The sequence below is a fragment of the Styela clava genome, chromosome 5, assembly GCF_964204865.1.
Source record: "Styela clava chromosome 5, kaStyClav1.hap1.2, whole genome shotgun sequence".
Lineage (NCBI taxonomy): Eukaryota > Metazoa > Chordata > Ascidiacea > Stolidobranchia > Styelidae > Styela > Styela clava.
The window spans coordinates 18346909-18578294 of record NC_135254.1 but is presented as its reverse complement, the minus strand read 5'-3'; the positions used below and the strand labels follow the sequence as shown (position 1 = coordinate 18578294).

At 34.6% G+C, this 231386-nt stretch overlaps 15 protein-coding genes and 2 long non-coding RNA genes across 26 annotated transcripts; 9 read left to right on the top strand and 8 right to left on the bottom strand.

The window, feature by feature from the left end:
- Nucleotides 1–9081: 9081 nt before the first annotated feature.
- Nucleotides 9082–18011, bottom strand: LOC120344372 (protein SPO16 homolog). Its single transcript, XM_039413570.2, has 5 exons — nt 17863–18011; nt 15402–15600; nt 14884–15012; nt 14153–14305; nt 9082–9793 (listed from the first exon to the last, which is right to left on the bottom strand). Exons 1-5 carry the CDS (start codon nt 17947–17949, stop codon nt 9645–9647), a joined length of 717 nt encoding a protein of 238 aa, XP_039269504.2. The 5' UTR covers nt 17950–18011; the 3' UTR covers nt 9082–9644.
- A 2734-nt stretch (nt 18012–20745) lies between these two features.
- On the top strand, nt 20746–27983 carry LOC120344370 (stomatin-like). 2 transcript variants are annotated; one of them, XM_039413566.2, is made up of 8 exons: nt 20746–20845; nt 22716–22822; nt 23837–23909; nt 23985–24067; nt 24440–24643; nt 25337–25392; nt 25987–26065; nt 26987–27983. In XM_039413566.2, the coding sequence occupies exons 1-8, from the start codon at nt 20776–20778 to the stop codon at nt 27173–27175; spliced, it is 861 nt and encodes a 286-aa protein (XP_039269500.1). In that variant the 5' UTR covers nt 20746–20775; the 3' UTR covers nt 27176–27983. The 2 variants fall into 2 exon arrangements, with proteins under 2 accessions (XP_039269500.1, XP_039269499.2); XM_039413565.2 differs by lacking the exon at nt 20746–20845 and adding an exon at nt 21272–21414.
- Nucleotides 27984–33666: 5683 nt separating this feature from the next.
- LOC120344326 (uncharacterized) lies at nt 33667–53814 on the top strand. The gene is made up of 13 exons (XM_039413475.2): nt 33667–33875; nt 38317–38463; nt 40282–40410; nt 41020–41140; nt 42064–42231; nt 42930–43101; nt 43624–43734; nt 44036–44177; nt 44696–44841; nt 45606–50165; nt 50816–50955; nt 51416–51601; nt 52273–53814. The coding sequence occupies exons 1-13, from the start codon at nt 33800–33802 to the stop codon at nt 52460–52462; spliced, it is 6288 nt and encodes a 2095-aa protein (XP_039269409.2). The 5' UTR covers nt 33667–33799; the 3' UTR covers nt 52463–53814.
- Nucleotides 53815–53866: 52 nt separating this feature from the next.
- Nucleotides 53867–59522, top strand: LOC120344343 (uncharacterized). Its single transcript, XM_039413514.2, has 13 exons — nt 53867–54020; nt 54532–54681; nt 55203–55402; nt 55804–55962; nt 56031–56132; nt 56218–56343; nt 57044–57173; nt 57709–57848; nt 57928–58079; nt 58171–58367; nt 58583–58725; nt 59220–59289; nt 59363–59522. Exons 2-13 carry the CDS (start codon nt 54555–54557, stop codon nt 59464–59466), a joined length of 1650 nt encoding a protein of 549 aa, XP_039269448.2. The 5' UTR covers nt 53867–54020; nt 54532–54554; the 3' UTR covers nt 59467–59522.
- Nucleotides 59523–62109: 2587 nt separating this feature from the next.
- On the top strand, nt 62110–71931 carry LOC120344325 (cilia- and flagella-associated protein 54-like). The gene has a single exon (XM_078112649.1). The coding sequence runs from the start codon at nt 62160–62162 to the stop codon at nt 71373–71375; it is 9216 nt and encodes a 3071-aa protein (XP_077968775.1). The 5' UTR covers nt 62110–62159; the 3' UTR covers nt 71376–71931.
- Nucleotides 71932–74942: 3011 nt separating this feature from the next.
- On the top strand, nt 74943–100493 carry LOC120344332 (protein unc-13 homolog B-like). 4 transcript variants are annotated; one of them, XM_039413496.2, is made up of 28 exons: nt 74943–75100; nt 83195–83341; nt 85015–85159; nt 85860–85980; nt 86056–86185; nt 86764–86882; nt 86959–87128; nt 88025–88140; nt 88794–88957; nt 89246–89390; nt 89699–89767; nt 90462–90551; nt 90942–91067; nt 91927–92063; nt 92330–92539; nt 93111–93207; nt 93456–93599; nt 94010–94165; nt 94675–94818; nt 95325–95422; nt 95855–95981; nt 96471–96521; nt 97387–97467; nt 97683–97830; nt 98118–98213; nt 98602–98761; nt 99067–99193; nt 99449–100493. In XM_039413496.2, exons 1-28 carry the CDS (start codon nt 75023–75025, stop codon nt 99602–99604), a joined length of 3552 nt encoding a protein of 1183 aa, XP_039269430.2. In that variant the 5' UTR covers nt 74943–75022; the 3' UTR covers nt 99605–100493. The 4 variants fall into 4 exon arrangements, with proteins under 4 accessions (XP_039269430.2, XP_039269432.2, XP_077968743.1 ...); XM_039413498.2 differs by lacking the exon at nt 74943–75100 and adding an exon at nt 80448–80716; XM_039413497.2 differs by lacking the exon at nt 74943–75100 and adding an exon at nt 80710–80849.
- A 27-nt stretch (nt 100494–100520) lies between these two features.
- On the bottom strand, nt 100521–103997 carry LOC144422791 (uncharacterized). Its single transcript, XR_013475392.1, has 5 exons — nt 103867–103997; nt 103494–103611; nt 102878–103057; nt 101884–102001; nt 100521–101022 (listed from the first exon to the last, which is right to left on the bottom strand). It is a non-coding gene; the product is annotated as an uncharacterized LOC144422791 (long non-coding RNA).
- A 4254-nt stretch (nt 103998–108251) lies between these two features.
- On the top strand, nt 108252–111111 carry LOC120344375 (epithelial membrane protein 3-like). The gene is made up of 4 exons (XM_039413573.2): nt 108252–108464; nt 109251–109388; nt 109813–109952; nt 110514–111111. The coding sequence occupies exons 1-4, from the start codon at nt 108296–108298 to the stop codon at nt 110568–110570; spliced, it is 504 nt and encodes a 167-aa protein (XP_039269507.1). The 5' UTR covers nt 108252–108295; the 3' UTR covers nt 110571–111111.
- A 125-nt stretch (nt 111112–111236) lies between these two features.
- LOC120344364 (prostaglandin E2 receptor EP3 subtype-like) lies at nt 111237–120228 on the top strand. 3 transcript variants are annotated; one of them, XR_013475445.1, is made up of 11 exons: nt 111237–113220; nt 113832–113954; nt 114629–114776; nt 115574–115731; nt 115910–116056; nt 116378–116512; nt 117053–117162; nt 117531–117639; nt 117740–117878; nt 118088–118186; nt 118865–118902. XR_013475445.1 is itself a non-coding variant. In XM_039413554.2 (11 exons), exons 2-10 carry the CDS (start codon nt 113850–113852, stop codon nt 118919–118921), a joined length of 1068 nt encoding a protein of 355 aa, XP_039269488.2. In that variant the 5' UTR covers nt 111237–113220; nt 113832–113849; the 3' UTR covers nt 118922–118949; nt 119684–120228. The 3 variants fall into 3 exon arrangements, 2 of the variants coding, with proteins under 2 accessions (XP_039269488.2, XP_039269489.2); XM_039413554.2 differs by lacking the exon at nt 117740–117878 and adding an exon at nt 119684–120228 and having other exon boundaries at nt 118865–118949; XM_039413555.2 differs by lacking the exon at nt 117740–117878 and adding an exon at nt 119684–120228 and having other exon boundaries at nt 114619–114776; nt 118865–118949.
- Nucleotides 120229–121891: 1663 nt separating this feature from the next.
- Nucleotides 121892–139977, top strand: LOC120344366 (prostaglandin E2 receptor EP2 subtype-like). Its single transcript, XM_039413558.2, has 10 exons — nt 121892–122560; nt 124808–125030; nt 126753–126910; nt 128061–128213; nt 132856–132996; nt 133349–133452; nt 133994–134087; nt 137269–137367; nt 138180–138333; nt 139130–139977. Exons 1-10 carry the CDS (start codon nt 122462–122464, stop codon nt 139276–139278), a joined length of 1374 nt encoding a protein of 457 aa, XP_039269492.2. The 5' UTR covers nt 121892–122461; the 3' UTR covers nt 139279–139977.
- Nucleotides 139978–140292: 315 nt separating this feature from the next.
- Nucleotides 140293–159230, bottom strand: LOC120344363 (prostaglandin E2 receptor EP2 subtype-like). Its single transcript, XM_039413553.2, has 10 exons — nt 158977–159230; nt 156846–157083; nt 152855–153003; nt 151861–152013; nt 147331–147471; nt 145867–145967; nt 145148–145259; nt 142148–142246; nt 141761–141911; nt 140293–141112 (listed from the first exon to the last, which is right to left on the bottom strand). Exons 1-10 carry the CDS (start codon nt 159061–159063, stop codon nt 140943–140945), a joined length of 1401 nt encoding a protein of 466 aa, XP_039269487.2. The 5' UTR covers nt 159064–159230; the 3' UTR covers nt 140293–140942.
- Nucleotides 159231–164125: 4895 nt separating this feature from the next.
- On the bottom strand, nt 164126–169960 carry LOC120344339 (uncharacterized). The gene is made up of 8 exons (XM_039413508.2): nt 169818–169960; nt 169690–169747; nt 169162–169233; nt 168260–168459; nt 167462–167709; nt 166667–166906; nt 166220–166364; nt 164126–165727 (listed from the first exon to the last, which is right to left on the bottom strand). Exons 1-8 carry the CDS (start codon nt 169875–169877, stop codon nt 164936–164938), a joined length of 1815 nt encoding a protein of 604 aa, XP_039269442.2. The 5' UTR covers nt 169878–169960; the 3' UTR covers nt 164126–164935.
- A 553-nt stretch (nt 169961–170513) lies between these two features.
- LOC120344371 (uncharacterized) lies at nt 170514–175155 on the top strand. 2 transcript variants are annotated; one of them, XM_039413567.2, is made up of 6 exons: nt 170514–170642; nt 172164–172399; nt 172956–173025; nt 173897–173968; nt 174404–174555; nt 174759–175155. In XM_039413567.2, the coding sequence occupies exons 2-6, from the start codon at nt 172190–172192 to the stop codon at nt 175071–175073; spliced, it is 819 nt and encodes a 272-aa protein (XP_039269501.2). In that variant the 5' UTR covers nt 170514–170642; nt 172164–172189; the 3' UTR covers nt 175074–175155. The 2 variants fall into 2 exon arrangements, with proteins under 2 accessions (XP_039269501.2, XP_077969074.1); XM_078112948.1 differs by having other exon boundaries at nt 170515–170642; nt 174404–174565.
- Nucleotides 175156–177047: 1892 nt separating this feature from the next.
- LOC120344336 (uncharacterized) lies at nt 177048–180725 on the bottom strand. The gene has a single exon (XM_039413503.2). It carries the CDS (start codon nt 180669–180671, stop codon nt 178629–178631), a length of 2043 nt encoding a protein of 680 aa, XP_039269437.2. The 5' UTR covers nt 180672–180725; the 3' UTR covers nt 177048–178628.
- Nucleotides 180726–184067: 3342 nt separating this feature from the next.
- Nucleotides 184068–198420, bottom strand: LOC120344341 (solute carrier family 22 member 1-like). Of its 3 annotated transcripts, none has more exons than XM_039413509.2 (13): nt 194245–197009; nt 193992–194082; nt 192421–192576; nt 191130–191233; nt 190258–190412; nt 189347–189536; nt 189030–189147; nt 188672–188831; nt 187575–187736; nt 187226–187334; nt 186627–186726; nt 186007–186146; nt 184068–184608 (listed from the first exon to the last, which is right to left on the bottom strand). In XM_039413509.2, the coding sequence occupies exons 1-13, from the start codon at nt 194451–194453 to the stop codon at nt 184500–184502; spliced, it is 1803 nt and encodes a 600-aa protein (XP_039269443.2). In that variant the 5' UTR covers nt 194454–197009; the 3' UTR covers nt 184068–184499. The 3 variants fall into 3 exon arrangements, 2 of the variants coding, with proteins under 2 accessions (XP_039269443.2, XP_039269444.2); XM_039413510.2 differs by lacking the exon at nt 194245–197009 and adding an exon at nt 198133–198420 and having other exon boundaries at nt 184069–184608; XR_013475439.1 differs by lacking the exon at nt 184068–184608 and adding an exon at nt 198056–198133 and having other exon boundaries at nt 186097–186146; nt 186627–187334; nt 194245–198025.
- Nucleotides 198421–198433: 13 nt separating this feature from the next.
- On the bottom strand, nt 198434–202683 carry LOC144422912 (uncharacterized). Its single transcript, XR_013475440.1, has 7 exons — nt 202545–202683; nt 201687–201814; nt 201197–201360; nt 200696–200816; nt 200449–200618; nt 199588–199677; nt 198434–199514 (listed from the first exon to the last, which is right to left on the bottom strand). It is a non-coding gene; the product is annotated as an uncharacterized LOC144422912 (long non-coding RNA).
- A 5036-nt stretch (nt 202684–207719) lies between these two features.
- LOC120344378 (neo-calmodulin) lies at nt 207720–208545 on the bottom strand. Its single transcript, XM_039413576.2, has 2 exons — nt 208337–208545; nt 207720–208245 (listed from the first exon to the last, which is right to left on the bottom strand). Exons 1-2 carry the CDS (start codon nt 208481–208483, stop codon nt 207946–207948), a joined length of 447 nt encoding a protein of 148 aa, XP_039269510.1. The 5' UTR covers nt 208484–208545; the 3' UTR covers nt 207720–207945.
- Between the last annotated feature and the right edge of the window lie 22841 nt (nt 208546–231386).

Genomic DNA, 231386 nt, shown 5'->3' with positions numbered 1-231386 from the left:
CACCGCAGGATTAAATATGGATTGATTTATGAATTGAATTTTGTTAACTGCCAATTGATAATGTATTTATTTAATTGTATTGGATTACAAGGTAAAATTATTCAATAGTTAATTCAACTAGATTGTACATATTGCCGAAAACTGCTTACAATAATGGTAAACTCTTGCCGTGGGTAACAAAGAAACAGAGTAAAATAAAACGTGCCGTACTCCAATACTTTTCTATACGTAGACTTTTTGCGTTAATGTTTTAAATTGAAAAAATGATGATCACCATATACCTGTATCGAATAGAAAGGCTCATAACACCAAGGCAATTTCGGCTTAAACATCTATAATTTATCGAAAAATACCAGAAATTCATATCGCAAAACGTACCTAGCGCCGCAAACACTTTACTGTTTCTTATCTTACTAACTAACTGTCTAACTTCTCAAAGCCAGCCTTTCACTATCGAAACACATACTCTAATGTCTTTCAGTATTTTAGCATTAGCACGCCACAATGTTCCAAAATATTCTGAAAATATTCTATCATAACGGTCTTATCTCAAAACACATCTTATCTTGTAAATAATGCGGCAATTTATTTGAATTTTCGAGACAATAATTTTCACGCATAAACTCCACCTGGCTTACTCATGCATCCGTTATTATGAAAATGTGTGGAAAAAATGACATATGTACTTTTCTCCTGTCTAAACAAGAATACCTGAATTCACTTTGTAGATCTAGTAAAACATACCAATTGAAATTCATTAACACTTCTCATATTTCAATTTAGTTCATCATATATTACCATACCTTTACAATAAAATTATATAATATAATATCTATCGTGGTATTCGTTACCCACCATACTCACGTAATCCAAAGGAGGAGGGGGAATTATGTCTCTGGCGCCTTTGCAACCATTTTAAATCAAAAACTTAATAACATGGAAACATTCTTCATTTTCATAGAACCTTCGGAGATTTGTTTCAATGTTTCTAAATTCACTTATTAATATACACTTCTCTATCAAATCTGTATTATTTTGAGCTAACTGATATGTTTTTAAAAATTAGCTATTAAGTTAATAATTAGCTTCATCAGTGTGATGCTATTGCTCGGTTACAACTTCACTTTTAAGTAAATAATGTTTTTTTTCTGTTTTACAAGGTATAAAAATCGCTGGATTTTATCCATCGAAACTAGTATGTTGTATCGTAAGTTAAAACGAGCCTCAGTTGTCATATATCCGAAATCAATTCTTCTCGCTAGTGTGTTGTAAAACTATTCTGTGATGGAGTAAAAAGCTCATTAAAACCGACTCGTTAATTTCAGTTTCGATATTAATGGCGTTGAATTGTAAAACTACTCAACCTAACCATATATCACCCGATTATATGACTCCCTAACTTTGCGCTTTTATGCGTCCATAAAATAGACGGTTTCGTCTGTAATGGTAGTAAATATTAATCGAATATGATTATACACACAATTCCAATGACAACGAAAAAAACATACCAAAACTATTTATTTTTAGGAATTGCCAATAGCTCTATTCAAAATATTTTAGAAGCTTTAAAGCGGAAATTGCCTGTCCCAAACCACTATGGTCGGTTCCCCATTTACGCGATTATACCAAGCATTTTAGGGCCAAGAAACGTTTAATATTATCCTAATGCGACAATTATGATATCTTAATTTCGACTTAGATATTTACAAAGATATTAGCGTTCAAACGCAGCTGATATTGCCAAAACGTGCCGCCGGGCGTAATTTCAATGTAATATGCGCGAATATTTGAACTGGGAAGCAGTAGAGTAATTCATAAAACCAATAAGTAATAGAAAGTAGGATGACGAAGATAAGCGAAACAAATTAGCATAATATTATAATGTAATAATTGGTAGAGTTTTGTTAGCAGCCGCCTGCTTTGTTGCATTTATATTAGCGTCTACCTGGGAGGGTGTCATAAATTATGTTAGACAACCAACGGTTGAAATATTTTACACTCGACACAGATTTTAGGATACAGTTTGGGATCTTGAGGAGTCAAACTAAGTGAAGCATTTAACAATCAAACATACAAAATACCACTTATTCCTTTTAACCAACTTGTGCTATCGTAAAGGCTTATTTTTAGAATCAAGCAAGCCACATAACCATAGTTTCCTAAAGCCAACTTTAACAGGTCTTCGACTTGGATATATCGATATTAAATAAAAACATTGTCGATCAGATTTGTTGGTGCATTAGACTTAGAGTATTAAACTAACTGTTATTTTGCAAAAGTACAGACAATATTTAAGAAAAGTTAATTTACTCTATTGTAAGTCGAGGCATACACAACTCAGATCATATTATCTAACAACGCAAGCAAAAACACCATCCAACATTAAAAATTATCGAAATTCAACCTCGCATCCGGCGAGATTAGATCGATTTGGATAGCTCGACAAAACTGATATTTCTGTTGTGTAACTGTTCTGCATAGGTATGTTCTACGTCATATTCAAATAGTAAGCAATTCGGAATAAAGCGAACCTGTATTAAAGTAAACACACGGTCTGTAGAAAACCAATTCACTGGTGACAAATAATGATTAAAACATCGTCATATTAAAATATGGCGGCGTCTTCACGCAAGTTCATACAAGCCTATTCGAAAACGACGGAAGTTCAACATCTATAGAATTTTGCTGCTTTTGAAAAGCAATTGAAAGTATTTATAGCCAACAGACTGTGTTGAGGAGTCTTTCACTCCTAATTATGATGATTACCACTACAAAATGTAACAAATAAAATGATATCTAATTTGCTTAAAATTTTTAAGAGAGTTATCGTTTTTGTGATATTCTGTAGCTTGGTAATCACTAGAAAACCTTCTTGAGCTTACTTTTTCAGGCATATGAGTTTTTTTTAATACGCTCAAGTGAGATCCGTATCTTAGGCACGAACATCACACTAGCAAACTTTAGCGTGTTTAAAAGTTGAGGCATGCGTTGTGGTTTAGTGCTATGACGTTATATATTCCAGTTTATTTTATCACGGAATAACATAAAAATCCTATATAACTCTAGCCTCAAAACACCGAAGTTATATATATACATTTAACAACAAGTATAATTATTAATTATTCAATTAATACAGAAAGCACAGAAAAATTATTCCATGAGCGCATTACTGACAATATTGCCGCTATTAGTATTTCACGCGAAGTCGATTTGCATCGGTGCAAAACATAGGTTAGATGAATCTGAATGCCAAGGTCATACTATTAATTACAGTATATTTACGCGCCCCCAACACAAAGTAACTCATCCGTAGTCCCCAATGTGAGAACTGAGCGCCAGCATCTAACCAATTTTCATTGTCACAAAAACACTTTAAATGAAAAGAACAAAGAAATAAATAAACGATATTTTCTAACAAAAATAAGTTATTAATATTCAAACAAACGAAGTTACAAAGCATGAATGCGCCACACCCTAATTCTAACATACACTGCCAAGATGCTGCTGTAAAATTGAAAAAGCAAAAAAAGGGTTCAAAATTGACTTTAAATTGAATCAGTGTATTCCGACAGACCGGAGAAACATCGTAACATTTCGTTTGGCTTGATGTGTTGAACGTTAGGATAAAAAATAAATCAAAACAACGTTGTTTACTTCCCCCTCTCAGGCTTGTTGGCAAGTTAATAAAGCCGCATTGTGAACATTTTCTTTGCGGTATTGATTTTCGTTCAATTGTCACACATTCCGGAGGTTAATGCTTTATACTTTTAATATGATTACAGTTCGTATTGGAGTTACAGACTGTTTGTAAATAAACGGTATAAAAGGGCTTATTTTTAGGGGTATTTATTTTTTTCTAGTTAAAATTCCACCCGACTTAATGCAAGGGTCCAAAAGCATAGGAAATAATTTATAACTGTTTTATAGAAGGCAAAAAATTGTTTGCTGAATGTAAAGTTTAGCCCTAACAAGACATGAAAAGCACTACTATACTTAAAAAACATTTAATATTCTCCTAATGCTCCCTTAAAATAATATGCGTGTCTAAAGTTATTCTCCGAAGTATCGATATATGTGCTTCATAGAAGATTTTCAATTTGCATTCCTTTTAAATGTCTATAGTAAAATAAATCCGATGTCATTCTTGTTTCAAATGATTCGAATCAACGAATTTTGATTTCTAATATTGTGTGTATATAGAGAGAAAACTGAGATGAAATCATATTGAATTTTTTCGTCATATGTATTGACAATGAGTAGGCATTAAAATTTGACATGAATTTTTGCAGGAAAGACTTCGGAATCAATTTCTAAAATATTTGATATAAGTAATAGTTGCACTCAATAGTTCGTAAAGTGTGATTATCTACTACAGTATAATATATCTAAAACTCGATGTTATGGGTGAATTAATACATGAAAAGATCAAATATTAGGACAATTAGATCTCAGTACTGTATTCTTTTACTCGAAATGTGATTGTGAATGGCTTACAGCAGTAGTTCCCCATCTTTTTTTTAGCTTGAGGACCGTTAAATTTCAAAACTAATTTTGCAGACCGGTACACCGTTAAAATTTTCTCACGTAAGTAAGTTATACAAAGATCAGCAGTAATTCAATGGCTTTGTGCCTGAGCTCAGAATATTCTTTTCAAGCGATATCCAAAACTATAACAATGGCAAGTCTTTATGCTTCGACATCAACGTGGTATTGCAAGTAAGCTAAACTGCGTTATGATGTGCCCCGTCATGACGTCATTGACTTAACAAAACATCCGGGCGTTCAGGGCTTGGAATGGGCGTAGGACCTCTGACCAAGTTTGTTTTACGCATCAATTGGAGTTAAAACAAACAAATTAAACGAACCAGCATTAGTGCCTTGCATTTTGCAATTAAGATATAATATTGTAATACATTGGGCGAACCGACAGCATGGTCCGGACCGGCGGTTGAGACCCACTGGTTTACGGAACGCTTTCTTATAAAGTTCAATTCTTTGATTTCAGCGGCATTGCGAAAGTAAACTTAATATTACAAAATTATGCATACATATACTTGCGTTTATCAAAAGACACAAGTGGTCTTAGATGCAGATCTTTTCCCATTGCTTCTTGCCTGTAACACATGTGCATGTGTTTATTGTTTGGAATGTTTGACGAGGATGACGTTACGAAAGTATAATTATGCAAGGTTTAAAATCAGCCTTTTGTATAATTTCGTTCGCGTGTTGGAACGTTTTGGCTACAGCTTGAAAAGAATAGGAAAGCGACCGTAACGTTCAATGGCTGAGCAAGATACGTTTGGACGATTCTCGTGTAATATTATAAATCCAAAATACTTAGAAGGAAAAAGGATGGAAAAGTTAGGGGTAACTAACTTTTAATGAACATCGCTGCTGTACAGATCATCCAGGTCATTTTCATAAATTTTTAACATGCAATACCACGTCACTTAATCCGCTGTCCTCATTAATCAAGGACGAGAAATAAAATGACTGCAATATTAGCCCTTTACAATATCGCAAAAATATTCCAGTTCAGTTTGTTGCCACCTCAACAATGAAAATGAATCCCATCCGCAAAATACATACAAAGTGATGATGATGGCGTATGTATCCCACGAAATAACTTATATATTTTTAACAACCCTTGCGGAAGAAGGTCCACTATGATAATATCGCGCCTGATTTTCGAGGCCAGATGTGGAATCGGAGTTGCGGAGATGCCTATTTAGGGTTATCGGAAAAACTTGACGCATGCCAGCCCTCACATTTACTCTGTTTTATTGGGACTCGTCGTTACGTGTGGATAAGGCTTCCCAACTATTTTCTGGAATTCATCAATACGATGATGGCTTAATCAGGCCAATAATCTCTGTTTGCTAGGCCAATAATTGTTTTTAAATTTCTTCAATTATTTGTTACATAAAAATGTGCGCTTAAAAATTGCCTTAATAACCGCAGCTACACTAGCTTGCTGTACCAGAAGATGGCAGAAATGTTGCCCTCAAGTATGACGAATCTAAATTTGTTCCAGAACGCTGAATTGTTCTGACATTAGGTGAGAAATTTGCATAACAGATAAATACATCGATATAAGAAATAATGTGTTCAAATTCTATCTTGAACTAAGAGTTTAAAGATGTCAACGCGTGGCCGTAAAATGACTATTTTCTGGGTTGGAAATAATTGGGGGTAGTTTAATAATTAATGTACAACACAGCGAACCGTTTGAATCTCTGCAAATAGAGTGTGTTAAGTCATTTTAAATTTATACCAGTCACACATAATAGTATGAAACGTTCTTTCATTGAACTCGTAAAATAAGTTCGAAACGAGGTAAAAAAAACTTGCATTGACGTTTATTCTTACGCCCAAGATAGCATTATGGTGTTTCAACATTTTTTTAATTAAATATTGAAGGACTTATATAACGACACAGAGGTGATGTGAACTCAGTACGACATTGGAACAATTTTTTTATTATTCGACTACGAAGACGCACTTCTCAGGTAGTTGACAAAATAGAGGGAACGTATACTTCATTTTGCTTTTTGAAAAATGAGATATCTCTCCAATATTTTATCTTTTGAAAAAGACCTTTTAACGAGTTTTTACTTGTTACATTCAGTCAACTGTTTTATCACAGAATTGTTGACCATCTAAGTTAAAAGTTTACACATGTAACAAATAACCTTCCCTATTCATGTCAGCAGAAAGCCAGCTTCGAAAATGTGCTTATTTTTTAGTTTAAAGCCGTAAACTATATCTTAATATATTTCTAGGAATATTAAAATGTCACTGTTATATGCTATATATGTCCAGTCGAACGTCTTGTCGGATTGCAGAATCTCAGTCATTCATTTTCGATTAAGCTAACAACATGGGCAAGCTGATCAATGTTTGCCAGCATATATGATTCAAATTATGATTTAGGACTTTTGAATTGGAACAAAGTGTTGGAGTGTTTTACCATAACAAGTTTTGCGCAAAAATCCTAAATAATATTGCTGTATTCATAATTTATGGCATATGCGAAGGTGCGCTTTGTGTAAATGTGCTACCACTGTTCTTGTTGTTTTACAGCCAACTCATCAACCTGGGGAAATATTTCATCCAACACGAGCAATAATATCCAGCTTTATAAGAATAATATCCTAAAATATATTCAATCAATCTAAAACAATCTTCTGGGATTAAACAATATACATCAGCGACACCCTCGACACAACAGCTATACTATACAAAGCTTGAAATAAAAAAGCTTTCAACCTGAAAATTTTGTTGAAAAGTGAAAACCTATTCAGTGCATGGATGTGAACTAGAGATCAAAGCGATCAAACATTATTTTTGGAGAGAAGAGGTGAAATTTTCAAGCGCAAAGTCTGTAATAATATGTATATATATATATATATAATAGCTAAACGAAACACATTTTCTCGACGGGAAAGACTACATTCTGAAAACAGTTTAGAACATGTTATATTGTTCTATATATAGCTCTCCTTTAAACTCGAAAAAGGGTTAAAAGGAGTTGCGAGATCACCTCCACAAATGTGGAAGCAATGATTCATTGAATGGAGAACCACCGATTTGTTCATGTATGTAAAGCATAACTTCTAATGTTATATCAACGAGTAAGAATAAGTGAATTGACTTTTACTAAAGCTTTCTGAAATTTGACATAATGAATGCATTTCATAATATATCTCAAGATGGCGAGGCCTATGAATCAAAAAAAATGTGAGATGGAATGTAGTTCACTCGATGTGTATAATGAAGGAAATAATTAGTTTTAGCGTAATGATGATAAATAGGATCTTAGTGTTGAGTTGGTAGTTTGAGTTGAAACTTTCAATTGAATTTCCTCTTTAGAAAACCGATACAATCTGTTTTTCGAAGAGATTAAGCAAGGTATAACTTTATTTCTTATTCGATTTTATATAGAAGGCTTAATGAGTTTTATCATCCGCGAATATTCCAATTTGCATTGAAAGGTATCCAGAAGGTCATCTAATATTTATCACGAACAATTTAGGCCCAAGAATTGAGCCCTGAGGAATTCCAGGAATAATAGAGTACGCATGGGAATGCAGATCGCCGAGTACGATTTTGATCATATGTACCGTTTGAACGAATTTTACATAACAGTAATTGTCCTAAATCCCTTTACAATAATTGAAACTGAAGTGCATCTGCGAATTACTTTCCGAAATAGTTGTTGTTGTCTAGCTAAAAATGCTTCATCTATTGAACTAAAAACTTGAATTTTCAATGGTTTTAGATGTAAGTATCCGCGGGAAGCCAATTTCTTTCATTCTTGTTATAATCTCCTGTGGCTGCACGGGAATCTTTGAATTTTCGGCATTTTGTAAAACTGAAACACAATGTGGCAATTTGACATTCATGTTCGTATGGTGTAAGACTTTTTCGTGTTCACTCATTATGGTAAAGATATGACTACGGCGATGACACGTTTGAAGTTGATGTCTTGTTCACTATCATCAAATCATCCCTAAAATGTTATATGTATTGATTTTCCAGGACACTCGCGGCACCTCAAAACACAAAATATCGACGCTTCTCAGAATCGAGATACTTGATGCGCAATTCAACACGTTCGAGCTAAAATCGCGGACAATGCGAATACGGAAACTCTATTCAATATTCGTAAATCATTGGCCAAGCAATGTAATGTTCTAGAAGGTTCCGATATAACAGGATTTCGAAAATATCAACATTATTCCATATCGATTTTATTGTCATCACAATGGTGCGATCTGTCTACCGGGTCAATTATTATTCCTATGTCACTAATGGCCTACTCAGTTAACAAAGGACATGAAACATACTTCATGTGAAATTTTTACGAAAAAGGAAAATTTCAAATAATCGAAATAACAGAGTATAAAACGCATCATTTAAATAAGTTGAAAACAAAATATAAGTATTTGAAGTAGCACTTTGAGTTTCTAGGTGTGTACAAATCGATAGTATCTGATAGATAAACAAATCATATGGTTTATTTTTCTGAAGTTTAAGATTCTATTTTTCGAAAATGATGTTATCATACAACATAATTTGATGCAAAAAAGGTAACGTAGAAAACAAAACAAAAAAAGGTAACGAAATAACAACAAAGATAACAATTAAAACCAGATAACATTTTTATTTGGAATAATCTTATGTAGTCGAATTCTCACAAGTCACACATGACTTCTATTGAGTAAAAAAATTCAATAAAACTGACTAAAGTAAGAACATACAAAGCTGATATTGAATATCGAATCAGATTGGAAGCATGTAATCGCCTGACCAAGATGAAGTTTGTGGATTGTGAAGTTTTTCATCCAGCAAACAGACGTTATATTTTTGATTATCCCATTTCAAAAACCAGGTAGACATGGGGTACTAGCAGAGGCCGACATTTAAAACATATATACAAATATTTTCAGAAATAAATTGGAAAGAAAAAACAAATAAATGCTTGACAGTGCGAAAAAACAGTTGCATGCAATATGTGTACACAACGAAACAACGAGTGGCACGAAACTCGGCATGCATTGACACACCTGGATAGTGATATTCAAAAAATCGGTCAATATCCAATTCGTTGCTCCGTCTTGTTCCAGCCTTGTAGGATGTTTCTAGTGATAAATAGTATTCTTTCCAAAAAACTCTATCACATGTTTAGCTGTAGCATCTTCCAAGTTAGTACGTTCCAAGAGGTAATCCTTGTTCCCGGATAGTACAATGTTCGCAAGGCTTCCACAGGCACGATGAATAGCATTGGCATGTATTAATTAATAAAAGATAGCATCAATAGATAAGGAATATTTTATCAAAAAATAAAAAAATATATATATATACGTAATGCATAAATTAATTCCAACAGAGCACACACAGTCAACACTTTTATCTCTTCTGGTAGACGGAATTATTGCTAAATCATCAGCTTGATACAGAAAATTACAATCCCGCGCGGCTATGGTTTGAAAACTTATAAATTAAGTTTTGTAAAATATAAGTGAAATACCCAAGTTAAAAAGTTCACATCTAGATCATAATTACCAAACAGGCGCCATAACGAATCCGGGCTTGTTAAATTTCAATGAAAAGTGTGCAACTGTCAAATTATCATCGAAAACCAGACACCGACTGAAGTGATGTTAAAAGGTATCTAAAATGGACTTCACTAAGTATTCATCCCAAGTACGAAGCGCCTTCAATCGGTGACCAATAGCGTATCATACATTCAATAAATAAATAACTACAAATAAAGAAATTAGAGCCTTACACCTTATATACTGCTTAAGTAAAACGAATTCTTTTTCTGGCCTACTATCTTATATTTTGTTGCAATCGTGAAAAAAACGTGTCACATATTGAGCATAGAAGCTTTCATCGCGAATTTATAGAAAACTGCATTAGAGACATATCATCCCCATTATCCTGGGCATATATCGCCTGTTTTAACTAGTATGTCCGCGACTCAGTTCTATTCACAACGTTTGTAACAGTTGTATGCATGTAGCGCATGAATTGATGATAGGAAATTTGATTAGCGCAACATTTGGTTACTTTTTAATGGAACATCAGTCCAGTCTACGGCTCCAGACATTACCGTCTAACAAAAATTTAGAATCTTACTAATATTTCCCTTTCTAGAATCTAGATCGATAAAAAGTTTGCATTCGATTTTTGAATAACAATTTCGGCCTTCACTATTACATACTTCGAAAAGTCTGAACTGACGACTCCGAGTACTCTGACGTATATTTTTGTGGTCGGAAATACCCTTTTACTAATTCCACTCTATTTATCAATAAAAGTATAGATAATTAAGGGTATATTTTACATACACGTCACCTTTAGTCTTCGAGAATCGTTTAGTAATTTTGTTTCGTAAACCACCTGTCGTATCTGTCTTGACGCTAATGCGTTTGAGACAATTAACAAGACAGACTACTTGCAACCTCCCATGCAACAAAAACTGCGGCAATTGGACCGAGTAAATCAGGTCATAATTTGTCAATCGCTAAAATTGAGTCCGTACTTGGCTAAAAAAAAACTGTGCAGAGAATACTGGAGGGAGTGTAACGAATGATTACTTTAAAATGCTATTAAATCCAACATATTTGCTTCAAGTCGAAAGATAAACTACAATTGACTCCGACGGCGAAATTTGTCGGGAAAAGAAGACGACAAAAACACAAAGGGCGCGCGACAAAGAAAATGCGCAGTTAAAAAAATACAGCAAATTTCATTTACTTTTGATTGTAAATCTATTACGATAAATTTTACAAAACGTGATCAAAGGCTCGTTCTAGCCTTAAACTATTTCTGAATCGTGTCTATGCCATCGCTATCATGTTAGGCTTGCAAACAACATTGGATTACTCTAAAATTTATGGTAAATATAATTACGTCGTATCAGGAGACAATAACGAGGAACAAATCAATATTTCATCGGATGAAATAAGTCCAATTACCGGTATGTTACATATTGCAGTAGGAAAAACTATTTATAATTTTATAGTATAGCTAGTCTCTGGTATTTACGTATTTTGACTTTAAAACGCGGATTTAAATCAAGAGCGATTAAAAAGATCAATTCTCAAGTTTACGTTTTTTATGATCGAATTATTGAAACTAACCGACGAAAGCAAATAAGAAGAATTTCTTCGCTCAGAGAAGTGTCGTAATTCAAAACAAATTTTGAAATAATTTTCATGTAGAGACGTATCCAGTTAGATAGATATTTAATATGAAGGAAAATTGAGAATTAAAGCGCCAATTAGAAGGTGCAAAAAACATATGTAGAAGAGTGGTTATTTGTAGAAAATAATATTTACAACATTTAGCACTCGCGTATATCAAATTTCAATTAACGAAGAAAGTCAAAATTTAACGAAAGATGTTACCTATCGATAGCGCTTTCAACAAAAAAAAGGTTGGCTAGAATAACCAGAAACAGACTTTTTTTTTGAGAAAAAAAAGTATTACCGGTTGTTACTTAATCATCAACAACGCCTCGCTAAGTCGTCATTCTATTCACTGCATTTTCTTAGTACTTACACAAGCTGAACACTTCAAAATTGAAATGTGGAACCGCTATTGTGATAGCCGCATTTCATTAATATGGTGGATACTCAAAAAATAGTCATATTATACTGAGAAAATCACATGGTAAATTATGCTTCCTTTCGCTCCGAGCCAGTCCAAGTCGGGTACGGAAATAGTGAACAACATTACGGCCCGAACGAATGCATGTATGTTAGAATCATCGATAACCGACCGACGGCGATGAGCCCAGCAATCATCAGGCAGATTAATCAGCTTTTATGGCATTCGAGACTGAGAATTATACTAAAAACTAAAATAATGACAACAAATGCTCTCCAACAACGAAAAGACTGATGGAAACCTCCAGTTCATGACGTCCTAAAGATTCTAAGGTAAAACCTGCGACTACATAGACCAACATAATTCTGGGATAGTGGCCACGAGATGTCAACTCTGGCAGAACTAACAAGGAGCGTGAAAATTTGCTTTATTTAATGAAACTACGGAAGCTAATTTCCTTTATAAATGTACTGTGGTGCGGAAGTCCCATGAGAATACATAACAAAAATTTATTAAAAAAAAAAAGCAAAAAATCATAGAATTAGTCTCGTCACTACGCGCGTATTACTGTTACATGATTAGGTTACAAGTAAGAGTCCGAAAATTTAGTATATGCTGCCTTAAACAAGTATAAAATACTGTATACTGGCAGTGGCGACAGCTAATACGAGTGTCCATAGATAAAATTACAAACAAACAGAAAAATTGTGTAAAGCTTTCCTGATTTTGTTAGAATAAACATTTTGTGACATTTAAACTTTTACAACAAAAAATGCATTATTCATGTTGACAAGTTTGCGAGTTATTGGAAAGACGAAAGGTTCAAAAAGGGATGCGTGGTCGAGCATTGACTGAGTGAACTTAGAAATATTTTTTGAACGAATGACTAAAACAAACTAAATTTTGACAACCTTATCCACATTTCCATATCGATAATGAAAGAAAAATATTGGGGTTACATCCGCAATGATTCTACACATATGGAGGGGTAGAGAATCGAAACTAGGAATTTATAAATTTATTTTATTCAAATTTTACGCAAAATATACCGTAGCTGAGGCACTGATCCATATTAATCATTGTATTACATAAAAGCTTTTCAAATCTTTACATATGAAGCATGCAGGCAACGGCATATTTACAATATTATCCACATTTCATATATGCTTCATTCGAAACGTTCTTATTTGAACTTGTAGTCTTCAAAAATTTAAATTGTCCTGGTAATAAGTTCCATCTCATTACGGTAGGATATATGCTTCCTAAAAAACTGGCATCAAATATTCTCTCGTACCGGTAAGAAATATATATAAGTCAATCACGCGACAGTATGCTGCAACTTCTTTTATAACAATTGAAAACCGACGCTCGCTATCAGAAGTACCTTTACTTTTTTATGCTACCTAAATAATTTGCCACCGAACAGGTTGGCTCGATTTATTATAAAAATACATGCAAATAGTTTCTTTCTCAATTAAGCATTGCACAGAAACATAAAATTTCATCCCCGGAGTAATCAATCCTCTTAGACCCAAATTTAATTTTTGAAATCTAATTTTTCGCCACTGCGTGTCAAGTTCAATTACTGAAACACTGGCGGATTTGTAAACGAACTTCCAAAAAGTATTTTCTTCTAAAATTACCAGAAAGTATTTCCAGGTTAAAAATGTGAACAAAATTTAAATTCTCAGTAGTCGATCGGTAAAAAATAATCGTCGTTACGTCGTTTTGCAGGTTCTAATCCCATGTGTGTGATTATGTGTAAAACTGTGCTCCCTTAGTGTTGAAAGATGGGTCACTTAACCGCTGGTAGGTTGCGATTTCTACTATTAAAATACAACCGAATGGTTTGGTATCAGTCACCATATCTTTTCACTGGTAATTATTTATACGAAAAGCCGTGGTCCGCCACATAATTAGATTTACAATACCATCAAATGCTCGTTTCAAATAGCGCAAGTCCAAGACGCAACCAAGTAGATAAAATAAACGACTATATGAAAATACCAAAGTATATTTGAAAGGATATCATCTTTATCAATTCCTGCACACACGAGAGCATTTGCAATGTAATCTGTACTATTTGATTTTTCTTGAGATATTTGATCAATTGTTTCTTTTGTTTTTAAAATTGATTCTTTTGTTGTGGCATCCCCCATAGTTGTTATACATTCAACACATTCTGATGAAATAATGGAAAAATGGACATACAGTGAAGTTGTTTTTTATTCATGTGTCGCCTGTACGTATTTATGATTTAATAAAAATTGAGGCTACAATTGAGAGTTTCATATCAAGAGACGAGATAGTGTAAGTCACAAACCTGGGACATGGAGTGAATGCTGGACTCCGAAAAAAGGGACGTGAGCACACTTCAAGTCATTTTTTGAGAACAACATTTATGACTGTAACTTTCTACATAAAAAATACGTAACACATTCTTAGTAATACTTTTGTATAGAAGTTTGCTAAAGGAGAATATTAGACGTCTGAAAGCAAAGACAATGACTCGTTAGTATAGTAAGTCACAAGTAGTAAATAAAGAGTTCTTACATTTATAAAAGTAGTCAAACCAATACCGGTACTAAACAAAAAACATAATTGTATTGAGACGTGAGAAATTGCTCTGCAGCTTCAGAAGTTCGGGGAACTGAATTACTTTTACGAACTGCTATATTATGAATATGGTACTATTCCCTGCATTATGGATCGTACAAAATCAAACGTTATTTTTTTATATATCAATAAATCATATCGTACCTCTTGCGTTATGCGCAACAAGAATATTAAGATTTGACATCATGAAATATTCTTGTAAAGCTGTAAACACCATCATTTCATGTATGTCAAATTTTGCAGCTAGTAAGACGACGTATGACTTCCTGTTAACTATAAATTATGAAATGTAAGTAATAATTTCATATCACAATTAAATTAGCCACCGCCCACCATATGGCGTGCCTGAGCAATCCATGGTTTTGATCAGAGTCGTAGACTTATAGGTATAAGTATAAGTTTATTTCGACTCCATAATCAGCATAACAATAAAACGATTGGTAAAAAAAAATAGATAAAAACTGATTATGAAATCAGGAGAGAAAACAAAACCTTAGATAAGGTTTGAGGAATGATTCATCAGACTCTCACTGCTACGTTGGATTGGGACTCTAAATTTGACGACATAAGATTGGATTATACAGATCGTTTTGTTCCTGATTTCCGCTTTTTATTCAAACCAAGGTAATGCCAAAGTAGACTATACTAAATTCCATAATTACCAGAAGCAAAATGCGATAGCGTTGATAAAACAGTTTTGTCAAGTATAGAGATATCAGGCTTCGATGAAATAATACATTCACTATCTTTTCTTCCAACAGCCCAATCCTTGACAATTCCCTGAATTTGATAGACGATGACGGCGAGCGAAGACTTGGGAAATATAATTGAATTTTTCTCTGTTCTATCTGATACTTTCACCTGTACACAATATAAATAATACCAATATTGTACTGCATAAAGACATATAGAAACTTGCCAAATCTGTGAAATGTGGCGACACTGTAGCCATTTACCTATAAATGGTCAATAACGATGTTGCCAGAAGCTTTTAATAAACGGTTCTTATGATATTCGTTAATAGTATTGCCCATAAAGCTGCACCCTGTGTTACTCATAACGTTTTACGCGGGGCCACGTCCATGACATAATTCAAATTCCGAGTCCCGATATTAATGTTGATATGATAATATTAAATGAGAAATTTGAAGGTATAAAACGTAGGAAATGTCAAGAATGTATAATAGAAACAAGCATCTAGTTTATTGATATTATATTTTAGATCTGAGTATATATACTTAAAATGGAAGTTGGATTTAGGTGAGTATATCTATTTATCATTGGCATGTGAATAGTAAATTTGTGTTAGCTTAGCATATAGTGTATTTTACAAATGCTCTGTAATAAATATTAGATCTATTTGAACACACATTGCCTGTTAACAATACGGCATTTTTTAAGAACAACATTTATGACTGTAACGTCTACATAAAAAATACGTAACACATTCATACTAATATTTTTGTATAGAAGTTTGCTATAAAGGAGAATATTAAACGTCTGAAAGCAAAGGCAATGACTCGTTAGTATAGTAAGTCACAAGTAGTAAATAAAGAGTCCTTACATTTATAAAATGAGTCAAACCAAAACTAAACAAAATTGTATTGAGACGTGAGAAATTGCTGTGGAGCTTTTGAAGTTCGGGGAACTGAATTACTTTTACGAACTGCTATATTATGAATATTGTACTATTCCCTGCATCATGGATCGTACAAAATCAAATGTTATTTTATATTTCATCAATCAATTACTACCCTTGCTGACACAACTATGGTGGCCCATCGTTGTCACGTGAAATGAAAAAAAAAAATTCAAAATCGGACTTCCTCTTGGGAACAACGTTCAGACGTCATGCATAATACGCGTACAAACGGTGTTCCCTGAGTTTCTAATTCTGATTTTTTTTTTCTTTTTTTGCAAATTTTATTTTATTAATTTTTTATTTTGTTTTGAAAAATTTTTTCCGATTTTACGCGTGACAGCGATGGGCCACCAATCACCATACACATCAACCAGTAGATAATGAAAAACTTAGAAAAATACAATCTGTAAGACTAACCACTAAAAATTCCAAAGCAATTGGTCACGTATTAAATGAGAAAAGCCATATTTTCATACGGTAACAACAAGAATGAGAAAAAGAATTCTAACAACAGCATAATAACAAAAAGATTCACATAGATGCTCAAATACATGGCCACAAAGACCAAAACGAAGTAGTACGGGTGTATTTATTCACAGCACTTGTAGAATACCGTAGTCTTCTCGAATTCGACGAAAAATCAGGTCGCTAACGCGGAATCGCCACAAAGTGCGGAATTTTTGTTCCTGTCATCACACACAATAACGATTCCCATAGATCCCACAGACATTTTCGAAATAACCTAAGGTAATAGCTTCCAAGCGACAACAACAATCTTTAACCAGTGAAAATTTCAGTGGCCCGGTAATTCAAGAAAAGGGCGATTTTTTTCGTGCTAACAAGAATTCTAACACAACAACAATATAATACCGAAACGATCTGTAGTTCCTCTTTGTGTCCCACAAGGTTGAATGATTTATACTTTCTTTATCCCGGAGGAAGGTAAACACACGTACAATTTTAATTAATCTCAAATTGCCTTTTAACATTATCATCTAAATCAACGGTGCACAACCAGCGGCCGTCGTGAAAAAATAATGCGGCCGTCCACATACAAAATCCTATATAAAAAAAAGTTCAAGATATAGGATTTTGCGGCTATGCTGGCGTATATTGAAGCAAAACAGAAGCACTACAAAAAAGTCAGACGACACGATGCGTCACAATCTGGGCGACCGCCCAGTCATACAAACTTCATAATTGGGCAGACTGCATCTCACATGGGTCAAATACGCAGTCATGACGTCATAAAAGCCCCCCAAAAAATTTCGCGCGACTTCGGCGCGCTCATCAACCCCCTGGAGTCCGTATTGAATACAAATGAATGCAATGTGGCCGCCAATAGGAAAAAGGCTAAGCACCCCTAATCTAAACGAATAGATTTGAGACTGAAATAACTTAATAGGGGTAATAACGATGCAGTGCTTCCCTATTCATTAATAAATCGGGTTGTGCAGACATTACTAAATATAGAAACTCACCTTGAAACGAAATGTAGAAAAGTACCTCGAAATATCTGTATCTCTTAGTGATTCGTGTATGACTATAGGGGTGCAATTCGGTTCCATCAGATATAAATTATCAAAAACTAGGACTAATGGATATAATTTATTGTCATATAGCTATCGTTTTTTTTCTATACTATAGTGAAAAAAATAAAAAACTGGAATTAGATTTACGAGTTTCCCTGAATCAGAGTTCCAGACTTTTGAAGGTCGATGTGACCTAAATTACCGTAGTCGAAATTCTTTACTCTAATGTGAAAAGGATTCGCAGTCATTTTTTGAAACACAGACTTGTAGCCCAAATTTTGTCAATTTAAAATTGGGTTTTCTAACAGTCAATGGATATCAGGGGTTAGATTACACTTTTCTTCAGGGTACCATTTAAAATATGATCCCGAGGAATCTACCAAACTTGTATGCATACCCAAAATAAAGGATCCATGTTCACGGAGGCTCAAAATGTCAGAGATCTGAATACAAATGCTATTTATGTGATATAGCCTGTGGTGAGATTCAAATTTTTCGTCAGCCGGTTCTATAGAACCAGTGCGAACCGGCTGAATCCCACCACTGGATATTGCCCATATGTACAGTATTGAGGCAATGTCTTTTTTGTGATTGAAACAGTCCGCAACAACAATTAGCCTCTATTTTCTACATATCTCATGAATGTTCTCGATGACTCAAACCTACCTATTGTCCCGTATACAGCTTGTATTTTATCTTACGCTACAACTAGACCGATGTCGACATAATCTAGTGGTCGGTAGCTCTAGTAACAGGCAGCTCAGTGTATTGTCCCAAACCCATGTTTCCCAACCGATGGAGGATCCTGCCCAGTGAGGAATTGTTTGTTGTTGGTAGTGAGGAATCTTGCTTTTTACTCTCGTGTAGTAGCCTTTTACTGATATTCTTTATTATTACTACGATAGTTATTAAACTGTACAAAAACGAGAGTGTGACTTGCGCATAACACTAGCTAAGGATGCATTTTCAGTTATGATAAACTCTGATTTAGGCTCTTTTTGTCAAGAACTGGAGAAGGAATTTCAAGTTCAGTTTTTAATTTCATTTTAATTATCGCACCAGAATAGGAATATAAATTCATCATTCAAAGTATCAATTTGGAACCACACCAGCATTAATATCAATGACGTGATATTTCATAAGTTCTGAATTTCAGCTCAGATAAAGAAAAGTATGATGCAACGCTAATCTTACTTTGAGCGCAACGCGGTCTCTGTTGCCAAGCGGTAAAGAACTTTGACGGGATATTTCATAGGTTTTAAATTTCAGCTCAGAAAAAGTACAGTACTGTATGGTGTGCAGCGCTAATCCTACTCTGAGCGCAACGCGGTCTCTGCTGCCAAGCGGTAAAGAACTTAGTATATTTCTCCGTGTCTTGTGTCTTTTCGAGACAATGGCTCATCAGCAATGACTTACCGGTGACGTAACAATTATAATTTTGGCAGTCTCTCAAACACCTTTTCGTTCGGACTGTTTTCAAGGGTGGTGTACATATTATCTCGTTTTGCAGTTTCGTCGGTTAATTTCCAGTTTTTGTTCATGCGTCATGAATTTAGGTGTAAATCGAATAATTCAGTGGTCATTTTGTTCATGGGATAGTTTCAGTTTAATCAAAATGAGGCCCGTGGAAGCCACGATAGACTTTGTTAAAACAAACTGTCGGTACTTCTTACAGGCAAAGCGTTGTAATGTTCTGCTTTCTGTAATGTTTTCTACGCTTGTTGTCATACTTGTCATTTTTCGCAGACATACTTCATATAATTTGTTCATATTTTAATGTAGCTTTTTGACTATATATTAGGACAAGATAAAATTTTCTGTGAGCGGACGTGTTATAAATATGCATTTTCACGAATTAGGTGCGTTCCGGTTGTTAAAATTTCCAGCTCGTCACTGGAGCAATCCATGCAGCTGCGTACAATAATTTTAATGAATGACTTTAATTATGAGATTTTGAATTTGATACGTTTTTCACTTTACGGTAAATATGTTCGTCTTACCAATGGAAGTGTTCCCACGAACTAAAATATACCAGCTAAATTTCAGGTGAAATCTGTAAATGACAGCAAACGATACAAAAACTGTTGATTGCAGACGAAAAGCGACTGGCCACGTAATGACACAATTGTTGATTAGTGAATGTATGCGAGAATGCGGCGATGAACATGTCGAAATGATGTGTGCCAGCAATAACATATGCTCATTGGTGCCAGTCAAGCTTTATCTACACACGCTGCATTCCTCTTGTGCATACGAGTGTGAATAAAATTCCTGAGAACGAACGTCAGCTACATCTTACGCCAACTGAAGCTGCGAACTCCTGCGGCTGTCTCGTGATATCTTTTAGCTGCGGGATACTCTAGTGATCAACCCCTCCTGTATTATTACTGTACCGGTATTTGTTCGGGAATTTTTTATTATTTATTACTTTGCGGCACGTGATGTCGCACGAATATTCGTCTCGTGCAGATTACTCATCTTTGTTATTTTTTTTTTATCGTATTCAAAACATAAAAACGAGATTGCGCGACACTGCAGCTAAGACTGTAAGGGGTTTCAGCCAGGGTTTACCGTACCGGTACCGTACTCGTCCATTCAGCCATTAGAGAAATTTGTATTATTGTTTGCTTATGGCAGCAGGAAAAGTTTGTAGTGAAGTAATATGCTGATATCTGCATTGCAAGATTTTTTCACGAATAAATATAGAAATAGTAAAATATGACTTTGTCGCACTTCAGACAAAGTGAAGGTTAACGTTAAGCCACACCCTGACATCATTTTCTTTTCTCTGTTTAAATATATAACTTTGCCGTACCTAAATACCGGTAAGATAGTTTGTTTCAGCAATTAGTTAAGAAATTGATGAAAATGGATAATTCTCAGAAACAAGCTTCTACTTCTCGAAACACTGCCGCGTATAACGTTCACGAATGTAAGTCCCAAAAGCATGAATTGACTTAATTCTTATGGCATGTTTTTAAAATCCAATTATCCCACCTATAACAGTTTATTATTATTTCCATCTAGTTATACTGTTATATTTAGAACCAAACAGAAATCAAGTTTATTACCAGTTTCTTATGCTTGCATAAATCTGTGAAAGTGGAAATTAACATTTTTAGTTACCAAATTAATTAAAATTATGCAATGTTTCAATGCTGCAATGTGATATAATCAAATCTATTTCATTATTGTTGTTGACACTGAGCAATCTGTAAGAATGATGATGCTTTCGAGTTTTTCATTTTTTTCTACACTACTCAATTTTGATTCGATTTATTTTTCTTTTGTTTATCGCATGCTGTTTTTTTGTTTCAAATAATCACAAATCACTTACATTCCTCGTTGTTTTTAATAAAATAACGGTAATCTCTCTCAGATTCCAGCTAATAAATAATTACAAAAAACATAAATATTGATAATATGTGATGGATGTAGAACAGGCCCAAACCACGGGATTAATTCAGGAAAGTGTTAAAGCTAATCATTACAGTTATAATTGTAAGTTTTGTTTGCCTAGAAAGGTGAAATAACTATTTGGCTTATTCGCTGTTGTGTCCATGTCATGATTGTATATGTGTGATATTCACCTGCCACTTGAGTATTAATTTCTGTGACTGTGTGATAAACTTCCATATCTTTATATATCCATAAAGTAGTATAAGTCAATAATCGTGCTGGTGGTATTCCAGGGCTGCAAATTAAGACACTGTGTTGTTTCTTATATTGTGTTCCACCATAAATGATTTTGATTCTATCACAGTGCTCTTCAACAGGGGTTCCGCAATACATGCAGTGGGGTTGAGTGAGTTTATAGGGTTCATTAGGGGTTCCGCGTTTTTTATCAGGGGAAAACATTTCTTGCTTCAGCATGTTGATGCGTCATTATAAATATTCTTAGACCACCGTGTCTCATTCAAACCCCAAGTAGGCCAGTTCGTTAAACAAGAGGTTTAGTCACAGTGCAGTTAATAGACAAAACAGAAATATTTTCGGTTGTTGCCTCACTTTAGTCATTGTTATGCAACTAACAAGAACGCTATTGTTGCACCATAGTTACATGATGTTCAAAGTTTGTAGATATTGCTCGAGACTAGAGAGAGTATACACTACAAACTAGAGTTGTTGTTCAGCTTTTTGTGATACGTTACGAGTATTTCTTTTTTTTTTTTTCAATTTTGTTAATTGGGGTTCCATAAAAAACGAAAAATTATATCAGGGGTTCCACAATAACAAAAAGGTTGAAGAGCACTGTTCTATGAGGAAGCCTGTAAAGTTTTATTAATTCATTTGAGAGCTAAATTTGTGCGTCATGAATATTTTTGAGATTGGGCTCAAGAGTGGCAGTTCATCCTAATGTCCACAGCCCTGATTTTTTTTTCATTTTTCCCTCTTTGAAAATATTTTGACATATTATGCATGCATTTTGATATATCTTCTTGTAAAAAAATATTATTAAGATGCATTGAACAATTTAAACTACATGTAATATTATTTGAAAATTGTCATTATTAAATGAGTTTTATGTTGTTCCATCTTTTCAGAACTAAAACATTTCTTGTTTTGTTTGTAGATATTTTCTGCATGCTAATTTATGTCCTCAATAATATTCTAATATTGGCTACAATTTTAACACAATTTGTATGATAATTCGGATAATTTTACCAATATTTATTTAGTCCTCCAACTGACAACATAGAATGATACAAAACAGCAATGAATCATTAGATTTAGGTAACCCATAACATCACATCAACCCCACCAACTAAATATGCATACATAACCTTTATTCTCTTCTCTAGCTGGTAGTACTGAAGAGGGATATGGATGCTGTGGAATCCTGTTACTGATCATTTCCGGTTTTGTTATTTTACTCACTTTCCCGATTGCAATTTGTTTGTGTGTGAAGGTTAGCATTGCCATTTAATATTACTACCGTATTTGTCTCTTGGGATTAATAGGCTGTAGGGTGGTTTACGTAACTGCTGGTTGGTTACGGCTTCCTCCACCATCAAGGTCATGTCTCCGAAAACGAATAACTGGCTAACTAATACCCGACGTGGACTAGTAACCGGACGAGAGGTGTCTTATCACCTTTTCTCTCCCTCTGGGTAAATATGTAGATCCTATCCTAATAGCTTTATGAATAATTGTATAGCCTGTAGTTATATAAGTTCTTGTTTTAAGCATTGTTCCTTATATTGTCACGTCTTATAGCCGAACTTGAAATTGACAAATTGGACCAGTGACAGACAGTTCAAAATTTTCTCAGTTCTCTTTGTATCGAACTCAACTAAAAACAAGTTCCCTTATTCCAGAAAACCATGCCGAACCTAATAGCTCTAAATAACAATATTTGGTTTGCAGATTATTTCAACATTCCCCTGAATCCCACCACTGAATAGGGCTGATTTTTGTGTCATTTTCCACAATGAGCTATCCCCAGCATGGTTTTTCAAACTGGGGTCCTCTGACCTCTGGGGGTCTGTGATAACAGCACAGGGGGTCCGCATACGGCATGAAAATAGTCTGATCAATCTTCCATGATTGATTCTAATCAAAAGGCAATTTCATCTTTTTTTTTTGCAAACGAATGTTAATAATTGCTGTTGGGAAAGGCAATTATTATTTTATTATAATTTTATTAATAAACTGTGCATTGAAAAGCAACCTCATCCATCACATTAATGTAGTTTGTGCTGTAAATGAAATGTTATTCTTTCTCGTTGTTTAGGCACAGAAATGGATACCGAATATGATGGGGGTTCGTCAAAAATGAGATTCACAAACAGGGGCCTGCGGCCCAAAAAATTTGGAAAACCCTGATCTACAGTATTGCTTCCACATTTGGGAACATTACATGAATTCATATTATCAACTATACATGCTATTTTTTTTTATAATATTCTTCCTTTTTTTTAAGGTTGTGCAAGAATATGAAAGAGCTGTGATATTTCGTCTTGGACGTTTGGAAAAGGGTGGTGCGAAGGGTCCAGGTTAGTCTAAATATTAAATGATGTACAAAATATTAATAATATTGTGGAATATTGCATGAATATCCTGTTTCCAAGGTATCTTCTTCGTTATTCCCTGCACTGATGAATACAAGAAAGTTGATCTCCGTACACAGTCGTTTGATGTCCCACCTCAGGAAGTAAGTCATTACATGAATGCTTAATGAGATTTGATTCATGAATTATTGATTGATGCCTTGAGGAGATTTCATTTTTGAATTTATTTTGAGTGATTCCAATTTCCAATAGGCATTTGAAAGTTAGCATTATTTTATAGCAAAATGGCTCTATGAGTAGAAAATATTCATGTTTTGTGAAATTGTGATAGGCGTGCCGCGAATAGTAAAAGTGTGTGACACGATTTGAAGAAGGTTGTAAAGTGGAAACCACTGTTGTAACTTGTAACGCCTGTAAAACTGCCATGGCCTTTTTTAGTTTCGTTCACAACTTATTGAGTTTATTTGACTTGTATTTAGAGATTTTCGAATCTATATGAATTTAATGTTTGACAGATCCTGACCAAGGACAGTGTCACCATCGCTGTAGATGCTGTGGTCTACTATCGTGTCCAAGATGCCACAGCAAGCATTGCTAATGTGGCTAATGCAGATGGTGCCACCCGTCTTCTCTCCCAAACTACTCTTCGAAATATGTTGGGAACAAAAAGCTTGTCCGAGGTGCTCACTGACCGGGAAGAAATCAGCTCTGGAATGCAGGTTTGTATACCCATTTCCATTGTGTCTTATGGAATAGCTTTAGTTAAATAAGGAGAAGTCTTTCAATATATTTAAGGCTTTGCATGGTAAAATCTTATAGGACGCTGAAATTAATTTAAATTAGTTAAAATTCAATACCACATACACATTTTATGGGTACAAGTGACATATTGGATGAACACAATTAAAATAAGATGGCATAACATCTTAAATGCTTATAGTCATAACAACCATGGATTGATATTTTACGCAACAGAGAAATCAGTATCTACTGAAGAAGTCGACTATTTCAACAAGTGATATACCCGTGGTGACTGCTTCATTTAAGCTGTTGCACAAGAAGTTCCAATTTGGAACCCCCCTTAAAAAGTTCTTGCTGCACCCCTTGTCGCCTTTTATGTAGGCTATACTGTGAAGAAAATAGGTATAATCAAGTTTTTAAAGTTTTTGTATGTAACAGTAGCAGGTTTGGTTTTTATTTTGAGTGTAAACTGTTTCAATGATATGGTTGACTTTTTTCTCACTCCTGTATTGATTACAGTTACTGTTTCTTCATTATATTTGTTCGTATAAAGTATATTTTCAGTATGTTGAAAAAATAAAGTGCTCATTGTGATTACTGATTAGTGTCCTTGAATGGCAATTGAAAGAATCTCAATGTTGTGAAAATTAGCCATTTGATTTCATTCTCAGGTGACATTGGATGATGCAACTGACCCATGGGGAATCAAAGTGGAGAGAGTTGAAATGTAAGATCAATTTATTTACAGGTTTATGAAAAATCAATTTTACAAATGGAAAGATGACAGTAGAGACAGGATATACTAGTTATTTTGGTTCCTGTGAGACCACATTAGCAGTATCTCTTCTCATAATGTGTCATGAAATTGAAATTTTCTATGTGCACTGCACATTGCTGCTTTACCCCTTTTTTAATCCGAAAAAGCTGAATATAAGTAGACCTGAGGTTAATTTTTAGATAATTGTGTAAGCATAGCCTACCTAATTTCTAATGTATCGGGTGAGCTTGTTTTAATGAATCATTGGCATCCAAGGCTAGAATACAAGATTGATAATCTCCTTGTAACCTCTTAAACCTTGAATAAACATTAGCTGCTATTCATTGATGTAGCCATAACCATTAAATAGGTGAAAGTTTGCTAATATAATAATCATTATTTCTTACTCATTTTACATAGGATAAGCTTTTTGTCTGTTGGTTAATTGGTTTATTACTCACAGAATTATCTTTCAAATGTCATCACACGGAAATGAATTAATTGAGCTCGATTTCCTCATTTTACTCTTTATTTCATGCTCATACTCTTTATTAAATTTGACAGCAAAGATGTTCGTCTGCCAGTACAATTGCAGAGAGCCATGGCTGCTGAAGCAGAAGCGGCTCGTGATGCCAGAGCCAAGGTATTTGAAATAACTGATTTGCCAAGTGTTATCGAACATATTCAAATAAGTAATATTGTTTTCTGATTTCCGCTGAATATTGCCACGGATTTTGCAAATTATCACTGTATTTGAAAAAAAATTCAAATTTATCAACATTACCAATTCCACTGCTTGGTGTAGGTAAATTATTGAGTCATAATTTTTTCATACCCCAATTTTGCCATGACTATTAATATTTTCCCAAGTTTTAATAAAATATCTACTGGAAAATAATGGAAGTGGTTTATTGCACTGGTATTTACTAGAGGTTTTCTTCTATTATATTTTTTACTGTTTTGGTTTTTCTATTGCAAAATAAACATTTTCCTCCTTCAATGTTTGTACAGTCAGCCCACACAGTCTAAAATATTGAAATATTAAGTATATTGAACCAATAATAAACAAAGGCTTTCCTCATTTAGAAAAAATAATATTGTACATTGAAAAAGAACCCAATACCATTATTGTAAGATGGTAATGCCTGGGTATAATGAAATTCATAGAAAAGAAAACAATAATTTGTTACAAATGGACAATCAATTTCAAATTTTCAGTAGAAGATGGAAAAGTTGTTGGAAATCCTTGCTTCAAATTTTAAAGTCCTATGGAACCTGACATTTTACCTAACATTTTGCAGGTTTCATTTAAGAGGAACACTTTTTATTTCATATTGCTAACCGTTTTGCTTCTACATGATTTCATCTTCAGCAAACTCTCTTCCCTTACGCCTTATGGTACTACTACTGATGCCGATCTTCATTCCTTTTGTTTTTCCTATTCAATCAGTCCATTAATGCACAAAGCACTTGATTTTAAGGCAGACTGCTAACAACAGTTTGCATTTATCTCAGTAGCGTTGTATATTTTATTTCCATCGATAACATTACTTTATATTAACAGGTTATTGCTGCTGAGGGTGAAATGAATGCATCAAGAAAGTTGAAGGAGGCTGCTGATGTTATGAGTGAATCACCCAATGCCATGCAGCTACGATACCTGCAAACACTCACTTCCATCAGTGCAGAGAAGAATTCCACCATCATTTTCCCTCTTCCCATTGATATGCTTAGCACTCTTGTGAAGAAGTAATATGGTTTTGATCGTTGTCTTGATTATCAATGTTTTCAGATTATATGGTTATTGTTATCATAAATATCCATTGTCAACCATTTCAGTATTGTAAATAAAGAATCAGAAAGATCATTAACTTGCTAATTTTGAACTGTTGTTGCATTGTAAACATAAAAAATTATTAACATGAATAACAAATTATTTTGATTTTGGTTCACAAACAACACTAGCATGATTTATGCAGTAAACGAAAGGCAAATCTTTTATCTTTGTAATGTCTCGGAAGAATATTATTTACGGTATATTCTTCAATCTTGGAAGGAATGAAAATATTCTTTCAATATATAGATGAAAATGTGAATCTTCGGCTGTTGCTAGATTTTCTGGAATGTAAAATTTTCAATTTTTTCCTATTTAGTATTGCCTATATCACACAGGTCAAAAATCAGATATTTTGCACTAAGAGTGTATTTATTTGAATGAATTGTGTAATATCTCTTTCTCATGACTATTTTGTTATTTTTTTCAATATATAATTATCATGGCTGCCTTTTTATTAAAAGAAGTGAATCCGGACTCTGAAAGTTTTGTCTTGTGTCTTCAAATCTAACAAGTTTCTAATATGTATTTAACTTTGAACTATCAGTATATTTCTGCCTGACAAATAATTAACTAGTTCTCTAAAGTTGCAGTAAAAAATGATAAGAATCGGCTGCTTCATTTTTTGTTTGATAACCTGCTAATTCATGTATTATAAGTGATGTTGCATGGCCATGAATGTTTTTTGATATTCTATTGTGTATCATCAATATATTGCTAATATCGAGATGTTCATATTATTTGTGGTCAAGTTACGGCCGGAGATGTACGGGTGTAAATAGATAAGTACGTTTTTAAGTTCATTTATCTCATCTGAGGGGATCAAGACAGCATTAGGATAAAACGAACCCCATCAGATTACATGGGAAATACATGCTGGGATGTTCGCCAAACGTCACGTCTTGATAGTCCACAATGGAATTCAGAAAGGTCTTGTAATTTCACTGTAGCATAGTCGTTTGCGTCCGTTGTCATTGATTGTAAAAAAAACAAACTGTAAAGGCAATGTAATATAGGAATGTATAGGTTCACAACAGATCCAATCGTACGCATTTGGAAACCTGCTTTGCCATCCAATGCGTGCGTATACATAACAACTCGTGGCAGGTAGAGTCGCGGCTAAATTTTTCTACAGCGAGTTCACAATGTATTCCCCTGTTAAATATGCAGCCTCGACAACGCCAAGAAAATCTCATCTGTTGATCGGACGAAAATTGAAAATGTTCACTTGAAACACCGATGTCAACAGGAAAAAAAAATAGACGTGCTGTTTTATTCTTCGAACCAAAGCTTTTCGAATGATTTTCACACATAGTTTCTTGATTTTATTTTGTGTTCCATCAACTTGTATCCTGCGCACTTATTTCAGAACCAAGAATAAATCTCTTCAAATCCTCATCACCTAATTAGATTCTAAAGCGAACCAGAGCACGGAAATTTTGTAGTTTGCACGTTGTTTAATTTTGCCAAATTCCATGTGTGCATAAAAAACACAGCATTTTTTGACCAAGAACAACGTGCCCTTTCTATTTCCATATCATTACTGATTTTATGTGCTCCACGACGAGGGAGAGAGAAAGAATCCAATATTTCGTCAACCAGAAAACACCTAATATAAAATATAATGATAACAAAATAGGTGAAACAAAAGTTTTCGGTATGACTGGGAGGTAAGGATACGACCACCATAGACCACGATCATCTGAGTCATTTCCACCCAATACAACACATGAATAAATACCTAATTTGAAACAGGTTATTTTTTTATTAAACTCTCAGTTTATAGAAAACTATTTACACTATTTACAAAACGTAATCTGATTAGAACGAGAACAAATTTTGGATTAGTCTGATCAGCGTTGGGAAAATTTATTCAAAAAAATGACATCAGTAACATAATTTAGTTTTTTTTTAATTAATTTAATGGTAGAAAAAGAGGAGTGCCTTTCCGAAATAGATATGGGATGGGCTGCTAATATTAGACCTGACATCCTTATAATCGTTCGCATGCTTTTTTTCGAGCTCGTGCTGCTGAGCTGAGCACCCTCATTCTTCCGACAGCAAATACTTCGCATGGTTTGTAGAATTCTCAAGTGTCCGTACAGCACCATATAGTTGTGCTTCCGTTGGACTAAAGGATTTGGCCAACTTTTTAATTTTGCTTATTTTACCGCGCATCCACTCATCGCAATTGTTGATTGAATTTTAATAAATCCTACCTTTGAAATTAAAAAAAAACGGTGGTCGAACCAACGAAATAAAAGAATCGTAGATTGTGAGCCAACGAGTAGGGCTTGGCAATTTCGAAAACCGTGTGATTTCAGAATCGAATCGAATAATTTTTTCGAATCGAATCTCGAATACTTGAAAATATATAATTGTAAGCGACTTTTTTATAGTAATTGGTCCTTTTAACAAATGAATTACTGAAGACATAGAATACATCACTCAGATAGATTACTGAGCGTTCACACACAATAACAAACACGTTTTATCAATAACTAACTACAGAGAATAGTCATAATATATGTTAGAATTGCGTTGAAAAATTATGACTTCAAGGAACAAAAAATGAGGAATTCATCTAATTCTAGATCATTGGCGAGAAGGAAAAAAACAAGATGGCGGCGATTCGAAATTGAGTTTTAAACCGATTCGAATAATTTACATTTCGATTCGAAATGCCCAGCCCTACCAACGAGAGAGAGGACGCTTTTTCTTTTCTTTTTAAACGTCAAGAAACGTATTTTAACCCAATGCCTAAATCAGTGTTTCAAGCAATGAAGTGAAATTTTTTTGAAACGGCGACAGCACCTACGTACATTGGCACCCGTAGGCTGTAACCAGGACATTTTCACTTGCATACTTTTGCATCCACCGGCATTTGCACCATCGAACATTTGCACTTATACATTTCCACCCATAGATTTTAGCACCCGCAAATAGATTGCACCCGCCGACATTTGCATACATGTACATTTGCATTCACGTACATTCGCACCCATGAACTTTTGCACCCATGGACATCTGCACCATGAACATTTGCACCCGCGTACATTTGCCCCCGCGTACATTTGCATCCACGTACATTTGCACCCACAGACTTTCACCCACGGACATTTGCGCCGATATCTACTTCCACCCATGCATATCTTAAACCACGGATATTTGTAGGCTAGGCCTACAAATTTTAAGTATGAAAAGGAAAAGTATGAAAATAGCAATAGAACCTATTTTGCTTCAATGGTGGTATCCATGGGTGTAAATGTTTACGAGTGCAAGTGTTCATAGATGCGAATATCCGTGGGTGCAATCGTACGTGGATGTAAATATACGCGGAGGCAAAAGTATGTGGGTGCAAATGTACGCGGGTGCAAAAGTAGCCTACTTGTGTGCAAATGTATGCAGAGGCAAATGCATGCGGGATGAAATGTTTGCGTGTGCGAATGTCCACAGGTGCAAATGTGCGCGGGTGCAAAAGTACCGGTTGCAAATATAAGTGGGTGCAAATGTCCATGGGTGCAAATGTTCGTGAATGCAAATGTTCACCGGTGAAAATGTACGTGGGGGCAAATGCACGTGGGCGGAAATGTCCATAGGTGTAAATATCCATGGTTGCAAATATCAATGGGTGCAAGTGGTCATGGGTGCAAATATTCATGGATGCAAGAATCTGGTAGTGCAATGGTATGGGTGCAATTATTAGTGGGTTCAAATGTCTGTGGATGCAATTGTATGTAGGTGCAATTGTCCCGGGTGCAAATGTACGTGGGTTCAAAGATAAATGAACCGTATAATTTGTGCAAGGGGGCGTCCAAAATAGACTTATTCGATTGCAAAAAGTCCGGATATGTACTGAAACATAGGAAAAACGATAGTTGTCTGTGACAAGAGGGCGGCTGTGAAAACGAAGTTGAAATGGGGTTGTTTCATTGTAATATTAAGCCTCCTGATTTAGGTATTTGACCTTAGTGTCCATATCCTTGAGCAGTGTTCTTTTGTATTGCATATATTTAAAATCAAACTTAAAACTCAACCGGAGAGTATTTAATTACATTTTCACATTTGGTTATGTATTATCACTATGATCAAAAGCTTACAGCATGGTTTGAGAGTATCTCATTTTTTGTTATATAAATTCGTATTAGACTTACATCTTTTATGTCAGAAGGTTATATATAAATATATGATATAAAATAGCAGCAAAAAAGAAATTCTTAATCTGGATTAACTGCACCCTCATGCGGACTGTTTCCAAATTTTCCCCGAACTTCCTTTCATTTCATTTTCCGGAATAATGAATATAACTTGACTTCGAATCGACTTTCTCTGTTTCGGCGGTTTGGTGTTCTCTATTTACTCTCTGTCACAACTGCACAAAGATCGGTTTAAAAGGCATATGAAATAAATAAGTATGGATGGATATTAATCTGATGAATGAACTGATAATGGGTTTACGCCAACTTCTTAACTTAGGTCTAAACCACTCGAGTAGTTTACCGGTACCGCACCGTAACTTTAGCTACGCACCGTACCGGGACCCTACTAAAAAGGTAGGTGTCATAGGTATCACTCCATAAAAAGATAGGTATCAGTAATAAATGACTAAAAAGGTAGGTATCAGTAGTAGATGACTAAAAAGGTAGGTATCAGCTACCTTTTTAGTCATCTACTACTGATACCTACCGTACTGCCGTACCTTTTTAGTCATTTACTACTGATACCTACCTTTTTAGTGAGTGATACCTATGATACCTGTGATACCTATGATACCTTCCCTTTTTAGTAGGGCCCCCGTACCGTAGCGGTTTTGAAAGTTAGCGTAGCCTACACAGTACACTCACTGCTGAACTGACTGATACCTCTGTCAGACCAGCAGACTGTACTGCAATCAATGGGTTACACAGATAATTTCTCTCTTTTTTATTTATTTGTTTTTATCTGTCAAATGTATTGTTATCCTGATTATGGAGTCGAAATAAACTTATACTTATTATACACTTTCAGGCTTAACAGTCTGACAGTGTTTGGATGTGAGGGCAGCGGGTCTCATGTAGTTTCGTACCTAATCCACTTCTAGTGGGCGTAGCATAACAAATTTTTGGAATATCAATCCTAACCCTCACCTGACTATGCCATCCAAAAATTACGTCACCGTGACGTAATAGAGCCCTTCAAACTATAGGAACTGTTGTCCAAGACGCGCAGACGAGCATTTTGAAATTGAATAACTATTTCTCTCGTTTTCTCGTCGCAACGATCCCGATATGAGAGAGATCGCTGACATTAGTCAGTTTTTTATCGTCGGCTCCCATGCCATTTCGGGCGATCGTATGTATATTTGACAAGCCCTATGACGTGACTGTGACGTAATTTTTGGATGGCGTAGTCAGATGGGGGTTAGGATTGACATATCGAAAAAAATTTATGCTACGCCTACTAGAAGTACGTTAGGTACGAAACTACACGAGACCCCAATATGAATGTTGTAGTATTTATCCTGAAACTCATTATGTCCTTTAAAGAGAACAGCAAGGTTTACTGGTTTAAGATCCCATTACATTCAGACATCACTCTGTCAGTCTGTCACTTTCTGACTTTACATCTTGATATCCTTAATAACTCAGCAACTATTAGCCAGAAAGCAAAGAACCGAAGGAAACCAAAATATCAATTAATGAATAGAATTAATAAGTAAATATTCCAGAAATTTGAAATTTGGGGTCTAGCGAAGTAAACGATGTTACTCAGTAACTGCTCAAATAACGCCCAACAGAAATGTGATGTGAAATTTTAATGTAAAAAGATCAAAATTACAACTGTATTATCTTGAAACGTCGCCATCGAAAATGTGAAAAGGTTGACGGACGGACGAAACATAAGAGAACTCATCTGTCCTCTCGTGAGTTGAGTTGTCTGCCTCCCATTTGTCCGATGCATTTAGTATAATGTGTTCGCGCAAGACTGAGTTTTATTTTTAGGAAAAAATTTAAATTTTGGTTGTATTTTCACATTACATTTTTTTTTTGACGTTATTCAAGCACTTACAGCATCCATTTTCACACCACATTTGTGTTTGGGGGTATTTAAGCAGTAAGGCGTTTGCTTCACGAGACCCAAAATCTGTCCTGAAAAATCTATAAAAGTTCCAAAAGCCAGTGAAAATATCTATTGCTTGTCAATTTTTGATAGATTGTAGATGAATCGTTTTCAATTTGTTTCATTTCTAGTGGATGTGTAGATAGCATTATTGCTTTCTCATCTCAGTAGTTGAGCATCTCAACAGGATATGTCTAAAGAACTTTTATATTTGACTAAACACTATCCAACACTGTGTATAAAATTAACTTTGTATTGCATCAACTCATTTCTTAAATACATTTGCCATTATCCTGAACTCATATATTTATTACTCATAACAGCATACAAATAATGCAGTGATGTAACATAGCATATGCTACATTTAAATTTGTTATTGGGAGTTTATCAATGTTCTAGCGATGGAATCCCACCGATGTACTTGAAGCCTGCATTCCCCAGAGTATGAAAACAGTCGTTCAACTACCTGTCGCTTTTGGATCTAATAATATCAACAATATATCCAGCAATAATTTTGCAGGTTAGTTTATGTTGCATGAATTTTAGTTCCCCTTTTCTAAATTTTTGGTTTATTAAATTAATTTCACTGTACGATTTCTATATGTATTAGGCCAAAACTCAAGGAATCATTTTGTTTTTGTAGAAGAGCATTTCTTCAATCTTTTTTCAGTATTTTGGTTTGAAAACCTCACAAAAAGTTTATCAATCGAGTGAAGTTTACTGTACGTGTGTACGTCCTGAATTTCGATTGTTAATGTTATCTTGTTTGAATATGATATTTTCATGAAATTGAAATTTCAATGTTTTTCAGTTATGTATCTTCTCATATATAGGTTGTCTTTATATGTGTGTTATTTAGTTTAGAAACATGATTTTGAATCTTGGAATTTGTGGTTCAGGTATTCTAGTTATTCCTGTCCTAGATGGCCAAAAATAATATTGTACTACTCTGTATGTATTCTGAAAGAATATTTTTGGAATATCATGAAATCAAAACATTTAAAAAATTTTCATGTACAAATTGGTCTATATTTTTACACCCAATTATTTTTTTAGTAAAGAAAAGTTGTGTTGAACCTTGATGGGAATGGTTTTTACTTCCTAGTAATTAACGTTATGATTAACATTTTTAGTTATTGGTCAGGGATGTTATGAATGCTTCAAATGAATTTAATGAAAACATTACATATCTTTGTTATATATAAATTTTTTGGACTAATTGAATATAAATAGGATATTCTGAATGGATCTGGAATAACAGATTTGAGCATTTCAATAGGGTATTATTTTTTCTTCTTTGTATCTTGGTGTTTTTATTAGATCTCATTTGTGTTGTCTAATTGCTTATTATTATTATAATATATTCTGAAGATAACTGCCTTTATTTGTTTTTTCTGGTAGCGTTCAACCTAATTAGCATTGTAAATCATTATCTATAGCTAATTAGGCATGTCTCTACTTTGAATCCATTTTAGAGATGATACTCTCCGGTAAATTGTTAAGAGGGAGTATTTTGACTATTAAATGGAAATGTAGGCCTATATAAAATCATAAAATCTTTTCATTCATGATATATTTAATTACGGTAGATGCGTTAATTCTATAATTTGTATTCATGCCAAAACTCAAGTTTTTCTGTTTTATTTTTGTATAGTTGTTTAAGTGCTGCTTTATTTTTTAAATTGGTTTTTTCATTCTTGGTTGAATTGTGTGTTTGAATAGCTTTAATATATTTATTTTATAAATTGACATGATTTCAAAGAGTGTTTCACTTTATATATTCGCCAAGTTATACTATAATTCATGCAGTTTGATGTTTAATTTGAATGATAATTCATATTACTACCACCTTTCGGAATTGGAACATATTTTTGCACTCTTTTTTTCCAAAAGTAAGTTATTTCTATATATCCCTATGCTTTTATATTACCACATATCACATTGGTGTATTCCTGATTAGTTGTACACACATTCAGCTTCTAACTCACATTTCAGATAATTCTTGTAAGTGTAGTTAAACGTTTCATATTTTAGCTAAATACTGAAGAAATGCCACGGATAATTTTTGAAATTATTTCGCATATTGTATAAACCCCATAGTAACATTTTGTCATGTAGAATTTTCCTATATGTTCCTACTTGTCTGATTAGTTCAGTCACAAATCAGGTATTTGCTTCTATAATTATGTTATGAATATTGTACATTTCTCATTGAATATGCATGATTGTATGTTACCGCATCAAGAGTAGAATTGATTTTTTTCGTTTATCTCACTTATTGATTGATTTTGTCCATATATAGAGTATAAACGTCTATGCACGATGAAACGTCAGATGTGTTATATTTAGCCCTTTTGTAGCCAAATGAGTCCATTAGTTTTACATAATTAATGCAGTTAATATTTTTTAATGATCAAGGAACAATGAAAAATACTGTGTTATCATATTTTTAACATTTTCAACTTCCTAAGAATCAATCGGTTCATGTTTGAATGCTGTTAATAAAAACATGGTATGTAATAATGGAATAATGATATGTTCCACCTCAACGTTTACCAAAGTTCAGAAACTTGTTAAATTGAGACCTTATTCAAATAACATTACCTTTAAATTTTTCCATTACTCAAAAAAATTTAAATAGCCTATGTATATTTTATTAAAATATATTTTTTCAAAATTTTTCGTTTTTATCATTTTTGAATTCGAATTTTTACCGATAAATTTCCTTGATTATTTGGTTATCAGGTTTGGGGCAGACTAAACGAAAGCTATCTGATCTTAATCTTAATGTAAACTGTCTCTTCTTACAATAATCGATTATTCTTGTTCACTCTGCAAGTATTTGTGTTTATAGGAGAAATAGACAGACGAGGTCAATTATAAACAAAGGTGGTGAAAGTGCACATTCCAGATCATTTGATTTAGTGTTAAGACATGTATTTAACCTGAATCTGATCAAGTAGATTTGTTTAATTAAAATAACAATTCAAAAAGTTCACATATATTTAGTTTTAAAAATTTAGGAGATGCTGAATGATTTCTGTTTAATAAATAATATACCGTAATTTATTTATCCAAAGTGTGAAATTGATTTTTAAAATGATTAATTTTTCATTTATTTTTTTACTTTTTTTTTATCTCAGTCATGAATGAAGCTACAACACAAATTATATAAAATACAACATATTGATTTAGAGAATAGAAATAAAATAAATTACATTAGATAAAGAATTTTCAATACAATTCATACAATTTTCAATTTCAATACACATCTTTTTGATAATTCTAGTTCTCTGTTATGGGTTGAAACAAATTATGATTAGAGACATGCACTCACTTTGGTACAAAGCATTGTAATTGTATAATTTATAAAATTTTCATGGATTTGATGTAATAAATCACTTGAAATTAGCATTATTAGGATGTACAGGGTGATTCATAAAAACGGAACCCAGGTTTGAAACATTCTACAGCACTAGAACTAGCGAATATAAATTTTGTGCAAAGCTTCTTCGATTACTTTAACTATTGATTACAATCAGCCTAACTTAATGAGTTATGTTTTTTTTTTGAGACACCATGTATGTCATGTTTAATAATAGAGGAATCTTCTTAAACATAGGTAAAATGACATAAATTATATTGTTACATTGAATTTTCTATCGAATTTCAAGTTTCATATAAGTGAATCTCATTTTGCTTTGCATTTAAAACATTTAGTATTTTTTCCTGTTTGTTTGTATCAAGTCGATGAAAATGAAGTAGACTACAAAAATAATTAAAATTTGAATTAGTCAGTTTCAAATTAAGTAGTTTGGTATGGCATAAATAGTGTGTGCTTGAATATTGTTAGACATATAAATTCTCATATCAATATATTAAAGAGAAAAAAGGCCTTAACAACAAACAACGTTTTCTCCTTCCTCAGCGTGAGATTACATGCTTATAATCTCCCCTGGGGGCATCAGCTTTCATACATTTTTAGTCACATTTCAACGCATAGTTGCTGATTTCTACTGATTACAAATTGACCCTTTGCTTTCTAGTGACTTTGCAACAGTCTTTATATTTTTAAATATTGGGTTTTTAGTTAATCCCTTCATGAATGTTCTAAAATTGTGCTCCTGTCAAAATTCCATTTTCTTATTTTCGTGGTTATGCATGACCTGTATGGATATATACTAAGAATCATTATATAACTGACTCATTTAACATTTAAATATTTATTGATGTCCATATTCCTGAATCACATAGTTTAATTGAACAGTTTCATCTTTTTATCATACCTTGTTGAAAATATGATATTTCTGTGTTACATTTCGTTTAGAACTATTTGGATTATTATTAAAATGTGTTAATATATTTTAAATCATGGCTATTGTTTTTGTTTTGCGATTTAGTTGATATTATCACGTCATAGTAAATGGTCCAATGATGAAGGGTAAAATATCTTGGTAATTTTATCAATACCGGTAATATAATTATACCGGCATTATGCCTAAAAGTACTTATCTGTTTAGTATCTGTGTCACTTGTTAATTTATCTGCTGATTTTTCACTCATAAGTGTGTAAATGTAAGTTTAATTTGAACTAAATGAACAATAGGTTGTGCAGTGCTTTACTATACATCTTTTTATCATTTATATTTAATTGATATTTTTTTTTGCTATCCTTTTAATAGTAAGATGAGTTAAACAATATATTTAAACCTGACTTACATTTAATAATATTCTTCTTTTTTCAAATGAGATGACTGGTTTATTCTGTGTGAGTTTGTTTATTAATGATGACACGTTATTCACAGGGTAACATGTTTACTCAGTTTTATTACTGCAGCCGACACTAATTTTAATGTTTTTTATAATACTGTGTACATCTTTTTGAGTATCTGTAAGATTTTAATAAGATTGTTGTTTTATGTTCGGTTGAAAAATGCTGAGAATTTGTTATTTATTTTTAGGTACTTTTTCCCAATTGGGATGCAACGCTTGTCACAAAAATCAATCCCCAACGTTAAAGCATACAAAAAAACGTCGAAAATTTAGTACGAGTGGATCTACAAGCTTTTTATCACTCACTGAAACCTTTGCAAACAACATAGAGCCTGGTGAGTGAAAAGATATTAGGAGAAACGTACTGTAGCAAGCCGATGGCAGCATGAAAAGCAAACTTGACATGTATTTATGAAATTCCCTAGTGTCACGAACCGGAGAGAGCAACCATGTGCGCACACCGTTGTTGTCTCGTATTTGCTTGAGTGGTAATAAACGAACCAAATGTCTGGTTTTGAAATTGATACCTGGGAGAGCTTTTCTCCTGACGTCTCGCACCACTAAATCAAAATACCTGTATACGATTATCCTAATCCTGAAATTCTGCGCTGCAAATTTCAAACCAAATTAAGCAGTGTCAGTATTTATTATTAACCCATTTGTATAAACTTGTTCAACCGAGTATGAGACACTCATAAACCATATAATCATGTTTCCTTTATCTATGTCTGATACATGGGATTGTTGGGAAAGTTTTTCTACTAGAAAACACAATGAAGGTTAAAGTGTTAGTTAACTTCTGTGGCTGAAAAGGGTAATGAATGACTGCACAATATTTGATTTACCAATGTAAACAGAGAGAGGAGAAAATCTCTTATGCACTGTTCAATATTGATTTTTTATGTGTAAAGTAGTGTTCAAATACTTCACTTTCAAGAAATTTGAAATTCAATAATGAAGATATATGAATTGCTATTTTTATATTATGAATGTTTGTGTAAAATCATGAAATATGGTCCTATAGAAAAAAATGACTAATTTCCATGAAAGTTCTACAGCTCAATCAACAGGAAAATTAGCGTTCTAATAATACAGGGGTCCATAAAGTCCTTTTGCAATTTCAATTTTGTTATGAAGCCAGTTTACAATATATCTTAACCAGGTTTGTTGTTTTTAATCAGTAGCTGTTTATGAGTATTTTTACTTCATTTAATACATCTGTGAGTGCCAAAACAATATATATATATATATGGTATTTCAAAAATTTTTCAAAAGTTTTTAAGACATCATGGGGACACCCTATATGTTCCATGAGTCTCATGAAGAAATATTATCTTTCAATCATTTTTGAACTTTGATCTACTTTAACCAATGGATAATTGTGTTCCCAATGATACTTGAAAGTCATTATCACTATCATAAAATAATATTATTTTTTATTCTATTCTCATTGAGTGTGATTTGTAATAAGCTCTTTGGTGCAGTTTTTGTAATTCAGTCAGTATAAGAATTTAATGGAATGCAGTATACTGGTTTTTATTGTATGAAAATGGATTTGAAACATGGTAATCAAAATATCTGTTCTTTTAATGCAGTTGTCACTTCTGGTAGTTAATTGAAAACATTGTCTTCTTGGTTGAAATGTGTTGGCATTTAGTTGTAGAAATTTTGTAAATAGACCTAATGTATATATTGATAGTTTTGTACCAATTGTAGTGGAAACTAGCTACTCAGTAATATCTGGCAGAAATGTATTCATGTCACAGAATGTTTTTGATGTATATAGATAGGTAGGCTACGACTCAAGTAGCCTATGTCATATGTAAATTGGATATAATATAAGTCAAAAATTACAGAGAAATGTAATTTATTACAAATGATGTCTATTTTGTACAGTTATCAGTTAATTAAAGTTTGTTTTTGACTTTGTGTATGGGGCCATTTTTTCGATTATAATAATTTAGTATTCCAGAAAATCTAGAATTTACCATATAAACATTGAATATAACTGTGATTTGGTATATGTTTGATCTGTTCTGGACTTCTTTCACATAAACTTATTTTGTAGGCATGTTATACAATATGAATAATGATGATGAAAAAACAATCAACTTTAGATAAATTCAATAACAATTTTTCTATTTATTATCAAGGGAAACATTCTCAAAAGATGCAGAGTTTAAAGCCAGCTGGTATAAAGCAAGAAAGCCTGAAGCATGCACACAGCGAAGTTCAAAATGAGTTTGCCAAAAACTTGGCCAAAGCTCTTGATAATGAACATGGTGAGTGTTAGGAATCAGTAACTATTCATTCATTTCGAGCTCTGGTGTTATTGATCATTATAAATATCATTAGTATATACAATAGAAGGCTACCAATGTAAATTGTCTATAATGACGCTTGTCTAAGCTCACTAATAAAACGTATCTTGCATACAGTAATTGGTATGTATGTGGCCTCCCAACTCCCTATTAATGTAAATTTACACAGTTGTGTGACATGAACTAGCAATGTAAATTGCAATATCGAATCGAAATATTTGCCATATATTTTGTGTATTATAACTATTTTTTTTAATAATGTTATTGGACACAAAGTGGATTTGTTGACAGTTATACAGCTTTTCTCTTCAATTTAGCGAGCAGTCAATTTCAAATTTTTAGCACTGAAAGATGGAAGAAGACACTAGAAAGCTATTACTCTATTTCACTAAGTCGTATGAGATCTGTCATTCCACCAAACATTTTAATGTTTTCTTTTAATTATTGACGGGGAACACTATTTTATTCTGTATTGCTCCTAATTCGGACCATTTGCTCCCAGGCCTTACGATACTGTACTGATGCGTAACTTTTGTGTTCATATATTTGAGCATTGCTTTCTTGTTTCAGGCATAATGCTACAGTGTTGCATAACGTATAGCAAACCGTGCGGATGCATTCGGAAATATATTCTTGGAGGAGAAAACTGGAAAGAGAATTCAAAACTACAATTAAGAAATGCAGATGACATGTTAGTATATATTTATTGATTCAAAAATTGTTATTGTCTGCTATAACACAGTGGTATCCTTTCACTAAACTCTGATTTTTCAGGCATTGAGGCAATCACAAAATACAATAGTCTTATTTCTGTAAATAAGGATAAAGATGTATGCGTATACTGTACAATGAGTCTTCTATACTGTTGGGTATTAGGCACCAGAATAAAAATAGATATTGCAATGCATACCGTAACAAATCATAAAGGCAGTACTGTATGATGTTTATTAATACCAATCAAACTAGTGTAGACATATGATTATGGAGAGAAAGTATTCAACTTTTGCGCTGTTCCTTCTATACAAAATTGGATATTTTTGCTTTTGATGTTATTTTAATTTATATCAAATGTATCATAATATATTCACAGCAAACCATCATTTCCTATTACCTTATTAAGTGTAAATTGACATTGCTTAAGTAATTATCTATCACTACTCATAATTATAATAATATACGGAAGTTTGATGGATCATGATTCGTGACATGAGTTGATCTTAACTGAAATGAAAAAATGTCTTCTGGCAACTAAACTCAAGACATCTGAGTGCAACTCAGCTACCCACCTGTGATATTATTGACCAACTGAGGCTATTTAAAACATATTAGAGATAAGTTGGATAGAAAGTTCAGTGGGCTAATATTACTGTAAATTTTGCATTATTGAAGGTTTCCAAATCTGATTCTTTGCCACATTGTATTTATGCTGCCTATGTTGTAACTTTTTTTTATTGATTTTATCATTGGGAAGTCATAAATTATTTCAGTGCTTTTATTTATCAGTTAATTTTTTCTTTGTTGTGAAGTTACTGATCAGCAAAACACAGAAGACTTTTTGCTATCTTGTGCCACAAACTTTAATCTATATAAATAATATTTTTTGGTTCTTTCCAGTGATCCGGTAGCAGTTTCTGCTCAGGACCAATCAATGTTAGGAAATATCCAGCTCAACAGAGCCACAGAATTAGTCGCTGTGTATGAGCATGCTGCCGAATTGAAAAAAGAGAAATGTTACGCTTTCAATAATGTAGAAGTTGAAGGAAAATCACTCAAGGAATTGAGGTGATATTATCATAGATAGAGTTTTTATGGAAAAATTGTGACTCCTAGAAAAAAACGTCAAAGTTTTGTTGCAGTTTATTTACTTTAATAAGATTGTTTCATTTGAAATTTCCAAATGTTATATATACCATGAGTAAAATTGATACGAATATTCACACCTTTTTCTTTTAAAAGAGGGTTGTACAGGTGGAGGTGGTGGGCATGGGATTTGAATTTAATTTCAATTCCTTTCCAGTCATTCCAATCCCTTATACCTGGGTCCAATTTATTATCTATGCATATATATGACGTTACAAATACAATGTCCTGTCAGCTAGCTTGTGTGAAGCAAACAACACATGCCATAAAATCCATAAACAAAATTTGTGCCTGCAACTACTAGTAAGCATATGTTAATAAATAAAGTTGCGGCCTGCTGTTTTACCCAGTCATTTGTTTTTGGCCCTCCTGTATTAAAGGTTGCACACCCCTAAGCTAGGCAAATACACCCACAATAATTATTGCTCACTGGTCGTTATTGTCTTTCCTTTTCACAATTATATGTTAAAAGCATTTACAAAAAAAAAAACTTGAAGGACAATGGTTGATGCTTATCAGTGTTACATATGTTTAATTAATATAGATAAACCTTCTGGCAATAATCTTTCAATATTTACAATCATTAATTGATTCGTGACACCAATAAACTTGATTTACAGAGGCATGATCGGACTTGGAAATGGACGCAAGAGATCAAAAAAGTATGAAGACTATGTATTACAAATGAGAACAAGACTTCGAAACCAATACGCATTGTGTGAGAAAGCGGCTCAAAAACTTCTGGGATATTCCATTAATTTTCTTTACAAAAAACTGAGAACCAATCCCCAGGTAAGCCGTACTTTTTATTGCCATGCTTTCACTCTGAACAATGCTCTTCACAAGCAGGCACTAAAATGTAAGGAGCTACCTGCTTTGGGTAGGGTGAATCTTACCGAGTCGGCACCCTGAACCAGAGATTCTAACATGCGATGCCATCATTGCTAAGACTAACGGAAATATTATTTGTTATCCACTGAATTTTCCTCTTATAAACTTAGACCTATGTCTAATTTCACATGTAGCGAAGTGATGAATATAACAGAAAAAGTGTTCCCACAGAATAATAACTTCTTATATACCGTATTAATGTCACCTGCAAATTTATGATTTCTACGAAATCTTGAAGAGATTTAGCCTGTAAGAATATATAATCCCAGGTTATCAGGTAATTGTAGCTTAGTGGTTGACATGTTAATTCAAGTATGGTGCCCACTACCTCACCCAGCGTGGGATAAATTGTGTAGGCGGCTCATTCTCATTTTTGAAAAAAAAAATTTACAACAATTCTAACTATTTCAAAATTGATTACAGAAAACTTCAAGGTTAGTGGCAACAAATAAAGCTGAAAGAGCATCGAAAGCTCCTCGACATCTTATCCCTCTGGAGGAGTTGAGAGAAATGGGAAGAAAGGCCAACGGAAATGTAAGTTTTCTTGACATTGGTGAACAAAAATAATACAAGACATTGGTACAAACAACAGAGGGGTGTCATGGACCATGGTAAAAACGAAACACTGAATAAATAAATGTGAATCGTAGATAAAATCACAGGTGAATTTAATCAAAGGAATTTTAATATTAACGAGGGGCAATATTTTGTGCCACATCACACTAGCTTTATTTGCATCCCATCCGGACTATCTCGTTAAAAAAGGTGCCTGTTCTATTGTTAATAATTTTAGATATTGTACGCTGATACTGATTAAACTTAATTATTCCTATAGAATCAATGCTGTGGAAGGAACTGTATAAGTCGTCTTGCTGCACAAAATTTTGAGAAAATCGAGGATTGGAGAAAAAGATTGGAAGGCAGTGGACAACGTGTCGCACAAGAAATTGTTGCTGAAGTATTAAGAGCTTCATCAAGTATGTATATTCAAAATTTCATGCCTTCGGAATGTTGCTGCCATTATCAATTATTATTGTTGGAATGCTTGTTCCCTCTTTTCATTTTCATTCGCTGTTTGGCAATGTGAGAATTGGCTGAATAAATATATTTCCGTGCTTCTCAGGTAGAACCTCAGAACACTGGAAGTTTCAATTTTTTTTCTTTTTCTAGAATAACGTTTGCCAAGTCGAGACTCCGACCCACCAAGGGACCATGAACTGGTTCTCATTAATTTTGAAATATAATTTAACTGTAATTTATTTAATTCTTTGTGATTCACTCATTATTTCGCTTTTGTTTTTTTTTATTAAAAATGGCTCGCAAAATAACTTATGACATGTGCGTTAAGAGCAAAACTAGTTATCAGCAAGGGTTACAAGTGTTAATTCGGAGTCTTTGAACGGGGTTCGTGGTTAATGTAAGTGTGTGAAGCACTGCTCTAGATATTGTAATGTGATTTATTTAATTTGTTGTAATTCCCATCTTATCTGTTTAGCATCTCTCGATGGCCAAAGCAGTTTTTGCCAGAATCTCGTTCACTGGGTCACAGGATGTAGTTTCAAGAAGATTCGGCGAGTAAGAGATCACTTGAAGAAAGATCCACAATCACTTCCAGAACACGGACTTAAAAAATATTGGAAGGTATGTATTATTTTCATCTTTCATCAGGCAGTTTTAAATTATACAAAGAATTCTTTTTAAAAACACAATTTAAAATTAATGTCTCATAGTTTGACTTAAAAAGTTTCGTTTTATTCCTGAATATAAAAAATAGAAAGCCAATCAAATCAATGTTTACCTTTCCACTCATATCCAAATTCAACCAAATTCTTTGGATATATATTGATTTCTATGATTTTTTGTTGACCATATTGAGAATATATCCAATATATACAGTCAGTCTTTTTCATTCCTGGTTCGAATAAATTTGGCATAAATGAATATCTCATTTTCAATACAGATAATAAGTTTTATTCGAACTATATGCCTTTGAATATTTTTGCTTATGAAGGAAACCTTCACGAATGTCTACATGTTCAAACAAAATTCGAAATGAATGCAATTTAAAATAGTTAATTTCACTCGTTTTTGACCATTGATGCATTTTTGGTAGGTAAATCATGATTTCTAACAAATTTTTTATATAATGATTAAAAATTAAAAGAGCTTCATTGGAAATCAAAGCAAAATTCTAGAATATATACCTGGCTGCTTATCTTCTATATAATACAGGAAGTTATTATGAATATTCTGAATGCTTAATATATCCTGAGGCCATCCATTGTTTTCTTTGTATTCGATCATCCTTGCAAATTGTTTGATTTCCGCCAGGATATATACCATTCCCTATTTAATCCCATTGTGATTTTTGCACAGAATTTGAATACACTGCCATGTATTTACAGGACAAAGTTAAGAACAAACAGAAGTCCGAACCCTTAACGAAAATAACACCAAAGACAGAAATACCTGATTTCCAAGATGTAGACATGATGCATACAGATGGAAACATTTACGGGGCATATTACGGCCACAATGTTCAAATGCAGCAGCAAAACTTTGGCCTACCAAATCATTACAATACCGATGCTATGTATTCTGCTGTGGTAAATGGCAATTCGCAAAGATTATCTCATTATGCTCAACAAGGGCCATCTGAAGCGAGAGAACAAACAGCATCTGCGCAATGGCCCGGAACTAATTTGAATAACAGTAATAATATGATGGCAGCGAGGGGTTATGGAATGTCTAATACTGATAAACCGATATTCGGTGTCGTACAGGCGGTCATGCCTGGCGCTGCTTATTCACATAACCTTCACACGGATAAAAATCGAAATACACCTGATGTCACACAAATGTCCACAAATTCATGTCAATATCAAAACGTCAGTCAGAACAGAGCAGCACAAACTCACACTCAGTCTACAATGTACAGTACTCGTGCAGATGAAGACAACGTACAATTTCAAAACAGGTCAAGAAAGCTGCCACCTAGAACTATGACTGCATCGCCATATCAACCAGCAAACCCAACCGGTATTCAAACAAATCAGCAATTTAATCAGCAGCAACCATCATATGCAAACAATGCCCACCCTATGAAAGATCAAAACACGGACTCTAGAGCTATGATTCAACAACACGCTGGACAAAGTACAGCCAGGAGCAGTGTAATACTACATACTGCAGGTTCCCAGCATCAACAAGCACCTACTGTTTCAGATCCTCCTCCGTACAACCAAGGATCTCGTATAGAGGGAAGAATAGATGGTTATAATGGTCATCAAATGGATACTACGAATCAAAATGACCTAGTCAGCATGGCTTTTAATTCAGGCCAAATGTATGGACAACATTATTACATTGCGGCTGCTCCTAATAACGGATATGATGGCAGTTTCTTCCATAATGGTATGCCTCAGGGTCTAACCCCTTTTGTTTTGTCACAACAAGGGGAAGAAATGGAAAATTCTGATGAAATGAAGAATAGTGATTCTTATGGCTATCCTAGGCAACCTGTGTATATTTTCAGTCCTATCCCAGGTGACAAGGGCTTTACTCCTAGTGATTTACAAGGTCTGAAACAACTGACACCTATACAGTTGCTGCAAACACCCTATCTCCCTCAGGGTAAAAATCAGGGTGATGGAAATGGTGAAGGACATGGTGGCCAAGAGCCACAACGCTTTCTTTTCCCAATGCCTCTTACGAATCAAGAACCATCTGCTGGTGATTATGAAAAATCAGACGCAACAAACGTCGCGAAAATTGAAAATCAAGATGGTGGAGCAATGCATCTGCCTAGTGGAGCTGCTCTAACACCATTAGCAGTTGTTCATAATGCAAATGGAGCAGCCCAATTTGTCAATCTTGGGTCATGGGCAATGCCTAACCAATCTGAAAACGTTGATAATTCTCATCATACTGACACTCGTAATACTTTAGGTAGTCAGCAATGGCCTGTTTGGGCACTTCAGCAGTATCCACCAAATATAAACTTGGAACAAGTACAAGGTCAGTCTCATCTCATGTACGACGCTTCACAGTTTCATGGTTACGGATCACAATATGCAATAGGTGCAATGCATCCTGCTACAGTTAATACAGATAAAGCCAATAGCACTGACACTTGGCAGCATACCGATGAAACAAATAAAGAAATTCCTGAAATTCGTGAACAACCACAACTCGTTTCTAATGTTCCGGGTGTTTATCCACAACCTTATGAACAAGAACTTAATAAATCATCTTCGGAGATCGAAAAAAACGCAGAGCATGATGAATCTGAAGACAAGGAAGGAGAAGAAATTGTCACACCAAATATAATCAGAGAAGCCTTGTCAAATAAATTTGGAGCGAGAGTTGCTAGTGCTGGCGTCAATGAGGAACCTACTGTTCCCAAGGTACCACCCCTAGCTCCTATTCCAAAGAAAACTGCCAATGCAGAGCCCAAACCTGCTCCACCACCACTAGAAATGCCAAAATTAGGGCCCATTACAACACGGCCCGGTAAACAAGAAGATAATCGTACAATATCCGAAGACGATAATGAAGAACGTTGTGCGTCTATTAGCACTCGGGTGAAACGTTTTAGCCGGGATAGATTGAGAGCAACGATTGATAGCCCCAATATTGTACTCACCCCATTTACCCCACTAACTCCGAGCATAACACCCGTAATCATTATTCCTGACACGGGGGATGCTGATACCGGTAAAGAAGATGCCAGTACTTCAGCTTCATCAACTAACAGTCAACATATGGATGGAAACATTTTCCTTTTTCCGCCTACCCATGTCAGTAGAAGGAGGGCGGCTATTAGATTGCAAGGGCAAACAGTGTCAGATACTAAGAGAGTGAAGACCAAAAATCCAAAAGACAGTCCAAAAACGCCTGGACCTTTCCCTGTTGCAGACGGAGAAACTAAAACAGACGATACTGAGAATAAGACTGACAAAGATGAAAATATTTCGCAGATGCCGGGTGAAGAAAAATCCAAGACTCCCACTCTGACACTAAGAGGTATATCCCAACCTGGTGAGCAAGACAGGTCCCAGGCAAAAGACAAAGTTCCCTTCATTGGGTTTGATGCGACACATTGGCATGATGACTCGACAATTCCAAGTCCTGTCGGCGATGCATCTGATGACACAGCATTAAATACTCCAACGCAGCAGCCTTTGAACACCCCTACATCACAACTTAACACTCCGAACCAAGATCTAAAAACACCAACTGAGTCCCCGGTGAAATCACTACAATCTGGTCCGATGAAACGAAAGCTTGAGGCTTCGCCTGGCACTCCTGAGAACTCAACAGCTTTTACTGAAACTTCCTTTTCGTCAAGTTCTTCGGGTTCAAAATCATCAGTTTCGTCCGGTGCCCCGTCGGCAAAAAGTTTAAGATTTCACTGCTTCACACCAAAGGATTTTAACGAAGGCGTCAATTGCTCAGCTTTTCGAAAACCGAGTGAATTTGCTTCAGTACCTACTGAATCTGCTATAGCACAACGACGAAGACGACCGAGAAAACAGTTGAATCCATCTGCTGTGTCGACGCCAGAAGATGAAAAAGCAAACGATGTAACAATGGAAGAACTTCCGTCAGATGACGATGGACAGGAAACTGAAGAAATTAAAGCGTCTGCTAAGGAAGTGGAGAGTAAAGATACAACAGGACAAAAAGAAGAAACATCTACTACTCAAACCAAGATTTCTCCACCAAAAAAGCCAAGCTTTCCCGGATTTCCAAGAATCTTAGGTGGGCAAAATATGCCAATGCCAGATGGAAATATTATGGTCCTTGGAAATCCATATGATTCTCAAACACCGTCATTTTTGCAGCTTGTCACACCGTCATTGTTTCCTTCAGCTACAGGGGGAGGTCAAGAACAAGGACCTCGTCAGCAAACTCCATTTTCATCACAGCAAGTCAATACTCCAGTTTTTCTACATTCCGCACCGTTTCTTACTCCTAGTGGCTCTACTGTTGTTCGAAGAATTTCACCATCCAATCTAAGTTCCAACACACCACAATTCTTCACATTTATGCCCCAAGGTGGGCTCATGACTCCAAATAAGCCATCAACGAATACGCAAGAAATTAAGTCGCCGAGTAAAAAGATTGTCGATAAACAACAAGACAAATCACAGAAGTCAGATGGGATTAATGAAAATGATAAATCTGATAAAGAACCTACAAAAATCACAAAGGATCGTCACAAGTCCAAGAGGTCATCGATGACCCTACCTTTGGGTGAAATGAATGTACCACCCTCTCCTGCGCTAACTGGAAAAGAAAGCGGTTTGCAAACTCCGTCCAATCTCAAAGTGGTCACACCCAGTTTGACTCTCAATAGCGCTAGTTCAGTACCGACGTCCGAAGGCTCTCAAATATTTAATTTTCCAACGAGTGGAATGCCAGGACTATACCCAGGTCCACACTCTTCCGTTAGAGCTCCTCCTCGCGGTTACGTTCTATGTACGCCAACAAAGTCATCACCAACTGGATCAAAAATACTATACCAGCCTTGTACAAGTCCCTCAACGACAGGTGGACCCATGGCATTAGTTCCATTGGAAATGCTATCGTCTCCCCCTAAAAAAATGAGGTCAGATAAAGATTCATCCAGTTCTAAAACATCAACACAAAAGGAGCCTACTGAAGAAGCTGAATCCAAAGAAACCAATGTCCCTGTTATTGTTGTGGAGCCACCTAAGGACGAAAAGTCGAAGGATAAAAGAAAGGCCGGTGCTTCGGCGAATAAGTCAGCGGCCACTATCTCGAGTAACACAACATCGGACACCGATGTCAGTGAAACGAACGCTCCGAAAGAACAAAATGTAGCGACTGATCCATCACCTCCTAAACGAAAACCAAGAAAAAAAAGTACAGGAAGTCCGAAGGATTTTCCTAAACCATTGGCCCTTGGTCATACGAATATTGACAACCCCAATGTACAGGTTAGTGGATGCATTCTTTTCACACCCCTATAAAGTCTGTTTAGATATGTTCATATTGATCATATTCTAAATTGGCTCATTTTCAACAGAGAAATTTTGTTGATTTCATGATAAAGATCGGTTTTCATAGAACAGAAAAGTTAACACTAACTGTATTAATTCGTTGTTTACAGTTGTTTGAAGATAATTTGCCCAATGGGTCTGAACATCAGATGTGAATTGTGCAGAATCACATTTTTATGAACAAAATGTTCTAAATTCTTAATATCGAAAACTTTTTTTTATGAAATTTAACCATTTTCAAGTGTTTTGCAATCTATTTTTTTATCGGGGCAGGTGGCGCTGTGGTTGCCAATCGTCTCACCCCGGGTGTACTAAATTGGTTAGGCAATGTCGAACCAGAAAAATTAGGGTTTTTCCAAACTATAGTATCTCCTTTCCTAGCAATGGCTGCTTGTGCAGAGCCTTGTTCGTAATTGAAGACTATAACATTTTGTCAAAGCCCTACTACCCCTTCATCATGTGTTCTAATGGCACATTGATAAACTAAAAGAACCTCATCTTTTAATGAGAAAATAACTTGCCCTTCTGTGTCTTCTTTATTCATTATTAGAAATCCGAATATTTAAACCCAATCACATATTTTACAGACTCCAACAATGATCCATTTGGTCAGTCCATCTCAACACAGTCCTAATTCTCCGTCTGTAGTTTTTTACCCCATGATGCGTCCACCGTTTGGACCTGGTCATCAAGGATCAAAGCTTCAGTCGCCATTGTCTGCTGGCAGGTAATAAATATTTCATAATCCATCAATTAGTATCGTAGTCTTGCTTGTTACAGTCGTTAGTAGATGAGAATTTGGGATATCTTGAGTATGCAATATTCAATCAGAAATTGTTTCCTTTTTGGGATATGATAAAATGAATGCGTTTGATATTATTTTAATACAAAATATCATGAGGAATATCTACATTTGATTGTTTTGGTTCTTTTCATGCAACTGTTTTCGGTGTTAATTTCTGAACTGACCTATTACGCAACAAAATTATCCTATGTATCATACGACTTATGTTGTTAATGGGAAACCATTACTTTTATTTCTGTTAAATCATATAGAACCTTTTTCAATGTAGTTTTAACGTTGATAACAATATTGATAATGTGGAACCCCGCTTAAAATAGACTCTAAACTGAAATTTAAAAAATCCAAGTAAAGTAACACTATCCTACTACTTATTTATTTGCAGTAGTACTGGTGGAACACCTCCCATTATGGTATTGCAAAGATTCGGTGCCCCAGTTGGCAGCAGTTCACTTCTAAAATCAGCAATAATGAAAAATATGCTCGTGTTTCAATTCCCACCGCCGCCGACAACATCAGCTACAACACAAGGTTCAGATGATCCCAAGTCTTTAACTAGCACTTCATCAAGGTATGTGCTTACGCTTAGAAATCAGAAATTGTTTGTTCTGGGGCAAATTATAGACTAAAATATACATAAAATGTCAATAACAACGGTACTTGGAAAAATTTAGATTCTGTTTTTGGAATCATTTTTCACCATTGAATTTGTGACAAAACAGATCGATATCAGATTCACAGTGTTTTTTATAAATGGCTTGAGTTTGTATAAAAACACTGCCTTGGTAATATATGATGAGCATTCAACATAAAGGAAATTCGAGAATGGACAGATAAATAATATAGATATATGATCATCAATTGGATAACAACAAAATTGATTGACACAAATTTTTTCTATTTCACTAAAATATTAATATTTTACTTTTGAATTATTAATTTATACCATTAGTTACAATATTCTATCCGAGGCTTCAATATTTTGGCCTTAAGTGATAAATGTCTCAAATGTCATTTTATTTATATATAGTCAGCTGGTATTCTTTACAAAAACTAACATTCGTTCACATCCCCTTTTTTTAGATTTGAAAATTCACACTGAGAGTTTCTGTATCTAATTTGTACATCATGATGAAATGAGTTTCAAACTTTTTCGGCAATACTTTTTCAGATTTTAACACATTTTGGTAATGCTTACTCTATCTACATTTTTTATATGTAATAAAATCGCCCCTTTTTCAGTACAAGTTCAACTGCAAGCACATCTACGAGCGACAGCATCAAGATTACTGACATTGATGACAGTAGTGCGACCACAACCCCTTCTGCCGCAGTATCTGTAATATGTGGTCCCAGGGTATCAACACCAAGATTGTCAGAGAAACTTTCAGGTCCTAATGATCCTTGTTTATCAGAAGCTGCCCAGGAATAAACGCTCTACTCCACATTAGATGTCCAAAGTCAAGTGAAGCAATAATTCAAATTAGGATTGGTATTTTTTATATAATCACCAAGTATTTTTTATATAATCACCAAGTGGAAGTGTTGGAATAAACATTGGCTATGAATGGTATGTTATTGGAAAGGCAACATAAACTGTATAAATAAACAGATTACGGTAAATTAGATTGCTTGCATTGGTGGCTTGTTGGGTTTGCATTTTATGATTTGCAAACGAATGTAATTATTCTGTATTCCTGCATTGCCAACATAATCAAAGTCTGTAACTCTATTTTGGAATTTGGAGACCTATGTGTAATATGTTGGCCATTATCTTTTTTATATATTCTGGCGCAACATTCTGGTTCTTTTCTCAACATTTTTTCATTTTGTTTCTTGTTTGATGTAATTCTTGTGAGATGTTTACAATCATGTTCAACAATACAGAAAAGATATATGTAATTTCTATAAATCGCTATATTTTTATCTTGCTTTTATTTTGAGATTACCCTTGCATTTTATTATGTACAGTTTAAATTTTGACCTTTGTTTCATAAGGTGCTTATTGTTTTTATTTCGTTTTCTTATATTGATAAATAATAATACTAACATCTACCATTTTAAGTTCCCAGCAATTGCACTATTCCATCGAACTTTTGTTTCATTTCATATATATTCCTCTGTATAACGGACGAACGAGTACTCGGTGCTGAACTTTTCACTAGTTGTAATTGTGCCATACATTTTCACATGTGTATGGGAATATTCAACATAGGCGACTAAGTTGTTTGATAATCTAAATACCCTAAAAATGGTTTCCATATTTGCAACATATGTTTGGGAAAATAAAATGCAATATTTCTGAAAATAAACAAAAAACGACGACTGATAAATTAAGTGTTTTTGGAAAAATTATGTGATACACATGTTAATAATAGAAATTACTTCTTTTATCGAAAATTTTGCCTGTCACCCATGTGTTGTACTACTGGCTATTCATGTCTTATGTGCTTTCTTTTCATCTGTATTCATAAACCTAAGCGATCCATTTGAACGCGTACAATCAATGGATTTGAACATAAATTGGTTCAGTTCATTTCTTCACTTTCTAGTACTCGTTATATCATCGTTTTTGTTAGTCTGGGAGCCGTTATTCATTACTATCACTTTTGGAATTGGAGTACCACAAGATGGACCTCTAAGTACATTGATTTTTTTGTTTTATATAAAATAATAAAACGTTAGTTTTTTATTCTTGTGTTACTGATATTTTGCTTATGTAATTCGAAGTTCTGTATTAAAAGTCTTAAGTGCTATAAATAAAATCAAAATTTTAACAAACGATATTTCAACTGTGACGTCATAATAATGTGGTGAAGTATAGAAATGAATTTGGTCATTTTGAGATGAACGATTGGGTAGTTTATCATAATGGGGGGATTTGTACTGCCCTGGATATACGGAAATCCAGAGAGAGATCCAATGAAGGAATTTGAACGCCTGTGAATGTCGGACATCGTCGGAACACAAGTACAAGGAAAAAAGCGAAGGTAGTAAATGTCCATGCACTTAAGAATAAAGTAACGTTTTTCAGTATCCATCACAAAGCGTAGAAAAATCACCATTTCGATATAAAACTTCCTTGATTGAGACCATGTTTTACTTACCCGACATAATTGTAGGGTCTGTGAGAGAGAGTTCTGATTTGCCTCTCATTTTGAAAGCACCCGTTTTTAAGATCTATCTTCTTTAACCAATCCGCGCCGAAGGGTTATCGTGACTACTAAAATACTTCTTCTATGTAAAAAGCCCGACATTGTTTTCGACTTGGTCGGTGATTCCGTACATAATATCTTTTTGGGGGCATATTCCTTCTTTCAGCAATAATTAGCTCTTTAGCAGATATTTATTTTTCTGGAATATATATTTTTTTTATTGTTAAAACCTATAAAGTAAATTCTCTGCCCCACTTTCATCAACACTAATAATTTTGCTTGAAAGAGCCGCAGTGCGAACTGCGTGACGTGTAATCTTGCAGCAATTCATGTTTGCGATTACCAGAATCAAAAACTAGACCGAGAAGCATGTCTAATTTCAAGAGAATAAGCATAAACGCTTCTGGAAAACAAGCCCATCAAGACAATGCAAATGAAAAGGATGACGAAATGAGGTTTAAAATAAAGGAACTCAGAGGAAAAATTAAAATGAAAGGTTTGCCGTTAAAATTCAATACTAAGCTGTTTTTCCCACATCGTTTTCGCAACCACACCTAGTGCAATCATATTAATGTATATACAGGGTGTCTCAAAAGTAAATATACACTTTCACTTGATTTCTTTTTAGGTAGGCCTACTCATCATAGATCGCTCACTTCTTCACAAACATTGTAGCTACGCATAACTCGCAGTCCGGCTTTTGTGGAGTGGGAATAGTTTATTTATAACATATATATCCATAAATAACCATTACAATAATACTCCATAAGTGAACAATATTTGTGAAACTACACCAACTATTAAAATGATATTTCTTCCCCAAGATCACCAAAATCACAGCGCATCTCTAAAACAAAGTTGCAGATTGAACGACTCAATTACACTTTACATAGATGACGCAATACTATTTGCTGTAATATACTGAACCTGCTGAATATTACATGAAAGATGAAAAAACTATAACTAGCTCCAACAACAATTATAATAATGAAATTACTATTTTTTTCCATTTTACAGAGCGCGGACAATATTCAGAAAAGTTGAGGAACGAAAAAATCATGAGGGAAAACGATATGGCAATATCAGGAATGCGCATAGAAAATAGTCAGTTACGAAAAACAGTTAGAATGGCGTTAGACATGGATCAACTTATAGTAAATCAAGCTCTGGTAGAAAGAAAACGACAACGACTTGCGCTGACAGGAAAAACAAGCGAGGTTTGTCAACTAAGCATCTTTTTTTAGCCCTCCTACTTGTGATCGTGATTATATCAATGAGCATATATATATCAATAACAAGCGCACTTATATTATACTTTCATTGACTGCTTCGGTATAATAATAATTTAAATAAAACTGTAAAGAGACATCTTATTCTATACCATCATTATCTAGATTATATAGATTGAGTTCAAGCGTTTTTGGCATCCAAATAGTCACGCGCTGCGACACTGCGCAACTGATTTTTCATGACATACACTAATTTAGACACGGAATGTCTATATAAATCGTTATTAATTGGAATTATTGCTCGACTTCATATCTAACCTATATGGAAATGGCTGAATATATTGAAAGGTCGATAATAAAGTAATCTTTTTAAAAATATTACTTTTCAGGTCGCAATAAAAGAACTTGATCACACAGTATGTGATCTTGCGAGAAAGTTGAATGAATTATCTCATACTAAGAAAAAATATATGGACAAAATTACAGAACTAGAGAAGAAACTGTATGAAAGAACGCAAAGCCCTGAAGCTGATCCTGAAATCTCTACGGTATAAACATGATTAGCATTTTTCATCAGATTCGATCAATTAAATCGTTTTCGACTGAAATATTTCAGATAGCACGGCAATTGGAAAACTCTATAAATAAAGTGAAGCTAAAATCTGTGACTGCGTTTCGAATTCAGGGAGTTTATCACAAAATACAGAAAGCGCTTGGGGTAAGTTTTCTTTACGTTCAATCAATCGCATTCGGCAACTATACATGAAATTAACGTTTTGCATATTTATCTCAATTTCTCAAAGGATGAGTTAAGAACTTACCCCAATGAATTGAACAAATTGGAAAAGAAAATTTTGGAACAACGCACAGAATTGCAAACACTAAGAAACATACAAAAATCTGCCAGTGCCGAAAGAGACGAAGCCTTGGTGAATATTACTTTTGTTCATGACATAATAGTGTACATGAATGCATGAGAAACAAGAGATTGGTGGTTAAACATATATATGTATTGACTATGAAATGGTCACCGCAATGTCAGAACATCAATTGCTAAAAGAATTGTACTGAATGCCATATAAAAAGTTAACTGAAAATGTTTTTTATATACATGCATATAAATTTAAAAAAATTTTCCAGGGGAGAGGGAGGCCGATAAAATCATATTGCGTACAACGGCTACTAGTAGGGTTACCGGTCGATGTCAGATAGGGTATGGGATTAGTTATCCAGTTATCACTTTCAGATACATGGACTTGATGGTGGAGGAAGTCTTAACCGACCAGCAGTTACTTAAACCACCATACGGCGGTGAGGATCCCAGCATTTCTGTTGCACATAATTATCCCCCACGGGATTCGAACCCACGCAGGGTAATCAGAGAGCGATGGCAAGCGTATTTCTAACGCTTAGTTCAACGCTAATGCCTAGCACATGTACCACAGGAATATCGTAAAATTGGTAAATCTAGTATATATACTGAATATGATATGCAATCACATAGTTGTCATATTGAACAACCTCGAACCTTGAAACAGTTATATATATAAACAGTTTCTTCGTATTATTTTCTAATCAAATTTAGGGCATAAACTAGAATATCGTGATCGAAAATTTCCCCGTTTGTAGGAAAACAAGACAGACCTAGAAGCCGCAGTCAGAGAAGATCGACGAGAACGAGAACTCACGATGAGAGCAATACGAAATAAAGTAAAAAACGTTACAACAATGATAGAGCTGCCGCATACAAGAGGAAAACGTAAGTCATGATACATTAATGATACATTACCTTATCAAAAAACTCCCAACGTCACTGACCACGAGCTTACCGAAATCTGAACCGCCACAAGTTGCGCAATTTTAAATTTTGATGACATCAAAATGAAAAAGGAATCCCATGGAGTCCACAGATATTTTGGAAATAAATAAAAATAATGGGTTACCAGCGACAACAATAATCTTTAACCCATGAAAATTTCAAATCGATTGGTCCAGTAAGTGGAGAGAAAAGCATTTTTTTCACAACAACAACAAGAACAAAACGATCCATAGATCTACCTCGTATCATAAAATACCAACAAAAATAATTTTTAGTGAAGTTATATCAAAAGAATCAAAAATTCCAAACTTATTGAAAAGCTTGCATCTATTGTTTTATTGGTATATGAGATTATTTAAAAACATTAAATATTGATATGAAAGTATTATTCTTGGTTGTGCATCCAATAATTTCATTATTATTGGATAATGATAATTCTTTACATTATTTTTTATCGAACTTTGTTATACTTTAGCGACACGTTATTTAGAAGAAGAAAAACGTTTGGCCGAAATGGCAAAACGAACTCAGGAAAGATTGGAAAAAATAAAAGAATATCAAGAAAAGGCAAATATGTTAGAAGCAGTCACCGGAATTCCATTCAGCAATAAAGAGGTAAAACGTACACATATTATAAGTGATATCTCTTGTTTATAATATTTCAAAAATATAAAAATAAATAATATTTTTGTAGAGCATTGTCAACTGCTTCCGGAATCAGAAAAATTCATCCAGGACATTGAGAGCGCAGACAACAAAAAATAGAAATGCACTTATCAAAAAGAAAAAACTTCTGAGCGAATATAAATCCCAGTACGATAAAATGATACACGAACACGAAATGGAGTAAGAAAATTCTACACAGTCGATAGAAAGTAGAATTCTTAAAGTCAAAATACAATTTAACTAACAAATGACAATGCAATGTTTCTAAAAGGTTGGAGAAGAAAATTTCAGAGGCTAAAAAACAAGTCAATCGACTGGAATTGCGTAAAAAAGAACTATCAAACAGTCAAATTATAACACTTGAACTGATGGAAGAAGTGCATGCGTGGTTAGAACCCATCACAACGAAGTTGCTCAGAGTTTGCGAAAAGTTACATTTGAAGAGTGCGAAAGCTCTTATTTGGAAAGGTGGGCTATATTGCTTTTCATTTTATAAAAATTGAATGCGCCAAATACTCATTGAGTTGCAAAGATCGCAGTCATGAAATACTAAGTGCTGCTAAAAATTAATAAATATAGTTGAAAATGTGACGTATACCAAAAAGTTTCTCTGTCATGATAAACACACGGGTGGTTTTTAAACCAGGGAAAATATGTACCATTAACGAGCGTATTTCATTCAGCAAAAGAGTGTATCCGTAATGGAAAAGATAAACAAGATATACGCAAACTGTTCTCTATATTCACCGAACTACTAAATACTCTGAACGATGAAATACGAGAGACGGGAAAAACTCAAACAGATTTTGAGACGGTTTCAAATAAAGTAAAATTCATTTTGTAAAAAATATTTTTATTTGTTGGATTATATATATATATTGTAAATATGGGATATAGTGGTACTGAAATAAGACCAACGCAACCCGAACCTTCTAAAATGAAATATAATCAAATCATAATATAAGATGCTAAAGAGCATCAATATTAGCACAAAAGGTTCCTTATTAATTAACTTGTAATTGGTAATGGGGACTAGCCAATAGATTCATAAGAAGAACTCAAAAACGAAATAACTATATAATGGTCATTGGTTCACCATCGGCAGATGCGTAATGTTCGCCTTGAAGTCAACATAACTTTTACTCATATAGAGGTGTATCAATATGAGAGTTCGTGCATAGAAGAGGTAGTTTGATTATACACAAATGTGTTTTTGTCAGCTGATACTTGATATAAGTAATTTATATTTATAGATTGAAACCTGTCTCAACAGATATCTAAGATGCGATAGTATTTAATATTCACTTGTACTTTTCCCAGGAGGAGGACGCCCTTTTATCAGAAAGCAACAATCGAGTTCTTTCCACTTTGGAACGAAAAGAAGAAGAAGGTATGAAGAATTGAAAAACCGCAACATCCTACCCTTGCAAAACATAATGTTTTTAATAATTTATAACTTTCAGATTTTGACTACAATACGCCTAACAATGATGAATACCTCTCAAGGACAAGCATAAAAAGACAGGCAGAAAGCAGGCAGCGCGGGAATCGTTATGACAAATTATAAATGTTATTGGTAGTTTTTGAAAAGCACATTAAGTTAACAACGCACAAAGTAACAGACTTGAATTTTCTTGATTTTCGAGTAGCCTTATTATTGGTTACAAGCAGAAAGAAAGCAGTAAAGAAATCAATTTGCCATATTGCATTTGTAAAAACACAGAAATAATGCGAAGAAACCCAATAATGAACAATCCTGGATTTCATTGTCAGAAAATTAAAAAGATAGTTGATTATTTTATATATATATATAGGCCTCTACATGAAAGTGAGCAAATATAGGCCCGAGGTTATTGAATCTCTTTCTATAAATCTTTCAAAATGCATTCCACTCACACTTAGAATAATATCACCGTTGTAAAATACGATATTCATCAAATTTTAATACCTAGTTGACACATGGTAATAAACAGCTGAATGAATGATGAAACTAAATACACCATTAATGTTTCTGCTGGATTTTTCATATTCACATCGGTGAATACACGCGTACCTTCGTTGAAGTTACGGTAATAGGAAAAAGTTCGCAAGATTTCTTCCTCGAGAAATGAATTCCAATGAAAAGATGAACTTCATTTAATATTCTATTTAGTCGAAATCTCACCCAAGGTTATACTTTTTAGACTTAAATTTTTCGAATGGATGCAGGAACATAGCACGTCATATAGACCACACGCAAATATAAAATTGATATTTTCATAGAATTGGTAAAACTTACACGAACCGCGATCCACAGTTAATTTATCCATCATTTATGTGGTATGGGGTTTCGACCCGCATCAGACCAAGTACTGACATGCCATGATATTTTGATGCAACCATTGTTTATCCTTGCGAAAGAGGCGTCATTAACACCTCCAGACAAGCAGTTATGTAGAAAAGAACTTCATATTATGCAAGTTCATGGATAAAACATTCGGCACAGCATTTTGTTGGCAAACAGTTACATCTCAATATATGAATAGGTACTGGATGTCATTTTACTAAATGGAGGATCATAATTTGAGACTAACAAAGCTAACCTAATCAGGAATCGATCAGCGGAAAAGTCACGAAGTACCGCATTTTACGGGCCATGAGACGCACTTCAAATCTCCTTTTCCTCTCAAAAATCGATCGTGCGCCCCATTATGGATCAGGTAGTGTTTTATGGCCTACCTTTAAAAACAATACCGGTATTACTTTAAATCCCGTTGATTATTATAGCCTGATGCGCCCTATGTGTGGATAAAAACCCAATCTAATCGAAGAATTATCGACAGTGCGCCTTATAACACGATGGTCCGTATGGTACGCAAAATACGGCAGTGGGTTCTTTTTTCGAGGCAGTAAAATTACGCGTAAAAACAGGCGTGGGCGATAAGCGGAAATGAGAAGAGTAATTGTCATTGTCTTGTAATAATCTTCTCAACCCTAACATTTAACCATTAGAATTGATTGGTAAAATCTGGAAGCATTTGAATGGAAATGCGATTGGCCCAGACTGCTCTCTTCTGCCACCAGTTCAGAACGTTGCTATGGAGACGTTGACAGACCGCCCGTGTACAAATTAACGAATGCTGGAATATTGACAGTGCAACATTGTGGAAGTTGGGCCCTACTAAAAAAGTAGGTATCAGTGACTAAAAAGGTAGGTATCAGTAGTAGATGACTAAAAGGGTAGGTATCAGTGTCTAAAAAGGTAGGTATCAGTAGTAAATGACTAAAAAGGTACCGGTACCTACCTTTTTAGTCGTTTACTACTGATATCTACCTTTTTAGTCATTTACTACTGATACCTACCTTTTCAGTCGTTTACTACTGATATCTACCTTTTTAGTCATTTACTAATGATACCTACCTTTTTAGCCATCTACTACTGATACCTACCTTTTTAGCCATCTACTACTGATACCTACCTTTTTAGTCGTTTACTACTGATATCTACCTTTTTCTGTAGTGGGCATGACGTAACTATTTTTGCTTAAAAGCTTTTTTGCTGATTCCAATTTGAGTACGTCATCCAAAAATCATGTCACGAGGACGTAGTGAAGCCCACTAAAATATATGAACGGTTGTTCAAATCGCACAGACGATCTCTCGAAATTGAGAAATGATCCAACAACAAGAAAACAAGAGAGAGTATGACTCGACGTAACTTGCTTGATTTCGGGTGCCTGGGTGACAATTTTGAACATTCGACTGTATATTTTAACTTAATACATTTGTCATAGTGAGGTAATTTTCGGTTGACATAGTCAGATAGGGGCTAGTAATAGCAATAGCATATACAGAAATTTTGCTGAGATTTCAAGTTTAGCTCGATTGTTTGAGAATGGATAACGATATGGCCAATCTTTGTACCCATTGTTCAATTGCCATTTATTACTTTTAAGGTATTTTTAAAACTTCAACCTCAAAAACAGATTTGAATGACTAAAATCGTTGCAAAAATATACACAATAATGTTTTTAATATATTATGTAATGCCTTGAATGGTTTCTGTTGAACTTTGGAATCAAAACAAATTGATTGATATTATAAAACTCTACAACCAATGCTAAGAAATCTGTCGTGGTTGAGAATGACATTTCCTTATACCATATTGTAGTAGTTTTGTTTGATTATTCAATTTATATATGCACAATATTATTGATCGATAAATTTATTGCATCACTTTTATAGTTTGTTAAATATGATGTTGTAAATTATAGTATCAAAATGGCATCAACATTAGTGAATGTTGCTTTGTCCGGTGTTCGAACAGCACATGCAACTTACTATGGAGAAGTCAATGATCGTAATCCTGTCATCGTGGCCATTAGGAAAGAATTGAATGAATTTTGCAATTATATTGAAAAATCAAAAGATCCGAAATACAGACGAGAAGAAAATGAAGCCTGTTCAAGAGGATCAAACTGGTTGTTTGATATATGGAATAAGTATGCCCTTCGTCTTCCTACAGAGTTTTATTATGATAAACTTTTAGAGATTGGTAATTATTTATCAACACAGGGATCTCATGAAATTGCTTTGCATCAGTGTTTCAATCACTTTTTAGTTATTTCCTTCAAAGTACCTTTGAGTGCTGGAACTAGCAGTGCAAATGCTTGTAAGGAATCATACTTCAGTGAGGGTGTGACATCCAAATTGGCGATAACAACTTGTCAAGCACTGTTGGGAGCTTTCACATGTAAATTTCACATTATACAACATACTGATGCTGATTTTGTGCGTGAAGACTCGATTGAAAAATGTGTTGCCGCTCTCAAAGGGTTACAAATTTTTATGCAGGTGATACAAAAACATGAGTCTCTTCATTGGATGTTGTATAACTGTACAATTATCTGCTATCAAATGTGTAGAAAGCTCATGATGAGTGGAAATTCCATCAAAGCAATTGAATTTTTAGTTTGGTCTGCAATGTGCATGGAAACAAGTATACCTTTACTTGCTGTGAAGTTCTTAACATGGAGGGTTACGCTATACACAGCTGTTTGCCTTGCCTACTATGACAGCCAAGCTGGACAACTGGCTGAAAAATTTGCTAGAAGATCGTTGACCAAACTTCAAGAATTGAGTGAGTTAGAGGCAATGAGTGGCACTCCCCAAAGTGAAACCACTCGTCTGATATTCCAGCAAGCCACTGTTAAAATGGCAGCGATGGTATTTAAGCGAACTGTGTTTGAGTCTAGACGAAAACCGAAAGGACTTTTGCGTCCCAAGATGAGAAATAATTTAAAGGAAGCAGCTCAGATGGTGTGGCCACGAACTGGTACAGAAAAATTACTTGGCGATATGTTCGTTGGAAGTGCTGCTCAGTTCCTGGCTATACTGGAAGCTTTGAGTAATGGACGCCGTCGTTGCTTTCAACCGCAACCCCCAGCTGCAGACACAGATACAGAAATTCTTGATGTGCACGCAGAATTGTTCTTTGCAGGCAAGGAGATTATTGCTGGTGGAGGTGGAACAAAAAATCAAAATGCTAGTGGTGCTGATCATTCAGTTATGGCTGGAATCCGTAATGATAAATCTTTAGTGCAGTTGGCAGCTGCTGGTGAAGATGGAGTAACCCTTGTAAGTGTCGTAAGATTTATCAAATTAGCCTTTTGTTATGAACAATGGGAAACTTTCAGTAGTTTATTGGATTGTGCATTACTCTACATTAAAAAATCTGAAACTGAAAACGAAGGTGACAACAAGGGACCAGAGTTGTGTTTAGCACTCATGCTTGTTTCAGAACGAGTAATACGATCTCGAGCTTTGAAAAGAGTTCATCCCTCCACAAGTGCATCTGCTACGAATATACCGGATGAAAGGTTAGATGTTCCTACAGCAACTCAAAGTTCTATGCATGCTATTCAAGCGAGTGACGATCTCGTCAATTTGGCAGAAACTGTTTACTATTGTATCACAAATCCTGGTCTTTTCTCACCATCTGGAAAAGATCAAGAGTTTTTAATAGATCGTGATATGATTTTAGATGCATGTAAGATTGTATGGAAAAGATGTAAAGCTGTTTTGTCTAAGTTGCAAACACATAACCAATCTGATAGCAATGTTTCACAAAAATGGATTCATTTGTTACAGATTATTCATAGTGCTTTTGTATGGTGTGGTATTGCAAGTGTCGATCCAACCACTTTGGCAGAGGTTTCTCTACGACTTGCCCTCCTCATGGAATCAGCTACTGGTGATGAAAATCAAACAACTCAAGAGGTTCCAAACATGGACAGGTCAAGGTTATCAGTAGTTTCTGCAATGTCTTTGCATCAAACCAAAAACGAACGCCTTGCATCAGCTTGTGAAGTTTTATCAGATGCCATCAATTCATTGTGTGCTGGTAGGACGCTCAAAATGTCATATGATGGAACGGATGTAAGCGATACCATGTGGATGCAGGATAATGTAATTACGATTAGTCAAAAAGAAGCTATGGTTCGTGATTTGCATGTTGAACTACTGAACACGCACCATAGAATATACCTTAAATTATCAAACTTACAACAATCTGACATCAAGCCACCCCGTTCTTCTCGGAGCTCAGTCATGACTTCAAGATCTCAAAAACATCCAGGGGAATATAACAAAAAAAAGATGCTCGCACTCGTTGGGGGTAATCTTGTGTCTAATGCACTTTTACAAGCCCAAAGAGCAAATGTGGAATCCAAGGGAGATCTGCCATCAGCTACTGAGGCATTGAAAAAAGCTGCATCATTGTTATCTAGATCAGAGGAGGAAGAAGAAAAATTGTATCATCTTAGCAAATCTGTTGACGTACCTGAAACTCCAGGCTTGTCTACGATTCCACCACCACCATTACTTCTAGCAAGATCGAACTCGACAATGATTTTTAAACCCGCACCATTTTTCCCTGTTGGAACTTCGGTTGCCTGGTATCGTCTGTTTGGGCGATCATCTGCTGGTCCAAATGTAAAAGTTCGATTGAATGACTACTTTTTAGAAGGAGCTGGTAACGAAGTCCCAGCTGGTGATGAATGTATTTTTCGAGTTGATGGTCTGCGTAGTAACCAAAGATATGTGTTCGCTGTTGCCGCTTATTCATCTGATGGTTCTCTAATTGGAAACAGCATTGGAGTGACCAGCGAAGTGATTCCTGCTCACCATCCTATGTCAATACTAAATGCATGGTCAATACTTGCGGAAGTGAGTCATCGTGTTGGAGTAAGAGAAGTTGCAAAACAGGCTGCAGAAGTTCTTTGGAATCGGTTTGTCTCACCGCCTCCTGAAAGTGATTCTGATACTTGGACAACAACTGATGCCCGAGATTTTGTGTTAACATTGCATAGTTTACAGAAGGAAATGATATCAGCAAGTTCACAAATACTTTTACGACACGTCGTAGTAAGTATGTTTATATCTGTTGAGGTTGCTGTTCGAGAACAAGGGCTATTTTGTATTAAACTCTGTGATAAAGGACCTCTATTACCAGGACAAATTTTGAGACTGCAAGAATGCGAAAAGATGTTAGTTGCTATGGAACTTGCAAGTTACTTGAATGATGCAGCATATTTACTTCAAGCTGTAACCCAATGCTATGGTTTATTGGTGCCCTTGATTCAATCTGATGTATATTTCATTCCATTAATACAGGTGCTTACTAAATGTCATGTTGCGCTGCGAGAAGCATGTGGTGGCACTAGAAGTCAGAGATCACCTATGGTTAATAATTCAGTTCACCATATGATAGCTAGTATAACATACTACCTATCGAAAGTACTACGTTCTTTGGGAAGACCAGATATGTGCTTGAATATGATTGATGCTGGAAAACAACTTCTTAATCCTGGAGAGCAAAGTCAAGGTTCTTTACCAAAAGTGGTTGATTCAAGTGGTGAACCCAGTTCTGTGAATGTTACACAAGGAAAGAAGAGAGGAGTAAAACCAGTAAGTCTGGTGAATCTGAGCATGAGTCATGAATTAAATGCTCTGGAAGAAAGACTTGCAGAACTCACAAAAGAAAAGCATTCTGCTGATGAATTAACTGGCGGAGAGGATGCCAGCACTGTTCTTTCATACATCATCACTGCTAAACCAATGCTTGCATACAAAGAAATATCAAAATTTAGAAGACGATCACGTTACTTGGAGTACTTTGTTCATGTTATGCATAAAGCTCTACACTGTGGATTAATCGAACCTACAATTGAATGGTCTCAGGATGTAATAACTTGGCTGAGGCGTAGAAATGAGGGACTCTCTGTTAACTATACTTTGATGTCTGTTGAAAACGGTGCTGTGGTAATGCAGGGAAACGATCCAAACAAGTATGCAGCGGTGATAGTAAGCTATGCTCAGGAAGGACCAAAGACAAAAGATAAGAAAAAGAAAACACAAAGGAAAAGAAGTCGTCCTATGGTAAAAGGTAACGGAGATGAACAGGAAGAATTGGAACGAAAGGCTTTGATTGTTCTGGAAAAACACATGACTGAATTATACAAAAATAGTGTGAAACGAAAGAAATTACGCAAATTGTCTTCCGACGAAATGCCGTGGAGAGCAGAGTTTAATCATCTTGTTGGCTTGCTTCATCTCGATATGCTTCTACAAAAATTAGACAGACGTCAACAGTTAATCAAAGGCAATGTTATTCCAAGCAAAAATATCAGTCTTATGGATAATAAGCTTTGGTCATTGGATGGTTGTAACAGCATTGTATTACAGCCTAGCACAGTCAGTCACAAACCTTTCAATGTCAAAACTAATATTGCAATCGAAGCGGATGATGATGATCCTGGTCAAGCACTGCTTATATCTGCAAGGAATGCAATTAATGTACTTTTTGATACGGGGCAAAGTGATGAGCCAAATGCTCAGTTATCACCAGATGATGATAGTGTGCGCGGTGCTGAATCCCCAAGAACACAAAGAACTAACTCTCCTGTTTCTATGGTTTCTACACAAACTATAGATCCAAATATTGCAGCAGTACAGAATAATGTGATTATGGAAACGTTCAAAATATGCATGTTATCATTTCGAAGGGGTCTTGTTCTTGCTCATAGAGGTAAACACTGGACTTTGCTACAGAATATAACCAGGTCTTTAATGTCATGTATATCAGTTGTCTTGGAACAGTCTGTAAATGTACATGAACCTGTCATGACGATGCAAGATTTTAGACAATTGGTTTGGTTTCCCTTGACACTCGCATCAGATTTTATTTTAGATATGCTTGTTTGCATGCAGGAAAGTAAAAGCAAAGACTGGCCAGTTGATAGCTACGCAGGAGACATTGTTGACGAGAAAGGGGGAAGCAATTTGTGGTTTGATAAAATGATGGACGATTCTCATCTTTATGATTTTCCTTTGATAAAATCTGTTATATTACGCTCTATTCAAATGCTTCATTTTGAATGTAGGTGGGAACAACTTGTTGATATTTGTCTTCGATTCACTGCTTTAACACATGAAAGATATTCAGAAACAATAGCTCCCATCTTGATCCATGCTCAGCATGAAATACTGAAAAGGGTTCAACAATACGGAGGTGAAAGTGCATTGCAACTTGCCGTGAATAATAAGGGTGAAAGAGTTTCTTTTGACAACCATAACTATGTTACAGCAAGCCTGCAAATTCAACCTCTTGATCCTGAATCAGCTTCAAATGTCAACATCGGTGGATTTATTGATCCAGGTGCTCATGATGTATATGAAGGAGGAAAACGTGCATTTGCACTGTCTTGCGTACCATACGATGTGAACAGCAGTTTATGGAACCTGCATGAAAATTTAAAGAAGTCAAGATATATTTCACGGGCTTTGATACATTCTAGGAAACTTTTAGGATTATACCTTGCCTCTCAATATAACAAAAAAGAACCGAGGTCGGCACAAAGTTCTGCAAAACAGGATCATAGAGGCTCCACTGTCAGTTTTGTTGATGTCGAAAGTAAAACTCAACAACCATTCCCTTCGGGCTTAACACACACTGAATTTGTAGATAATGAGGATGTGGAGACAGTCCCCTTCGCACACTTACCTACTGTAATTGAGTCGTATATTAAAACAATAGAACTTCTTACTTCACATGGAGAACGAGATCTTGTAGGCCAAGCAAATCATGAGTTGGGAAATCTCTATCTTCACACTGGAAATAACAAAGCAGCACTTCTTGCTTGGAACAGAGGATTGGATCAATTATTCGGTGTGAAAACTGCTATCTCACAGTGGAATAAAACATTTGAAGATCACTATGATATTCCACAAAGCATGTTACAAAAATTAGGGCCTTGGGGATCATTGCTTGCTATTATTCTTACCTGCAAAATAGGTGAATTTTCTGGTGTAGATTTGCAAGCAAAAACCAATTGTGCATTGCTGGCAGCGGAATTGGTCCAAGCTGTTTTCAGGCTTTCCTTACCACATCCTACATCAAATGTAGACTACATGTCTTATGAAATATTCCCACAACATGTACTGCAAAACAACAGCAAACCAAGAAAGTATATGCCCGGGTCTACTTCAATTTTTCCTAATGTTGATTTGTTCTCTGATCAATACAGAGGGGAAGCAAAGCAATTGCTATCATGCTTGCATTGGCTATGTGAAACGTTGGTCCAAGTGCAATTTAACTTGAAAGCTTTTCCATGCATTTGTTTTTATCAATACTTGGCAACATTTGTATGTAAAGATTTGCATAGAAGTGTACAATGCCGTTCCATTAAGCTCACTGCTTTAAATAACATACGTGCATTTGATGTTGCCATTAACGACTTATGTGTGTTGCTCTATGGAAGCAAATTGCCACATCCAACAGATCACACTTACAGAGAGCCAGACAGTTCACCACCAACAATCAATTTTAATTTATCACAATCTATGGAAGCTTTAGAAAATTTGAAGGCAATGGAAATTATTGCAAGTAAGAGGCTTTCTGCTAACTTATCTCAATTGTATGGACCTCATTTGACTTGCGAAATCACTATTCAGCAAGCTAGATTGTTGACTGAACTATCTGAGTGCATAACAGGCTTGCCACAAAGGCCAACAATCAAAGATCTAATCCTCGTGTCTCCGGAAATAGATGCTGTTCAATTGCCAGGGGGATCACAGAGGAAGACTCCCAGATCACAAGCATCTGATGATGTTCGCTCCACAATAAGTGCTTTGTCAACAGCTTCAACATATAGGCATGTTAAAAAATTATTCTCAAAGCGTGAAAGTCCAATGACAATACCACTGCTGAAAGGCATGTTGATTGCTGTGGCAGAATCTCTCATTAATGCGATGCTGAATCCAATTGCATCAAGCGGTGCGAAGTTGACTTCTGGTGAATTATGGATTGCGTTACATTGTTATTTAATATTATCACAAATAGAACAGCAGCGACAACATTCAACTATAGCAGCATCTCATGCTCTTAAGGCACTTGATCTTATGCAGTCATCTGAAGTTTTTCATGACCTTACTGTGAAACGACCAAGGCAGATTCGTTCTGCATTGAAAAATAGGAGTGCTGAACGGGACCATAGGCCACTAACTCCAGATGCAGAGAAGCAGATTGTTAACATTGAACAGAAATATCGTTCGAGATTAAATGCAAGACTGTGGCTTCAGATTCGATTGCAATTATGTGATGCTTTGCTGACACAAATAGTAGGGCTGGGTAAAGTACGAAGCCCCTTAAGTAATGAAAGTGGAAGCCAAAATCACACATTTTTACAACTTTATTGCGCAAAAGGTCTTGTTGAAGCTGAGGCCTGTAACGACCCAGAAATGCAAGCTGCATTCTTATTATATGGTTCTCATGTGGAAGGACTTTCAAGTGAAGAGACTATTAAAACTCTTGAAGATGTAGTTGCTACTTTAGATGAATTACCAAATCTTTCTGATCAAGGCACAGTCACTTTGGTTCAAGGAACGATTTCGATAGCTGATTTACAGCTTCAAAGTAACAAATGGACATCATCTCATGCAGTACAGGAGTTTCACAATGCACATGCGATTATGTTGCTGCACACAATGCATCATGGAGAAACAATGAAACACTCTCGTCTCTTTACATCAACAGTAGAAATGCCATTTAAAAATATCTATCATCGTAATCTCCAAATTCTAGCTCATATAAAACTTCGTATGGGTCATGCAAACTATTTTACTTTGACTGATACATCTTCTGTGGAAGAGTGGCAAGCGACGACTGAAATTTTACGCCAAGCAAAATATCTTTGTGAAGGTTCAGCAGAAAAAGACCCAAGACTGTTTGCTGAGATAAATTTTGAATTAGCCAAAGTTACAAGAGCTTTATACTTTATGAATGGATGTGAAGTTTCAGTTGTTCAAAGTACACTGCAGTCAGCCATCAAATCTGCACATATAAGTGATGCTTCTGTGAGTCGTGATGGCCACTTAGAATTAGCAATGCTTGGTATTACTCTCAATACTGATATTCAAAATGCAACCAGTGAAAGTAGTAATATCAGAAGTACGAAACAGATTGGAATGGCTCTACAAACAGCTTACTCAATTGCAGAAGAAAACCAAAGCAGGGCTTTGTTACCTGGAAATACGACGGTTACTACTACCGATTTTACTGATGAAGATAAGGCGAAGCTTCCTGATTTTGTTTTACTCGACCTCTCCACCAGTCACAAAGATATTCCTGCACCTGTAACAGTTGATGATATTACTATTGATCCTGTGGTCACTGCAGCACGGATGGAATCTGGGCACTTTACATGGATTCATGTTCTCCATTACAGGATTTTATTGTTACGTAAATTTTCATCTCTTCGTATAAGCGATGAAAAGCGACCTCCTACTGCTGAGACTGATGATTCAAGCATTGATGATTTTTATGCTGGTAATGAAAAACAGAACGATCAAAAAAGCCAAGCGACAAAAACGCCAATGTTTTCAAAGTATCTCTCTATTCGAGTCAGCTCATTGCATGATTATTTAAAGGAGCATCTACCAGCATATGGTGAAACATGTGAACTTCCTCCTTTCGATAGCAAAGCAGCGGTGTTATTGGTACAATGGTACAGAGTACGACACAAAATGGCTTTACTTTGGTGTAAGACAGATTCACAAGAATGCGGAAAACTTCTTATTCCTCCATCAGACATTTCACGCATCCTTGGTCAAATCAAAGCTCTTCTGCAAAAAGTGGAAATACATTTTGGTCAAACTATGGCTCCTGTAGAGAAAAATCGTTCCCGTAATCTTCGGCAAAGAAAACAATCAACCACACCTCAGCTTCCATCTCAATTAGAAGATGATGTCAAACAGACACTCACCAACTGTGCTCTTCTTTTCTCACCAGACCATGATATCATCACATCTTTGCCTTTCCAAGTTACGGTCAATTCAATTGAAAACATGGTTGAATTATTTACAATTGGTTGCTCTTATACAACTACTGACCCACTGTATTCATGGCTGTGTGAACTTTTGATAACTTCCTCCGAATAGATTGGAAGGAATCAAGTTATTTGATTTTTCATAATTTATTAAAATGTTTGCTAGTATAAGAACTGAAATAAAAAGAATTTGCCTTGGAATTATTTTGTTATAACAAATTTTATCTATAAGGAATGAGAATAGTTGAAATTTTTCTGAAAATTAATTTTGTTATCTTGTTAAATAACCAATATTTATCTATATTAAATCTTTTCTGAATTAATATTGTAATGTAAGCAAAATTTGATTGTGACAAATTCGATATAATGAAAGTTTTCATAAAGTGGCAATTTACAAAAAAAACTTTGAATGAATTGGTTTAAATTTTTAATTAGATATATGTATATTAGTTGGTAAAGACTTCTTATGTTGTGTTTTTGATTACATCAGTAAAAAATATTACAAATTGAAACATTGAAAACATTTTCCATCAGCTTAAGATATTTTGTGTTTTTGTCCCCACTATAGTTACTTAGTTCGATTTAATATAGCCTGTACATTTGAACATACATATTCATACTTGTGAAATTTTTTTGTTTTTTTCAAATAAAATTTATATATACTTTTATAGATTGGGGTATAAATTGGGGTTTCCCGGCGTTTGGGATGAACAAAGGAAGTTCGCTAATTTTCGTATTTTAGCTTTTTTAATTATCCCATAAACAAGCAAGTATGAGATAGTTTTGCTATTACTGAAGCTAGTTAGTAAACAAATCCCACTGGCTGAATCTGTATCATACCCGGGTGGAATCGATGTTAAGGTCGAAACTGATACGACACGGGATGGCTAATCATGCTTGGTTCTCATTTTATTGGGCAAGGTCGAATAGTTGATGTCAATACATTTGTTATTGACAATTCGGTTAAATCACTTATTATTGATTAGAATAATGTATCGTATTCGCGCTATACATATGCAGCCACAAGTAACGTGCTATGCATATACAGCCAAAACATGCATAAACATCTAACTCATATACTGTTAGCTAAATACGCCCATAAGGCCTACTGGGGATGCATCCGCTGAATTATGAGTAGTTTGTCGTATCACTTGTCTCATTATCATAAATAATCGTTATGGAAAAATTATTGTAAACGAAACAACCATACACCAGAAAATGTGTAATGAATAGTTCGTTAATTGAAGGGTAGGGATGGCGGAATCAAATCCGGATTCGATTCCCTGCATTGGAATCGATTCTCGAGGTTAAAACTTGGGATTGCAAACAATGCGTAACGTTATGTGGAAATTCCTTCACATATATATATGTATAAACTGCTTTACTGCTATGTTGAGTTGCTACGACGTCGCAAATTTCACTATATATATACCTATATATATATACGGTATATATATTTCGCTAGGAGGCTTTTACGTTTATTTATTTCTAAAATCTCTGAGGGATTCGTTTTTTTTTGCGATTTAGTTACCTGGGACAGATTGAATACCCACACTACTTAGTTTTGGCCTTCTCGTCCGTCCATATATTCGAACATCGCTCTCTTGTTTGATTTCATATGGTCATGTTCATTGCTTAGGTGTGTATGTTTTCTCGGAAAGATATGTCGAGGAATCGAGATTCGGAATCGAAAATTTAGGAATCGGATAAGAATCGAATACTTGAAAGTAATCATACTTAGCATCCTTATTGAAGGGTAACGCTATGACGTAAAACACTCGGTTATACATACATATGGAATTGTTGATACTGTATGTGTATCACATGAATGGTTGTTGGCTGTATTTGCATATATATATATGACATTATCTCAGATGCATATCCGGTAGGCTCCATTTTTGTATCATTTTATATCATCCCATTCAGTATTGACCGATCTGTCCATCAAGTTATAAGGCCAATGTTGACGTGAACTTTTTCGGCATTTGATTCAATAGACAAATGAAAAGTTGCTTATTTCCCATATTCTATAACAGAAAATGATTGAATTTGTAAGAATAGATATACTGTAATCAGTTTTCTTCCAAGTTCATTTCGATTTTCTATAAGCTTTTCAGAGGCATTGATACAATAAATTTGCTCGTTAAATTGTTTTGCTACACAAAGAATGACCATGTGGCTTTTTACGCATAGCAGATTTGTACACTGTACAGCACTTCTTACCGTGTTTTCCCGAAATTTAGAGAGGATTTAGATTTATTTTCTTTTGAAGAATAACACTATGTTTTTTTTGGAAGAAGTATTTTGTGTTCATTCATCAAAAATAAAATTACATTGTAGAAAATCACCAGATGGGTAATAAATAGTGGGACCAACTCTAAAAAGTTTGGGAACAACTGGTTTAGAAGCAATGGGTTGTCGTTTATAAAGCGAGTCTATTTGGTTGAACACGCGTACAAGTTGGGGTGCATGGGTTTCGGTCCCTGTTAGTATTAACGAGAGTTAATATTTCAGTCTTTAAGTTTCAGTTGCCTCAGAGTTGCCATACGCCAGGTTTCCCCCCGACATGTCCGGGATTTCATTGACCAAATCTTCGTCAGGCACAAATATTAAAAATTGTTCAAATATCCGGGATTTTCCAATAATTCATTTTATATAAGATGAAGGCAAAACATCAGCAGAATGCTTAGTTTGCAAACCAAAAACATTTTCTCAGATTCATACAAACGTGTCGCTGATTTAAAATCATATCTCAGTCCCGATAAACATTACGATGCAGTAGGAGGAGCTTCCTCGTCGAATAAAGTGATAAATTATTTTGTATCTTTGAGACGATGAAAGAAATTCTAACGCCTAATTACTATTTTAAAGACTTGTCTCGTGATCTCGTCTTTGTGATATTTGAAGTTCAACAAGAGTTTATTGAAGAACGTTAGATCTTCAGATGGATATGAGTAATCACAGAAAGTATTCGCCTCGAAGTTTCTTGAGTTTAATTCGTTATATGAGTATATGTTTTCAGAAACAACTGGTATTTGGTTTAGTAAAATGAGTCAATTTTGCTGTTGTCTATTACTTCCATATTTACCCTACTTGTAAGGAATATAGTAACCCTGACTTACAAATAATAATTTCAAATAGCGTTATAGTTTCTTTATCTCGGCTGGCGGCAAAAATGATTTTTGAATTCGTTGCCAGCCACGACGACTGATTATTTTCCTCGACTTTGCCTATAATCTTTTAGAACAGAATAAATAATGAGGGAATCTGCAATAATTTATAATATTCACTCGTAATGACATGAAAATTTAATATCAGCCAGTCAATCATACTTAATATGTCTTGTGAGATAAGTAGTTCGTTGTTAGAAAAAAGTTGTAATATTTAACAGAATTTACTTGTAATGTTAATGTATATTACAAGGTGCTGTAATATAATTGAAAAAGTCACGCATGAAATCGGATTACAACTAGTAAATTTGTGGCTGGTCTTTCATGGGACAAGGAAAACGGCGTGAATGCATTGACGACCAATAAATCTATTGATATATATATACTTGTGTACTGTAAAATTCGATTGGTTTCGCTTCTATTATGATATAGTAGGCTGAAGTGAGATAAGATGCCAATTCTCACATGGGTGGGGAAATTTGACTCTTCGGACTATATAATAACTTGCTAAGCAATCTTCTTCAACCTGATTTTAGCTTATCAACAAGTGTTGTATGTAGCCTACTTGAGATAAAGTATTGGAGTAGTCATGTTGTTTTCATTTATGGACGTACTCAGCCTTGCCCAAGAATCAGCTGAAAAACTGGGCCAAACTATGATGAAAAAGGTAAGTAATTCGTTAAAGTATTATTTCCGTGATTCCTTGTTTTGTCCACAATTGTCATTTTTGAATCAGTATATAAATGAACTTAATATTTGATGTAAAATCAGTATTTCAGACTCAGTATTTTATTCGCGCGAATGAAATAAGTAATTCAAACGTAAGAATTCGAAAAAAACGACTTGTTATAAAAATTTTGAAATTTTTTTGAACCTCCTAAGATTATTATTATTAAGATTATCATCTTCAACTTTGTATCAACTTGGAGATTCAAATTGAAATCTCCTGTCCGTATTCTTCAGCGCGGACTCATATTGCTCAGCTCGGTGTAAAAAGTAAGCAAGTTGAAACTCTGTGCCAGATACGATAAACATTCTGAGCTTTCATTTGCTTGTTGTTTATGTGGAATATATTAAACTTCTCTTTATCTGGCGTCATATATAGGTCGAGGCCAATCATCCGCCCAAAATATGATTGAATTCAAAATGAGTATTAAATTTGAACCTTTTACAAAGTTTTGTATCCTGCTTGATCACGCATCGTGTCGGATTTCTATATAAACCATTCATCTCATTTGGGTACTTTCTGTCGAAAAGAATAGATTTTGACAAACTGAATCAAAATAATGTATTATCTAACACTTTGAATATATTTACACACAGTATATATCATAATAATATGATAATAAAAAGATAGTTATATAACACAATTCATTATATTATATTGATGAGTGTTATGCAATAAACGTGAAACGTTATTGTCGTATTCATGCCAAATACGATTTTCAAAATGTTAGTCAGGAAGTTTGTGATTTGGTAACTACTTAGGTTGAAAACTTTACCGTGATATTGCCCCATTCCTATCATGTATTCTTTTCACCACACATTGAATAGGTTTAGTTATATATTTGACGATAAGCGGGTATACTCTTGTTCAGAGGTCATAGCGTAACCGCCTGATACTTATTCCGAAAAAAAACTTGAACTATTTTCAATATGCGATATTCCGCCGAAAAAGTTTTAATGGAATTATGACTTGGCACCAAGTGGCAGTAGAGATCCGTGTTTTGTGATCGGTTAACGAGACGTTAATTCATTTCCTTCATGAGGCATAATAAACAGAAGAAATTTAAAAAAAAGTATTCAATGTTATGAATAAAACATAGCTACCAACTACAATTAATCGGTTTAAGTAATAATAGGTTATAACCAGCGGTAACGTACACATAATAGACCACTGGATAAGCATTCATTGTGAATGCAAATGTCATATAAATCCGCCTAGAAGCATTATTCTTATAATCCATCATTCTCAATCATGAAAAGTGTTGGTGGTGTATGAAACGTCAAGAGTATGCCAGTACCTCAGTACCTAAAGTCAGTGGAAGCTAGAGTATAGTCCCAACAGCAAAACTGAAATGCTATCATACGAATGCATGGTATATCAAAAATGCTTGAAGCTTGGTTTTGGTATAGATTTATAATGTATATACCGGTATATTGATATCAACCATCATTTTCATCGTAATCACAAACATTTTTAGATAAATGGTTGATCTGCGGGCAATATACCAGTTACGAACCTTAACTTTTCATCATTCAGTCATTTGGTTGTTTTAAGTGTCATAGACGCGACAAGCTCTTACGCAAAGAAAGTTATGTTTGTGATTTACATTCGGTAAATTTGCTCAAAAAGGTTGGAATGTAATCGGCTGAATATTCCTATCGAGTAAAAATGAATATTTGAAACTCTAAGTATTTGTATGTTAATAAAAAGGTGCACGTGCTTTTTAAATGTGATGTTGCGAGATATTGATTGTAACTGAATACTGCTAAATATCGAATTTCGCTTTTTATAGAATCCTCGATTTACTGAGTGATTATTTGCTTTCTTTACTTAATTAAGAACAATCTTTATTATGACCATAAAAATACACTTGATATTCATTTCGAGATACTGGATATCAAATGAAAATCAGGTGACTTAAAATTTTCTATCAAATTAAGGCTTAATTTTTGACCCAAATATCTTCAAGACGAGATGCTTTTTGGAAATGAAGATGAAAATATATTGAGCAATTTGAAATTGAAAAATAATTTTCTGATCTATCCAACGCTATTTTAACACTTTTAGGTACGTTAGGCCTCGCAAAAATAGGTAGACACAGTGCTTTGTCCAGATGAAGAGTAAAATAACTTTGCACAACGTATTGGGCAGTACAGCCATTGTCGCTGTTCTCGATTAATGGTCTATATTCTATACCAGTACCTATTTTCCCCATACATATTTGCATATATATGTATTGTCACGGAATCTCGAATTGCTTTAATAACATATGACGTCTTGGCTACAAAACAAGCGTCTTCCCGGTTCATACTACGTTTCCTGTATGGGATGCATGCATATTGTAAGGCATATAGGTGTGAGTCACCTACCGTCCTTGTAATATCATTCTAATTGCGTTACCTAAGATGGCACAGATGGAGACAGTCAGTCTATTATTGGAACCGAAGATAGACTTAGTCATGAAGTTGGCTTACTAAAGTTGGGGGAGAACAGATACCAATAGTATTTCGATTTTTGGTGAATATTCACTGAATGTTCTAATTTTAAATTATGTTTCTTAAATGGGGTAAATTCGAAAATTTCATCTAATTTGTTATAATGTAAACATCAGAATATAGATCGAGAACTTTTGCTTCGCAGCGCAGTAAACGAATTCATATCATATCAGCAAGAGCGTGACAAATGGGGTCGGATATTTCGAATCGAAAAACTTCCGATTTTTCCAAAAATATAGTCCCTTCAGTCATTCGTGGTTGCTTTTCCAGAGCATTTTTCGAACTATCGTCCCATTTAAAAATATATTTTAGGAAGGCATTTGAAATATTCGATTGGAGCAATGTTTTTTCTTGTTACCATCAACACACAAGTTATACAACTTTGGAAATAATAGGGAATTTTGTAGTCGACGAAGGTTGGAGAATTTATAATACTCTAGTGTTGGCTTTAACAATAATCGACTAGCGACCGATGTCTACCGACCGATACTTGTCCTAACTACATAAACGGATTTATAATTTTGGATCAACTTTGGACACATCATGTTCATTTCGGAAACATTTTACAAGATAATAATACCCAATTACATGTACCTGAAGGTCACGCATCGGTACCAGTATGTAGGGTCTGAACTGCAGCTAAGCAAAGAGTTTGCTGAGAAATCGGCGCACAACCTGACGTAGACGGATAATCACGACAAAATAAAGTGTTCGCATATTTCCTAAAAACTGTTCCCATAATGACAAACAAAACAGCAAATTTTGGGGTGAAAAATCGGGTTCTATGGGTATTAAAACAAATTTGAGAAAACAGCAGTTAGGCCGTCTAGCGGCTTCAGTCATCTTGAAATATTAAATTTTGTCCATTAGTTGCAAAGGAAATCGAATTTTTATCAACAACATTAACCACCGCAACAGCAGCATTAAGAATTTGGCAAAATGATGTCTCAATTTCGTGTCCAATAAGCAGTGCGGAAATTGGCAGCGCCACTGTTCTCTGAATAACGAATCTGAAACTGACTCTATAATACAAAACAACGGCTCATGTTCAAACGCAACTGAAATTATCGTTTCGTCAAATCATTTTCCTCACCAACGGAAGAGGGGTAGTGTAAAAATTAAGGTGAATTCAGTGGTGTTAACAGATAGCATACACTGCTAGTAGGATCATACGGTTTACATTTACCACACAACGAACATTTTCAGTTTGGCATCTTTTACGAAAGAATGAATGTAACTAGTTAGATTCAAGTCATAATTTTGAAATATAATTCGAGAGAGAAAAGTTACAATTTCAAGATGGAAATTTCAGTTACTTCTTGACAAGCCAAATAGTTGTTCGAGGGTGCAGTAAGCAATGAGCAATAGCTAGTTGTCTAAACTTATAGTTATTGAATTGCTTATAAAGTGTAACTTACTCGAACGTCACAAACAAAATTCGAGTAGGTTTCAAAGAGTCCAATTTTAATTTAATACTTTTAATGATATATTCCAAAAAGGTCGCGCCACAGTTTCTGTGTTTATTTAGTGGGTGGACCGACAGGATGAAGTTATATAGCTTTACACTGTTTGTGAATATTGATAAAAATACGTAACTATTACCTTGTCTCGAATAGTTAATCTGAGGACAAGCAGACGCTAGAGTGGTTAGCTTGCTCAATGTCTTGCATCATCTCGGAGACAATAATTGGCCTTTGTCGAAAAAAAACAATTTTATTGTATATCGCTAGCGTAAACAATATTCTACATTCAACTATATTGACCCGAGAAAGATTTTTTTGTTTATCAATCGAATAAATATTTAATGCAGGTGGGTTTTACGTTATTGTCAAATGCGTGGTTTCTTAGATAAAGAATTGACTTCTTGAGGTGAGCGTAGAACGAATAGTCGCTTTATATTTTGTAGACCAAGAATTGTATCGTCTGTTTACTTTGTGTAAATTCAGAAAAAATTCACTCGACATAAGCTATTTTTTATGCAGCATGCAGAAAAAATAATAACTAAAATAGAGAAGCAATGAATGATGTTGTAGCATAGAAAAAAAATCTCTATTTTATGGGCAAATACTGTTGTTCCAACCGTATTATCGACTACTTACACTCTCTATTCAATTCTAACCAAACCAGCCAATCATTTGAGATTCTGGTAAAGATTGTTCACAGATAGTTTTCAGACGCAGGATGTCCTAATAACTTATCTCTTTATTTACCATACTTGGTAGGTTTGCATTCCCCTCAAATCATGGTTGTGCTTGTTAAATCTATCCTACCTTGGCATAAAATGTTTTATATAATAATAATGGCCAACATATTGCCTTCAAGTTCATCTCTATTTATAACCTATATATACTATAGAAGGATCAGCTAACTACATTAAAACAGAATCACACAATTTTTTTTTTGCATTGGTGCAAATGTGATCCCGTTTCAACATATGAATTCTACCCTTCTTGATTTCCATTTTTTTTTATCGATTTCTTGGAATGGCCATGCCACGCTGCTTTTATACATCCGCTTCTGTTTAGACTCAGACCGTCAGGCTAGGCCATTGTGATCTAAATTATTTTAGTCATTCAAGGTCTTAGTTGGTTCCACCAGTAACTTGTGCTCTATCATGAAGGGCTTATGTATTTCGCTGATACGAAATTTAACACTTATGAGTCTATTTCGCTTTTGCAGCTCGCTCATGGATGAGTAATGAATTACCATGAAAACGATTTTGCCATGCCATGATATCAACCCAGATCTTAAAATATGATATTTTTCCTCACTTAGTCTACAAATTCTGATTTCAAATACTTATTACTTTGATGACATAGTCATAATCTAACAGAAATACAAAATTCGAAGTACATAGTTTAAATCATTTCATGTTACTCCAACCTAAAACGACAATAAAGCATTGAGTCAACAATACACTGTTTGCACGCAGTCAAGGAAGTTCTTCTCGTTACGACAAAAAGTTTCAAAGATGAGTAACAATATCGAAACCGAGTTTTCAAACTCTCACATACTAACACGGTCTGGTGGCCGACGGCTGCGCAACAGAAACTGGAACAAGGTTTGCTGTGCTTTACTGTTTCCTTGAAAAATTTTAGTACGTATTTGATCGTTATTACCGACATTGCCGTTTTATTGTTTAATGCTGTTTCGGAAAGTACTAACGGAAGAGAAGCATGTTTTCCAGACTAAAGGTAAGAAAATTTATGAGACGTGTTCAGCACTTGTTGTACGAGTAATAAATAGGCGAAGTATAGGGAAAATATTATGATGGTTGCAAACGAATGTGTTAGTTAGTGAAAACTGGTCGCAGATCTTTACCAACTCTGTTTGCATGTGACTCCTGTAGAGCATATTGATACAGCCATTTTCTTGGAAATATCCGACAGTTTTTATTGAGAATCACGCGCAACTCGAGTGGCAAAATTCATCGTATATATGTATTGAAGGAATATTTCACAAAAATCAATTGTACATCAATAAATTTATGATAGCTACAGTTACCACATCGCGACAACGGTCTAAGCAAGGTGACATCTGAACTCGCATCAATTATGAATGTAAACCGTTATTTAGGCATTTGCTATAATGAGTAAAACCGACATCGCTGTGTTGCTAGAATATATATTTCTCTCAGCTAGCCCATAGTCGGAACATGTTTCATTTGTGCATATGGTATGGTTAATGGTGAACAAGAATAGGATTTCAATATATCCTCGGGAGACGGTAAAGCTAATAAAGCGACTTGTGCATATGGCGACCAAACCGATTTCTTTATGGCCAGTGCATGGTCACTGGTATTGCTTGTTGATTTATTTTTTTAGCAACAAAAGGATATACAATTTTATTTTCTAATTGGTCGCACGACATCATCTGTTGATAACCACCAACTCATGGGTTTAGGTTTATGACAAAGTATGCGTTTTATTTGATACTTTGCAAGAAGTTCATCGTTCTAAAATATATATTAGTATTCATTTACAAGCTTGCTGCAAACGCTCTTATAGGTCATTTGTTGAACTTCCTTTAGTGAATTTCATAGAGTGAATGTTTGAAGCATGTACATACCTTAAGTTATCGTCATGGTGAACATGATACATTTCACATTATACAATACAAGGTTTCCAATTCAGCAATTTTATTGAAGTATATAAGACCAACGATGAATCGCTATGTACAGGCGTGATTTATCCCAGTTATATACTCGACTGCGTATAAAATTAGACTTTTTGTTTTTAGCATATAGCTGGTACTTCATTATTCTGTATATGTTTTGTGACGGTAAATTGATTTTGCTATCATGCTACCTATTCATATGCTTAGTTTGAATAAAGTGCATTTCCTTGTGCCGGATTTGACGCATTAGCGCATCTATTGTTTTAATAAGATGTACGTCCATCAAATTAATAAGCATCGTACCCTGATATGACATCATACATAAAAATATCACTATTTTTACTACTTGTAACTTTGCGCTTGCAACGAATCTCGTTGGCCTAATTTTGAAAGAAATATAATTCGTGTAGATTTTTGTCTTTTGTATCAAAATTCAAATGTCAGCAGAACATGATGTCACAGGTGACAAGCCTACCGTTCAAAAGAGCAGGCCCATTGCAGATATGAATATTATTAGCGCATGGGGTTACTATCAGGCTGCAAATGTGTGGAAAAGAGTAAGAATCATATTTTGTCATTATTTTATTTAAATTATTTAGGGATAATGGAGTAATTAAATCCTCTATTTCAACAACTTGGCACTAGATTTTATATTTTTACACTAATAAGTATCCGAAACGTTAATTTATATGTTTACAACAAACAGATTTATATGAAGTTGATGTCACATTCTCAACAACAACTTTTCTGCACATAGCACTCTGTATTTTTGCTTGCACTTCCACTTGCTTTGATCAAATACTTTGATAAAACAGCCCAACTACTCTGTTGATTCGTATTGTATTCTGATAATTTGAAATCAGTGTTAGATTTATCGTGTTTGCTTGACTGTTAAATACCGCTGTATGAGTGCTCAATTCTAGAATTCCCAGCCAGAGCATGCTTGAGCGGGAATAGTTTAAATTAGAGGCGGATGTCCTATTTTGCATAACGATCGGCGTGGACAGCATAACACAACTACGATGCGATGCAAACATTTTAAATCTGGAATACCCATAGATATATAAAAGGACATTGTTTCCTTAGTTTTTAAGTGCGTTTCACATGAAATACACACAAAAAAAATATAAGGCGTCATTTTCGGAATACCAACCACACATCAAAACGGAAAAAAACTATCGTGTGGTATATACGCCGACTAACCAGCAATTTATACGTCAAAATGAATAAATGATATTGAATGAATAGCAATATTTTAAGGTATATTTGAGATGTTTCATACGGTTGCCTTAAAGAGGACGTTCAGTTACAACAGTTACTTTGATATACAGATATATAAAGTTCGATAAAATTATTTTTACTTTACTAATTAAAGTTTATTTTATGAATAAACATTTTTTTCTAACCCTTTTTTATATTTAAGGGATCCAATAAAAGAGCTGGAGTCAACTCAGCGATTGCTGAATCCAGAGCTCTGTTAAACGACGAAGACTTGAAACTTCATGTTTACAAGAAGACGTTGCAAGCCTATTTATATCCAATCACAAACACCACTCCACATAAGTTCATTGTAAGTTTTCTTTCTTCATATTTAGTGACTTTGTTTGGGAATTTTCAGCTACTTGTGTGGCTTTAAGGACTTAGATATCATCCTCTAGTTCCGACTTCCTTTTAACTCGAAAAGTAAAATTTGCATAGATTTCTATAATCAGCATACCAGGCGATAAAATACTCGATAAAAGCAAAAATGGATCAAAATAAATTAATTGTTAGAAAAGTAAGAAATCCCGTAATATCTTGTCCTAGTTATGATTTGTGTCTTCCATTATTCACACCAGCGACAAATTTATATTTTGAAGTAGATTATAAACAAAGGAAACCTGAAGCTACAATAACACTCAACGTTATAAATAGAATCTTAGCGTACCGACAAGAGCAATGGAAAATCTTGTCTGCTAGTGGAAGCATGACAAATTGCTCAATTATTTTGCTGAGTTTTACTATACTAACAGCAGAGATGCGTCATTGCATGTTGTGCACAACTTTTTGCATTCCACTACTTATACTTTTTATTCTCAGCGTTTCCTTATCAAAACGCAGTTACAATCTTAGTCCAATTTACTTTTCCTATTATAAAATTAAAGAGAGCATATAGTAGGGCCTTAAAATGATGAATATCACAAACGCGATTGAGCTTTGTGGGAAATGCTGACACGAACGACGTTTAAATAAGCGATTATAAGTTAACTATGCGTTTGATGGTAATGTTATGATGTGTGAAAAGCACCTATAGCATAAAAATAAAGCCATGATGTGTTTGGCACCACCGTTTTTACCATTTCAAGCCATGGGAGTTCATATTAAGTAATCAGCATGCGAGTATTACATCAGGCGAATGCGACAAATATCTGATAATGTAAGCGTAATATTGATTTATTACATTGATTAAGTTTCAGACGCTTTGTGACCTCGCATTAGTTTGCAAAGAATTTAACATGTTTTGCATCTATATTGCTTTATAAGGATTCAGGATCTTAGTTTGCTTAAGCCAATGCTATGTAGAATTGATACTGATCGTTTGTACCCAAAAGTTTAATATCTAAAGTTATTCAATTTTGCAAGAATTTGGTGGGTTTCAATCGTCGTCCAGTTGTATTTTCGATTTTAAAACTGAGCTTGTAATCTATTAGGCAAATCGATTGTAAGGAAATCAAGCATAATATGTTTGATAATATTTGTTTGGACCTACCATCCAATCGCTTCTCATTTCAGGTGAATAGTTTAGCATTCTTGCTACACATTACAAAATACACTTCTTTCTATCACCAATCAAACGCCAACGACGTGGAGATGCATTCCAATACCAAACATTAGTTTAATTGTCGCACATTACATACTTGTGGCAAAGATGTCCACTCACCTAAAAACGCGAATGATGTAAATAAATGTCATCGCGGAGAGAAGCAGTTGAACATTTAAAGATAAATCTTATGGTCCTAGCTCACAAATCCAGGCCAATTATAACCACCATCAATAATATTAACGACAACAACATGTCATGGATAAAATTAGGTTTGCATAAGTGCACAACCTTAGCTAAGGTTGATTTCCAAAATGCATGCATAAAAAAGTGATATCGCATATAGACTTGTTTTTAGGCCTATTTATATTTGCTTTGCGTTCTTGCGATATTATCATCGCATCTTATATTTTATGTAAATTTAGATATTTCCCAATTTGTAGGTATGGACCGCTAAGAAACCTGCGCATTGCTATGAATGTGAAGGCTTGTTATGGGGTTTAGCGAGACAAGGACTACGTTGCATCGATTGTGGAGTAAAATGCCATGAAAGATGTCAAGACTTACTCAACGCTGATTGCTTGCAAAGTGAGCTAATGAAATTAGTAGTAGTCAAACTATAACTAGATAGCAATCTGTAGCATTGATTTGTAATATTTTATTCTCTTAAAAATTGAAGCATCCATGTATAATTTATTATATGAACAACTTATCTATACGCGATAAGTCATTAGTGCATATACAAATTATTAATGGACCAAGTACAGCACACTGATATAAAGCAGCTGAACAAAACGAACCATATGGCTCACTTTCTTCCTAGCAATGTCGAGTTTCGCATTCAGGAGCTGAAACTAGCTGACCTGGATTGCCATTTAATGTAATAATTTAGGATTGCAAGGCGCAAAAGTGTCTGAATATCTGTCATTTCTAAAGAAACGGAATCAATCAGTAACGCTTCATCCAAGCTCATCTTGAGATGGTACGTGAATAAACCAAATTGTATCATATGGAAAATACCGTGAGACCTGAGTGTACTATTTTAAATTACAAAACACCAAATGCTTCATCGTTACAAGTCAGTAAATGTTTAAATATGTGCAGTGCTTGCAATTTGATAAGATACCATCTACCAACATCCTTCCTTGTTTAAACAGATTTGGTCGTGACTAATGTGATCGTCGTCTAATAAACTGTTGCTCCAGGCCCGTTTATTTAAAATTACGCTTTGTATTGTTTTACCTTGACTAAGCGTATTAGCCAAATCTCATTTGAATTTCTCATTTAGAGGCCGCTGTAAAAAGTTCACAACATGGCTCATCGGATAAGACACAGAACATAATTGAAGCAATTCGAAGCAGAATGGAGGAACGTGAGAAAGAAAAAGGAACTACTTTCAATATGATAAGGTAATATTCAATGAAAGTTTCTGGAATATAGTTTCAGAAATGTAAATATTACAACAACATAAATTCATATTTCAGGGATTTGTTCAATATTCCTGCGGAACGACATGTGAAGCACATGAAAGCTAGTAAGCAAAGTGTGTTGGATGGAACATGCAAATGGTCCGCTAAATTATCTGTTACTATTGTGGAAGCTAAGGGATTGCAGGTAAACGTATAATGTTTACCAATGATGCTTAATTGAAAACACGGCATGGTATAACATTGAACGTAAATAAATTTCCCGTACTGTTGTGCGGTAGCAAGAAAGGGGTATTAATATTTTTTCAAATACCGCCGAGAATATCTTTGTGGAATAAATAATTTAAAGACTTAAGTGGTTCCGTATAATATATTCTGGAGAGAAAATTGATTATAATACAGCATATATTTATGTAAATGGAGCGTAATGTTAATACACTGTTTTTCCGTTGCCGCATTTCACTTTATCATGAATGCGATCGAATAAGGTATCAGTTATTAAGGCTATTATATCACTCTCGTCACTCGGTCATGACTAACAAGCACACGCGACTGGCACACATATATGTATTTACTTTCTAAAATCACCATAACCAAAAGCTACATCGGCTTGGAATTATACCTGTGACAAACACACGATTATAACCACTAGGCCTATTACACGTCAAGGTCATATAAAATATTATTTGTTAATTATTTGTGTAATCGCTACGTTAGCCAACTGTCAGTAATTTAATATAGTAATTATAATCATCAATTTTACAGGCGAAAGATAAAACTGGTGCGAGCGATCCTTATGTGACAGTCGAAGTAGGAAAGACAAAGAAAAGAACAAAAACAATTTTCAACACTCTCGATCCAGTGTGGAACGCAACTTATGACTTGTAAGTGGTTAGGAAGTAAAAATTAACCCGCAAATACGATTTGACAGTTTATTAAATCTCCGACTCTTACTTACAGTGAATGCCATGACTCATCTGATCGGCTAAAGATACAAGTATGGGACGAAGATGATGATATAAAAGCTGTTGTTAAGCAAAAATTACTACGAGAATCTGACGACTTTCTTGGGCACACTCTTATAGTGATTCACACTTTGTCAGGAGACATGGATGCTTGGTATAATTTAGGTAAACGTACACGTTTATTTATTTTACCTTTCTCACACATGGGATTATAAGACACGATCTTCCACACTATCTTCATATTTCAATTTCTGAGGAACAATTGGCGACGGCCTAGTGACTACGTTCCCATCGCAGGTTGATGATTTCAGGTTCTCAATCTGGATAGTAAGTGGACAACTCAAGATCAATCGCCGATTACCCAGCAGTGAGTGATTGTGCAGAGCATTCTCTAGTGAGAGTATAACGAATCTCTACCGAATGTATCTTATTGTTTATGTAAGGCCGGACGAGAAATAATTCTCATTTTTTGAAATCCAAAGAAGATCTCATCTTCAAATGAAACTATGTCAACGTCACCTACCTTCGAGTAGTAGTATATATAAGAACACCACAAAACCACAGAATCATGGATGTTCGTCATTGCAGGCATTCTATCTCTTGAAATTGAGTTATTTTGTTAGCTAACGCCCATAGGCAAACATAAATCCAAATTAATGTTAAAATGGGCGAATCTCAATGGGATTTTCGTGGTGTGAATGTAAAGTAAGAAGTTTAAGATCTCTGCAAATATCCTATTTGCTCATTTATGTTGCATGGTCCAAGATTGTAACTCGCAGTTAGTATTCGGTTCATACTCGATCCACATTCACGAGAAAAAAATTCCGCTGTTATTTTTCTATTTTGAAGCGTGCAGAATCAGTAATTCCACTTTTTGTGTAGTGACACAGACGTAATACATCTCTGAGTCACGGATACTCCGGATAAATAAGTTGCAACAGTAGCAGGACGGACAGATTCAGTAAATTTAACTTGATATAAGATGTTGTTTAAGTTGAATTCTTTGATTACCAGCAGTTCTTTTGTCGAAAATCACACATATAATACATTTTATTTTACAGAGAAAAGAACGGACAGATCGGCCGTCTCAGGGACAATTCATGTTAAAATCAATGTTGAAATCAAAGGCGAAGAAAAATGTGCTCCTTATCGCCGACAATATACTTGTCTTCACGAGGTCATTTTTTCACTCATGTTTAATCATTCAATACATATAAGATCAGTCATATCATTACGTAACGGAAACCCATCGGCTGCTATGTCATGCATTTTCCTATGAAGTTCTTATTTTGTCAAGTTTCCACAACTCGGTCCAGTCATAGTTCATTTTGTATTTAGTTTTGTTTATATGGTCAAAAATTCCTGCATATGATAAAGTCGCTTCTACTAAAATGAACATTGAATAGAATGACCTTTTCGGAGGCAAACGCATATTCTTGAAAAAATAGCACGTATGTTGCATCGGACATTATAAACGTTATACCGGGTAAAACCAGTCGTGCAGCAACGCGCAAGAATGGGGACGTTCTTCACTATTTTCCACGTGAGAACAATGTTTCTATTCTTGCTGCACAAACAATTGAGTACGATGCGAATGAACAAATAGCCGGTTTCCATGTGAATTATGCATTGCGATATAAGAAATGAAAAGCAATGCCACATTGGGAGTTGTGATAACATAGGCTCTTTCCCACGCCTCTTTTTCGAACGCTTCGATCGTGATAAAAATATCTTGGTTCACGATTATTTTCCGTAAACAACTAAAATGCAGTCAAGGATGTAAAATATATTACACATTCTTGAGGAATTCAATGCATTTTTCCATAACAGAACATTTTCCACCACATAATGAAATCGAATGACAACAAGCTGCAGTTACCAGACCAGAGGGGAGTTGAGGAAGGATGGAAATTATATTTCAAAGAAGATGCTCAAGATGTTATCAGCGAATTTGCACTCAGATATGGCATCGAACCAATGTATCAAGCGATGACGTAAGTTTAATACCAGCTTCTTCTATCAATGGAATATTTCAGTTGTCAAGTTGATCTTCAATTTCGATTTTTCACCAATTGCATATTTTTCGTATCTACTTTCCAGTATAATGATAATATCTCCACGCTGGAAAAGTGGTTCACAATAAACTATTTAATATCAATGCCCCTCTTTTTTAGAATGTCATTGTTATAACATTAGAAAGTAAACTGACCACAAAAATCAATAAGTATAACCAATGTTATGGCGTTTTAGATGTATTTTAAATTCTGGCTTCACATTTTCAGTCACTTTTCCTGTTTATCATCTGCATATCAGAGTGTCGGTGCACGAGCAGTAATGGCACATTTACTTGCTAATATAACAAAGTATTTTCACGTTCTTAAACAAGAAAAGAATCAGAAAAATCAGTTTGAAGCGTCTAATTTCGGAGTAAGTTTTAATTAATAATGCTTCATTTCCAATATAAATGAAGTTCGAATCACATCATTGCGATCCAATCTTTGCTAGTCCCACACACCAACGGTCTGTCCGTCTTATTCTTATGAACCAACTCTATCTCTAAAAGGTATATCATTCTTTACACACCAATGTAAAATTTTCTGTTTTCCTTTGTTCATAATCTTGCTCAGTAAAATTAAATCTGACGCAAAGAATGTTATTTGTAGTTTGTATCTTGATTAGTCGCATTTCTCTAATAAAAAAATTGTTTAATAGGATATTTTCATTATTATTTTCAGAAAGAGAAATTTCTAAAACTTTTGGACAACTTACTCAACTCTCTCCGTATTGACATGTCAATGTACAGGGTAAGATATTTTAGCAAGCTGTTTTGAGTTTTACAATTTAGAATAGCCAAGCAGCCATTTGAAACTGCCCAAATGTGATCGATCAACAATAAATAACTGAGGATGTTGGCCTATGCTTTTGAAACATTATTTTTCAGTCTGAATTTTGGTATGGTACAGTTGTAAATACTTTGTTATATAAAACGTTGTTTAAAATTTGAATCATATTTTTGGAAGTAATCAGACATTTAAAAAGCAGTGAATTTTAGGAATATGTATAACGAAAGTGCCATTCTGCTGAATACTGTAATGATGAGATGATGGAACTACACATATGAAATTTGAATATTTATGTAGAAAACGAAATTGTAGGAGATTGACAAACCAAATTTTATTTTTCTAGATTCTGTAAGCAAGTCAGTGTGTGACTGTGGTATGAAAGTGTAGGGCACTTTTAACATTTTAAGTCTTTCACGCCAGACAATCCAAAACCAACTTTAAATATGTCTATAGTACTCTCTTGGTGGACTTTACAAAAATCAAGTAGTGAAGGAAAATGCGAGGGTTGCTTAAAATAACTTTGATTCGAAAATCAATGCCATAATCGCGGCATTTTATCTTAAGTGTTTGTTTTCCATTTCTATATACATGGCAGTTTATTAGATAATGTTTCTCAGTCTCGTCACACAACTAAAACTCATTGTCTTTTTATCAGAAAAATTTCCCTTCAACTGGTTTAGAGAATTTAGCCGAGTTGAAAGCGTGCATCAACCTTATCAATGCAATCATAGAATTCCGAGTAAAGGTTTGTTTAAATACTTATTTATATACAGGTACACTTAACTTATACGCGTGAGATTTCCTTGAAATGATAAGAAATGGATGTCAAGTTCCAACATCCACCACGCGCTGAATGATTTTTCGAATTTATCACGAAGTCATCGGCTCTATCTAATATTTAAAATGTCATGTGATACAATGAGAATATATTTCAAGAATATACATATTTTTTTTAGTAATCAAGGTAAAAGTATATTTTGTTGGAAACGTACAAATCCCACTTACCACAATCCTATATTCGTATATTGTACTCAATAGTCCAGCTGTCTACCTCTACATTACCGGCACTGTCACGTATTGAAGTTCAAAATATTAGTGTTACTTAAATTTTAATTTAAGTTTTCACTTTCTGTAGGTTTTAAATATGAAGGCAGAAAGCGATTCAATAATAGGCGAATGTTGCAGACAATGTATGCAAAAAAGCTATGAATACATGTTCGAAAACTGCAATGATATGTATGCAGACTATCTAGAATCCACGGTAAGTTTACACTGTTTCCACTTTTTCACTACAATATTCTGTTCGTATGTTACAAATAATTCTGTTTAACTGCAACGCCGTAAAATAGTAATAACTATTAATATATCATATATATATATAAATCATGTAACTTTAGCTGCGAATCTAAACGGGCGACCAAACTTTACCTTGTAACGGTATGGACCTTTCCCCGACCTTTGACCCTCGGAAAATTCCCCCTATACTTTACCATTGCAAAATTGTCAAGGCTATTTTAAGAGTGCTTTTGCGAGTTGGCGTCTGTAAAATGGGGTATGTGTTTCAAACCATCATTATGATTCATCGCATACAACAATCTGTTTTTTAAAAGTACCGGTAAAGAATTTCTGGCTAGTCTATCACAGCCTAATTTTTATTATTGCAATTGAATTAAAACTCTTAGAAAGACAGAGTGATCATTGAATCATCTGATTTTTATTTAAGTTCCCAAAACACAACTGAAAACTAACGAATAGAGTTCAAAAACGCGAAAACGAGGTAATGTTTACAAACACGCTTGAAAATCTGTCTGAGTGAGAAAAGTGTCTGAGCGGATGCGAAAAGGGGGCATTGTTACGTCACTTTTTGCATCTTGCTGATTGGCCAATGTCACGAAGTAAACAAGGAAGTCCATGCTCGGGGAAAGGTCCATTCACGTTACACGTTGCCAGTTTCTGATTATTCTAACAACCTTTTTTGGATTTGTATTTTTCCGACGCTAAAGAAGGGAGTTTGATTTAGTTAGAGCATTCGAATTAAATAGTATGTTTATGTCTTACCCCCTGGAATCGTTGTTTTCTTCTACATTGAGTTGAACTACTTCTGATTTCTTTCCATCCAGAGTGAAGCTCCGCCTGAAAATGATGACAAACCGGATTGCGGCAAAACCGATTCTCTTGAATATTGGATGAGATTAAGCACACTTTTAACACAAATTTTTGATGAAGATAAAACATCATACGCACCAATATTTCAACAGTATGTTTATTGGTTGTGTCTTAACTACGTCTGTGGTCATTGATGCAATAGTGCCCTGTTTTGTTAGTGTCCAGAGATCATTAACACTGCCTCTTTTGAATCGTTTAAAATTTGATAGCGCTTAAAATAGGCGATCGATGTATGAATTAGTAAAATATACTTATATTATTGTTCAGTATGCACAATGGTATCACAGTTCGCCAAATACTAAAGAGATTGCGATAATTTGGGGTTGAAATAACGAATATTACATCAAATGTTTACAGAAACTCGAATGTTCAACTTTTTGATATATCGGTTCAAACATTATGGAGTCTCTTTAGTGAAGATCTAGAGAAAGCCCTCTCTCTTCACTCAGCTCATACAGAATGTCAATCCAAAGAATTCATGAATTTACAATTTAAAATCAAATGGATTTATAACGAATACGTGTCGAAGACTTTGACCGACGGCGCAGGTCCGCCGAGATTTTTCAGGTAACAATTGGGTATAAATTACGTTTTAGTGATTTTTCTATTACAAAACTCCACTCGTTAAAACTTTTAAACTGACTTCTAGTTAGTATAGAAAAAAAGGAAATTTTTTTGGCACCAAGAAAATCATCATCCAATGCTCAAAATTACTATATTACGGTCCGCAATGCAAAACCATCAACATAAAAACCGTAATTCGATATCTCATACGAGTAGTAATATGAGACAACATAGAATTCACACACAAAACATAGTTTTTTAAATAAAGTGAATTGTACATTGACTCCATGATAAATAGCTTATTCAGTAATAAATATTATATAGGTATAGAAGTTTAAGACATCGTTATTACCCGTGTTACCGTAAATTTACGAATATACCTAATTGGAGAGAAAATTTTTGAAAGTTGTTTCCAACCCGCGAAGCCAGTATGATGAGCGGGGTATCCCACTAATTACTATATTGAGTGTATGTATATTTTGATTCTTTGCAACCGAGCTCTTTTGATTTAGCGATTAATTATTTCTTCGGTTTTGATTCAAATATTGGTAAATCATTGTATTCTTAAATTTAGCCTGTTCGAGCCTTTCACGACTACATGGCTGAAAGACAACGAATCGGATTCGATTAGCATAATGCAGGCTGCTTTTGTACGTGATAAGAAACATGGGGTAAGTCTTTATGCTGAACGAAAGCAAAATTAAACTGAAATTGGGCTGATCACTTGCAATTCTTAACTTGTTTTGAAGGCCAACTGTATACCACTACTTGAGTTCAGAGGATTTAATAGCCAAGGCCAATTATGAGTCGTGACATGTGACAACCATACCCGAAATATGCCACTGTCACTTACAAAACAAAATATCAAGCCTGCATTTTGTAATGATTTTTAATTTGTTTCTAATTTTTTTGTGTTTAGTTCAAAAAAACTTCGGAGCACTCTTTATTCTCCAGTTCGATAGTCGACGTTTTCTCGCAAGTCAATCAGAGTTACGGTATATTGACTAAATTGGATTGTAGTGATGTCGACGTAAGAAATGGATATCTCAAGAAGTTCAGCATGGTAGTAAAATTATATTGAATGTTTGTACTTGTGTTTAAAAATAGGTTCGAAAAACAAGTTTGGACACCTCAAGCATACAACGGTTGATGGAGTTGATGTTTTGGAGAATATGAAGCTTATAGCTCATTGATGTACGAAACAAAGTGCTTTCCATAATTTGAGACTATATTACCTTTCTGTAGAACACAAAGCTCAAATATGCTACTGATTTTCGTACAAATTGTAGTGTGGTGAAATGTTTGCAATCTTTTCGGGCCTCGCGGCCCAGGTCACCAGAACGCCATACATTTTTAAAATTATTTTCTCTTCTTCGCCTATACGCCATGCGAACGAATTTATTTTTACATTTCCGACCTGTATTTCCCAATTTTGTCGCATATGTCACCGAGTACACGTCTTCATATTTTCAGAACATTGAAACGGTTTTGATAGCATATTCAAAACTGATACAAAGTACATTTCCTGAACATTGCAAAGATATTGAGATTGCTTGTATATTGATGAACAATATTCAGCAGGGCCGAATTTTACTGGAAAAACTTTATCAAACAATGGGAGGAGAATCGGTGAGTTTCAATTTATTTATAGATGAATAGGAGAAATAGACTTTCATACATTCAAAATCTGTCAAATTATTGATTTTGTTCAAAAATATGGTAGGATAGCTTTAAATTTCTTAGAATTGCGACAAGGCATTTCAGCAATATTTTATGTTTCGTCCTATTGTAATTTGTTCATCATAACTTACAGTACACATTTGCTGAATCTCCTAAATTAGACGGATATGGTTTAGTATGCCTCTCGTTTTTCATCTGAATTCATTCAGTTCTATATGAAATGATTGCTGCTTAAGAGCTTTCATTGAAAAAAGGGTGAGTGTTGGTAGGGAAATCGAAAAAATGATGAGATCTAACTGCGCTTAGTGATAACCTCGGCTTATGATGTTTACTCTTAATAATGAGTATTCGAATGTATGTCGTGTGTATATGAGATAAATTTTCGTTTAAAATGTCGTTATACTGCAAAAAATATGAAAATAGTTGTCAATATATCAAATTTTGTAAATATTCCACAGCTTTCAGAAGAAGTTTGTCAGATATTGACTGAAATTCAAAACAAATTGAATTCAATCCTTGACAGACTTGCTGAAGAATTTGCATCTACAAACAAAGAAAAATTACACGAAGCTTGCAGTAGTCTAGGACAACTGTTGAGAGCGGTTTGTATCTACAGAGTCTTCGAAATTTTTCTCCTACTCGATAAAACAAGCATTTGAACATTATACTGTATATTCAAAGCAGACTATTGATTTAGTGATCAACATTGCCAATACCCTTATTCAACTCAATGAAAATTCAAAAATTGTGTAAATCAATAAATTTTCTACTTACAGTGTGATCATTGTATTGACTCAACCACCCCCCCCCCCAAAAAAAAAAAACAGAAGCCATAAATTCAACTAATTCTATAAAAATAAGGACATTGTATGCAACACTGGGACTTCTGTTTGTGTATGATTTTGCTCCGAAAAATTAGTAATCCAGAACATTTTGCAGTCATTTCTGTTTTTTTTTGGGGGGTTCACCGTGCCTTACCGAAACTACAGTCGCCATTCTGTTGCCAGTAAAGAACGCGAGCACGGGCACAATTTGTGGTTTATTCATATAGAGTACTGAATATTATATATTTTTGAGTGTATAAGGCGATCAACATTCTATTATTTAGATCAAAGGAAGCGGGATGGTTGCTCCAACAGCAAGTACAAAACCCACCAGAGAATCTGATGCAGTTATTAAGCCATTAATGGATGTTCTTGACACATGGTAAATACTTTTCATATGCTAACTCAATATAGTATTGTCATATATTCTCCATACTAAACAGAAAAATCCTGATTAATATTTCACTGAAAAAATAGAGAAAAACAATTACATAATGATCGAGAGCCCTGAAACTAAAAAACGTGTACCTTCGAACAGCACTATGCTTGAAGTTATTGAGGTTTTTACAGTTACATATACATGTTTCAATTTTTCAAAATTTTTTTAAACACGTAACTAAACGAGGTAGTTCAGATATGACATCGAATAGACTTTATTTGCATGCATTAGTAAGGCAATGGTTCAAATTATGTAGTCTCATTAGAAATATAAACGTTCCGTCAGTTATGCTCCGAAAATTCTAGTTTTATATTGACTATATTTATTCGCTCCTGGTGTACTCACATACTAATAAAAATTTTTGGGTGATTTCAGTTTATGCGTATTTGGAAAATCATCCGAGAAAACAGTATTAAAAAGAGTTTTGAAAGAACTTTGGAAACTTGTTATAACAACAATGGAAGTTGTTGTTGTTTTGCCAGGAATCGCAAAAGACGAAGAGGTGGGTGTGATGTTTTTTTTATACGTTGTTACAAATTTAGTTCACTATAGAAATAGGAGAATTATAACAAAATAATTTTTAAACAACCATTTGGACCATGAAAAAACACTTTTCAAAATTCTTTATACAGTAGTATAAGTCATTTAAACATTATATTTATTAATTAACATTAACATTTAAGATACCACGTCTCATATGGATACTGCTTTACTGGATTGCTTCTTTTGGAATATGCGTTTTTGATATTTATTCTCTTCCTCCTTGTATTGAAATAGGTTAACCATTCAAAATAGGGGATTCTGAACGAAGCCTTTTGAAGCTTCAAGTAAAAAAATCGGCGCTACCGAAGTATGTGCACAAAATGGCGCACAGCCTGAACACTAACCTGGCACACATACTATGTTCAGGTTGTGCGCCATCTGGGTGCACATACTTCTGGAGGTCCAAAATTTTTTCTAGCTACTACATTATTGAGTTTTACCATTACAGGAGTGTCAATCTGATCCCGAGCAAGATAATAAATTTCTTTCCGCACTTAAGGTATATTCATGTCATGACATGTGTGGAATTAATGATGGCCGTGTTTGCACTTCATACTTTCATGATATTGTATTGAGCTAAAAACCAAGATTTGCCGAATGAATCGTCCCATCCATTTTGATTTTGCCAAAGCAGACTTTTGAAGGGCGATGCATGTGCTCATTCAAATTCATCTGATATTTATACATCTCGAAATCATCGACGATCAAACATTGAAGTTCATTACACAAATTATATTTTCATCTCACGAATAATGCCATTCCATCGATTCACTAACTATCATCTCACAAACAAATTCACAATACATGTTTCATTCACCAATGCCCATTTTGTACGACGTTAAGTATATCCATATCTAGTTATAGAATTGCATGATACATTTCATGAGTGTTTTGTGTGGTGTGGTATTCAATCAACATTTTGGTATGGACACCATTCATTATAGTTAGTCATTTATAACAATACTAATTTCAGTATTGTAAAAAGCATGATATATATATTGTCATTGCATGTTGTGTGGAATATTTGAATAAAATATTATTGGACTGAAGGCGAGGCAACTAGTTGGAGACAAAATAATAAGTCCTAACACACCGCATTTGTCGTTGCATAGTTGGTGCATGAGAATATCTCGTGATTGCTCAGTTTGCTGATTGATCAATGTCGAGAACATAAAGTTTAACACATTACGTACAAACGCTATCTTCAAATGGATATGCATGGCTTTCAGAGTGCTGAAGTGACCCAACTATATGAATAAAATTAACCATATTGCAGCTAGTACTTCAATGTACTAGCATTCGGTATCGTTTCTTTAATATTTTAATCATAATTTATAGAATTCTGATTTTGTTTAATATTTCAGGATGCTGGACGAGAAGATGCATCCAAAAGCTTGACACCAAAACATTGCACAGTATTGGAGACGGCTTTATATCAGATAAAGGTAATTATATACTCAAAACAGGGATCCGCTTGAGACGTTAATATAAATTCACAAATTTCCGTCTTTGGTGTTCACTATTGAATTTATCTTTATGGAATTTAACTTCGTACGATACCATTGTTACAAACTCTGTGTTACATTAAGCTTTTAGCGAAATAACCCGAATAGGAATCCACTAAAGTGCATATAAGCATTTGCTGTGATTTTATATTCAGGACTACTTCCACGCTTCTGGAAATGGACTCAAACGAGGATATTTAGACAAAAGTTCAGAACTAAAGAAATTGTCGTATGCTCTTTCACTATATACTCAAACTACGGACGCGCTCATTAAATTATTTGTACAAAGTCAAAAAGAACAAGGTATTTAAATAACAAGTTATAAAGTAACACTGAAGTACATTTCAATACTATTTCAACTGGAATTTCCAGTTATACTGAAACCGTACAAACGCTTTTTTCCAAAAAAACTTCCCAATTTGTTTTATATGCAATGCTTTCTCGTACTTTTCATTCTGGTTTGACTTTGCCTACCCAATTTATCGAACGTCGGCAACGACAAATCGGGGAGCAGTAAAAGTTGATGTCACAACATGAATTTCATGCGCTTTCATGTGAAAATATTTAACTATGTATTTCTTTGAAATTAGATTCAGTGGACGAGAGTTCTTTGATGGGTGAAGTAAATGTTCAAGTTGATCTGTTCACTCACCCTGGAACGGGTGAACATAAAGTCACTGTGAAAGGTATGGGGCATTAAATGTTCTTAGAAAAAAATTTGAATCAAAACGCGCAAAATGTATGTCTACATGTCAATTTAAGTATGAATTTTTCACTAGACTCAAAGTGAAATGAACGAAGATCAAAAATCATATTGATAAAGCGACTTTTCAATAATTGAGGGGTCATAAGGAAGGCAATGTCCTATTTTTGCTTGGGATTCTTATCAACTACCAAGACTTCGTAATCGCAAATAATATTAAACAGAAAAAAAATCATTTTTATGACTTCATATTTGTTTTACCAATTCCAATCACCACTGCGCTGGATAATTTACACTCTGTGTGAAATAAAGACAATCTTAAATGGATTATGAACGAACTGTTGCAAACTAATTATTTTTTGTGCATTCAGTTATCGCTGGAGAAGGACTAAAATGGAAAGTATCTTCTATGTTTCGACCTTTCATTGAAGTTAATATGATTGGACCATATTTGGGCGATAAAAGAAGACAGTTTGCAACGAAGTGCAGAAGCAACACAGCAAGTCCGAAATATAATGAAACATTCACATTGTAAGAGAAAGTGTTATATTGACAACTTATTAATATGTTCTGATATTTATGCCAGCTAGATTGTGTATAGAAATTGATGATTAAAAAGCAACCAAAATGGTCGTTACTTTTGTTCTGTTAATTGGTACCGTTTCATAAGTGTATTTTTCTTTTACTATGCCGTTTTCCAATATGGACCGTTGATTGTCGTTTAAATATTATGGTATAAAATTTGATTTGAGATAATTAAAAATATTGTCCATATAAGTATTATACAAATGTATATGAAGCCTTTGCTTGATCCGAAAATATTTTTGATTAATTAGTCAACTCAGCAATGAAGCCACATTGGATATTTACGAAGTTCAGCTTATTGCCAAAGATTATTGTTTTGCAAGAGAAGATAAAATAATCGGAATAGCAATTCTACAACTGCGTGAAATAGTGAAACAGGTATTAAGTCAGTTTTTGTAACAAAATCAATCTATTGTGTTTGGACAACGAATAATGAAGAATTTAGTCCTAAAACTGTACATCTTTTTATGACGTAATTGTATCCGAATTCGGATTGCCAGTAATCCCATGTTATCATTGCTTTTACATGTATTGTACTTTACTTTCGATTTAATGTATTTTTCAAACATTAGAGATATTTTTGCTCTGACTTTGCTTAGTTACCGTTCATTGACTAGTTGTTTCAATTTTCAGGGCTCATGTGCGTGCTGGTGTCCTCTTGTAAACAGCATGCATTTCAACCAAACTGGTAAAACAGTTCTCAGGATTCTTTCACAAAGACTTGGAGACAATATTGCTCGAGAATTTGTTCACATCAAAGCTTCAATACGATCTGCGGAACCAGTATAATAAATAAGAACAATAAGAAGACATTAAGAAGTATAACATATAATCGCTAAAAGCTTGGAATACAGAAGTGAATCCGAAATCTGTTGACTTGTGCATCAGAAGCCTAGTCTACGCTTAAGAAACAGTAAAATATCAATACAATGCCTGTTGTACCTGCCACTGTTTTGACAATAAGATGTTTACATTTGACTTCATGCTGTAAATTGCGATTTTGTTTGAGCACTGTACGGTCCCAGGCTCCAACTGGCTTAGAACGAGATAGTCCTACAACTAAACCCCAAAACGATAGGACTCTGGAGTAGGCGGAACGTTAAAATATTTACATCAAACCAATAGATTTGATTACCTGTAAAAGTGTATAACTATCTGTGCGACTCAGATAATGATTTGAAATAACACATATGTCCAAAAACGTTTTCTTACTTAGTTTGTGCATACCTGGCACGCAATGCATAGCCTAAAAAACTAAATTGTCGTCATATACTAATCTATATACTGGTAAGTGCCTTTTGTTTAGTATTCAATCATTTATAATTAAGTATTCCTTGTTGACGACATGTCTTCTTTCTCAATGTATCCTATTGTCTGTGATGCAATTATACCAAAACACTGATACCAAGACTTCTGAAATGAACCATTTAGTATAGGTTTGCCTATGTTCATAATTTCATAGTCTCATTGCAATAATGATGTTACTCTCAATGCCCAATTCCGTACTATGTATAGTTTTTATAGTAACATAACTATAGCTTTAAAGTGTGATTATATTTACTTTTGTGTGTAAATATGTAATACATAATAAACATTGCTTTTTGAATATATGATGGTTTTGAAAAATATATCGGCGCCATATATGCCAAACAAATATATTTGCTCTTTCGCATTTATACATCATTTGTTTTTCTCTTAAATAATCCAGAAAAATTTAACACTGCAGGATACTATAATATCTGCGTTTCTCCAATTATACTTATCTTATTGACTGAGGAAGAGAACTTCTGAAAGATTTATGATTACGAGATGTAGAATATTGAAATTTTAGGAGTGTTGAAGGTGACGTGTGATATTATAGTAGGCTAAAAACATTTCTGAAATTTAAAAAATAATAACCATCGATATTTCAGCTTCACACGCTTTCAAACATATAGCAATATTCGAAAACCGAATTAATGTTCGTTTCAAATCTATCACGAGAATTTGTCGGAGTTAGGAATTCAGGAATAGGAGCGATAAATATTGTATTTATACCCTAAGGGTCCACCAAGGATCCCCCAATCTGATATTGAATAAGGTAATTGAATTATACTAATGTATTATATTCTTTCATATAAGCATTAACATGGATCAAAAATGAATGTTAGATACACTAATTAAATTTCTAAATTATCGAAAACGTTGCCATTCTCGATTCTGTCGCTCTGAAAAAATAAAAAAAAATAAAATATGAGAATCTATGCTGATGAAATATATTTATTTCAACTGCTGGATCCTACCTTGGGTTTTATTAATCAATGAACTGAATTTTTTCCCATTATTTATGATTACGTACTTTCGACAATTTTCAATGGTAATAATATGTAGAATCACTATAGGCATTATCAATCGTAATAGAAATATTTTAGCTATAAAATGCAGTTTGTGAATATGCTTGTGACCACAAAGCAGAGGTGATAGGACATATGCTCGTCCGGCTTTGAGAATTATTAGACACAAAGTGTACATGTGGAACGCTTGTGTGTGCAACCTGCGGCCCGCTGACCGAATGCGGCCCTCAAGAAAAAAATGTGCGCTCGCTGAGAAGTGCCAATTTTGAATAATTGCGGCCAGCGAAACAAGCTTTTAATTTGATAATTTCAATCCTGAGTCCAATTAATTGTCTATGCTCATGACTTTACAATGCCCAAACAGCTAGCTTGTGCAAAGCGAACAACTCATGTCATGAGATCAAAAACCGAAATTTGTGTTCTAGCAACTACTATAGAAAACCTATGTTAAATAAAGGTGTGGCCCGCGGTTTCATCCAGTCATTTTAATCTGGCTTTCCTGTATCAAAGATCGCAAACCCCTGTTCTAAATTATGATTGTTTCAACTGAGTCGTGTGAGACTAGATATTTCGACCCAAACGAAATTGATTTAACGTATACAACGTAACATTTGGGCAGAAATGCAGTAGCGCTGGTTAAATAATGGTTGGCTGTTCTTTGTTAACCCTACAATGCGTGAACTTAAACAAAATCAGAAAATGGGTATTCAACAGCATTTACTAATAGATACTCACCGACTTTGCAGATGAATGGAAGAGCAGTGCTTGAGCAATCAGTAAACTCAAAATCGTCCCCATTCATCACGACGCATTTTTTTGTTTGGTTTCAACTCAGTATTTTTCGTTCAATTTCCTGAATTGGTCAAAAATAATACACACGCGACTTATATAATGAACGCCGTAAAGTTTGAACGATTTTATTTGATATTATCGCCGTTTATTATACATATATACACGGTCTTAGTTTATAAATATACTTACAATCATGACAGTTGTTATGGAGGATTTTAGACATGTGTTAAATGCAGTGAGTTTCAAAGTGAGAATACCCCTCCCTTGAGGGGAGGAAGAGATAAAACGGGGGTGATTGCGATTTCTCAAAAAGTCAGAATTATCGCCCCAACTTGTTTTGTTCATGTGCCAACAGAGGATATTCATCTCACTAGCGCTTCCGCTAGGAAGAGGGCATGACTTCGCGAGGTGTATTGATTCTGTTGCGAGTTTTATATATGTCGCAGCCAACTGGCTGATCTGATCAACATCTATTCATAGCAGTATTTACTAACATTGGTTCGATCGAGTTCCCCGAAATTCGATGGCCCTGTTCGATATGTCAAATATATTAATTGAGAACGGTTGCATTTTATAGTATTGTACGAAATTACCTTCAACTGTTCAAAACGTTGGGGTTTGACGAGAGAATGCAGAATAACGTATTGGTTCAGTATTGTTTTGCAAGGGGTGGATGGTTATGTATAAAGTCTGTATGGGGCGACGGTACAAAAAAGTTTGAAAACCGCAGTGGGAAAAAATCCTTCATTGAAGATGTTGCATGAAAACGATTTCGAATTAGATTTTAAAGTACTTTATTGGTAAAACTTTCATAGATAAAATTTCGATTTGTTGATTAATGTTAAAATGGCGATTTTTGCAATATCTTCTTTAACCATATATGTGCACAATTTGAGACGTGCGATTTAGCCTTGAAAAAAACTTCAAAGTGTAATACCCGGGAAGTCTTTTTTGCAAAATTCAAAAGTCTTCTCTGTCATCGACGCGAGCAAGTCTCATTCCTTTATATTCACACTCTTTCTTTGCGTTCGTAAATGATGTTCGGCTGCTATATGTGGCAGTATAGTGTCACTGAAATCCAGTATTGCATACATGGCTGGAACTTCTCTGCTTGTCGCTTTAAAATGAATAAAACAGGTTTGCAACATACAAATCTTGAATCAATTTTATAGTAATTTTGAATGTTATTTATGAAATTCCAATTTCTGTTATATCACCAAAAACAATCAGTAAATTCTAGTGGTTATTGGTTACTATACTAGAATGTAACTATCGGTATAGAAGTGAATGCGTACGAGCAACAGCATCTCGTGGATACAAAGACTATTATCTAAATTCTAAAGTACACTGAAAATCGTCTATAGTTTTTCTTAGTAGCCCGTATAGCTATTTGCAAACATAAAAAAGTCTCATTGATATTTTAAAAGTTGTTCTATATATACGTAATAAATGTTTATATGATTTCAAAAAGGATTTAGTTGATTTGTTTAATCCAAACTTACTTTAGTATATTAAGCATTGAATTTGGAACGAACAAAATTTAGTAAACTCACAAATCTGACAGACATAAGGTGAACTGTCTCCACAAGCGTTATCATTCCAATAAAATCCTCTTGCTTCCAAGTAATCCTCGTTATCTTTGTTATTAGGTTCGTTTGTGGAGCAGAGCATCTGATATATTTACACTCACAAACGGTTACACTCATTGGGGTTTGCTTTACTAACACTATAACGGACATTTTAGCCACGGAATTTAAAATTAACAAATAGCTTAATAAAATCTGAAATATTGTTTAACCACGAACGTAAGAAAGAATATAAGGTATTGAACACAACTGGCGCACAAATTGAAAGAAATTTATCAAAATACAAAGTTCGTGAGTTTACAAATAGTTCTCAACGTATATACGCATATAGTGTACATACCACATTGTATAACCACCATAAACTTGAGTTGAGTCAATCCACATCCAATTGTTTTCGTTATACATATCAGTCGCACCAATCCAGGCAAATCTGAAATACAATCCTTATTCAATGCGCAGGGTACCCTGGAAGTATGTGAACCAAGATGGCAGACAACGGAACTTGGCTAGTCGCCGAACTTGTAATAGAACTAAAATAAAGGAAATTTGAATAAAATTATGGCCTAACCCTAACCAGGTACACATGTAAGGTTCACATCTTGGTTCACATACTTCAGAACGCCTAAAGGTTGTCCAAAGTTTCTTTCAAAGACCAATCTTTTTTATTGATCGATAGCCTCAGTTTGTATTTTTATTTCGTATTTTTTAATGGTAACTGGAGAGGCTTGTACAAACGTTTTTTCTAACAAAAAATAAAATTTTTAAAACTAATTCCTAAGGATACAAAACGTCTGTGCGTGATATCAGTGCAAACTTTTTCAACAGATTGTTCAACAAGAATAAAACTGCACGTCGATTTTACAAAACAAGAGAGCTATGCTCATTTTTTGATAATTTTTCCCCATGTGAAATGTTCTTAGGTGTGCCTCTTATATCTAGATATATATTGAGGGCCCGACATTATTTACAATACGAGAATATCGGTCGGAGACTCGATCGAAATTTAGGGGATCCCCCAAAACAGAAACTGCGGTTTCGATTCATCCGCTCTTACTTCATAGCGACACCGTGTCCCATCACTAATTAATTAATAACTCGCTAATTATATGACATAATTCATCCAAAATCAATACGCTTTGGGTCCGAGATATGATAAATGCATATGCAAAATTTGGAGCAGATTCAACCTCGCTTTCGTGAGATATCGCGTGCATCTAACAGTCAAACAAACGGTCAAACAAATACCTATCAACTTATTTATCGAGATCAATAAGTAATAATACGCAAATATATGTTATTATATTTGGCCCGTCCGCGAGTACATGTAATTAATTTTACTGCCCGCCAGCGTAGGAAGGTTGGGAACCACTGGACTAGATTCATTGGGACGCGACTTCAACTACTGTTTTTGCATCTTATGGCAGTAGCATTTCCCGGAACTTTCAACACCTAGCAGTGTTGCCGAGTTTATTTCTTGCAACTGCCCAAGCACTGGACTTCTTATTCATGCCAAATTCTTCAAAATTGCTAACAAGTTGACTTTAAAGCCTATTTTTTCATGTAAATCAAAATTAGTATCTCTCTGGTGTATAAGGTTATTCATCTGAGCGAATGTATGTTTCTACTTCCTCTGGAAAATGGCTGTATTATTAGGGATAATCATCTGATTGTGCACAAAGTTTATAAGTAGGCTACTTTTCCACTGTTGGATCCGCACTTTCTGATAAATTTTTCCATGAGCAGGAAAACGAGTAAACCAGTCCACATTTCTGGGTGCAGAAACAGTGAACGAATTAACAATAGAAATATTCATGCTGAAGGCGAGCAAGAGTTGGAGATGACAACATTCTTTGTCGCTTCCTCAAGTTTGTTGCATATATACCCATGCCTGCCTGAGTTTTTTAATTTGTGATTTCGATTAAAAATTTCAATCCTCGATGAAAATTGCTAAAGTACTTCCAACCTTTAAATCTGGGAACATAGACCTATACAGTGGTGGGATTCAGCCGGTTCGCACCGGTTCTATAGAACCGTCTAGCAAAATTTTATGAGATCAGCGAACCGGTTAGCATTACTGGTTACTGTCAATGTTCTGTTTATAACAGAACCGGCTGAAAAATATAACTTTTGTGAAGGAACCGGCTGACAAAAATTTGAATCCCACCACTGGACCTATATCGATACTATCCGCCATCGACGAGATATTTGAACGCCTAAATAACAGGAAGCTTATAAACTTTTCTACTAGAGAATACAATCTTCAACCATTGTAATTTACAAATAAATTAGTCTAGTAATTGTAGAGAAAGGTGAATTTTCCACAACAGCAAAAGAAGCAAAGAAAAGTTGTAACAGCAACAACAACAACATAATACCAAAACGTCTATTTGTGTCCAATAAGAACTAGGAGCACACCAAAAAGCTTTGACCTAAAGCGAAATAACGCCGATGAGTTCACTGTGCTACGTCATCAAAGGACCATTTTGGCTTACTGTCGATTTTTGGGTACTCCCGTATTATATGTACTAGGTTAAGGTTAGGCCATAATTTTATTCTGATTTTCCTTATTTTAGTTCTATTACGAGTTCGGGGACTGTCTGTGTTAGCCAAGTGAATACCCCACTGCCCATAGGTTTCAGTACCTTTACACAACTTGATGTAGAATAGGCGAACAAAATTATTTACCTCCATATTGGTACACGTACTTCTAGAGCGCTGATTTCTGTAGGGTTGACTTTCAACTACTGTATTCGAGTTTCACAAACCAATCCAATATATGTGAGCAGTAAACACCAAAGCCCCCTTAAAATTATATAGAATAAATTTCATAACAAAAGTTTATTCCGCGAAACCAACTTTTAAAGTATGTTTATCCCTATTTTTGTGTGTAAATATGTGATACATAACAAACATTGTTAAATTTCCCATATACTTCGTTTGAACATACTACGCCGTTGAAAAAAATACTGGCGCAAAATATGCCAAACAGTAGTCACTTTTGTATTTGCCAAACAAATAACGCAGAGGAAATTGACACGTTTAGGAACAAAATGAACGAATTTTATTTGGCAAATGCTTCCAAGATTAGGAAGATTTTAATTTTATACGCAAAACATATTTAAATATATATTCGGGAGCGTTACCGCCAAGGTTTTAAAAACGCTTTTTGAGTGACCTGGCCACTTCTTTAAAAGCTATACTTTCGACACGACTCGTTGAACTCATCGTGAAACAAAATCGTTTAAATTTTGAGGCAGTCTTTTGTTTAGGGTTGCTCGATCACTCAAACCAAATTCAGTCAAGTATAGCGAAGTTATTACTGGATACGACAAAAACAGATTTACTTGGCTTCTTACCACGACGTTAAGAAATTGGTTGGCAGCGGGCGAGTAAAGATTCCGGCATCGGGTACTAATTGGAAATCATGATTATAATGACTGATACTGATTAAATTAATTTACTCAGTTGCTTGTGTCAGGCATCAAACTAGATCTCTGGTAATTCAGCTATTTGTTTCATCCAGATGACGTTTAGGACTCAGATTTATGCGCATTTCAGAATAGAATTCTACAAAAAATTATTTTATTACTCAAGTTCGATTCAGCCGCAGCCACGAGGAATTTGCTAATGCCTCGGTTCGGCCAAACGAGACGTCCTGAAAGTTTCGAGATATAATGTATCATAGAAAAGTATAATGGTCTTGTTGGTATTTGCTTGCCTCGGGCGAAAGAGGTGCGGTATCTTGAACGGCGATTTTACTGTGTCAATGAATTACCACCGCGTTCAAAGGCTTGTCGTTGTAGTTCATGGTAAAAACGTTCAAACTGACTGCCGAATTCTTGTTGTCTAGTGATTCAATAAGCTTATATTGCTTTCTGAGTGATTGTAGAGATACAAATATGCAAAAAGTCTGTTGAATTTCTAACTTTGGGATGTTGTTTCAACCCAGAACAGTACCTTAGACGCCATTAGGACAATGGAAGATGACCCACAGTCAGCTTCTACTGTCTGACTGTCGGAACACAATTTAAATTAGACTTTTCGTGATCTGTGATTTTCATAAAATGGAATTATCAGATTTTGAACATGCTAGATTAAATTTCACTGTTCTGAGAGGCGTTACGTTTTACCAAAATTCAGACAACATTCTCAGAATATTTGCAAAATTATAGTGAATAAGCAATTTTGTAGTATGAAAGATATGTAAAATAAATGAAATAATCTCAGGAAAGAGGTGTGAATAAGTATAACGTTATGCTCAATATATTTAAATGGAAATATATATAATTGTTTTAGATTAACTGTAGTTTTTCCACAAGGCGCTAATAGATCATTACAGTATTGCAGTTTAATATTTGATGTATCACAAGCTCTGAAATAGTGAAATTTAAGCATTATTGAAAATAATGTGTTTTATTATTATAAGCTATGAAAAACCATTAAATTTGAAAAATACATCGCCATTAAATTGTACTGCTTCACGTGTTTCCAAAAATATCAGTATTTAAAGTTTTATTCGTTTTAAGATATAACAATATCAATATGGAATAATTCGATTGGTAAAATTGATGCATCTCTAGTACAAAATACAATTCGTTTCAGCTTTTTTGTAGGTATACAAACTATCTGAACACACAAACATAACTTACTGGCGTTAATTTGTGTTATATTCGTGTTATATGTTCAGTATGGAATTTTTGATAACGTTGCAATTACTATGTCTTTTAATTTGTAATTTTAGTGAATTGAGAATTACATAGATTACTATAATGGGAGAATTAAAAGAATTTCCATTCCTCGTCGGAACTTCTGGTTTACTTGTGATATCATTTATTTTTGCGGTTATTGCTGTAGCAACAGATGGATGGTATGACGTACAGTCACTTCCATTTCTTACAGAATACAACTCAGCAACCAAGACTGAAAAAGAAGACTTGTGTGAGTTGAGTTTAAAATTTGATAAATATTAATATTTACCCGAGCGAAATGTATTTAGACATCACGCAAAGCAATTTTGCTTTCCGTTGTACTCTGTTCAACTAACCACCGCTAGAAGAGTTGCTAGAAACAACCCACATAAGCGGTTGTAACAGGTAATTACTGAGACGTTAGACTTCTTGAAATCATTGTCGTAAGCCAGTGTATCCCAACCTATGAGTTGCGATCCAAAACTCGGTCATCTGAAGATCATTCTGGGTCGTTTGTTTTTCAACAAACAATTAAAAATGGTTAACTCAGCAGATTTTTCTAGTTAATTTTTGTATTAAAGTGTTGCTCAATAGTAATTGTATATGTGGTAGGTATTACAGCATAAAACTTGGCAGCATCCATTTTTCTTAAGTGAAACTAAGCCTCGATATCGAAAATTATTGCAAACAAGCACAGCCTTCTGACTTTGCGGAAAATTAAAAAAGTATTTTTCAATTTTGCGAATATAAAAGCACTACATAACGTTTAGTATGTTAGCATAGACTTCAGTCGCGAGATTTTATGAAAAAAAAAATTTAAACTGGGTCGCTTGCAAAAAGCTTTGGGAACCACTGTACGAAGGAACACTTGGATCGCAAGTCATCAACTTTGTAATGTAAGTAAGCATTCAGGCACACTTCTGCTTTGGTAAAAATGTGAAATTTTGTGTACTTTTCTCTGGTTCAGAAATATTGTGGTATTAAATTTTGTGGTATCTCTTTTGTATTAAATCAATTTTATTTCTTTATCTGACAGTGTGGTTGGTCGGGATTGTGGTCCTCATTCTGCTCGGAATCATCTGTTTGTGTTTCACAGCAGTAATTATTGTAGCTCGATTTTGTGGACACAGTAGAGGACGAGTTAAGCTTGGTGGATTTCTGAGCATTTTTACATGTGAGAGCGTCACCCTATGCGCATCAAGATGGCGCACAACCTGAACTCAGGTTGTGTACCAGTTTAGGACTCAGGTTATGCGACATCTTAGTGCGCATACTTCAGGAGCACCCTTTGTTGCTTCAATTTTTTTCTCTTGCATCAAAGCATATGATTATCCGTGGTTATCGCATGAATAGCAGTATACCATAATCAGTATATATTATCTTAAAACACGTGTATTATTTAAAACACAAGAAATATGTTACAATTGATCACCAATTGATAGTATCACGATCCTAAGTAATATATGACAATAGCTAAACCTCAATCTATAATATCTATATATACCGTTCTATTATCTTTCTCAGTTTATAGTGTGTTTGATGCTGTTATGAGACATTTATCATTAATCAAATATATATACATGTTAATTTATTTTCAGCTGCTGTTTTCATCGTCGCTCTGATAATATTTATGCTTAGCTTTCCGCCAGCAGAAACATCTTACGGGTACTCCTTTGGACTAATGTGGGCTAGCATTCCACTGAGCTTGGCTGGAGGAATTATAATGATGTTACTTCCAGTAAGTCATTTTATTCATTTATGTTACAGTCAACTGGTTAGCCCATGCTTTTCTCGTAAATGCTTACTTTGGTCAATACATTTTTGCTGCTCATTCTTGTTTTACGGATTGTCTATTTCTGATTTTAGATGGATCACAAATAAAAACCTTGAAATTTATTTCAAATATGTGTTTATTATGATTTCACCTAATAAAGCTCCAGCAACAGCCTCTCAAACCCGCAACCCTTTGCCTTTGACAATTCTCAACAGGTTGCCATAGGCGTATTGCATTAATAATCACAAGCAAGAGAGTTTACATTGATTAGTTTTGTCCAATTTGAAATCCTTGATAGCTATGACCTTAACATTTATAATCACAAGCAAGAGAGTGTACATTGATTAGTTTTGTCCAATTTGAAATCCGTGATAGCTATGACCTTAACGGTATCCATTCGTTAACAAAATATTTATTCCAAAATTATTACTTCAAACGATATCTGGTAGCGACTGAGTATATATTTTTCTGTATAATTAAGTTTTTGTTTTCATTTTTGAGTTACATTTTCAATTGTATTTCCAGGATGATGCATTTCTAGACTCGGAGATAGTGACTTACAGTGCTGCGGGGCCGAAGTAATTGAATTGAATAACGTTGTAATCTATTGATCTTTTCATGATTATACACTAACAAATACTACTCTAGATGGTGCTGCTCTCAACTCAACTTAAATAAAATAGAATAAGTGAGGGATAGACTCCCATGTTTTGTTTGTTTTCATAGGATCTGGCATTTCACCAGGCTATGAAACCAATCATTCTTTTTTGTCATCCATTACTTCTGTTTTTTCATACTTCAAAAAAATGTTTTAAATTAATTCAAAAATATGTGCATACTCTTTTTACCTAATAGAGAAATATACTATGACGTTTATACACACTTTATGACTGAAACGCAGTTTTTGTTATATATCACAATATGCCACAAGATAAATAAACAAAATTACTCGTATCTTCGTAAATTCTCCGACAGTGTCCAATAAATTTTACCACGCTCTTAAATGATAATACCATTTGTGTTCATACTCGTAGCCGAGTAATCATAAACCAGTATTTGATTTTTAAATTGTATTACATTTGTACCGCTTCCTGTATTTGTAATTAAAACAATATTTACTTTGCACACTGTTTTTTTAGACTCATGGTATAGGTTGGATAGGACAGAGATACCGATGTCGAAGATATGCGAATTGCTTGACCCAAACTTTATTTACTGTGAATCTTAGTTGGCCACAGAAAGTCAGGCAATCGATTGTGGAATATTGATTTATTTTTTGTTAGTTTAAAAACCAAAGAAATTTGTATTGCGTTGCGGATATAATATGCCTAGGCAGACATATTAATGATGTTTCTAAGTCTATCAGCTGAGATACGTATATGTATATCAGTTCCTAATGGACCTCTAGTTCAATTTATCATATAGTGTAGGAAATAACTACTTTATTTCTTTCAATTATACGATATCTGAAATATGCTAGAACTCAAAGCAACAAGACAGCCAGTACTGTAAGTTAAAGAAGGCTGAAAGTGGGTAGCAGCACCGCATCCAGTTGAGTGAGTGTAAAGTTTGTTGGATAGGCAATGTGGTTCGGGTGTGCGTATTCTGGCGCTGCACACACGCCAGGTGTACGTGTAAATACAAAACATTTAAACTATAACCACGTTGCTGTTGAAATGACAGCCCGCTTGTAATCAATTGAAAGGAATATTCATATATATGTTTTATGTAAACTTAGAATCTGAGAATGTTTACTTCCTAACCAAACTTCAATCTAGCTCGTGATGTGATGCTAAAATTCCAATGAAAATGCGTAACTCCAATCGAGTCATGACATTTGAGCTTAGTGCCTACATCAGGGTCGTCCAACCCGTGGCCCGCCGGAAATAAAAAAAAAAAATAGTAAATAAAACTTCTATTTTCAAGTGATGTAGTTATTAATATAAAGATTTGATACAAACAATTTGTTCATTTTCCTGAAATGCGCTCTGCTAGCACTTTCAAACGAGCCATGAGTGCAATTTTGAATCGAAACCAGCTAGAAGATATCGATATATAAATAGTCGCTTACACGCTTGGGTCTTTTACTATTCTCTTTAACGTTATCTCACCTGTGAGACAATTTTCTTTCATTTTATCATGTGGTCTGTCGTTCAAATGCAGCACCGACCAAATATTACTTGGCCAAACTTGCTGGGGGCATAAATGATAATTGCCAATGCTGTGTGTTTGGGCGTGGTTCATGCATGAAATCCTTGATATTTTGGCAGTGAAGCAAAATATTGATGAGTTGACAACTTTGGATTGCTTTGGCGCTTAAATAACGTACAATTAACAGTCTGATTTAAAGGAGAGGTTTAAAGACTTGCCATTACTCAATTTTACAGAAAAGACGTCTCTAAAGAAAGAATTTCAGAGGATCCACAAAATGGCAGTTTTAATGATCCCATTATTTGTCAGCACTTTCTTGTACAAGCAAGTGACATCACTAATTTCTGACAGTCATATGAAAAATTGGCTTCGCATTGCTACAGCGTCCATTTCAGCGAATATTAAAAACTTGTTAGCGAAAAACAGTGCCAAACTTCACACCAAAATATCTACGCGTAGAAATACTTTTGTTGACTTTACAGTATCTTCGTTTTTTTATTGTTCTTATTATTGAGAAAGTTTGATGCGAGGGTTTTGATGGTTTTTAACTTTTTTGTCATTAACTTTTAGTCAGTGTAGCAAAACTAAAAAAATAATTACCGTAGTGGCCCGCGCAATTATTAGTAAACTAAATAGCGCCCGTCGGCTAAAAAGATTGGCCGACCTTGGGCCTACATGGTTAACCATGCGCAAACATAAGTCAGGATATATTGATTTCAAGACTTCCGGGAATCGTATGATGGCATGAATTATTCCATGGTAGAGAGTATTAACGTAGTGCGTATAGCCTATTATACTACATGAAATTCTCAAATTCGAATACTACGAGGTTTTAATTTCATTTGTGTATCGTGAAAGAACAGCGTTAAAGCTATTTCTCGTTGAGTGTTTCAGATACTCGGTATTCATGAGGTCAGTTTTCGCGTGAAGTGCGAAATACTATTTTATGAAGAGTATGTCAAATGTTTGTCGCGACTTTTCTAAACGTATTTAAGTGAATTGGAAACCAGGTAACAATTAGTTTCTTGAAGCAGTGTGAGCAGAGCTGATACCGGAATATTGCAGGCAGAGTTTCATTAAAGTAAGTTGAATTTTCATTCTGACATGTCCCTCATATTAATTCTATTTTCTAGCTAATTGTTATGAATATTTACACCCTTTTTTATTCAAACAGTTTTTGATCATCACATTTCTTTCATTATCGAAGTTCTAAGATACAAATTTGAAATTACATATATATATTAAATGTACAGTTTCCAAATACGGTTTTTGTATAAATCATGGAGTAAAAATGTGAAAAAATGATTTAATTATTTTGACTGAGAGTTACGAGACAGTGGGTGTTTTCTTGCCCCTTGACCCCAGGAAAATTCCCCTATACTTCAGCATTGCAAAAATATTTGATGTTTATTTTGAAAGTTCTATCAGCATTGGAACTTACATACTGGCTTACATGTCTGTAGCGATCAGATTCTATTAACTACTATTTGAAAGTACTGCCTATGGTAGTTTTTCGGGCCTAATTTTTGATTACTTGAACTAAACTAAAACTTTTGCTGTGGCATGGCAACTTCTTTGAGTGGCCAAAACTTCACAATTGTTACGTTACAAATCTGGTACACGCTCAAATGAGGTTTGAATTCACGACTATATGCCTATAAAATCATATATGTATATTTGTTGACCATTCAGGTCACTTGATGAGCTGGAATGATATACATGGAATTGAACAACAAAATTGGTTCTATGGAAAACAACATCACAACTACCATTTTGATGACCGCGTCGTACACATTTTCTGAATTTGATGAGAAAGTATGTCATAATATTAAATTAAAGGCGTTTCGTCGATTTTCCTTGCCGCATTTGACAATACCTCTTATATTCGGAAATTTGTTCAAAATTGTGTTTTATGAATCGCAACAGGTACCGTGCTCTCAGTGTTGAATTGCAAGGTGACCTTCTGCAGTAATGATACAAAAACCCTTTCAATTGACTTTTGCTCATAGGTGCTGATATTTATGGCATTCATAGACATGATTTTTATCAAAACTAGACCTTTCCACAATCAGTTTTAAGCTGCACAGTTTTAAAAAATAAAACCCTTTTTGTGTAGATTGGAATAGTATCGGATTTTCATGTTTATCCCCGGAGAGGAAAGGACGATGACCTAATCAGGTCTTAGCAGGGTATTTTTTCAGCCACTAGGACTTGATGGTGGAGAAAGCCGCAACCGACTAGCGGTTATGTGAACCACCCTTAACCGATGAGCAGTCCAGCAATTCTCTCGCACATATCCCCAACGGATTTCAAACTGCGAACCCACACAGGATAATCAGATGTGGGATGCAAATACTAATGCACTCAACGCCGGGTTCTCATTCAAAATATTTCAGCTTTAATTTATTTGTTTCAAACCAAAGACTAACAAATTTGAAATGTTATTAATGTAAACAGATTACGACTCTCTCTTAAAAAGTGATTTTCAGGTATCAATAATACTACCATGTGTCTCACTCACGCTGGGTTTGATTGGTAATATCTTGGCAATTGCATCACTTTTATATCGAAGATTTCGACCACTTCGTCTTATTGTTTATCAATCTATACGTAGAGCAACCAGCCAACAACCAACAGGTAAAAAAAGCTGATAATTATAGATTATATAGATTTTTATGAGTTTCTAAACTTTTCTGTCCAACCCAAACCTTATTTTAAACTATACAAGTTTTGGATCATATGCAGATGCTCCTTCCAAATCTTCGGTAGGAATATCTGCATATGATCTAGTCTGGGAAGGGGTATCTCGTATCTTATTATCAACCCTAACCCTCCTATAATCTAGCCTAGAATGGGGAATCCTCATATGTGCGCGAATGGGAGTGGATCTTTAGTTGGATACTTGGAAAGAGAAGGATTTTATAGAATCTCATGTTTTTTATACAAAAATATTTCGGTGTGATCATGACCGTGCATAATTTATGTCACATGTATTACTTTCGACTTAAAAATACTAATGGCATAGGATTTATTTCAAAGAATTTCTTCACCATGATAATAAAATGAAGCTATTGAAGCATTGCGTTCAGTTCGACTTCCGGTCTTGAAACCATTAATGCTGTGGTATCACATTTTAAGATTGTTTTTTGATGCAAAATTGTACACGGCAACCAGCACGGTCAGTATCATGCGGTTTATCGTCATTCTTTGTTCTACATAGCAAGTCAAATTACTCGAATAGGCATTTGCGATGTGTACTCCAAGTACACTCAACCTGATATCAAGATGTTATCATATCAATATGACTTCATTTTCAAAATAATACCTGGATCATAACGTAAACACATATTGAAATCTTAAACTCATCTACATAAAAATATATATTAATACCTGCAATTAAATAAAGTAAACGTGATGACAATTCATGTTTTTAGCTGTGCGGACTGGAAACTTTCACGGTATAAAAGAAGAAGCCAAAAAATTCGGTGTAATACACATTATTGTAATTGTACTCCTATCTGTTGATATAATTGGCATTGTTATAACTTCTACAATAACAATAAATCGTTATGCTACAAACCTGGAAATGCAGGTTTGAAGTTTTTTTAAGCGCATATATATATATATATAGTTTTTTTGCGGTATTCCGTTATATTATAATTCGGCATTACGGTTTCGGTTAACCTTAACTAATTTTCATCTGTTTTATGATAGAAATATTTCTAGCATGCAAATCGTTTCGTCCTAATTCGACTTGTTCATTTTTTCAGGAATCTCTGCTTCGTTTGCAAATATTTAATTTCGTATTTATTACACTATTGGTTCTGTCTTTAATAATGTTGATTGCGATAGATCGAATCATAGCACTCAAATTCGCTTTTCGCTACAATGCCGAAGTGGGAAAACGGGCATATCAGGTTTCTAATTTCAATATATATATTTATTTTGCATTATTAATTGGTGGTTCAACATTTAACTAAATAGTTGAAAGAGATAAACAAATTTCTTTTAGATTTAGACTTTAGCCATTACTAAATTTCCTTCTATGTTTTTTTTTTCTCTAAAAAATAAGCGGTCAACGTGGCGTATATATTATTGGGTTCTGGTTCGGACTGTTGTTTCAAAAAATATTATAGTTAGCTTGAATAGAATCATTTCAAATTTAAAAATATTCTTTTGGAGCAAAAGTTTTTTTTTCTCATTTTTCACTCCTTTCTAAACACCTTTTTCGTATACAGGTGTTGTATGTCATTGGCATTATATTTCTGTTTGAAATCGTTTTTTCACTATTACCTATCACTGGTGTTGTAAACACGTGCGTGTCTCCTTCCTATAGCGTTCCAAGAGGATGTTCACAGCAATCAGAATATTCGGTAAGTACAATTTAAGCCTTTTGACATAAAATTTTGAACCATATTTATTACTGGCTATATGATTGACCTAGCTGTCACAGTTTGGAGACCTTTGTGTCTATTGATATTATCTATTTCGCGTTCGTTTATGCTAGAGGAATTGAAATATATACAGTAGGCGCCCAAAATCTTTGATTAAACGATGAAGGAGAACAAGAACATAACATAACCTTAGGACCTGCAGCTATAATTATCAAACAAAAAGTAATAACATGTATTTGTCTGTCTGTATGTATGTCTGTCTGTTAGATGCACGCGAAATTGAATCTGCTCCAGATTTTGCATGTGCATTCATCATATGTCGGACCATAAGCCTATTGATTTTGGATGAATTATGTCGTATAATTAGCGAGTTACTAATTAATTAGTGATGGGACACAGGGTGTCACTATGGAGTAAGAGCGCTGTTTTGGGGGATCCCCTAACTTTCGATCGATAAGTCTTCAGTCTCTGACCGATATTCTCGTTTAAGTGTTATTCAATTGCATGCTATTGTTTCAGGTATATCTTATATTCTTTGTAATATTGGGGTTAATCCTGGTATCTGTAACACTTGTATGTAATGTGTTATCTCTTATCGAAATTTCAAGAAATTTAAAGAAAAAAATTCGGTATGTATACTTCTCTCATAACACTTTCTTATATTTCTGTTTAAAAGTGATACAGGAACAAATAGTATATACATTATTTTCCGATAAATGATTCGGAATAAATATCAATTGACCACAATGCTTCAAATTTTGTTAGAGATTAAAAAATTATCCATTTTATGCCTTTTCCAACAATATCCAACATGATTTGAAACTTTAATTAAAAGAAAATAAATAAAATTATTTTGTTACTCTGATCTCTAATAGGTAATATCCTAAACTAGATGTATTCGATTGATGGCGTTAGAAATCGAAATAAATGATAAATAACAACAAAATCGCAATTTGAATGGCCTTGACTTCCATTATTATTCTTCCTTGAATTTTAGAATGGTATCAAATTATTGTGAGCAAGGATGGAGAATGACAGAAGTTCAGAAATTTGTACAAATATTATTAGTTACGATTTCATGTTTTTCATGCTGGTTACCTCTACTGGTAAGAAAAACTTATTTATAGAATAAAATGCAAGGTGTTAAAACATATACGTTGACATGTGCTACCAGGACACATTTAACAATTAAATATCACATAACAGTCGTGATTCAAAACTGTGAGCAGTTGGGACAACATATAAGGTACGGATGCTGTGGTCAGACAGACTAACAACTTATGTTCCAATCCGCTGGCAATCAGCTGCTTACTGAATTTACTGAAAATGTTAATACAGCAAGAGAGTAAGTGCACATATTTAAACACCATCCCAGATCTTCGTTACTTTGTTATTTTAATTTTCCATCGCTGTTCCAAATAAATAGAACGAAAAATACGAGTTTACACTGACAAAGAATCGCATAATTAAAAAGTTGATGAGTTTAGGAGAAATGAGATTTTTTTACCACAACAATAACGTGAACCAGCTATTTTAAAGATCTCCGTTTTCCAGATCAGAATTTTAAAGAATCAAGTGAAAGTTGATACAAACTACAGTCAAGACATTATTGCAATTCAACTGACTAATGTTAACCTGATAGTGAATCCTTGGGTAAGAATCCGTGGAATTTGAATTGCATTTCTGTCTCATGATCCTATATATTCCGGTGCATATGGTATGCATGCATTATCTTATAGGAGAAATATAAAAGAAAACATCTCTCTGCATAACGGATTCAGTTGTTTTGAATGTATAGTTTGCGATTAGCAATACATATAAGGAGTTTCATTCTGAATGGTTGTTTCAAAATTATGGTGCACGGTATCATGGTGCACGGCTACTTTGTGCTATGGCAAAGACCTAAAAAAGGAGAAGTGAACAAAATTTGTGCAAGTTCTAAACACTTAGAAATCATAAACACACACCAAAGAGCGGTTACATTTATCTGAGATTCTATTTCGAATGACAACAACTACACAATATCTCTTTAAATACCTTAGTGAAACATTATGTGTTAAACTACGTGAGTCTAAAACCGAATTTTGCTGTCATTTGGTTATATTTTTATCATGCACCCAGACGTGTGTAATCAAGCAATAACGATGCTCGCTATTACTAGTTCATTACTCTTCATTACCATTCATTTCAACTTGGACGAAAAAGAAATCATTTATGACAGCTTATATGAATAAAAATTATTGTTATCATAATTGATGTAAATACTGTATCTTGTAAATGCTTCATTCGTAAAACCAAACTTCGTTTTAAATTGATATCATTTATTAACAGTTATATTGGCTACTACGTGAAAGCAATTTGAAGCGTTTTGTTGACTTCTTAAAATAATTTTGCACTACAGCTGATTTCAAAAAGTGTAAGTTTATTATTTATATATTTTTTTTTTATAAAAATATTGAATTCAATTCACTGCTGCGCTAAGGCGCTGAGGGTCGAAACTCCCTCTTTTGAAATGTAAAAAAGGGCAATTTTCTGTATCATACATAGCACTGGTGCGTAGCTTAAAACGCTTTAAGACTCCCAAGGCTCTTGGAACCCGAGTTTTCCGGCCACCGGTCGGACCGTCTAGCTGGTACGATCTAACTTGACAAAAACAAATTTCAGGACCCCTCTGGCTATGCCCCTGCATAAGAACAATAATTAGTGCAACCGTCTGAATGAATTACGAGTGAACGACGCCGAAGGCCATACCAATATCTTAATTTCATCAATCACATATTAAATTTTTTGTTAATGAATGAAAAAGCTGAAGCAAAGTTTTAAGTCGAGAAGAGCATTTTAGAATTTCTTTTGAATTGAATAATTTTTCAAAAAATTATTTTTAATTGCAATTTTCGAAAAGCAGATAACTGTTTGACGCTATGCCATTTAGCGGACTGTTTTAAATATAGGCTTACTTCTTTTTTTTTTCAAATAAAAATTTGTGGTCGTGGTTGAATTTAAATCGCATCAAAAATTCCCAACCACAGCTCTTGAAATCTCTTTGGCTAAATTTGAAAATTCTCCCAAGAGTAGTGTCTTCACTTCACGAACTATTCCTAACATTTCATCCGATTTTATATACGTTTCTTTTTTCTTTTATTAATATAGGACAAAGAACAATTTTCCACTTCAAACAAACACAAATACTTCGACATTCAGCACAATCGTACTTTCAAGGAAAATTGTGCACAACTATATACTCAAAATGATCAATGTATTAGCAGGGTTGTCAAATATTAGTTGTTTACATTTACCACAAAAAACTTTTATGAATGTCGCTTTTTCTAAGTTATATGAAATATTTTTTATTGCAACTAATACATTCTGCAGTATTGGGATGTGCATGTGGATAAATAGAATACATCATATGAATGATATTTTGAGTTTTGAATAATTTATCGTATATAAGCAATATAATACCTTGTGGATTGTAGCCACAGCAGATGTATCAGTCTTCCCATCCCAGCTATAAACGTTTTTGCTTTGGTTTCGCGCTATTTAAATTTCTTTTGTGTGATTTTTGAACATTTTTTTGTGATTTTTTATGCTAATCGATTTGTATACCTGGAAAATAAATTAGATTTATTTTATGCTGCTTTTCTGATTTTTTTCAATGTTTAAAAACTGGCATGAGTCATGTGAAATATAATTTCAGCAAAGTCTTCAATATTTCATTGTATTATTATATTCAGATAAAATCCTAACGCTATAGATACATTAGTTTTGATGCATAGTGAGAACTAGAGTAAGTAGGAAGAGCTGAGATATGGGTTTCAAGGTTAACAAGTACACTGAGGTCTTCTGTTAAGAAATTCGTACTCTTGTAAATGTTGTCAACAAGCCATGGCAAAAGTGTAATATGGTCAAATACGACGTCAAACCGGGGGAGAGAGCATCGAGTTTGCTGAAAAGCTCGGCGGATAATCTGTACGGATGCTGCCGTGCAGAACGGAATAAAGAGTGTTCTCCTTCAATTAAAATTAACAGAAAAATTTTGGGGTGAGATATTGGATACCATAGGAAAATTTTAGAAAATAAAATTACGTAATAGCGTTCTAGCGAGTTCTTCCTGTTTTAGGTACTGAAAATCTGAAATCAATTGGCCATTAGCTGTTCAGAAAAACTTAACAACAATTATACCTTAACATCAAAAAAATGAATTACAACAAGAAGAAGGTAGCAACCTGATCTGTAGGTCCACAGTGTACGACAAGAATTTAGAAAACTGACCCACATGTATACACTCCATGTCCAATAAGTTAATTACTACAATATTTATCGTCCTTCTAACTCAGTGGTTTTCAACATGTGGTACGCGTACCACTAGTGGTACGCGGAAGTTGATCAAGTGGTATGCGAGCTTTGAATTATTGCAACAATTAACTTTTGAGTTGGCCAGAATATGACGACAACGCTTTATCTTCCATACTGATTGTATTCGCTGAACGGCCTTTATGAATGTTTCCCCGGGCATCAATTTCCTTGTTTATTTCCGTAACCAGCAACAATCAGTAAACATTGTCTCGTTTTTGTAGTTTTGCGTGTTATTTGTCAGTTTTCAGTTGCGTTTCAAGAAATTAGTTGTGAATTAAATATCTTAGTTGTCATTATGTCTTCAAAGGAGCAGTAATTTAGTATTTAGTTGCTGTAATAAAAAATGAGTCTCGCAAATGCTGCGATAGACTAATCTAAACTAAGCTATCAGTGCCTGTAAGCGGCACATGGTTGATTAATTTTAATAAAAATGAGGGTTTCAAACACGTAAACCAGCTTACAAGCGCCAACACATCAAAACACTCTCAAAATAAGTAAAAAAAATTTGCAATAGTAAAGTATATGAAGAATTTTTCTGGGTCGGGTGTCGGAGAAACGTCTTATGGGCCAGTCCAGTCCTTGGAGATCGCCCTCGCCTGCTATTGTCCACGAACGAATCGAGATGGGTACGTTTTCGTCCGTCTTGCGAATTAGGTCACTGAGGATGTAGAGCCACATTATAAAATACTCTTATAGCGCGTGTCTTGTGCCAGTGTTCGCCGCGCCAAAAAATGTCTTTTCCAGTGTTACGCGACCAGAGTAAAAAAATAGTAAAGTGGTATGCGGTCAGTAAAAGGTTGAGAACCACTGTTCTAACTCGTTCGTAGTTTTTTCGAACAAACAATCTACGTTCCTAGGTGTCGCTATTTCACCATAACAAACATTGGATGACGTCTGAGAGAAGCTCAAGTTTCCGACGCGATACCTTGAGCGACATAAATTGAGCGTCGTGGACGAGACCAGTGCAGTTTGGCATTGTTTATTGTTAATGAGGCTTTGATGAGTTGATTGTGTTCAGCTAGAGCTAGACGACAAGATACTTATGGCAATGTATAAATTCAAGGGCCTAGATGCATTAACATTTTGTTTGCGCTTGTTTAGATGATAAAAGTGATATCCTATTTACCAGTTGTTATGTTTCCAGATGCGTGATAACTATTTTTGACGGTTATTCTGCAATATATTTTATAACATCACACAGTGATGACACTGTATTCTCGTGTGATTGTTTCAATATAAATCATACTGAAGAGTTGACGTTTATGTTACGTTTCTTTATAACTTTATAACCCGTAAATCGCATAGCGTTCGATTTACAATATCTACAAATTTTAGATTTATATTTTGACGGTTAAGGTTTTTCTCTTTGTGAGGCCTTTTTTCAGAATACCTGTATGTTGTAAAATACTTGGTTAATAACATTCAGACAGCTACGGTTCGTGTATTGACGAATATCTTGAATAAAAACACTGATTGATTGTGACGAATGATGATTATCAACACGATTCCTCAGAGCATTCGATCTTTTAGTGACAAATTTTTGGATGGTAATGCCACTTAGTGCTGGATTTGATGCACGGCTTACAAATAGACGACATGAATATTTCTGAATTCAGTGATACCATTGATAATGAAAGATCCGACGCTCTGTATTCTGGGAACTATTCTAAGGTATAAATATATGTTCAGTAACAAGATAGCATTTTGTAATATTTTTCAAGCGATGTCTAGATTGAAGATAGATAGATATTTAAGCCTCTTATCTAGATTGAACAGGCATAAATTTAGGTGCAGAATAAATGTATATACTTCCCGGGATAGCTGTTTGCATTTTTTCTGGAATATTAGATTTAACGTCGCTATAGGTAAGCTTAGGCCTATTATTTTCAAATCTTCAATGAACCGAAAAATATTCCCGGGTATACTATCGGAAATAAAATGGGGAAATTCTTCGTTGTAGAGGCAACTATTTTTGTGCCAATCTTTTTGTAGGCAGACTTATACTTTTTACCATGCACGATCGTATTGCATGTATTAACTAAAGCAGTGGTTCCCAACCGCCGGTCCGCGGACCGGTGTCGGTCCGCGAAGCTTTTTTGCCGGTCCGCAAGAAATTTTGTTGTCTTGTTGTTTTTATGCCGTTTCAATCGCTTTACCGTAGACAAAGTTGCGTTGGCTCATTACGCAGTTCTCTTCTGCCGTCATATTACGACGTCTTTCGCGACATGTTGGCGCCGTATTACGCGACATCTTGGCGCCGATCACTCACACTTTTCGCTTTTCCAGCTCCGATTCATCGCGAATGCGCTCCATCAAATCTTGCAAAATTAAGAAGCCTAAAAATCGGCACGCGTGCCTTTTCTGTTCTGCGTGCTTTTCCTGATTAATATGACCATTCATATGAAACGTAATGGATATCTCCTTGTTTAAACTAGAAAACAGTCAAGAACAGTATATTAATCCAGTAAGATATGAACTTGTTGCGACCCCACAGGTGGTCACGCGATACACGCAAAAAAAGCATGAGCCGCAGAGATCTTTTCCAGACACAGTAGGATTTTGAGCTTGTCGCCAAGTTATCGACGACTTTGTCATTGTAATGCAAATTCATTCCGTTTGAGGCTGCGATTAACTGCAGAGGGATTAATATTATGAACCCAATGAAAAAGAAAAGGCTTGATTAAAATTGTGATTCTTCTTTACAGTTCAGATTGAAAAAGAATTACTTATCACAATTTTAGATATCTCTTGATAACGAATACCCATCGCCAAGTAATCGAGCAATCAAACTGTGGTCCGTCTTTTCAGCCAGTTACTGCGTTATGCGAAAAAACATTCTCATCACTCGATTCAATTAAAACCTCACTTTGATTAAAACGAGGCAAGGAAATCGGCTGCACGCGGCTGCAGAGCTACGTGTTGCAAAAACTTCTTTGCCTCGTTCGCAATCTTGTATTGGAAACGAAACAGCAGCAAAATTTTCACAGAAGTTAATTGTGCATTATTTTAATGTGAGAATTTAATGCGTGCCTTTCTCACGCATAATGGGTGCCCAACACTGCATTTCATTACGCAAATATATGGTATTATTTTATGTTTCACTCATTTGTAATTTTTGGTCGGCACATTATTTGATAGTTATTCTTCGTGTGAAATGTTTTAAAATGTGCTTTTTTGTCTAGAAGCATATTGAGTGCCCGACATTGACATTGCGACACGCAAATATATGTTATTCTTTTCTGTTACGGCCATTTCAATTTTTGCCGGTCCGCGAGTACATTTAATCTTATTTTACCGGTCCGCCAGGGTAGAAAGGTTGGGAACCGCTGAACTAAAGCATGTTTTAGCAACGTTTAAAATTTTGCCCATAGCCCTGGCCCAGAGTGGTGGAAGCGACGGTAAATAGTGAAATACGTTAATATAGTATAATTGGAAATGTATGTAATATGTAGGGTAACCAAACCTGGTAACTTTGTTCACTTGCCAAGTATTTTCCCTTTGAGCTACATAATCACGCATTGCAAAATCCTTTGATACTTCCTGTTGATATTTCATTATGTCATGTGTAACGCATCCAATTTCAATATATATGTTAGGTATTTACTTCTATATACGTCTGTATATTAGAAAGATACAGTAGGTTACAGTATACATAGTTTAGACTTTATATCGATACTATCATAACTTTTAATAAATATGTCTATTATGAAAAATAGAGTCTGTAAACTTGAATCTTCAGCCTGTTTACGTCTTTGTCGTTTCCTTGCCAATGTCGCACACAATTACTAATTCTTGTAAAATTTTGAATGCTAATTAACAGTTTGTCTATCTGTGATGTAACAGTCGATAAGATACACACACAGTTGCTCGTTTCTACAATCACAAATATAACTGACCAATATGTTCATTGCTTAACAGAAGACGCTAGCAATCCCATGCCTGACATTCGGTTTAGGCGTCATCGGAAATTGTTTGGCGATTGCAGCACTTTTGAGGTACAAATACCGCAAACAGCGACCACCAACCGACACACCGACCACGATTCACAAAACACCTCCGCCTAACTTACGTAAAAATCGAAGTACAGGAAATATATCAACAAGAGATTGTCGAAAATCATGTTCACTTGGAAGCAAATTTGGTGAGTGTATGTGCGGTTGCAATCAATTGTCTTTAACCTTGCGTGGGGTTCTAATAAATAATAAACTCGCTTTTTCAAGCTTTCATAATAGCATTGTAAATCATTAAAATCATAGCATATCAAAGACATGCATCTATGTTTTGATCTAATTAGGTATGTTAAAATCTATTGAACCATATCAGGTCAGTTGAAAGCTGGGAGCATAGTGGCCAGTATCATAATTACAGTTAGATGGTTTTATTATTAAAAACGCTCTTGAATTATTCCGAAAGCTGAAATATCGTACTTCGACTTATCGATTAATGGTGCTCTACATCGTGGCATTGACATCAAATCAAAAATATAACGGTGAAGCCCAATTTGACTCGTACTTCAGAGGCAAACACACACTCATGAGTAAGATGGCTCTTATAAAGTATATATAAACGAGTTAATATCGCCGAAAGAGTTTTGAGTGACTGGGTAGATTGTGTTCTCGAAAGAAGCGAAGTACCGAATAAATAAAAATCGTATATGTGTATAGTTTACGATACTTAATGTCGCTTCAAGTCTTCATTCCATTTATAAGAGATAAATAAAAGCTGAAAAATGAAGTATGATTGCTAATAGAGAATTCCTCCAACCCTTGCGTATTATTAATGTTAAATTTAATAGGAAAGTTCTAACGCAAAGTCGGAACTCTTAGCAGTACCGCGCAATAAACGCAAAGGAAATCTCGGACTAAAAGCCCAGCCAAGTTTGGCGACACATATATCCCGTTTCTCGTTTCGCACGTAGGAACCGCACCGTTTCGTAATTGAATATATCACAACCCGTCGTCTGATGGAAAAGTGTTGATTGATTTAATTTCGATTGGGAGCTGGAATTTTCCTCGCTCCCATCTGTTTGCATCAGAAAATACACTGCCTCGTTTGTTTAATGTTGTTTGTTGTAATAATATTGGTACTCAATATTGTTTTTCATATTTGGGGCTAAGCTAACTAAATCTTTTAAACGAATTTCTCAACGTAATATGACTGTTTTGTTTTACGGTTCACGTCCTTGAACGCAAATTTTATTAAAAACGGGAAAATCAAAGTGAAACTGTTATTTGAGTGTAGGAGCAAGTAATGAATCTCTTTTCTGCAAGTCTTGGGCTCCATGCACATAAAACAATGTATTCTGCTTGGGTAAACTATTTCGATGACACCCTTAATGCATATAAATGGAGATTTTGAAACAGTGTCAAAAACTAATTGATGAAAAAATAAAATTTGTACAGCCATCTTTCAGAGAATAAACTCGTATATTCTGATAATTTGAGTATTATCGTGACATTTTGCTAAAATTTTCGTTTGAAATGCCTTATGGTTTGAAAGTTGCTATGAAAACAAGACTCAATAGACATTACAAAGTTAGCTAGAAGAAAACTTTAAAATTTTTAAGGTTGAAAATTTCCGAGAGTAATATGTCAATTCATACTTGCATACGTACTTTCAGTTTGATTGCCAATTATTGCAATGTAATCGGATGAAGCTTGTGACCGTAATACAAATACCGCTATTTCGTATATCGAAGCCGGAATCGAAGCTTCTGCAAACCCGAAGTCATAAGTCGAAGTTGAATATTTGAGTAAGATAATTGGAATTTGTCTGAATATATCAATAAATCTACAGTCAACACTTCAACAGCATTTTATTTAGTTTGCAAACCGGTATAAGAAAATAAACTTTTCTGTTTTAGATTTTAACATATTGAAACCTATTAAAAGAAGAGGTCGAAGAAACGACTTCGGTGCTTTCCATACTCTTGTTCTTGCACTTATTGTTGTTGATCTTGCCGGGATCTTGGTAACTTCACCTGTGACGATGTATTTATACTCAACAAATCAGGGAATAAAAGTAGGTTTACGGCGTACTTCTCAAACGATTATAAACTTTGTGTTTGAATATACGAATGCACGCAGAAAATTTAGAAATTGAACTAGGGATAAAACTTACATGTTGAGGGGTTACATAAGTGATCTAAAATATTAATTATCCAACAAATCAGACAATATGAGAGACCCTATAGTACGACGCTTAGTATATTTACCACTATTTGGCTGTCTTTTTGTTATTGGCAGTAGGTGCACCTCGTATTTCCTAACAGCTAATTATTGTTCATAACGTTATAGTCTATAGCACAACAGAGATTGGAGATGACAATGTACTAAATATTAAAATATTTTCTGTTTAATTTTTTTGTATAATTTTCTCAACCTGACTACGATGCCTAGATCGAAATGTTTGACTTCTTAGCTGGGCAATCGCATTCAAAAACACTAAAATATCAGGAAATATTGGTATTTTTGTAACTTATTTAGGATTTATTATATTATGTTCAAAAATGGTAAGCTCTGACTGATGAACATTTTTCATTATTATGATGAAATTGAAATCTGAAAATCAGTTTATTTGACCTATTTCAACTACAAATTGTGAAAGGTCATGCCCTGTTTGGTTTTTACATGGTTACTATTAACAAAACCGCGTGTGGTTTAAAATGTCATTTGTAAAGCTAAAAGAAAATTATGAAAATTACGTCATACATTAGACGTTGTTCATCAAGTTGTGGTATTTTTTTAGTTTAGTTCCATTATAGCTGACCTACATGGAAGAACGTTTGAGATGTTTCTTGAAATGATAAATTATTGATAACGTCTTTGACTTTTATTCGGAAAGGCTATTTTGTATTTTGTTAACTGAAGAACTTCGGTGTCCGGTTCATTTCTTGAAAGTGATATCGAATTTCTCGCAAAATTTACAGACGGTTGAAACTGCATACATTACTCTCCAACAAAGTTAGATTCCATTTGGCTGATGTCATGTATGACTGATAATCAACAGTTAGCTTGCATCTTGTATTTTGTTTGATCTTTTCTTTTATGGGAGCGTTTTTAATTTAAAGATATTCGCGAAAACAAAAATACTTGCATAGAACAAATGCAAAAATTGTTTTTATGCAAATTGAAAATGAATAGAATTAATAAAATTTCCATTCTTCTTGTAGGAGGCTGGAGGAGAGTCATTATGCAACTACAGTGCCTTTGCGATGATGTTTTTTGGTATCGTGACAATGGCATCACTGACAGGAATGGCAATAGAACGTGTGCTGAGTATACAATACCCGTATTTCTATAAAAGAGCAGTGAAGCCTAAATTGGTAACTAAATCCCTACAATTTTCGAAAAATTTGCTTTGATATGCATTGTCTGAACTGAAAAGAATTCATAAAATGCACACTGTTAAAAAAAGTGTATATTTTTCTTGTCAAGATTGATCGAAATAATTAACCTTGTTTTATAAATGAAATATAGTGTTAATTTTTCATGAACGCTAAGTCTTCGAAAACCATGATGCATGAATGAACCTATCCCAGAGGACATCCTTATTCTTCTGATTTCGAGCAACTCAAATTAAGAAACAAGCCCACATTCCTGGGAAATACCAGCCAAGTCATTTCGCTTTTTCCTTATAAATAGCGTTGGCGCAATAACCTAACCGGTGGTAGACCTTACCATGTTGATATTGCGGATTATGTCCCATGCTAGTTTATCATCGAGCTGTAACTAATTCTTTAGGCCAGTGATTCTCAAACTGTAACCATTTGTTTGCTTTCGTTGATTTTCAGTTTTTGTCGCATTTCCGAATATCATGTATAAATCAAATAATTCACTGATTTTTTTAGTATTTAGTATACCCTTGCGTTCACATCAGCGACAGCTGTTGAATACATTAGGGGCTGATTTCCAAACCAAATTAATTTTATTTTGAGTTTTATCCTCTGCCTTGGATTTGATCTTCCTCATAACCGCTTGTAAAAAAGTGAACGGTAACCGAGATGCAGATATTTATTAAAATGATAATTGAATTTTTCATACATTTCTATGGTGTCCGTGTTATTTTTAAATACATGCTATTTATATACCTAGAGTTTTCCAACGACCTAAAATCAACTTTTTTACAATGAAACGCCAAAAAGTCATTTTAACATTTTATTTTAATCAATTTTATGTTCGGTAATGCATGAAATGGCTAATGATATGTCACCAAGCATGCGGAGTTCAAAATCTGGGAAATTTATTTTAAATACCTAATCTGGTTTGACGTTTCTAAATTTACGGAACGGTCGGTACGTTTTTTCATGCAAAATATAGAATTGAAACGATACGTTAAGTGCAAAAATAAGCATATAACACCATAACGCAAAGACAACGACTTTTCGAATTCAACGTGTTTTTCTGATAGCTAGTGCGGTGGGGAAATCTTGCACAATTCACGATTGAGTTGGAGACGCGCGAGTTCGGTGTCCAAGCTGAGCGGCGCAGGTCACGTGGTACCGGATATTCGAATAGTAAAATGCCATTGGAATATTTTGATATTTGAATATTTTGCCCAGCCCTAGTTGTTACGTGTGTTGTTACGATGACTTAGTATTTTAAATACGCGCTTAAGGTTTGTTGCTTTTTTCCCCTTGCGTTGTTTGTGTGCGGCTCTTCATAACTTTGAGGTGTGAAATGCGGCTCTGGGACTAAAAAAGTTTGAGAACCACTGCTTTAGGCGATGCCAAATCGGAAAAATTTTCGTACTTCCAAAATAACATCATCTTACGTATGAATTCATGACTGCTTGTTTTGAGTTTCATTTTAAAACACGTTACGCGAAATACTGTCAAAAATGTATTTAATCCTTCTATCACTATATTTGTGTGATTCTCATTCGAATGCGTTATATCAATGTATAGGATTTTCACGGAAAGCTCAGCGCTCTATAATTTTAGTCACCTAGTTATCTTCGATTTTTATATTTAAAATTCTTTATTGAATCTTTTTGGGAGTAAAACATTAGCGTTTGAAGAGTGTAGAATTTAATTTGTCCACCTGAGAATAATGTCGACTTTAATTCCACCTGAAAACGGTTTTATGTTCAATGTTCAGTCCATTAGCAATCTGTAATACAAAACAAAAGAATATATGGCGGGCGAGAATAAGTCTTATATTTTACAATTCAAATCAAGTGAAAAAAACAACAAATTGTTTTACATATGGCAAAAGCACAAGTTACGAGCGAAATTACAATTTTAAGTGTTTTAAACTGGTAAAATAATCAAATATTGAATGCTTAACGTCGATCATTAATTGATATTCGAATACGTCTCATGTATGGAGCATACCCGACTTATAAATGTAACGCAGAATATTCGATTTCCTGCTAAATGAATGACTCAGACTTCAAACAAATGTTATGACTAGAAAACAATGGCTGTAATTTGAGACAAACTTCAAGAAGGCGTGCGAGTGCTTTTATGATGCTATGGCTTGACAGAATCACAAGGCAAAAAGCATTTGTTTGTTTCGCTTGGATTCAGAAACTTGATTGTAGTTTATTAAAGATTTTCAATCGAACCCCATACAACATTGTTTTCTCGTTATGGTTTGATTCATACCCATGTTTTGACTTTACTCCAAGTAATTAAGTTAAACCCAAACTTCCCAGTCAGAGGGTTTGATGAATGGGCCACTGTCACGCCACCACAAAGCGCTTCGAAAAATGATTCATTAACTAAAAAAGAACAGGATTTTTATATTTTCAATAGTATTTTATCCATCAAAAGTAATAAGCTCCACTCGCTTGACACAGACTCAAAAATTTTCGATAGAGTTTCGAACCTCGCTCGAATACAAAAATGCATGCCGTACACATTTTTTTCGTGCTCGACTTACAATTTTAAACATTAATCATAATGCTTGCTTTAATCCTTTCTTAAATGGATCTTGTTAAATCTTGTTAAATTTTAAATGTACTATCCATCGTTCTTCTAAATAGAAATAAAAAACTGATTGATGTGAAGTTATCCATACAGTATGATATATGAGTATGATAAATTTGATGCTTCGGTTTGTGTTACTATACGCTAAATATCACATGATCAATGGAATAACGTTGAAAGTATCGATTTCACATTAGCAAAATAGGCCTTCAAATCAATTTTTTCTGCATGCCCACAAACCCAGCACACACATATAGAACAGGAGCTCGCTAGACTTTTTTGTCTTCGAAAAAAACGATAAGCATTGAAAGTTAATTTTGCGATAAGTTTTAGTTAACTATCCATAAAATAATTAGGTTCGAATATAGGTTTGATAGAATATAGCCATATTAGAATTGTTGAATCATAGCACTACGCTTGCGATGTTGGCAATTTGAAATATGTAGATTTCATTCCCATTTTCATGGGTGCGTTGGACTCGTGGTTAATCAGAAAATCTTGATGACAACACATTTAAACCCACGTACATTTGAACCCATACATTTGCACCCGTATATCCACGGGTTCTTCTATATGCCGGTGCTAAAATCCATGGGTTAGGGTTAGTATGGATTCAAATTTCCATAGGTTTAATAGTATGCAGGTTCAATTGTCGTGGGTTCAAATTACGGGTTCAAATGTATAATGAAACCAAAATCTTTCACTGTCTCACCCGGAGTGCATGAATGGCGTAGGTAGGCGATGATAAACCGCAGAAATTCGCCCCCCCCCCCCTCAAAAAAATAAAAATAAATAATAATAAAATACCTAGCAGCGGAGCGTTTATAATAATAAGCCTTGTTTAAATACCCACTACCCAGCAGCTGATATGCGAAATAATTTCCAATCAATACTTTTGTTATTTCGATTTTTGGAAACGATCGATATTGGATATTTATAAAAGTATATAAGTAACGTTTGTGTACATCATTTATTTGGACCTAACATACTCGTTATCGGGCACTAATTGCATATGTCAAGCATATCATATCAACTGTGGGTCGTCGGTCTGTAATTTGAGCTTAAAGTCTCTCATCAGTTTACTTGCTATTTAGTGTTTGATTAATTTGTAAAATTGCATGCATGCTTTCCGAAGACACTAATATCAAAGGGTAAAAGTTAAATTCAATACCAATCACATATCACATCTAAGATTTCCCTCCATTTCAGTCGTTCGTGAATTGTGAGCACCGTTACATCACACATATTTCTGATATACGCATTAGTGATTTCATATCGCCATGTACGTACATATAAGACATTGTATTATTGAGTCAGAAACGCTGATTAGCTCGTCGTAATTCTCAGGAGATTGACTCAAATACCCAAGGTGTGAAATTTGTGGATATCTTTCTGTGTTGGCGTATAGCGATATATATAATGAATTCAACACAATTCTAGTATTAAGTAATGCATTGGGAGAACTCACAAAATTCGGCTTGACTGATGGGAGAAATCGATTCAAATACAGTGCTATATTATATGTAGTAATTATTGCTGTTCGAAGGTGTGTGCACATCGGATGTCAAAAAATGTAACAACGTCGAAACGAGATTATCGGTCAGAGACCGAAGACTTATCGATCAAAAGTTAGGGGATCCCCAAAACTTCACTCCATAGTGACATATTGTGTCCCATCACTAATTAATTAATAACTCGCTAATTATACGACATAATTTATCCAAAATCAATAGCCTTTTGGTCCGACATATGATAAATGCACATGCAAAATCTGGAGCAGATTCAATCTCGCTTTCGTGAGATATCGCGTGCATCTAACAGACAGACTCATATTTATTGATGTCATATGGAATATTTGTATTGGTCATAGCTTTCTTGTCATTAATGTAGTAGTCGTTAGTCCTGCCCAGTCGTTAATTAAGTTGCTCGATCACACATCGCATACAAAAAAATTACAAGAATAACAATTTTTCTTGGAAATGTCCATACTTAATACTTTAAAACTATTCGTAAAACATTTATATTTATAATCCAGGCCAATATAGCAATACTCATAGTCTTACTGGCGTCGGCACTGTTTTCCGCACTTCCTTCTATGGGGTTCGGTGCTGTACGATCAATGTATCCAAATACGTGGTGCTTCGCAGATTGGCAAGCTACTGAACAAAAGGACATGGTTAGTACAATTACTTTCATCCTCTACATAACGAATAAACTACGTGATTATTACCCAGGACATTTTAATAGATATTTCAATGTACAGTTACTAATATTATCGTAATATGACCCTTTGAAATATTTTTGAATCCGGCATCTGCTTTAGTTCGCATTTGAGGAGGACCTTCTAGAACAGTACCGGGTATTTTCTGTATTGACTAAAACTCTCACTGCTTTCAAACGATAACTCCCTTGCTTTGTGCGACACAACTCATAGCTCATGTAAAATCTTCATTCCACGAAGAGGTCATTTTTAAGATGATCATGCACTTGACAAAACTTGGAAAAGTAATGTACTTGTTGTGTTTCAGGCGTTCAACTACATATATGCAACTATTGGAATAGCGTTAATCCTAACCACAATTCTATGCAATGTAAGTGTGGTCGTCGGTTTGTTAAAAATGAAAAAAATAAGGTATGAATGTAAATTCATTTTATTTTATTAAAATTCTTGAGTATTTGATTATTATCATTTCCAAAAATTATTCCCCAATTTATTTCTTTTAATAGGTTTATTGAATAGTAGAAAAATAAACTCTCTTAATAATGCTTTAGCTTCATGCTCTTAAATTTTAGCAAATAATTTAAACAGCTAATATTTTGCCTTTATATATATCATCTGGATCTCAACGACAAATACTAATGACAAGTCAGTAATTCAATTACTTGACACATTATATCACCTAGTTTGAGTTAATCTAATTAAATTTGCGCCATGTATATTGTATTGTAGGGTTACAAATATGTTATTTAATACTATTATAAAGAAGCGGAACTTGCTACCTATTTCATGCAATCACTTTTAATGGAGAGCAGTGAGCTCGTCCGTGAGTATTGTTTCCGCTAAATGCATTTTCAGGGTGATTTGTTTTAGGGTATTTGTGTTACTTTACGTTAATCGAAAATACATGATATCGTAACTCGCTACTTATAACATTCTGCGTCATAATTCTCAGGGCACAGAAGAAGTCATGGGGCATGGAAACACAAACGATAATTCAACTTATTGTGATGACGTGTATATATATCATATGTTGGTTACCTCTCATGGTAAATATGCTTGAAAACACAGTACTAAATGTGATTTGTAGTGTATATTTTCTATGGGGTAGTTTAAAATAAACTTCCTAAGTTTCCCAATTATTAGATAAATATTAGAAATTGATAAAGAATGCCTGCTGTTAAACAAAATTGGTATTCTGAATTGACTGTGCTGTAGTTTACAATACAGATTTAGTCAGTATAACAATGTGCTCATAACGCATGTCCATATTTTACTGTAACCCAGATCGGTAATTAAACAGCAAAAATTAAGGAGATTTAAATCATGCCGTGAGAGAGAGAGAGAGAGAGACTCCGTTTTGAATCGCGTTTGCCGAATCAAAATATTTTATCAAAATTGAGAAATCGAAATTATGAAGCAAATTTTTTATACGCGATCCGTTCATAAACTCGGAATTTTAAATCCGTTTTCCAAATTTTATTCAACTTTTTTAAATGGTCTTAAAGTTAAAATGGGTAGTTGGTTGTCAAATAATTGGGTATCTGAAATTCATTTATCCATGCCATTTGTGTTTTATGTTTTTTTTTTATGCTATGTCAGGTTTATTCCGCCCCAAGAAATATGTATAAAAATATCCTATTACAAAAAAGACTATAATTGTATTTTTGACTTCAATTATACCATCTTTTGAATTTAATATACAGGCATATGTCGACTCGGCATATTGCAACGCTGATAAGAGTATTATCCAACCTCGGGGGTATTTTGTAATGGTTTTATTTTGGCTACCCTATATAATGATGGATAATAAATAAATCTGGCGTAAATAAAAACCGCCTACTGCCTATTCCGTAAATCTATATCTAATAATTTCGCTTTGGTCGATGTTCCATTACAGATTGAGAATATCCAATGGGCGTTTTCTCCAAAATTCTTTTCAAATTTAGTGATTATCTAACGATTTGTAAACGTGAAAGTAACGTTTTTGAATGATTACGTTTGTATATATATTTATATCCAAAACTCACATAACCATCAATAGAAAAAAAAAATTTAGATCATTTGATAAAAAAGTTTTGTTCGCGTATTTAGTATGCAAACCATAAAAATTAATATTGATTCTGTATTCGGCCTTGAACTTTTCGAGAACAAAATAGTATAGACGTTTTTCAGTATGTCTTACTTTTTTGGGCTTTCAATAATACATCAGATTTCGATTTTATCCAAAAATCCATTTGTATTCTAACTATAATGGTGCGATACAGTAACACAGGTGAAGTTTTTTTCTATGCCCAAAACAGATTATAACTGGGGTTCAATTGTCCCAATTGTCTCCTGTAGAAAAACCCAAAAACTTTTTGACCCAAATGAGTTTTTCTTTTCACGTTTTGTGAGCAATGACCATCCAGACGTAATTATTCTGAATGGGAATTGCCTATTACAATATGTCGAACTGTAAAATAAAGTTATCATACCGCAACATGATAATATCGTGTTGTTTCTTTGATTTAACTAAAAAAGGAATAATGACTATGATGTGCTAATATACTCCCCCGCGGCATGTCAACATCAACACAAATAAATTGATACATTACCAGGTGTTTGTATACCATACCTTAAATTTAGCTGCAGGATTTCCTGAAAATTTTGTTGTACTTTTTTATGAAGCTATAAGTCATTTCATTCATATGGTATTTAGGTAGCTTTCAACCATATAGCTTTGGTTATCAATCAATCGAATGTCACCGCCCGTTTTACTTGTCAACATTCATTATGACAAATTGGTCGTTCCGCATCATGTAGAAAAATCAATCTATTTACACCGTCCGTTTTACTTTGCAACATTAAGTGAGACAAAGCTGAAGTTCCGCATCATGTGAAAAAATTTATAACTATTTGACAAACAGACAAATTTCCCCGAATGCGATTGTTGCCTGATCCTTGCTGCCATCACAACTTGTTTGTTAGTCTACACCAGGAATCACCAAACTACGGCCCGCGGGCCAGATCCGGCCCGTGGCGTCGTTTCATCTAGCCCGCAATAACACGGAAAAGTGGCGATTTTTTTCAAGAGATGTTTCCCTGACCATCGACTTCCTTTTTTCGGAACATTGGTCATCAGATTTTCAGTCGAGGTTTCAAACAATACCTCGTTTTCGCGATTTTGTATGCTATTCGTTAGTTTTGTATGCTATTCATTTCGCCTTCTCAGGAGTTGTAGTTAATTGCAGTAATCATAAATTGTCTAGAAATAGCTGTGATAAAATGGCTAAAATTCTCAACGGGTACGCAACGCTTTTTCCAATTGGATGCACTCGTACACTCGTGGCGTGTGCTATCGGCGAAACTGTTGCTGTGTACGTTTATCGTGCCAAAATGAGCTTTGAACGTGCATTTTGCGCTAATAGTACAAGTCACGTTAACTTTTGTACTGCTCACATGCGGATATGTCAAAAAATCTTTTATATTTGTTTTGCTATGATGTTCTTGATCTATATTCTGCGATATAGAATTTAATATTCAAGACTTCAGGAATGTAGAATTTATATTGTTGAATAAATTGAATGGATTTCCCAACTTCTTGGAATTTATTGTATTGCATTGACAAAAATGTTTGGTGACTCCTGATCTAGACTACTGCTGATACATAAAGGTTACTTTTACTGTCAACGTAGAAGGTTAATAGTATTTCAACTGTATGAAAATAATAGTAAAATTTAAAAGACTACCAAATTGAATCGAGCGTGAACTCGATGTAAGAATTATTATTGGAAACAAAGTGGACCCACAGATCGTTTTGTTGCTATGCTTTTAACTTGTTATTGTTGATCTTGTTGTTATCTGGACCAATTGCTTTGAAAGTTCCAGTGGTTAAAGATTGTTGTTGTCGATAGAACGCTTTCACTGTTATTTATTTCACAAATTTCTGTGGGCTTTGTGGTTTCTGTTTTCTGTGTGTGATGACATCATCAAAATTAAAAATCGTTCGCGTTCGCAATCTTTTTGGTTGGGTGGTCAGTCGAAGTCGGGTAGACTACGGTACCGAACCGGTAGGATCACTACCTTTACTACTTCGTTTTGGCTTTTGTGTCGATATATTTGAGCATTGCTCTCTTGTTTATTATCAAGATTATATGTCCATTCTCATCTGTAACGTCTGCTGGTTGGATAGCACGGGCAAAATAGTAAAATAGGGGAATTATAGATAAATTATATTTGTTTTGTTAGGTTCGAATTATTGTCAATCAACATTCACGAGAGACAAACGGCGAACATGATAGATTGGCTATCTGGCTTGCAGCTGCGAATCCGATACTGGACCCTTGGGTAAGGTTAATAACAGTTGAAATACATTTGGAACATAATCATTTGATTTGTCGTCTTGTTTGTCGATAATTTGTCGACATTGGCACAATATGGCGTTGTTACTTAGCAGCTGTAGAGCATGATTACAACTCTATTTTCGTTGAGATGGAAGACAAAGTGTTAGAGGACAAACTGCAATTTCTGGAATGTCTAAGGTTCCTGGTTAACCGGAATGTAATTATTGCAATCTGATTATTCTGCAACCTTTGCGTCAAAAGCGAGTTCACATTCCTGCTCGTCCTAAATTCTATACGACTCACGCGACCCTTGTCTATGAGCTTCTCTCTTGAGTTCAATATGAATCAAAACTTGGCACTTGGTTGAATTTTATTACCTGGCATTTGACCAATGAGGAAAAGCTTCTATTTGCTTCAAAACGGATCTAACAACAAAACTTTTTCTGATGATCATCGTATTTAATTGAAGGAAATCCCATGCCAGCCAACGAATCTTGAAATAATTTGGGGCGACTCCGATTTGCACAAGTTAGCATCATGGCTTAGTTAAACCAAATTAACGCGTCTAACTAACTGTGCTGTTCTAGCAAATTGAACTAGTTTGGTCTTCCTTCTAAAAAACGCTATAAAGGATAAGTTCAACCCTATTCTTCTTCTTAAATGATTCAAAATGTCGAGGGTTTGAAAACTGAACCTTCATTAGGACAAAGATTTATATACGTCATTCTGATTCATTTGATATAAAAGATTTATTGATATAAGTACCGACATAAAATTAGATTTTGTTAAATTTGTTTTATTTATTTTTTTGTTCAGGTTTACATTCTGTTGAGAAGAACAGTTGTCAAAAGAATAATAAACTTTGCCAAATCTACAATATGTTACCACAGAAAGAAAGACAACAAATCGACTGACTTGGATATCGTTGTCACACCAGCTAAAGGGACCTTTATGTCAGATTCGACTGAAAGTAAATGCTAGTATTTTCAGTTGAAAACAGCCTACACCTATGTTATGCGAAGTATATTATCCCTAGGCTGTTTCCTTACGGACGAATTGATCAACCCAAATTCGTCACGGTTCGCAGAAGCGTTATTTCTGTTTATACCATGATACGCAAAGTTGTCGGTTTGTGTTGATAAAATGATAAGGCGATACAATAAACAGAAGTTACCTTTCGGAATTGAGTCAAAGAGTGAAGCCGGAAAATTACACAAAATAAAAAAGTCTTTGATCAGATATTGTCATGAAAAAGATTCTCGTACAAAAAAATCATTTTTGTCTGAGTTATAAAAAATACTATTTTTCGCCATTTAATATCATTTACCAAGTTTTTATGTACGACGATTTATTCTCAAAATCTTCTCCTCTCAAAATTCCCTTTATTAAACTTTCGATATCTTCATATACGACGTTTTACACGCCCATGCAAGTAACTACTGATAGAGCAGTTATGGATCCACAAATAGTTCATAGCGTACCATCGGTACATGTAGCTCTAATTTGATTGCTGTTTAGTGAAGGTTCGCTATGTTTATTTGAATAAAAGGTTTTTACGTCAGCAGGCACTTGATCCCAACTATCTCTAGGCTGTTAACTGATAACTGCTGCTGTCCCCAATTTTCTTTGGGACTCTCCCTTTGTTGATCTTTCGTATATCACCCTTGGCTTATACTTACGACCCTGCCGTACCAAGCAGGATTGATTTGAATATTTGAAAATTTTGAGAATCTATACTGTTATACCTACTTTATTTTATTTTGCAGCCACTATTTCAGCAAAGTTTCTATCGGTGCACCATCGCTCTACACGATCTTACAATGGTGATATTGGGGTAAAAACGATGCAACGGAACAATAATAACCAAACAATAGAAAATATAATGCTTCAATCAATTAGAAGAAAGAGTTGTTAGATTCTTAGAATGTGTATGGTAGCGAAATGAGAAAATTTGAGTGAATGCAACAATATGCGATAGCTGCCCCATAACTTATCAGTTCGATGTAACCAAGATTATAAAAGGTTCTGATACCAAATTTACTTAAAGTCATCTTCTAGGTAACTATATTTTCACACTTGTGTATATCGCAAGCTAACACTATTTTTTTTGTATTTTTCATTGATTATATTTATGTTCACTGTTGTTTACTGTGATAACGAATAACTCGCAACAAGTGGTGTACTAACTTTTCTATGTTAAATATACTTTATTTATGTTGCTTTCCACGTTTATGTATATATACAGCTAATATGACTGTTAAATGATATAGTTAAGTTTGATTGCTTTTGTGATTCAGGAAAAGCCCAACGGCAGTACTTAACACGGTTTCAGTGCACGAGAGTTACAAATTGAATTTCGAAAAAAAAATAATAACTTGTTTCTGTTTGCCATAGCTGGATTATTAGACTAGATTAGATATATTGAAGTGTCAAATCAAAAATCGAACTCGGGATCTTTAACTTCTGGTACCTATATAGTTGAAGTTTCTTGTGGGTATATTTTGCTTTCCTATTCATGTGCTTTTGAATTAACGGTGTTTATTTTTCTTTTTTATGCTATAATTATAAATTTTATATATTGTTCAACATTTAATAGAAAAATTTCTTTTTCTGATTAATTTTCACTTGATCAAATCTATGGGAGAATAACAGAATGACGTGTTTACAGAAGTATTTTTTCCCGGACTTCGCTAATCAACATCATAAGAACGTATCTCGCGGTGATTTGAAAGAGCTGGTTAAAATCAATTCGGATTGTTATACTGCATCAGTAGAAACCCCATAGTGGTGCTGAGCATGAATGACTTTGATTTAGTACGGACAAAAAGACAGCGCAGCCGATCCCATACCGACCCACTAAGCTTCATAGATAATTGTTTGCTCATTTAATTAGCTAAAGCAGAAAAACACAAATACATTCAATATTCAATAAATTTATAATCTTTCAAAATATAATTCAATTTTTATCATTCGGAAAGTAGTTTGAAAGTTGAAGAATTGTAAACACAGTGAAAAGAAATGACAACGATATAGGAAATAATGAATATAAGAAAAATGGCATTTTATGTCACACTAACCGATGGTGAAGAATGATTGAAGAATGGTAAATTTTTTGTTTTATATTATAATTTTCCAAATAATTACCACTATACCCTGTTTATTTAACCAAAATATTAAATTTTAAAATTTCAGGATCCCGTATTATACCAGAATCAAAACAATTTTTTGTGTTTGATTAATATTAAACGATATGATGACTATTATCAATTTTTTTTCATTTCGACAGTGTATAATGCACCGTTTATTCACTTCTTTTATTCTCAGGTGATTATCCGTCCCACATCGACACACATTGAAATAACACGTGTAAAGAGTGTTTTAACAAACAAAACAATGGCGTTGCAAATTAGTTTCACGGGTATTATTTAGGTACAAGCAGTTTGACTATAATATTATTTTCCCTACTTGAAAATTTTTTAATTAAAAAAAGGGTAATACACTTACACAGTTGTTTATCAGCAGTAATATGACAAATATTTCCCATGTGCAAACTTCCTCACAGTTTTCGAAAAAACGGTTCTATAAATCTTCCGTTAGTTGAGCATTATCATATAAACTCTCATAAGAAGGAGATTTTGTTAAATTTTGCAAAGAATTCACTCCATTCTGATAGATATTCACTTGTGACGTAATAGCGTTACCGTTGCAGGAATACATGAATTGATTCAGAGACAAACAGCGTTCGTATTCTGAAATAATTAGCAAAAAATATAAGTCAGTGTAAAGAATAATTCCAGTGTTAATTATATTGCCCGTGCAACATCTCAAATTTTCGCAATGTGCCCCAGAATTCCTAAAAGGTTTGGTATAACTTATATATTTTCGAGTCAGCAAATCTTATTCAATATTGCATCTCTGAAAGAAGTTTGTGACCAATTGGGACGGTGATCAATTAATTGCTCGACCATTCAATACTCGAAGCTGATATTTCCAACATATGAATATAACATTTCACTGATCAATAATTTAGAGCATGATTTCGTTAACAATGATTTGCCTTTCATATTTGTAAATTAAAATATTTCAAGAAGCCTCAAATATATGACAAGGATTTGTGTGGTCTTGCCATTCAATACAATCCCGTGTAAATCGATTTTTGACTCATGTTAAAATAGATAACAATAACTAAAAGTAACTTCGTACGCATTAATCGATTTCAATACTCCAACATATACTTTTGACAGCAATTAAAAACAATCGTACTGCTTTCTGTGTTTGAGGGAGTGGTATCAATTAGAAACTATGAATCATATGCCTGAATGTGACAAATAAATAAAGTCACACATCGCAAAAAAGACTATAAATGAATCAAGTTATTCCACATTTCTGAAGCTTACCTTTTCGTCTATCTATTGGTGAAGAATTGCAGTTTTGTGGAGAAGACGGATTTACGATTACTTTCAAATTATTTTCTACTTGTGGAAAACAATTTGATTTAGCAAAATTGACCAACCGTTTCACAACTGATCTTCGAAGTAATATGTAGACCTGGAAACGAAAGAATAATACGATATTTTCTGTTTGGATTTTCAGGATTCATTCTACAATCTACACGGTGGTGTTCCCGAATAATTGAAAAAACTTTTTCTTATATCATCAATTTTATTAACAACTAAATTTCTTTTCGTTAAAGAAAAAAATCGATTGAAGCCTAATATTTAAAAAATACATTGCTATAGGAAGCGCCGATAAAACGATAAATGGATTAACTGGTTAGTATTTACCCATGGATCCAAAATAGGATTTGCAGCTGCAAGCCAGATGGCGATTCTATCTTGTTCTCCGTTTCTTTGCCTTGTGATTTGATTGTCAAGAATTCGAATCTAAAAAGGGCATTCTTCCGTTATCCCATATATACATATATAAAAGGATATATTAAATAAGTTATTTTTTAAATAAAATTGTAAACGGGAATGTCCTCGTTTTTTATCACACTTGAATTGTCAATATTCGAGTATAAGTAGAATTAGAATTGTTTAAATTACATCCACACTAAATAAAAACAATATTAAGTTAAAATTCATAAACAAGAATAATATTTTGAATGTGCAAACATTGATTCTGGGTGAGATATGATCTGCTTTCCCAACCTAATAAACGTTTTCAAAATCATTATTTGGATTTGATTCATATGTAAATTTTATATTTATAAGATTTATATCATAAGTTTGAATTGGACATCTATTCACAATATGGTTATAATAAAAAAATTATCTTTTGTATTGCCGGATATTACACTATTTGATTTTAGAAATATTTGTGAAAATAACGAGTACTCAAATATCGGAAAATCAATTTATTCATGGAATATGTGATGTTGTGCAGAATGCCTTCCATGTCTAATGTAAATATTATAAATACATTGTTATTCAGCCATGATTATCAGATAAAAATTGTCACAAACATTTAGCAATTTAAGACCAGTAATTTTCATTCCGATAATAATGCTTTTCGATGAGAAATGTCATGATTTCAATGAAGAGATTCACACTTCATTCAGGGTTTCAGTATTAAAAATATTTTGCTTTACCTTACATGATTCATGACCTGTCTTCAATAGTATTTAGAAACTTAGTCACGGACAGGGATAAGTAAATATACAGATAATTGGACTAGCACGAAGAACCAAATAACCTGATATATTATGAAAAAATAACTATTTGTAGTCTTGATCTAAAACACTTATATCTAAGATTGTCTTGATTTACGATACAATAGTAGGGCTGTAACAGACCCTTAGATAAGTGGTTCCCCACTTTTTGTGACCCAATATTCCGACAAATGAATTTTGAAAAATCTCGCGATCCAAGGATATGCTCAAATACTAAGTGGAATGTAGTATTTTTATGGCCCCAAAATTGAATGAATAATATAAAACAAAGTGATAAAGCTGTGCTAGTTTGCCCTCAGCGAGATTTTCGTGACGTAGATTTACTTAAAGCAAAACGAAAAAAATGCTGCAGAGTCTTTACACTGTAATACTTCCCACGTATACAATTACTATTGAAATTACTAGAAAATGAAATTAGCAACTTTTAGGTTTTTGTTGAAAAAACAAGCGACCCAAGTTAATTTTCAGGTGACCCAGTTTTGGGTCGCGACCCATGGGTTGAGAAACACCGCCTTAGAGTAACGAGGATAGCGCATACAGATCGATACAAGTTGCCGCATAAAACTATGAAGGGACATGAAGTTCATAGCCAAAATTGTCAGTTGAGAAGATAATCGTGTTTCCGTAATAATATAGACATGTATGCTTTTCATTACACCCTTCCGTACATCGGGCAGTAATTAAAAATATTCTTATGTCTCTGTGCAGATGAGATCAATGCGAATACATGCGAACTTTGCATATAAATGAGACGGATATGATTTTTCTACTCGGGACAAAAAGTTAAATTGACAGAAACCTAGAGTTAATTAGACGTGCGCAAATTCCATGGAGAATACTACAGACTGTGTTTAGATGTTGGGTGTCTATTTTGGGGGAAGGGGTTGACTTTGTGACATCTCAAACATAGACGGATTTAACGTGTCAAATGTCATATCAGGCCTCATTGAATTTGTTACGGATCGGTGGGAAATTAAACAAATAAAGTTATTACTCTACAAAAGTGTTCACCAACCAATTTGTCGCGACCCCAAACTGGGTCGCCTAAAAATCATCTTCGGTCACTTGTTTCGGTCACTGGGTCGCCTGAAAAAAAGGTTGGGAACCACTGCTCTACTTGACATGTAAGTGTATAAAAATGAATGGGTTTATATGTTTGCGACCGCGTATGTCACTGCACATATGCATTTTTATGTAGGCGACACCTTGTTCGAAGCAAGGTCACAAACGTGAGACAATAGTGAAAATAGCAAGGATAGAGAAAACTACGACCCACTGTACGCTTTGTTTTTATCTCATATAAATCGCGAATCAGGTCCAATACCCGGGTCAACATATTCTAAGTAAACTAAAGTAAGGACAAAGCATGGAATTTCAAATCTAAAATATCAAATTGAAAATCGTTAAGAACCAACCCTGTTTCGGTTTTACTAATGACTGTAAAGATTAAAAATATGGTTGTTAAGTATTGATGTCGTTTTTATCCAGTAGTTGGCTCATTTTTTCATGTCTGACATCAGAATAATATTGATTTCGATTTTTGAGATATGTTGCTTATATACTGTTTAGCAACTAAATGGCTAAAATGGGCGTGACCCTAGCTACAAATAAAAAATTGAGGTGATGACTCCCTAACTTTCTCTATATTCAATATTGAGCAGAATGATGACGAATGATCCGAATAAATGGATGGCTGTGACGTAATTATTCTTTCCGAAATAAATGTGAAAAAACGGCGTGATGGTAACAATACCTAAACGTAAGAAAATCTATTGATGTCCCACACTTCGTCAATTTTGGATCACAAAATAGTTTACGTCCTTGGGTGAACTCTCGAAGGAGTTTAACGTCGTACGTAAGCGCATTGGTTTATTTGACGCAAATACTGCGTGACGGAAACGTCAACGTACAGTGCGTTAGCTGGTCGAACAAAGATTGGAGCAACCAGTGATATTTAAGCCCCGTGTAATTCTCATCTAACAATAACGGAAAAGAGAAATTATCCTACTTTGATGTTATGGAACACTGCTTCTATCGCTTGACAATATACCAAATATACCAAATACCAAACAACAACAAACTATGAACTAATTAATAATGGTCATTCATTTACCATTAATGGTAGCCAGCATATCAGGTAAATACAAGTCATAACGATAAGCTGGATTATCATTTGTGTTTCCCTTCGAACGGTGGATTTTCGTCTTCCGTGCACGGTTGCCATTCTGCACAAAAAAATACATTGTTAATGCATTTCAACTTTCGAATCACTTTACTAAATTTGCATAAAATAAATCACAAGTTGTTGGCAATAATTTACACCTAATGGCGTTCCACATTAATTACCGTACTTAACTTTATCTTAACTTTTAGATCTTTCCGATAGTTCACTTGCAAATTTGTAAATAATGCAACAAAAAAGTCACGTTTCCATAATTCTATAATGAATTTTGCACACAACTGTGACAAAACATTACAGCACTAAAAGCTTCGCGCCCAATTTTTTAATTGAGGGCATGTTAAAATTGCATTCTTGAAGATAACTGAATTTTTTTGTTACTTTTGCCAAGCCACTTAAAGCAGCATTACAAACCAAAAGCAGACATGAAGTGAACATATCTAACTACAAAGAAGAGCAAAAAGATCTTAATTTAAGTTGTCACTGTCACGAATAACGAACTATTATTCCAACAACTCCGGCCCGGAATCGATTTTTAGAAGTATTCATAATTATGAGTTCGAATTATCAATTCAAGTGAATGAATACAACTCAAAAGTGTCCCAATTTTTTACGAAATATTTATTTAACATACAGTAAACGATATATCTTACCGTGATTTCATTTTAAATAATCCGACGACTACAATAATATTGCATATTAATGTTGTGAATATCATGATTATTCCGCTTATTGCATATATAAAGTTGAAAGCCTGAAAACGATTAGAACATATATATATATCTATAGGTAGAAAGTCAATACTGAATATCAACCAAATTTGCAATCACGAAGCTTATAATTATTAAACAATCGTATTATCGCAAGTTTAAACAGTGACTAGAAATTAAAAAAAACAAAACTATTATCATATAAATTGAATGCATCATGATGTCTGGCAGATACGTAACCCAAACCAAGCATTTCAGGCCAGATTTAAATTAGGGCTATATATATAAATACAATAAGCAAACATTTTTAAATCATTTATTCTAATCATCTTGTGATTCTTATAGTTACAGAACATGAAAATAGTTAAAGCTATTTTATTGGCCTGGTTCGGACCATATCTGAACTTGTAGATTGGTATTTCGTACCAAGCTTGATTAAAAAAATAGAGAGCTCAGGCGATCGAATATTCAAATTAATATAACGAGGCGTATCCATCCTGCAATGTAAGGTATTAACGTATCAAGAGTGAAAAAATCGCGATATATTAATAGAAATCTATTTTCACTTTCATTAATTTGTGATGTGTTGCGTTAAGTTCATTTTCTACTGAAAAAATCGAATAAATAATAAATTATGCAAATGGCTGGCAAGTTTTGCTAATACTATTGTACATTTTAAGATCATTAGTGATAAGAGCAATGTATTTCCCCAAAATGATGATTGAATTTTTGTTTCAACTTTAGCCTAAAAGCTCAAAATTCTTGTCTCAAATACCCAGAATTAAATGATTTACATCGGATTTTTTTCTGTTCTCGGCAGTCGGAGGTATAGTTCTGAATAAATAATTAATTGAGGCTTAAAACCGAATAATATGAGATCTCTTTGTAAATTTAGAAACAATTGTGTCGCAAGCATGATGTACTTGTAGCAGAAGATAAAATACATGGATTATCTGCGCTAAGAATCAGTAAATTTACACTTTTAAAATATCAATCAATTATTGAAAAAAACATTCTATTTGAATTTCAATCGTTATTTTGACGCATCATCACTCATTTAACATACATGACATAGGTGACATTTACAAACAAATGTTTTGGTCGCGAGAGATGTTTCGTGTACTTTATGTAGATGGGAATTCCTAAAACTGAAAACTTCACATTTGATGATACCTTGACAACAAGGCTGGATGCAGGTTGAGTCGTTTTCTAAAATGAATAACATAAGTGCCGAGTCGTCGATCAAAAACATTTTTAAATATAAATTGACACATATTAGGCGAAAAAAATACGATTGTAACGCACAATTATACAAGATAAGCAACAGTGGAATGATTATATTATATAATAATTTCACAGATGAAATGCACCGAACAGTTAAAGCTAGATTTTGTAATCTATCATTACCATAGCTTTTGGTTCTTTAGCTTGCCAGTCTGCAAAACACCAAGTATATGGAAACATTGGGCGAACTGTTCCAAATCCCATAGAAGGTAAAGCCGAGAAGATAGTCGATGACACGAGAATGATTAAAATTGCGATATTTGCCTGAATTAAGATAGAACAAAGGTATTATATTTCGACCACCATGGCCACAAATATTGGGTTATTTCAAGTGCAAATAATTTCTCTCTAATTCAGATAAATGATTTTGACCCTGGGGTCAAAAAATCAGAAAAATTTAAAAAATTCTAAATTGAATTTATGAAGATTTCCAACAACGAAGAAGAGTAAATTGAATGATAGACGACATTATGGTCGATTACATTTTCACCGTGTAATTTAGTGGATGAATCGTGATTGAGAACAATTTTTATTTAAATTTTGGCTGAAATGCGACAATAACAATGCAGTTCATGATTCAGAACTCAAATATTATCTAGTTTCTATGTCGTTCATAATACCAATTATTTGATAATGCGTGAAGTAGATTTTTTTGAAAAAATGAGGTTCTTTTAAAGTTCACGGAGCACTTATATCCCTGCGAGTGTTCATAATAAATCATTTTGAAGTGCTGAAATTGATTTAGTATCACGAAACTTTTAAGTAGACGTGTATATGTACTGCGTGTATATGTCATCTTGATTTCTTGAATTAGGTTTGCATTGATAAAATTTTTTGAAAACACCTCATCTTATCATACATGAGGCGAACAAAGCAACAAATCGACAAAGATCACTTTAATTAAACATTATATGAAAAAAATTAGATTTGTGGCAAATTTAAGCCTATTATTTTAACATTAGTTCAAGCTGGGTGGTGCTTTTAAAATGAGATTGCGTACAAAATTTTAGCAGCTAATAATTTTTGCTGGCAAAAACTTTCAGCACGTAAAATAGATTGGTAAAAGCGTATCTGCAATATTTTCTGTAGACTGTACAGCAATAAAAAAATAATATTTTCAATCTGACACCGTTCATTAGGATATAATAAAAGGTTTAGTATTTAGAATAATAATATGATAGAACTGAAAATTCTTAGAAATGAGTTAAAAATAATATCTCAATGATCAGATTATTCACAGATAAAACTTAGTAATGCGTTAATAATATTTTCCCAATAATATAAACTGAGCTTAATATTTCAGACCAGAATACATGACGATTTAACGCGGAATGAGAAGACCAACTCCAGATACCCAAATTTCAACCTTGCGAGCATATTATACCTATCTACGTTTACCCATATAACTACGTTTTCAAAGACCTAAAATTTGAAAGGTTTCTTAGCACCTTATTCAAATGCACTTATTTGGTATTATTAATCTGGCTCTGTTTAGATTGTTAGCCGTAAAGTTGAAATTAATATGAAAACCACTGGCAAATGTATTAGATTTAGAGTCTTTATCCATGAAGAAAACGTGCATAAAATTACCATAAATTATCCATTGAATTCGAAATTCCTTTCGCCACGCCTGTTTTACACAATAGGTTTATTGTACATTTGAAAACAATTATGATCGAGACATCGATATGTTATACGTTAGGAAACTATTTTTGTAGTTGGATACCATGGATATTTTATAGTATTACCGACTGAATTGTTTTTACAACTTGATAATTTGATACGAAAAGTTGTGCACGGTATGTTCTAACAGCAACTTTGAAGATAATTTTTTTGAGTATTTTTCTTGAAATCCGTGGTTACGTCTTGAATTACATCAATTTGTTCAGCTGGCAGTACTAAAAATTAATAACTAATAGAAATAAAAAATATGTCATGGTTGCCATATTGTAGTAATTAATAATATTGTGTCAGATTCAATATATTTGCCATTAACACCAACATCGAAATTAAATAATTATTGTATGCTCCCAATATAAAAAATTTGCAGGGTGGGAATTTCCAAAGGCAGAAATTAAGTACAAAGTCGTAATGTCAATCTTGAAAGTCGTTGAGACCAGCGATGACAACTTGAAGCACATTCCAAATTAAAAATTCATACTTCAAGTTGAACATTGTGACTTTCGTTAAGTGTTTTATTTGTAAAAGTTGTTGAATAGGAATTAATTCAACTACAATTGTCTTCAAATTTTTGTTCTACACCCAATAATGCTCTCAAACTGGAGAGATACACCGCAAAGTCTGCGGCGCAGACGATGGTCGACATTACAGACTCTACAACAAGAGCGGTTTTAATAATTCGAAATAGTTATTGACTCTTTTCGGGTTGTGTATTAGGAATTACTGAAAATATTTTTATTTTATTGATCTCATAGTAATAATGCCAATGTTATCAGTAATTAGATTGTTTACCCATCTCGCCGTATAATATAATCCTCAACCCTCTTTCACGGATTTATCATGCAAACAAGTTTTTCAAAACTCAATTGTCACTTGACCATATGTGGCCAGTACTTATAAAGCTAATGATACGATTCGCAATGCAATTGTAATTAGTTCTTGATCATCTATGATCATACAAAATTTTTATCAAAGTCTGTATATTGCGATGTTGATTCAAAATTTAATATAAAAAAAATTTGCATACCTAAATTTTTGGATATTGAATTAGCGAATTTTCCGGGTTATCCAAAACAACGTGAAAGAAAGTTCAGGAAAATTTGAAATTTTGAACGATTCTCAGAATTTCGACTATTGTTTTGAGTTTTTAAACAAAGATTTTGTTTCTAAAAACCTTTTAGGTAAGTAAATTAAAACAAAAGATTACACATTCTGCGTGAAGAATAAACACTATTTTATTGATTTAGATCATATTAGCGTTCAGGATTACCTCCAAATTTCAAATAATTATACCAATTTCAGGGTTTGTTCAGTTAAAAGTTCGTTTTTGTTATATTTAAAAAGATACCCTTGATTCTTTCCCTATCAGATCAAGACCATATATACAATTAATCGAAGGAATCACACCGTCAACCACGACCCACATGTTTAGCACAATAAAGATTGTTTTGAAAATACTACTAATATAATTCTTTTTTCACAGTATATCGCTGTCACATTTACCAAAACCGTGAATCGAAAATAATGATAGTTCGAGCAAGTACAAGTAGACCTACCGTATTTTTATCATGTCTGATTTATTCACTGGTGATTTCAAAGATCTCTACTTTAATGGACTTGTTGTGTATGGGATAAATATTGCATGTCACGTATAATGGACGACATAAAAATCATGTCTTCTAACCGCATCACTGAGAAACTAGCAACGTTCCTGTTGCATTGAACCACCACAAAGTACTATGAATCCAATAAGAATTGATTTTATATAATTTCAAAGCGAAAAATCTTGTGTAAAATCCCGAGTGATGCTGAAAATTTCAATAATAATAATATTTTCTACAATTTTTTTGAAGATATTGAATGGTGGATATAAAACCCAGACAGATGATTTAGTTTTAAAGGATACGGAACAGTAAAAGAGGAAAAAAGTGACAAGGTATATTACAAACCGGTCGATAACGATGTATTCATTCAATTAAATCAGCCTCTGTTAGGTTAAGAATTTCACAATGTCGCTGTCGCCCATCTCTAATGATATTTTACTTTACGTTCTCGACAATGAATGATAAGACTACTTGAGCCAAAGTAACACATTGTGTTAAATGTATGTATTCATGCCGATTTACTTTATAAATAATATATTAGTTTCTTAAGCTGGAATATTTGGAATAAGTTCTCATGGTATATCAAGCTTTCTTTTTGTTAATTTCAAAATTAAAATGACACATAATACAAATTTTTATGGATTATTTAGGAATGGGATTAAAAAGACTTTTGCACGTGCTGAAAGAAGAGTGATTGGCATTTCACTAAAGCACCAAACGCACTTGTTATTATTAGCTTTTTAAAACTGAAAATGTGCCAAGTCTACGATGGTTCTTTTTATTGTCTGAAAGGGATTAACAAAATTAGATCTAGGTTATCAAGAATCATTGTTTCAAGCACAAGTCGAAGGTGAATCGTGGGCCATTGACGCGATGCATATATGGATCTTGTTTGACAAAAGTGTTAACTTGGTCTAAACTGAGATCATCGTCGAGTTACGTTGATAGAATTGATTTGTATATACGGAAGGTCCGTCTGTGTCCACAATCAGCGGTTTCGGAACTCTTAAGTAGGCCAATTGGTCATGCTCCGAATAGATTTATCGTTCTAATTCGCAAAATTGTTTGAATTTGGTATGTACAAAAATGACCTGAAATAAAAATTATAGCAGCGTGAAATCGTCTTATGTCCATGTTATTCGTTTCGCCTAGAACTTTCTTTTGTACTTTCGACAAGTAAGAAAAAACAAACTCAGATGACTTTTTGAATCATTTATGACCCGTTTTGGTGTATTTGCAATTATATGAGAAAATAGGGTACCAGGCCAATGCTTTGGCTGATGGAATTTCTCAAAACTGCGGACACTCATATGCGGAAAAACCAAAATTGCTTACTGAATTACATGATAAACAAACATTAAAAACTTACCGTACGTGACGTCACATGTCGATGATAAAAATACGGACATTGTATACTCAACACGCGTTCGATTGCCATCGTTGTCAGTGATGCCATCGTCACGATACCAAAAAACATCATTGCGAATGCACTATAATTGCAAAGAGCGTCTCCCCCTGCCGCCTGGGTGAACAAAATCAATTTACATAAATTTGATTTTTTGAATAAAATAATTTTGCGCCAATTCGTGGCCAATTAAAGAGACACATGAGTGTCTTGTACTGACGGTAATGGTAGACTGCTCAGTCCCAAAGCTCAATTGTTTTGACCAAAATTTTAGATGGGCGGCGAATAACTACTGATGCAAATATTTACTAAAATGTAATTTGTTTTGTTATTCCATGATTCACGTCGAAATTTCATCACTTTTGCATATTCAAATCGATTCAATATTGCATTTTCATGGAATATTACTTTAATGTATTCCGCATTATTTATTAGCATGAAATGCATGGCAATTGGTTGCTTTTATTACCTTTTCAAGATCTTGTTTTTCAACTGGATTTAATAATATTAAGAAACCGCTGTTGTTTCTCATGCTATAAGTTTTTCAACCTCCATAAACACAAGTTTCACTGATTGAAAGCTGGCGCAAGAATTTTTGATTTGTAATATTTTGAAATAGATTACGTCAAGTTTCTTATCCCAAACGTTTGGTTTTAGCTTCTTCTTGTCAAACGTGGATTTAATATGCAGCAAACACGCACTCGCAGTTTGTGTTTGATCATAGGTGTATGATTTTGGTATATTTTCATTTCATTTCGAGAACTAAAAACCAATTATTTATTAATGTAACTTCATGCAGTTATTGTACTGTTCGAGTTTTGGATTCCATGGGACATGTTGCTGAAATTACTCTATTGAATTAAATGGTCCTTTTATATAAAAGTTCGACAAAGTTCAAAAATTTTATGCTTAATGTTACCTCTCATATAAATAGGAAGTAAACTACGTTTTTGTTTACCTTGATGGTAGTGTTCGTTGCATACAAATATAGTGTAACTGGAGAAGTGGCTAAATTTCCAGCCAAGTCAACCGCTATAAGAGCAAGTACAAGTGTATGAAACGGTCCAAACTTATTTTTTCTGCGTCGTTTCGTTCCGGGTAAAATATCTGAAAATGTAGGCGAAAAGACATTAAAATATAAAATAATAACGTATTCTGAATGAAAAAACATATAAAAACTCTACTCATAAAATTAACAAATTAATGTGTAGCACGTAATTCTAATGAGCAAATTCTAATCGAAAATAGAAGTGTTTATTAAACATGATAACATTGCATGGGTTACGAAGAATCCATATTTGCATAGGTATATTTTACACAACTATAACTATTCAATGAAAGGGTTCTACACTGAACTATAATACAAAAATAACTTCCAACAAAAATTACACACATAAATTATCTCGGAGAATAAATTTCAATAGACCTATTTTTTATATAAATAATTGAAGCCTGTTACTCGGCGTTTAATATAATTTCATAAAATTTTCAGCCATGGGATTATGGAAAATACTTTTTTTTTCTATTCGGTTCAGTCACTAATACGCTTGTAATTTCACTTTTGCGAGGCTTAGCTTGTCACGACACCCAATTATTCGGAATGATCAAAAAGAAGGAGATGTAATGACATCAGGATTTGTAAACTGTATGTAAATTATATCTGTACCAAATAACAATGCCACAACCAAGCGATTTGATTTGTGTAAATCTTGTTTTTCATATAATATGTGGTCCAAACTGTCGAATGACGCATACGCAGACTGTTTATTGCAAACAACAAAGTAAAAAGACATTAAAACGTAACTTAACCCGTGAGTATAATTGAATACATCATACACATCACTATAAGATAAAATGCCTTAGATGGCGGCTTGATGTCATTCATACAAATTTCAAATGGCCATTATTTCAGCTTAAAAAAATTGAATAACAGATCCCCACTTTTTCTAGTGTTTAGGAAGTTACGTGTCCCTACCAGAAAGATTTACTTTTTTTTTAGCTACGATTGGCTGTCATGTTTGTGCCACTCATCCTGAGGACGGCACATTCTCAAAAAAGACATTCGTTTGAACCATGACTACTTCAACTATGAGTACATTGCGGGTTATTAATTATTGGGAAATTGAACGTGAAATCGTTTAAAGGGCAAATTATGGTGGTATCTGTGTGAGGTAATTGAGAATATACAGACAGACAAAGGATTTGCCAGGGCTATCATTATTACACATGGATCCATCCCCCTGTAATGAAATTTATCGACAGAAGCAAGAACAAAGACATACATGTACAAACATTTCTCATATACATAATGACAAAAGAAAGGGTTTCAGCTATATATCCGACATAAAAGCAATGCTATTATAACCATTTGTTTGATTAGATCCATTCTGTTTTTAACAAATAACGCACAATTTTACTTCGATATATCACTAAAATTTGCGACCTCGAAATTTTACACATTCGCACAAAGTGGATTCTTGTGGAATACATTTTATACGTCACAAAAATTATCAAGTATTATTATTTCAGGTATTCAACATGAAGTTTCAACAAATTGATGCTGTTAGACTCATGACAAACCATTCATTATCGTCATTATACCCTTGATTTATTCGTGTAATTATCCACGTTCAGGTATGAAATATTGCCGAATTGTCACGCTATAGCACGATTCTTATGTGATCCGTATTAGGACATATACCATTTTAAGATTCCTAGAATTATGTCTTAGGAGAATGTTGCTTCTCAACTGTTTATAAATTTTCACGTACAGGTGCCGGTATCGTATATCGAACTTCAAAAAATCGACTAAATCACAATATGCTCATCTTGTACAAAGGCCTATTTCAGTTAAACTACAGTTATGAGAAATAAAGCATTTGGATTTACGATAAAATTCACTGAATTACGACAATTTTGCTAGAAGCCTTTACTTACTATATGGTCGCAACACGTGGTATTACTTAGATACCCGCCTTCGGATACGAAATATAAATGTCGATAAAATACCACAATGTGGCGATTACTGTCGACTTGCAAATGTCGATTTTCACAGAGTATGGGGTAATTTCTACTTTGCACAAAATGTACTAATCCCGTATTTCCAAAATGTAAGATAGGCATTATTCTCCTTAAAACACGAGTGGACTTCTAAATTTTTAGTTGCTTCCCATGCTCTACTTTGCTCTGCTTTTTTCAAGAGATTGCAATTCACTACCCAAATAAAAGTTCTAAATATTAAGTAACAAACAAAGAAAAGTTATAATTGTAAACAATATCCAACCTAAAGATATTACCCTTGATATACATTATCCAAACGTGAAAAAGACAGGATGAAATATACACAAAAATGGGGGCTCAAGAACCAGAAGTATGTGTACCAATATGGAAGTGACTAATTTTGTTCGTCTACTTTACATCAAGTTGTGTAAAGTAATTGATTACTATGAACATGGGGTGTATTCACTTGGCTAACACAGACAGTTCCATAACTCGTAATAGAACTAAAATAGGGAAATCAGAACAAAATTATGACTCAACCCTAACCTGTTACACATACTCCGGGAGTACCCCAAAATGTCACGTTGTGAGCTCAAATATATATATGTTACGGATCAATTGACTTGAAAATTTTCTGTAATAGGTATGTATAGAAAACAATTCGCGGTCTATAAGATATGAATGTGCGTTGCTATTTAAAATTTGAACTTGCTATTGGATCAATATTGCAAATATTCCTCATAGTCAGTTTGAATTACTATTCTAAAAATGATAAAATATTACATACATTTCTATTAAAAATATGATCGCAAAGGTCAATATCTTTTTTATTTCAGTTTGGGATTATATTTTTCGGTTCGGTCGCGCAGTAATAAGCCATCTTAAACCTTTGTTCCTGCTTAACCAGTATTGCAATTCCGGTTCTATATACATGTGTTTCATGTGTGAATAATCATTTTTCTCTTCTCTAAACCCGCCAGGACGCGTTTTAACAGAGCAAATAACATAAAGCACGTGTACAAGCAAAATTAATGCAAGTGTGAAGTTGCGTTTATGTAAGAAAAAAACTACGACAGTATTTGAGTCAGGTTGTGTGTCCGTTCTCAAGTTCGTTAGAAGCATATTTGAATTTTAAAATCTTTATTGCACTTATTGTTACATTATTTACAACCTTACATGGGCATAGCTTATTATGTCATCGCTGCTATTTATTATATACGCGAATCAGCATTTAGAAGTAGACAGTGATTTATTGCGAGTAATAAATCAACATAACCAAATTCTCAAACTGTTTTGCATGTCAATAATTGTATCGTGGTTTGTGGTTCCAATGACGACTTCACTGCTGTTTATCGGCTCAACAATAAAGCCGCTTTGTGGTTGAACTTGGGGTATACGCAAAAAGAAGTTTCATTGAACAAAGCAAGATAAATAACATAGCATTTTTGTTAAAAAACAAAATACGCACTCAAAGGATCTGTTCTATTTTATACTATTAAAAAATTCGAAAAGTGGTATATTATAATCAGGTGAAATGCCACAGCGTTCTTTTGTTACTCACACTTACTCACGTTTTAAACCATTGAAAATATGTCTTCATATCAAACAACAGTTTAATTTCAGCATATCATTTTGTTTTGATAAAGGAATGACTGTGATGACCACTATATGCTGGTATTTACGAAGTATATGAAGTCATTGATTTACAACAAAAATTGTTTCAATCTTTAATAGCATATGATCTAAAAATAGATTTTTATATGATATGTATAACAAATTTCGCCTTTAAAATTAGCATTTCAATATCAGTGTTACTAATATAAAATTGTGTGAGAAAATTTGGTAACATTTCAGCCATTTTTACCAATTACATGCTATTGAATTTAGATAGCACACTGGTTTTCTAACGCACAAGAAAACTATAAATATATAAAACCAGGCAAAATTACCATTTTTATTACGCATTCCCGTAGAAACTTTTCTTTGTTGATGATTGAAATCAGAAACATCCCTTGATCTATCACCATTTTTCTCACGAAAATTTGGAGAAGGAGTGTAAGCTGAGGAGCAAGTGAGTGGACTGTGAGGACGAGCTCTTCTGTACTTATACCTTACCAGAGAAACGATACCAAGCATGTTCCCCAACACTCCAAGAGCAAACATAAGACAAGGTATAGGCAATGCTTTCTGAAAATGGAAAATGGAAATAGATATATATGATTCAATGAGAAAATGTATTGAGAATTGAGATATGCTCTCAGAATTTTTTATTCAACCACGTTTATATAAACGGAGAATAAATATGTTATGCAAACTGCTAACAAATAGATTATTTAACCTATAAGTGGAGGTATCGAAGATCATGAAAAAGGTTGTTAGTTGTCAGTATTCTGTTCACATTCCATAGATAGGAAATTTTACGTCAACAAAAGAGATGAGTCTACGCTTGTTGTATTATAAACATAAGCATCACGTCACATTTGGTATTTGAAAAAAAAAATTGAATGCCATTTTACGGCGTAACTCGTGTACTACTTAATTTATATAATTAATTTATATACGAATCATCCAATTTATTTTAAAATGATAGAAGCATGAGTTTTTTAATCCAAAGATTTTTCCTCAAACGCTTATAGTTCGAATTGAATTACATTTACATGTGTTTATTAACATATCACAAAAAATCTTTACAAACTATAACATTTACACTTATATAGTTTAATAGTAAGTGCTGATGAAAAAACGGAGATGTTGTCCTCAACAAATACCATAACCTAAAATGAATAAACAAGAAACGTCTCGTGCATCAGTATTAAAATTAAAATTATATAATAAATAAATTCGACACTCTTTTCTCACGGAGTCTTTTTACGTAATTTATGCTGGGGCGACGGTCTGGCAAAATGGTAATAAATTCTGCATTTCATTGCTGCAGATAGTTTGTACAGCTGAGTATAATTGCATTTTAATTTGTGGGAGACGTTGCTGGACAATCTTTGTTTAAATTCTGCATCGACCGGTTGCTACATATGTCGATATAGATATAATTATGGAATCATATAATCATATTACAGGATATTCTTGGAGCTTGCAGTTTAAAGAAGGATCAATCTTTTTTCGTGGCGTTTATATAAAAAATATTCGTCAAAGTTCAGTCCTATTTGACACAGATTGTATTTAATAAATGTAGTAACTCAATGCATTAGTCATGGAACCAGCTTTGACAAAGCACAAAATAAGCTTCACAACATTTGTTTGTTTAGCACCCTTTATACCAAGTGTTTATTATATATCTGTTATCGAAATTTGAACACTCGGAATTGTTTCTTACATAACTTGAACGCACAAAATAAACTGTACTTCTGTGACTAAACTAGCAACTTTTAGTGTGTCTTCGATATACTTTTCAATTGGACAGACACATAGTATTTGAAAACATATATGTATTTGAAAAAGTCGACGAATAAATTCCAAACTGAATACATGTAGCATGGATTACATGTTATCTATTTCCTTGTAACAAACATTGCTGCCTAACAAGATCTTGGTTCCGTTAAATTAAATATTTTGAAATATAATGATTGGGCTCATATTTTCTTAACGCTACTTGTGTTCCGTGTCGTTTACTCAAGTTGGAAAGCCTCTTGTTTGTACAAAGATACAGCTTTTATGACATAAAACAGCTACATAATTATCGAACTATTCATGCGGGAAATGAATATTTTTCAACTGGCCTAATGGATAGTGCATATATAAAATTTTAACTGTTTGACTTTAAAGGTATTAAAATATCTGATTGATATTCTATGTTTGCCACCTTTTTCAGATGTATTAAATTGGTTTCGTAAAATGCAAAACCTGAAGTATTCCAGCCCATAAACACAGATGAGCCATACCATTGGTTAATTGTCTGATCTCATTATTCAATGTGAAGGTATGAAACACCGGCATTATCCAGCGTTTAATTAATTATATTTATGATTATACATAATTATATAGTGAAACAAAACTGATTGTCGGTTACAAAAAAGGCTATTGAAATTGATCAGGAAGAGTTATAATATATACGATCTATCTGACCTTTGAATCTATTACAATGTAGTCCAGTTCCGAAAGAGGAACATATCCTGTATTTCGAGTCGTGACATTTTGTAAATCCATATCCATGAACAGCTTGTGGAAAGCACATGTAGATCACTAAAAATATACTTTGTCCTTCGCTGGTTTTCGAGTAATTACAGAATTGAAATTGCAAAACGACCTTACAGAGTTCTCAATTTACCCAATTTGACATTTTGCTATAAAAGATTAGAAATTTGATTATATTTTGCAGCTGAGTCTACTTTCTACTAATACGATGTAGCATGCTAAAGAAAAACATGTTTAAGCGTGGACCAATTGTACAACAGCTCACGGTTGACCGGGCTCGACCCGACGGACAACTACATCCCCATCGAGTTATCGACAACCGACTACAATTCGTCGTCACATGTAAGGGATTTATGATAAGATATTAGAGAGAAGTGAGTGAGAGAAAAAAAGGCACGCCTCATACTGTTGAAGGGATATTTTATGACGATTATATTTATGTCGACTCTCGTTTGGAACGTCATCTTGGTAATTTTCATCTATTTCACCCAAACTACAAATAAAATATATACTGCTTATTTAAAGCTTAGCTCCACGTTTCCTAACGATGGGTAATTTCTCATCAGGAATTTTGTGTTTCATGAGGAGGAATTGTGCTTCTTGTTTGCTATAGTATTACCAATGATTTCCAGTTCTTATGAATAATTACACTATTACTAATATACTTGTTTAGACTTACGTATAAACTACTTAAACTGTACAAAAGTGGGAACATGCGCATAACACCCGTGAGTTATCCATTGAATAGTTGACAAATAATATAGTTTTATGCAAAGTGAGGGGGGAATAAGAGTTCCAAAATACGCGAAGGAGTAATTAAAAAAAAAAGAAGGTTTCAAGCCACTGTCTTAGCTCCATAGTTTCATGATTGGTTGCAATTGTAACCTGATTTATAAGATGTTTGCGTTGCATATTATTATACAAAGATAAACAAATACATTTTTCATTTTGTTAATGCTCCATTAAATGAGGAAAACACCTTTAATTGCAATGTTGTATTGGCCTAATTGCTCCAGTTATGAAGTAATCGATACAATTGATTAAAATAGTTCGATTTGAATCTTCATAGTTAAAACTTGAAATGCATATAACTATTATATTTATTATGTTATCATTCAACGAAATTGCATATTATTGAAATCTTCCAACAATGTCCACTTGGATAGGAGATTTTTTAGTATAATTTGCTGCTAAAATATGATTTTATATCTCGTTTTGATGAGATAAAAGATTAAGAGAACCCACAATTAGTTTATTTTTTTAGACATAATATTTGTTATGCCTTAGCAGTATTATATCTTTCGATTATTTCTATAAAAGACGTACTTACAGATGGGGAGAAGTAAATAAAAAGGCGGAATAAGGCAATAACTATATAGATGAAAGTAAAACGCATTTGTTAACTTGTATTTGCAGTTCAAACGAATTTCCCCTCTTAAAGTGTGACTCAATATTAATATTCTGGTGATATTACATGAATGAGGTTTTCCTTGAAACTGGGCCGTTTATAAAGAGTGTTACAAAAGATCAATTTTATTATTGATTAACTCATTATTTTAAAAATGTGCTTAGGAGTTGAAAATATTTGTAAGTTTTAAATTTTTCATTTTTGTACGGGAATGACAAAAGCGCACGTTCACCACTTGATGATAAGATAATTTTTGTTTCGTTACCAGTTACTTCTGTCAATACATCATAATTAAAACTATTAACCAACTATTGTTCTGCATATTCATGACCTGACGACTAAAAATCTTGTAAATAAGATCTTCAATCAACTCGTTCAAAACACGGTAATTGTGATTTGAAAAAAACGTTAAAATAGGCAAAAAAATTATCATTCTACTATAAAATCAAACAAAACTTATTTTACTTCGATCAAACTTGTAAACAAATTCTTCTTCCTTGTTCCTATCGCTTGAGCGTCGCGATTATATATCTTAAAAACCGCCTTTTGAAGAAAGCTTTTGAAGCGTTTGAAATCCCCTCGAATAATAGTTACTCAATTCTGAAGAATTTCTCAATTTAATCATAACGTTTGTGTATTCTCATTCCCCGAATCAATGCGCGACAACATCTTAGCTAAGAGTGGGGGTTTCTATTAAAAAATCAGCAACTTTGATTGGAGTTTTACAGTTAATAATCTGAAGAGCGATAAAATAGTCCTCACTGATAATGAAGTATGCTGTGAATATAAACATATTATTTGATTTGGATACAGATAACTTGTGCTTTAAAAACAATTTCTTGGCACAAGCTTCGTATCAATGCACTGAAGTATAAAATTACTGATTTTTTACACGATCTGTTTCCCTTTGGGAAATGGTTGAAGGAAATGTCAAATTAGGTTATCTTTCAACGCATTAGGGTTTGAGTCACTTCAAGATGTTGTTTCTTTGTTTCACTGAACTGAATTTCACTTTCGATTGTTTAAGCCTCCTCGAGTAGCGCTTAAGTTAATTAATTTATTATCATTAAGTTCTCTTCTAAATTATATTTACTAAAGAAGTGATTTGAAGCTAAGTTTGATAATCACAATCATTTATATCGTGCAATGAGTACAAATTATTTTTTTCGCAAATTTAAGTTCTGACATTGGGTTCTCTAAAGCCTAGCATATCTAGAAATTATTTGAACTGACATGCAAAGTGTTCATAGATTTTTTCATATTTTTGTATAAAATTGATTATATATTACATCTGTCCTAGCGCCCTTTTTAACTCGACATTTCGTTTCAAAGGAGAATATTCGATGTAAAGTAGTCTTTCTCATAATATATAAACACTACATTTCGAATTGCGTCAGTGTATCTATAATATCGGCATACAATCTGCCGCAAATGTCTTCTCCATCGATCGCAGTTGACGCACAAGACAGTTCTCTTTAAAAGTGAGGTAAGCTTCTGTAATTCAACACAACACTTAGTTAAACTTACAAATGTGTTGATGATATTCGTATATACCTCAACGAAATCAAAAACAAGTATCTCGGATTTTACGAACTTGGTTGTTACGACATTTAGGCACTGTGACATGCCTATAAAATATTAATGAATAAATGAAGACTTCTTTCAGACAGAAACTTAAGGTTGCTTTCAATAACTAGTTGGTTTGATAGCGCTTACTCACAATTTTCAAAATGGGAAAAAAAGTTAATTTCGTGAATCCACAAAGAGACTAAAAATAAAACTTGGCTTTCACAACATCAGTTGATTGTTGAACCAACAGTGAATTATTAACTGTGAAGGTCGAACATTTTTTTTCAAAACCGTCATCATACGAACAATAAATACTTTGATAACTAAACGGACACTAATAAAATCACATTGCAGACAAAAGGTGTTTACAAGAGACAAGTTACTTGCGCCTTTACAAACCAGGAAACAATAATTTCATTAGTTTCAGACGTCATTTGCTGGCCATCGTTTTGTTTATTGAACGTTTCGTATTACGCTTCTAATTCATAGGGGGTAACACTAATAAAGGAGAAATCAGTCATGAAACTCAATATTCTTTTGTTGAGTGTGTATCCATAGTTCAATGTTTTGAGGTATTGCCCTGCACCATGGTAATAGTGGCAATATTATGTCAGGGAATCGGAGAATTCATCTTTGCAACAACTGTTTTCCCGGGGTTTAGTGTCATTAAATTGCTGATTGTCAAAAAATGGGTCAATTCTCATACTGTACAAATCAATTTATATATTAGTTGTGACGCAGCCGGTGATTATTCAACAAATCGTTATCATTGAGTATTGGGTTGGACTTCCAGTCGAGTATTGCAAATGGTTGTTGAGAAAAGATATAAAATATCTGCAAGGGGAAAAAACGCTGTCACAATCAACATTTTCACACAGTTAAAATTTTCATAAAGGGCGATTTAATTCGAATCATATCTATATCATTTCAGCGGTTTATTGCATTACTTTGTGGTAATTTGTCTTGTAATTCTAAGTACTTTTAACTTCGTATTGATCAATCTCATCATATGCGTTACTCCATATACAAATTAACTAAATGGAAACAGCAAGAGCTATAGAACAGGAAATGACATTTTAGTATGCTTTGGTTTTGCGATTCAATCATTTATATTCTATTCATGCAAGTCCTATACATTATTTGACGTTCGCAAAATCTACAAACTAATGAGATATTGAGCATTTGAAAATTGCTCTCTCCCGCCACCTGGCGATATTATGTTATTGATTGGATGAAATACTATGTTGATATTGAACATATTTTAACGAACAGATTTCATATTTAAGTCATATAAGAAAATTATCGTGTAATCAATAGTTGTCTTCGTCACGTCTCTGCCTATCTCAAAAAATAACCATTGTTCGCATTCGCATTAGTATGGAATTATTGGTAGTTTTTTGTATAACAATACATCAGAGACTAATAACTTCAAAAACTACACGAAATAATTTGCAAATAATATAAGTTGCCTATAAAATCTATAGAGGTGACTCATTTGTAAATACATTTTGTTATAACTAAAATATAACTAAAACTTAAAAAAATGGAAAAGCTTTTGTGGTGAAATAGGGTTTACTACTCTACTCCGCTCAGTGTCGTATTGAAAAAACAAAATACCGCTAATCTACATTAGTAATAAGTTATAACCCAGAAAATGTCATATTCATGCCAAAATAAACGCGGTCATTATTAGATAAGTAGTGAGGTTTCATGTAGTTTTAGCATGTCGTATGTATTTGCCTGTTGCTTATGAAATGTGCAATAGCTCGACTGGACTTGTTCTCCTGCTTGTTCGGGCGTCAACTGATGAGTCGCGACTCGGGTTTTAAGTTCCAACTCTTCAGTGTGTCGCCTGAAAGACTTACTGGAGTAGTATATGAGTCCGACATTTCATTCTACAACATGTTGTTTTTTATAATTCGTGACACACCTTTCTATAGCTTTCAGTAACTTTTGTTCCTACATTCGATTAGAATATTGCTGACATTGCGATGCGATCATTTAAATTTGGTGTATTTGCGTACCTTGGTTTATGGTCTTGAAAATATCGCGACGCATTGAGTCAATTCTAAAATACTAAGACATTGAGAAGTAACACGGCAACAATGTTTGTAATATTTATACACAAAGAATAAAATACCGCATACATTTAAATTGAAAACTCTTTAATAAAAATTATTGCCAATCATATTGGATATACCTTATATATGGACAATTGCTCTTGACCATTTTACACTAAAAATACAAATAGCACCGTGGAAATAAATGGCAAGCAAGTTTTTGTATCAAATAATAAAGTTTGGCAGATCTGATTTCCGGCAATCCTTTGTTTAGTTTCCTGGGCCTGAAATCTTTCCTCAGTCACATAGTTACCAATCGCATGATAAAGGGGATTTTTACAATTGATATTTCATGTAGATAATATTTTGCACATTACAGTGGTAAAAAATGTATAAGCAGGTGTATCATCGAATAATTGAGACAGGGGTTCCTAACCAGTGGGAAGATGGGAATAAAAATTGAAAGTGAGAAGTTTACATTTTTCCTACTACTAAAATGAGTTTGTACATGGCCAGATATAAATATTGAATTGGAAAGTACTAAATCAAATCAAGGTTAAATGTTATTATCGAATGAATTGAAACTTTTAGAACATCATAAAAAAAGAGGAATTTACTGGGATAAGAGAAAAACTACTCTGAAATTATGGTCTCTTAAATGTTATTTTTGCCCCTGCTTATTAAAAATTAGAGATTTGAATGACAAAAATATCTATTCATTTTGCTTGTCAAAGATCAAATTGCAAAATCGAACAAGTTCTATCGATCGTTTTGCTCCAATAGATAGGTTGAAAACAATTGCAACGGATTTAACATGTACTAGAGTGTGATTGTGACAGCACCTCAAAACACACTACTCCTTGTTTTGGTCATCAATATCACTCACAATTACAATATCAGGTCGAGCTGGTGTTGACATATTTTCAGTTTCTTCGTTGCCTTCTTTAATTTCGTTTCTGTCATCTTCTTCTTTTAAAATTTGCTCTGTCATCCATACACCTATATCTAACAGTCCGAGAGCACGTGTATCCACAGATTGATTTGAATTTAAGGATCCCGAATGTGGTCTTAATCTCGAGAATGATGGGTCCTGTGTCGGAGACTCAGGGTTACTAATTTGATCTCTAGGAGTATGAAAATCTACAATTGAACTTGCTTCCGATATCATGCCAGGCAGTTCTTCTGAAGATGGACTACTTCTTGGGGATGGCATTAACATATTGTACCAAGTATTCCTTTTACGGCCATGCAGTGTATCGTCTTCGTCGGATGATGACTGCGTAAGAACGTCAGCAAATGATGATTCTATTCCGGCTAAATTGGCATCGGCGGCGGGAAATCCATGATTGCTTAACATCGAAGGCGGTGGAGGAGGCAAGTTTGAATATTCAGAACTTTCATTGGGGGATGCATATCCTTCCGAATAATATTTTTTCGTAGATTTTCTGCGCTTTCCAAAACTTACTTTAGGCGGTCCTGACAGTCGTTTCTTCTTACGGCGTTTTCCTGAAGCGCTGAGCGTCTGAACTATGCGATCAGCTTGCCTAGAATCAAGGCAAGTTGTTCGCCGACGTGGGCGGTAATGCCTACCGTAATGTTTCTCCAGCCATTTGTACTTGTTCTCTCCGCCATCGACGGCTTTGAGCTGAGAACAATGTAAATAAATTTGATATCTATATTGATAATTTAATCAGTGTTCTACGTGAACTATTCCACTAAGGTGTATGTATTGGTCTTATGCTATTCACAGTTTGATTTCAACAGCAATTCTAACAATTTAAAATGCAAACCACTTAGTTCAAAATACTAACCAAAGGTGTTTACGAAATTTCTTGAAGACGAGTCCAATAAAATATAGTCATTGTCGGAAATAATATATTGAGCGACTAAATCATCGAATTTTGTTTAATTTTGAAAAAAAAACTTCTTCGACGGGAAGCGATGACAAATTTACTAAAAAGAAGACTTTGAACCCTGATCTAATTCTCACGACAAAAAAATGTACCGTACATTGTTTCATAGTGTGGTCAATGCAAATGTATTTTTTATCAGGCTGCTTAAAAACGATTTGCTCTAGTGACACTGACGCATACTTTTGCATAAAACGCCTAATTTTACAACTATAATGTATTCTTACTTGCATCATTACGTGCGCCCACTCATCTGGAATTTGGTTTGATTGATTAGGAATTCTTTCCCCAGTTATAATTTCTATCGGTCCACCTTCTCGTTTGAATTCGAACAAGTTGCTTTCGGACATAGACAATTTTTTGGATTCGACTCTGTGCAAAATTAATTAATAATATTGAAGTAATATAAAATTCTACATAAATCGATATAAGCGTATATGAAAATTCCACAATTGCTTGTTGGAATAATCACAATTTTTTTTTTCTAGAAACAGTAATTGCTAACTGGGAAACTGGGATTTATATTTACGTAACGTGAGTGCCAGAAGGTTCCCTGGACCTTGAAGACAATCTTTAATGAATCTTCAAAGGTAAATTAAATAATACTCGAAGGAAATGTAAAAAATCTAACTAGTCTTATAAAGAACTTAGAAATTACTGCATCTTGTAATTACCCTTTGAATTGATAATAACGATTTTCGATTCTCTGGCTTTGAACGCTCATATCGTCGTGGCTTCTTTTTCTCAGTTGTTTTATTCTTCTGCGTCTTTTTTTACTTCTTTTTGATCTTTTCCATTTTGGTTCTTGTAGAAACGACTTTACAGGCACGTTCTGCAGTGATCGAAGTTTTTTGATCTTCGTCGGGTGGGGTGGTTTTGCTTGTGCTGGAGATGATCCAACCCAGTGGATTGGTCTGAAAAAAATTCCTGATTTTGGAGAACTAAGGTTCGTAAGGATTGTTTTGATTTGATACTCAAAATCTAGATATTGGGCCAAGTTTTAAGATTTACTAAAAATCACTATATTGCTTTGTAATGTTCCCAACAATAACTTAAAACAAACATATTGTAGGCATGTTGGATAAACATCATTTTTTTGCATCCAAAAACTCTGTAATGCGATTGAAAAAGCAATCAATCAAGTCAAAGATTGAGCGACATTGAGGTTTGCGAGGTTCACTTATTTTCTTAATATATTATGTTAGTTATAATACGCTTGTATCTTCAGAGCCTATAAAATTCTAAATCCTAACTAACATATACTCAAGTCGGTTTCTTATTGAGAACAATCGCAAATACCAGAGCATACTGAACAAATCAGTTGATGACACGACAAAACTAAGTGAATTGAATACCGTTTATCATCAATGTATATAGCATATGAGAACAGTTCTACAAAACTCATAACTGAGCATTGTGCCTACTCTGTTTTTTCAAGCGTAATCCCATCTATAATAGATTTTCCTGACCTGCCCATTCTACGTCGTCCCTTAGAACCTGGAATCATCATGGCCTCTTCGTCATCCCAAGGTAGTGACTTGCGAGTTTTCTTTTTTGTCAGCCAATCAAAACTGGGCAATGATGGGCAAGGACATAAACAGTCGAGGGTAGGACAACATGACATTTTGTCTGCGGTTAAATCATCTTCTGTCGTTGTGGTCGTTGATATAGTCGAAGTAAAGGAGTCTGAGCCGTTTATTTCTTCGTATACGGCTTCCTGTGTACAGAAACATGATTTCAAAATATCATCGTTACATAAAGATTTCATTGTTTATATATATACATATATTTCGTATATGTGATTGACTAAATTATCGCCAAACATCCTGGTAAAATAATTACTTGTACACATGATTTCATAAAGCGTGATATCGTAACAAAGAGTCTGAGTGAACAGATACGGAGTTGTACTGAGAACTTATTTTGTTTGGCTACGATAAACCTATTTCCCAATCCTTAGATGATGTGAAGGGATATGGTTTTAACTGTTTATTAATCACAACTAGAACTCGGATTCAGGGAGTTCAATATTATTTTTAAATATTTAACAAATATTCTGTAATATTAGCTGATATATCAGTTTAAGAATCTGTCAAGTGTATGGTATTGTAAAACTTAATTTATTGTAAAGATTCACTTTGGTATTTAGTAAAGTCAAATATAAATAATGGACGGCGCTATACGGATGCAATTATTGCTGTGATGCTCGTCAAACGACTACTAATATTATTTCCAAATAAAGGGATATATCATATATTCCAACAAACTTGGTTATCTTTTTCAGCGGAACTCGACAGTTCTGATTCATTACTTTTTGACCCGAGAATCAGAGGTCGTATATGCGTCGAAGAGTATGAAGTTGACCACGACAACCACCGACAAAAGGAACTTCGGGATAAATAGTAACAACATATTCCGATAAGAGTCAACAGTAGGAAAACAGCAAAAACTATTCCAACAACAAGCCCTGAAATACAAAATTAGGTGGTATGAAGTATTTTAGAATTTCCAATCTATAACTTGATCAAGACGATAAAGGTGGTTCGTATAAAGAAACTGCCTAGCTGCTTATACTATAGGACAAGATATGGAATCTATCATGTATCATACAAAAGAAGAGCACCGCAAACGTTGATTTAAATTGAGATTACCACTAATTTTAAGGTTAACAGTGGCATTCATGTATGATGGACTTGCATTGGTGATCTACACAGTGCACAAAGATAGTGTTTAAATAAAGTTTCATGTATACATGAAGACAGTATATTGTCAGATAAAATGGTTTGAGCTACATGGAAGCCGTAACCAGCATCATTTCGAGGCTGTTTTACTGGCGAGAAAATAGAGATATTTTGAATACCTTTATTAAATATAATGCACCTTTGTTAATGATGCTGATTCGCTAAGCTTAATTAAGAGTGTTGCCCACATGCACTTATAAAAGCAACTTAAATTCCACAATAAATGTTTTTAGAGAAACTAAATCGACGCAAAAACACGATCTTTTCGATATAAAAATATTTCCGTAAAACACCCACCTGTCCGTTGGATAAAATGGAAGATGGACATGGTAATTATTGTGCGCCTTTTGCACATACAAAATACAACGAAATTGTGGAATATTTAATTATATGAAGATAATATCAGCACCAATATATTCAAAACTTACAAATTGTGCTAACTCCGATCTCAGTATCATATAAACAGCATCCCGATGTATTTTCTTCACAACAGTACCCACCTGTTTTTGAAAATATAAAATAAACCAAAATAATGATGACCAACTATCAAATTTTTTCAAAAAATACGTAATTTATATTGCTGGAAGTAATAATCGAGGAAGAGAAACTGTTTTATTACAAAATTGTGAATATAGAAAACTAAATTCAATAGCAGGCGCCGATCTATTCTGTTGTTAAGTATATTTAGTGGGACCCAGCGTTTGGAGAAGGAGCAACACGGTATTCCATGTTATTTCCTGAACAAATTGGGTATTTGTTATATATGTCTAGATGAATTATAATCTATGATTATTACTTAGCATTTTTTACGATAGGTTTCAATAAAATAGTGGCTTGGGTAACGGTTCAAAAGTGAGTCGGCTTATCTAAGCTACCATCAACCAATAATAACTAGGTTAAAAAATACCCAATATTTGTAAATGAAATTGTATGATGTAATCGCCAGTGTCTCTTACCATCACAGTTGAAATTGTATATTGTTCCATCGCGGTAAACTGCGCACAAGTCAGAATCCTAAAATAATAAATAGAATATTTCACGTCGTAATATTCTAATTTTGAAGATAAACAAGACATATAAATACCGTGTTGCAGCTAACGCATGAAAATAAAAACAGATTCAAAATGATCAATTTAAGTAACATTCCGAAATAATGATATCTTCCAGTAATACACACTTGTTACCATTTTGAGAAACACAACATTTGAAATTATATTTGTGAGATAATCTGAAAAATCAACACTGTAAAGTTAATGTTTCCGTGCTTTACTCGGAAGCACTTTAAAATGGCATTTGACATCATACTATATAATATCTATGAATTTTAGGTCTAATAAAACATGTGTTGAAACGATGAAAGAAAAATTGGACATAAAAGTGAAACCAAGCAAAACTATTTTCAAAATCATTATCTACATTGGCGACTAAGGCATTGAAAAGTCAATCACTGTTCTTCGGAATGCTTCGGAACTTCTAACAGTTGAGAATCTTATGCTGCCTATCGTACGCATAAGCTTCGGTTCCATATGGAAATTTGTTAGAACAGCAATATACTAAGAGTTTAAATTTATTTTTTGAATCTACAATTTTGAAGGTTGAATAATCGATAGATATATTCGCTCCACGGAAGTTGTACAAATGCCCACTTAAAATCATCTAAGGTTTTGCATAGCTTATTATACACGAGTTTTTAAGGGATTTAGAATTGTTTGTACCATATTAAATGATTGAGCCATAAATCGAATTATGATGTAACAATCAAAGCTTATAAAATTCAATCCTAGATAAATTTCATTTAACGACCATGCATTCGACTTCATTATTAAGAAATATTTTCAAGAAAGAAACGCAAAGGCATTTCGAAAATAAAGTTAGGCGATTTTAGGACGCTTTCACATAAGGAGTCCTAGTGAGTATGATTTTGGTGATTTTTCATTTATTTTTGTTGGACATATTCCATTACATTAAGTCTTTTGCGTAACATTTTATTTTGAATAGCTAACCCAATGTTTATATCAGTCTTTGGCAATGATCAAAATATGATTAAATTTATTGCAATTTATAACACTTGCCAATACTACTCGACCATTCACTCATTTGACTTTTTTTTCATTTTTCGAAGATGTACTTTTGCACAATGTGAAATGAAGATTTTTGTGAAGTAGGACCTGAATTTTGTTTCAATTTTATCTGTAAATATGAGCTTTAGAGTTTTTGCGTAGAAGTCTTGTACTGCTCAGGACAACGTTGGAATTTTTAGAAAATTTATGTCACACCCTTGGTGATGCATTAAGCATTACACTCGAACTTGCTACACAAATTGCTTCAAACAGTACGTTTCTCGAAAATAAGCCTTGTATAAATTTTCTAATTTTATACCCTACAATTTGCACAACGCAAAAAAGCAACCCAATAATTGCGTACTTTTCAACAGCCCAAGATTCTAACATTCAGACAAATAATTGTTTGCTTTCATATGTCAAACAATACCACAAATCGTTGTTAAATGGCAAATTATATTTGCTCAGGCCATGTAGACACAGGTTCGCCACGGGAGACTGTCGGTTTCAATGAACAACGCCTATTTATTAACAAGAGCATTTACATTCGAGATTTATAGTCTCAAGATTTTTAATGTGAAAGAATTAGTCAGATCTACGTATTGTTAAATACACAGAGAATTTAAGTTAGGTGTTTAATTAGTGTATCATTAGGTTTATTTCCCAATTCAATAAGCAAGGTACAATTTTACAATAGTACAATATCGAGTAAATGATATTCGAAAAATAAAATAGTTATTATGAATTCAGATGACAGGCCCTATCACAAAACAACACTACCATAAAAATAAAGTACAATCAAGTAAAAGGTATTGTTGGTATAGAAAAATAAAATAAAATAGCAATATTAATGAAGATATATTAATCAACCATAACTGTAGAAAGTTCTATTTTGCAGTTGCAAACAGAGATGGCAACCTCTAGGCGGGTATTTTCAGACGCCGTCACGTAGCTAAATAAATCACATGTCGTTAATAATTGATTACGTGTGGCAATATGTCATAAATAAATATAATTTAATTATCTATAATGATTTTTTCAATAAAATATTTGTTTCAAAAATTCAAATGCAACAAATTGTAATTCACAATGAATAGGTCACCCCAAATTTATAGCAATGTTAGTATTTTTATTTAAAATATATATTCGCATAAAAGGAATCGAGTTATAGGGCAATATATATTATTTATTTATTAAATGGCAAACATACGTTACGTATCTAAAGCAAATTCCATTTTTTCGGTCAAAAAGGGACGAAATTACGAGACAATGCGAATTTTTATTTGGTTACAATGGCAACTCAATTTGTACCGTTTACCAAACTAGCAAAACGAAGATATCATAGAAATTTTTGGTCTCTGATTATACAGAAATCTGCCTAGGAAGTCATTAAACAATGGCAAACGTCTTTACTAAAAGAAGTAAGATACCTCGTTCTACTACATTGGGTGATTTTGGATATCGAAGTCAAGCATTAAGACAACTCAACATATCGCTAAATAAAGATAAAGGACCAGAGATAACGAGAATACTATCACCAACAAGGCGACAGAATCCCCAACCAATCGGTCTGGTTTATCAGAGTCCTTATAACAGATATAATAACGTGAGTCTATTGTATATAACAATGAGGTGTCAAGCTTTGCTGAACAACAGTAGCCTAAAGTATTCCTTTAAGCTGCGCGACTATAACCACAAGTTTAAACTATAATCTATAAATTGGAAAACTTTCCTCAAACCATTGTTTTTGCTGTCTTTTGTCTATCTCAGTTTCATACCAATAAAATTAAGAAAAAATAAAAAGAAAAGAAAATATGTACTAGAATATCTCTATATTGAAACAAGCCTATATTTTGTGACACGATCTAACTAATTTAGTGGGTCAATTCCTGCAACTGTCTGATTTGGCACGTGTGATAAAAAAAACACCTCGAAAAAAAATAATATTTCATATGCTTAAATTCGCTTATCTGAAGCACTCGAGCAATAAAATGCGATGCTGATAAGAGTGTTGTCACCATAACTTCAGCTCTACCCAAAACTTACTTTTCACTTTGGTATACAATATGGGGGATACCTAGCTATACTATCCCGATGCAACAGCGCATTGTCAGCTAGGAACAAATTTAATTCTTGCTCCTAACTACAATATTATTTTATAGGTATTTGGAATATGGAATCCAAACCAAATGATGCCTGTGATGAGATGCGAACAAACTCTCCCACATTTAAGTGAGTATTTCTTGCCCTGGTTTTCCGCGGTTATGGAGATCTCTCTCTATTCCATCTAACATAAAAACTGTACAAAAAATTTTGTCTAATGCTCCACCAAATAAAAACAATTAATTTCAATTTTGTCCAAATACGAGATTATAATCACCATTCGACCAAGACACAAAATTCCTGTCCTTCTTCTAGTTTCTAGTCTGATTTCAACAAAATAAAGGCATTCTTGTTTCAATGCTGCACATGAAGACAGTCACCTTACAAGCTTCTTGCTTGTTCCGGAAAGGCGGTCTGGTTACGTTTTAGCAGTGCAGCAGAGAATTAAAATATTTTGACTACATCTGTCTATTTCCGTTTAACACAAACGGGACGTATGATTCAGTCGCCATCGCTGCACCAAGTTCAGGATATTTTGATAAACAAAAGATAGTACGAATATTCTTTTGAGAAATAGATAAAATACATTCAAATTTAGTTGATAACATATTACTAATAATTACTAAAATTACTGTTGCCAAAAATTGGATGTGCGACATGCTCAGTATCGGATCACCCTCTTTAAATAGACATACCTTATGGTCTAGAATTTCAGTATTACTGACTAACCGTGTCACACCGATTTGAGGAAAAAACTTTGATAACACATATTTGCAAAACACGGCCGTTTATAGACAAACTTCTCAAGTTACAATCATCGCTATATTCAATCCATTGCTACAAAGTACCCTTGAACCTTTTCAGATTTGATTTATCGTAACCTAATGTATTGTAAATTAAGCAACGTAAGGTGGTTTGTATGCTATAAGCAATGTACTGCACATGGACATTTTCGGCTCGGAATGATTGCTATAGCTAAGATATATTTTTCATATTTAAGGGCGAACTAACTTCACGTGCCAACATGATATATCATTACTCAAGAGATATATGGCTCCCGCTGATCCCGGAGGTTGGTTTACATTTACCTTTGACAAAAATATCAACAATGTTCCAAATTGATAGAATAAAACCCCAGAAATACAACTAAAACAAAGCTTGAATTCAGTTTAAATTATTTTTTAATCAAGTAAGATTCCATACAATAGATGCTTTCACAACCTTTGACATAGCAATATTATTTAAAATTTGAATGCGCTTTTTCACGAATTTGCGTTTACGAATTGGTGGCATGCACAAATCTGCCATATTAAATCAAAATCTTCAACCACTTGCCTCCGAACTTTTTCTCGATTCAGACTCTCCCAGAGACAAAATACCTTCTAGGTTATTTGATTTGTACATAAATTTATGACATACTCCTATAACTGAGAAATGACAAATAACAGTCAAAAAAACGAAAACAAGTCAAAGCTTATTTACGGTTATTATTCCTTTTCACTCGCAGCTCCTGTACAACGAAAAGAACCTGAGATAAAATTTAAACAATGGACAATTCAACGTAAATCTTATAAATGGCCACCAGAGGTACCAGAAAAATTCCAAGGAATGGTGAAGCACACGAGATTTGGCCACACTCCATACGGAGAAGGACCAGCGGTAGGCATTGGTAAGACTAGATAATAAAAATGAAGATAATATTCACTTCATATACTGAGAATCCCCATAGTTTATACAAATTAACAAATATGACACAAATAGCAATATTAGCAGAAAAAGTTGAAGTGAACTTACATTTATAAATTTATCGAAAAATTTGGTATTCCAATTGTTTTCCAATCAGAAATGCAAACATTTTTTAGTCCCGAACGTCATCTCCCGTATTCCAAGCACCGACACCAAGTGCTTACCCAGAAGGGGTGACAAAAGTGGAGTTCCGAGTGAAGCCCTCAAACCGACAGCAAGACCCCCATCCTCGAGACAAGCACAAACGAAATCGAACGCAATCAACAACACGAATCTTCCACATCCGGCCCCACCCATATACGGAAGGAAAGAATCCACCAGCTACAGGTCCCGGATCTTTTCCTGTGAGCCTTCCGTTGCATAAAAAAGGACATAGAAAGTCACCAAAAACGCACAGACAATGCTGTAAACGTCCTGTTGTGATAGTTTGAAGAATTACTATATATATTACATCTCTTTCATATATTTTTGTATGCTTCAGTTTAATATATATATGAATTTTTAAGAAGTCAATCTTGATTACTTACTGTTTCATATACGTTTCGCGTTTGTGTGCCAAAACTTGGCTTGTGCACAATCGGCGTCATATACATATATATCGTTAGTAAGAAGTAATCATTTAAAACCTAGCATCTCTGATCGTTCACAAATGTCATAGTGACTAGTTAGAAAATGCTTTGTAGAAACAAACTGTATGTGTGAAGTTCCTGCTTATGTAGCTTTCAAAGGACGGACTTTTACAACAAAAAAGTCCTAAATAGAGTCTACAAAAAAAGTGTCACAGAAACAGAGTAAATTGAAGTTTGATCAATAAACTAGAGGGTCGTGTTTGACTACAACTATGACTACGATGAAGCAGACTCCTTGAAAGTGCCACGATTTCCATTGTGAATTTCCTTCTTCAAGATTCGAGCTGTATTCTACCTATATTTATTCTTGTCTCTTTCTTGTCTCTTGGTACTTGCATGCATTCCATTCAACGCATTTGTGCCAACTACATTATTTGACTTTCATTACAATCGCTATTGTTCAAATTTTTGGGGCTCATGCCCATATGGAAACCTAGTCTGAAAATGAAAATCTGGGTTCTCCAGGCTATTTTCCTGTATTTAAAACAAGCTGCCACATCTATCTGTATATAACGAGTTCTCGGTAATTCTCTTGGCAACTTAAATTAATGTGGATAACAAGAATTCTTACTTCCAACTGCCGGTACCATCTCAAGATTTCCATACTTCTCCTTACCGAATGAAATAAGTGCGTAAAATTAGTTTTCCGTAATTCGGATTCAAAAAAGTTCATGAAGTCATGCCACAAAAATTCCAAGACACGACACAATGTGATGGTATAATCGGAAATAACAAATGGAATGTTTCAGGCCATAATATAACTTCAAACCAACACTAACAAATGAGGTCGGTCGAGAAGAGGTAAAATTCTAATTCACAAAAAATTCATAACATACAGGCGGAATGTTGGAAGTTGTAAGTAGAATAAATATTACCGTATTTTACGGACTATGGGGAGCACTTTAATTAAATCCCTTTTTCTCACAAATCGATCGTGCTCATTATAAGTATGGATCGAATATCTAATGTATGGATCAGGTAGAGCTTTATTGCCTACACTCCAGTATCAGTAGACCAGTACCGGTTGCGTCTTATTGCGATTTACAAAGTTATCAAGAGTGTTAACACATTCGTTCTTTTACATTTTGCTAAGTCCAAAACTTTTCGGTGGAACTTGTTATTTCCCGAGTATATAGCTTTAACACCATATACAAACATGGCGGTTTCCATTACACTAATTTATGAGATCATTATAAACAAAAACTTACACAGTACTGTTGGACATTTGGTAATTCAAAATTTTATTAAATTTGCTTTAGTCATGTTAAAAAGACTTATTCTTTTTTGTTTTTTGAGTACCAATATTCTCTTTTGGTACCAAATTAGACCGTCATAAGAATCATGTCATGGCCATTTTTACTCAAACCAAGAATCCGAATTGAAGAATATTTAAAAAAGTCGGCGGCAATTTTTCCAATCCCAAATCTATATGTTTGTCAAACTGTAATCGGTTTTTGAGTGGCAGGTAGACGATCGACTGAATCGGATGAAGCTTCTATTCTACCAAACAAATCTGATTGTCCATTATTTCATTTTCCAAAACAAGAATTTTCGAGCTATTTTCAATATAAAATTCCGACAGCGGATTAACTATGAATTCTGATTCAAAGTAACTCGAAAGACACCAGATTTGTCTGTCAAATCTCATTTTAGACTCCGGTGCAATTAATTAATTATATTTTGCGTCAAAATCACCACACTACTGATCTCTACTAAAATATTTACTATCATTCTAAAATGTTCGACAAACGGTGATATATTTGTAAAATGAAAACTGATAATTTAATTTTTCCAATATTTAAAACAACAGTTTATTATAACCTTTTATTAAATTGGAAATATTTACAAAAATTATACTATATAATAAAAATGCAGATAAAAAGCAGGTAAATATGAGATAATAAATTTAGACATAGAAGAGTACATATTTGTAAAAAAAAATTCTACTCAATATTTGAAAAATATTTGGCTTTCGAATGATTGATACTAAGCAAATGCTTATTTTACTTTTTTTTTGATAAATATGTAATCAATCACAAAGTATTGCTAATTAATAAGCAGTCAATCATGGATTTTGACGAATCTACGTAAGAATGTGATATAGTTTGCGCCGTGTTTAACTCGGGACTAATATTTGTCATCTTGGATAATAACCACCTGTGCAGAAAAATTGATAAATTTGCTAAATGTTTTTTGGAAAAAATAATGTCATGGAATCTTGAAATAGCGCCCAAAAAATAGTTTACATCATTGAAAATAATAAGTTTCATCGCAGTGACCTTTTTTTTAATTTTAATTTTTAGCTGAAATTGGTTTTGACTGGTAGTCTAGTTGCATACTATAGTAAAGTCATCTATATTTCATAATAACAAACACGTCGTACTGTTCAATCAAATAGTGTTAGATTTCACTCGTATATGGTAAATGAAAAGTGATAGCACATAAATATTCCATTTTCAGGACATATGATATTCTCCTTCGCAGTTATGAAAGAACACAGGCTTGCAAAAGAGTCTTGAATACGTGATCCATGTAAGCGCAATAACTCACAAGTAATTTCATTTCTGCGAAATTAATTTCAACAATTCCCAATACGCAAAAACATATAGAACGTTCCTGACCATGGCCTTTTGTTGTGCTTGCTGAGAATATGCAAATAAAATATCTCAAATACAAATCAATTCCGTCAGTTATAAAATATTCCACTAGTTTATGATAATTTCAAAGTATAAAGTTTTGTGAAAAATTAAACCAAATTTAAAGATTTAACAAGTTTTCGGTACTTAGGCGTTTTATTATATATACGCCAAGTGCACAGATTTTCAAAACTTCTATAGCATGGCAAAAAATGTCGGGTAGTTTCTCGACTTAATAGTAAATTAGTCGATAAACTCAATAAACTGATATTTAGAAGTATTTATTTCTTCAAAATATTTATGCTATAATTGAACAACTTTTTGAATTTGTTATATACATATGTAGAAAACTGTATAAAATACAAAAAAAGTCAATTTTGTTTCGAAAAAAATTAGTTTTTAGAATAAAGGTCATACAACCAATTCTTCTACTATTTACCTAAAGGATTGTTTAGGTAAAAATGCGGTTATTTTTTTATTTGGATACGATAAACATACTAATATATCATAATCAACATTTAATCTATTTCTTTTTTTCAGTAAAATATATTTGTATCACTAATTATATGCCAGCAATACACGTAGTGGACATTGATAGATATCTTATTTCCAGACAATTTATTTTTATCCAATTTACCGCCAGATACTGCTACGCTTGTAGATAGAAATATTTTGCCCGCGTTAATTTCGTCCTAATTTTGCATTTAATATCGATTTGATATCAAGATATGAGACCTATTATTCTTGTAATCTCTTCAATTACTTCGACTTCATCAGGACTGTAATGGCAGGCTAGCACTCGACTTTTCGTTTCTGGGATTTTAGTCAACATTTTCCATTTTTGAGATGACGCATCAAAAATTTCGATGGAGTCTGATTGATCACCGTCATTATTTACGTTCCTATTTCCACCGACTGCGTACAACTTATCAGTTATTGCAAATGCGCTAAAATGAGAACGCGGCAGTAACATATTCCGAATAACTTCCCAAGTATCGTTTATGGGGGAATAACATTCAGCGGAGTTTAAAATTTTACCAAAAACATTTCCTCCCATTACATAAATTCGCTCCTGTAGAGCTGCTGCAGAAGCGTCATATCGTTCAATATGTAAAGGTGCAATTGATTTCCATTTGTGTTCTTTTGATTCATATCTTTTAGCGCTTTTGCCACCAATAGCATAAATGTATCTTTGATTTGCAGAAACACAAAATCCCATAACAATTGAGCACCCAGGTAAATCTTCCACCCAGCAGTCCAAAACTGTGTCGTAGTAAGACATGCATTTTCCTTCGACAACATAAATAAAACTTCCGAAAGTAGTTATTTGCGCCCAGGGGCTCGGGCGTCTTCGTTTTAAACTAGTGCTCTGGATCCAATGATCTTTTTTATAACAAGAAAAATGTCCGTCATTCAAAATAAAAAGTTTTCTGTCTACGGAAATTATCCGTTTAAAATCCCCTTCTGGTAGTGAGTTCATTGTTTCCCAAGTTCTGCACGACAGTTCGAACGTTTTAATTTCGGTGGTGTCCTGTTGCAAGAGGGCGATATGGGACATGGGTTCTCCACTAATTGAACGCTCACATATTGCCCGTAAAATATGCTGCAGACAATCCCGAGATTGGCGTACAAAGTTATTAGCTAAAGCCGTCTGCTTCAGAAAACTGTATGTAAAATTAAGCAGCTTGACTGAACAAAATAAATCAGAGAAATATGAATTTCTTTCGTCAGTGAATTTGACCCACTTTGTCAATGCGTCCCAAATTACCTCTTGGGGAGCATTTTTACTGTGTAAATTGTTAAACATATTTTGAACGGTCCTTTTGGGCATTAAAAGGAAGTCGTGCTTTTTGGATATTTCATGAATATTCGTAGCCATGAAATCAGTTATAACTTCATCTGCTAAAAGGGATGTTAAAGAATTTAGTCGTGGTGATGAACTCAGACTTTGAAGTAAAAAACAATTGCTAATGCTAATATTTTCTTTCAAAGCTTGTGTGTTAAAAAATAAGTTGTGAAGTAACAGCTCCACACCATGTTCACAATTTTGCACAAATAAATCATTCAATACCGTACTGAGCAGAAATTCAAACGGAAAAACATCTGGATTCATAAACTTCATAACATTCTCCATGTCCGCTCTTTCTTTGACTTTATTTCCGTTGTGATGCAACCAAGTAGAGATAGCGTTCCACGAAACCCAGTAGCCACTCGTAGTTGTCTCAGCGTAACGCATCAGACTAGTCGTATTTATGTATGGGAAGAGTTCGGTTGTAATAACGAATTCTAAATTTTGTCGAATATATTCTTCTATGACAATTGAAACGTCTTCCCTACCGTACATTTGAGATAAACTCATTGACGACAAACAGTTATCGGCGGAAAGGTGTTCTTGTAAATATTTGAAACATTCCTCGGATAATCCGTCTAACTGAATCAATTTTGAAACATGCAAAACATCTTCCACCTCTTCCATCGAAATATCTACTTCACCGACATACATGTACTCAATACATTTCCTCATTGCATCCGATTCAATGTCCATCATAGTGACGGATCCCTCTCGAACTTCTTTCATATTACTTGAAAACATGGCATTGAAATAACTTGAGCAAGCAGCCAGTACAACGCGGTGAGTTTTAAACGAATATTTATCGACGTTTATTATGAAATCACATAGAAATTCTCGATTTTTCATCTGTTCCATTGATAGCATGACATTCACAGCATGGTCAGCTTTCCTTTCAGCATCAGTGGACGTCATCGAATTTTTTTTTGTCTTACTGATTGATATAAAAATAAAATTCCCCAAAACTTGAAGTCTAGAAAAATATGGAATTAAATCAAACTATTAGGTCAATATTATTTGGGGAAGTAGCTAGAATATATGGAATGACAATTTTTGTCCCGAATAAACCGAAAATTGCATGTATACAGCTGCTAATTTTATATTATATATTTTTTCCAAAATGAAATATTTAAATAAAGCAAAACAATATATCGTCACGCTAATAACCGAATTGCGTAAGTCATTTTTGGCAATTTTGAGTTTTTTCTAAAATAGGTATTTATGTAATGCTGCGCACCTGTCTGTTAACTCAGATTTTATTTTAGGAATTTCGAAACCTCAAAAAAATGGAGATTTAGTATGACATGCACATTTGTGCAATTGTTTCGTCATAATGAATTATCATTGTTACCGCAAGACTATTGTGACGTCACAAAGGCAAAATAACCACGACGACGTATTTTCGAGTTTTTGCATCTCGGATTCTAGCTTAGCGCGTATTAATTTGAATTTATACTACAGTATAGGAAGGCGTGCACTTGTGATATTCACTGTCCGAGTCCAATTCACCTTGGTTGGCTTTTATATTGGGTGCATTGCTGTTTTATTCTTTATATTTAATCTTAGTCTTATTTCGGTGGGTGTGCAAAACGTGTTATATTGATGAAATATATATTTTTGAACATAAAAAATAATGTAAATGAAACTGATTAGCTATTTTGGGGATTAGACATTGTAGATACTGAGGATTACATTCGTTTTTTGAATGTTTAGTTTTCAGGACTGGTGCATATAGTAAAGTTGCAAAATTGCGTATGTCCCCAAGTCATAGACACATTTCTGCCTAAGTCACAGTGCGCCATTATGACGTCACTTAACTGCGTCATACAAATTAACTTAAATCCGGCTACGATCAAAAAATTGAACCATGGCAAATTATTGACTCTCAATGGCATAACGATATCATTAGGAAGTTTTTTACGTTTTTCTCAAAACTGCTAAAAATGACTTACGCAATTCGGTTATTAGCGTGACGATATGTTATCCTTATTTCCTAAACACTTCACAGAGCTCTCTGAGTGGCTCGGATTGCTTTAACCCGAAATCGGCCAAAATTCGACACCGTAAGACAAACACGTCTCTTCTGAACGTTACTTCGCTTAGGTTCAATACGTTTTAGAGTGTACTGTTGACTCACAACTTACCATCTAACTTAAAAGCATGTTAGTTTGCTTAATTCAAATTGAACCTATATCCTGATTAGGTCCAAAAGCTGACAGTTTTGACTCAGAATAACTTACACAGCGTTTCTCATATCTGCCCAATGTCGATCAAACAACTTCCTGGTATTTGGCTATGATATTTTGCTAAGTGTTTTTGAAATTACTCATTATTATTACTTACACATTTACAACAATCTTTCAATACCATTAATTTAAATTTAACTAATTGTTTAAATACCGCCGTAATTTCAAATTTTAAACTTTCAAAACTACAGTTTTTTCTTGAACATAGCGATATTTCACTCAGCATGTAATAATTTTATTTCTAATCATATACTTCGTTACCGTTAAGCCTGATTGTAAAACTTTCTAGTTTTTGCATTATAGGACTTTTTAGGGACATCTTCGCGACCAATATGTACTTACTCATTGACAACAAATCGACTACACTCCAGTAGAATATGCTTCGCATATGAATTAGTTATGACTGTTTCAAGAACTAAACTTCAACCGTCATCATCGAGATGCGTGACAATTAACTTTCAGCCGACTATATCATGAAAGCAGTCTCTATAATAACCGAAATTCTGACATTATTGATCACCACCATGCACAGTAAGCAAGGGAATGTAAGCCGCATTAGAACAGCATAGTGGAAAACGGTAGATGCTATGACGCACTCACGTTGCGCCTATTTTTGTACATACATTTGCCCAGCGTCATGAGTCAGGAAAAGCAGTGAGAAACATTGATGGCATAGTTAGATATGTTTTATATAAATTAACCTTTCAGAGACGTCATTCTTCAGCAATGCCTTTCAGTTGATATTATAAATGGCCAGCAATATCGTGAGATATAATATAACTCATATACATATTTCTGACCCGACGAAAGAGGATACCCTGTCTGCCGGTTTTTGTTTCAAATCAACGAACTGTAGACAGTACGTAAGCGTTATTAAAAATTTATTTGAGTAAACGTTTATTATTCTGTATTGATAAATAATAAAGCACCTCTTAAAATCAAAGATGCTATTATATCATCAAATTGTCGTTATATACTTAGCCTTTTCTTTTATACCGATCAACATTCGCTCTATATATTTCGAAGTAGAAAATTTCGACAACAGCTTATTTTAGTAGAGCCGGCATTGGAAGATTTCAAACCAATTCAATTTATATAATACGCATTCTCAGCTTGCTGTTTTGTCATAATTAACTGGCTGCAATCTTTTATTCACTTAGTGTCTATGTACATTCACGTTACTACATTTTCCTAAATTTAATGTTACTATTTCAAAAAGATAAATAGCAATAAATAGACATAACTGACGCAGAGCTGTTTTTACGATCGCTGTGAGATAACTTTTCTCTAGTTAACGCAACCTATATATAATGGCGATCTGATGAGTATTTAATAATTGTGTTACAGCTTTCTGCAAGTCAACGCAGTCGTCTCCCGTCGACTTATAAAAAAGTTTATCAATACACAGAGTAACAATCAATGTAACTAAATTACGTGATATTTATTCTTGAAAACATGGATAACGATTATTGGACTTTTAAGAATACAATTTTTTTTATTTGGAATGTGCATGTGTATAAATTTAAAATAAAGGAGTTTTTATAAGTTTGCTCAAAGCAATGTCTTCTATTGCAAGCAAGCACTGAGCCGCTATAAGATTTTTTTGGTGTAACGGAATTGAAAATTGCTCTTTTTCATTTGTATCATCGCAGGGTCATGACGTAGCCGTATTGAGAGTTAGAAAGACTAGACTAGAGTATTCATGGCCGACTCCGAGCACCTCCATCTGGTTGACCACCGATTCAACTTGCGTCACAAACTATCTTATTTATTGTCTGGCTTCGAAGAACGCAGAATCTTCTGAGGTTTTGCTACAAAATGGACAAGCATACTTATATGCATTCGAGAAACTGAACCTGCGATGCATAGCTTAGCATATCTTCATACCACACATTCTAGATTTCGACTTCATCAGCTAACTTAACACACGCACCAAGCAAAGCGCGAAAAAAAATAGCGACTGCAGCAAAAAAAATATGTAAGAATCATTCTCATTAAAAAAAATGCGTGCCTTCAAAAATTCAATCGAAGTTCAATTTGATTTTTGTTTCGGGAGATTTTGCACTACACCAAGTTAGCATATGAGTATGTATACAATCAGACATTTGTGAAGATTCGATCAACACTGATTGTACAGTCAGTTTTGTAGTTTCCACAATAATTTGACTTCAAAATACTCAAACATTCGTGTGGGGTAATAATTTATTAGTGCACAAGCATAAAAAATTGAGTAAATACAGCTTGCAAATGTTTATAACATATCAAGACAGCATAATAATATATTGTAACTATTCGGGTTTAGAAATAAACATTGAAAATTCTGTACACTCAATTTATATTAATGAGGTGCAAGCAAATTCCAGCATTGAATTTTGGGTATTTTTCCATTCATTAGTCGATAATTGTTCATTCCGTTTAACATAGAAAAAGAAATAAAGCATTTTGAATATTGTTACATTATGTTCAAGTAGAATATACCATTGTTGCTTGCGATCCTTTATGGCTCCTCGACTTGATCGCACTCTGATAGCTTTACGTCTTCCACTAAATTGGAATTATTACTACGCAGTCTGGGATAGGTAAACTTTCTGTGTCTTTTTGGATTCCTGAACAAAACGAGGTATGGGGAGTCAGTACCAGTACTACTACCAGGCAGCGCAATGTTATGGCATCGGTCAGCTGAATAAGTAGTGACGAAGAGATAATTTATTATTAGATAGATTTTTCGTGTTCGCAATTCCCATTTCTACTTTGGAATATTCAAAAGTTATATTATGTTCAACTTATTTTAGTATTTCAGCATGTAAAGGACTAACCAGGGGTTGCCAGGATTTTTAAAAGGGAGGGGGGAGGAAGGAGGGTTCAAGAATCGGAATAATAAATTTCTGTGCAAGGGCTTCTAAAACAGGAGCCGCGATTGCGCCACTCGTTAAAATAACCGACTTCTTTATCAGATAACGATCTTTCTGTTCCGTAAAATATTCAAACCCGATGCGAGTATTTAAAATGTCTTGCTATATTAATTTAATTTTGTTAATCGTAACTCGCCTTTGAGTCGACTTGCGTTGAAATGAAAGCAGCACTGCTCCAAAATACTATGATAATCTGCGGACATGAAATACGCGATAAACTTCAGATTATAAATAAATTAGATTCGGATTTTGCAACTTGTGATTTGTCAACTTTGAGCTATTCTCTTAGCTTATTTTCAAGATATCGGTGTAAGAAAAATCCCAAGGTCTGCTTGCTTTAAAATCCAGAAAATTACACTCCGCATTGCGCAAAGTATTCAATCCATGACCGACATACGCATATTTTAAATGTCTTGCTTTATTAATTTAATTGTGTTCAATGTGACCTGCTGTTGCGTCGACTAAAAATATAAAATCATTTCTACTTCAAATGCCGCTGTCATTAAAATCTGTGGTAATGTGTACGATCATACCTTGTTTCAATTCGTATTTCCCGATAAGCGATGAAACTTTCAAAGGAAGCTCAACATAATGTGTACCGTTTATGCACACCAAATTTTGCGATATACAAAGTCTAAAAAGCATTTTTAATCTGTCGCGAGCCTCCAAAAACAAAACTTATGGTGTTTTCCTTCGTTTTATTTTTAGTATTTTATAATGCCGCTTTTCAATAAGAAAATTTGGCTTGAGGATTCACTCCTTTATTATCTTTAGTATCTAGTCGCCGATGATTATAATAAAATAACTGATTTTTCACAACAAACTCACAATTCCGTGCAAGAATTAAAAAGTAATTAACTTCGACCTCGTAGAACAAGACATGCATAAGTTGGTGGAAATAGGCGTAATTTAGGGAGAATAAATACCGACGAAAAAGTGTTTGCGGTCTAAATAGCACGTCGCGCTAACAAAAACAATCGGCGATTTTAACAAAATGCAATCGCACGCGTTTTTATCGACTTTTTTAATCGCTTCTAAAAATTTCGAAGGGGGGTCCGACCCTCAACCTCTGGCAACGCTCTTGGGACTCACCTGCGGCGATAAATCAGAGCCATATTGTCTTTAAAAAAGTCTTCAGCGTCTTCAGGGGTTGCTACTAGAGCAACATTCTTGGTATCTGGGAAGATCAAGCCCAGAAATCCTGCCACGATGCTGAGTACGCCAAAAATGGACTAAAATATAGATTGTTTTATTGTTAAGTGAATGTATCAAAAAAACAATGATGATCACATAAATCATATTCCAAAAATAACCAACGAAAATGTATCTAAACGTGGATTCATCGTCATGGAATGCATTTTAGTAATCCATATTATGGTATTGTACTGCGATTGGCAGTTCACTCACACTCAGCTTTAGTTGATTCAGACTATATGAGCTGATTCTTACAGCGTTGTATTATGCAGTCTGCTCTATCATATATATAGGAAGAAAAAACCCTAGCCTAGACCATATTTGTGTTGGCCACTCTTGGTTGATTGCTTCATCCAATTCAGAAAATTACGTTAAACTTTTGTATAAATCTATATCAAAACCACTACTACCACTACCATGCTTCAACTCATATAAGTTTATGCAAGAAAAAAACAATATAGCTAGAGCTAATAAGTTGAAAATTTCTAAATTCAATAAAACAAAAACTAGAAAACTACCTGCATTAGCCATGGTATCACTTCCTGGGATTGTACGATGAAAGGTGAAATCATACCTCCAATTCTTGAAGTTCCCGTGCAAATACTCATTCCAGTCCCGCTGGCAATTGCAAAAATAAAAAATAAAACAAGTTAACTCTGTTGCTTGTCCGTTAAATACTGCAATTATGAGCTATTAAAAGTATATAGTATGATCAATTTTTAACGATAGTTTCCATACAGACGCAAATTTTCAGTATCGAGTTAGATGTAGATAAACGTAGAATTAGAATTCACTAGTTGAATGTGAAAATAAGACAGAGTTGTCTTGCATAATTGAACAAAAAATTCAAATTTGAAGATTTGCAGTACCCCCACCAAGAAAAGATTGCAACAAATGTAGTTTCGAGAGATTAATTTCTGAAAACTTCAATTTTAATACTAAGATGTCCTTCAAATGTTCTCTTCTGAGAGCTGTGAGCGCTAGTTCAAATTATTCGAGTATATACGTTGGGTTATGGTAACTCAAATAGTAACATAATAAATAATATTTCTACAAACTGTATTCCGATTCAGACAGAAACAACTGGTCAGTAACGTAACTTCAAAACAATGTTTACCGCAGCAATGTAGGGAATAATTCTGGTGTCACAACATAAATGATTTTGTAAACACTAGCTGCTCCAAGCCTGCCAACGCACGCGAACACAACGCTTGCAGTGGCGTATCCTAAAATGGAATAAAATTTGGCCGATACGATACCAGATGGTTATTGAAAACAAACGAAGCAGGCATGCAATGTTAGCACAACCATTTCCTCCAATACTTTAACAATTGAAAACTCGCATCAACTTTTGTCAAAGATAAATTAACAATAAAACTTTTATGTGCACTCATTCATCAACAAACGGATAATATGGCGTTGTTTTTTCATCCAACAAACAAGTATGATACATATATGATACTTACCAAAATCCAAAACTAACATGCTCAATATGCAACTTATACCAGCGATCGCGTACGATCCACTTAGTAAATAAACTTTCGAACAATATCTTTCTCCAATCAGTGCAGCAATTGTTGCAATAAAATCAAGTGTTGAATTTACAAGTCCGTTCACGTAAGGATTACCTGTCAAAATTGAAACGCACTTTTAGAGGGCAATTCTCAGTTTGCATGGTGAACATGTAATACAGTGATATGTAACGCCATGTAACGTTTTTCCCTTTCTGTGGTTTTTAATGGCGGGTAGCAAGAGACGCGTGTAGCATGGGGCAATGTGGCGAAAACGTGGTGGCTGAAGAAATATTTGTTATTGAATTTCGGTGCCTGAATAAAATGACACAAATGAAACAATTCTGAAGTCTAATGTTGAAATCGCGAACAATTATTCTAGAACTACTGTCCAGCATCTTCGTAATTCGCCATGGAAAACTGCACGAGGCAAAAACTCATTTAATATACGCTGAAATTTTTTAATACAAGTATGAAATACAAAAATGCAAGTAGGAAGTTAACATTTGAATGGTAACAAAGTAGGGTTTAAGAAAAGACTACTCCGTTGAATCGAAATCTCAATTTTGTAAATTAGGAGTACAGAACATTTATGGTTATGTAACCGGTGCCTTGTCGACACATAGTCTTGTCACATTAGTTCCTAATGTTGACTTCAAAACCATGTAAAATTTGATAGAAAATGATGTTGATATTCCAATGTTCGCGGTAATTTTTGAATTTTGCCAATCATATGCACTACGTATTGAATATCTAATTGAATTTTTGTTTACAGTTTTTAACATATACATGCGCCAAATATTGCTGTATCATGAGCAACTTGGTCATGCAATTACATCGCGTATTATGGTACGTCGAAAGTACGCTCCCGGCAAATATTTGCACTCAATGTTCAGCTGTATCTTAACAATAGTGGTACCTCTTTCGGCATGTCTTGAAATCCATGAAACTCGAACACAATTTGATTCAATTTTTGATGATATCTATTTAAATATACATGTTAATATGTCATTCTTCTTTATGCGTTATGATAATTTTACTTTAAAAATAACCTGCAAGGTATCCAGTATTAAGTATGAGTCCATAATAAACAAGCGAAATAACCATCCACGAAAACATAACATTCATCGATATTATTCGAACATGAGGAAATCTGTACAAATCAATAAACGAGTACGTTTTGCTTTGTACTTCATCTTCTGACCTTTGCGACTGAAAAACATTAAAAACCGTAGGTGAATAGGATCCCAAAATTAGGTATGAGAAAAACACGGCAAGTATCAAAATACATTTGACATTTGGTAGGAAGATAGTAAAAATAAAACATATATATTATTCTGATAACAGTACATGACTATTTTCTAACCAGCAGTCAAAATGACATGTAATTTACGAACGATTAATTTCTACCTCAAAAGATTTCAGCACAGATTGCCATTTTTCTTCATTGAAGTTTTTCCCACTAGATTTAAAATACTTCATCACAACTTTTCGTGCTTTCTCTGTTCTGCCAATCGATAACAGCCACCTTTGAAGAAAACTTTTGCTTACACGTTTAACTATAGTGGTACACTTCATCACTTCTATTACATTGACTCATATACCATTATTGAGACATAATGTGAAAATTGGTTCAAGGAGAAACGACTTTCAAAGTGTGTTTTACAGCAAGAGTATATATAGGAAGGCAGATTCATCAACAATTTGAAACAATAATAATAAGGTACCTTGGTGATTCAGAAATGAAAAAATGCACTGGTAAATAAAGCAAGTTTATCACGACACTATATATTGCAATATATCTCCAATTTCGATAAATAACAGCTACGAGTGAAATCAGAATGTCTCCAATTATTGCCAGTAATGAAACGGTGAAAATTAATTTTCCTCTTCCTTTTTTACATGAAATTTCACTCACTGAAAATAAACAAAAAATAATAATCGAATGAATTGTATTTTGTGCATTTCAAAATAAAGATGAAAATAGACAAACAAGCAGAGGGTTCTGAAGCTGTCGTATAACATCAAGGTATATATACTCGTATAATCATTGAATCTTTAAGGATGATTTAAGATAGATGAAGAAATAATAACATATTTATAATAAAAAATATTAAGTCATTTTTTACATGTTACCAATAATACGATGATATTGTTTGAACACTCAATTTTTTATGCGTGAAAGAAATCACAAACTTTGCTGGCTATGAAGAATTTAATGCGATTTTGAAGACGCATTATAAAATCATATTATTGGGTGGAAAATTTTTTCTTCAAGTCACTAGAATTATGTACGATGGTATGCATGAATATACATAAATATTTTGTTTGGTGGTGAATCTAAATGTGTGCACAAAGGTTCCCCGAGACATAAATAGAAATCAAATTTTAGTAAGTTGCTAATGTTCCTGAAACTAGCGTATTAATAAAATGGTATTATATCATTGGTATATAAATATATATTTTTACCATAGGTTGGATTTATTGAAAAAATTCAGATTTTTAAAAATGGTATAAAAAGGAACTCGTCATAAACTTTTATAACACTTTTTGGTAAGCGTTACAATCAAAATAAAATTTTGGTAACATGATCAATAAAAATTGAACTAATCAGTTCCAACCAAAAAAATCTACTCACTATAAGTGAAGGTAACAATATATTGTCCAGAGATTCCAATTGAAAAGAGAATGAAGAACACAATGTAAACATGATAACTTTGACTGAATGCAAACGCGAACCCCGAAGAAGATGATAAAATACATATAAGTAGCATTGTCATTTTGCGTCCGATGCTGTGAAGAAATTTGGAATCATCTTGAAATTGGTAAAATATAAGTAAATTCTTATAATAATCTTTACGGCGTCACTAAGGTGCTATGTTCACGAATACCATACTTTGTAAACTTAGATAATAAAACCTTGAAATTGTTTTCTAAACAACGTATATAAATAGCTTTCGCCTGTGGGATATGCCTGTGAAATGTGAAATTTTCGTGTGTTTGATTGACCGTTAAAAGAGAGATTCGCAATTGATATTCATAATAAACTTTCTGTTTCAGTCTGAAATTTAATGATCATCGAATTTCATATATGGCTTATGTTCATTCTCTAATATGCCTACCTTTAAAGAGTTAGAAACGCAAAAATAATGAGTTACACCGACAACACTTAATAAATAGCCAAGGGCGTTCATAATATTCTATGCACTTCAAAACACTTTGTAGGTACATGAAATAATGCAGCATCAAAAGCAGATGAAATTAGTTATTCATACGAAATCATAGAGTCTGAAACATCACGTCATTTTCTTGACCTGAACAACGACTGTATTACAGTACAATTTGTTGAACTTGTGATGTTATTATCATCTGCATTTGAATTCAATATTTAGGTAAATAAATGTTGAGGTTAAATCGAAATCAAGATTTCGGGGATTAGCGTACGTACGCACGTATATACAGTGCAATCAAGAACTAAGGACAAATTCTGTCATGAAAACCTGTTCATACCGATCAGTAACAATGCCCGAAATGATTGCTCCAATGAGGAATCCGAAAAACATTGAAGAATTTGCTATAGTCTTCATTACAGCTCTGTTGCATACCAGGTCCCACTGAATATATAAAAAATATTGAAAATGAAACATATTTCTAAATTGTCAAATGTCAATGCTATTGCTACATAAGATAGTTTCTATAATGAGTTAAAAATACCAAGTTCAGCATGTTGTATAAAACGACCCAAATACCTCATTTTATGAGCAGCTTTCTATGGGCCAACGTTAAAGCGTGACACGATTTTAAAGTTTTTTTTTTCATATTGAGACTAAAATGCAAAACAAATTTCGATTTGAATATTCCTCCGCGAGTATCCGGATATGTGAAGCCCAATTCATCTCTCGTAAAACTGTATTTAAACGTGTACCCTCTGGATTCAAATTAGATTCGTCGTTATTCTTCTTACTTGAGTTGTGAGTTACTTTAATACACTCGTATGTTGGATAAGCAGTTTTCGGTCGTGCATTTAAGCCTATTTCATACCTGTTTGTAAGCGTTTCTAAACAATAGCACAAATACCAGGCTTGTCTATGGGACATATTTTTCTGTCCCATTCCCATTCAATCCCATTGCAAATATGCCTGTCCCATCCCAGCCCATGGGATTCCCATCGGAATAAAATTCAGTTAAGCGTCTACCAAATAGGACTACATGTACGAGGAGACATGCAGAACAACAAAATTTACGGACTTTGTTAACCTTATATTTATAACTATTATACAAGTGTCCATCAGCCCCTTCACGTAGTATATTATTAATGCTGTTTCGCTCTTTATAACTACGTCATCCACCTTATTTTTAACACATCAAATATTGAAATCCTACTCTATGTCTGGTAAGATATAAAAAATTTCTATAGGATTGATCAAGTGTATTTCGTTACAGAACACAGTGCTGATTTAGTTTTTGACTGATTATAGCTTTCCTACGCACAGTGACAAGCAAGATTATTTTTCATTTGATCCAAATTGTAATAAGGTTGATCAAACTAAATCGAAGGATTATGATGAAGCATTTTTCATGAAATGAAAGTGGTTTCAAAGTGCCATTAAAAGATCATTTTTAAATGTGACCTCAGTACCTGGCAACATATGGCTATAGAAATAAAGCGGTAGCTTTTGGACGCTCACTTCAATGAAAGGTTTTCAATTAAATGCTGTTCAAAGTGTGCGCATGATTAAGAAGATTTTGTGAGCAAGCAGCACAACTCATGTTTACAAAAGACATTCAAAACACAATTTACCTCGGTTGTGATACTGGACTTGTATACGTCGTCATCGTAGACGTATTTATCACATTTCACCAGCGGTGCATCCGTTTGATTTTTCAAACACGAAGTATTCCAATTCCCATTACATAAGGAATAGTTGTAAAGCCGTTCATGACATGAGTTGTAATTCTGTAATAATTGCATGTAGAATGAAGTTATAGGGTAATAAAGTCTAATCTACATTTAATATAGTAGGCAGTAAGTACCAAATATCACCGTGTCAACTGATACGAAATGAATTCATATAGTCGAACGTACTCTGCTGTGGACAATATCAGTTATATTCATAAGAAAACTGATGGCAGTGTTTCTATTATAAAATGCGTCAAATTGTCATTCACACACAGAATGAAACTTTTTCAGGTGAAATATTTTCTTTTTGTATGATTGTATGGTGATTTACAATTATAAAGTTCCGATGATAATGCGCCTGACTTCACTTGAGAATGTTTCTAAGGTGATCGGGTGCTAGAACAACACACAATGGAATTTATAGGTACGCCCAAAGGGGCCCAATACACCAAATAAAAACTACCAGAGTGTGAAATGTCGTTTCGCTCACGCATTCGTGTATTGTGAGTGCAATCTATCTACCTTTGGCGCAACCTTGGTATGATTAACTATTTGTCCGATTATCCCTGCAACATCACAATAAACATATAGCTAGTAATTTGAAAGAATCAAAACACCATGGCGTGTAGCACTGAATGTCTTCGCGCATTTCTAAGACATATCAGGTGCTCAAGTTCAAACTTGGCCCGAACATCTATTGGCGTTCTATCAATGCCTAGAAATGTGTTATTGATTAAGTGAGATATCGTTCTACCGGACATGGCCATAGACATTAAAGTAGATAGATACTAGATACGCATCACACAGTTTGTTTGGGGAAACGCACGTTGTTGGTATGACGCGTTCATGAAATACTGTAGAATAAACTTAGTTTCTACGTTACGTCAATGTTTATATTTCCGACAATATGCTGCAAGTGAATCAAAACTTTTATATCACGGGGAAAAATGATATTGCTGTACAACTATTAATATATATATTACACAATAACTGATATGTGATCCATGTATTAAGTTTATATGTAAAATACTGATCTTTTTATTTGATAATCGATTGGAGACATCTTTATTTGCTGTTAGATGACACCCCAAATCGTTATATAACTTTATGTTATACAGAAGATGCCAATCCAGTTATACTTCAACATACTTCATTGGTTTTGCCTTTTACGCCCATGCCAGTTTGGAATGGATTGTCCCTACTTTTATATATGCATTCTGGAAAAGAACGCTTTTCAAAATTCTAGTTGTTTATTTCATTAACTTTGAACGTGAAATGTCACGTCAGGTTCCTTTTATAACGTTCGTTCTTGACAGGTGCATAGTGACTATGTTCTGATTAAACGGATAATCGGATGTATCTGCACACTAGCGACCATATTATACAACTTCCGCAGCAATTAGAACTGATGTCTGCATCTGATAACAAGTTTGATATATGATAATATCATCTATACTGACTGTTTTACTCACTTGGCTGGAAGTTGAAGGCCGGATAGATCGTAGAAACTCGTCAGATACATTATTTTGACCGATGAAGTCCTCATCAAACGGCGATGCACACCTTCGAAGATTAAAATAATTACTGGTATAGAAAATCCTTCACATACACAACATGCTCATTAGACTCTAATTAGAGTACCAATCGTTAGAACTAATATTTTTCCAAGCTAGAGTAAAACGCATGCTACATCTGAGGCAATTGATATTGCAAAATGAAGTATACCTAAATTTTGGCGTTGCGCTTAGGTAAAATGGAAGAGTGGTTGTTGAAAATGCACAAAATACTTGCACGGTGGTCGCAAATACAGACAATAACTGATAACGGCTCATTCCTCCTAATTCATCGAGCAAAAAATCATCAAATTCGATGCCATCTTTGTCTTTTTTGCTTATGTTGAGTTTGACTGAGATTATTTCTTCCTCTGCGTGCATGTTTATTTCAATTTTAATCAATAACAGAGTGACTAGAGATAAATTATCAGAATAAATAGACTTTGACTTGTATAACTAGTTCGCACAGCACATTGCAAGCAAAATTCTGAGTCAAGTCAATCGCTTTTACAACTCTCAGCACAACATCTGACGAGAGATCAAAATACATTCCAAGCTAGTCGACTAACGGTTATATCTTTAGCCTAATGTTGTATTGGTATATTTCCTCACTGTTTATTGATCTGATCTGCACTTCAAAGCGGATTTGCTTATGCTTGAATCTAGGAATAATGCGCGTAAACAATTGACATTGGTATATTATTGCCCACAGTCGAGACTTTTCACCACAGAGAAGTATTGGTACTAAATTAGGTCAGACCGATATTTTTTCAAGTTACAATTTCGGATCTAACCTATACCATTGATATATATATACATTGCGCCTATGAATTCCACCGTCTGAAGCTACACACCAGACAAATGCCGAAATAGTGTGCGAGTTGCATCACAGAACGTGATAAGATTTTCCGAATGTTTTTCAGCCTATTTTTTACCTTCATCGCGGCGGGACAGCCAGACTCTTTAATTAACTGCGCGGGCTCAAAATAAAATTGCATTCCAGGGAGTGATTTTGTTGCTCACTTCCGAAGGATCAGGTAGCCGGGATTGAGTTTTAAGTTAATTGTCCTTTCGGGTATTATAGACTTACATCCAGGGTGGTCCAAGGTAGTCGGCATATCGGGCCACAATATTAATTTTGTATCGTTCGCGGGTCACATTAATGCCAAGAATAGCTGAACAGCACAATATAAAACGAAAAATTTATGTCGAGCGTTGATTTGACAGACATCAAAAGTCTTTTATTACAATTTCAGTCTCTTTATACCGGAAAAATGATTTAGTAAATGTACTTCGATGTACCCGAATATCGATAACATTCTCAAAGCAAAGTCCCCTAACTTTGCAAACTGCACGTTGCTCACAATCTTCCGAAATGTTGTTCATGATTAATGTTTCCTCTAATTTTTTGTAGTATGTGTGCGCAGAAATTTTGGTGTGTGCGCACTTTTTTGGAAATGACTAATATTTGTGCAAAAACCAATGAAGAAATTTTGGCGTTCTAACCGGGTAAAAGTGGGCCAACAACAAACTTTCTCAACCTGCCAACCGAACACATTGTTACATTACATCGAAATACGTCTGTGCGCAGTAAATCTTTGCGTGTGCGCAGCCTCTGAGAGCTGTGTGCGCACGCACACGCGCACACCTTAGAGGGAACACTGTTCATGATTATATTCTTTTGTCGCCGATGCGACTTGTAAACATACAAAGCATTGAGGCTTACTCCTTCCGCAAGCACGTACTCTTCCGGTTCGAGTTAAAAAAAAATTTATATTGATCAGATTTCTTTCCAAACTCATGTTATAAAGTGACTTAGAAATCACTGCAGATTGATCGTTTAATTACATTTCGGCAAATGAGGGTAATATCGTTATACCATTCTTTCGTATTTACTAATTTTGTATTCATGCATGCATGTATGTATTCATTTTTGGGTTACTGTTTAAGCAGGTTAAAAGAGGACAATGCGACAGGGAGTATAGTGCTAGACCCAATTTAATTGTCTATGAAGTCTATTGATATATTGCTAGCGGATATTCCCGAAGGAGAGGATTGAATCAATAGTGATTTAAGGCCGTCGAAATTGAACAAAAAGTGATTTGAGCTGGTTAAGGCCTTTCAGGCACACTATTCAACCACCCTATCAACATCATTATTGTCTACTGCCTGTCCCAGGGCAATAACAATGACGTTAGGAATGTTACAATACGTCAGAAAATTTTTATGGTTATTTTTTTGACGCAACAATGTCAGGGAATATTTGTGCAATGATTGTTTCATTGCTATTATCAATAACGTGCACTAAAAGTCGGGTAGCATATTTAACCTGTAAAAATAGAACCTAAAAACGGTTACGTTAATACGTTGGCATTCAATTTCGGTCAATATATCACCTACGGTGATAGCTGCTCTGTTCCCACCTAATAACTGACTAAGGATCTTACCGAGGTATTGTTTAGAGTTAAATATTAGTTGTTGGAACGCTTTCAATTTGGCATGCCAAATAATTAATATCTGTCAATTCGTTAATTACCCCGGAAACCCCATCAGTGCTTTTTTGAATAAAACCAACTTGAGGAGAAGATTCTGAAAAATTCTTTTAACAGTATAATCGTAATTAAAGGCAAGATATTTAAGATTAAAACGGGATAAACCATTAAGTACAATGCAATGTTGCGTTTCGAATATTAAAACAATTTTGTACAACAAAAGAGCAATGCTCAAATATATGGACACGCAGACAATTCCCCAAAAATCATATGCGGTGACTTACCAGTACCTGTATAAACAAAGCACCACATCACAGCAATTAAACAGACAAAAACTAGAGATGTACCGATGTATCGGTATCGGCAATATCGGCTATATATATTTGCCTTTTTGATATGATCTAGAATGTTTTAAAAGATAACTTAACATCTAACTTTTAATTTTTATTTTTTGCCCGGAGAGATCGTGAACTATGAGCCATGCATGTCTTCACCCCCGCGAGTGGTAACGGGAATGGGATTCACCTGTTTTTAAATATTTACTAGCGGAACTAGCTCATTTAATTCGGCTATTTTCGCTGCCAAATTTGTATATTGACATTTTGAATACATATTACATATTGAATATGAAGAAATATATCAACACGGCACAGAAAAGAAAGCAACTAGGCGCCCTGTTTTAAATCATACCGTGAAATCGGAGTCCTTTTTCACAGCACATGCACTTTTTGGCACGGTTATTAATTTTGACTGTTTATCGTCAAGAGCGAGTGTCAATTAGTTCATCGACATCGTTAAGCTAAATTCCGACGCAATTATCTCTGTACACAGGTAATAAATACTGTGATTATAATAATTTTAATTTTGTTTAAATACACAATTTCTTTATAGACTTATTGATGTATGATATCGACGCTGATTGATATCCTTTCATTTTGGATGTAATTTATTGCAGCGACGATCACGATTAAACACAAAATAAAATATTTTTGCGTATATTCGATATTCTTTTAAACACGAAAAACGATATTCCAAGGTCGCGATATTAATATTAAATTGGAATTGGACATTCCGGAATATGAGTTTTCTAATTGGACACCGAGATTACTAGCATCAGCATACAATGCATCCGAATCAATTAATGCATCTGGATACCAAACATCAATTTCATATGTGATATATCTCTTTTTCAATCTGAAATAATGTGTACTATGAATAACGCTCAAAGACCATTGTTTTAGTTTTAACCCGTCTGCCCTACACAGCACACTTAATTACGGTAATAATTACATAGTATCGGTATCGGAATATCGGCCTTTTTGTAATAACGGTGTATCGGTATCGGGGTTTTCAGTTGGTATCGGTATCGGCGACAAAGGTGGTATTGGTACATCTCTAACAAAAACACGGTGGTCGCAAATTGGTTGACGAAGATATTATCGACGTATTGGTAATGCGCACCTCCCCTATCGACGTATTGGTAATGCGCACCTCCCCTATTCCCCCTCCTTTGAATGTAAAAACGCGAAAACTTCAAAGATGGTCAAAAGAAACACAACTCTACCCACCTGCCAAGTTTCATCCTTTTATCTCCTATATTTGTATAGATATTCAATCTTTTGACAGCTACGAGTTAGTTCAGTGTCACCGCGCTGTGTTACGGTACCAGAACCTCTCTATCTTTGAAAAAATTGGGCTTCTAATTGCATTTCTGACCGTCATATATTTTAAGAACAAAACTCGTCAAATTATAAACAAAGCACCCCATCACAGCAATCAAACAGACAAAAACACGTGGTCGCAAATTGGTTGACAAAGATATTATCGACGTATTGAAAATGCGCACCCCCCCCCCCCCTACCTGTAAAGCCAGACGCTTCTTCCTTGCAAAACCAACTTATTCGTTTTATCACGGTATTATAACAGCAGATACCACAGTCTACAAATATATTCACACCAAGCGAAGCATTTCGACCACAGTCTACAAATATATTCACACCAAGCGAAGCAGTACAGTACCGGAAATATATTCACATCAAGCGAAGCAGTACAGTACGGTCTACCGTACCTTCAGCTAGCATCACCGCCATTCACCGGTAACCTCGAAAAACTTGCGATTTTTGAGTAACGACTTTCAGAATCGTCACGCCGTCTCGCCAACGTTCGATTGCACGTGAACAAAAAGAGGAGTGCCTGCACATGCGTCCTCGGAACGTTCAGTGACGTCATACCAAACAAAAACAAATCTCACAGAGCTAACAGAAATGTTTGAAATAAATAAAAGTAATAGCCTTCTGGAGAAAAATTTCATCTTTAACCAATAAAAATTTCAAAGCAATTGGTCCAGTGACCAAAGAGAAAAGCGGTTTTTCAATATTTCCACTAGGTGTCCAAAAAATGTCAAAGAACAACAAGAGAGCTATGCTCAAATATATGGACACGTAGCGCCACCGAGTGGCAATAATTTTGATGACGTCATAGCGAAAAAAAGTAATAGCCTTCTGGAGAAAAATTTTATCTTTAACCACTGAAAATATCAAAGCAATTGGTCCAGTATTCGAAGAGAAAAGCGACTTTTTAAAAACGTGTCAAAGTACAAGAACAATAACAACAACAACAACATAATATTGAAACGATCGTTATGTCCACTTCGTGTCCAACAAGAACAACATAGCAACAAAACGATCGTTATGTCCACTGAACGTGTCCAATTAGTATCATACTTAAAACATCTTGTTAGATGTTAGATCAATTTCAAAACATATTGATAGCCTAATCCAACTCTTAACTTGCTTCCATCATGCCCCCCATATAATCGCATTAAGTGAAACCAAGTTGTCCAATTCACCTATCTGCAACATTAGAATTACTGGATACAACTTTATTCATAACCCTTCTCCCACAAAATCTGGAGGTGTTGGCATGTTCATCAGATCAGATATCCACTTCACTGAAATTCACCAATGTGACCTAAGTTACTCAAACTGTGAGGAACTGTGGATTGAGATTAGTCCTCCACTTACCTATACCAAGAAAAACATCATCATTGGCGTTGTTTACAAACACCCTCGTAGTGACATTATGAACTTCACTGAAGCGATGGAACAATGCCTCTGCAATTTAGAGAATCGTAATAGTAAATTTATAATTATGGGTGATTTTAATATTAATCTTCTAGCCCATGATATACAAACCATTCAATACATGGACATGCTCTTATCTCACTTGGCTATTCCCATAATTACTCACCCCACAAGAGTTACTCCCACATCCCACACCCTAATAGACCACATCTACACAAACATTATAGATCATGATTACTCGTCTTACATTTTACTAGACGATATCTCTGACCATTTTCCCATAATATGTTGCATTCCCAATATTAATGTAGCGAATAGAATTGATACGGCTCGCACAAAACGTAAAATGTCAAACTTTAATAAAGAAAATTTTAGACACGATGCGGAAAACGCCTTTGACAACTTCATGGCCACAGAACTATCTAATACCAACTTCAATCAGAGGTTTAACACTTTTATTAGCATAATAAAATGCATACTTGACAGGAACGCACCCATGGGAAAATGCTCACGCAAAGTGACTAGACTGGCAAACAAACCATGGATAACCAAAGGTATCTTAATATCGATAAGGAACAAGAATTTGTTGCATAAAAAGCATTACATACTAGGCACCCCAAGTCAACGAAGAAACTACAAAAAGTATAAGAATACCTTAACCCACATCATCAGAAGATCCAAACAAAATCATTACCTTATTAAAGTACAAAATAATAGGGGGGACATAAAACACACTTGGCGGACAATTAAGGAAATTGTGAATGTAAAATCGAATTCAAGTACTTCAATTCCAGAACTTACCCTTAGAAATGGCTCCAAAAGCACCAACCCATTTGTAATTGCCAACGAACTTAACTATTTTTTCACAAGCATCGGTAAAAATCTTATTGACAGTGTGCCACCTTCTAATAAAAATTTCAAAGAATTTCTTCGCTCCACCACCAAGGAATCAATATACCTCCGAGCTACCACTGTTAATGAGGTTTTTAACACAATATTAGCATTGAAAAAGGGAAAAGCGGTTGGGGATGACAACATTTCCTCTTACTTTCTCAAGATCATTGCCGACATTATTTCCCCGATCATTGTGTACTTCTTCAATGCTTCTTTAATAATGGGCATCTTCCCATCAGCCCTCAAACTAGCCCGCGTCATTCCATTATTTAAATCTGGGAATAAAACAGATCCATCAAATTACAGACCCATTTCTATTTTATCAAGTATTGCTATTGTCTTTGAAAAACTCTTATATCGCAGGTTAATGGATTTTTGTCAAAATTTCAACCTTATTAATAAATACCAATTTGGGTTTCAGAATAATCACTCTACAAATCATGCTATTATCGACTTAGTTGAATACATCTACGAAAAATTTGAACGTGGTGAACATACATGTTGCGTATTTTTAGACTTGAAAAAGGCCTTTGATACTGTTAGCCATGATATCCTACTCGATAAACTCCACCATTACGGAATCCGCGGTTGTGCCAACAACCTTTTCAAAGACTACCTCACGGGTAGACAGCAATATGTTGAAATTGGCACTAACCGGTCTGAAGTGCTTCCCATAAAAACAGGAATTGTCCAGGGCAGCTGTCTTGGCCCACTGTTTTTCGTTTTATATATCAATGACATCTCAAATTGCTCTGACCTCTTGACAAAATTGTTCGCAGATGACACCGGTCTTCTCAACAGTGCGAAATCTGTGTTGACCTTAGAAAAACATGTAAATATCGAGATGGCAAAGGTATTCGAATGGATGATTAGCAACAAGCTAACAATCAATATTAATAAATCTAAAATTGTTCATATATGCCCTAAACAACGTCATCAAGTCACCGCAATTTCTATTAACATCAATGGAACAGAGCTAGAATCTGTCCCTTCTTACAAATATCTAGGACTAAATATAGATAACTGCTTACGTTGGGATGTCCATGTTAATGATATTCGTAAAAAACTTTCTCGAACTGTAGGTATGTTAGGTAAACTTCAACACTATATAGATACAGCAACCCTTAAATTGGTATATTTCTCACTTTTTCAAACATATATCCAATATGCTATTGTAGCTTGGGGATCCACATCTCAATCAATTTTGCATCGAATCAATGTACTTCAGAACAGGGCGGTTAAAATCCTTTATCGTTCGTCTGCTCGCATAAATCTTAACATAATTTATAACAAAATTAATGTTTTAAAGCTTGCAGATATTTATAAATTAGAGATCTGCAAGCTTATGCACAAATATCACAACCACTGTCTACCAAGTGCTTTTGATGGTTATTTTATACGACAAAGTACTATACACACACATAACACAAGATCAGCCTCCACACACTCTTTTTATTTACGTCGTTTGTCACATTCCATAACCCAAAATTGCCTAAAGTACACTGGAGCAAAAATGTGGAACAATTTACCAAGTGAGTTAAAAAGCATGTCCCACCAGATATTCAAATCAAATCTAAAAAGACATTTAGTGTCTCAATATATACTTTAGGATGGACAAAAACTATTAATTGTGCTATGTTACATGAAAAAGTATTACAAATTATGTTTCATATTTTAGTATTAGTTAACATCAATTTACCAGTTTAAGCAATGGAGTATTCCTATCACAGTGCTTCCTATATTCAGATATTTCTATCATTGAAGGACTCCATAGTCTAGTGATTTTATACCAACATTTATTTTCACCTCAACAAATGTCAATATTATTTTTTCATTGTATTCTTATCACAGTCTGACAGTATCAAATCATTTATATTTGTTCCTAATATTTTTCTTGTTAGCTTACAAGCAGTACGGTACTGGTACTGAGATAACGCGTCAGGACACCAATGGTGAATATTTATTTCAACATCCAGCGTGCTAATTTCACTTTATTTAATTACCTGATCGGTGTCCATTGCTATATCGCTTCATACTGTCATAGCACAACCACGTTGTGGTCAGGTCACCTTCAAAATTCCCCAGTTATTCTACAGAACAACATTTCGCTACAGCTAGGTCTATGCAAACGGGAAATCCCCCGTTATTCGCTGCTATTATGGCACATTTAATTTTAGTAATAATATACAACAATTGCAATTAGTTAGCTCTTTTGTAAAACTTATATGGTATCTATTCGTTGAAACTCTTTCCCCGATCTGTCAAACTAGGTGTTAGAACCTTGGGTGTCGCAGCTCGATAACCAGTTTTGGTTCCCCGCGGCTTCCCTTCCCCAGTAATTTAAATATCATTTTTTCTATATATCTTTGCACGTGTTTTTTGTTTTTTACTGATTGGAAAAAATAAACTTGACTTGACTTGACTTGACTTGAAACTGACTTTCCACATGAACCCCGATCATGGATTGATTGACCAAGTCTTGAAAAATCTAAGCGATAAATCTGATTAGAAGAATTACAAGAGAGCTACGCCCAAATATATGGACACGTCTGTTCGCAGTACAGTACGGTTTACCGTACCGTGAGATCACATTCTACAAATCTATTCACACCAAGCGAAGCAGTACAGTTGGACACAAAACGGCGTCCGATGCCCGCAGAACGTTCATGACGTCATAGCAAACAAAAACAAGTCTCACAGAGCTGACAGAAATATTTGAAATAAATGAAAGTAATAGCCTTATGGAGAAAAATTTCATCTTTAACCACTAAAAATTTCAAAGCAATTGGTTCAGGGATCAAAGAGAAAAGCGGTTTTTTGATATTTCCACTAGGTGTTCAAAAAGTGTCAAAGAACAACAAGAACAACATAACAACAAAACGATCGTTATGTCTGCTAAACGTGTCCAATAATGTAAAATAAGTTCGGTAACAGTTGTTTGGTATTGAGAACAATCAATTAAGCAGCGGTTCCCATCCTTTCTACCCTGGCGGACCGGTAAAATTGGATTAAATTTACTCGCGGAAATTGAAATGGCCGGAACATAAAAGAATAACATATATTTGCGTAATATAATGCAATGTCGGGCAGTCAATAAGCTTCTAGACAAAAAAGCACACTTAAAAACATTTCACACGGAGAAAAACTATCAAATAATGTGCCGACCAAAAATTAAAAATGGGTGAAACATAAAATAATATCATATATTTGCGTAATGACATGCAGTGCTGGGCACCCATTATGCGTAAAAAAGGCACGCATAGAATATCTCACATTAAAAACATGCACAATTAACTCATGTGAGAATTTTGCTGCTGTTTCGTTTCCAATATAAAAATTGCAAACGAGGCCTCAAAGAAGTTTTTGCAACACGTAGCCCTGCAGCCGCGTGCAGCCGATTTCTTTGCTTAGTTTCAATTGAATTTCGTGATGAAAATGTTGTTTCGCATTACGCAGTAATTGGCTAGTAGACGGACAACAGTTTGATTGCTCGATTACCTGGCGATGGGTATTCGTTATCAAGAGATATCTAAAATTGTGACAAGTAATTCTTTTTTAATCTGAACTGTAAAGTAGAATCACCATTTTAATCAAGCCTTTTCTTTTTCATTGGGTTTATTATATTAATCCCTCTGCTGTTGATCGACGCCTCAAACGAAATGAATTTGCATTACAATGACAGGGTCGTCGACAACTTGACAACAAGCTCAAAATCCTACTGTGTCTGGAAAAGATCTCTGCGGCCCATGTTTTTTTTGCGCGTCACGTGACCACCTGTGGGGTCGCAACAAGGTCATATCTTACTGGAATATTATACTGTTTTTGGCGGTTTTCTGGTTTAAACAAGGAGATATGCATCACGTTTTTTATATATGGTCATATTAATCAGGAAAAGTACGCGGAAAAGAAAAAGCACGCGTGCCGATATTTAGGCTTCTTAATTTTGCGAGATTTGATGGAGCGCATTCGCGATGAATCGGAGCCGGAAAAGCGAAAAGTGTTAATGGTCGGCGCCAACATGTCGCAAAAGACGTCGCAATAGGACGGCGGAATAGAATTGCGTAATGATCCAACGCAACTTTGTCTACGGTAAAGCGATTGCGACGGCATAAAAACAACAAAACAACAAAATTTCTAGCGGACCGGCAAAAAAGCTTCGCGGACCGGCACCGGTCCGCGGACCGGAGGTTGGAAACCACTGAATTAAAGGGTGGTGTTTCCAAATTAAAGTTTGACTTCCTAACGTGCATGTCCCAGTTATATGTTGCAGGGGAGAATTGATGAGAAAGTACCTATCATTACCCCATGAAAAGGATCATACTGAATTTGAATACGAGGCGTTATATCTGTGTATTAGTACGTCAGATTCAGTAGTTGGGGTATTTGAATAAGAAATGTCCTGGAAATCAGAAGTAAAAATCTCTTCATGAGCCAGCTTAATTCTATCAATAGAAACCGTGGTAGGTTTGTCTTTGAAATCAATCTTAAATAACTTATCGTATTTTTGTATAACACGAAAAAGTCTTTGATAAGGCGGTACTAGTGGTCTTCTAACTGCATCAACACGTAGAAATATGTGACTGTAAGTGTTGAAAGTGTTCAATTCTGGTGATAAGAATGTCTTTTTTTTTGAGGTGTTCTCGGTTGAATTGGGTCAATTTGGTGTAGTTTTGTAGTTACATATCAACTAATTGGCTACACCAGCAAATGTGAAGTGTGCCACAGATAACGATGACGATTTTATGTAGTCGAGAAACTTTGGCGCAATGAAGTCTGGGGCAATTTTTAGTACAAAATATAGTGTGCTCAGCGCAATTCAACACTCGCGCCACCTATAATTGGGTCAATAATTCGGCAAAATTTATTCTCGGAAAGCAAAAGTCAATTTTGGCACAATAAAATTGACCAAACTGTTGAAAATGTATATTTGCGCAAACGTAAATAGTAATTACTGCAAAACTGCTCAAAATCTTCCCAGTCGAGCACAACCTGTTGTTGTTGAGCAGACGCACGCATTTTTATATAGTTTTAAAATAATGAAAACAATCGTTATGATTTGAATGGTTCGAATGACGTGAATTTTCAATAACCAAGTGTAGATATTGTTTAGTTTTAAGTTGAAGTTGTAGTGCGTTCGTTACTTCTCAACTCCTAAAACACGCCCGTACTGTTTGTTAACCCTCTCAATCATATATCAAGCAGTATATTACGCCCTAAGTACGACGTCCAACTATTCCAAAAGTGCGAACAACAAAATCCTGACCCCTCCCCAGTCGGTCGTTCTGGTGGCATTTTACCTGGGTTATTTTTTTGTCAACCATTAGGCCCTAAAGCTTCACTCATGGCTTTTTATTAGCGTGTGATAGAGCCCTATCCAGCAATACATGTAAAACGCACTCATCTAAAAAAAAAAATTTTACGCCAAAATTCCAAAATTTCCATTGAATTTGCGCGATTTTGTGTCTAGTATAGGGTTAATAATTATTCTTAAATAATTAATTTTTATTTCAACGTTTTCTTGTGTTATTTTCAAACAGAACAACACTAAAATCACTATTATAGCAAGAATGGTTAGTCCAAAATTCACGATTTTATTTACAGAATTTTTGGGTTCAAGGCTTCAACTGACAATTTTGATGACGTCACCCCTCTAATTATTAGTGCACACGCCCCCCTCAATGCAAAAAATGTTACTTTCTCCGACGGAAATGCGCGTAGAAAGATGTAAACATTCTAATGCGAGCCGCTACGCGTGAAAATTACCATTAATTTTACGTTTTTTTCACGTTTAAAAAATCTCGATACCTCCGCCAAGTATGCTGCAGTCGAAATCATATTTATCAAAACATCACAGTGCCAGGGATGATATATATGACTGAAAATACATGGTAAACCAATAATAAATCCACGCTATTTATACGATTCGCACTTTGCGTCACGGCTGGAGTCTCTTTCTTCGTGAAATATACGACTCTACTATAGAACATTAACTGTAAAACACCATTAATTTTAGAGTTGGCCTAGGCCAAATAATACTGAGTATATGCCATCCGGCTGAGTTGGGATTTATTCAGATACCACGTTTGTAAGCATCATGCACGATTGTAGGGAAGAAAATTATATCCCAATGTCGCCCACCAGCGGTTGAAAATGGATCACAACTAAATACAAAATGCTGCAGAAAGGCCGCAAATTTATGACTAGAGAACGGAGAAAATAACATGTTTTGCCATGCTTGTTTCTTCTGATGTTTTAATCTCTCTCGCACCCGCTAACGTAACCATATATTCATACGTGAATCAGCCCAAACGACTTACATTTACCACAGCGTTACAAGTAATATATATTGGGTCAAATTGAAGGTTCGGCAAGCAAACACACAAACCGCATGCTGCGATGCATGTCATCACGGTTACTGCAACGTCTCTATATATATCCTACCTGGAATTATCTCAATGTGTGACAGCCGCCTTTGTATTGAAACGAAAGATCTCTTATATCGATTATTCAGAATATTATTTTTATTTTCTGTTTCAGTTTGCCAGCCATTGTATTGAATTTATATAGTAGGCTATGATAACAAATTCCTATATTTCTAAATCTGAATTATTCAAAATGTAGCGAAGTATGTCTATCCGATTGAACATTTATTTTTTTTATCCATATTACTTTTTATCCAAAAGTAAACTATGCTCTCGCAGAAATTCTTTCATATATATTTCATATGAATTGCTTCGTATTTTGAAGTTGCAGATTATGGATAACTGCTTCGAATCTTTTATTTCCGTATGTGTATTCAATGCACAAATAGCTTCATATTTATATAAGTGTTTCCTCAGTGAGCTACAATTAATGCGCTTCGAAACACTAAAACATATTCAAAAACTCTATGAAAACTGAGAATTTCAAGCAAAATTGGATAATTTGGGGGTTTCGAATTACTGTACCTTGTATGATTAGACGATGGGACAACAAAGCCATGTGCGTCGAGAATTTTTTTACTTCGGGGTCTGACTTGTACATCTTTATTCATAGGTTGTGACAAAAAATGTTTCTCCACGGTGGCGATCTTCTTTGTTTTTCATTCAAATCTCTAGGATGGACTTCAACCGAACAAAAAATTATTTAGAATAACGACAATCCTGAATGTGCCATCAAAAGTTAAATGAATACCCAACTTGTTTTTTGTACAGTTCAGTTTTTTATTTACTCTTAAAAATAGTCATGCACACTATAGTTCTAAAATCTTTTTATTAACATAAAAATAGGCTCTCGTAATCGATTTGTATGTTCTTTCAACCATGATACTGTCGTAGAGCAACAAATAAAATATAAGAACTAAGCCTAATAAATTAATTTTATCTTTTTTAAATTCCCGAGTATAGTGTATTATTTGTTCTAAGTTTATTTTGACATCATCATTTTAACGAATTCTTCATAGTTAACTTGAGAATCTCCGTCCATGTCCGCTTCTCGAATCATCTCTGTGATTTCTTCTTCCGTCAACTTTTCCCCAAGGTTATTCATAACGTGACGAAGTTCAGCCCCTGAAATATAACCGTTTCCGTCCTTGTCAAAAACTCTGAACGCTTCTTTTATCTCTTCTTCAGCGTCGGTATCCTTCATTTTTCTTGCCATCATTGTCAGAAATTCAGAAAAGTCCACACTCCCACTTCCATCTGCATCCACTTCGTTGATCATGTCCTGTAAAAATAACGTATAAAATATAAACGACGTTTGTTGAGTCAATAAGGTCGCAGAGAAGTTCATTCTTCGCAGCATATCATATTCTCACCTGTAAGTCCGATTCTGAAGGATTTTGTCCGAGCGACTTCATTACCGTTCCCAATTCTTTTGTTGTGATTTTGCCGTCACCATCTTTGTCAAAAAGTGAGAACGCTTCTTTGAATTCAGCAATTTGTTCTTCACTGAGATTTGCCATTTTATGCAATTTTTAATTTATATTAAGGCTATAATCTAATGAATCTAAATATATAATTTAAACATGTTGTTAATTTTGTTAAACGACCCAAGTCTCTGTTCGATAACGGCCATGCCTTTTTTCCTATTTCCTCAAAAACTATATTTACATCGCAGATTGTATTTGACTAAAAGGATGAATGTAAGACTTAGATGAGATAACCTAATAATATATATATCTTCATGAACATCCATAAGCACATTGAACACATAGCCATTAAGGGGTTGAAAGTTTCAAATAAACTGATTACTTGAACCTGAAAGGCTCCATTTAAACCAAAGTCAAACCGAACCTGTATATACCATGTCATGGCGACCAGCTGCTCTTACTGAGTGAGCAAGCATAAAAACAATGTACTTTACAGTCGCCGATATCCTTATGGTCACTTCGTTGAAAGCATCTGACAATTTCCGAAATAATATTTATATGATATCAGCTAATATTCATATAATATCACCCTGAAGCGGATATACCTGTCAAAACGGAGACATATGTTGACACCAGCGATTGATGACTAATATCTGAATAACTAACATCCTAAATTTGATTGAAACCAGTTCAGAAACAAAACGCTATTGACGATAGTTAGTTAGACAAAATTTTATTTTTCCTATAACAAAACAATTAAACACGAAGAATTTAAAAAAGTTATAGGTGGAAATGAATAAACCTGAGAACCCTATTTTTACCTCATTTAATCAATATCTATCAGCTTGTCAGTGTAAGTGGAAACTTTCAAACAGCAGAGCACAAAACCTCTCTAAGCGACCAATATACTTCTACATAACATCACTGCAATCACATACCAAGCATTAAATACCAGCTACCTCGTTATGTGTCATAACTGATGGTTTACATCAATCAGTCAATCATTTTATACAAAAATATACAGGTATTAATTCAATAACAAATCGATATTTATGGTATGTGCATCTGCTATATCGACGTTCGATAAATCATCAGAGACATGATATTTGATGCAGAGCCTCTTTGTCTACGCTTTTAAAAATATTGTAAAGTAGTCCAGTATTAATCATCATTTAAAGCATTCTTTTGCAAAAATATAGGCGCCAAGCCTGAAAGATTGCCGTCTGATCAAAATCGTTAAAATTACTCAATATCATTAATTGAAGATAGTTAAAAAGAGTCATTTATAGGTTGCAATATTTTTCTTTGTATTACATAACACATATATTTATCGATTTATTGAATACTGATCATTTAATGCTCAAGCGTTGAAACGCAAAATATCTCAAATGACACTCGGATACATCTTATGAGAGGGCAGGCAGATGAGTCGGATTAATCGTCAATAATATCGTGCAAATCATTTATCAATAAATTGTATATAAGTTCAGATTAAAAGATGTTAGCAGGTCAAATCTCTGCCGCAATTACTTTCAGATGAGTGATCTAGAAGAAAAATATTTTTGAATCGAACTTCGTGTAGTCTTTTGTTAGATCCCATTCGAGTGCAGACTATCATTATATCATCATGAACGACATGTAAGCTATACGCACTGCTTCATCACGTTCTGAAAATTCGGCTAAAATCTTATTCAACAATTATACATTAGGACATAGATTCTTAAAGTGCTCCGTACGAAGCCCCAGGGCTCCGTGAGAGTAACCCAGGGGCTCCGCGAGCTATTGGATTACTTTTCAAAATACCGACTAGTTTTGTAACTGTTCGAAGAAGCAATAAAAGCTTTGATAAAATCTGACAACAATATAGCCTCGAAATATGGCAAAGAGGTGGAATTGAAAAATGACATTATTTATAAGCAGAAGTGCAGTCAGGATTCATATGAGGGAGGTGGTTCAAAATTGGAATCGGAAATTTCCGCGCGACATTCTTCGCGATTGAAAAAACGGATAACGAGGTTTCTGTTGCGTAAAATATTGAATCAATGACCGATGCGAGCATTTAACGTGTCTCGTCGTCATAATGTAATTGTGCTCATCGTTACTCACGTTTGATTCGAGATTACTAAAATGAAAGAATACTGATCTAAAATAGCATAAAACATGTGATAAACTGTCAACTATAAATAAATTGGAATCGTATTTTTGCGATCTTGGGATTTGTCAAACTTGATTTCTTCTTTCGCACTTGAGATTATTTTTAAGCAAGATATCGCCGTTTAAAAAATCACAATGTCTGGGCAAAATACGAACAATTGAAATTTATTTTATTGCATTCGGCTCCGTCGGTAGTTTCAGAATGAAAAAAAAGGTACATCGCGGAGCGCGCACAATTGATTGCGTGCGGCTCCGTCGTTAGTTTTATAATGGGGAAAAAAGTACATCGCGCGCACAATTGACTGTGTTTCGATTTCGCAGTTACTACGATGAAAACCTAACATACCACCAAATTTTGCGATTCATAATGTCTATAAAAACGTTTTCAATCTGAGGTGAGTCTGCTAAAACCAAACGTGTGATCTTTCATTTTGAGTTTCAGTTTTAATATTTTAGAATGCCGCTTTTCAATCAAGAAATTTGTGTTGCGGATTTACCTCTTTAGTAATTATTATTTTTAGCTTTTCGTCACCGATGACTATAATATGGTAACATGTTTTTCACATTGAACTCATAATTCCCCACGAGAACAAAAAAGCAAATAACGTCGTCATTGTGTAACAATACATGTATATGCTGAGGGAAATTTTTGATTTTAGGGAGAATAAACACCGGCGTGTAGATGTTAAAAGGTTCAAAAACACGTCATGCTGACAAAAAAAAACGGCGATTGTAACCAAATGCAATCGCGCACGTTATTAGCGGCCTTTTAAGCCTTCCAAAAATGTCAAAAGGGAAAAGATTCGACCCCTAATTTATTAATATGTTTGTCAAGTGTCAAATTTACAGCTTTGGTATATATAATTTATGTTTGAAATTTAGATTTATGTATGACTTGTATTAACCCTATTAAAAAAAAGGTTCAGCATTCAAATTAAGTAAAGTACCTTCAACTTGCTCAGGAATATTAATCTGAAAGTAACAATTTTAACATTTATTTTGTTGAGCTCCGTGAATAATAGTCAACCTTTTCAAGGGCTCCGCAACACCAAAAGTTCGAGAACCCCTGCATTAGGACATTGTTTTTAAATTCAATTAATTTTCAAGTTGTCATTTTTTCGGTAAATGCTAACAATGCCTTTCGGTAATAATAATAACCGGAAATATTTGAAATAATCGTTTCGTAATAACTACAGATCAGCATTCCCGCTAAAAGGTTTTGTTCAGACAAATGGGCTCGATAACTTTACACATGCAGAGTGTATAGTGCATTAAAATGGTTATTCATGGCAACGGTAGACACACTGAACCAGTACTGGTTATCGAGAGGCGAAACATAGGACCAAGTCTATCATCAAAACACACCAAGGGTAAAAAGCCAGGCGGTACATATATACTGCAACAAGGTTGACACCGAAATACGTTTGAAAGATACGGTTTCCAGAATCGTTTTTGCACTATAGGACAGTGGTGGGCAAACTTTATGAAGAAAAGTATACTATACACATTTTCGGTTATTGTGTATGTCGCATTAATTCCATCAATAATCAATTGCCGCCGTAAACGTTAGATTATGACGCTCTCGCGACTTCTATTCCGGTGATAAAAGCATGTCACAATGATGACGGGTGTGAGATCGTTTCTTATTCATTATAAAACACAATACATTTCTCCTATTTATTTGTCACCAATGTGATGGATGATGTTTTTATTGTAATTCATTTCGGATAATGCTGCTCACAACAATATGTGTTTGCGAACGAACACATTACACGCTAGATTGTCATACAAGTGAGGATAGGTGGATTTATTTAGCTGGATGTTCAAATCCACATTTTGAATTCATTATCTTTGAATTTATCCAACATATTCTTCGCTTTATCTATGGTACGTTTCGTAATGACGCTTTACATTAAACTCAATATTGAATGTGATGCTGGCTTATCGAGCAAACAGGTTTTGAATAATGCTCAACAAAGCAATATTTTCGGAACGTTCTACCCTCCGTTTCCAGGACATTGTTATGAAAATGATAATTACTATAACTAATATAATAATTATATAACTAATTGTAAGCACAGTTCCGCAATTGAACGACATAGACTAATTGCCTAAGAGACACGACACGATATTTCCAGTATCGCCCACTGCACTAGAACAGTAATTTTTGACCCGGGTTCGATCGAACCCCTATGGTTAGATGGAGCTATACCAGGTCTTCAGAATGAGTTGTGTATCATGAAACCTTCTCATTACTTAGCCTACTAATTAGGCAAAAATAACTACAGTTCATCGTAGATATACAAACTTACACGTTTAAACAACTCATGATACAGTGTGCGGCTTCGCGCAATTTGTGTGGGGTCTGTATAGGACTGTTGAACCTTAAATTGTATATACTTCATCAAAGCTCATATCGCCACAGATATTTTACGCCTGGGTAAACTTTTTATTTATAGCGCCTCATGGGCTTACTGCTAAGGGTCACGAAATATCATAGACATAAATTATTACGACTGGGGGTTTTGAGCTAAATATCTGCGTGGTCGACACCTGTACACCTATAAATCGTTCTGGCCCTTGGTTTTTTCTTCTTGTTGTGAAAAAACGCTTTTCTCATTAAATATTGGACTAATTATAATTTTTGTGGTTAAAGATTGTTTTTGTTGCTAGAAGGCTATTACTTCAATTTATTTTAAAACTTTCCGTGGGCTCTGTTCCATTCGGGTTGGGTAGGGTAGACTACGATATCGGTACTGTACAATATTTGATAATACAGTTGTGATTTGGATCATTTCGTATTTCATTCACGTTGGGACTGGAAGCATGACCTGGGAACCTAGGACAATCTTGAAACGTCAGTACCATGATACAGATGCCGGTAAGTTTTCGTACCTGTTCCACAGTTCTAACTTCGTTCAGGATATGATTTTTGGGGATATGCGGATGTAATGAATGAGTAATGTAGTAATTTGATATAAGACCTTATTCAGCATAAATCTGAAGCACGCTTAGAATGAATCTAAAGTAAAATATAATACAAATAACTGGTATTATAAACAAGAAAACAAATATGTAGCGAATTGCTGATGCTAACAGCAAGCGACCCAATAGGTAAATTAATTAAGTTGAAAGAATTAACAAACTACATCTACAGCACGGCAATAATTGATTTCTGATTTTAAAACGCCCCAGCAATCATCGCTGGACTGCAGCCTCGTGAACAAATTGATACGTTGAGTTACATTTATAAATTATTACAGTTGATAAATAACTTTCGCGTCCATATATTTGAGTTGTGATCTCTTTTTCACAGTCTAATACTAATAAATTGTAACTCAAGTTTACGGACAAGTCGAAGAATCCAGACGGGTTTGAATTTCATTCAGTCATAAACTAAGTGATTTTTGTAAAGAGTATATCAATCTTACTATTGCAGTAATGTAGGTTTTCTAGCCTACCGTATTTGATGATTTTAATAAGAGCAAATTCAATTGAGTTTTTATATGGCAGAGAAGAACCGTTCCACGATCGAATAGCAGGTCTACAGCAACATGTGCTGGTAAGGTACCGTACCGCAGTGAATTACGTTTTTCATCTTTTCGTTACCGTTCTGATGTAAACAACATAAATTTTGCAGCCTACCCCATTTTTTTTATTTGATAAGAAGAAATAAATTGAGTTCTTATATGACAAGGTAGAACCGTTCCGCAAACGAATATTAGGTAGGCCTACTGGTAAGTTACCGTACCGTACCACATATGATTATCGGGGAATCGATATTTTCTTTTATTTTGCCCTGGTACCGTATTGAAGAAATGACTCGGTTCAATTGGTACTTCCATTCACGTTGAAATTGGACGGAGAAGAAAAGAATAACAGATCATTACCACAGGAAATGGAAGAGCCATGGCAGTCCCTGTAGGCCAGGGGTCGGCAACCTACGGCCGCGGGCCAATATAATCCGGCCCGCGACACTTCACTGAATTATAATACCAAAACAGCTGTTTGGACGACTATATTCTTTACAAAACAGACTTTATTTTGAAACACATGTAGACTAAATTATATTATAACCTAACAAGTATATAATTCACAATTACGCGTTTATTTAATTTAATTATAATTAGACAAATGGCAGCAAACCGCAGAAAAGTTGGTTTAATGGCACAGAAAATATTCAAATGGTCATCGCGCACTGATTAATATTTGACTTCTTATATGTGAGAAAAAGTGTGATTCATCGCCCATCCGTTCGGTTTTTAACTTTCTAGAAATATGTGCGGCCCACCAATGACTTGCAATCCCTAATTTTGGCCCGCGAGTGACAAAAGGTTGCCGACCCTTGCTGTAGGTTACCCTTATTTGTAACCCGATTCAAGGCCTGTTAAAGCATATGATTTTGGGACGTTTTTATGGGAAATGTTTGACTGCGATACCTGATCCTGAAAAAGAACCTGAACAGTTCATGTATCGTCACAGTACCCCGATACAGGTACTAGTAGGTTACCGCATATATATGAGTTTCGGGGTGTTGGTCTGCGTGTCCATATATTTGAGCATTACTCTCTTGTTCGATATCTAGGCGTACACGATAGCCTATGTCGTTTGAATATACACTACCGCAGAAAGTATTACTCATATTTGAACCATCCACGGTCTGAGACATATATAACATATGCACTGACTTGAACTACATACTAACAAATTGACCGCCGCGTTTGGGATAGCGGTCGCAACACGAAGTCGTAACACTTACTGCCAATACTTACCCCTAACGAACCAACCGAAATAAATTAAAATTGTGCGCCTGTACAACTTCCACAGAGGTGTACAAATGTGGAGTACCCTAGATATCAGTTGCTGCATATATCTGGCCATGTTTTTGACCCCTCCCCCATATATATATATACTGGACTATTGAATTTAAAAGTTTATTTAGATCAGGGGTTCTCAACCTTTTTCTTGTTAATTAACCCCCTAGTCATGAAATAATCAACGCGAACCCCCAGTAATCAGACACCAAATAAAGTTGGAATATATTAACTCATAATTTTTAAACTGTGTTTTGAAGCAGTGGTTCCCAACCCCTAGTCGGCGGACCGGCACTGGAAGCTTTTTTGTCATTTTGCGAAAAATTTTGTTGTTTTTCAGTCGTCTCAATCACTTTACCCGAACCCGAAATAACCACGTTGTGTTTGTTCATTACGCAATTTCTCTTTCGCCGACATATTTCTGTTTGTGGTATCAATGGCCCGACGACGTCTTGGTGCCGAGTAATCTCACTTTTCACTTTTTCAGTTCCGATTCATCTTGAATCGCCAGTCAAATCTGGCAAGATTCAGAAATCCATAGATCGGCACATGTATTTTTTCTGTTCTGCATGCTTTTCCTGTTTGATATGAACTTCCAATTAAAAGGTTATAAATAATCCTTTGTTCAAACCAGAAAACAGTCATGGACAGTATAATATTCCAGGGCTTCGCCATGACATCCAGTAAAATATGAGCTTGTTGCGACCTCGCAGGTTTGTTTGATGCGTCGGTTAACTGCAGGAGGATTAATATGAGATCAGTTGAACAACAAAGTATTTTGATATTTTGCAATAAGAACGAGGAGAATAAATTTCTTCTGGTGAAAGTTTGATCTACTTATATCAATTTTTGGCCGGCGCATTATTTGTTTTAATATGAGATCAGTTGACCAACAAAGCATTTTGATATTTTGCAATAAGAACGAGGAGAATAAATTTCTTCTGGTGAAAGTTTGATCTACTTATATCAATTTTTGGCCGGTGCATTATTTGATTTTATTCATGTGAAATGTTTTAAAGTGCCCACCATTGCATTACATTTCGCAAACATATGTTATTATTTTCTATTCCACTCATTTCAATTTTGCCAATCCGCGAGTACATTTTATTTAATTTTACCGGTCCGCCAGATAGTTTGGGAGCCACTGTTAAAGAATATTAAACAAAAGAATTCATGCCATTTATACAGGACATTAGTGTGACAGCTGTCTCTGTTTATTGCAAATAAGTTTCTCAATTGGAGGAGCAAACAACACATTGTCTTTCGAAATTTCCCAGTTTGGCTGCAAAGCTGTGGATTTCACATTGTTGAGTCACAACAACGCAATTTCAGGGAAAATCCATGCTGAGTTTCAATCGGCACGCATTTTCCTCTGATAGTAAAGAACATTAAAAATAGCAACACATAAAAACTCAACTGTCATTCAAGTACCCCTGGAAATCTTCTCGTGAACCCCTGGGGGTCCGCGAACCCCAGGTTGAGAAATCCTGATTTAGATGGATATCGTACAATGTCCCCATTGTCCAACACATACACAAGTCTTGAGTCACAAGTCTTAAGTCATCTCTACTTGACCTCTCCGAAATATTCCCCATTGGCTTTGAAGCCTTTTTATATTCTTTTTGACCACGTTTTGAAGCACTGTGAAAATTCTTCTTTTGTAATAGTTTTGAGGTGTCTCACCATGCTGGTCTTGATATCCTCGACTCCTTGGAAGGGGCTAGAAAGAAATCGCAAGGGGCTAAGTCCGACGAATAAGGTGGATGATGCAAGACCAATAACTGTTTTTCACGCTGAGAGTTGTGTGGGCAAGAGCATTGTTGTGATGCAATGTCCAAGTTTTTCCTGCCCAGGAAACTCCTCGTTTTTGACGGATTTTGTTAACAAGACGAGTCATAACTTCCTTCCTTGTAAACATGTTGGTTCAATGTTTGTCTTTGAGAAACAAACTCATGCTGCACCATTCCCTGATGATCAAAGAAGGCGATCACTTTCACTTGTGAATGTTCCATGCGGGTTTTGTTTTTGGTCTGAGCAACGACTAACATACCGACTGAGCGAGGACACACTTTTCCACAGACGACTCTGTCGTTTTGTTTTCCTGATCATATTGAAAGACCCATGACTCGTCTCCTGTGATGATGTTTTCCAAGAGTTTTTCGTCTGCTTCAATCTGTTGTAGGATGTCTCGGTATACATTCAATCGATGAGCTTTCTGCTCCTCAGTCAAGAGCCTTTGCACCAATTTGGCACACACCTTTCGCATGTCCAAAGTGTCAACCAAAATGGTGCGGACCGTTTCTTTGTCTCTTCCAACTTTGTTGGCAATGACGCGAATTGTTAAGCGACAGTCACTGCGAAACCAACTGCCGAACTTGTTGATGTTGGGATCAGTTGTGGTACAAGGCCTCCCTGACTTCCGATCATTCTCTCCACATCCTCCCTGCCTTCCACAAATTGCTTGTGCCATTCAAAAACTCTTGTTTTAGACATGGAAGAGTCTCCATAAACATCACGCAACATCTTCAAAGTATCAGTCGCTGTTTTTCCTAGTTTGAAATAAATTTAATGTTAATTCTTTGCTCAATCGTCATTCTGCAATTGAACCCCCTATTGCCAAAAAACTCAATCAGAATTTGCACGGCAATTTTTTTCAACAAGCAATTATTCACATTTACCTATGGCTCCTAAATAGCAAAAATAATTGCGATATTGTGTCAAAACAGCTGTTAAACAAAGAACACAAGTTACGCCACACTGTAAAAGTGATGATTACCGATGGTACTCGTGTTGCACAATCTGTGACGTCAGTCCCGTTTCTTTTTAGCCACTCCTTGAGTATATATATATATATATATACATTCATATTTTATCGATTTGGTTGACAACACGGGGTTATTTTCGCTGTATTCGGGCGACGGAAATATTTTGGCAACTTTTTGCTGTCGCCCAAATAGTTTGGGCTTTATTTTCTTTAAGAATCCATTGAGCAAAAAATCTAAAACTTTTCGTGATTTCCAACATTACCATCAACTATCACCGCAGAATGTTGGATTTGGAATTCTAGCAAAAAAATCGACAGACCCAGCTATCTTTCCTGTAGTTGATTTTGCTAAGTTGTGGCTACAAATATATATCATGATTTTCTCTTTTCTAACCCGATTATCTTTTGACCAGAATTGTAGGATTAACAGGGAAAAATTTTCGCTATCGTATTGTATTCCAATACTTCACCGGAAACTTATCTGGGCCCTGGGACACTGATGGTATATTTCAACCTGATAAGATATGCAAACTTGCAGACGAGACATATGACGCCATATATAGTCTGTGTCTGCTCGGTCAGGAGCAATGAGAAGTAGGTTTTAGTTACCGGTTCAAATTCAAATCAAAGGTAAATTCAGTTTGTACATAAGAATGATGCGGGACGCCCCGTTGTCCGCTCTATTGGTTCACATATTATTGGGGGTACCGAAGTCAAATACTTAGTGTGTAATTCGCACCATTCTGCCTCTTGCACTAATGCGTCAATTGATATATATAAACATGATAATATCCATAGATAGAAATGTCCAAGGCAAAGTGCAAATGTACGTGGGATCAAATGTTCATGGGTGCAAATGTACGCGCTTGTAAATGCCCGGTTGCCGAATTACGGGGGTGCAAATGTATACGAACTATGTTGTAAAATTACGTGGGTGCAATTGTACATACATGATTGAAAAATTACGTGTGTGCAAATGTCCACACGGTTTAGAAGTTAGGGGATGCAGTTAGTTGTCCATAGTTCGTTCAATTTCTTTTACTCAGTTTGCCAGCTGGACTCGCCTGGTTGCCGAGTTTGCCATATTTTATTACTTGCTCGTTTTTATTATTTTCCACCCTGGGGGCAGTGCTCGCACTCGCTGATTCTACACTCTTCCTCGGCGGCTTGCTTGCTGCTGTTTCTACCCAGCTACCACCCATCTTTACCATTTTCCATTTTAAGTTTCCTGGGCTGCCACCCTACCATCGGCTTTCTTTTTTACACTGTCACCTGTATTGTACGCTGATGCTGCCCTTACATTTGAGACACTTCGTTGGCTTATCATTTTTCCTCGGCGGCTTGCCTGCTGCTGTCTGTCCATGTTTGTGCCACCACCTTTATCATTTTTATTTCCCCCGGCCCGCTATCCTGCCGTCGGCTCCCTTTTCAGCACAACCACCTGTATGGTGTGCTGATCCTGCCCTACAGCTCGGTGGGGTTCGAACTCCTGATATCTGGCCTAATGTTTAATCTACAGTCTCTACGTACCCCATGCGCTACCGCTACTGACAAAGAACGGGTGTACCAGAATCTTATTTAATTACCATCGCCACTCATGACAGCCCACGACGATGCTAATTAACTCTCAAAAATTACAATACACATACTGAATTGTTTAGAAGTAGGGCTACCAACCGTAACGGAATTGACGTCTGGCGTCCCGTGTCTCGGGCTGGGCTACGGTTGTCCCGGAATTTACTGACAACCAAGGCGTTCCAAACTGGGAGGCCATGTAAACGTGTCGGCTTCGTTCAAAACTGGAAACGGATGTAATACACGCAAATATTTTTTGAAATTTAAATTGAAGTAAGTTGAAACTTGTGGATAAGACATCGTTAACGGTGATTTAGATTTATTAGTTTGTATAAATTCAACTGATATTTATCCTAGTACTTAAAAGGAGTTAAAGTGAAAGTTTACAGGTTTCCCTAAATATCACAAAGATGAAGAGCTTTGGAAAAAAGCTATACCGAGAGAAAAGGGCACTAGTGAGCCTTTTTTAACTTTATAATATTTATGTATGACCTATATTTTACTGTAAAGAGTTATTTAATTATAAAATAAAACAGAGAAACTGAAAAGAGTTTTAAAAGCTATTTTTTAAATTAGTACAGTAAGTTAGACTGTAATCCGTAAATAAATACTAATACGTCAGACAAAGCTAAAACTTAATCCAGTGAGATTTGAAGATTTGTTGAAAAATTTGGTCATTATGATTGCGGTGTGTAACAATATTTTTTGTTTCTTGTTGGACACGTAGTGAACACAACGATGGTTTTGTTGTTCTTGTTCATTGACACCTTTTGAAGAAATCGCTTTTCTCTTTGATTACTGAACCAATTGCTTTGAAATTTTCAGTGGTGAAAGATAGAATTTTTGTCCAGAAAGCTATTACTTTTATTTATTTCGAAATTTTCTGTGGACTAAATAGATTCGTTTCTTGTGTGCGAATTGGTGATCACAATGAAAAACAGCGGCAATTTGTAAGAGTTGTTGTGAACTGCGCGGTATGTTAGTCGTTGGCGATACCCTACCGGGTGTTTTATTGAAGTAGTGTTTCGGATCGCTGGTGTTACTGCAGTTGCAAATCGGAAGTATTTTAATTATTAATTAATATGTTATCAACCTGCCTGTTGGGTTGGTCGTAAACTTTAGCAACCTTCAACATTACTATATCAATTTATTTGGACCTCTACATTGCAAGAATTATTTACACGTCTATTTCTACCATACTAGAATCATTTGTTTTTATCGTCACACAATTTCGTCGTTTCATTCATCACATTTAATCGTCTTTATTGCACTTGTGCATGTAGACTGGTATTTCATTGACTGCAATATATTTCAATCATATTCAAAGTGGTGGAGATGTTGATTATTGAGAAACCTGGCAGGTTATACATCAAAGAAAGTTAATAATGCAAAGTGTCACCGCCCAACACGTTATAGGCTTCTTGTAGAGCCTAATCATAAATACTAAGTCGCTTATATTCTACATAACATATCTACGCACTGTTGTATTAGCTTAACTTATATGTACAAAACTGCGTGACAAAACTAAGGATTGGCTATAAAATGTCACGTTTTTGGTTTGAATAGCGAGATCGTCGCCAGAGTGACCCCAGAAAAAAAATTCTCTATAGAAATGATCATTTGCACAAGTTTACATGCAGAAAGAGATATACCTATGGTGGTGTCAGTGGTGGTGTCTAAAAAAAACATCAAACAAGGGCTTGTTTTAAATCATTTTTTTTCTGTATTTTTTATTGAAATACCCCTTGCATCGCCGCGAAACTACGCCAAAACGTTGCATTCTGGCAGCTGCACACGCAGCCAGAATTATAATTTCAAAAATGTAAGTAAAATTTTTTATTGTGACTTTCACTTCTATTGCGTACAATCATCGCCGCGTTTGCATCTCCACCAAAGTCATAAGATTTTACCCGGAATGTTTAGCCGAGGTATCAGAGAGATGTTTTGAGTAAGAAAAATTGACATATTGACATTTTCCCCATAAAATGAAGTTTTTATATCCATTTTTCTTCAACCTATTTATTACAAAAAAATCAAATAGTACAGCCATTTTGAACAAAACATGCAAAAAAAACTTGGATTAAAACAATTGTTTTAAAACATTTAATTTTGAACAAATCCCAGTAGTGTGGCTTATCATCAAACTATCTCTTTTGTCAAATATAAATTTTATTGGTTCTCATCAAGCACGACTCTCTTGTCAAATATAAATTTATTGATTCTCCTCAAGTACTGCTCTTTCGTCAAATATAAATTTTATAAATTCTTCTCAAGCACGAAAAACGAATTCCCCCCTTTTTGGTTTTTAACTTGCTATACTGCGTCAGGCTAGTCAGCAATTTCTTTGGTGTAACTCGTGCATGATGTTGCAAAGTAAAACTGACTACGCTCACCCATGCATGAAGTTACAAAGTAAAACCGACTACGCCCACTAATGCATGACGTTACAAAGTAAAACTGACTATGTTCTATCATTTATGATGGATGATACGAAGTAAAACTGACTACGGTCATTCATGCATGTCGTTACAAAGTAAACTGACTATACTCACTCATGCTTGACGTTAAAAAGTAAAACTGACTACGCTCACTCGTGCATGAAATTACAAAGTAAAACAGACTACGCTCACCCATGCATGACGTTACAAAGTAAAACTGATTACGCTGACCCATGCATGACGTTACAAAGTGAAACTGACTACGCTCACTCATGCATGACGTAACTAAAAAACTGACTACGCTCACTCATGCATGACATTACCAAAGTAAAACTGATTACGCTCACTCATGCAAGGCGTTACAAAGTAAAACTGAATATGCTAAACAATGAATGACGTTACAAAGTAAAACTGACTTTGCTCACTCATGCATGACGTTACAAAGTAAAACTGACTACGCTCACTCATGCATAACGTTACAAGGTAAAACTGACTACGCTCACTCATGCATGTCGTTACATAGTGAAACTGACTACGCTTACTCTACATGACGTTACAAAGTAAAACTGAATTCGCTCACTCATGCATGACATTACAAAATAAAACTGACTACGCTCACCCATGCATGAAGTTACAAAGTGAAACTTACTACCATCCCCCATGCATGACGTTACAAAAGTAAAACTGACTACGCTCACTCATGAATGACGTTACAAAGTAAAACTCACTACGCTCACCCATGCATGAAGTTACAAAGTGAAACTTACTAACCTCCCCCATGCATACCATGCATGACGCTACAAAAGTTAAATTAACTACGCTCACTCATGTACGTTACAAAGTACAACTGACTACGCTCACCCATGCATGAAGTTACAAAGAACAAATGACTATGCTCACCCGTGAATGAAGTTACCGAGTAGAACTGACTGTGCTCACCCATGCATAACGTTACAAAGTAAATCTGACTACGCTCACTCATGCATGACTCTACAAAGTACTACTACTGACTACGCTCACCCATGCATGAAGTTACAAAGTAAAACTAACTATGCTCACCCATGCATAACATTATAAAGTAAAACCAACTATGCTCACCCATGCTTGAAGTTACACAGTAAGACTGACTACGCTCGCCCATGCATGACTCTACAAAGTACTACTACTGACTACGCTCACCCATGCATAACGTTACGAAGTAAAACTGACTACGCTCAACCATGCATGACGTTACCAAGTAAAACCGACTATGCTCACCCATGCACGAAGTTGCAAAGTAAAACTGACTACGCTCCCCCATTACAAAGTAAAACTGACTATATATGCTAACTCATACATGGAGTTGCAAAGTAAAACCGTAAAGTAAAACTCACCCATGCACGAAGTTGCAAAGTAAAACTGACTATGCTCACCCATGCACGAAGTTGCAAAGCAAAACTGACTACGCTCACCCATGCACAAAGTTACAAAGTAAAACGGACTATGCTCACCCATGCACGAAATTACAAAGTAAAACTGACTGCTCACTCATGAATGACGTTACCAAGTAAAACGGACTACGTTGACTCTCGCATGAAGTTACAAAGTAAAACTACCGTAACTATGATCACCCATGCACGAGGTTACAACGTAAAACTGACTACACTCACCCATTCACGACGTTACAAAATAAAACGCCCATGCTCACCCATTTTCTTGGTGGCCTCTCACTGCATTTATTTAAGTAGTCTTTCGGAACCCTCGTCAATTGCGAACATTGTTTATCTGATTATTTAATATAATATTTGTCTAATTGTGTCATTATAACATTTCATGCCGGACAAAGATAATATCTGAATCTGGTTCTATAAACTTCCTTATCAGTTAAATATCTTCTGCTGTATAGCATTATATAATTAGTACCTCGACTAGATCTGACATTTCGATACGAAATAAAACAAACAATTCTGTCAAAGTCGAACACAGCAAATAAATTTATTTTATTATACAGACATATTTACAAACATATGAACAATGTATTTCGATCAAAAATTGATTATGAATTTATCATTGTCAAATTTTCATAATTAGCAATCTTGATACTTCAATTATTTTTCACATTTATTGGGTCATTACCAATACAGTTAGTGATATTCTTTTGTATTAAACGTCACAGTTAACCACAATGTTGGCTTGCATCGAACTATTTAGCATTTTAAACGTGAACGTGGGTCTTACTCTTTTGGGCTTTTGAATCGAAAGACAATTATTGAACCTTATGAAAATATAAATCTTATAATTCCGAGAGAAAACCCACGATCAAATAAGTAGCATAACGATGCTGACTCTGATCGCAAGACCCGAGACGCGGTGCGCTTCCATCGAATTGTTTAGCATTTCAAATGAAAACAGTGGTATACAGGAATCAATAGGAGTCGAAAGTCAAATAAAATGTTCAAATTATATTTACTTGTAATATTCCTCGTTCGTTACTTTGTGTCTTTAAATCTTTAACCTTTAATATTTCTGCATCTAAAAAAAGTTAAAATTTTGATAAATAAACTGTCGCAGAACTGTAGCTAGCATATTCAATGAACAGCGGGACTGAATCTATCGGATTAAAATGACATATTAGTAATTATCCATTTGACTCTCGCATGAAGTTACAAAGTAAAACTACCGTAACTATGATCACCCATGCACGAGGTTACAACGTAAAACTGACTACACTCACCCATTCACGACGTTACAAAATAAAACGCCCATGCTCACCCATTTTCTTGGTGGCCTCTCACTGCATTTATTTAAGTAGTCTTTCGGAACCCTCGTCAATTGCGAACATTGTTTATCTGATTATTTAATATAATATTTGTCTAATTGTGTCATTATAACATTTCATGCCGGACAAAGATAATATCTGAATCTGGTTCTATAAACTTCCTTATCAGTTAAATATCTTCTGCTGTATAGCATTATATAATTAGTACCTCGACTAGATCTGACATTTCGATACGAAATAAAACAAACAATTCTGTCAAAGTCGAACACAGCAAATAAATTTATTTTATTATACAGACATATTTACAAACATATGAACAATGTATTTCGATCAAAAATTGATTATGAATTTATCATTGTCAAATTTTCATAATTAGCAATCTTGATACTTCAATTATTTTTCACATTTATTGGGTCATTACCAATACAGTTAGTGATATTCTTTTGTATTAAACGTCACAGTTAACCACAATGTTGGCTTGCATCGAACTATTTAGCATTTTAAACGTGAACGTGGGTCTTACTCTTTTGGGCTTTTGAATCGAAAGACAATTATTGAACCTTATGAAAATATAAATCTTATAATTCCGAGAGAAAACCCACGATCAAATAAGTAGCATAACGATGCTGACTCTGATCGCAAGACCCGAGACGCGGTGCGCTTCCATCGAATTGTTTAGCATTTCAAATGAAAACAGTGGTATACAGGAATCAATAGGAGTCGAAAGTCAAATAAAATGTTCAAATTATATTTACTTGTAATATTCCTCGTTCGTTACTTTGTGTCTTTAAATCTTTAACCTTTAATATTTCTGCATCTAAAAAAAGTTAAAATTTTGATAAATAAACTGTCGCAGAACTGTAGCTAGCATATTCAATGAACAGCGGGACTGAATCTATCGGATTAAAATGACATATTAGTAATTATCCATTTGGGGTTAGGAATGATTTAAAAATTTGAATTTCCAGCGCAATCTGCATTCCTAAATTAAACTGGATAATTACTAATTCTCTTATTTTGAACGTTGGTAGGGTCTTTGTACAAAGATCCAATCTATACACAATAATATATTAAAGTAAAAAGGCTACGGCGAATCTCTATTAAACCATGGATTTTGCGCTACATTTGCGAAAGTTTTGAAAGTTATGCATTACATTCATGTAAAGCGTACCATATTGAATGCAGCTCACGCAGTTACGTAGATCAGTGTATTACGTTTAAGTTTCCTAATATGATAAGTCTATGTAATGCCATATAGCTTTTCAAGTTTGGCCTATTTGTGAGGAAACGATGGAACCTGGTGTTAGTGAGTTCGATACAAAAGAGAATCATCCACCAATCTGCATTAGGTTAATAATTCCAATTCGTATAGGCCCGAAAACCTCTAATTTACCACTTATACAATAGTAAATAGAAGGCAATATAATAGCAATGAAAACTCCAGAAGATTTATAAAGAAGATTTAGCCCACCTGAATGTTGCTTCGAACTCACTGTCGTAACCCAATAGTCAGCCTATCCATACATCCTACACAAAATAAAACCTCATCCTACCCCGAACATTTGTGACTGACTAAAAGCGATGTCGCTTGTGGCTTCCCGCGCGAAAATATTTGAAGTAAAAAGCTAACTGAGTGTTTGTAAACAATTGTTTTTAACTGATTACTTTAATTACTCCAGGTTGTTGTTAGGAGTCGATCACGCTCGACACGAGTCGATCACGACAATTGCATCTATGGAATTGTTTTTTGTTTCGCGGATATTTGAGCCCATACTAACCCTAACACATGGGGTTTAGCACCCGCATATAGATTGAACCCGCGGATATACACGCGGGTTCAAATGTACGTGGGTTCAAATGTACGGTCACCATCGTATAATACCTAGTTCACAGTAATATTTTCAGTATCTTTTGTACCAAGCCCTGCCCCAAAACAACACCCCGCCAATGCTCGAATAGAATTAGTAATTATTCAGTTAAGGTGAGGGAGGCAGAATCAACCGGAAATTCAAATCGTTCCTAACCCAAAACCCTAACTGCATAATTACTTCATTTTAAAACGTGACAGGGGTGTTTATCTCAGATCACACATTTTTGCATCTGTGACGGGAGTTTGGTACAAAGAATCCAGCATTTCCATTATATTTGTCTGTTTACATTTGTCGAGTAAACGCGCAGGTGAATGTCATCACAAATGTAACCTTCCTACGACTCAATGAAAGAATAACGGCGTGTACAAGTTTAGCGTTATATCAATGCATTCGCTGCATCGGCGCGCGCAGCCAAGAATAAATTTGGGTTTTTATGTAACACAATAACGTACCGCAATGTCGTTAAAAGGGCAGTCATAATCTGACGTTGTTTCGATGCCTACTGTGTAGTAATTTCTTCGCCCAAACCAAACGGCGGAGACATAACATCAGCAATAAAAAATTAGTGTATAAATACCTGTGATAGACTGGGCTAAAATTCTTCACCGGTACTTTTAACGCGCCTTGAGTCCGCGAAGACCTCCGCTGGTGAGAAAATAGTCCGCGACCAAAAATGGTTGGGTAACGCTGTCTTAGGAATACGCTCGATTTCTAACCTAAGATTACCCCGCTTGGATTCGCAGGTTTAAATCCGGTAGTAGGAGATAATCTAGTACCAGAGGATTGCTGGCGGCTTCCTCCTGCCACCCCTACCTTGTGCCAGTTTTTTCCAAACTTTTTTCTCCACGGAATACTTGCACTTTTTATGTCGCCTCGCGGAACACCAAAAATGAAATTGATAAATAAAAATGGTGTAATGCAGCGATTCTCAAAGGGTGCGCCGTGGCGAATTGCCAAATGCGCCGCAAAACTAACAGAAGTGTGTTAAACATACCTAAAATATGCCTAGATATATTTTTTGTTTTGTTTTTTAATTTGATTGCTGGGTATATGAAACAATAAATGCATTTTACCTTTCTATGTCGATTACTTTTCAATACGTGGTGTTTGCCTTTAGTGTTACGTAACAATGAAGTACTTTATTCTGCTTTATCTATCATTGTTTATCTGCTGAATCGAGTTTAGCGAACATGAGTAATTTTTTCCCGCATTTTCAAGTAAAACCAGGCAGAAATTGGGGAAGAAAAGTTGACTTTTTGCCATAATCCTTCAGGCCTACATGTTTGCCTACAGCAAAATCGAAAGCTGTAAACTTGATAATGAACTTGACAATAAAAAACCTAGGCCAACGGCTAACGAAAATGCCGCCACCCGCAAAAAGTTAGTCATCTTTAGGCCGACGGTGAAGCGATATTGAACGGTTGTTAGTTTGGAGACAACTTTACGATGGCGAGATTGTCATGGCGATCAATTTAGCCCTAAGCGAATGCCATATGGATAAGATGTCTTTCTTGGAGGCTTTCCCACTGCCGATGGAAAAAATCTCATGGTGTATAACTATTGCAGCCATAGATTAAACATTTACATAAAGTCATCAGCTTCACAAAACCAGGGCTCAACTTCATAACTGTGTCTACGAATAGGGCTAGCCTAGCTTTTACTGGTTGGAAAAATTGACCTGACTTGGCTCAGTTGGATGATGCGTCTCAACCATACCATCGATCGTCGGATCAAAGTTACAGGCCACCACACTAAACTGCCAAGAAAAATTATAAAAATACATGATATACTCGACCTAGTCAACCACATACAGTAAGTTAGTCTCGGGCAACACAACTCGTAATCCTATTAGATTTGCCACTAATATAAAACTTGCGACACTCGGATAAAAATCATTTTGTGTCTCCAGTATTAGATTTGCTATAAGTAACCTACCATTCAAACAACTAAACAATCGCACTATTGGATTCCTCGGGCCTCTTAAATGTTTCACCGGGGTTATGCTTCACCAAAATAAAAATTTCAAAACCACTGGGTTGCATCAATAAATAATTCCATGTTTGATAACTAGACTCACTGGACAGCATAACGGATTTACTAATCCGATAACACGGACTTGTAACTTGGCAAGAGGGCGGTGCCCTCGTCAGTAACCGTAGCGCAGGGGTAGCGACTAGGTGCCGTTGGGCGTAAGTCTATGGGTTCGAATCCAAGTAGATGTTAGCGTGAGAAGAATAGGGTTATGGCAAAAAGCATAAAGTGGCCTTGACACAGGAAGGTTAGAATCTAGGTAGTGTGAGTAGGGTCAGTGGCAGAACGCAGACATAGTGGACAACACACAGGAAGGTAAGCCGGCCGATCAGACATAGTGGCCACAACGTAGGCCAAAACACACGAAGGAAGTTGTGCGCCATGTAGAGCATGTCAGGGTCAGTAGCAGGTGGACAAAACACAGAAAGCCAAGTACAGTGGGTGGGGAGGACGGAGTGGCCATGACACGAGAAGGAAGTTAGCTGTGAGCTATAGGCAGAGTGGGAAGGACCGGGTCAGCGGCAGAAATCAGAGTGGTCAAAAGACACATTAAGGAAGTCAAGAACCCAGTACCGAAGTTGTTAGGACGGCGTCAGTGGCACAAATCGGACTGCCGGCAATACACAGGAAGGAAGTCGGATTATAACCTGCAAAGACGGCATCCAGTCCTGGTCAGTGACAGAAACCAGACATTGGGATATAAAAGTAAGTGAAATGAAGAGAAGTCAGGACATCAGGGTAGGCTGGTTGCTCTGCTCTTGCAAGCAATTTCTCCGCCTGGAATACAAATATACATTTCGCATTGAAGTCACTGAACTGAAGTTGGTAGGACGGGATCAGTGGCACAAATCAGACCGCCGACAACACACAAAAAGGAAGTCAGATAGATACCAGGTAATCCCCAACCTACATGGACAGCATCCAGTCGGGGTCAGCGGCAAATCCAGACAGCAGGGTATAGAAGAAAGTAAATTGTAGTTCTGTGGCTGTGCCCGTCAGATTAATAATTCTTCACCAATCCCCGGGATTAGTAAGAATGCAATTTTATTAAAAAAAGGCACCGATTGCGAACAATTTCTCCGCCTGGAATACAATATACATTTTGCATTTATATGTCGAAGATATTAATATTTTTCTGCAACTTCTGCTATTTTTTCGTTTCACTTCTCACGTAGTTCAAAAGATCTCACTTTACAAAGCTAAAAAAATATTCATGATCGTGTCGAAATCTTGTGGTAACTCTCAGTGAATCTTTTGTACAAAGCCTACGCCACTAATACACAAAATGTAAGATTTGGTAGAAACAATCCTGTCATGTTTTAAATGAAAAATTAATAATTATCCAGTTGGTCCTGAATGAATAAAAATAGTAAATGTTCGGCGCAATATGCATTTCTATCTGGATAATTACTAATTTTCTCATTTTAAGCGTTGGTGGAAACTTTGTACAAAACATTTCTTTTTAGTCTGTCCGTTGTTTATGCTTAGTTTCCATGAGAAATAAATGTGTGAACTTTTTTTATTTTTCATCCCCAAATTTCAAATCCTAATCTTATACTTCCAAGTATCGATGAGGAGTAGTGTTTCCGTAATAATCGACATCTTTATTTACATCGGTAAATCGGCCCAAAATTTGGCAACCCATTTTTTTTTTGATATGACGTATTACGGATGCTTATTCGCCCGATTTCGCTACGAACAAAGCAGTATATAAGCGGCGGCCAGTGGCGGCGCGTGGTCATTTTGACAACCGGGGCAAGCTACTGCGGGACCAAGTCACCCCCATCTACGGGGACAGGGTGAGCGCTATAAGTTCTTCCATCATTTTATGAGTATAAAAACCATTCCTTCCCGCTGCTTGTCAGCAGGGAACCTATTGTATTCCTGTGTTTTATTATTATTATTTATTTATTATTATTATTATTATTATTTTTTCAAATTGGTCCTACAAACTTGAAATTCACCTCAAATGTGCAGAAGTTCTCAGCTAGCAATAAAATGCAAATTTTATGCATGACTGACCACGCTTTCACGCTCCAATGAGCAAAACGCGTATTCAGTTTTTTTGCGATTTCTCAAAATTGATACATGGTATTGGGTTGAAATTCATAACAATGATTAATGGACATGTTCCGGATACAATATGTCAAGGATACGGATGAGTGACCTCGGCGATACGCTCCAGTGAGCAATATAGGATTTTACATTTTCATCTTCTTCTCGAGAACGACACTACTTAGAGACTTGTAATTTACATCACATGCAGACAATAAGTCCCCATCATAATTTGCAAATTTTATGCATGACTGACCACGCTTTCACGCTCCAGTGAGCAAAACGCGTTTTCAGTTTTTTCGCGATTTCTCAAAATTGATACATGCTATTGGGTTGAAATTCATAACAATGATTAATGGACATGTTCCGGATACGATATGTCAAGGATACGCATGAGTGACCTCGGCGATACGCTCCAGTGAGCAATATAGGATTTTACATTTTCATCTTCTTCTCGAGAACGACACTACTTAGAGACTTGGAATTTACATCACATGCAGATAATAAGTCCAACATCATAAATTGCAAATTTTATG

What these genes read in the sequence shown, in the direction of transcription:
- LOC120344372 (XM_039413570.2), bottom strand. Translation starts at nt 17,949, where the DNA reads ATGGAACCGAATTGCACCCCTATAGTCATACACGAATCACTAAGAGAT. An exon ending in TTTCTACATTTCGTTTCAAG is followed by an intron (nt 15,601 to 17,862) that starts GTGAGTTTCTAT and finishes TATTGTGTACAG; the next exon opens with GTGAAAGTATCAGATAGAAC. An exon ending in GCTATCGCATTTTGCTTCTG is followed by an intron (nt 15,013 to 15,401) that starts GTAATTATGGAA and finishes CATAATTTATAG; the next exon opens with TTAACAGGAAGTCATACGTC.
- LOC120344370 (XM_039413565.2), top strand. Translation starts at nt 21,342, where the DNA reads ATGGATGTAGAACAGGCCCAAACCACGGGATTAATTCAGGAAAGTGTT. An exon ending in GGGTGGTGCGAAGGGTCCAG is followed by an intron (nt 23,910 to 23,984) that starts GTTAGTCTAAAT and finishes CCTGTTTCCAAG; the next exon opens with GTATCTTCTTCGTTATTCCC. An exon ending in TTGATGTCCCACCTCAGGAA is followed by an intron (nt 24,068 to 24,439) that starts GTAAGTCATTAC and finishes AATGTTTGACAG; the next exon opens with ATCCTGACCAAGGACAGTGT.
- LOC120344326 (XM_039413475.2), top strand. Translation starts at nt 33,800, where the DNA reads ATGAAAACAGTCGTTCAACTACCTGTCGCTTTTGGATCTAATAATATC. An exon ending in GACTTAAAAAATATTGGAAG is followed by an intron (nt 44,842 to 45,605) that starts GTATGTATTATT and finishes ATGTATTTACAG; the next exon opens with GACAAAGTTAAGAACAAACA. An exon ending in TCGCCATTGTCTGCTGGCAG is followed by an intron (nt 50,956 to 51,415) that starts GTAATAAATATT and finishes ATTTATTTGCAG; the next exon opens with TAGTACTGGTGGAACACCTC.
- LOC120344343 (XM_039413514.2), top strand. Translation starts at nt 54,555, where the DNA reads ATGTCTAATTTCAAGAGAATAAGCATAAACGCTTCTGGAAAACAAGCC. An exon ending in AGGAAAAATTAAAATGAAAG is followed by an intron (nt 54,682 to 55,202) that starts GTTTGCCGTTAA and finishes TCCATTTTACAG; the next exon opens with AGCGCGGACAATATTCAGAA. An exon ending in CCGAAAGAGACGAAGCCTTG is followed by an intron (nt 56,344 to 57,043) that starts GTGAATATTACT and finishes CCCCGTTTGTAG; the next exon opens with GAAAACAAGACAGACCTAGA.
- LOC120344325 (XM_078112649.1), top strand. Translation starts at nt 62,160, where the DNA reads ATGGCATCAACATTAGTGAATGTTGCTTTGTCCGGTGTTCGAACAGCA.
- LOC120344332 (XM_039413498.2), top strand. Translation starts at nt 80,627, where the DNA reads ATGAGTAACAATATCGAAACCGAGTTTTCAAACTCTCACATACTAACA. An exon ending in TCATAGAATTCCGAGTAAAG is followed by an intron (nt 90,552 to 90,941) that starts GTTTGTTTAAAT and finishes CACTTTCTGTAG; the next exon opens with GTTTTAAATATGAAGGCAGA. An exon ending in TGCGTGAAATAGTGAAACAG is followed by an intron (nt 99,194 to 99,448) that starts GTATTAAGTCAG and finishes TTCAATTTTCAG; the next exon opens with GGCTCATGTGCGTGCTGGTG.
- LOC120344375 (XM_039413573.2), top strand. Translation starts at nt 108,296, where the DNA reads ATGGGAGAATTAAAAGAATTTCCATTCCTCGTCGGAACTTCTGGTTTA. An exon ending in ATTTCTGAGCATTTTTACAT is followed by an intron (nt 109,389 to 109,812) that starts GTGAGAGCGTCA and finishes ATTTATTTTCAG; the next exon opens with CTGCTGTTTTCATCGTCGCT. An exon ending in TTATAATGATGTTACTTCCA is followed by an intron (nt 109,953 to 110,513) that starts GTAAGTCATTTT and finishes TTGTATTTCCAG; the next exon opens with GATGATGCATTTCTAGACTC.
- LOC120344364 (XM_039413554.2), top strand. Translation starts at nt 113,850, where the DNA reads ATGATATACATGGAATTGAACAACAAAATTGGTTCTATGGAAAACAAC. An exon ending in AACCAGCCAACAACCAACAG is followed by an intron (nt 114,777 to 115,573) that starts GTAAAAAAAGCT and finishes TCATGTTTTTAG; the next exon opens with CTGTGCGGACTGGAAACTTT. An exon ending in CATGCTGGTTACCTCTACTG is followed by an intron (nt 117,640 to 118,087) that starts GTAAGAAAAACT and finishes TCCGTTTTCCAG; the next exon opens with ATCAGAATTTTAAAGAATCA.
- LOC120344366 (XM_039413558.2), top strand. Translation starts at nt 122,462, where the DNA reads ATGCACGGCTTACAAATAGACGACATGAATATTTCTGAATTCAGTGAT. An exon ending in ATTCTGGGAACTATTCTAAG is followed by an intron (nt 122,561 to 124,807) that starts GTATAAATATAT and finishes ATTGCTTAACAG; the next exon opens with AAGACGCTAGCAATCCCATG. An exon ending in TTAAAAATGAAAAAAATAAG is followed by an intron (nt 133,453 to 133,993) that starts GTATGAATGTAA and finishes CATAATTCTCAG; the next exon opens with GGCACAGAAGAAGTCATGGG.
- LOC120344363 (XM_039413553.2), bottom strand. Translation starts at nt 159,063, where the DNA reads ATGGATATGGATTTACAAAATGTCACGACTCGAAATACAGGATATGTT. An exon ending in ATCCTATTTTGGATCCATGG is followed by an intron (nt 141,912 to 142,147) that starts GTAAATACTAAC and finishes TTTCGTTTCCAG; the next exon opens with GTCTACATATTACTTCGAAG. An exon ending in ACCAATAGATAGACGAAAAG is followed by an intron (nt 141,113 to 141,760) that starts GTAAGCTTCAGA and finishes TAATTATTTCAG; the next exon opens with AATACGAACGCTGTTTGTCT.
- LOC120344339 (XM_039413508.2), bottom strand. Translation starts at nt 169,877, where the DNA reads ATGTTACTTAAATTGATCATTTTGAATCTGTTTTTATTTTCATGCGTT. An exon ending in ATACAATTTCAACTGTGATG is followed by an intron (nt 169,234 to 169,689) that starts GTAAGAGACACT and finishes TTTCAAAAACAG; the next exon opens with GTGGGTACTGTTGTGAAGAA. An exon ending in CCGCTGAAAAAGATAACCAA is followed by an intron (nt 167,710 to 168,259) that starts GTTTGTTGGAAT and finishes TTCTGTACACAG; the next exon opens with GAAGCCGTATACGAAGAAAT.
- LOC120344371 (XM_039413567.2), top strand. Translation starts at nt 172,190, where the DNA reads ATGGCAAACGTCTTTACTAAAAGAAGTAAGATACCTCGTTCTACTACA. An exon ending in CTTATAACAGATATAATAAC is followed by an intron (nt 172,400 to 172,955) that starts GTGAGTCTATTG and finishes ATTATTTTATAG; the next exon opens with GTATTTGGAATATGGAATCC. An exon ending in GGCTCCCGCTGATCCCGGAG is followed by an intron (nt 173,969 to 174,403) that starts GTTGGTTTACAT and finishes TTTCACTCGCAG; the next exon opens with CTCCTGTACAACGAAAAGAA.
- LOC120344336 (XM_039413503.2), bottom strand. Translation starts at nt 180,671, where the DNA reads ATGACGTCCACTGATGCTGAAAGGAAAGCTGACCATGCTGTGAATGTC.
- LOC120344341 (XM_039413509.2), bottom strand. Translation starts at nt 194,453, where the DNA reads ATGCACGCAGAGGAAGAAATAATCTCAGTCAAACTCAACATAAGCAAA. An exon ending in AGCGCAACGCCAAAATTTAG is followed by an intron (nt 194,083 to 194,244) that starts GTATACTTCATT and finishes TAATCTTCGAAG; the next exon opens with GTGTGCATCGCCGTTTGATG. An exon ending in TGATACCATGGCTAATGCAG is followed by an intron (nt 186,147 to 186,626) that starts GTAGTTTTCTAG and finishes TCTATATTTTAG; the next exon opens with TCCATTTTTGGCGTACTCAG.
- LOC120344378 (XM_039413576.2), bottom strand. Translation starts at nt 208,483, where the DNA reads ATGGCAAATCTCAGTGAAGAACAAATTGCTGAATTCAAAGAAGCGTTC. An exon ending in CTTCAGAATCGGACTTACAG is followed by an intron (nt 208,246 to 208,336) that starts GTGAGAATATGA and finishes TTATTTTTACAG; the next exon opens with GACATGATCAACGAAGTGGA.